The following is a 216053-nucleotide window of genomic DNA, read 5'->3' on the forward strand; positions in this document are numbered from 1 at the left end:
TCAATATATTAATATCATGTAACAAACATTTGGAAATGCATGAATTACAGGTTAATCCAGGGGGAGGGGGCGAGAGACACAAAAAAATTACTTTTCAATAGAGAGAAGCAACTCCCAGATTTATAGTCTTGGATCATCAATACGTATTTGCTTTCCATTTACGAGCTGGCTATCAATGTAATCAAGACTTAATGAAGTGTTGGAAAATTAGGCTGAATGATTCTCTATATGCAACATAATACACTTCTGTTATTTCCTTTCTCTTCGTGTTTTTCCCCCTTTTTCATTTTTGTGGGTTTTTTCCCTCTTTTCTGGATATCATGAAATAAAACTAAGGATAATAAAATGTACGATGTCAACAGGCATTCATTTTGTGCTTTGGAGGTAACACTTCCAGAAATTGTCAGAAATTACAAAGACTGATAGGAATGCAGTCTCAGATTTTAATATGGAAATGTGTTACTTACCAGGTACCAATTAAATAATTGATATGCTATGCCAACCTACTTTGGAAATCTTGAAATTATATTAACTTGTTCAGACCTGTAAATAAATTTGTCCTTTAGTAAAAAAGACAATGATTTAAAGGTGAATAATTCCTAAGATCTCAGGTAGTCACAAAAGTGAGGAAGATTTTATCATCTATTTGCTATGATTTTCGTAAAACAGAATCACAGTAAATGTTTTAATATAGAGGAACAGTTCATACTGAAATGCAGTATTTTTTTAAAAAAAGGTCTAAGTGCTAGAGACTGATGTTTTACTTTGCAACATGGGATCTTTAAGTTAGAACAAAACTGACATTTGTCTGCTAGCACATTTCTGCTAGAACTTCTGTGCCTATGAGGATCATGTTACCTATCCCTAGGATATAAAATGTTTTTTTCAGACTTTACAAGCGACTACAAAGAAAATATTCTTAGAATCTTCTAAATCAGGGTTCTAAAACTCAAGCTTTTTATCAGGACTCATTAGCCTAAGGCTGCAAAGCTGACACTTTTTCGTGTTTTGATACAGAGGTCCGTAGAAGCAACAAAGCCACTGGCTCTGGGGAAGCCTATGGTAGTGGAGTAGCACTGATTAAGCCAGGTGGAATTGCCTCGACGCCCCACTCCTACCAGAAGCGACAGCAGGCCATCTCCTTAGACTGGCTCACAGATCTTGCCACCGCCCCCTATGCACCTCCATCTAGGAGGGTGGGGGAGCAACCAGCCAGGGCCTGCTCTTGACTGCTGCCACCACCACAGCTCCTACTATGGCTTTAGGCTGAGAAGAAAGCAGGCATGCCTCCATGCCTGGGCAGAGCTCAAGTATTCATCTTCAAATATTAAGTGTGTCGTACAATTACAAAGAATTCATTTTCCAAGCAAAGAACAATAAATACCCATTATGAAATGTCTACTTAAAGTTAATACATACAGTAGTTAATGGAAACAGCAGTATACAATACACAAGTACTATAGGTGCTGTACTTTTTTCTGTAACAGGATTTCAGAGATTGTAAAATTATCTGCAATCACTCCTATAGTTGCCTGGTTCAAATTATTTTAATTGAAATAGTTAAAACACTTTAATTACTTATCTTTGCTGTTGATGCAGCCCCATTACTCATTATTCCCTGGTCATTTTACTGTTGGGATCTTGAACTGTAAGGAGGTTGGAGCCCTTTCATCTATAATTTTCCGCATTTATTATTGTCTGGCTTTTATTGACTTTAGAATTAATACTACTCTTTTTATCTAATTTTATCCTCCATTCCTAATTTGCTAAATATTATTTTACTGCTTTTAAAAGTTTTATCTTAGACACATAAGGTGACACATAAGTAACTGCACAATTAGGAAAAGTGTATCTCAAGATTTGAAGAAACAGGCTGTGTATTAAATATCCCTGTCTACATCTTCAGTAAAATGTAGTGATATTCAATCAGTTACTAAAATCTAACCAGAGCAGAATGGATACATGCAACTTCATCTACATTATGCTGTGGAAATAGTCATTAATGGCTATTGATGATTCTACAGATTGACTTACAAAGTGACTGATTAGCTCTTCAATTTCTCTTGATAGGAATTTGCACATGCAGTGCTAGTAGAAAAACAGGTTCTTTTCCCTATTTTCGCACCCAGATACAAAAGGAATGGAAATTAAAAACACACAGAGAGAAGCAATACATAAGCTCCCCAATTAGACACACACACCACACATACATACACACACAAGCAACCTATATGCACATGCCCTGATTAATCCCTGGGGAGAAGTATGTGTGCAAACGCACTCTACTTTGTTACACAAGAAAATAGAGATGCTTCTATGGCCACTGCTTGTAAAGAAGTCTAGAAGCCATGCTCTGCATGCTTTCCCTAGCTTGTTTCTAAAGGCAGACTGCGTTTGTTCCTTAGGTGAAAGACTGCAGCCTAGCAAGGAAGAAGCACTGCTGGGATGAAGGGAATAGCGCATACTGACTTGTGATAATACTCAATAAAAATGAAGCCCAGACTAATGAAATGAATGCAATTTTGTGAGCAGTAAGTAATACATCCTTCCTGTTGGTTTCCTTTAGCACATTTTTACCAAACAAAAAACTTGTACACTGAACTTATATATCCCAAAATGTACAGGGAGAAAAGCAAGAGTATAGCCATAACATGCAGATTAGAAAATTTCCCAACAGCATATAATTGTATAAATTATATTAATGTATATTGATACAGTTGAGATTATATAATTATATATTGTATCTATTATACAATAATATAAATTTATTTTAAGCTTCTTGAAATTACTTGAAGCAATTTTGATCTTTCCAATGATTCTGATAACAGAATGCTTTCAAAGCCCTCTTTAGTGTCTTCACGTCTTCGTAGTTGTTTGCAGAATAGCAGTAATAACTGCTGTATCGATTTTTGCCTCACAAGTCAGATTTCAGGAATATAAATGATACATTTCACTATGTGAAAACAAATGTAGTAGAAAACATTTTCTAGTTTTAGGTAAAGTAAACTTATTACTTTATCATGTCATCTATTGACAGAAACAAACACTAACTGTTTTAAAGTAATAGTTCATAGCAAATTTCTGCTCTCAGCCTTTCCTAAAGAAAATTATTATTCGATAGATCTTTACAGTTACATCAGCTAGACTAAATGATACATATAATAATACAGTTAAGGACTTTGGAATTTAGAACTGCATAAATGAGCTCTTAATAGTAAAATTTAAGTTTCACCATTTGCAAAATTTGCTTACATCAGTTGTCTTTTCTGTAATGTTTTCTTTTCAGCAACCATAAATGCTGACTGACTTATAGAACTTGACAAAACAATTTAAATCAGGGGAGGAGATGGCCGGCATACAAATTTTAAAAATACATAAATATCACATTAAAATATGATACTACAGATTGCTCTTGATTGGGACTTTCTTGATTTGATTTCCTATCATCACTGGCAAATTTCCCTGTCCTTTTACCAATCAGCTATCAATCCCATAGAAGAAATACCACCTAAAATAAAGAGCCAAAATAAGTTTTTATGTTTATTTTTTTTTTACAATTTCATTTTAAAACTTCATTGTGCATACATTTTTCTGGTTTTTCAGCTTCCTTAATTACATTGCACTGAAAAGTTTTCAAAACACATAAAATATATCCCTTTGCTAAACATTTTTGTTAAGTTACAAAAAGTTTGACATTTCACAGTCACAATGTTAAGTACATTAATCTAAATCATTTTTATCCATCAAATTATTTTCATCATTTAGAATGCTGAACCTAGAAAATAATATATTCCATAAGTACAGTCACTGTACCACCAAAATAATGGGCAGCTGCTGAATTAAAATGAAATACAATGGAACAAAATAAAGTAGAGGTTGGCAGGGAAAGGGTTCCTTCAAGTAAAATGCAAGTAGAATTTGGCAGAATGATTGAAGAGGTATTTGGCCACTGCCTACAACATCAGATCCATCATATTCTCTTCAATTGAAAGAAAAGCAAAATGAATTGAGAGTGTGCAAATGTTTGTAAGATGCAAACTGCAACAGTGCATGTACAAAGGGCAAAAGTACCAAACTGGACTTGGTAGGGCTGTAGTGCTTCATTATCAAAAATAAGAATCAAACCTTAAAGAAAATACATACAAAGACTACTTTCAGCACTTTGACAACTCTTGATGCAAACCATTTCAATATTGCTTGTAGTCCAAGATCACCTGTCATATGCTGCTGGTCTTAGATTGTAATGAAGATGTACCTTTTCATGGGCACTGGTGAGTACTGAAAACAAGATCTTGGATCATCTGAGTTGGAATATTTCATTAAAAACATTACAGTTGTTAGCTACAATTGGAAGCAAATGTTATAAGAATCATTCAAAAAGTACTGCTTAATTCAATAAAGGAAATTTTAGACTACAGTTGTCAAACCTAAACCTAATAATGCAATAATACATCTCTTCGAATTCTGAGAGATCCAAGTTGTTGACTTGATACCAACTGATATACCAAGTATATCATGGATCGTTTAAACTGCTCCATTAGACAAGGAATTTCTTCTGCATTTTATCTGAATGTATATTTTCCTAGAAATATTTTGAGTTTGGTTTTAACTTAGCCATTATTTAAAAAATGAGTTTCCCCAGTTTGGGGGCAGAGGGAGTGAAATTGGGTATTCAATTTTATTTACCAACACCGCTTCAAGGTCCTTAATATACAGTAATGTATATTAAGTGAAGGTACAGCCTGGTTACTTTTAAATGTAATTTTCAATATTTTGGTGTATAAAATAGTTGAAATAGCATCATTATTTTTAAGGTATTCTTCCTCATCTTGTTTTGTTCCATATGTGCTGGACAATTCCTCCAATAATACCTCAAATGACCAAGGCCCAATATAACCGAGATGCTATTAGGAAAATGTAGTCTAGTACATCTGGGGAAGCCTACTCTAAATAATAATAATTTCTATGACATAATTAATACAAATTATTGGAGTATTACTTCACATGTATTTATTTATAAGTGAGTGTTATAGAAGTCTATGCTAGGTTTTGCTATCCCAGTGGAACTTTCTTTTCTCAATTAAAAAACAGAGATACTTTCTGATACCTCTCTATTGATCTTGGCAAGTGTTTAATTTGCAGTCTAATCATCAAACGTATGGCATGAGATCCACTTCAACTCTATCAGATGCAGAAGCTGCAGGAGTTGATACAGTTCCTTCAACAGAGTACCATTCTAGAAGACCAAATGCTTTGGAAAGATTTATAAGTAACTGCCACTTATGTCTATCTGGATACTACTCAAAGACATATAGAAAACTCTTTCAGGGTGGAGAGGGAACCATTGCTGACTCAAAAACATTCTTTTCGAACAAGACCAAAGAGTTTGAAGAAGCTCTGCACCAGTACAGATGGAGGAAAGTCTCAGCGTCAGCTTAAATTTCTGAATTTAGTTAAGGGAGTCAGTGTTATTTGATGTGCATTAGACTGACATGACTACATTTCTTTTCATTGTAAAGTCCTGAGTAGGACTTTGGTATTTCCAGGAAGCACTTGGTAGCCATTACAGTGTTATTAAGACAAATCCATTGCAAAGGTATTTATAATCTGCTTCTTTTTGTTTTATTATTTTGATTGTTTTATTTTATTATACTGCTGCTGCTGGAAAAAAAACAAGGCAGTCATTTCTAAGACTACTTTTGAAGATATTGCTAATGGATATATTATTGGGGGGGAGGGTGTAAAGGGATAGACTGACAAAAGCAATGTGGCACTGTCATGATGCAAACTCCATCCCTTTTGTACCTATGTCATAATGTCACAGTACATCCAAGAGGTGGAGGTTGTAACACAATGGCACGATGCTCCTTTCATAATTCTGATGAAAGCAGGAAGCTTCTACAGATACCCATGTTTTTCATTATGCAAATTAAGTAGCATCTGCAAAGAACTAATGTAAAATCACAACACTGGAATTGAATCTGTGTTGTGTATTATTAGATTACTGGAAATCCCAGCGATTACAAAAAAAGTAACTGCACAGATAATATATTAGTGGTAAATGCATACAATTCCTGCTATTGATTATTCTGAGCCATTTTGATGCCCAGGTGTCTAGTAGGACTGTAATAAAATACAACGTGCCCATGTGGTAGAGTAACATAAAAATTAAATCTGTAGTTTTAATTAACTAGTGGGATGGTTTGCTTCTAAAAAGGGTTTTAGAGGTGAGGAATATGTTAAAAGCAGAATGAAGACAGACAACACAGCACATTTTTCCCACACACATATTACGTTAGAAAGTGATGATGAGCCAGTGACAGTATTTTATCCAGGAAACATTGACTTCACAAATGTGCATGAAATAAAACTGAATATCAACCTAAATTAAAAATTACCTGAACTGAAAAGCGCATACTGTGAATGCAAAAGTGCATTCTGTGTGACATCCACATACACATTTCTTTACACAGTTGAAAAGACTATACACAATGAAACGTTGTTTATAACAATTTAAGATTTCATGAAGCCCGCTATTAAATGTGTTATTGCATACAGATTTAGTTGATATCATTGATTAATTATCTTCTGAACTGTTCAATTACAGATTCAAACTTATTTACAGTAGCAGTACCCTACTGAAAAAACATCTGTATTGATGCAAAGGCAGCATATGAAATGCCTGCCCCACAAAAAATATTATAGTTCAGCTTAATACTATGAAGATGGGAGAAGTGTTAAAGAAAAAAGACATGAAAACATGTAGAACCATTTCCTTGTTATGCTGAAAGCTTCTTTTTTGGAAAATATTTAAAATATTTTAGATCTCTCAAAAGTTGATCACTATTTTCCAGTCATATCATTTACATTTTAAATGATACAGGATGTGTTACTATATTTCTTGACTGAGAAGATAATACCTGAGGAATCCAACTCAAGCATCTTATTCCAGAAGAGGTGGCTTGCATGATGTGTATATAATTGTGAATACTTTGCTTGAGTAAGTTTCTTACTGGAATATTTGTTACCATCTATTTGATATTTTGATATTTTATTAATATTGACAATTACAAACAAACTGATGAAGCTTGTTGTTCTTCAAAACCTCTTGCTATACTACATGGATTTATAATTTACAGTTTTACCTACTGCATCCTGGCAATGGAATACAATAGAAGCAGTAAAAGGAATGAATGCTCAAAGAGTATAATAGGAAAAGGGGAGAAGCTCATTGTTCTAAAGGAATGTTCTAAAACTCACTACCATTAAATAGCTAAAGAATAAACAAGACAAACATTTATCCAGTACATCCAAATAAACAGTATTTGTAGGAAAATTATTTCAATAGGAATACTGTATACAGAGGAGACCTAAGCATCTAATGCATGAAAATATCTGATACCAAATAAATATTAAGTAAAAAGAATCTCCCAGTCTGCTACATTATAGCTACACACTTGACAAAAAGATAACACAAAAATAGATTTACCACCCAATATTTCCCTATTCTCTTAGGCAACTTTACTGACAGGTGCTAGACTGAACCCAGAAAAAAAGCTGATTTCATCACCCAAGCACATAGAAGGACCTGAACATTTTCATTACAGTATAGAGGAAAAAAGCTTCAATTCATATGCATAACCCTCTAGAAATTCTCCATTGAAACATCACTATCTTCAGCAAACAATACCTAAATAGAGTATCAGGTTTTCCTAACTTTAGTAATTTATAAATTAAATGTGTTCTAAATTAAAGTCAGCTTACAGAGAGATTGGAAAATAAAGGCTGCCTATCCAGTTTCAATTATGATCTTCCCAATTCACATCTCATTTAGCATTTTAGGCTACATTAAACTGGGAAAAATAAATTCAGTCAGATCACAACAGTGTCCTCACCAGGAGGCACATTAAAAAGAAAGCACTAATATACTAGCAGCATTAAAGTTCTGGTCCTGATATGTACCAATAATATAAGCTTAGGGAAGCTGCAACTTCTAAGAGATTATGTACAAATCAGCCCTAGATTTCAGGTACAAACAGTTCAGGTCAATCAAGCTTAAGAGAATTTATGTTTGAACCACTACTCTCATTTATCAACAGACTGTTTTTTCCAAAGGTCCTTGGTAAGACTCAAACATTTCCTATTACTAGCACTGGTGCTGCTTTTACAAGAGTTTGTTTCCATGTATTAAAGGAATGACATAGACCGAAATGTCATCTCCTGAGCCCAGTCGGTCATTGGATATCCTCCAGCCTCTGTCCTTCAGCACTCCCCTAGCTCGCATTACCAAATCCTGAGCTGCTAGTGTGTACCTGTAGGTAAAGATTGAAAATTGCTGTTAAAAAAGGATTTTTACTGTTTGGTAGACAGGGCATATTAATCACTATAAATTCACATTATCAACGTTCAAATTTAACTACTTTATTCATAGTCTCCAGCCAGAACCAAATGTTCTGAATTAATACTTTGAAAAAAGCTATAGCTCAGCAGGTGAGCACATAGTTTGCACACAAGTAAGCACAAGATGAATTTCCAGTGTGGAAGGAAAAATATTCCAATCTAAACACCTGGAAAGTTGTTAGCCTTGGTGCCTTGAGCAAGGTAGGACAAGTCTGACTAGGCATTAGGAAACTTCATTATGATCACAAGAGGCAAAACTGCAAATTTGAAGTCCACAGGTTAAACTAGAGAAGATGCTGAGAGATCTGTTACTACATTTCCTGCCACATTAGGGGAATCCAAACTGAATCAGGACTAGAATGCTGCAAAAGGGAGTTAAATCTTTTCCCCATTTTGGAAAACATACAGACTGAAATAAAACATGATGCCTAATTATAAGATACTGACAATATGTGTACATATTTCATATAATACATGTACTATAAATAGAAGATTTCTATTGTCTGTTTAGTATCTCTGAATTTTATTTCTTTTTTCTTTCCAAAAGGAGCAGGGATCCTTTATCCTGCATCATATGGCAGAAGACCAAAAGATAATTTATATGGGCCAAGAGGCAATTAACCTGGCATAAATAGCTACCGAAATATATGCAACAACATTTTATTTCATATTTATTTATCAAATCTGTATGGCCGTCCATCTCACAAAAAAATGTGAGATTTTTGGGCGGCATACAAAATTTAAAAAACCAATAAATATATTAAAATATTCATTATATAAACTATAAATAGCACAAGAGCAAGAGAGGATGATGTTAGCTGCAATAAGAGAGCCATCACAAGATCTACCTGGTCCCCTGGGATCCTCAGGCTTAATGGCATAGCCAGATCTTGAGGGACTTGCAGAATGGTAAGAGGGATGGAGCTAACCTCACTTCCAGGGGGGAGAAGATTCCATAAGGCTGGTGCCATGGCAGAGAAGGCCTGCCTCCTGGGACCCGCCAAGTGTAGTTCCCTGACCGAGGGGACCCGCAGTATACCTTCTCTGCCAGATTTGATGGGATGGGCAGATATAACTGGGGAGAAGCAGTCCCTCAGATAGCCCGGCCCCATGGCATGAAGGGCTTTAAAGCTTAAAACCAGCACCCTAATTTGGTCCTGGAAGCAAATTGGCAACCAATGCACCTCACAGAGCAGAAGTATAATTTGTGCCATTCTAGGGGCACACATAACTGCCCACACCGCTGCATTATGCACCAGATAAAGCTTTTGGATACTCTTCAAGGGCAGCCCTATGCAAAGCGCATTACACAAGTCCAATCAGAAGGTGACTAGGGCATGAGTGACAGTGAGCAGAGCCCTCTGATCCAGGAACAGGCACAACTGGTGCACAACACAAAGCTGTGGAAAGGCCCTCCTAGCCACAAGTGCCACCTGCCCTTCGAGCAGGAGTCATGAGTCCAGGAGGACCCCCAGATTGCACACCGGGTCTGTCTGGGGCAGCACCACCCCATCCAGCACCAAAGATGGCATAGTCCTAGAACCGGAAGGCTCCAAAACCCAAACTATTGAGATATATAGCAGGGTAGTCATCCATTTCAGGTATTCTGGACTATATCTCCCACAATCTCTGCCCCTGCCCACACTGGCTGAAGCCAACAGGAGTTCAAAGTATCTAGAACACACCAAGTTGGCTATTTGTGATCTAGAACAAGTATAACCAATACAGTAGAACTAGAAAAGGCTTATAATCTTTGTATCCTTTAAATATGAAGTTGCTTTAAGTGTAATGAAAATTAAGGAACTCAGTATAAGAGATTCTGAATAGTTAAAATATATATATATTACAGAGGAAACAATGTTAAGGTTATAAAACAAGAGCAAGCAAATGTAAGTAAAAATTGATAGAAAATAGATAAAGCATGTCTATTAAAGCAATGAAGACTGCTTTTCCTTCTTGGCAATAAACAAGCAAGGAGATGTTCCAAGTAACCTGAGGATTAATATCAATAACAGCATTACAGCATGCTTTCTCCTCTAATGTGAATTTGGAATGTAACTTTTAAAGCAACTTTACAAAATTGCTGAAGTAGCTTTCAAGCAATTAGTCCTCCCTAATGAAGTACCTAATCAGTATAGCACTTCGGAATATACATTTGCTTCCCCGTGAAGCTTCTAATATTGATCGTGGAACTACTGCAAAGACAACAAAAGGCACTCCTGGCAAGCAATCTGAACTGTCCATTTTTATTTGCAACCTGGAAAAGGAAACAGCTAATCTTAGTGCAAACAACAATAAGAGAAGAGCAGAAAGAAAAATGAGACATAGCACTAAACTGTCCTTAAGATCCACCACTATTATGTCACTTTAAAAAAAAAAGGCCAAAAGATGTACTCAAATTTCAGAGTACTGTATTACTGATGTATTATTTTCAGTTGCTTTATTGAGACATAGGATATCTTCTACTAAGAGTGTGGACCTTATCAAGTGCGTCTATGTGCATGAGCACGCGTGTGTGTGTATGCAGACATACAGATGTGATATTGAGAAGCAAAACATTTAAGAATTAGTTTGTCATGTGTCAAAAATGACACTGTGTTTAGGTCAAATAAAAGCAGTTCCCAAATCAAAAGACAGAATGCTTGTGAATAGGTGGCAAGCTGTAGAAGTATTTCTTATATCCAAACATTTCTCTTCTTTGCAATCTAATGACTGCCTTTACTTACTTTGCATACATATCTACACATGATACTTAACATACTTGCCTTGCTTGGTTGGGGCTCTAGGTAGCATGAAAGCTGCAACCTTACGGATGTTTATTAGGGGCTGAGTCTAAGTATGCATTGCATTACAAGTCTACAAAACAGAAGCTTGTGCAATTTATTCACTTTGCTTTTTTAGTCAAAATACATGAGGAATACAATAATGCTCAACTGTCAGTGTATCTTTTTAAGATCTGCAGTTATGGATCAATTCAGATATGACTTCCTGTTTAATACCCCTTCCTACCAAAACTGACATTTATTAACAATTCATATACTGGCACTATTAGCAAGATGTTTGTCCTAGGATTTCTGTGTGCTTGCATTTTTCAACTTCTGACCATACAATCAGTCCATCAGTCACTGCTATATACAGGCATTCATCTTTGTCTTTACAGCACATAAAAAGATGACTGAATATCAGAGATGGAAAGTGGATCAGCTGAAATGTTTTTGAAAATGGATCTTCTTCCCTACAGGGCACAGAACAGCTTTAGTCAGCTTTTAAGGAACACCTGAACTTCCTAAATTAATCTATACCTCACAAAAGCTCATCCCTAAATTGTAAGCATGTGCAGACAGGAATCCAGAATGAATCTCTTATTTCACTGTCTAACTTTTTGGAATCCAGAAATCAATAAAATTTGCTTTGGCGCAAACTGAATTGATTCCATCACATAATTTGTTTATAATAAACTTGTTTATTTTTATTTATTTGTATTCACTTTAAAACCATATAACTAAATTTAGCCCCTTGTGAAATACAGTACTAAAACCACAGTGAAAATGCTTTTTGTTCTAAGTGGTAAGCTAATCATGTTGTAAAAAAATACCCTCATTTTATCCTTAGGAAAAAGCAGGACGGTTTCAAAGATAACTTTACAGAAGAGAGGCGACATACCTGTGTGGATCATCAGGGTCACAGTTTGGCAGGAAATTAGTGACAGCTTCTGCTACTTCTTCATTTAATAGTACATCCCAGAGTCCATCTGTAGCTAAGATTAGCACATCATCTGGTCCATGCTCATAGTGGAGAAGATCATATACTCTTACCTGAAAAAAATAAACCATGGAAACAAAAAATACAAGAGCTTTTATGGAATGGGCATTATGTCTACCTGTTTCTAGAAATGGTACTTTATTTCTTTATCAAGAAGTCAAATTTTGGGCACACAATCGTCTCCCCAAGTTCTAACTTATTCCTCAGTCTGCTTCAATTTACTTCCCTCTAGATGCTTTGTAGTCTAATCTTGTAATTTCAGCCTTTGACCAAGTTAACTTGGGGGTGGTAGCCCAAACCAAAAAAGGAAAACGCCAGGTTGGAAAGGCTGTTCTTCTTTGAAAGAACTCAGGTTCTAAAATCTGTAAAAAAAATCTTTCAGCTTCAAAAATATATTGATTAGGAGACCATTACAAAGTTTAGATGTTGAAAAAACAGAGACTTGCTTAAAACTATTCTCACATGCAGATTATTCCTCACAGTCGTGCATGCAGATTGCTTACAAAAAAAAATGATATCTGAAATTCTTTTGCATGTGGTATAACACATTTCTTGGCTGAGTTACTAGATTTTACTGAACTGTCATGAAGGTCAAAAAATACCTTATGTTTTTCAATTGTCTCTTGTAAAACACCAGTTTTCTCACTGCCTATACATACTTTTCATTGTCAAATCACCTGGCTCCTTGAATTTAAAAAAAAAACCTTTCACTGAGTTACTTATCAAGGGTTTTAATTACTTCACATTGACTGTATTTTTAAAGAAGTGAAGTAACCTTATCACAGCAGCAAGAGGAAATTACCATTTAGACCAGGATTTAGAAGAAAGTGCACCTAGTCTGTAATCTTGAATTAGCCGTGTAGTTGACAGGATCAGTGCTCTAGTGATGGTTTGGGATATATTGTGACAATGCAAGAGGATTGATTATTCAATCCTCATTAAAATTATCAAAATGGTAAAACTAAAATCCAGAAGTTGGAAAACTCACTGCTAACAGACATAACTCATATCTTTTTTTTTTTTCTTCAGGCTTGCAGAATCTGCTTAGTTTCCTAGAACCCTGAGATACACCATACACAGGGCATGGTTGCTTTAGCCTCTTTATAGCAACATAGTTCTAACATGCTGACAAATGCAAAATTAGTCTACTTTTCAATGCAAGGTCTTTATTTAAAGGACATTTGAGGTTTGAACACAGAAAAACCCAGGAAAGCTAAGGCATCTAATACTGAAATTAAGCTGCAACATCTGGAGAATTGTGCTTTAGCTTATAGCTTTCTAATTAACCCTGGCAATCAGACACAAATATAGGCAATATATAAATGCTAGTCTGCAGAGCAAAATTGGGTCATTTAATTTTTCGGACCAAAATGAAGTGAATTAAGAGGCCACAAAATGAGTACCAAGCATTCAACTCCATTTAAATTGATAACTGAATCTGTGGCATATGAAGACATCAACCAGGTTATAATTATGGAGTTACTAAGACAACTGATTGACAAGATTTGCTTCATGAACTAGAAGTCAAACATCATATTGTATATACAGTGGTACCTCGGGATACGAACGCTTCTACTAATGAACTTTTCGGGTTACGACCGGCTCCGGCCGCAAAAATTTACCTCGATGTGCGAACTCCGCCTCGGGGTACGGTCATTTTTCCGCCCTGACACGTGGTCCGCGGCCATTTTCCGCCCCTGACACGTGGTCCGCGGCTATTTTTCCGCCTCTGACACATAGTCCGCGGCCATTTTCCCGCCGCGCCGCACGGCACCCGGCCGTTTTCCTGCCGCGCGGCGCAGTGCCCGGCCATTTTCCCGCCCCTGACGCGTGGTCCGCGGACGCCAGAACAGATTAACGGTAATTACATTGAACCCTATGGGGAAATTTGCGTCGGGTTACGACCAACTCAGGATACGCCCAGAGTCACGGAACGGATTAAGTTCATATCCCAAGGTACCACTGTAATCACACACAAAGCTGCCTTATATTGAGTCAGTGTAGAAAAGAGGAAGAGGGGATCACTTACATTTATGGCATGCTTTTGACTACCTATCTAGTAGGCAATAGGGAGTGATGCATGTTAGAGGCAGAAAACTGTAATATGTTTCCCAATATTACACTGATTCTAGGTCACTCTTAATAAAAAACAATTCATAAAAATAGGACTTCCCCATCATACCCCCACCCTTACAACCTTAAAACATCAGTTTCAGTAGCTGGAAGGAATTGCTACTCCTAGAACAAGCTATGATTTCTATAACTAGCCTTCTACAATATGTGTACAGTATGTCAGAGCCTTACAAGGTATCTACCTCCATTTAAAAAAAAAAGGACTTTCTAAATGACTTTATGTCTGTTTACTTACACATACACCCTCCTTTTCAACCAGAAAGGCTCAGATTGGTTTACAGATAAAAAACAACACCAAAATCATAAAATATGTGTTAAAAAAAGAATAAGACAGATCTTGCCTGCAGATTTACAATAAAAAAGATGTGACTAACCCACTTGTTCTAACATTCTTAGGTTAGAAAACCTATACTAAGTAAGCCCCACTGAATATAATGGCCTATATAGTTTGACCATCTGTTCCTTAAGTAATAACAATATTTTTTAACTTAAGTACTTTTCATGTGGATGCGCTTTTTGCATGCGTAAATATTAACACAAGGAATTTTGTACATGTTTCACTTGTTTTTAAAGAAAACACTGGTTTAATTCATGTTCCTCCATAACAGATATGTGAATGTCCTACCTCTGGTGATGAGGACAAAAAAGGTTTGATGTAGATGTTTGAGTCATGCACCTTCAGGTCATGATCTCCAAGTCCTCTAGTAACCCCAATAGTTGCCATGACACGAGCCTGGGAAGAGATATACACCATAAAAGCATGAGAACACTGGAGAAGACTAGGGGGAAGATTCTTGAGCAGTAAAAGATGCCTAACAATACATAGTAAAACTATGGAATTAGATGCTATTGAATGCTACCACTTTAAATGATTTCAAAGAAGCTATTTGTTCTAAGTGCTATATGCTATCATTTGACACCCAGTAGCATACCTTAAATGTCAACAGTTGAAAAAGTTGTTGTCTTCTGTCTTATGACTGTTCTGTATGTATCTGGTTAGCCAGTGGGATAACATAAATTAAGGACTAGGAATCCTCTTACATTCTTATATATTTAATCACAGCAAAGGCTAATCTTATTCAAAGTTTTGTTTTCAGAATTGCAAACTAGATGTGAATTGACACCTTATTAGAAAAGAAAAGCAGCATGGTGGCTGTGTGGCTTTCTTCATACACACCTTGCAGCAGGGTGTTTGTCACCACTATTCATAGTATAAACCAGTGGTTCTCAAACATTTTGGCCTCAGGACCCCTTTACATTCTTAAAAATGATTGAGGACCCCAAAGAGCTTTGGTTTATGTGGGTTATATCTATAAATATTTATTGTATTAGAAATTAAAAGTGGTAAGTTTTAAAATATTTCTTTGTTTGACTTCGTGGACCCCCCTGAAAGGGTCTCAGGGACCCCCAGGGGTCCCAGAACACACTTTGAGAATGACTGATATAAACAAATATTATTTTTTTACAATCTAAAGAAAAAGCAGAGTTTGAGTCTTCCTTCCCAACAACTGTCACCCTTTAATATCACTGTTGTGATATTCTCAAATTCCCTTAGCTACAGTGTGGGATTTTTTGGGTTACCTATGAAGAACTCGCTTTTCAGAAATACTAAATTCTTCTAAAGTATGTACAAAATGGGAAGAAGGGCTGTTAAGGACACACACAGAGAGAAAAGAAAATAAACTGAAAGTAGCAGGTGCAGAAATATTTTTGAAAACAAAAATCTCATCAAAACATACAGGTAAGCCACAGCAGGGCTGAACAGCACAGCTAAACCAACACTGAAATCTGTATGATAAATTCAAATAAGCAGTCAAACCACTGGAGAAGGGCTTATAAATGTGATGAGCAAACAAAAACAATCTTGAGATCACAGTGTCCTCATACTGATCCTAAATCCACATGGTCAGAATTGCAGGAGTCAGTGCTAATCATTTTTTTTTTCTAATTCTGTATTTGGCAATAGGTTGCTATTTTGACAGAAGTATTTGTCAGTCTTTGATTCCCATCCCTGAAAGAAAATTTTATTCCAAGAATGAACTGTGGGTACAGCTTTAAAAAACCCTAGTAATTAGGCATGCAACAGGTGTCCTTATTACCACAAACTTATTTGATCTCCACATATCAAAAACTGCTCAAGCCCAATAAAAAAACCTTTTTGCTTTTTTCCCAATTTAAAAGATCACATGTAACTTTATAATCAAATGACAGAACTGCCTATCCAAACTTTTTTTTCTTTTCAAAATCCTAACTTCCTTCAAATGCATACTCACGTAAATCAAACAAAAAGCAAGCAAAAAAAGACAATTCAGCAGTAAAAGTAATTAAACTGCTTTTCTCTGAAACAGGCATCTTCATTTCTCATGAACCCTAAGAACTGAATTATAAGAAACACAATATTCTTCTAAGCCATCAGAAAAATAAAAAAGTGAAGACAGTAGAAAATGCCAAACAGGGCTAAATTGAGTAGTAAATATGATGCACCCCTCATGTTCCTTTGACAAAACACTTATTCCCACCTTCTTGCCTTCTCCATATATAAGGGGAAACTTCAAGTCATCCTCTTCAATGGTTTTGTATGCCCTGTGGAAGGAATAAAAGAACTTTATAAAGCTTGGGCTCAGTTATCAATCCAGTCCTTTGACACTATCGTTTGTCCCCCCTTCTCTCTTTCTCAGTGAATTTGTTTGTTCCGTATCTTTGCAATATATTCCATGTTCTTCATTCTGCTTTTCAGTTCCCGCACCAGTTTATACTGCTTGTCCAAGAGTTAATATAAGGAACACAATGTAAATTTTACAAACAAAAATCTACCCTTCAGTCTAATAAAAAGGTAGGAAACTAAATCAGAGCCCCTTCTGATTATCCCAACTGCTGGCCACAGCAATACAAATCCATAAAAGGATGGTGATCAAACAGGGTAGCAAGAGCAGGGAGACGGGAGTAACAGCAGAAACACGAGGTTGATGAACGCAGGGAGAAAGCAGGAGAGAGTTCAGGAGGCAAAGAAATGATTAGTGATAAATAGGCTCAATAGCTACAAATGTGTAGTCAGGCTTTGTAAAGTATTCCTGAACATGTGCAAGAAAAAGAACAAGAACTAATCCTGTAGGTTCAATTTGGGGGCACATTCCCCACTTTGTTTACTGACATCCTCATGCAAGTAATCTGCCTTTCACTCCTCCAGTTTGGCTTTTTAAATGGGTGAAATGGCGGATTTGGAATTGACTGCAAACTTCTTGCAGCCATTTTAGGAATCCACCAACTACATTTCCCTCAAAATTGCAACTGTTTTAACTGGGGGTGTCTGTCCTATCCAATCCATAAAAGAAGGAAGGGAAAAGGAGCTGTGAAGAAGCATTGTTTGATAGCTCTCCCCTGCAACGGTACAGTCACCCACAGGAACACAGATCCTCCTATGTTTGATCTATGTAACTATAACTTTTGGACTTTAAACCATAACAGTACGTTTATCCTGTCTACTCCTTTACAGGGCAAGCCTTTCTATAAAACAGATTACAGCCCTGCTGCCACCTCATAAACAAGTCACACAAGCACAGAAGGGTTCTTTTAAAATATGGCAGCATGACCCCTTAGAAGAGATTGATTTAATCCATAGCAACAAACAGTATAAATCACAGCTAAGGTGCAGCCCTCGGGTTTTGTCCTTATTTTCTTAACTATGGCCTTGAAAAGAAATCAATAGCTGACAAAGCTTGACACAAACTGCAAGATACCGTTTATGGCTTGGAGTCTTCTAAAATCTGGCAATCATGTAAGAGTTGATGCTAAAAAGCAAATGCAAAATCATACACATAAAAAAAAACACTGTACCTCTTCCCACCTGGCCACAGGCCCCAAATTTCTAAAAGTTGGTTGCAGGGCTATTGCACTCTACAACAAAACTCAATAAAAGATAAATGCGTGTGCAAAGTTGCTGTAATTCAATCTGAAAATAGTAACACTTGGGCCTTGGGCAGTAAATAGTTCCTAAATTTTACAACAGAATTCCAAATTATACAGAGCCATGCCAGCAATTCATGCCCCAAGAAATCCTGGAGCAACACAGAGATGATGATTCAACCTGCCTTCTTGCCCTCTATGTTACACCTTCAAATCCAAACACAGACAGTGTGGCATTTTTGGGCCTATTGGCAAACTACCCTGATATGTACAGCTTAATGAGAAAAAAACTGCTATTCTTCATTGGCATGAAGGTAATAATTTTATTTGTAGCCAATCCAACCCTGGTGCTATTCAACAGCTATGAAGTTTATGTTTTAATATAGGATTAGAAACTAGTCTATTCTTGTTATAGTTTCTTAGGGAAGACATGTTGTAAAAACTGATGTTCAAATATTACATATGATATTAAATAAAGTACAAGTAACAAAAGAATACTAAGAACTGCTCAATAAATTGCTCAAAAAAGTCATGGTTGGAAGAGCAAAGATGGACTCCATTGCACAATTTTTGTCCCTTTGCAGTGGGATTTTCCCTCACTCTCTTTTCTCCAACAGTTCCTGCACACCCTCTAATTTTGTCCTCTGGAGCCAATTCTGAGAGAGGACACATAAGAAGGAAAACTACTACTCCCCCATTCTATAAAGAGGTCACCAAAATTCCTCAGTAGTTTCTGCCTCATAATTACAGATACTGAAGTAGTGATTAACAATGTAATGTTATAAACCAAGGAATTATATACAGGTAGTCCTCACTTACCAACTGTTCATTCAGTGACCATTCAAAGTTACAATGGTGCTGAAAAAAATAACTTTACAGCCCATTTATGACCATTTACAACCTTTGCAGCGTCCCTCAGTCACATGATCACCATTACAGTCAAGAATGCATTGCCTGTGCTTGACCTGTGTTTTTTTCTTTCTTTTCTCCTTCATAGAGCAGAGAGACTGCAGAGAAAAGGATTGCAAGAAAGTAAGCTGTTTGCTCTTCTACATCAAAAGCAATGTGACTGCGCCAGGAGCCTGGGGCTGGGAGCTGGGCACGCTAAGCAAACAGCTAACAGTACTCTCTTGAAATCTCTTCCTCTCCAATCTCTCTGCTCTGCATGGGGGGTGGGGGGGTGGGGAAGAAAAAAGCAAGCAATTTCTATAGACAATCTCTCCTTTGCCTCACCCTTCCCCTCCCACCCCTCCACAGAGCAGAGAGATTGGAGAGGGATTTCAAGAGAGTAAGCTGTCTGCTCTTCGACACACCGAGAGCAATGTAATCATATGGGCAGCCCACCCATATGATTGCATACAGAGCTGGGAGCCACCGGCACACTAAGCTTAGTCTCTTGAAATCTCTTTCTCTCCAATCTCTCCACTCTGCAGGGGGCAGGGAAGAGTCAGGCAAAGGAGAGATTGCCTACAGAAATCACTTGCTTCCCCCTCCCCCCGCCAGAGTGAAGAGATTGAAGAGAAAGGATTTCAAGAGAGTACTGTAAGCTGTTTGCAGAGCACACCCGCAGCTCCCAGCCCTGGGCTGCCTGCGTGACTGCACTGCTCTCAATGTGTACAAGGCAGGCACTCAAGCATTCCCAAGGGCGGGGGAGTGACAAACAAAAGCAGAAGGTGTAAAATCGACTAGTGTGGTATTGTTCCAGCTGGAAAGCAGAGTCACAGTCATGTGATTTCCCACTTAGCGACCACTTCGCTTAGCAGCAGAGTTGCCAGTTCCAATTAGGGTCGTTAAGCAAGGACTATTGGTATTTTATTACACTTTTATAACAAACAAGCATTCCTATATGTTTGTATGTGAACAGCATATCCCCAAACCTCTCATTGTCCCAGATAGTATTTGGATATTTCATTTTCATCCCAGAATCGTGGGTTTCAGTTTTTATTTTATTTCTTAATCTTGAATTTGTGCAGTTCCACTAATGTGTATGTGCGCTCTCTCGCTCTCTCTCTCACACACACACACACACACACACACACGTTTGCTTTTACTTATTTATCAGAAAGGAAAAAGGTAGGATTCTGAAGCAATTTAGCACCAAGATCAAGATTTACACTTCTGAAATAAGTATCAGATTGTGTAAGTAAGGTCTTTAGGAGAGCAGTGTTACTAAACTTCAATTAAAAATATTCCAGCTATAAAAGAGGAGAGCTAAAATAGTCTCTAAGCCGCCAAGTTGTTTGATTGCAGCGGGGTAGAAGTGTAATAATATATTTCGTAAATAAATAGGAAGAAGGAAATGTAAAAAAACAAGAACAGCAGAATGTGACACAAAACAGATACCTCTTTAATGGAACAGATAAAAGAGGGTGGGAACAAGACCAGCCAGCTATTTCATAGTGAATGAGAATCTGAATCTGTTTCCCTAGCTCCTCAGCCTAGCTATGGCATTACACTGACCTCCAAAATAAAGAAGCCAAGATCAACAGTACTTACTTCAGAATCAGAACTGAAATATTGTCAAAAGTGAAAATAAAACTATTCCATGTCCTAAAACAACTTTGGAAGTAAAAATCTTTCACAATCAAGCAATGCAAGGACCCTAGCAGGAAGTAACGTACAGTTCCAATCTAAGGGCACAGCCAGACAGCCACAGTAGCATTTTCTTGGAATCTCGGACATGCCAGCATAAATTTTGTGCTCCCCTCATTACGGATCCCTATTTTGTCTCAAGACTTGTGAGTGGTCCTGTTCTTACATTTTTTAATGCAAGACAGGTTAAGGAAAGTGACAGGTGAACTTCCCTGGCTGCATCCTCAACTAGTGCCACAAGGAAATGACAGTACGGCCAGCAACTCCGGAAGCAGCCTACAGAATAGCTAAAATGGAGAGGGAGTAGACAAAAGGGCACGTCCACACCCACACAAAGTAACAAAAAGTATGGCCATGTAAAACCCTGCTGGTAAAAGCAGCAGAAACCCTGTAGTGCATATCCTGATGACACAACAAGCAACACAGCTGACAAAAACCATCTCTTTCTCCTGCTTTAAATCAAACTTCTGGGCAGGATGCTGTTTTTTAAAGAAAGGTCTAATGCTCTTTCAAAACAGCACTAAACTCATGTTTAAAAAAATAAATCTAGTGCTCTCAAATGAATGCTAAACTGGTATACAATTAGGATGCCCCATTAGAACTGGAAAGTGCTAGAAGGGAAATGCTACCTTAGAACCGGAACAGCTAAAGGTGACTCGAAGCTGCTTAAACTGTGGGCGGGGGATAAGCGTCGGCAACATTATCGTGAACTCACAGAAAAATCATTATGTGTTCAGCTAGGGGGAAATGAAGATGAGCCCTAAATCTTAAATGGCTATTGACTCCTTCCTTTTCAATTAAGGGGTATCTGTGAGGTTTCTGTTTTTTCTCCAGCTTATCCTGCACCAGTGACACTGCTTCTGTTCCTCTGCCATGTGTGCACTTACAGAAAACAAGCTCATTTGTCACTGCCAAGAGATGTACAGAACGCACAGCAGGTCAGATCCCTCTCCTTGCTGTTCTTGGACTCACGGCTGCAAATCTTAAACAAAATGCAGAACATGCATGTTGTGTACAACCATTTATCATCACTGAACCAGGCTCCAAGCAACATCCAGGAAGCTCTATGCCACCTGCATACATAGTTAGTTGTGTGACTGAAAGGTGTATTCTATAAGAATCCTTGTATGTCTAAATGTTACATATACAGTATATGACCAGATCTGTGGGCATGTTTTTAAAGCATATTTCCCAGTTTTCCAAAAAGGGGTAAACACCTACCAGCCAATCATGCTAAAGTCTCGATAAAGCATTCTTTTTCCAATTTCCTTTCGCTGAACTCTCCTTGGAAACTCCAAATGCGTAAACTCATTTCCCAGCAAATGGGGCTGCATATAGGCCTGTAAATTAAGAGAGGACAATGACTAGGCAATCATACCAGAAGTCTGTAATTACAACTCATTTCATCTCATCAAACTATCTCAAAACCCTAGTTACATCTTTTCATTGTTTGGCTTGCACAACTGCTGCACTTTCGTCTGGCATTTATCAGGAGAAGCTGCTTATGCATTTGATCCTATACTGAGCTAGGGCTGAGCATCACAATTCCGCAATACTGTATCAGACCCTAATTTGTATTTTCTCATCTTATCTATGAGCTGTTGGCAGCCTGCTAGCCTTATAGATTGCCAATACCCTTAGCTTTTCTAGGCAGATCAAATTATTGGGGAAAAAGTGATGTCTGGACTCAGTTTCATTTGACTGCCCAAACAAGAGTTCATTGCCAAAGCAATCTGTATCAGCCAACCCCTAAAAATTGTACATAGAGATCCTGGGTGAGAACAAGACCTTTCACCTGCAGATCTGACTTCTCAAAGGGATAACACTACTTGGACATATTCTCAGCTTGCTGGAGATATAAGCTAGCTGTTGGTTATAAAGTTTTTTTTTAAGTCTTGTGTTATTTTAGATCTATTTGCATATGTGTTACACACTGTACCTGGTGATTCTGTAATATGGTGTCATCCAAAATAATTAATCAACACCAGTTCTTCAATCACTGCTATAAATATTACTAAATATACCAACTTTAATAAAAATGATTGAACAACTTAAAAAACATACAGATCATTTACATATTTAGTGGAAAATCCATAGTTTCATAAACTTAATAGACAAGAGATTCCTGCCTAAAACAAATCAAACAAATTTAATGAGAGATCTGCTGATCAGCTGCTGCATCAAAGCTTTCATCTCCCTCTGCTTTCTGAAATGCTGCTGTTTTTCCTCTCACAAATCTGATAAGGCAGTTACATTTCTCTGGCCTTCAAAATGGCTTCTTTTACACAAAAGGCCTATTTCGTAGATATATGCTACTGCTGCTGCTATCTGACTTATTGACTGGTTTCAGTGGGTGTTCATAATAAATTTGGTAGCATCTAGATAAGATCCCTAAAACAAAAACAAAAGCTGCTGTTATACGGTGGGGCAGGGGGAGACTCCATGCATCTCATCCCAACATCTTGCAGTAGCAGCAAGACTGAGGAAGAAAAAGAGAGGAAGACTAAGTATAATAGGAATAACAAAATATTTCTTCTCATTACATACAGTATTACTTCCAGTGCTTCTGAAACTCTCCCTAATGCAATTTCACCTTTATTACTTCGCATCTGATATCCAGAGGCAGAGCCTATTTGGTACATATGGAGATGTTTTTGGTACATATGTATTCGGTACATATGGAGAAGGTTTTAGGGAAATGGCAGAAGCATTCTTAAATCAGGTGCTTCTTTTTAAGTCCAACCAGAAAAAAGGAAGAGACCTTCACAGGCAATGTTCTGTCTCTGTTTCCTTCATGTAAGACCATATTCCAAAAATGCCACAGAACCTCCTTGATTTTAAAGCCACACAAATTATTTAAATGACAGAAGCATGAATATTTATATTTGTTTTGTTTGTTGCTGTAAATATGCATGCTCCTAAAATAGTTCACCCTTCCCAAACATTGAAGACACCGGGTAATGTGAAGAAAGGTTAAAAAAAATCAAGAGTATAGAACAGTTCTCTGTCCCTGTGTCTTCCATTCCTGTTTTTATAATCAGCCAACCTATGTTCTAAAGAGCAAGTATTTCTAAAAAAGAAAAGCCATCTGGCCTCCCAAACCTGTCCCAATCAGCCTCAGCAGGACAAAAGGCCACTTACATGATGACGTGCTAGAGATTGTGAGAGAAAGCAAGGGACACAAGGGAGGCAAAAACAGATTTGTGTGTAGCATTTGCCTGAGGTACTAGCTGCTCCTCCAGAGAATTTATGTAAAGGCCGCACTTGGCAGATTCCACAACCTGACAAAGAGTTGGCTGTTTTTGCTTTAAGAAATGGAAATAGGAAGGACAGAGATTGCCACCAATATTCTGAGAACTGCCAAGGCACAGGGGGAATAATAAACCAGACTCCTTGTCCATTCTGAATTCGGCAAGTCAAAACATACCATTTAGTATAGGCAGGGATAGTACATGAACATTTGGCTATACCAGAACTCTTAGTGTTTAAGTGCCATCTCTTTATTGCTTTGTATGTTCGACCATAGCTCTTGATTGCACTGAGTGTGGGTGATGATGACTGCTTTGTAAGTTCTGCCATGTTGGAGAAGACTCCTAACAATACATGGACAGCCAAACAAACAAACAAATGGATTATCAAACAAATCAACCCAGAGTTCCCACTCAAAGCACAAATGACCAGGCTCAAATTATCCTACTTCAGACATCTTATGCAAAGAGATAGCTCTAATGCTGGGAAAGGTGGAAGGAAAGGGAAGGACTAGCAGCAAGGTGGATGGACTGTTACAGTGGCAATAGGGGCACCATTAGAAGACCTGAAAGACCAGGTTAGGACAGATCATCATGGAGAAAATCTATCTATGTGGTCGCTAAGAGTTGACACTGATTGGATGGCACATAATCAATCAGTGTTCTGCTACAGCTCTTGGTTGCACTGAATGTGGATTGTTATATTGTTCAGGAACTGGACATATTTCTCAAGACATGAAACTCCTGCAGTTAGTATGCCTAGTCTTCATGTATTTAATCATTTCCTCTTCTGACATATTAAAAGAAATCATTTGGCAACAATTCTGGGCTTTGTAGACAGTTTGCAGTTCTGGGGTTTGAAGCCGTTCACCTTGGTTTAAAAAATCCACCACACCCTTGAGTTCAGATATCATGGGAACTTTGGTCCAACTGGAACTAAAAGACAATGTTTTAACTCTCCCTCTGGCTCATTCATATAAACCTCAACTATTCTTATGGTACTTAATAGCTATCAGAGATACCAAGTACTCTTCTGGTTTAACACGGGCAATGCAAAGTATCAATTTCACATATAAAGAACTAGGTAGGCAACCTTTCCATTCTTACTACCTGCTAATATAAGATTTTAAGTCTCTTACCAGATACTGGAGCCGCTGGCGCTCTGTTTCTGGTGTGAATTCTGAAGACATTGGAATAACCTCTCCATTTCTGATTATTATGGCCCTGAAAAATCCAGAATACATAGTAAGAGCATGGAGAGCACCCCCTTTTTAGAAAGATGGCTTTTTTAAGAAACTGAAATGTTGATCTGTTCTATCAAACCAAAAAATAAGAGAAGCACATTTGCCTATGCCACAGGAAACCTATAGCATACATTAGATCACTGAACGGCTCTCGGTAGGCTAGGATCTCATATGGGAATTGATGGATCTTCAATCTCTGGCTCCAGATGACTTATGCAAATGGCTTACTTACGCAAAACTGTTTAGTTGCATGTCATTTCAGAAAATATCCATTTTAGCACAAATGAAAATGGCAAACAAAACCAAGTATAGGCGCAAAATCTAACTAGGTATCTGCCAAGAGAAAGAATAAGTGTGTACTGCTTAATATGTCATCCTTATCAGGAGCCTGCTATAGTTTAAAATTACCTTCAATTTTTTTGACTAATTGAAATACCATCAGTGGAGCAATGTAGATTTTATTAACTAATTCCTTCTGAAATAACAAAATTATTTATTTGCCATGAATATGAATCTAAGTCCTTTGCTGAGCCAAAGGATGCTTTAATTCATAAAAATACAACAGAGAATCTTTGCATCTTTAAATGCACCTGCGCTCCACAATAATCTGACAAAAGAGCACAAAGTCACAGTGTAGCTCAGTGATGGCGAACCTATGACACCCGTGTCAAAGGTGACCTGCCACGACATTTTGGGTGGCAAGGCAGCATTCATCAGTACCCAACAACTATTCTCCCTGTTTGAGTTACCAAAGAAACTGAGTTTCTTTTACTCATATTTCATTTTTGTAATTATTTGATGTTTCTTTATATAATGCATAGCACCACACCATTGGACTGTATTTTTTAAAAAATAAATGAATATGTTAAGAATTGTTTTTATTCATTTATTTATATTTCTAACTTGCCACTGCCCATCTCACCACAAAGCGAATCTGGGTGGTTTCTCTTTCATTCGGGTGGGGGAACACGTCAGCAAAGTCAAGTTAGGCATTTTCTGAATTTTTGATACGCTGAGCCCAAAAGGTTTGCCATCATTGCCATAGTTCCACAAACTAACCAAACACTGTTTCAGTAGTGGTTCTGTTTATGCAACTTCAGCACCATTAGCAATATTTCTGTGCAAGATAGTAGCACACCCATGTGCACACAGGCATATAACTCCCTTAAAAACTTGCAAAATAAAGCACTGCCTGATACATATGAAACACACTCATATATTCACATGAATTTTAATTTCCTTATAGCAAAGTCTTTTTTTAAGTCATCAGTGTGGTGGGTTGGAATAAGAACTCAGGTTAAATCAATTGTATAATCATGCTTATGCTTACTTACTTATGAATGTAGCATCATGTGTGTGTGTGTGTGTGCACGCCTGCATGTTTAACATCTTTACAAATTAAATTTTATTATTGTACAAATCTGTGTCTGGTAAGTGTCTGATTTGATTACAGAGTTCACATTTTGAAAGAAAACAGAAGATTTGAGGCATTTCCTTATCTGCTTGCTGGAATAACAATTACAGCCTTGGCATAAGTCATTTATCAAAGTTGTTATGTTTCCGTTCTAGGAATGCATGTGTAATGTTTTCACACCATGAAGGGTACCCATGTCTCCCTTTGTGGTTATCTTGTTCCCTTACCAGCTGGAAAACAATTGTGTCTTTGGGACATATGCTCAAACTGTCTTTGATCAACATTCTTTATAAGATCCATGTAACCTTGTGGCTCTTACTCTTTGCTGGGGTGCAGAAGACTCATGTAACCTGATAGCTTTAGACTAATAAAACAATTGTTTGGACCCTCTCCCGTCTGTTCATTTTCTTGGTGGATTATTTTTGCCACAATACCAGTAACTTGCCAAGCAGGCTGGCAGCCATACAGCTGTGAATCCTCTTGTCTGACCACATCCATAACTACTTCCCATATCACCCCGTCCAATCTAAACCTACAGTAGCAGAGACATGACTGGCTCCTACTACTGAGCTGATTCAGCTGGAAAGTTTGGGGGGGAAAGCAACCGAATCAAAGCTACAAAACATCCCCCCAATCACAATCCTTGACCCACACTCAAAACAATGCCATTCAAAACAGCCAAGCTTTGTTTCACTCAGAACAAAACCACCAAACTTTTGTTTCATGCTTGAAACAGTTATTTTGGGGCTGGAACGCTTCTATTCTTTTACACAGGGGTTCTCAAAGTACGGCCCACGGGCCAGATACAGCCCGCCAGGGTCATTTATCCAGCCCGCCCACCTGATTGGCTGCCGCTGCTGTCTGTCAGAAGCGGAAGTGTCAGAGCTGCAGGTGATGCACGAGGAGGGAGACTGCAGAGCCGGACTATTCTACATGACAGGTATGCCGGGTCCGGCGGCTCTCCTCCTCTCATGTTTTTTTCAAACGATAGTCCGGCCCCCCAACATTCTGAGGGACCGTGAACTGGCCCCATTTAAAAAGTTTGAGGACCCCTGCTTTTACACATCTATTATTATTGCAAACTAAGATCTGTGATCACTAAGCAACCTTACTGTCTTAAATGGCCCTGCACAGGCCAAACACCATACTTGCACTGCCATGTGTGATTCAATCCTCATTTCCCTCTTGATCTTCTTTCTAAACAATCTTAGCAGGTACTTATCCAGAACTGCCAGCAACAGTTCTACTGGTGATCAAACTGAGATCATTCAGTAGGAAATTCTTGTTCAGTCACTAACCATTCAATAAATGCATTTTTAGAAGTCACTTTACCTAACATTATAGTCAATGAAAAGAACAATCTGAGCAATTTATTTATCTGATGTAGGTACCTAAGAATATTACGTGAGCAGCTGCATATTGAAACTACCTTTGGTCTTTGAAGTGAATATCCAGTTCTCATCATGCATTTGCAGGAACAGTACAAATCTACGGCCTTACAATATTGATGTATTAAAGTTGGGGGTATTGATTTCAAGGCTTGGAAAGAATGCATATATCTAGTGCCTTCCAGAAGTGCTATGTGGAAGCCGTGCTGGGTGGGAATTATGGGAGCTGAAGCACTTCTGGAGGACCTCAGAGTGGGGAAGCTGACATAAAGAAGAAAAAGCAACCAAAAGAATTATGCCATACATTGATGCAAAAACATAGCTGTGACAGAAAAACCTCCTTAAAAATACATGCTTCAAGGAAATATCTAGATATTTCTTATATCTTATTACTAGATATTAAGAGGCTTCACAGCTGACTCTATCATGCTGACTACAGATATTAACTTATTTCATAAGCACAGAGATTTTGGAGACCTGCTGTGATATGAGGCAAGATGACTCATGCTGGGGACAGGAGAATGTCAGCACTAACTGAAAACTCCTAAGTGACAAAACAGCCTTATGAAATGTGCTTTTCCTCAAACAATAATTCACTTCTATGTATCTTTCAGATCAAATATCTTGTTAACACTGATGTAAAGTGATTTTATTATTCAAATGTAAAAAAAAAAAACAACTCCCAACCCTAGAATGATACTCATTTTTATTCCCTTTTGCCTAAATTAAGCTGTCTGATCCCCAAAGTATTTGTCCCAGTTGGTATGATATCAGGGGAAATGGTTGTTGTTGTTTTTTAAATAAGTATACCAGTTCTTTTGCAAAGAAAATGAAATGAAAAGAAGGTTGTGGAGATATACATGGAGATTAGGCATGGCCCCAACAGATGTGATTCAGTTTGGGATTCAAGGGCAAACCTATGGTTAAAAAAATATCCATGAGTCATAATGGGGAAGCACCCGCATCTGCTTCATTATTTTGGTAGACTGGGAAGAAAATGGCAAAGATAGCAGGCCATCTAGAGAAAGTATTAGCCCTACCAACTTTTGACTGAATACCTTCCAAGAGTTTCACTGCAATAAAAATTTGAAATATTCTTCATTATCTCTTTTAAGGGAGAGATAGAAGTAATTAGGAAATACAGTGCCCCCTATATTGGCTAGCAAAGAACCCAATGCAGAAACAGCCCCATACCAACTTAAAAAATAATTTATTTCAAGGGTCGCTTAAAAAGTAAGTTCATTATTTTCCATTTGTTTTTCTTGAGTGCTAAGATCGGCATGACAATTCAGTGTCCTTGTGAGAGAACATGCTTTGCATTGCTTCTGATTATTAGCTTTTATGAGGTGCAGACAGAGTTGGCATTAGAGAAGGTTGAATGAGATGAGAAATCTCCTGGTTGGGCTGCTTACATTTTATCTATGTCATATGTCAACCCACTTCTTCAGAATTCTCTGTTTAGAGAAATAAAATTGCTACAGTTATTGCTCTAACAACCCTAGCAGCAGCAGGAAAGCCTTAAATCTGTGAAGTGCTGCAAAAACCAAAAGTTACAGCTACAATTTGCAAACCTGTTTCAGTGGGCTGATCCTATGGAAGTTTTATTGAGTCAAGGCAACCCTTTGCACAACATTGAACGTATATATTCGTTACACATGGAACAAGTACTAGAACCAAATAATGAACTCCAAATATATATTTGAAATATTTATCACTGCTTCCCTTCATTTTCAGATTTCTACTTTCTGAATCAGTCATTAATTTGTTAGACAATTTACAGACTGAAGGCCATAATTAAATGAAAAGACCAATTAAATAAACAATGGTATTTATTACATTTTTAAACCAGCTATCAAAATAGCCCTTCAGACAGCAACTATAAGACCCTTGATAACCACCAATGCAATCTAGGGATACAAGAATGGAATCTGGACTAAAATCATCAACAAACATTTGTGAAAATTCTAAATTAGTTCCCAAATTATTCTTCCAGTGTGATTAACAAAGAAACATGCACTTTCTTGCCTTATTGCTTGAGAATTTAGGAGGATGGACAGGACATACGTACATTGCTTAGGCTGCTATGCAATATTCTCTCTCCTTCTGTATATATCATAAATTACGTGTTACATTAGGCAGTGACTGCAGGTAGTCCTTGCTTAACAGCCATTTGTTCAGTGACTGTTTGAAGTTACAACGGCACTAAACAAACAGTACTTATGCCCGGTCCTCAAAGTTACAGCTGTTGGTGCATCCCTGTGGTTATGTGATCAAAATTCAGGCACTTGGCAGCCCACCCACATTTACAACTGCAGGGTGTGCTTCAATAACCCCTATCCACCTATCTCCCCCTATCTTTGGTCTTTTGGCCCCCTGCATTCCACAGCCCCTGCCGCCCCAGCTGACCTTCACTGTCTTCTTGCTCCTGCTGTTGATGAAGTGCGCCCAGCCTGGCCCTAAACAAGACAGCTACTGGGGACACAAGGTCTTCCTCCTGAGGTTGCACACGGCAGTTTCCTCATGAGACCTCAGGAAGAAGGTCTTGCGTGGCCTCACGAAGGGCCAGGCGCACCTTGTCAACAGCAGGAGCAAGAAGACGGTGAAGGTCAGCTGGGGCGGCAAAGCGCAGGGTGGCAGGAGCTTCGGAGTGCAGGGCTGCAAGGGCGGCTGCGGCTGGGGCTTCACACCACATTGCTGGGGTGGCTCGGACTTCACACCATGCTATGGTTCAGGGGCTTCTTGGCATGCTGCAGCTCGGGGGCTGCTTGCCGCACCATGGCTCTGGGGCTTCTTCACACACCATGGCTCTGGGGTTTCTTGGCATGCCATGGTCCTGGGGTTGCTTGCCACACCATGGCTCTGTGGCTTCTTGGCGCACCACAGCTCAGGGGCTGCTTACCATGCCGTGGGGCTTGAAGCGGCACTCGGTAGCAGTGGCGAGCCCAGCGGAGGGGAGGAAGAACACAATGATCATGCCAAGGACAGGGAGGAAGGTCTGTGGGGGCAGCAGCACAGGGTGGCAGCGGGGGAAAATAGCAGCCTCTTCATGCTGTGCAGGGTGGCCAAAAAGGCAGAGAGGGAGGAGGAAATAGGCGGGTGGAATTGTTGAAGGGGAGGCAGTCCCTTGCCTTGGAAGAACTGAGGCTTGGGATTGGGAGGGACCAAGCTGTGAATGGCTTGGATCAAGGTGGGCCCTCGCCTAACAACCTGGAGAATTCATTTAACAACAGCAACAGGGACTGCCGGAACTGCCAACGCTAAGCAGGGCCGTCATGCGATGTTTCTGTTAACAACTGCTTCATTTAGTGACAGGGTTGCTGGTCCCAATTAGGGTCATTAAATGAAGACTACCTGTATTAGCAAATTGAACCACCCCCTGCAGCATCAGAAAATAAAGTTACACTAGAAGGACAGGAACTCTAGCACTACAGGGGCCATTCATTATGTAGGTCAGAAGTTTGTCGTAGTCGTTCTCCACAGGTAGAAGCAGAATCAACACCAGATAAATGACAGTAAGTTACTTTGGGAGTATATTAGGAAAATGTGTATTGCAACCAAGGTAATGTCTGAAGTCTTACAAGTTCACTAATTCTTAATATTTCTGCTGTTTGGGATTTAACATCACTTCCTTACTTGTTGAAAGTAGCATGAAGCTTTTATTAATACATATAACTAGGAAATGGTTAAGGAATCTAAGAAACAACATGAAGAGGCTTAAATAATTTACTTCCAATGTGGCGGATTACTACTTACCACAGAGGCATGCAGCATGAAGTCATTTTTTAAATTATTTACTGAAGGAGCGCATGATGGTGATGTAGTGACATCAGTAATCCTCTGGGGGAAGTTTTTAAGGAGCAGAATGAGTGCATTCATCATGTCTGGCCGTGGAAACAGCCTAGGAAAATTTGAAGTACCTTCCAAATTGTGAGTAGTTTAAGTTTAGTTTTGTTTGCAGTTCTCATGCCTGGACCAAGCACCTTAGATGCAGAGAGCTTAAAGGTGAACACCCCACCAGGCATTAATGTGCCAGTGATTATCATATATATTGGAGAGGGAGGCATGAAGAGAAAACCCTCAAGCATTGCCTGAGTTCATTTATGTGTCTACCATGTGATAAAATGTTCCATCTCCATCATGGCATTTCCAACATTTATTACTGTATGATTTGTCCCTCTTAAATATTATTGATGGAGTTGTGTACCATCTGTAAAACACTGTGTACCATTTTTTCTTTAACTTGGTGTAAATTTTATAGATTTAATCCACATTTCATCCCATTGTTGTACTGTAACTGCTTCTTTGAAATGCTACATCCAAAGTGAGGTTGTCTGAAATTAGCCACCAATGAAGGAATTCTCTGATTCAAGGCAGAACTGAGAGGAAGAGCTGTCTTATGTCCATGCTGTAGAAGTGAAAGAGAAGTACAAGCAGTGTCAGAAATACATCCAAAGACAGGAGTAGGAAGCAACAGTGGTCACAGCCACCATATTGCCCAGTCATTGAAGAAAGATGCAGGCCCTGACTCTTATTAGGGAGGAGGTCTTGTGTACAAGCACCTGAAGTGCAGGGAGTCATGGCAACAGTAGGAAAGCAGTTCCTAAAATGTTATCTATTTTTGTACTATAAATTGGATACAGGAGGCTTATCCGAGAAAGGAAGAATTCTTATAGCTGAAGTGGAAACCAAGATGGTGAAGAAACAAAAGGAGTTGAGCTATGTGGTGAGACAGTTTGGTATAGAATATGCAATTAAGAGCCAGTTGTTTAGTCAAGGACATATGATATCCTGAACATGGAGAAAGAATTAATATAAGGTTTGTATTAATATTTATTACAACCAAAAGACCTGAGAAGGAGGAGTGTTTTCTCATATTCTGAGAAAAAAACTCTCAGGATTGAACCATAGTATAAAATATTAGGAGATTTCAATCCTTGTCTCCCAGAAATCTTCCAGGTGTACACAACCTCCTCTGCTTTCTTACCTTGGTGTAGCTACCTAGAAGTTACTACATCACCTATCTTCCAGGGAGATGTGTCTACCCCAATTCCTTTTCCCAACCCCAGCATGAGAGAGGAAGATAAGCCCCCCATAGCCTATGCACCTTATTGGCAAATAAAGGAGGGGGAGGGGAAGAGATAGAAATGATAGAAATTCTATAGCCACCTCCTAGCGCTGGAGTACAGAGGCATGCGGCTAGGGAAATCAGCCCTTTCCTCTTTTGGAGTAAGATCACTCACAAGGTATAAACAAAATTAACCTATTAAGAAAAGAGAGAGAGAGAGAAGGTAAACATTCCTTTTTAACTTGAACTAACCACAGGCAAAACATTAAATGATGGAGAAGGTAAAAATCCAGAATTGCTAAAATCATGGACAGCAGCTCAAAAGACTCTTCTATTTAAAAAAAAGAAAAGCTATGAAGAGCCATATAAGCTTCTGAGAAAACATAATTTGATAGATCCACTACTAACGTAGAAGTATTGCTAAGCTGCATAAAAACATATAACTTACTGAGCAAACATAACTAACATAAATACCATAAATAATAAAGCATTAACTACCCAACAGAAAAGAAATTAAACTTAGTGTAGTTCTTAGTTAACTTTTTCCTGCTGCTCAGCAGAACAATCCTTGGACCAAGGTTACTTCTGTGTTAATTTTGTTACCTGTAAATGTTAGGATTTTTTCATGGGAAAGGATTCAGCTCGTTATCTCCACAGAAATGTTGGGTCTAGAGAGAGATCGTATGACTTGTGTGTTAGCACGTATACTGCTATTTACTGCCACCTATTGGCGTGCGTATGATAGTTACCCAGTGGGTGGGCACATAGTGGCAATATAATGGGAGGATCATATGCCAAGCCTCTCAGTAGAGTTTCAGTATAGTGTTAGCCACCATGTAGTCATTTTTATGGGTTATGTAGTTGTAACTAATAACCAAGTAGTGTACCTCTTCTCTGAGAGTTTTTGGCTAGAGACTTTGTTAAGCTTATGTTGTTAACAAGTCTTGGATGCTAAAATACATGAGAAGACGTGTTTTTCCTATATTTTGTATGATATTTGCATTTTATGGAGTTCTGCATTTTTTATCAATAAACACCAGTTAGTATATATTTTCTGTCTGGATTTCTTTGGGGAACAAGAAATGGACATTGTATTTTGTAAATCTTTCGTGCTGATGTGTATTTTTCCTGGGGGCACACATTTTCCTGGAGGTATTGCTGCACTCTGCACAATAAGAGTATTGCTGCACTCTGCTCAACAGTAAAATCCTACTTCTTGCAAATTCCAGCTTAAATCTAAGATTGAGAGGAATGGTAAATCCCACTGGCTTCCAGATTCTCATCTAACAACTTTGGTCTGATTTTAGAATACAAAACTCTTTCTAACTAGCAGAAGGGGAGAAGTTTGGATATCTGCTTGTTATGTACATGCCAAAACCTATGTGATTCTTCTTGTGGCATCACAATGGCATTATGGAGAGGCCAAATGGTAAAATACTAAATTAGTAAACGTATCTATCTATGGTAAAGCAAGGGAAGGAACAATGATGGAATAAATGAAAATATGCATCCTGCAAATCTATAGATGCAAGCCATAACTCTCTCTGTAAAAGTAATCAATATAATCTTGAAACAATGAACCTCAATACATAATTGAAATGTGCAGTAAAGGTCTAAGGCAGTGTTTCTGAACCTTAGCAACTTTAAGATATGTGGACTTCAACTCCCAGAATTCTGCCTGGGAGCATGACTGGCTGGGGAATTCTGGAAGTTGAAGTCCACATATCGTAAAGTTGCCAAGCTTGAGGAACACTGGTCTAAGGCCTCAATTTTTCTTTAGAATAGTAAAGTACCTAGAAAAGACAATGGGAGCACAATTACCTGGACGAACACTCTTGAAAATCTCTTTCAAGGGACAGGGGTATTTGGTGTGGTGTTAGCCCAGTACTCAATATGGTGACTCTGGAAAATGATAACAGAACTCAAAGGTCCTTAATTACAGAAGCTCGCATACCTTGAAAACAAGCCAGGCAGTTCCAAACAGCAAATACGGGCAAGAAAAAGGTCAAAGATAACTTTGTAGAGGGATAAGTCATCCCACAAAAAATATTTCACCAGACATACATGGTAATTAGAAATATGGACGGAGAAAGCCACCAAACAGTATAACTGCACTTAAGACTGACAAATGTTCTGCTTTCCTTGACCATGGGGCCAGAATTCCCCCTATTGTGTGATGTTCTTTCTGATTTTTAAAATTGTTTTTAGATACTGTGTTGGTTTTAATTGTATACTGCCCCAAATCAGTTGAACATATTTATAAAAAAATAAATGGTGGGCAATTGATTACATTGCCTCCACTGTAATAGAATTGGGCAGTTGATGTTGGAATAAAAAAATAGATTCCTATATCTATAGATTTTTTAATGTGAAGAGAAGCTGGCTTGGTTCAAAAGCCTCTTGCTGTCTTCAGTAAGACTGGAAGTACTGGAATCAGCACTGCTGAAGTTGTAATGCCTTGGACCAACTGATATATCTAATCCTCTACCTATTTTTTAAATATTTATTTATTAATACAAACATCAGAAATTTCAAATAATTAAATAGGAATATACTACAATTCATCACTACTTTGCTGCACTCTTTAAATCCTCCCCTTAAAGCAACGATTCAGCTTAAATCCACAAAACTGACATTGGTAAGGACAAATGTGTTTTCAATTGAAATTTTTAACGAAGTGATTAAAATATTTCCAAATTATGTATATCACTAAGGTTCTCCATTAAATATATTTCTAAAAAATGGAGTAACAAAAATCTAGTTTTCTTCCATTTCTGTTTCTATATATCCATTTCTATATATCTGTCTCTGTTTCTATATTATCTATAGATGTAATCATGTCTTTGTTTTTAATAGTTTCAATTTCTCCTTCAAACAATGAGAAAAGACTTAATTTTCTGGGGTGTTATACCTAGTAGTGTACAGATTGTTTGATTTTGGAGAAATAGATCAAACATGCCAGTATGTTCCAATGTTGCCACATCCTTAGATATGGTCCTCAAAATTTCTGCTAGAAGAATTGTGGTATAGTGCCACTGATGTATTAATTTCAATGAATTTTTCCTAATTCTCCCAGAGTCCCATCTTAATGATTTCTGCCTTAATAAAACATTCCATTTTCTATCTCTGGTATTTTTATGTTGTTCCCATTCCCATAGGTGTTCTAAGGGTTGAGTTTGCATTCCAGAGACCCTTAATAATTCACCATAAATTTTTGACACTGCCCTTTTGGTACTTTGCTCACTTCAATAATTATTCTATTAACATTCATAAAAGGGAATAAAATTATTTTGTTTACATAATGTTTAAAGAATGACAGAACTTGTACATATTGTAACCAGTTTATCATCTTATTCCCCACCAACTCCATCCACTCATGATACCTAACAGAATAATTTTTTCCTTGGATCACATATATTCAAAATGTTGGACAATTTTCCCAAATATCATATCTAGTTTTTCCATTATCACCTTTAACCAGAACATAACATGCATAATCACTAATCTATAGACTCCTACTTTCACATGCACTCCTAACATAGATGACACCACTTCTGACATACATTTTAACCATGTCATTCATAATTAAACCTACACTTTCACTTCTCAGCATATACTGAACAACTCCACAAGTCTACCTTCCTCAAGACCTGTTATATCCTTCCCTTTTCTTAGATTCACAGACATACAACGTATCTATTTTTCTTTCTTTAATTTCATTTATTAAATCAAACTCTTTATAATATACTCCTCTAATATATCAAACCCAATCTTCCATATGGTGGTCACCAGATGGACCCACAGATATAACCTCCACCACCCATCTCAGCTTTGATCAATCAAGTCTCTCACAAAATGCTTTTTAGTAAAACACTGAAGGCATAGACTCAGTTAGGAGTCTTAGTCATATCCAGGCTACATGCAGCATTCCCCGCTGGTAGTAAAGATAATAAAGCACATTTTGTCCAGTATATCACAGCCATAACCAAAATCCTATTTTTCCCCCAGCATCCTCACATGATTCTATGCAAGGAAGAAATTTATAAGCGAACATACCTTGGCCTATAAATCATCAAATAGGAGGTTACATGCAGTGTATAACACACTCAAGGTATTTTAGCAACTCTGTGGTTCTTTATGTGTATCTTAGATTTCACGTTTCTTGTAAAAAAAGAAGGCCGAAATCCATATAGTATAGGAGAAAACCATCCTGCTTAAGCTGCAGAGAAATTACTACCAAGCTGCAGAGAGTTGAAAGAGTAATTTCACTTGTATCAGGTTGTCTGGCATTTGAATGTTCCAAAGGAAAAAGAAAAACATTCTTTTCCTGCTGTTAAAGAGTATTCATAAGATGTCCTGATTGTATTACATACCTTTTCAGCCAGAAATGATTTGAAACACAATACTGAACTGCATACCTCTATAACAGATTCAAAAATCTACTAAGAAGTGACAAAGAGAAACCATTTGCAAAACTCTTTTTGACAGTGTGTTAGGAATTTCAAGCCACAGGAAGTATGTGTTCCTTTTGCCAAAAGGCTCCAAACACTGTGAATTCCACACAGGTGAAGCAGAAACATCTGCATGTTTGAAGAAGTATTTGAAATGTGTCAAAGGCAGGAGGAGACTGGGCAGACACAACAAACAAGGCAAGAGTTTACTATACCCTCTGCAAGGCAATATTTATTATATGGATCAGAAAACAGGAAGAGGAGGAGAGAGGAAGAGAGGAAAAAGACTCAAAATTATAAGTATGATTCTTCCCCACTGGCTCCTACAATTAAATACAAAGTTCTTGATGTGCATCTACCTACTGATTTCATAAATAGCTAAACATAAAATATTAGTATTTTCTAGCAATGGCTTAAAAACTCTACTGCAATAATTATGTAGGTTTCTAACATGACTGTTTAGTTTTATACACCTAGAGAAGTTTTGTGCTGGATTTCTTCACATGAATTTACACAGAAATGTATGGAGATAATTTCATGTGATCTAAGTAAATATGTACAAATGTCTGAAGAAACATCATTGATTGTTTTAGCTTGAAGAAAGGACAGCTGCATTCATTGAAAATTAATGTGCCAGTTCCCCAATATTCAGGCCAAAACAAGAAAAAAAAGTTTATCCATTGGTTTATATATTTCAGAGTACTTAATTATATAGTAACATTAATCACAGTTTACCAGTTTACCAAAAAAAAAAAAATTGTAAAATGTTGTTTCACTCGCTTCTGCTGATGAATCATAATGGAGTGCTACAAAGGCATTTCAAATATAAGTTAAGTGTCAGGATAACAAATACACAAATTGTGTGTAAGGGAAGGGTGGGAGAGAGAACTGGTAGGATGGATATCACGAAGCCAGAGTGCTTATCACAGTAGCCTCTAGTTCAGTGTTTCTCAACCTTGGCAACTTGAAGATGTGTGGACTTCAACTCCCAGAATTCCCCAGCCAGCATTCTAGCTGGGGAATTCTGGGAGATGAAGTCCACACATCTTCAAGCTGCCAAGGTTGAGAAACACTGAACTAGTTATTTTCTTCATTTCAGAGACTCAACAATACAACAAGGTGAGGCAAGCCCAGATAAGCAAAGGAATGAGCAAACTAGCAAACTGTCTGCTTGCCTTGGCCATACCTATCTATTTATTTTGAATTTAAATATGAGCAGCTTGCAAATCAGCTACTCAATTGAATGGGGAAGCGAATATTCTCTTGTTCAATAACGTTTTCTTGGAGTGGCTTCCAGTGATGGAAGCTAAAGAGTACATATATTGCTTGAGGGCAACAACAGTTTTACCTTCATCACCTGAGCATCTGACCTTCTATCATCAATCCTTGCAATGGAAGTTGCATCCAGATACAACAAAAAGGAGAGTTCTACTTCTTCCTTCCTCAATCCCAAGGAGAACACACATTAAAAAAAGAGTGTAGGAAACACCACCAAATAGATATACAGGTAGTCCTTGTTTAGTAACTGCCTCATTTAGCAACTGTTCACAGTTATGACAGTGATAAAAAAGTCACTTTGCAACCAATCCTCGCATTTACAACCTTTGCAGGTCTGTAAAACAAAGGTAAGTTGAACTAAGATCATAAGCACAGTCGCAGTTTCACTTAGCAACTGCTTTACTTAACAACCAAGTTGCTGGTCCCAACTGTGGTTGCTAAATGAGGACTACCTGTAGAAAATAGAATTAAGTCATTCCAGTACAACAATCCTTTCTCTTCCATGAATATTTACCCTTCCAAGCAATTTTAGGATGTTCATACCCTGTTTATACATTTATCCAGTAAATTTTTTTTAAAAAGTTTGAGGATAAAAATTCATTCATATGCTTATATTTTTCCAGTTTTCATTTCAATAAAATAAATTGACAATTTAGGCAGCTCCGATATCTTTTTATGCATCAATATTTGCTATGATATAGTACTAAGCCATACTCAGATATATTAGGCTTCATCTGGACTCACGGATTGTCCCTGCTCTGCCAGCCCACTTCCCAATCACCATCTGAACTGCTCTAACACTGCAGTTACTGAAAGTCTTTTCATACAGTTATAGAAGGTCCAGTTACTTCATAACAGTCCAGTATGCTAGGCTGAGAAGAAGTAATGTGTCAAGGAAGTGTCCACAGAAAATTCTTATAAAAGAAATGGCTGATTATGGAGACTAGAGAAAGACTAAATTTTATGTATTGATCTAGAACACAAATATTTGGCTGAAGACCTGCAGCTATTAAAACAGCTGTAAATTCTATACTGTAACAATTGTTTTAGAGATTGGCAGCCAGCGCACTTCATATGCATTATGCTTAATGCATTGCATTTACGTTGTAATGTACTGCTGAAACATTAGCAGAACTAATAAAAAATGCTGCAGCACAACAGTAATGAAACTTTGTGCAAACACTGCTAAAATCAGTTCCTTACTTCCTTTGCACAATTTCCAAAAGACTGAAAATCAGTGGTTTGTCTTTGAGATCAAATATCTAAAAAGAATGCATTGGTAATTATTGTGTGCTACCCTTCCCCCATTAAAACATTTGACAAGGTTTTTGGATAAGGCTACCTTTTAGAAAAAATTAAACACATCCATAGACAAACACACAATGGATTAGATTCAGATACGTATAAATTAGTTACTTTTATGACAACAGTTTAGCTAGCCTAATTTGAGAATATAAGGAAGGCCATAACCATTTTATTAAGAGTCAAATATCACTCAAATGTTGTCAAGTGTGCCAGACTACACATATAACTTTTTGCTACTGAGAAAAAAAAATGCTGTTTTCCTTTTCTGCAAACATAGTTCCTGAAATAGAATTAAACTCTCACGTTGGCTGGCCATGCTGAAGGACCCCTAAGTCTGGTAACTAAAACACCTGCTGCAGATGAAATGAATAGATATTCAGGCACTCATTTAAACAGAGCCTTGCATGTAAATCATAATGAAGTTGTTCTTTCTTCTGCATACAACAGAAATTCTATTAACGTTCTTAAAATGAATCAGTAATGGCTCTATATAGGATTATTCTAACATGGTTTAGGACATATTACAGGAAGTAGAAGATTTTTTAGAAAGAAACGAGGGTTGCTATACAACTATCTCTAATGGAATTATTATAAAGAGTTTAATGGCATCTTAAATGTTAGCAGATTAATTACGGCACACATTTTTAAGGGCTACTTTAAGGCTACTACTTCATCATTCACACAGATTGCTATCCTGAGAAGTATACACATACCCATCGAGAGAGAAAATGATAAACAGTAAAGTCACAGGAATATGAAGTACAGATGCAGAGATAATTTCTTAAAATAATGCCAGCTCATAACTACTGGGTGTTCTTACATTGTTGAGTCGATGATACACTTACTGAGTAAGAAGCCTTGGTCTAATCTTTGAGATAGGCCATTCCGCCCTCTAGAACATCATTCTCCCAGATTGGACTTCCCCCAACCTTGCTGCCTTTCCATAAGGCCTTGAAGACCTGGTTTTGTTACCAAGCCTGGGCCCTGGGTGTGTGGCTAAGCCAGTAAAACCGTTATGTTAATTTGGGTGGGTGATTTTCTTATCTCGGCTGCAATATATGGTATTTATTATTTTTTGTGATGTTTTCATCTTGTTTTTATTTATTGTTAGCCAACCAGAGTCATGTATTTGAAATGTGTGGCAGGTAGGCTGGCAGGCAGGTAGGCAGGACAATAATAAATTCTATCTCAAGTGTTTCTTAATGAAATAAGTCTTTGTATTTCTTTGTGCAAAGGTACAGTAGTTGCAACTTACATTTTGGGTAGATGTTTCCATATTGGTTTGGCTATTGCCCTAAAATGAAAGAAATACATATCCAGTGGAGGATACAGTAGCAGAAAGAATCACCCTCTGGGCCAATGCACTGCACCATCCTAATGCAAATGCTAGCTTCAAAAAAAGGATTTTTCTCAAGATTGCAGCAAGGTAAGAGTTACATTCCCCTTTTGTACTTGCTCCAGTACTATTATTTATCACTCCACCATCCAACTGTTATTGTTTGTATTTAAAATATTTTGATCCTGGGCAACTGAAAGAATAAAGGAAGACTACCAGAGCGAATGTTACGAATTTTAAGTACAATTGTACACCACTTAATTCTTTATCTTATTTGTGGGCAATATGATTTCAATGAATTATTCCATTTGATAAGAAACAGCAGAGTTTAGTCATTATTCACACATAGTTTGTTTGCTAATACTATAAGTGGCTTACAAGTAACTTGTACTGGTAGCCTAGATACTGTTTTGCATCTTCTATAACGCTTTGGACATTATGGTGGTAATGACAGGAAAATGGTGTCCACCAAATCAAATGACAGAGAACTTTATAAAGTGACTTTCTTTGGGTGCAGGAAGCAAAACCTTTTGAAAGTGGGGATGAGGAGATTGTCCTGGGCTCCACACATGGATGTGGTCACATTCTAAGGGTACTTTAGTACGTATGACTTGACCAAATGAATCAATGTTTTATTTTCAAGGCAGGAAAATCAGTCACCTAAAATATAATGGTAAGTTATTTCAGTATTTCAAATTGATCCATTCACTCTTGATTACTGGCCTATTTGCTTCAATAAACAAAGACAAAAACTTGTGATGAAGCAAGAAGCGAGGCACAGCATTCAAATAAACAGACCTCTCAGAGTCTTAGAGGAGAGGGGGAAAAAAATCTCAGAGATTGTCCCAGAAACTTCAACTCAGCTAGCACACTGGCAGAAGGAACCAAATGGATGTCAGAACTGAAATAAATTTAGCAGTAGGAAGTGGCAAAGGACATAGCTGAAGAACCAGACATCTCATTCTGAATTACTTTTTAATTTCTGTAAAAAATGGAATCCATGAAAGAGCACAGGAATACATGTTCAATTTTAGCTGAACACACACAAATGTAAATATAAGGAACTTTACTTACAACTTTCCAACCAAATGAAAAATTTAGCTTACCTGCTATCACCTGCATTTGCCACATAGACCTTCCCTAATAAATACACCACAACAAGAGCTGTACATCCACCAGATATATTGTAGACAGTTCTTTCTCGCTCTATCTGCAAATCCTGAGGGGAAAAAAAAAGTCCCATCATAATTTAGAAAGTAATTTCAATATTGTACAATACCGTCTGAGAAACTTGGATTGAAAAGTAGGCCATGCTAGTTTTTTTCTTCTGTCTCTAGTACATCAGGACAATAAAAATTAACAACTGCTTAACACTTGAGAAAAAGTAACTGGCTGAGGAAAGTAGCAAGAAAGCAAAGTACTGTCAAAGAGTAATTATGTTAAACCAGAGTTTCTCAACCAGGGTTCCGTGGAACCTTAGGATTCCACGAGAGGTCACTAGGGATTCCCTGGGAAATCATGATTTATTTTAAAAAATTATTTCAAATTTGGGTAATGCGGTCTTGCAGTGATGAGCAGAGGCCAAACAAAAATCTAGTTACAACTCTTTCTGAGCTCTCTGGTAGTGCACTGTAGGACTGTATTTTGTTGAATCAATTTTTGACACAAGATAGGGGAGACCGTTGATAACAGGTGAACACTATATTGCAGGAAGGGAGGAATATATTACAGGAAGGGAGGAATATATTGAAGGAAGGGAGGAATATATTGAAGGAAGGGAAGGGAGAAGTGCATTTTTCAAGAAATTAATGGACCCATCCAACTTAGTCTGTGACATTAGTCTCCCCCTCCTGCATCTTTTTTTCTGTGGTTTTCCTGTAGTTATTTTATCTTGTTAAATAAATTTCATACACATTTGTTCAGTCATGTCTGAGGGTCCAATATGGCAATTTTTGAAGAGGAGGTGTGAGAGAGAAGAGGAGGATTCTAGAACAGACAATACCAATAAGTTTAATGATGATAATGATAATGAAGAATTTACAGTGGGGCAAAAAGGTATTTAGTCAGCCACCAATTGTGCAAGTTCTCCCACTTAAAAAGATGAGAGAGGCCTGTAATTTTCATCATAGGTATACCTCAACTATGAGAGACAAAATGGGGGAAAAATCCAGAAAATCACATTGTCTGATTTTTAAAGAATTTATTTGCAAATCATGGTGGAAAATAAGTATTTGGTCAATATCAAAAGTTCTTCTCAATACTTTGTTATATATCCTTTGTTGGCAATGACAGAGGTCAAACATTTTCTGTAAGTCTTCACAAGGTTTTCACACACTGTTGCTGGTATTTTGGCCCATTCCTCCATGCAGATCTCCTCTAGAGCAGTGATGTTTTGGGGCTGTCGCTGGGCAACACGGACTTTCAACTCCCTCCAAAGGTTTTCCATGGGGTTGAGATCTGGAGACTGGCTAGGCCACTCCAGGACCTTGAAATGCTTCTTACGAAGCCACTCCTTCGTTGTCCGGGTGGTGAGTTTGGGATCATTGTCATGCTGAAAGACCCAGCCACGTTTCATCTTCAATGCCCTTGCTGATGGAAGGGGGTGTTCACTCAAAATCTCACGATACATGGCCCCATTCATTCACTCTTTCCTTTACACGGATCAGTCGTCCTGGTCCCTTTGCAGAAAAACAGCCCCAAAGCATGATGTTTCCACCCCCATGCTTCACAGTAGGTATGGTGTTCTTTGGATGCAACTCAGCATTCTCTCTCCTCCAAACACGACAAGTTGAGTTTAGACTAAAACGTTCTACTTTGGTTTCATCTGACCATATGACATTCTCCCAATCCTCTTCTGGATCATCCAAATGCTCTCTAGCAAACTTCAGATGGGCCCAGACATGTACTGGCTTAAGCAGGGGGACACGTCTGGCACTGCAGGATTTGAGTCCCTGGCAGCGTAGTGTGTTACTGATGGTAGCCTTTGTTACTTTGGTCCCAGCTCTCTGCAGGTCATTCACTAGGTCCCCCCGTGTGGTTCTGGGATTTTTGCTCACCATTCTTGTGATCATTTTGACCCCACGGGGTGAGATCTTGCGTGGAGCCCCAGATCGAGGGAGATTATCAGTGGTCTTATATGACTTCCATTTTCTAATTATTGCTCCCACAGTTGATTTCTTCACACCAAGCTGCTTGCCTATTGCAGATTCAGTCTTCCCAGCCTGGTGCAGGTCTACAATTTTGTTTCTGGTGTCCTTCGACAGCTCTTTGGTCTTGGCCATAGTGGAGTTCAGAGTGTGACTGTTTGAGGTTGTGGACAGGTGTCTTTTATACTGATAACAAGGTCAAACAGGCGCCATTACTACAGGTAACGAGTGGAGGACAGAGGAGCCTCTTAAAGAAGTAGTTACAGGTCTGTTAGAGCCAGACATCTTGCTTGTTTGTAGGTGACCAAATACTTATTTTCCACCATAATTTGCAAATAAATTCTTTAAAAATCAGACAATGTGATTTTCTGGATTTTTTTTCCCATTTTGTCTCTCATAGTTGAGGTATACCTATGATGAAAATTACAGGCCTCTCTCATCTTTTTAAGTGGGAGAACTTGCACAATTGGTGGCTGACTAAATACTTTTTTGCCCCACTGTAAATCTTCTCAGGCATTTCCCTGCACTGGTACATCAGTGGACTCAAAAAAAGTTCATCTTTACAACGAAAGCTATCTATCAATGGGTTTTATATGGACTGGTGATCCATTGTCCTATTCCACTGTGCTTCATCTGTGGCAAACAACTTACAAATGCAGAAATGGCTCCAGCAAATTAAAAAGACATTTAACTATAAATCACAGCCATATGACAACTAAAAGTTCTGATTATTTTAAACAGCTATTGGAATCAAAGTACAGACAGAATAAAGCTTTTGTTAATAAAATGACAGTCAATAAAAAAGCCCAAGAAGCAAGTTATTTAGTAGCAGAACTCATTACACAGCAAAGGAAAAGTCATCCTTTGGGTGAGAAAGTAATCATGCCAGCATGTAAAATAGTAGGGGGAGAAATGCAAGGACCAGATGAAGTACAGGAAATTGAAAAGGTTCCTTTGTCAAACAGTACAATAAATCAGTGTATTGATGACATGTCACATGATGTTGAAGAAGTTTTGTGTGATAAAATGAAGAAAAGCAGCTTTTCTATCCAAGTTGAAGAGTCAACAGATTTCACCAATAAATGTCATGTTATATGGCATTTGTAAGATTTGTAAATGACTGTGAAATTCAAGAAAACCTTTTCTGCTGCAAAGAACTACATGAAACATGCAAAGGTCAAGATGTATTTAAAGTTTTGTCTTCATATCTGGAAACAAAAAGCTTGTCTTGGAGGAACTGTGTTGGCATCTGTACTGATGGTGCTCCATCAATGGTTGGCTCCATGAGAGGTTTCGTTTCTCTTGTAAGAAAAGAAAATCCTGATGTTGTCACAACACACCACTTTATTCACAGAGAAGTGTTGGTTTCAAAAACTCTTGGAGATGAAATGAAAAAAATTCTGGATATGCTACAAAAATGATTAACTTTATTAAACAAAGACCAGTTCACTTAAGAATGTTTTAAAAACTGTGAAAACCTGGACAAAGAGCACATAAGTCTCCTGTTACATGCAGAAATACAGTGGCTCAGCAGAGGAAGAGTTCTCAACAGGGTGTTTGAGCTGAAGGCAAAATTGCAAGAGTGTTTTTGAGAAAATAGTATTCCACATTTTGCTGAGTGCTTTGAAGATAGAGAATGGTTGCAGAAACTAGCATACTTAGCGGACATCTTTCATCATATGAACCAGTTGAACAAGTCTCTGCAAGGACCAAGGAAAATGTTTTGACTTCAAGTGACAAGATTCTTGGATTTAAAAGAAAACTCAATGTTTGGAAAAATCATGTTGCAAAAGGAAATACTGAAATGTTTCCATTGCTGCTTGGACTTGAGAGCGAGGAAGGATACCAAAAAATCTAATTGAAAACCACCTGGAAGTACTGCAGAACAAAACTGATCAGTACTTTCCCTCCCTTTCAACACAAATGTATGACTGGGTGAGGGTTCCTTTCTCTGCATCTTTTGCTCAGCCTGAGACCTTCACTTTGAAGGAAGAAGAAGAACTTTGCAAACTGCAATCTAATCATACACTCAAGATGACATTCACTGATCCATGGACAAGTTCTGGATTTCTGTGAAAGAAGAGTATCCTGCCATTCATAGGAAGGTACTGAACATTTTGCTGAAGTTTTCAACTTCTTACATGTATGAGCAAGCTTTTTCTTATTTAACAAGCATCAAAGGCAAAGACAGAAATCATCTTATTTCAGTTGAAGATGAAATCCATGTGTGCTTATCTCTCCTACAGATACCCTCCTTTTGTACAAAAACATACTTCTATAAAATGCCTGTAAAAAAGTACATATCCAGCCTTTTTGTATTCTTACATCAGAAAGACAAGAATAGTGTTTCAACAGGTCCTAGCAGTACTCTCAAAGCTGATTAAAACCGGTTATGGATTGCAGTGATAGTAGCATCTATCAAAAATAAGATCCGGCACTATTCAGCACAGATGGCTTATTACCATTTAATCAGTTAAAGCTCTGTGGCAGCAAATGCTAGGTTACCAAATGAGGCCACCTCCTGCCTCCTGTGTGAATTACACTGTGAACTTTTCTGCATGGGATGAAGCCAAGCTATCTAGGACCACAAGTTTCAAAGGCCTGACACAGTATTATTATACGTGCAAATATATAATATGTAAAATGTCTATTGAATCTTCCTTATTCATGCTGATAAATCTACTCTGAATTTCATACTACCCATAAAAATAAACAATCTAACATTATTTAAGATAAAAGTCAAAATGTCCAGTTCAATCACTGGGTATGCTTATTTGTCTGAACAGCAAACCTTCACATATAGATCTCGACAACCAACTTTATTCTAATAAATAACTTCATGCTAACTGGGTGCAGAATTTTATGTCTGCCTAAATTCACTAGATTTTTTAAAATCATACATAAATCCTGCTGGTTCCATTCCTATATAATGATTAACAGTTAACATTATATAGCGTGCATATGATGTTATGATGAGTCAAGTTGCCTGAGACCTCAAATTCAGAAATCTATTCTGATCAATACCTGTTGGCACTTCAAAGCAGTAAGTGTATGGTCAGACTATTCAGGCAACCTGGTGACTTCCAGGTGTTTTGGACTTCAACTTTCATTAAGTGCCAGCCAGGATGATCAGAACTGCACTCCAAAATATCTGCAAGACATCCATTTGTGCAGACTCTCAATAGTGTTCAGATTTTTGCCTATGATTCCAGTTGAGCAAAACACAGATGCTCAAATTCTACAAGAGTGAACCTGTTCCACCTGTTAGTCTGTTAATCAGGCCAGGTCAAGAGTCTATAGTTTGGATCTAAAAGCTTTGAACCTTCCAAAATGGCAAAGAACTGATACTGGGGGCTATAGCAGCACATGGGAGAAATGAAGGTAACTGAGGAGGACCATCTTCCATTAGTGGAAATGCTTTTCCATTCAAATATGCTGTTCTAGGACCAAAATAAAGAATATATGATTTAATAATTATTCAAAAATGCCACCTTTGGATTCAGATCCAAATCTGCAGATTTCCAATCATCTGTGCTAAAAACCTGACACACAGACAGAAAATCCACCAAATAATGACATCCAATATTACCAAATTCCACTCTGCAAAATTCTGTATTATGTGAAAAGTGTCATATAAGCTGCCAAGTTGTTCTCTATTATCAATTTATTCTTGTTTACTGGGAGCACAACAACAACAAAAAACTGGATAGATTTTGTCATACAGTTCAGTATTATTCTAGAACTATGAAGCAGTCTTAAATAAACTTCAATCTTATTTATAATATAACTGGCTGAAGTTATTTTAATTTATATTCTCTTTATATTCTGCAGCAGTATGGGGGGAATGATTTAACCTACACAGATGTTGATCCTTCTAATTATAACACGATTTCATGTCCTAATTATTGAAAGTCATGCAAAGATTAAGAGACAGGGAGACAAAACAGGAAGAGTTGTACAAAGTCTATAAAGAGCTGGCCTCAATTTTCTCTGTTACACATATATCTCACTCCATACATAACTTCACTGGAACTGTGCTCAAAATTCTACTATGAATTTTTCTCCCAACTTTGAAGGGCTGGAGGGGAGCAAAAGAGCAACAGATCTATCAAATCTAGGGAAATGAGAATACCTTTAACTTTAAAAAACAGTGGAGCTTTTTCCTTGAAATGCTTAACCACTGCATGGCCAGTCCACAGAGACTTCAGTCCCTACTGAGTGTATCTAATGAATGAAGATAATGTTGATAAAGGGTGGTGATGGTAATGGAAGAGAATAGAGAGGTGTAAAACTTTTGAATGAAACTTTTTCAATCTGAAACACCCCATTTTGAGCACAAAATGACTGCCTGAAGTACAGAATGGCTGTTTTGAGTATTCTGCACTTCAAACAGTTCTTCAACTCAGAAAAAATTCCAAAATATTCAAAAAGGCCTGTTACACACTCTGAATAACGGTTCTGGGTTTAGGACAGGGTGTTTCAAAACTGTGCCATCTGAAACATTTCATACCCTACTAGAATGAAGTCTTTGGGAGAGGTAGAGTTAACTGACTCTGTACATCAGGTCCCATTTGAAATTGTATTTTACACCATCTTAATAGAGAAGTATAAGGCAAAACTACTTTAAAGTTTCTATTAAACAATTATGAGATAATTACAATTACTTCAAACCAAGGTAATGAAGAAACAGTGGTTTTCACTGACACACATATAATATAGACAAATGGCTAATATCAAGAATGGAAAACAGTCTACAGAAAGGACAAAGTAAAACAATAGCAAAGCTGATTTACATGTTGCAATTTTAGGGGGGCAGTATTTTTATTTATATAGTTATTTAGTAACTGTATTTTTACCTTTCCTCCAGGAGCTCAAGGTGAGGTTTACAACATTTTTTCCCCACAGCAACAATTGTGTGAGGAAAAAGCCAATAACTTTAAACAAGTGTATCATTAACTTCCTTTATACACCTACTTTCATACGTCTTGCCTTTCATTAGAGAGAAAAGGGCAAATTGTAAATCCAATGTTACATACCTTAGGAAGATGTATAAACTATTTATGTGTTTTGCTAATCATTTGTTTTATAACTGTAGAGTCAAATATATTTTTATATACTCAACGTTTGAAAATGTATTTAGATCAGCATGTCAGCTCCCACTACCCAAGTGTATTTACCATCACACGTAAGAGTTATTCTGAAGACACCCAAACCAGCAAACGATACTTACCATTTCCCTGAATGCGGTCTCAATAGCCCCCATCACAAGGCATTCCTGTGAGATCTTCTTTTCTGTAAAGAAGCGAGTAGGTGGAGTGCCAGGTGAACCTGGAGTTCCAACGCTTCCCCTCAATGAGGCTGCCCGGGTTAGAGTTCTGCTGTTGGCATTCATGCTTTCTGGCTCTTCCCCCAGGCAGGTGGGAGGTGGGAGAGCAGAGTTTTTCAGGATGTCCACTATCTCCTGCAACTGCTCTGCAATATGATGCTGCAGCAACTTTGAGGCTACCACAGCGGCCCCAGATCCAGCATGGCCATCAAATAATGACCAATAATGGAAAGAAATGCTGTCCGATTCCTGTTTAAGAAAAGAAGTATTTTTTTAAGAAATACATTTCATTGTTCATATTCACCCATTAATAGAATAAAGGCAGATACATCCATTTCTCAAAATCATTAAGATGGCTTTGAGGGAGGAAAATATATGGGCTGGATCCAGAGTTGGTTGGAGCAGACCCACTTAAATCAAGGGGATACTTAGTCATGCCTAAATTAAATTCTGCTACATTTAGTCTAAGCATAACTTAAATTTTGATCCATCTCTATAATCTAATTCCTTTTCTCTGCTTGTACAAGATCATTTTGTGAACATGCTCTGAAAAACATTCAAAGTTAGTTATTCTTCTCCACAAGGGCAGTTCATTTTACACAAGTGTGAATATGTGAACATTTGATTCGGAAATTTAATTTTAAGACGATTGATCAAATCTTAAACTATCAAATCAGCTCAACTCATCTGTTCAAACTGAATCAGCAACTGTATTTGGCTCAGATCCAATTCATATAGGTTTGTCAGGAATATATTCTCCTTAAAAACTCCTTATGTTGTTCGGGAACTTTCACTATTAAGCCTGAATACCCCACCTAGAATGTCTCACTTGTACTGACTCACATGTTTATACAGCACACAGGAAGATTCAAATCACCCTTACCACACAGATAAGCGCATGGGGGTGGAGGAACTCTGGGATAACTTCAGTAGCATGCAATTGTGTATATCTTTTAGCATAATAATAATGACACTATTCAATTTCATAGTTCCAGACTCGTGCTGCGGACTAAAAAATGAAATGCTCTAACTTCTAGAATAACAGTGCCCTCTAGCAGTAAATGTTTCACGGCAGTATTTCCCACATTTTTGGAAAGAAGATAAACTTGTTAAGAAAGCACTAAAGTTTAATTGAGTGTGTGTGTGTGCATGTGTGTGTGTTCATGTACAAAAATATTTACAGGTAAACGAATTATCTCGATGGATCACTGAGAAGACAAAGAGACTTACTGAATTCTCTTTCAGTTGCAACCCTTCCCCGTTGGGCAATGATGATCTCCGCTTAGTAGAGGAATTTCTGTTTGGTGTTGAATTAGTTGCCCCCATTTTCTTCTTCACTGAAAGCACTTCACAGCTTGCTTGGTCCTCGTTGTGCGTACTTTTCCCTGCATTGATCACCCTATGAAGAAAAAAGGAACCATCAAAAGAGTACAGTGGAACCTCGAGTTACGAATTTAATCCGTTCCGTGACTCTGGTTGCAACTCGAATTGGTCGCAACATGAGGCAAATTTTCCCATAAGGTTCAACGTAATTACCGTTAATCCATTCCGGTGTCTGCGGACCACACGTCAGGGGCGGAAAAACGGCCGCAGACCACGCGGCAGGGCGGAAAAATGGCCGCGGACCACGTGTCAGGGGCGGAAAATGGCCGCGGACCACGCGGCAGGGCGGAAAAACGGCCGCGGACCATGTGGAACGGGCGGAAAAATGGCCGCGGACCACATGGAACGGGCGGAAAATGGCCGCGGACCACGTGGCACGGGCGGAAAAATGGCCGTGGACCACGTGGAACGGGTGGGAAATGGCCGTGGACCACGTGGAACGGGCGGAAAATGGCCGCAAATCCAGTTCGTAAGTTGAGGAGAGTTCGCAAGTCGAGGTAAATTTTTGGGGCCAGAGCTGGTTGTATCTCGAAAAATTCGTAAGTAGGGGCGTTCATAACTAGAGGTACCACTGTATTTTCAAAAAACCTAATTTGTTTCTGTGTGTTTAAATCCTTGGGTTTAAATGTTCCATTAAACAAAACTCTGCACTTTACAAAATTTACAACACATAAAAGAAATGACATTTTAGGAATTACACTTATTCCTGGGTGAGGGAACTCAGACTTGAGAGAGACCTGCTTAGCTGCAGTTTGACATTCATAAGCAACTCTTTTTAAAAACAGAAATTTCCTCCACCTCTTGAGAAACAGGATCCGCAAGAATACTTCAGTGTGAATCTGCCAAACATTAATAAGCCATTCATAAATTCTAAAGAATGGAATGAACAATATCCAAAACTTTGAATAACTTAAGGCACTATTTCACAACTGCTAGTCCCAGGTATGGGCACTAAAATAAAAATTAAAATGCCAGAATCTCTTAAAATTGCCAAACTTTACACAATATTAGGATTCCTGCCCAAAATCTTGTAAGATTTCAGCTGAGAATTCCAAATTCTAGTGAGGTTTGATAATCTGATTTTGGCCATTTGGTATTTTTAACTGTATTATCATCATTGCTGGTCGTACAGCCAGCCAGATGTTTAGACTGGATTTGTCATTTTTATCCACCTATTGAGTTCTTCCCAAGGACCTGGGATAGGCAGATGTTATTGTTCGATGGTGTCAAAGGTATGATATAGCTGTTCCAAGTAAAGTTGCCTTTTGCAATTGATCAATGGTGATTTTGTCAATACCGATGGCCTTCAAGTGGTACTCCAAATGTTTTCGGATTGCACCCAAGGCTCCTATAACTATTGGTACTATCTTTGCTTTCTTTTTCCAGTCATTCTATTTCTGTTTGCGGGTCTTTGTATTTTGTGATTTTCTCCAGTTCTTTCTCTTCTGTTCTGCTGTCTCCAGATATTGCAATGTCCACTACCCAGCCTTTTTTTCTTTTTATCAACAATTATTAAGTCTGGGGTATTATGGGGCAGGCACTTGTCTGTTTGAATTCTAAAATCCCAGAGCTTCTTCATTTTCTATTACTTCGCCTGTTTTGTGGTCCCATCAGTTCTTACTTCCAATGGTACTTCTTGCAGATATTCCAGTGCACCACTGTTGCTACCTTGTCATGCGATTGTTTGCAGTCAGTCTGTGTGTTCTTCTTGCAGCAGCTACCTAGGTGTCCACTGTTTCTTCAACTTCTTTGCAGAGATGACATTTGCATGATGATGATGATGATGATGATGATGATGATGATGATGATGATGATGATTGGTCACACAGTCAGCCAGATGTTTAGACTGGATGTGGCATTTCTATCCACCTATCCAGTCCTTCCCAAGGACCTGGGATAGGCAGACGTTGTTGTTTGATGGTTTTAAAGGAATTGTCGCAGGAAGATATTATTATTATTATTACATTATATTACATTACATTAATATTTTTAATTCTATGGATGCAATCTGGGTGTCTTGTGTGTCATGGTATCTGCATGGACCATGTTGTCCAACCTTATCTTATACAGTGGTAGTAGTAGTCCACATAATGGTCTAGGTTGGGTTTAAAATCACAGTGGTAGCTGAATTACTTCTTATAAGGAACAAAGGGAAGCTCAAGGCTCTAATGCACCCCGTTATCTGTCTCATCTCATTTTCAAAGACTGTTTTAACTTCAAATAGGAAGCTAGCAGGGAGGCAAGCAAAGCTCCTGCCTCTCTCGTCATATTTTTGCACTATGCCTCTGAACTGTGTTGTCTCATTAGGAGGGTGGAGATCATCACGGAGGACTAGTTAAATAGCTATTTTATGCCTTACTATTTTCAATGTAGCAGTCATTTTGTAAACAGGCCACTGTCCTATTTTGTGAACATGCCCATCATATGTTCTCAAAATTCTGAATGTGCTCCCTACTCCAAAAAATTACAGTTTCAAATGAGGTTGTGATTCAGGTGTTTTTGTTCAGCAAAACCTGAGACACCAAGCTGGAGATTGCACAAACCTTCTTAATGAACTTTCTTATTTTAAGATGTGCATCCAGGTGTTTCCTTGTTTCTTTGTTCGTCAGTCATAACAATTCATAAATATTCTATTATTAGAAGACAAACTTGTGATATTGTCCCCTGCCACCCTCTCTAGGTCTTTATGACCCTCTCTACAAGCCCAAGGAATATTCTGAATCCTATCTTTGTATTTTGTAATGGCACCATCCATGGCCCTTTTTCAGATTATAATTAGATGCCACACTGTGTTGTCTATATATTTGTATTAATTTTTCACTATCTTTGCTACATTACTTAATATGGACTAAGCTTTTGGCAACATTTTTTTTAAACCATGTGTGTCAGCTGTATAATAATTGGTATGAGCTTATCTGTTTGTACCCTTTTACTCATTGTCCATTGCTCATTGTTCATAAGCAACTCAAATAGATAAAAAATATTCACAGAGCTTGTTCTTTAATGTCAGCACATTTAACCTACCTTGCCTCACACAATGGCACCACAGAATACAATGGCCAAAGCCTAACAAGCGACTTCAGCCATTTTCTGAGATTACTGATGTGTGATACTTTGGTTGTCTTTTTAAAATCAATACATTTACTGCATAACTTCATAGGGATGGTTCCCAATAACACCAACCATTTCTTCTTTGTCACTTTTAATATACCAAACTATATTTTGTCAAACAGCTAAATATGCTATTCCTCAATATCTAGCAACAGTTATGCCTGTCATAACTAAAATGTGTGGTTATCAGGCCAGTTTTTGCAATCTGTGCATCAAAGACGGCCTAAAATTCAAAGTACAGAGATTATTTTTGGAAATAAAACTCATCTATTTTGAAAGGATTGGCGTGCTGAAGTTCCCACTTTCAGGTATTCTGATTAAAGGAATTTGCCAGCTACACTGAAGCACCTTCAGATCAAAAGTGTGCAACATGCTAGGTATGAAGCTGAACACACCTCTATCCTTTCACTACAGCCCATCAAAGACTAATCAGACAGGTTTTGTCTACCCCTGGTGACCAAAACAAGAAAGCGTCATAACTAGCAGGCTCCATGCTCTCTTTGACAGGTAAAATATTAATAAGATCACTTGCAAGATTTAGTGTTTACCAAAATAAATGTATCTTTAAGCAGTAAGAGAAAATCATTAAGGAAACATCAAACAAATTCTTAAGTAAATGCAAACAATATGGAATTTCATAGCCTAGGTGGAAAACTTTTGATCCAAAAGCCAAATTGAACAGAAAGAAGGGATATAAATAAAATAAAATAAAGAAAATGATAAAGAAATGTGTCCCCCATACACATATATTTTCTGTGGTTTGATGCAAGTAGTTCATTAGAGGAACCATTTTTTTAATAACATTTTCTTTGACAATATTCATTCCAACTATTCTATTATTGGATTAACGTTTCTGAAACTGATCCCTGAATATATAGCCCCACCTTAACATCTCTGGTTAGATACAAACTCCATCAAACTCAGTGGGACATATTTCCAGATAGAGTTGCCGCCTAACTATCTACAATACCGTTCACCTAACTTGACAAAACTGGAGACTTGTGTCTCCCAAAGTTCAAGGCAAAGAAGATAAATAGTTTATATTAAAGTATTTCAAGCTTTTCAAAGTCTCTTTCATATTTAACATGCATGGAAAGCTAAATTCCAAACTTTTCCAAGGATGGTACTAATCCCATTCGATAAGGCTGTCAGCTTAAATTAATACATAGCTGACCATGTGACCAGAACAATTCACATACACCCATAAACATCAGTTCATTCTTTCCCTCAAAATACTTTCCCGCAAAACTTACAACACAAAAATAACTTTAACCAGCTTTTTCCTGGGAAGTTATTGCAGCAAAACCAGCTTCATGAAACACTTCATCTGGATCTAAGGTTCACAAACGCTTATGCTTTAAAATTTGTTAGTGTAAAAGGGTGCTCCCAGACTCTTTATGATTTATTTTTTAAGTTTGTGGGGAAAAAACTAGATTTTTTAAAACAATTTAATTTTATTAATTTTAAATCATATAGGTAATATTTGGTAATGTTTGTTATCCAAAAATATACAAAGATGAGGATGGCAGCAATTTTTCTAAGAAATATTCCACCTAATAATTTTAATTAAATAAATATATTAAATTCAACCTATAATCCTCCTGGTCACTGAAATCTTTTGGGAGACCCTAATCCCAGTCATACCAACAACTTCACTGCATAGTTGTATCTCCATATACGGCCCAGATTTCAAAATGCATTGCTGAAGAAACAAATATTTGGATTTTGGCATTTAGCACAATCACAAAATGCCCTTGGACTTATAACATGAAAACTTCTTCCAATTAGATTCTAATGACTGTTTATCTGAATTATTTGATGCTATTGGGTGTTTCTTTTAATGTTTGTACTGCATTAATTCTATCTTCCAGAAACAGTAGTTTTCAAAAAGTATCCTTCCCTGTCACAACCAATCCATTTAATAACGCCTGAATTGTGGACAAGCATCAAATCTCCTAACAAAATTCTACATACCTGTACGTATTTTTAATTTTTTATTGGGATCCAAAAGCAACAACTGCTGATTACATATTTGCACGAGATAATGTTACACTTTGACACAAAAATGTACACCTAACATCTACATCTCCCTCCCCCCCAAAAAAGTAAAGGCAACTCAGTTTTGACTAGACTCTAGCATGAGAATTTAGTTCTTACATTACAGTTCTGATCAAGACTGGATCTCAATCAAGACTGATCAAGATAATTTAATCTTATATCTCTGTGGTAGTTCCAACTTGAAATCCAATCTTGAAAGCTAATCTTTCACACACATTTATTTTTATTTAGTTAATATATTTCTATGGCCACCCACCTAACAAAGGCACTCTGGGTGGTGAACAGATAAAAAAAGAACAAAATCACAATCCATAAGCAGCAGCAAATCATGGCTCTTAGGGTCTCACGCCTGCACCTGCACCCACATCAGAGCTCCATTAGCAACCTGGCCCCAGTACCTTGGGGAATAGCCAGGTCTTCACCATGTTCCAGAAGATCAGCAGGATTGGAGGTATCTGCATCTCGGGGCGGGGGGGAGGCTGTTCCACAAGATACAAACCATGTCAGAGAAGACACATTTCCAAGGACCAACCAAGAAACATTGGTTCACCAATGTGACCTGGAACACACCCACTCTGCCTAATTTGGTGAGACAGGTAGAAACCATTGGTAAGAGGCAGGCCCATAAGTAACCTGGCCTCATGCCATGGAGAGCTTTAAAGGTGACAATCAGCACCTTGAATTGCACCTGGAAGCCTATGAGGAACCAGTGCCGCTCATAAAGCAGTGATGTTACATGGGCATACTATGGAGCACCTAATATTACCCATGGCGCTGCTGCATTCTGGAGCAGTAGAAGCTTCCAAATCCTCTTTGGGGCAGTCCCATATACAGCGCAGATAGTATTTTAACACAAATTAAATCACAGAGAAGAGGAAGTCAGCAGAGAAAGTGCTAGAAAGGTGGAAGTGTTCTGAATATGATTTGATAGAGAGAACTGAATGGATCATTGTGAGAAGAGGAACAGTTAACTTGAGCCAGAAAAGAAGCTGGTACCTGACCTAGCCAGTAAGATAGCCTTAACAAGATCCAAAGTACTCTTCAGAAAATTGGGATAATTTTGCTCACAAAAATTGCCATCTTTGCTGTAATCATACATACACCAGAATCAACCCAACAGTATTTTGCTGATCTTGCAGAGAATTTGAATTCATTTTTCAAGGCTGCAGTCACACATGCCACACAATTGCTATGGTTTTGCTGAGTATACACACACCAATTAAATCAGCCCCAGAACTGTTCCCTGTTGGAGAATTAGGATGATGCTCATTGTGTTAAAGTCATTGTAGTCCCACAAAACATCTTTTTCTTCCACCACAAATTTCTGTGCATGCCTTATGTAAAAGCACCAGGTAAACTACACCTACTAATACAAATTAGTTTTTCCTATGCTTAAGCATCAATTCATGCAGACTATGCAACAGCTGTCACAGTTTAGCCACTAATTTTCCAAAAGTTCTAGCACAATGTGAATATAGAAAAGGATTTAGAACTAATTTGCTCTGAAGGCAAGTATTAGCTTCCAATTAGCATTTTCAAGCCACAACATATCCCCTCGATTTTTATACTTCATGCATTCTACCTTGTTTATATTTTTCAAAGATTAATTTAAAGAGGAATTTTAAAAAATGAACTCTATTAACAAGGAACCATACATCTATAAATACTATGCATTATATATGGAAATATTTTCTTCCAATCCTGTACATGCACTGGAACATCTACAAGGCATTCTATACAATAAATTTCTAGCTACAATGACATAACATGCATGTACCAATGGCAAGGATTCCATATCAATTAAAACGTTAATACTGGCACACATGGCATTCATTTTGTGTTGTCTGTTCTGTATTGTGATGCCTCATTTGGCATTAGAGGAATCCATCCATCCTGTAACACAAGCAGGGCATTTGGGTATGACACTTTCAATGGGTCTATCTAACCTAGGGAAAAAAACAACAACTCCTGAAGCCAGTCTTGGATATATCAACATACTATGCCACTCTTCGGACTGCTGTCCCAGATCAGCAACACTTTTAAGTACTTCAACCAAATGTTCATTTTTATATCAATCCATGGGATCAGACCTTAAAAAACTAAAATGCAATATTCCAGCTTATATTTTCTTTCAAGCGTAATTCAGGATAACTGGATAAACAGTACTTATCTGTATAAATATTTGATTCTTCTATTTTTATACCTTACTATAAGGTTGAAAGATCCAGATCAGGTCCTATTCAGATTGGAACGTAAATGACATTCTTTTTCGCTCTTCACTTTGTTCATTTTGTAATCCTTATCCCATGCTTAACTTAAAAGAAAGAACCTCTAACTGATATCATTGTAGGGTTATCATGGGTATCAAAGCAGCACAGGAATTGCTTTGAACAGATGGGTCTTAGACCATTCAATAGCCAATAACTGCTGCATCTCCTTTCCACATCACACATATTCATGGCTTCAAGAGGGGAGTAATCATTTAAACCGTGTAGACAGTAAACAATGGACATGCTCTGGTAAAGTAAGAATCAGTCCTTTAATTTGCATTGCTCTTATTTACTATTTACTGTTTCACTTAGTCAAATGGCAACATACACCATTACTAATCAAACTATCACAATGTAGTGTATTCTTCTAACTATTTCCTGATATTCAATTAAGAGTACTACCAGTGTTCCTAACTATTGTATCTACAATGAGGTCTTGTTCAGAATATAACAGCATTACATACAGTATTTCTTTTTCCAGGAAAGTTAGAAGCTCTACAATTTTGTTTTGCTCAACATTCACAAAAATGTATGTTGCAAATATAGTAGCAACTATCACAGGAATTAGTTATGCTGTGCCATTTCAAATGTTCTTTCGATTTTTTTTCTTCTTAAAGGCAAAGGTAACTATGTTTTAGAAAGTGATAAATCTGATTTTGGTTGGTGTGGACAGGTGTCTTTCAGTTTGTTAAAGATATGTGACTTCATAAAGCAAGAAGTACTTCTTGAAAACAATTTATTTTAAGTAACTTGCTTTACTGATTAAGGCATGGGTAATTTGATGCCCCCGATAGTTTAAACCACAGCTTCCAAAATGTCTTGCTACTGACAGTGACCAATACCTACCCCAATACACATAACATTCACAATCATCCTATGTGCATGATAAAAAAAACCTAATGAAGCACAATTCTTGTGCACATGAAAACATACTAAATCCTATACAGTATTAAAAACAAAAGATTGCAAAACATCTTGCATACAAATCATGGTATTTATTACAAATGAGGAAACTGTATCTGTGTACTGTCCTGTCCTGTCCTGTATGTTTGTTTAGGTGCAGCATAAGATGCATTAGGGCACACTTCTTGAACAAAAGATGTATAATGTATAAAGATGCCCTTTTCCCATATTTATGCATTCCAATAGGTACCTAAACTCAAATTTCTACACTGCATCAAATTATTTTCTGTAACTTTTGAATTGACTATATTCATTTACATTTTAAATGCAATGTTAAACCAAAAAACTCCATATTTTCTGACAGTAACTCAAAACTGACAAATGGCATTTCCAATAATATTAATAACTAGCAATATTAAGAGATTTCAGTATCTTAAAATAAGAAACGTTCAACTGATTAGTTTCATATTTTTAGCTTAAAAATAATTACGCTCAGAATTATTCTCTGAACTCATTAAGCATCATAATAATGATTACAAGATGATCTTGGCATATTTCCCCCCCAAAAATTGAGTAAACATTATTTCCACCCACCTAAACAAATGGTGTAATCTTTTGGATATTTTCTTTGAACTTAAAGCTGGTTAATTTGAATAAGATTTATTTCCTTTCAGACTGAAATGAATATTTCCACTGAGAAACCAGATGCTTGATTAGTTTGTGTACAACTGGAGATTAAAATGTTAAAGCTACTGCAAAATCTTTGGTTTACACATGAGGGATACAAAATGGATAGCCTGCCAGAACTCCCTTTTCAGGCCTCAGAAAATAGCTTTTTTTAACATTTTGGAGGTAGATTTTAAGAGCAAAATTGGTGTCTCAAGCTTCTATACCTATAACATCTCCCCAATTGGGCCAACTTTGGGCCCTCGGTCCACTCACTTGGGAGCACAACCTGTAATATAGGCTCATATTGAGGTGGCAGAAGATGTACATTCCTGTTTTACATACTATTTTGTTTCATTCACTCCTAGTTAGTTAATACAGTAATTTAAATAATATCCCCATGTACTAATAATAGGAATTTCTAGATAATTTCTACAAACTGAAGCAGAATCCAGATATAATAGACTATCTACTTTGAGACACAGCGAATATGTATTCATAGTGCTGTAGAGCACTATGGTTTAAAGGGCTTCAAAAGACCTAGTTCTAAAACTCTTATCTGAAAGCCTATCAAGGGGGAAGGGGCTTGTTTTTACATGCCCCCCCAAATGGTAAAACATGGGGCCACTCAAGGAAACTCCAAAATACACCAAGCAACCTTGTTCCTCATACAATATTACTCAATACAGCTTTGCAAATTATTCCAGAACAGATGTTACACAAAGCCTGTTGGTATGAGCATTAAAGTAGCAGCATCCTTCTGAAGGCTCACATGGCTGCTTCAAAAGCTGCTCTGCTTGTGCACAGATGTGCACGCACAGAAGCACTTCTGCCAATACCCTCCGTGAAATGAAACGACTGTGCGTGTACATACATGTGCAGAGAGCCATACTTCTCAGGAAAACCGAAGGTGTCCTGGTTTTGTCTGCAGCATTCTGGGATCAGGCTCTGTGAGTAGGGAGCTAGAAATTCAAGATGCATCAGAATTAGTGAAATCTGGAAATCAGAAAGCTCTGTTCTGATTTGTACAGCAATTTAGTCCCTTTTTGTTCCTTTTTAGGTCTCAGTATTTTGATCCTTTACTATTCTGTCATCACGTTATAGATGTGATGGAATGGAATTATGAAGGCCAGATTCAGGGAGGGAAACATGCTCTTTCGTCTCCTGAGGGGCAAGGAAGAGATAAGAGGATGAGGCTGGCACCTCCCTGAGGAATTCACTCTGTTTTGACTGGCTGACTTTGGGAACTGAGTTTGAGTCTGGAAAGATTGATGTCAGGCCTAGCCCAAGGAACTCCAGGAGACCATGCAGATTCAGTTCAGCTATGTTTATTATCTACAACCTCTAGCAAGAATCTTCCCAGACTGAAATTCAGTTCCCAAAGTCAGCCAGTCAAAACAGAGTGAATTCCTCAGGGAGGTGCCAGCCTCATCCTCTTATCTCTTCCTCGCCCCTCAGGAGATGAAAGAGCATGTTTCCCTCCCTGAGTCTGGCCTTCATAATTCTACTCCATCACAATAGATCACTCTAGGGATAAGGGTATATGCACGTGTGTAGATATATATGAATGAGATTTATGGTACATGCACACTTGTAGCTTATTTCACGTATGATTATTGTGAAATACATTCTGTTGTTCAATCGGCAGAATATTAATCAGGCAGTGCAACTGTATGCATGTCTATAGAGAATCAAAGCCCATTAATTTCAGAGGGACTTAAGATAAGCTGCTATCAGTCCAAACAAGCACATATTTAGTCTGAAAAAACCATGAAAACTGACAATGCACTTTTCTATACAGAATAATATATATAGTATTGCAATGATCAGTAAAGTGCCCAAATGATAATTTGACATAATTCATATGCGTAAACAGGAATGACTGTGCTCAGATTGTGCAGCTTTATTTTTTAAAGGCTATGTCAAATCCACGTATAAAGTTCACCTTTTTCTATTGAGTTATGCAGTGGGATTTAGTTTAAGAAAAGAAATCTGAAGTTCAGCTCTAAGTATATGTGCTACTTTCTGTAGTCAATTTACATAAACCCATATAATTTGTTAATTCTTGCTACTTTCCATTAAATGCTTTGAAATTCTGTTCCCATCTCCTTAGTGAATTGCCAGCAGCATAATTCTGCTTTATGACAAAAGATCTGGCACTGGTAGTTATGCAAGAATAAATGAGATGAGCAACAATGAAACCATGAAAACTAAATAAGCTATGAAAGAGCATTCTTAAAAGGAACAAAAGGGCTAAGCTTGATCACCTGGTATACTTCATTAATGTATTATAAGTAACGATGCATAATTTCTTATCCTGGGCAAATTTCTAAATCGGTCCATGTTCATTGTCTTAATTTTTTTAGAAGTGTGTCAGTACACTGCATGTACCGCCAAGTGAGTGGGATGAGCACAACAGTATGTTGGCTTGCAAGACATTTTCTACATTAGAGATCCAATTCTGCATAGAATAGTGAAAGCAAGTTTAGAATAACATTGGTCTTCAGTTGTACTTGTGGCATACTGACCAAACTGTGCCAAAGTTGATCTATACTGCGTGTGGTACAGGCTGGTAACCTCTGATGACAACCACAGTATATAGAAGATTGTGACTGAAATATAAGAGGAGTAAATGGTATAGTATTAATCAACAAATGAAATGAAATGAACAAAAGCAGATACATGTCCGTGAAGCTATGAGAAAAGGAAGGATATGATAAGTAGTCTAGCTTTCTGTAGTGGAACTGATGAATACATACAGAAAAGTGAAGGTATAGGTTTAATTAGAAATGAAGTGGTTAAAATATGTGTCAGAAGGTATGAATTGGTGTAATCTAGGATATTGTGGTGTATATGAAAGTAGGAATCAATAATTAGTGATCACTGTATATTACACACCAGTGAATTGTGATAATGGAAGCACTAGATGTGAATTTTGGTAAAAATTATGCAACATGGATTGAAAGCAATCAAGGGAAAATAGTTATTCTGTGGCCTCAGTGGCATCCTGCTTTAAAGCAATTTGATCTATATTATTATTATTATTATTATTATTATTATTATTATTACTATTACTATTACTATTACTATTACTATTACTATTACTATTATTATTACTACTTATTAAATTTCTCCCCCACCCACCTCCCCCCAATGGGGGAACTCTGGGCGACTCACACAAAACATTAAAACCATAAATATATATAAATACATAAAACATCAATTTAAAAACATTACTAAAAAAGGAAAAGGAGAGTCCAAGAAGATGAAGAATCTGGGGCTGAAGACAGCAGGCCTCTATGGGGCTAGCCATCCCCATGCTTGAAGTATTCCCTCCCCACCCCAGGCCAAATGGCAAAACCAGGTCTTCAAAGCCCTACGGAAGGCCAGGAGTGAGGGGGCCAATCGCACCTCCAGGGGCAGAATGTTCCAAAGAGCGGGGGCCACCGCAGAGAAGGCCTGCCTTCTGGACCCCACTAATCGGAGTTCTTTTCCTGAGGGGGTCCAAAACATGCCCTCTCTGTGTGATCAGGTGGGACGGGTTGAAGTCATGGGGGAGAGGCGGTCCCTTAGGTAACCTAATCCCATGCCATGTAGGGCTTTAAAGGTGATAACCAACACCTTGAATTGGATCTGGAAGCAAACTGGTACCCAATGCAGCTCGCGGAGCAGTGGCGTTACATGGGCCCTCCTTGGGGCTCCAAAAATAGCCCGCGCAGCTGCATTCTAGACCAGCTGTAGCTTCCAGATAGTCTTCAAGGGTAGCCCCATGTAGAGCACATTGCAGTAGTCTATCTGGGAGATAACAAGGGCATGAGTGTCAGGTTCAGCCCAAAGAACTCCCCGAGACAGTGGAGATACAGTTCTGCTGCGTTTATTAGCTTCCACTTCAAGACAGAAATCTCTCCAGACTGAATCTAACTTCTCAAGCCAGCAAACCAAAACACCATGAATTCCTTAGGGTGGTGCCAGTCTCATCTTTTTAAACTTCCCATGCTCCTGTTGAGGGCTAAGGGAATGCTTATCTCCTCGAGCGTGGCCTTCATCTGACCATTCCTTCACAATGAGTGACTGTTCAAATGGCATCCCGATCCAGGAAAGGGCGTAACTGATGCACAACCCAAAGTTATGCAAAGGCCCTCCTTGCCACAGCTGCCATCTGCTCTTCAAGCAGGAGCCATGAGTCTAGGAGGACCCCCAGATTACTCACTGGGTCTGTCTGGGGCAGTGCTACCCCATCCAGCACCAAAGATGACAAATTCCCAGATACAGAGGAGCCATTAACCCACAGCCACTCCGTCTTACCAGGGTTCAGCTGAAGCCTGTTGTTCCCCATCCAGACCCTTACAGCCTCCAGGCACCGCAAAAGGGCGGTCACGGCATCACTTACTTCATCTGGGATGGAGATATATAACTGCGTATCATCAGCATACTGATGATACCTCATCCCATGATGGTGGATGATCTCACCCAGTGGTTTCATGTAGATGTTGAAAAGGAGCGGAGAGACAACCGAACCCTGCGGCACCCCACAAAGGGGGGGGCCAAGGATGAGACCTCTCACTCCCTATCACCACCGAATGGGATTGGCCCTGAAGAAAGAAGGTGAACCAGCACAATACTGTGCCGCCCACCCCCAATTCCCTGAGTCGTCCCAACAGGATACCGTGGTCAACGGCACCGAAAGCCGCTGAGAGATCAAGGAGAGCAAGGATGGTCACACTTCCACCATCCTGCTCCCACCAGAGATCATCCATAAGTGTGACCAATGCTGTTTCCATTCCATAACAGGGCCTGAAACCTGACTGGAAGGGATTCAGATAATCCGTTTCCTCCAGAACCCTTTGGAGGTGTGATGCCGCCACTTTCTCAACCACCTTCCCCAAAAAGGGGAGGTGGGAGACTGGATGAAAATTATCCAGTACAGTAGGATCCAGGTAGGGTTTCTTGAGGAGGGGTGCACCAATGCCTCCTTAAAGGCAGCTGGAAACACTCCCTCATGCAAGGATGTAGTAACCATCACCTGGATCCAACCACATGTCATCTCCCGAGCTGCTTTCACCAGCAAGGAGGGGCATGGGTCAAGATGGCAAGTGGTGGCCTTCACAGTCCCCAGGATCCTGTCCACTTCCTCAGGAGCAACAGGATCAAACCGTTCCCAGATAACTGGGTAAGAACAGTCCCCCAGTATCTCCCCAGACCCTGCCCCACGCTTGGAGTCTAATTTGGAATGAATCCGAGTGACTTTGTCCTGCAGATGCTCCAAAAATTCCTCCGCACAGCCCTGCAAATGAACCCCCACATCCCCCTTGCCAAGGAGGGACCTAGTGATCCTGAACAGGGCCACCGGGCAGCATTCTGCAGACGAGATACGAGCAGAGAAGTATTGGCGCTTTGCCACTCTTATCGCCACAATGTAGGCCTTGATAGTGGCTCTGACCTGTGTTCGGTCGGATTTGGTCTTTGTCTTCCTCCAGCAGCGCTCTAGACGTCTCTTGACCCTCTTCAGCACCCTCAACTCCTCCGTAAACCATGGGGAGTGTCAGGGCCAATGTGGCAAGAGAGGTCGCGTAGGCGCGATCCTGTCCAAGGCCCCAGCCACCTCCCTATTCCAGGCAGCAGCCAAGGCCTCCACTGGACTGTGCAGCAGATCCATGGGAATATCCCCCAGCTCCCTCTGAAACCCTAACGGGTCCATCAGGTGCCAGGGGCAGACCAATCGCATGGGTCCTGCCTCCCTGCAGAGGGGGGTGGTATAGGAGAAACTCAGGGTCACCAGGACATGATCTGACCATGACAACGGGGAAAGCTGTAGATCTCCTCTCAGATCACTTTGCCATTGCTCTGACAAGAAAACCAAATCTGGCATGTGGCCAGTGTCTCGGGTTGGGTCCCGCACAATTTGAGACAGGCCCATGGCTGCCATGGTAGCCATGAACTCCTGAGCCGCGTCCAAGGACCGCCCCAGGGACGGCAGGTTGAAATGCCCCAGAACCATAAGCCTGGGGAACTCCACCACCAGCCCCGAGATGGCCTCCAGCAGCTCAGGCATGGAGGCTGCCATGCAGCAGGGAGGCTGGTACAATAGCAGAACTCCCAACTGTTCACGGGAACCCAACCTAAAGAACAATGTCTCACAGCCAGAAACTTGGGGAGCAATGCCCCTGAAGGCCACTAGAGATTCACTAGGATCACAACAGCCACCCCTCCTCCCCTGCCCTGGCATCTCGGCTGGTGCCACACCATGAACCCAGCTGGGCACATATCCGAGAGGGGCACCCCCCCCCTCGGGCCCCAGCCAAGTCTCAGTAATGCATGCCAGGTCTGCCCCCTCCTCGGTGATCAAGTCACATATGAGGGGGGCCTTGTTGTTAACCAACCTGGCATTAAGCAGCAGCCGCCAAAGGCCAGGACTCCTACGAACCTGCTGACCAGGCCCTGGGAATGAGCCAGGAGGGCCAGAACATGCCATTGGTAACACACACCAGGGGCCTCTTCCCCAAAGATGGCCCTCCCTCCAGCTCCCGCCATATCATCCCCTACCCATCACCACCTTGATAGTGTAGTCCCCCGCATAATCCCTGGGGGTTCCGGGCCCAAATACCTCCAATCCTGGACCTCCGGGGTCCCTCCTTCCAACCAGTCATCCTCAATCACCCCCAAACGCTCACAGGTGAGGGAGGGTCACATATATTAGTTTTCAGGATGGACTTTGGCTGTTTTTCATTTTATTATTTAAATGTGCAAGATATCGATTAATATCTATGTAATAATGTATTCAGGACTAAAGGTAATGAACTTTTGTACCTCAGTTAATAATCAGCCCTCATATTGTTTTTATTTTTAAAACATCTATACCTAATGATTATTAAATACATGGTCAAAGCTACATATGAACCTCAGCTAAATAACTCCATCTATACCAGAGATGGAGAAACATACCGCATTCCTTTAGGAGTAATCTATCAGAGACTTCATTTGAGGGATAGCAAAAGCAATGTTGGACAAGGACAGAGCCAAATGAGGTAGATCATATACCCCTTGTTTCTCTCACACACACAAACATACCCCTTCTTTGCTATTCATGTTCTTATTCCTTACCAAGGGATAAGCTGCTTGGTAAATGAAAAATCACTCTTGCTGGAAGTATTGAATTTTTAAATTAAGCAGAAGGCTATATTGCCCATAAGGCTGCAGGCTACCCTCCTCAGTCTATATAATCATTGAAATTGAAGCACTGAAATTGAAGGTTTGTAAGAAATATATATGCTGAGCTCTATTCTAACATTATAATAAATACAACGAATGAAAGCCAATTAAAGTAATTATACAGAAAGATAAGCCATCTGTACATTATTCAAAATTCCAATTTTAGCAGTAAGAAAAGTAAAAAAAATAAATAAAGCTCATTTACCGTATAAAAGTGAGATGAATCTATAAATATCCATTATCATAAAAAATTGATAATCAAATGACCGAATCTCTTTGGGAGGCTGTTATCACATGGACTTTTAAAAGAAACCGTACCACTTACTTTTCTGAAGATTGCATTTGTTGCAGAAAAATTGCCATGTTCAACTGTAACAATAGGCATCACAAAACTTAAGGAGAAAGAGAAAGTTGGGAGAGTTGACAGTACAAAAGAGAGATGTAATTCCTTGGGATATTGTAAATAACGAAGCTTGCCATCATCCAAGTCTTCTGATTTCACAATGAAAAGAAAGCATGGCTTGAGGGAGCAGTTTCAATTATTTATGGACACTAAAGCAAAACCTTAACCAGCATATCTAGATTTTTTCAAATCTACAGTATTCACAGGACTCCAATAACCAGTTATAATTTGCCCTTTCTTGTCTAAAGATGAGCATGGATGTGGTCCAATCAATTAGTGCTTGTCTGGAGTCACTAAGGGTTACCTCATCCTGTACCTTTTAAAGGAATTTTGGTTTCATGGTAGCAATTTAGCAAATCAGCTGTGCTGCACTATTTTTAGATGTTTATTTTAGTGCTGATGTCCAGCTGTAGCCCCAGGGATACTGAGAACTGGGAACCAGGCAAACCTCTCTCCCAGAAGCCCCCTGGCTATGTACTTGTTTGCTTGGTAGTGACTTTGTAGTTCCTGCTGCCAACACCTGTCTTCCAGAAGGTGCTTCATCTGGCATTCACCCCTAACCCTAGTATATATGAGAGGTGGGGATATTATCTAATAATCTAATAATACGTGCTGCATTTCTAACAATTGAAAGGTAAAAATACAAAAAGTGAAATAATGTTAATAGTATAATCTCTTGGAATATGACTAAATCATCCAGCTCTTCTAAACCATTCAGCTCTTCAGAAGACAGACCAAACTCAGAGATAAGCAAAAAGAAACTTCATCTGAAACAAAGATAAACATAAGCTCCCCTTTTCATTTTACATATTAAAAATGCAAATATTCAGTGTTGGAAAAGATAGAGTGCTCAAACTCATGATGATACTGCTAACAATTTAAGGAAAAAGGAAAGATCTAAAAAAGAAAATCCAGTGCTCCAAGCAGACCACAACATGGCACTGGTTTGCTCCATATGAGATGAGATAGTGCTACAAAATAATATGAATTAATACTAATGTTAATGATAATTAATATTAATTAATAATCTCACAGCACATGGACAGACTCAAACGCAGTTTCAGTTGGGAAACTATTAGCATTTAGACCAAGCCAAACCCCAAAACACTAGCAAATTCCTGGAAGCTTAGCATTCAGACAAATCAGCCATCAACAGACACATAGAGGTAAACCACATTTATATACCAATCAAAAGAGATAATAAAAAAGCTAAGAAGGAAACAAAAAGACCAAATCACAACCTCTCCAGCAACCAACACCCAGATAAGCAAGGATTAACACCAAGCAAACAATCAAGCAGAAAACAACACCCTAATCAAGGAATTACCAAGGAGAAAACCACACCCCCACCAACACTGGCAGGGCAAGCTATGGCATATAAACAGGCAGCAAACCCACACTCCCTCATACTGATGACGTTACCTAGTCGGGTAATGAAACACCTGCAATCAAGCAACCAAGCTCAGGGGGTACCAAGAACTCATATGAATACGACTCAAATGCCTAACCTGCATAGAATGATACAGAAAATTAGACCTAAGCCCAACATGCAAAACAAAACAAGTCTAGTCTAATATTTCTGGCTAGACAGCCTATAGAATACTTTCTGAAGCAAAATGATCCTCTGCTTCCAAGTCCTTGAATTGCTATAGCTTCTTGTGGTTCCCAGGTTACCTGAGAGCCCCCAGTCTTTACCCAGCCTCTTTTTCCAGCTTCTCTATAGTTCTGCCTTTGTTTTTAAAATAATCAACCCTTTTTCTTTTTGCTAGCTGGAGGAGAAATCACCACGAGATTTTCTCCACGGAGGAGAAATCTATGTGGTCGCTAGGAGTCGAAAACAACTTGATGGCACATAATCAATCAATCAATCAATCAGCTGGAGGAGGGCTGGGTAATCTCTGCATGACTGAGTGTCATAACTACTCATGGGGATATGGATTACATTTCTTGACCTGCAACCTGCTGGCTTGGCATGCAATCAACATTCACAACAATGCTACATAATAAATTAAAGCTAGGTTTTAGCATAGTGCTAAATCAGGACAGAATTTAACATGAATTCCAACTTGCTAAGCATATGTCGCTTGACAATTACAGTCTCTATAGAGGTAGGTTTGGTAGACATATAGGTTTCAACCTTCTTGGCTGCTTAGATGAAAAGGATTTGGGTAGCTATAGGCAAGATTTACACTAATATCCTACTTTGGGATTTAATGGAATTTATTGTCAGATAACTATACAGAATTTATATTTTCATGCCATGTTATCTGCTATTATCCTGTCTTAATTTATCCCACACTTAATTTAAAGAGGGAAAAGCCTTACCAAAGACATAAAGAAAATGATGGTTGGGCCAAGAACTGAACTCAGACTCAGCATGGAACACAGAAGTCCTCTTTGAAACAAGAAAGTGAAGAGTTTATTTCTCTTTGCCTGTGAGAGCAAAATCCTTATGATTAAAGGCAAACAGTTCAACTATTTATGCAAACACTGGAACAGAACATATGGTCTGTATTTCTGTGAAATATCAAAAACCAAGAAATATGATTAGTGTTTTTTATGTTAAAAAATTATGCAGATAGGACCAAATCACACAAAATACATACCATATGCAGGAATAAATAGATGTGTTCTTTAATTCAGAAGCTTTCCTAAAAGCTATGGTAGAGTTTTCTCTTTGCAAGACTCAGTAGTTCAATCTACTGTCCAGTGACTAACTTCACAAACTATAGTTAACAGCTAAGATAGAAGAAAAACATCCTAGTCATTGAAACAGATCTGGATTCAGGATCTTTCAAATATTTGGGAAAGAGTTGGATCAGAAAGTGTTGATGTGCTGATTAGTGTAGAGCACATGTTTTTGCACAACTTGCACTGCATTTTCAATTATCAGTATCTCCAATTACTTACAAGGGCCATGATAACTGGGAAACTACTACTGAGAATGATTCAAGGCTGAGGCTGCATAACTAGAAAGGCAGTCCACAAAAAGTAGGTAGTAGCTTAACAGAAGTACAGACAACAGGAAAGGAAACTGAGATAAGTCCAATTAACTGATGGTCACAAAGAACTTAGAATACAGGTAGTCAGTGGTTAACAAGGGTAATTGGGACCGGGAATTCCAACACTAAGCAACGCAGCTGTAAAGTACATCACATGACCATGCCGGCTTACAAGGGCAGTTCCAGCAGTCCCAGTTGCCATCGTTAGGTGAATCCTGTATGGTGGTTAGGTGCAACATCATGTGATCACCATCTGCAACCTTCTGCCAGCTTCCCCATTGACTTTGCTTGTTGGAAGCCAGCAGGGAAGGTTGCAAATTATGATCAAGTGACTGTGGGGACACTGCAACAGCCACAACTTCAAGGACTGGCCATAAGTCTCATTCAGCACTGTTGTAACTTCAAATGGTCGCTGAACAAATGGTTGTTCTACTTGTATAGACATTATATAATTGCTATAAAGACATATTACTGCTTAGCAGGGACGCTGAAAAAGTGATGAGTGACAATGATGGAAATTTTTTTTTTTTTTTAATAAAATTTTTTATTCTTTACAACAAACACAAAACATACATAAACAAACAAGAACATACAAAGGCATAAAAAAAAAATCTTCCATTTTATACCGTGTGTCAACCAGTTACCAAATCATTGGTGCCCCTTTCATAATCTTCACTCATTTATCTAAATTCTCATATCATCTATTCAAAATATACTTGTATACTTATCAATTATCAATTATTAATCATTTGTAGCTAGTCTATAAAATCATTTATTACAAGAAATTTTAGCTTTCATTATAGGATTAGTAATACATTTTTATCCATCGATTATATATGTATATATATATAGTAATTAATATCAAATTTCTATTATAAAATTTCCTAATCCATTACATTACTATATTTTCTCATCCAAACCATTAATAAAACAAATCCCGTGTCATATAAAATTGCTAATCTTCTTACTCTAATTTCAAATATCAATTTAACTCATCTCTGCACATTCCATAATTTTCAATAACTTCCTCCTGCATAGGTACTTTTTCATTCTTCCAATTCTTAAAAGTTACAGTTCTAACCACTATCAAAACATACTTCATTCTTCACTACATGTTTCAACAAGAATATCTCTAGTTTAAAATCTATATGTTACTATGTCCAACCATGTATGAATTTTAGTCTAATATCTTAAAACATTTACAATCAAATACAATTCTTTACTATATATTTCAGTTTTATACCTTATTCAAACGCTTGCATAGTTTTAAGTTCACCCTTTTCATTCAATATCCCAAAATATCTAGCTGTTTATTCCTTTTTCTATATTATTGGATAAGAGAAAGCAATAATAAATGTCCTTTCAAACATTCTGCTTTTTGAAGCTTCTGTCAGTTCCATCATAGTTGTATTCCCCTCGTTTTTCCTTTAGGCATCTGGAGTAGTTTCTTTCAATATTGTTTTACTTCTTCTTAAGTATTCTCTTAGTACAATTTTCCATTATAATCTTGTATAATCTTTTTCTCACCCTCATTACCAAGAACAAGTCTGTCCCTCTTCATTTATCAATTAACCCTTTTTGATTCTCAGTTTATAAGCCTCAAAATAGTTCTGTTTAGTGTTTCTGATTTCTTGTGCTATTTCTTCCTTTTCCATTGATCCCGTTTTATGTTTAATTAAGTCCATTTTAACTTTGATGTCTTTTTTTTTTTTTCTTGCGGGAATTTCTGCAGCTCTTCTTCCAGTTTTTTATAGTCATCCTCAATAGTTTAAAAATCTTTTTCTGCATTGTGTTTCTCGTATAGTCTATTATCAAACCCCTTGTATAGACCTTCATTAAGTCAAAGGATTCTTTATCTTTGTTCTTGCCAAGAGAAAGAAAAAAAAAAGAGAAAAAAAAAGAAGCGGAGGGGAAAGGCTAGGTCTCTTTAAAAGTCCAACTGGGGGCGGGAATAGAGAGCAAAGCAAAGCTTCTACCAGAAAGAAGAGCTACTGCCACTAAACAAGGCTCTTGTGACTAACTCAAACTTTCCATCGAATATTTTCAAAATCGCTTTCAACTCCGCTTTCTTATTTATAGTTATTCGGATGGCACCTGTATAAACATGCACATCCCACTATCTTTTTAGAAAGCCCAAAGTCCTTGAGTATACGTCACAATGAAAAAAAAAACCACTATATCAAGCCTCTAGATGGCAGTGCAACTTTCTTTCATTTACTTTCTCTTAACTCCACTTTCCCCATTTCCAAAACAAAAAATATAGATTTCTTATAACAATAAAAAAATTCTTAATCAAAAAAGAAGCTTAAGATAAAAGATTATTGAGTATTAAAAAGAAAAAGCCAGTCCAGTTAAAAATATATTTTTTTAAAAGAAAAATATCTTGCCAATTCCACTAAAAAGGGAAAGTTAAAAAACAAAGATTTTTTTCCCTTTTTTTTTTAAGGCTCAATCTCGCCGCTTAATCCACTTTTCTTCACTTTTAAAAATCTCTTTAAGTTACTTAAGGTGTTCTCTAAGAATAGTTGAATAGTAAAGGTCCATCTCACCCGGTTGACACCCCTCTCCTTCTTCCTTTGGAGCTGTCCCGGCTTTTGCAGTCATTAAATGGCTGCCTCTCCTCCGCCGGCTTCAAGAGCTTCTCCTGGGATCAATCTGGGACTTGCGGTGTCCCTGAGATCCGCAGGATGCGCCCTTTGCAATCACCGTCTCTATGGGACAGCTTAGGTCCATCGGGACCATCCGGGGGGGGAGATATCGGCTGCGATCCTGGGAGCCCAGGATCGCCCGCCGTATTGCCGCGACGCCAGCTCCGCCCTCCAATGATGGAAATTTTCTTGAACTTGCAGCTAGTTGTAAATCATGATCCCAGAATCCTGTCTAAAAAAGTTTACCTTGGACACACTAAATAGTGTGGAAGCAAAATTTCTGAAAGAGATATCACAAGGTATGTTAATTGTTACATCACTATACATCTGTAAATGTAAATATAATTGTTGCAAATTTCTTTGCTATTTGTGTATCATATTCCTTTGTGTATTCATGTTTCACTGCACTGCAGACAGAAACAAGGGGCAGAATGATTGAATTGAAGAAACTGTTAAATCAACACTTTCAGCAATTTAATTACTCATGAATAAAATTAGCAATGAATCAAATTCTGCAGTAAGTATACAGGCAAGGGGTATTCTAAAACCAGATAGACTATTGTTTATGTTTCGTACAGTACTTTCATTACGGCACGTATAGTAAAGGTCTATGATTCCTCTGAAGTTTCCAGACTGCTGCCGGAAGAGAGAAGAGCTGTGTTAATATATGGTGGCAAAAATCAGAAGCAATCTCGTAGCACCTTTTAACTAACCAATTTTATTAAAAGGCATAAGTTTTATTAAAAGGCCCAAGCTATGCAGCTTGCTTCATCAGATGCACAGATGAAGACTGATGTAAGACTTAGATTGGGGTTAGGATGAGGAAGAAGGGAGGGGATGGGTCTGCAGAGGCAGGTTACATGTTAGACAAATTGTTAGCACCTTATCAATTAACAATTGTAATGTGTTAAACCACTGTGTTTGTTGAGACTTCCTGAGATTTCCTGAAGCCTTTTGATGTTCAGCACACTCTCACTCAAGGGTACTCTTCAATACCTGTTTTTCCAAAACAGTCACTTGAGATCTGCTACAGAGTATCCTGGGAAGATGAAATACTCTGAAAAATGGATGTAAGAAATAACTAGTCAGATTAAACCTATTTGTCTTCTGCGGACAATGAATGTGAAAAGATCAAGCCAAAACTGCCGGTCAAGCCAGAACATGACAGTGGAAAGCAGCTCAAAGAAAATATCTAGAAATCACTGGGCTTGCAACAAAGTTTTACCAAATAGCTGTGCAATCAAAATAAACATTTCCAGTTTTAAAATAATTAATTTTAAGAAGTACATAAACATGATATTCTAAACCAAGACTTCTGCTTTTGTTTTGTCTGAGTCTTTTTAGTGAAGTGCTTCTTGACCTTAAAGTGGTATCAAAAACTACTTAGAGAAGTCCAACTATGATATGGTTCAATTGCTCCCTTAACTCTGACTGATAAACTGCCAGATAACAGGGACTGTGAGGAGAATTTCAATAAAATATGACTGATGTAAAGATTATTGCAGAACAAAATTCCATCAAAATGCAGAGAGAGAGAGAGAGAGAAAATCTGTTGCATATCTCCATAATTCAACATTGCTTTATTATTGAACTCAACACAGAGAAAGCTTCTAAAAACAGAAGTTAACATGAACTTAAAGGATAATTTACAGACAACTCTCATGTTTTAAATGGATGAATGGATTCAATCCAAAGTGCAATTACCTTCTTGATTCAGAAAAACTCTGATTTGCAAGATGTTACAATAGTGATGGCTAGATTTGAAGCCGAACTGAGATTATTTCCAAACATTCTAGACTAGTAAGTATATGAGAGAGAGAAGTAAAAAGTGTCACAATGAATCAATGCTTAATTTACTGTGACAACTGAAAATATCTTTCAGTGAACACACTGAATTCAATTCAATTCAACTGAACTGAATTATGACCTATTACAGCGCCAAACCACCATCAACTGCAGACTGAATGGACAATTTTGTGCCAAATTAAGACCTAGCTAGGAAACATCTAAGTAACACTGCTACACTTTCTAGAGCTCTTCTTTGACCTTGAAGCAGTGGTTAATCTCTTTACAAAACTGCAAAAGAATCAGCAGATTCAACTTCTGTAGACTGGATAAACAACAGCAACTCTTTACTGTCTTATCTGGCCAGAAGTCATCTTCTCTTAGCTTGTTCTGCTTCCTCTTACTGACACCCAGTATATTCATGGATATGTCTGAACTAGCTCAAAAATAATCAAATGTATTTTTAAAGAAATGTATTCCTGCCTAACTTATACATAAAATATTTGAATAACATTTTTGTCTGGAAACAAACTTGTTTGGAAGCTTTTTCTTTGCTGTACAGTAATTTGAATTCTATTTATTATATAAAGAGCAAACTGCTATGCTGCCTAACATCATTTTGATCAGCAGTATTTATTTCAGAGAACGTAAGTTTAGGATGAGTGCTTGCTCACTCTGATATTCACTGTGCTCCCCTATGCCCCCCCCAGATATACTTAAAGTAGGGAATTAGTTCTCACAAGTTATAGTAAAGGTAACGAATTGTCTTAAAGGGGATTCAACAAATGCACAAAGGATAAAGTTATTAGTGGTAACATCAAGAATGACTACATGTTAACTCCAGGATTAGATGAAATGGTAGGATCACCTGCCTTCATATACACTCTCAATAGACATCTGGTTTGCCGCCATGGAAATAGGATAGTGACTTAAATAGGTCCTGAGTTTGATTAGGAGGGTTCTTTTTATCTGATTTCTCTCTTTTCTGCCACCTATTAGCAACCCTGATTCCTGATAAGACGCCTGCATAACAAACATGCCTGTTAAAAAATGTTAACTGGAATCCACGCTTTATGCTGTTAAGTGAAGAGAAGCAGACAAGATATTCATCTTAAAAAGAAGCAAGGCTTTTGACACAACAGGTGCTGTTTTGAAGACTCCAGTGGGTAAACCTTAGAAGCAGATTTAGCCTCCAGATCCCTAGCTCCATAAAAGAACAGCTGTTATTCTTTTTTCTCCAATCATCTAGGCTGAAAAAAAGAGAGGCATAATGCTAAGCTCTTGAACAGCATGGATTTAACTTTGCAAGTCAAAGAGAACGTACTCTAAGCTTCCCTTGACAATGACACCTCAGTAAGAGATGTCAGCTTATTTTAAAAAAGAATTGTTATCATACTATTTTCCATCTCTTTTCTGAGAAAAGACATCTAGCTCCTGAGCAATGTCATTTTTTCAATCAATTAGCTTCTCAATTATAAGCCCATTTGGTGTGATTAAAAACACCAACACAATGGCTAAATTGAACATCTCCAACCCTACCAACAAAGCTAGCACACTTCAACAACGCTGTCCACAGACATGAGCTTTCTATCTACCCAGCTGCATTTGATTATTTACTTACATGTGGCTGCTAACCAGCAAGCAGATCCGTGAGAAGCAATAATCAACAAAATATAAATCGCTAAATTCACAGGCACAAACATCTTGAGTGACATTTCATGCTACTTCCTATCAAAGCATGAAGACCTTTCTTTCTAGGAGCTGCCATTCTCAAAAGATAATATCTGATTTGGCTGTAGTTTTGTTTTCAGTGACAAATCATGTTACTCAGCCATCATTAGCAACACAGTGAAGTAGCAATAATTGATATAAAGCAGTTATGAATCTATAATGACAACTGCAGCATATAAGCAGTCTCACTGGGGAGAGAGAAGAGAAAGGTTAAAGCATACTGACAGAAAGAAAGCAATGGGACAGAACGGCAAGGTATTACAAGAAGGTTAGGGAAAAAGGAGTTTCCTTTCTTGCACTGCACATCAAGATAAAGCAGCCTTCATAATTCTAAAAAGCTCAATAAACAGAACCTTGCCAGGAGATCCTGTGCAAGATGCAATGCCAAACCTAGTTCAACAACTAAGGCATTGTCAAGAACCATCATCCTAACCAAAAAGATTCTGCAACACAAAGCACACATAAATAAAATGTTATCTACTCTTTTTATGTAACTTTATAAATGTTTGCAGAACTTGATTCAGGAGATTTTTCTGGCAATTTAAATATGTTAAATCTGGATATAAATATTATTCTGAATAAATTACTAATTATAAGTTTTTGAAGTTTTTTTTTAATCCACAGAGCCATAGGCATTATGGGAAAAAAGATACAAAATGAAAAGGTATCTGACCACTTATAATAGACCAACCTTCTCCAGCCTGGTGTCCTCCAGCACGGTTAACAGGCAGATCAAGGGAATTAATGTCCAACCTATCTGGAAAACACCACATTGAGGAAATCTCTTCTAGACTGTTTTTTCGTAAAATTTATAAACCACCTCAGTCTCAGAAACTTTAGACAGTATATGACACCAACACCAACACAGCCAACACAACAATGCAGTAAATGTAACAAAACCAAAGAATAACCTTAAATTATAGTAATTATTATAACAGTAGCAGCAGCATTTACACCTAGCACCAATAAACACAAAGACGAATTCCAAAGGTTTTCTGGAACAGTAAAATGTTTACAAACTATCTGGGGGCCATCCTTGTTCCAGGTGAAAAGCTGTTCCAGAGAAGAGAGGCCATCACAGATAATGCCCATTTTCAGGTGCCCTCCCTTCTTATCTCTTAGTAGTTAGAGACCTTCAACAGACATTTTCTGTTCACTCAGAATGAAGAGGCAAAGCTTATCTTGGATAGGTGGTTTCTTAGATACCCAGACTCTGAGTGAGACAGAGCTTTATAGATAATAAACAACACTGAATTGTAGTTGGAAACATACCATTAGCCAATACAGCTCATGCAGCAGAAATAAGACAATAATGAGACTGTCCAGTAGATAGACATAATTTTGTTTGGTCTTCAAGGGCAGCCCCAAGTAAAGAGATGTCTTGTGTCCAAAACAAACATGACAGCTAGGAAAGAACCAGGTTCCTGGTCCAATGCAAATTATATATGTTGAAGCTTTTCACAAAGAGTTCCCAAATACATGTTATAATTAATAACTGAGAGTAAATAGTGGAAACTACACAATACCCTGAAAATACATGGTTTTCCTTGGAACGGGCTTATGGTAGTATAGTAGTTGAGGTGACGGACTAGGACTGTGGAGACTCAGGATAAGTCCACATTCAGCCATGGAAACTTATGCATGGGGTTGGTTGCTACGAAGATAAAGAAATGTTTCCATAAAAGCCACATTGAGCTTCTGGGGAAAAGGCAAGAAATAAAGACAATGAAAAATGAAATTAATTTGACTATCTAACAACTATCATGATTGGCAAACAAAAACACTGGCCAAAGATACTGTTTTTAGTTTTTTATAAGCAAATTACTGTATTTGTGCAGAGGTTTTTAATAACTGTATGCAGGAAATCCTATCCAAGTAAGTAGATTATACGGTGGACAGAAAACATATGTTTCCTGCTGTCAAAGACATGTATCGTATACAACATTAATACATGTCCAAATTCTTCAAAATGATTTCTTATTAACTACTGAAATGGGTCATGCAAAACCTACAAAAATCTCTTAATAATAAAGCTAGAGGAAGTTGTAAATCCCTGTTAAATAAATTATCCATATATTTGTCTCCAAAAATCTGTCTTCAATTGGTTATTATACCTTTTCTAAAATGAAATTTCAACAGTTATACTGTATCTATTCACAAATTATATATTCTTTGGAAGATGTGATGCCAAACCAATGTGGTCAAGTAGATAAAGAGAATACAAGTCCAAGATTAGCCATGAAATAACAGTTTACTCATGGTTAGTTACAAACTCCCCAAGCAACTTAGTGTGCATGAACACTATACTTCTCACAGATTTGTGCATATAATGGATTCACTTCACAACAGAATAAAGGTTCTTCTGAGTCATCTGTTGTTTAACCATTGTAAACATTCTCTAAAGCCAAATGTTTGTTGGCAAATCCAGGAAGAACCCTTACTAAGCAAGCTGTTCTGTCAAACAGGTTCTTAGCAAACAATCACCCATTGTAAGTGACAATTTTATATAAATACTGCATTATATGGCTAAGGTCTCTTACTGTTCAGTCTTAAAATACAGTACTTTCAAGGAAGCTACTTCCCTCTTCTTGCAATTTACATTGATTACTTCTTGTTCTACTCTTAGTAATATGGCATTAAATTGGTTTCCTTAGCATTTCAGAAAACAACAATCAATTAAAAGCAGTTCTGAGTGCATCAAACTCACCAATTGCACTTACATAACCTCCTCCACTCAACAAATGGAAAAGCTAGCCTTATGAGAACAACTCACAGTTCAGTTCAGTACAAAGCACACCTCATCCCCCTCAATGAACTACTAAACTAATCTTTAAAAAGACACAATTTGAGCAGATTTTAGTATCTTGGTATGGTAAACAAAAATCATGCCCTAATCATGCCCTAAACTAATCAGAGCATAAATCAAAGTTATCTTTACTCAGAGGATCACTTCTACAAAAATACATACATTGCATAACTTTGAAGACTTGAGTAATAGTTAAAGCCAGTCTAAATGTAACAGTATTAAAAACAAAAAAAGCGGGGAGGGGGGATAAGTGGGTAGCTCTCCCACTTAATGCAACAAAGCTTCTTTTCAAAGTGAAGCAAAGTAATCCTATCTTAATACTTCTAATTAAAACATCACCTTCCTGAAACAGAGTGCACCTGCTCTGAATTCCTCTAGAAATAAACCACCCCTGATTTCTATGGGGTGATTAAGATTTTCTGCCTCAGAAAAGATGATGAAAAAAGGCTAGACCTTTCTGCACTTAAAAAAGAGCTGCCCAAATTTTTTCAGGCTGAAAGCTTCATTTGGCCCCTGAGTGACATGTCAGGGGTTACATCTGAAAAAGCAGTGAGAAAACTCTGATTTCATTTGTATTTAAATATAATTAAAACAATATGGCAATACGATTAATTAATAATTTTCCCCTTCTGTCACATTAAAAATTACAATTTGGTAGAACACTGTGTTCTTCTCTTAGGCTGTACTCAAGCTTTTCAGGTGCAACATGTGATCCTGAGGCTCCAGACTGCACAACTCTAGTTTAACGCATTTGAGAGTATGCTGCAGAATGAACAACCATTCATAAAGATAAAATTAGAAATACATATTGGGAAATGTACTATGTTCTTTACGAACTTCCCCATTTCATATCCAGAAATGAATCTGTTGGTGAAGGGAAGAGCCCACAAAGAACATAGCAGAAGCCCACATTTGTAGTAAATCAGCAAACTATTGATTCATTTATATTTTTATCCATTGCAAAGCAACTTGCCCAGCTGACTTCTACAGCTTAGTAGAAATGAAGTGCAGAGAAATTAGATGTATCTGATGACTGATAAAACATGGCATAAGAAAAGCACAATCAAGAGTGTCATACTTCAAACAACGTTCTCCAGTTGTTGTTGACTGCAGTTCCTATCACTCCCAGTCCAACAGAGTCAATAACAGGAGTTGTAGTTCAGCAGCAGCTGAGTATCAGAGGTTGACAATAGATAGTCCAGATTTTAGAAAAGCATAAGAATGGTGGGATTTTTTTCTTCCAAGCTTCTGAAGTATATTCAACAGAAGGATCATATTAACAGTATAATCCTACTAGTACCTAATAAAATGTGTATCTGAGGAGACATTAAGTACAATAGAGCTAGTGTTTCAACAAAAATATGGTATTTCAATATTTATATTGACTAGATGATGAAATGTAGCTTTAAAATGTATGTCTTTGAACAAAAGCCATTGATACTATTTTTTTTTTCTGTAGCAATATTCATCATCCACTTACATATCTCCCTGTTAAGGAAATGGCAGATCTTATACAAGAAATGCAGATTCTAAAGAGGTATACCTTTTAACCTAAACACTAGCTGCTGTTTAATTTCCATTCATTTTGATTCAAACAAGATCTCCCTTCCTTTAATGAAAGACAAATGTTGTAAAAACCCAAATATTCAAAGAAAAAGAATTATATTTTTTTACTTGGGCAATCTCCAAAAAAAATACCAAGGCGAGGCTGGGAAACCCCTAAAATTCCTGGAAGAAGGCAAGGGCTATCCATTATGAAGTCACCAGGTGTTGAGCTCAACCCAAAGAAGACTTTACTTTTAGTCAAACATTACACAAAGACTAAAGAGTTTGTGTGTGTGTGTGTGTAGCCATCAGAGCTAAGCTTATCTTAATCAATACAAAACATACTTATGGAATGATGTATTGATCCTCAAAGATACATCAAGGATACAAAGCCATTAGTAAGTTTTTGTTCTGGAGCTGTTTCCTTAAATGACTAGTATTTCAAATATAGATGCCATGTGTAAGTAAAAAGACACTTTCTGCAGAACAAGTCAGACTTGGAAAAAACCGCTTTTGGTTTTGGCATAAAATCTGGCAAAAATTAAACATTATCTTTAGAATAAAAATAAACTTAACAACCACCTTTTTTCATTACTATGAAGAAAGGGGCAGGCAGACTGTCAAAGCTTGACAGAACTCAATTCATCTGTCTACCAAAACAACTGCAATAGAGGTTCATCACCAAGACAAAATCTTCATTGTAATGATAAAGCATGTATAGTAAAGGTCTATGGGTCTTCTGCAGTTCCCAGACTACTGCTGAAAGAGAAATGTACATGAACAATAAGAAAATTAAACATTTTTGTCTTCTGTGGACAATAAATGTGAGTAGACCAAAAGTACCAGAAAATTACAGTGGAAGGCACTCAAAGTATCTAGAAATCTTTGGGCAAAATTTTATCAAACAGCAGTGCAATCAAAATAAATGTTTTCAATTTTTAAACAATTCACTTTAAGAAGAAAGGAGAGCAGAACATCCATTTGCTATAATTGCTGAGCAGAAGACTGCATACAATAGATATAGAGAATTATTAATAGCCCTCAAATACATAAGAAATTGAAGTCTGACAATAATATGGAGGATACCAATATAGTAGAAAGTCACTTCTCTTAAAAGCTGGAACTATGTGTTCTGAATCACATGGGAGTTTGCTTAACAGTCCCAGTGGAAAGGAACAGTAAAGCAGGAATAGACAAAATGGATGCATTTGCAGACAATAATGAATATGAATATCATCCATGCAAACGTGGTGATTATGCGCATTATGTTTTTCAGAATAATGGTTCTCTGGATATAGAGTTAGACTATTACATATATATTTATTAATAAATCTGTGCAGCTCACTTCTGAGTATGTATGCAGAGGATACCTTTCCAGTTTCCATATTTCTACTGCAGAAATATGCTATAATATGCAAGGAGATCATCAGTTCAATGGAACACTCACTGGCTATCTGTACTCAAATATCAACAGAAGTATAGTTGTGCTCTTGTTTGTCTGAACACAAATACAGCTCTCTGCACAACATGGGACCCTAATAAAACACACAGGGAGATCTGTCCCCAAGCAAACACAAGTACAGAATTCTTTCAGATATATGCAAGTAAGAAAGAGCAGAGGACATGGTTAGTATGCCTATTCCTCTAGCTCTAACTGTTCAGACAAACACCTGAAGAGGGCTCAGAAGACTGATACCCATATTAATATATTTTCAAGAGCTGTCATTCACTGGGTAAAATAAAGCCATTCCTTGCATATACGTTAAGGATACGGATGAAGGAATTTTCCACCGAATGTACAATTAGATCCCCTCATAAAAGTAGCCTCATATCCAGCCAGTACTGTTTTTGTCTGTCAAACATCTTGAGCAGCTTATCTGTGATAGGAGGGAACACTCTGTCTTAACTTAGTCAATCACTGGTGATCTTTGCAGGTATGCCTCTAAAGGTATACCAACATTCCAATGCAAGAACTCATGCTTAAAAGTATGTGCCTGGAAAATTTTGGCATTTTTCATTCTGCACCATCATAGTCAGAGAGAGACGGATTACTATATTTTATTACAAATTGTGTTACTCTTACATCAGCCAATAGAAAAGTATGATCTTTTCTAATTTAGCACTCCAAATTTTCAACAAAAAAACACAATGCCCATACAGCACCCAAAAGAATCAGATTTGGTAACCATAAAATTCAAAGATAGTCAGCCTCTTCCTTATCTTCTTTCCTTGACTGAACTTTCAGAAATCTCCACAGCCATAGGAATGTAACCCATACATAAACTTTCAGGGCATTTGCTACCAGCTGAAAAGCTGCACCTCATTCTCATAGTATTAAAACACTTATACTTGCAATAGTTTAGAACTTTAACTTTAAAAAAAGGATATAATCAGTTTGATCTTCAACCATATAATAAAGTAATCATTATAAAAGACATGAAAAGGAAGTTGAAGATGGGAAAAGAAACACCAGCAAAAGACTGTAGTCTCCTTCATTCCACCTTCCGAGGACAGCTTCCACAGTGACAAGGGATGGTGTGCAGGGAAGATGGAAAATTTTGAGAATGAAAGGGATCAATGGCAAACACTCCAGCCATCATCATTGCAGCACAGGCCTGAAAAGAGCATTGGGGGGGGGGGTGTTTTAGCTGAATGCCATTTTGTTGTCACAGAAAGAAAATAAAGCTATGCTGAATCTTCCTACAAACACACATATTCTCAGGATCTCTTATCCACCCGTAACAATTCAGGAGCTTGCAAACACACCAACACTTCGGCTAAATGCCATTCTGCAGAAGCAAAGGCAAAACAGCCGGGGATAAAAGGCTGCTCTGTGATTGTGTTCTATAAAAAGGAAAGGCTCTAGTGGCAGGATTTTTCATTTTTGATTCACTTTTTTCCTTTACTGTACTTACCCTCTTTAAGGATTCCATTAATATTACTAGCAACCGATAGTAAACTGAACATTTGTTTGGTACACATGTGCAAAAACAGGCTATCCAGCACATGCCAAAAGTAAGCACTTTAATGCAAAGTATGATGTATGCTTCTTAAGAATTTAAGAATGGGGCTTGCTTCCATGCAAGTATATGTACAGAACTGGATGTCAAGGTTGCAAGACTTGCTTCAAAGTAAGGATGAATCAAAACCAGAAGCACACTGCAGCGACTGATGCTCCCAGCTATGCAAACTTTACATTCATTCACGAAAAAAATGATGGAAAAACAAAGACATAAAAGCTACCGAAAGACTTTATGGGGGAGGAAGTTTCCACTGAACCTGCCTGATATCTATTATGTGGGGCTTGCTATTAAGCAGGTTTTCCTAGATCTTTTTCAGGGGAAACCTTGCAGGGTAAAGGATTTCTTTCCAAGCCAGCCCGAGCACTTCTCATTTGAAAAGTTAAGCATTGCCCTTAGTTCAGAAAACTAGCGCCCCGCCCCCCTTTTCTCCCAGCCCTCTTCCCACCAAGCCGGTGACCGGGCCGTCGCCTCTTCCCCGTCTCCTGCTGCAGCGTCCTGGCTGCCAGGAAGAAGACGCGCACCGGGCGCCTCCCCTAAAGCCTGCCGTGGCAAGGCGAGGGCCCGGGGGGCGCCTCTGCCTCCCCAGGCGCCCCCACCCCACCCCCAGCGGGTACTCACTCGGCGTATCCCGTGGTCCAGGGCAAGCGCTTGGTCTCCTTGTTGAGGATGAGGATGGGGCGGGCGATGTGGTCGGCGGAGCACTCGACCTCGTCCTGAGAGAGCCCCAGGAACTCGGGTCTGCCGTAGGGAAAGCGGAGAGGCAAATCCAAGCCGCCGCCGTGCTCCGAGCCCGAGCTGCCAGCCATGATGCCTCCCATCAAATTGGCCACGGCAGACTTCACCCGAGTGAGCATATTAGTCCTGCCGCCCGCGGCACCCGCCGGGCCAGGAGAAGCACCATCCAAAGCGGGCAGGCGCGCAAGGCTACGGCACGGCGGGTCTCACGCTGCTACCGTCGTCCCTGGAGCAGAAACGCTTCCGCTGTGGAAGGGCTGCATGGAACGGGAGCGAGGAAATCACCCGCGGGAGCCGCCGCCGCCGCCGAGCCAGGGAGCAAGGAAGGCGAGCAGCTGCCGGGGCGCGAGCATGACGGCCGTGGCGGCCACCTCGCTTGCCTCTCTCGCAACGGGCGCCGATCACCGAACTCGACCCAAGCGGAGCGGCTTACGCGGCTCCATGCGCTGCGTCACGTGACGACAGCCTGCCCGGGCTCCGTCGGCCGCGGGAACTTCCTGCTCCTTCGGCTGCGGCAGCGCGCTCGCAGCCAGTGCGGTGCAGCCCGGAGGTCTTGCTGCGGCGGCTCACCTCACCTCGCTCTGGGCAGCGGGCGTCGCCTCGCGTCGGAGCTGCCGGCAGCGTAGGGAAAGCCGAGGGGGCGGGGAGGCAGAAGGAAGAACCACGGAGGAATTTGCTTACGGGCGAACGGTGACTCCATACGAGTCCTCCCTGAGTAGGGCAGTTGCCACGCATTTCTACCTCGGCTTGGAAGTGCGCCCGCTTAAATTGAACGGGAGTCAGTCCCTGCCAGGTGAGTGTAGGTTGCAGCCCAAGACTGGAGTATTTTAAGGAGCAGGGCAGTTTTCACGTTGGGGGTATTTTTTAAAAAGCTCCTTGTTTTTAACCAATGCTCTTTTTTTCTCTGTCTCTTCCTTGGTAAATTCCGTATGAGTTTTTCATTAAACGGGCTTTATTAACAAGAGTATTTGTCTGTGCAGTTCAGTATTGGCTCCTGAACAGCAGCCTGGCTCTCCGGGGTTACGTGTACTGGGGCCTGATCCATTCAGTGCAAGGTGCTTTGGGGTTTGTTTGCACACAGAGCATTTGTTTAGCTACTGACTTGCCTCTGTTATGTTAGCTCCTGGGCTGCCCTTTTTATTATATTTATAGGCCTGTCGTTGGCCTCTCTTTCAGCATATATGAATACCAAGTTGGTTTACAGTACATATAAACATACAGTATTTTTTAAAGAGGCAGAATGAAGCACTGTAGATGTATAAAGCGCCTGTTTTACCCTGTAAAAGCCACAATCCCAAGTTTGGGCCCACTCTTGGAGTGCAGTATTTGACTGCCCCAGAAAACCAGGCACTGTCCTCAACCCAGTGAAAGATGCACCTGCCCAGCAACTCAGCACAAAACTTGATGAAGGATGAAAATCTTGAAAACATGCTGGGAAGTCTGCAAAGAGAAGCTCTATCAAGCCTCTATTTTAGAGCTATACAGGAAAGAAAAACATGCTTTGGATATGGGAAAATGCAAAGTATGATTTTATTATAAAAATTTAAGCGGAAAATAAGTAGTTAACCCACAGCTTACCGGAATCTTTCAAGGCTGATAATGAGGCCTAGCTGATGAGAGAGGGAAAAAGTGTGAATTCTAAATACTGTACAAGCTAGATCAGAACTGTTCCAGTTTCTAAAGTGCTAAAGCTTTAGGGAAATAAAGAGTATGCAACAAGCATTACACACTGGATGCTTGTTCTTATTGCTGAGGCCTCATCTTCTTGAGTCCTAGAATCAGGAAGCTGAAAAAGGGTATGCAGTCATGGGGTTTGGTCTTCTGCTCAGTGTAAGAACACAAATTAAGGAGTGCCTTAACTGGTGGCTAATGGCTTCTGCTTTGAACACATCCGATGAACAGATGCCTGCCAGTTGTCTGGGTAATTCCATTGTCAGATTGCTCTTAATTCAAGGAAGCTTTTTTCAAATGTTCCATCATAACCTACCTTGTAATAGTTTAAATCTATTATTCCTCATCTCCCTTTCGGAAAATCAAAAACAGGTCTGACATTCTTCTGTGTGATATCCTATCAGAAACCTGAGGAGTGTTTAATCTATAATGACGAAACATTTCCAATTCCTTCAATTTCTTTTCATGGAACCTGGTTTTCAGACCCAGTCATTGCCCATCTCTTAATCTATTCCAGATTGTCTAAATCCTTCTGTGGTGCTCAGATGTGGACACAATATTGAGTTAGAATCTAGCCAATAACAAATAGTGGAATGTCATTTGGATATTATGCTTCTATTGCTGCAGCCTAAAATTGCTTTTTTTTTTTTTGCAGCCATATCACACTGCTCACTCATTCTGTTTGCAATAAGCTACTATTCCAACCCTATTCCAACCCTTCAACCCTGTTGTGAATTTGCCACCTCTACCTCCACTCACACTTAAGAGCTGTTCTGTATCAAAGAGCAACTGTGAGCAGATGCTGCTGCTGTAACCCAATTATTGTTATCTGGTAATTTATTCCCATCAGTTTCACAGAACAGATGTGTGCTACTAGAAAAGTTCTTTGATGCCATTTTAATGGCAGACATAATATTAGTACAACTTCATCCACTCTGAGCTGTTAGATGATGAATGATATAGAAGGGGTAAAGGCTGATAAAAATGAAGTACAGTGGTTGGCAAAGTTGCCTATTGCGAAAAGTTTTACAGATTCTGTAGTTCTTCTCTTGTATAGATCATAGCAACTATCTCTTGGCAGATATCTTTAATGAGAATGTAAGGCTGCTGATTAAGGACAGTGTTTCCTAGTGCTATCCAATGGGGTTGCACTGCCTGAGACAAAATGGGTGCACAACCTGGATATTCCTGGACCCACAGCTCCTGCTTGAGGAGCAGGTGGCAGCCATGGCTAGGAGGACCTTTGTGCAGCTTCTGGTTGTGTGTCAGTTGCACCTGTTCCTTGACCAGGAGGCCCCAGTAATCTCCTGACTGGACTAGTGCAACGTACTCTACATGGGGCTGCCCTTGAAGAACATTCAGAAACTTCAGCTGATACAGAATGTGGTGGCATGGGCCGTTAATGGTACCTGTTATTTGGTACATGTGACACTACTGCTCCGCAAACTCTGATGGCTACCAGCATGCTTCCAGGTGCAATTCAAGGTTCTGGTAGTCACCTTAAAGCCTTTCATAGCTTGGGGCTGGGTTACTTATGGGACCTTCTCCCCTGGTTGTTTCTGTCTCTCTTATCCAATCCATTCCTGAGCCTCTTACTCCTCTCACTATGCAGCTATGGACTATGCTTCCTCTTATTTGACCATCCCCTAGGCGACATCTCTTTGCCCAGTCTCCCAACATTCCCACATACCATTACAATGACTTTACAGATCCCACTCTTAAAAACTTCTCAGAATGCTTGGGTATATCCAGATAAATGCACTGAATGGGAAGTAAAAATGTGCCAACACTTCTTAGTAGATAAGAGGGAACATAACCCACGGCTACATAGTAGGCGCAGCAAGAGGCTCAGGAGAGACCCCCTAAGTTATTGGGCTGTAAAGGTGATGGTAGGGGAATTGTACTTTCAGTTTTGCAAGCTTCTATTAATGTAGCTTTACAATAAAGTGAAATTAGCTTATCTGGGTGTGTTTCCTTCTGGTCTACCCAGTATGGCTGACAGCCATCAAGCCATCTTTCCTATGCTGCATTTAATAGCCCTTATAAACTACAATGGTAAAAGACTAGCTTGTCAACATTTTTGCAACCAGACATTTTTCCAATAGCCCTAAAGTAAGAAGGCACGAAATGGGGAGAGGAAGAGATATTTGAAACAGGAGACTGAAAATATAAGAGAGGGAAGGTTGCCTTTGGTCCAGGAGCCAGGAAGCAGGTAAAGCAACAGATGCTACCGGTCAGAAAACAGGCTATCCAAGAACTAAGCAGACCTGCAGCACTGCCAAGAACAATAAGCTTTTCTCCAGTTCAAATAAACCATAGCAGAGCCAGAAAGAAAACAATTCAGCTGTTGAAACTTGCTGATGTTATGCTGTTGCAAAGATCCAGAACTAGTTGGATTAAATCCAAATATCCATTTAAGCCAACTTTACATTATTTGTGTAATTACATAACTGATGTAAATGCATGTTGTTTGCAATAGAACCTCAGTGGACAATCCCTCAAGGTTTTACATATCACATTATCCTGGCAGGTATTTGGAAACCAACTTTGTTCAGATGGACCTCATGTCAGTCCTCTATATGGCTCTGAGGAGAACCCTGTATATAGGAGATACAAGAGAAGGATTCTGGCTCTCTCAGTGACCTTTCTGGCATGGTGTATTCTGTTTGGGATACCCTAGCCTGCTTCCATCTTTGTAACATAGCTCTTGAGGTTGAAGGTTCCCTTTCTTCTGGATCATCTATAAGCAGCTTCTGAGTATTTGATGAACCCTTCCTCATGATTTAATGATTAGCAGCTTTGTCTAATTCTGAGGGTGACAGTGGGTGTGTAGGAGATTGATTAGAAAGGAATAGGTTGTTGTCAGCCTTTTCTTTTACTGAAGTAGAAACTAGAGCAAAATCTCTGAGCTAATAGCTTCCTTCCAAATATGTGGGGTGACAGTTCATCATTATTCAACAAATTAGTTTGTATATCAGAATCCAAATCAGAGTCAATATCAGAGGTGAGAGAAAATCTTGCCTTTGAGGAATTTACTGCTCAAATTCTTGGGTCCTGCTGTAGGTCTGAGCCTACAGGGATAATTTCTCCCTCTTGGAACTGCATTGAACAGGTAAGTTGGGAAGTTACACTCTTTTCTAAGTTGTTGTCAGTTAGGTCCGGCTGAGAGATAAGAGATGTCAGTGGGGAGGCTGGTTGTTTTAAAATTTGGAGTCTGTTCTGAAGATCTATTAACTGAGCATAAAATGAATCATTGGGGGAGAGAGAAGGATGGTTGCATTCTTTCTGCACTGAAGCAGATGGTTTCTGTAGTAATCATCCTCTGCTCTTGGCAGGAGGCTGTAGCCTTAAACAAGTGAGGAGAGTGTAGCTGAATCACAGGTTGGACTGGGGTGTCTTTAAAAATTCTTGAAGGGAAAATACTGCATTTCTGTTGAAGAGTTTATGCCATCCTAAACATTTTCTGTACATTATATGGCTTATGAAAAAGAAGACAGATTCTTGTAAACCCTAGAAAACTGGGCTAAAAGTGATATGCATCCAGATTTATGTGCCTGGGATGACAGTTTAAGAGTTTGCTTAGCAGATATATTACTGCTTTCTAAGTGTAAGATTCCTAGGAAACAGGCTATTTAAATGGATAGACAACAGAGCCCGGTTTTGAAGTATTCTAGCTATACCTTCAGATTGATTTTTAGTAGAGGACTTTGCATCGTTAGATGTTGTGACATGGCAACTACTAGTGACAGTGTTGTTCGAGCTTGAATAAGCTTATCAAGTTTAAATTGGATGTTGTTTAGAGAAACAAAAATGGCCATAACTGTGGAACCTATAAGTAGACAAAGCTCTCCTAGAGCCTTTGGGATGGTCTCTGAAGAGTGATTATCGTGTGGCCTTTCCTTTCTATTCTCTCTAATATTTCCTGGCTGATGGCAACTAGGACTATAACAAATCTTGTTGGGTGATACAGAGGTGGGCAAGTGTTGTCTTTCCTCAACCTCCTTTGGAGAGAAAGTAGAGTCTTAAGGTAGCAAGCTTGTTCTTAAGTAAAGGAGCACTTACAGCTCTGTGAGAATCACGTAGTAGGAAAGAGACAATTTTTTGTGGTTTTGTTTAGAGGCTGCAGGATTCCTCCCTCTTCAAACAAACCTGTCATGGACTGTTTTATAAGATGTGGCATACTGCAGCTTGTGGGTATGTCGTCCTTTTCCTTCTGCAAGAATAAAGAACTCTGTAAAAGAAAAAGGATTGAAAATAACTTGCGAGATTTATATCCATTATGCCTACATTTTTCAGGAATATGTTAGGTACAGAGGTTGCAAATGGTAACACTTTTGTAATTTTCTTTGCCATGGGCATGACAAATTAAAAAACATTTACCCAACATTTGCTTCTGTAAATGGTGTAATATAAAATTCAATCACTAAATATGTTCCAATATACTGTATTACAGTTCTTCTAAACTAGTGTTTTTCAAACTTGGCAACTTTAAGATGTGTGGACTTCAACTCCCAGAATTCCCCACCAACCTGGGAGTTGAAGTCCACACATCTTAAAGTTGCCAAGTTTGAAAAACGTTTGTTGCCTGAAGACTAATTCTGTGATTACATAAATTTTATTATAACAACAATGAAATATTTTGATGAACATTTTTTAAAATTTGTAATACTCTTGACCAGGGACTAGATTTCCAAAAATCATTTTTCAGGCACTTTAGAGTCCATCTTAGTTTTGTTTGCATATCTCTGTCTCCTCACATATATATGAATTCCTTCAAAGAATGTTGTTGCTGCTTTCTGTTTTGTTTTTAATTATATCCAGGGTTCTTAACATAACCTGCATTTTAATCTAGAAGGTATAAACTAGACATATTATGAAACATACTGATCACAGAGAATCCTGCGCTACAACCATTTGTTATCATTTTTTATTGTAAAATCCATAGCAGATGCCATGGAAGTACTCTGTATTTTAGGCAGCTACAAGCAATATCATGATAGTTAATACCTCAGAAGTTATTTTTAAAACTCTTCGAATTAATGGTCAGAGTGAAATTGATATGTTCTGTATTCTTATACTACTAGAAGCAAAGCGAAGTTTATATCAGACTTTTGGGTTCAGGGCTCTGGCTTTTTTGGAAGTGTGCTCAGACTTGTATAACTGGGGAATTAAAAAGGCATGTAGTTGGGCCTCTTCTGAAGAGAGATGGCTTGTCTGGGGATTAGGTTTGCCAAGCCAGAAATACAGAGGTACCTCGGGTCATGAACTTAATTCATTCCGTGACTCTGGTCGCAACCCAAATTGGTCGCGACCCGAATCAAATTTTCCCATAAGGTTCAATGTAAATACGGTTAATCCGTCCTGACCCCTACGAATTTGGTTGCCAACCGATTTTGGTTGCAACCCGAATCAAATTTTCCCATAAGGTTCAATGTAATTACGGTTAATCCGTTCTGAACCATATATATATATATTTTTAAAACCACAAAAATATGACACAAAGTATAGTACGAAGAGAGAGAACGCTAACCTTGCTCGACACGACTTCTGGCGTGGAGGGCAGGAAGGCGGGTGGGGAGGTGGTTATTGCTTGGAGGGAGAGTCCCCCTCCCTACAGGAAGCCACGACCACATGTCACGGGAGGGAAAATGGCCACGGATCCTGTTTGTCACCCAATCCGGCGTTCGCGAACGGAAGCAAAATTTTGCGAACGGAGCTGTTCGTGACCCGAATTGTTCGTGAACAGAAGCGTTCGTGACCCGAGGTACTACTGTATCACAATCCATCCATGGTATCATACAGAGGAGACAGAGATGTCACTTCCCATTACTCTGTTGATGCTTAGTTCGTTCACCACCACTGCCCCCCCCATTTGATTTACTTACTGTCCAATGTGCATATTTACTGAGAAGTAATGTGCCATATAACGTCAATTATTAGTTCCTCACAGAAAACTGAACCTAGGAAAGCAGCATGGAATTTTTTCATAGCTTTGAGTCTGATTATCAGGGAAAAGCAGGACAAGATTTTTATAAATACAGTAACTGAAGTAGGGGGTGTATAGCAATATATAATCAAGCATACATACATTGAGTGGCATAAAAGCTAAGCCAAGGCTGCATCCTTTTGTACAATTAGTTGTGAGCTCCGCTGAACACAGTCAGACTTACTCATGGAGACTATAAAATGTGTGTTTAACTGGAAGAAGCCAAGCGATCAAGTTATGGCAAGATTTTTTTTTAAAAAATGCTACTGTTATCCTATTAAGAAAGCCATACTTCCTTATTGGGGGGGAAACTTCACTAGTCATATTCATATTCATAAAACTGAAATGAATAGCAGTTGCATTTCAAACTGGAGCAAGACAGTTTTAATTCACGTATATATTGGTAGAAAAATATGCAAGCAAAATACACAATATATCTTGCTGCCAAGAAGCAACAAAATGTATTAAATTGTGTCTTTAAAAAGCTAGTGGGTTCTGAATGCCCTCCCATATATATTCCACAGTAACTATTATGTGAGTTTGAAAGCTTAAACTGGAGGTCTTGTAGTGCTAAAACTACATTTAAAAAGCTATGCTTCATGTTATAATTAAAACACAATTTGTTTCCAGCATCTTTTTTTTAGCTTTTATGCCCAACAGCCTCAATGCTTTATTTTATGACATAAAGCCTATGTTCAGAAGAGTAAAAGATAAAATAAACATTAAATAGCTCACTGCAATATAACAAACTGAAGGCTTACAATCAAACATGCTGAAATAGGTCACATTATGTCTCCTTCTATCCTTTTTAAAGGATACGCCACCAAGAAACACTTAACATAAATTTCAAAAACTTATCATGTACTTAATTTATCTTTTTTGTGATGGGAAAAAAGAATAATCCAAGTTCCTTGGCTATGATTTCAAATCAAGTGCTACAGTACATCCTGGAAGCATGTTCCATCCTCGCCTACATTTTAAAAAATATTTTTAAGAACATAGCATACAGATTTATCTTTAGCAAATGTGATGAGAAGAAGCAAACATGCAGAAGCAGATGAAAGTATTATTTGTAAAGACCTGCAACATAAGAAAAAGCACATTTCAGTTCAAAATGTTAAATCTAAACCCTTAAGATGCACACACTTCTCTGTTACATTTATCACAATGATGTCTTGCTAGAAAAAAGGAAAAATGTAACAAAAATAGTTAATGGAAAAACTGCCATATGCTCAAAGTGAGAAAGTATAGAATATTTCTGTAAATTTTAACATCATCAAAGGAAAGTCTGCTTAATTGTGAATACACTATGTTGACAATTTGATTCCATCTCTCATTCTTTGATATAGCATTTTTATGTGTGTAAAAACAAAAACAATATAATTGTATTAAAAAAAATACCCTCTATTTTGGTAATTATGTTTGAAATACACCTCGGACTTTATTGGCTAAAGACAGAGTAATCCTCCAACCTATTTAGAATGGACCAGAACACTCTGGAATGAGACTGCCATGGATTCAACTTTTTTCATGTTTGTGACAAAACAAGTCTATGTCAAGTATGAGTAATAATATTTCTCTGCTTCATTAATTAATTCATTTTGGGGGCAGTTATGCAGGCAGGTCTGTTCGCAGTTAGGATATCAATTGTGCTATTATACTTGTGCTACTGAATCTCTGTTAGTTAATTGTGGCTTTCTGAAGGACCTTTGGCAGTGTTGCAAGGTTTATTTGGGGGACTTTCACACTGCAACACTTCCATTCCACAGTCCCTCCTAACAGTTTTGAAGAAAGGCACTGCTTTCATTCCTACAGACTTCAAAATACAGAGAACAAACAGGAAACACATGAAACAGTCAGTGTTTTCCCTTCAGCTGGGCAGCATAAAAAAAAAGCAGTGTGTGCAAACTTTGAGTGGTTGTGAAGCCTTTAAGCCAGCTTTCCTTTCTAAAAACCAATGGACAGCATGCCACAGCAGCTGAAGCTTGAGAGCCAGGAGGTGTGGTCAAGTAAGAGTCTCCAGCAATGAGAAAACAGGCCATCACAATTTCTGTACACCTTCATCATGGCTAATTAAAAGACCTTCATCATCTTTTTCAAAATGATTTTGGATGCACTGCAGCTGACACGTCAGTCAGTTTAGTTGCCAGACACAGCACGACAGCATGAGATCCATAGGTCTTATTATATAGTGCAGTTGTAAAAGGACTTGGTGCCTATAGTCTGGCATCAGAGCTGCTCACTACAGTACTGCAGACTGGAGGATGTGTACTGTACTATACAGGTTCTTATAGCTTGCAAATATTGAGAGAGTGTAGCATATAGGCTACAAAGATGCCATCATATAGGTGTTTTTGAAACTTGGCAACTTAAAAATGTGTGGACTTCAAGAATTCCCCAGCCACCCTTTCCATTGCTTCTAATAGGGAACATATTTGGGGTAAGAATGGGTATTCTACACATTTGTCTTCTGTACACAAATAGTTAACTGAAAAGATAAGCATGAAAAACTCTCTTTTGAATCATCTTATTAGTTGTGATTATCACTGACCATGATCCTGCAAAGATAGCAGAAAAGAAAGGAAACAAACAATTGTCTAGAAAATAATATTAAGCTCTGGTGTGGCAGAAAATCAGATATAGTAACGTAGATGCTGAGTGCATCTTAATATTAAAATAAGATATGCTTTAAAATATAGATACAGTTGAATTTTGGATGAGTATATTTGTGAGTTCTCTGTCATCAATTTAAACAAATATGAAAGTCTAAGTCATCAGGTTTTGCTGCTACAAAAGCTATTTTGTGTATACTGTGTGGCTTAACAATAGCAAAACTAGATGATTGCCTTACCATGTTTTTAAATGGTTTATCTGTCTGCTGCAGATGCTTATTTATAGAAAGTCCTAAATAAAGCTTGCAGCCATAAAAAACAGCTTACTGGATATAGCTCCTTTGTAAAATCTACACTAGCATTTCCAAATATTTAATCTGAAGACAAGAACTGATGTGACATTTGAATGTATTGTGTTACGGTATTTGTGTTACAAAATCCATCCTTATTTTACCAAAATTATGGATAGATTTTATTTGCACAAAACCCACATTTTATACTGGCATTGCATGGAATAATTTTCTATCATTACCAAGGAGTTAAAATTAACAGTCTTCCTTCATGTACATCACCACAATTTGCCTTTTCATGACATCTTTTGACATGATATTATAGAATACGTTATAAGTAGACAAACTTCAGGATCTGGTGCCACATACAGAAGAACAACTGCCACAAAGATTAAAAATATATAAATTGTTCTACATTTTTCTATCTTTCAAATGCAGGTCTGGGAACAGGGCCATGGCATGGTGCCTGCCTGCCAAAATCCACAATTGCGTTGTCATCCTGCGCTGTCTCACATCTTCCCTCCTATACTCAGAGTACTTTAAAAAGTAGATGGATGTTCTGTAAGGGCAAATCTAGTGTCCTATATCACTTATTTTTTATTGCCCATAGTTATGAACTAGCTCCTGTTCCTACGTAATGCAAAAAAAAAAAAAGCAAAGTAATTTCCTTTTGTATCTCCCTCCTCTTTTGATTCAGATTAATACAAGTAAAATGGTCTCCATACTTTTAACTCATCCCTATTAAAAACTCTGAGTTTGGTCAGTTCTCAGAAGTATATTTCTCAGAATCGTGGGGGCAGGGGGAATGGTGCAGGAATGTTAGTTAAAGGTATTACTTCTCCGTGGCAGTCTTCCCCAATCTGGTGGCCTGTAGGTGTGTTGGTTATAATGGCTATAATGAAATACTAGAAATTGTAGGTGCTGAAATCCAATATAATTGGAGGGCACCAAGCTGTGGAAAGCTGTTCTGCAGTGTTCAGTGAAGAGCGGACAGTTTGGAAGTTTGGAAGTTCTAGGATATGAGAAGTGTGTGTATGCATTTATGAGATGTCCTGAGGCAGAATATACTTTTACAAAGATAATCTGACCATCAAGTGTCAGTAATGTGTTAATTGTATAACACATAATATAAAATATTTATGTCTAATTTGGCCTTTGTAACTCAGAGCCTCTCTCTGCCTTAGGTTTTAGAATCACCTTTAGGTTTTTTTCTTAGTTTGATCACTCTGTCATCTGGGATTTTAACTGATTCTACCCACAATGGGAACTATTTTGTGTGATCACAAAATGCTCTCAAACTTCCACCTATATTGCAGGCTCACGAAGGTTGGGGGCCCTTGTTATATTCTATTCTATAGCTGTTCTTCAAAAATTGGATTCATTCAGTTCCATCCCCAATGATAGTACTTTTCTGCCACCATAGTTTGAAGCATTACGCAAGATTCCTTGAAACATTTCTGGACAGAACTTAATTCTCTAGTGTAAAACTGGCTCCCCACAAGTAAATTAATAGCAGTTTATATCAGTAAAGGATACAGGGGTTTTTTTTAAAGAAAGCACAATAAAAATATATGAGGTTGTAAAATAAACATAATGTTATTTTTACCCTATCTTATAAGAATATACGTCATTAGTACAACAGCTCTATTTCTCTACAGTTTAGTAGGTGTTTATTTTTCACACAAGAAATTGGAAGAACTGTCAGATATACTGTATCTTGTCCATAGTGATGGAGGAACATTTTGTGTCGTTTACATTCCAATGAAAAATGTGGCTAATTCATACATCCCAAACCAAGATGTAAATACAATTATATCAACTAGAACACTGATGATACAAATATAAAAATGAAGGGATAGATAAAACATCCATGATATAAAAATAATAAATATTAATAGCAACAACAAATATTGGGAACATCTCAATTCTCCCCCAAAGCTCTCCATAAGCTACCAGGAGGTACTTTATAGGAATATCTAAAAAAGGATTAATTGACCCAGTAAACTAATGTTTCAAAAGTGTTAAATTTAGCCTACAACATGCTCAATCTTGCATGGGGTTGATTGAAGATCATCCAGTCTGCCATGTTGTGGGAACTAGTGTATCAGGGGATAAATGGGATATAATGGGAAATTGTTGAGTTGCTGAAATTCTTATAACCCTAAAAGGCATTTAACTTGTCAATTTTTACTACCATCCTGGGGATGCTGACTTTATTCTATAACAGAGTAGCAATTTGTGGACTGACAACTTGCAGGGTGAATATATTAGAAGCCTGTTTATCTCTGAGAGCATACCGAGGGGAAAAAATAACTCTAGAAACCCTTTTCCAATTTTATTCCATTTTGAAATGGACAGAAAAGAGGGTTCATAGGAGATAGGCTATTTCAGTCTATAAAAATCTTTCATAGTAATTACATATATATAGTCAAATACCAGCCCTGCTAGCTGTTCATCTTATTTTTGATTTTTTTATTCAAAATATCTATTTCTGTGGGCCTTTCTTTTATGTACAGTATAAAGATTTTACAGACTAGTAAAATGTATTTCAATTACTAAAGAAAAATATGTATCAAGTATAGAAAGGGAACGTATCATATTAAATTTTAAATTAAGCTTGAATTTTAAAGCACAGAAAATCTGATCAATGCAAGTTGTAGGCCTGGGTATGATAAAATAGATGCCACCACCTTATGAGCATGCAGAATAATCAGCTTAAAAAGGGGGGGGGAGTACCTTAAATTTGTATCTAAAGAAACTAAAAGAGCCAGAGCCAGAACAGCCTCCTATGAGATGGGGGCTTGGCTCACTGCAAAAGTACTGGTCTGGCTTCGAAGAAGGGAGAGCTGAGGAAGCTAATGTATTTGCTTTGCTGGAGGAGCTTATAGTGTTTCATATATTTCACTCCCAAAACAGGTCATAAACAGCACCCTAAATTCTGCCCTTTTTTGAAGCCAGTCACTGACCAAGTTCTGAGTTCCCTTTGGGAAGGGTTCTGAGGATGGAGAATTTGCATGGCCTTCTCCACTTAGACTCCACTTTGCAATAGATGGTCCATGCTTGTCTTCTGCCTCCTTTCTGGCTTTATGAAGTTTTCATAGTCTGGGATGGCTGAATACCAGTACCAACCAACTGCTTGACCTCTGGGTTGTTCAGTCATTAAGTCATGTCCGACTCTTCGTGACCCCATGAACCATATTGCTCAGGCCTTCCTGTCCTTCACTGCCTCCCTGAGTTTGCTCAGTTTCATGATCATGACCTCTGGGACAACCATATAAACAAACCATATGTAGACTCCTGCTGACCCAAACAAAAAGCATGTTTCTATTGGCTAAAGCAAAACTCGAAACCTAGATTTCAAGAGGCTGAATGTATGAGATGCCATTGCCAGATAATACTCCCTTGATTCAGTTTAGGAAGATATTTAAAAGCCAAAGAAATTTCCAGGACGGAAACTTTAGTGAAAGATATTCTGGTTGCAAGATAAGAATAGCGGTATCTGAATGGAGAACAAAACCAAAAGGTAATTTCTTCACCCGTAATGTAGTTTCACAACTAAAAAGTGCAGAGTAATTTAATTCATCATTTCAAGCAAGCAATAGGTTAAAAATGGGGAGGAGGAGTTTTGTTTAGACATTTAATTTAATTACCAGATTCCATAAGTATAAAACATAAATGGTTCCAGTCCAGATAATTGAAGCTGAAAAATGCATTCTTGGTTGAAGTTTATCAATGGGAACAGTCTTTATATCATTCAGTGAGCAAATTATATGCAATGCCTGCACTTTTAGCTGGAAAAAAAAATCACTGATAATGTTTTTCACTGTGTTCCAATTTGTATTAGCCACTTTGCATTGCATTCACATATTCAAGAGGTTTCATGGAAATCTAGAACTTGCTCTTCCAATTTATTTTCCACTGCCCAGAATAGATTTTTATGTCAAGTAGTCTATAATTCACAGCATACCAAGTTGAACTCTGCTACATGGTTTGTAGCACTTGAGGACATCAGCAAAAGCCTATTGTATTAAAATAAAAATGGCTTAACAGAAATCTCAGATCATCCCCATGATTATTATTACTACTATTAATTTTGGAATGAGGTTCCCCCCAAGATCCAGATGGCTCCCACTCTGCCAAAGTTTAGAAGAGATGTGAAGACCTGGCTCTTCACCCAGGCCTTTGGTGAGGGAGAGTGAGACCCCTCACTTCATCGCACTTGCCATCTTTTATCTTTTACGTTTTATTGATTTTATTGTAATTTCTTTGATTGTTGTGAGCTGCCCAGAGTCATTGAGAGTTGGGTGGCATACAAATGTAATACATTTTTATTTTTATTGTTGGTTGCACAGTCAGCCAGATGTTTAGATTGGATTTGGCATTTTTATCCACCTATCAAGTCCTCCCCAAGGAGCTGGAATAGGCAGCTGCTGTTGTTTGATGGTATTAAAGGTATCGTTCCAAGTAAAGCTGCCTTTTGCAACTGGCTGTTCTTCTTGTTGTTGGTTGCAGAGTCAGCCAAATTTTTAGACTGGATTTTGCATTTTTATCCACTTATCAAATCCTTCCCAAGTACCTGGGATAGGCACATATTTGATAGTGTTAAAGGTATCAGTGCAGGATGTAAGCTGTTCCAAGTAAAGCTCCCTTTTGCAATTAACTGGTGGTGATTTTGTCAACGCCAATGGTCTTCAAGTGGTACTCCAGATGTTTTGGGATTGCATCCAAGACACCTATTACTATTGGTACTACCTTTGCTTTCTTTTGCCACAGTCATTCTATTTCTATTTGCAGGTCTTTATATCTTGTGATTTTCTCCAGTTCTTTCTCTTCTATTCTGCTGTCCCCAGCTATTGCAGTGTCCACTATCCAGACTTTTTTGTCTGTCTTATTATCAGTTGTTAAGTCTGGGGTGTTATGTGGCAGGTGCTTGTCTGTTTGAATTCTAAAGTCCAAGAGCACTTTAGCTTCTTTATTTTCTATTACTTTCTCTGTTTTGTGGTCCCACCAGTTTTTGCTTGCAAGGAAATGGTATTACTTGCAGATATTCCAGTGTACCATTGTTGCTACTTTGTCATTTCGTTGTTTGTAGTCAGTCTGTGTGATCTTCTTGCAGCAGCTAACTAGGTGGTCCACTGTTTCTTTAGATATTATGATTAAAATTATTATTATTTCAATTTTGACTTCACGTACAAAAGACAAGGTCAAATGTGAAAGTTAAGAGTATTAATCAGGTACTTTATAGAATGCCACTTCCCTTAATTTGGATTGAACTCTAATGCTAAAGACCATTATATATGATAGTCTGATCTCATAGACCAGCCTTCTCAAACTGTTCTTCCAGATCTCTAGAATGTGGGAGTTACAGTCCCAGCACATCTGAAAGGAAACCACATGGGCATTGTTACAGTAGATGATCAGCTATTGACCACAGTTCTTTGTATCATGTCCTTTCATATTTATAAATACCCAATAAGCCTGATAATTCCTGCAAGTTGTATTTTTAACTTCCTTTCTGCTTGAAAATAAAAAGACTTTTGACAGATCAATAGCACAGAATTAGATTCTTCGTAATTTATCCTTAAAAAATAAAATGATGGTTTCAGTCTACTTTTAATAACACTGTCCTCAAAATATGCTATCTTTTTCTCCACTGTAATCTTCACTGTGTAATACGTCAACACATAATTATTAAATGCAACAAAAATGGTTATTATTGAGAACATCCCATTTGTTCTAGTAATTATCAGCTGCAAAACTGGCTTAATCCATGGAGCAAGAAGTTTTGAATGGCTCCATAATGAAAAGTTTAATATAATGTTAAGCCTGCTTCCTGCAGTTTGACCTGTCAAGAAAATAGCTGTAGAATATGTAATCTGAACCAGGCACTATATATTTAAATATAGAAAAAAAGATAGATTCCCTTCTAAAATGGGAAAGGAGTAATTTGAAAAAATAAAGACTACTTTCTCCTCTAAGTAATTTAAGAGGAGTTACTTATGTTATGATTAAGGCTGCAATAGGAGTAGTTCTGAGAAAACATCCCAGGAGTCATAGGAACACTTGAATGGGATAATGCTTTTGTGAGGCCCAAAGCTCTCCCAGTCTTCAGTCATGCTCCAGACTCAGGGCTATTTAACAGCCCTTAAACTGATCTAAACTATCTCCCCACAATTCCTGAAGGATTCTATTTTGTTTTATTTTCGTAACCAGAATTTGAAAGAAACCTAGATGCTTCTCTGTCATTATTTCTATTCTACTGGAGGACGCCCAGAAGAGTACTTGATTCCTCAGAGCCGCCAACACTGGAACATTTTGAAGAAAAGAAGATTGCCCTTCTCATTTAGCTATATCCCATTTGATTAGGGGATGATCTGTAAAAAGCATTGATTTCATGCTAATTTTCATTGAGAGAAGAATGTGTGCAAATTATTAACAGCTCCATTTGTCTAAATACGTACCTAACTATCTTAAAGAAAGATCAAACAAGAATGGAAACACTAGGAGCCAAGATAAACTCAGAAATCCTCACAGGAAAAGCTGACAAAACTTACATAAAATATAAATGTTAAAATATAAACCTATATTCAATTACAGAAAAAAATGAAATCTTATGGTATCTTCTTATATTCCTTTCAGAGTTGGAAGAGAAAATCCTCATATGGCAAAAAATACAGAGTAGATTCAAAATTCATAGATTAACTTATAAAGATATAAGACTTTTTAGTTAATTTTTCTATCCATCGTATTGAAAAAGTCTCTTATATAAAGCAGAAACGTATTTTGTGAAAGTCACACATCCACATGCGTAACAATCATATTAAACAATTCGAATGTGGTTTGAATGCTGATACCAAAAAGCAACTTTAATAGCAGAGAAAAAGAAAAAAATTCAAAAACAACATATCCTAATTTAATTTTTTATCTTTTTAAAATATCTTGTTGCTGGTTTGGTTAATCATTAACAACTGCTTTTCACCATAAGTCTACAAGTTCTCAGTAGGTATCAAAACTAATTTAAACAGATTAATTATTAGAACTGCAACATAATTCAAGTTTCCCTAGGGCAAACAGATTTTTTCAGCTTTTCCTATGACTGGCTAGCCCAGTACTATTGAACAATAATGCTAAACAAGAAGTGCATTGAGAAAGAACCAGACATTCTTTAAAAAATTGTGATACCCACACCCACACGGTGTAGATGTTGATTTTCCACTGCCACCTTAAGGTTTTTAAAAAATTTCCTCAATTATCTTACTGCTCTTGCTGTCCCTAATGGTTTCCCAACTAGTAAGAACCAGCTACTTTTGAGTTTAGAAACAGATTAGAATCCAGGATAATTTGTCCAATGTAATATAACATCTATGGTAGCATAGGGCTGTCTGAATGTTCCAGTCATTCTTAGCAGTGTGTTACAATAGCGGATCGGGCATACATTTCTCTGGCCATATCTTTGCTGAGATGCAGTGTGGGGTAGTGGCGAAGGTGTTGGTCCAAGAGGGGGGAGACTCAAGTTCTGGTGTACCCTCAGCTGTGAAAACTCACAGGTGACTTTAGGTCAGTCACTCTCTATTAGCCCAATGTACCTCATAGGGTGATGATTGTGAGGGAAATAGGTGGAGGTGGATATGTATTCCACCTTGAGTTTCTGTTACAAAAGGTAGAATATAAATAAATAAATTTTATTTTAAAAAAATAAATAGAATTTTCTCTAGGAAGGTATATAATTAGCATATGAGGCAAAGCCAGCCTGGTCAGAGCACCCACTTCCCAAGAAAGAATTAGACTAATGAGACTTCTTGTTATGTTCTTATTGTATCACCTATTTGATTTTACAGGTAGTCCCCAGTTTAAGAACAAGTTCTGTTCCCAAGGTCTGACCTTAAGTCGAATTTGTATGTAAGCCGAAACAGTATTATTGTGTAATACTGTACAGGTAGTATTGTGTAATTAACTCGAACCATTGCTTATTTAACTCGAGTCATTGTGTATTTAATTCAAATTTTGCTACAATAGGTTCCGTTCTTAAATATGGGTCATCTGTAAACTGGGTGTTCTTAACTCAGGGACTACCTGTACTTTTCTATTGTATATTTTTCAATTTTGCTAGTTATTGACCAAATAAAGATTACTGTACTGTACAGCTAATGAACAAAGTACTTATGCAGTAACAGTCTTGGGAAGAGAACATGAAACTGCCTCGTCCTTCATCATGCAATTCTTCCTCCAACTATCTGCAGCCCCCTGGCTGCCTATGGTTCAGTCACATTCAAAGGGCAAACATTACATGGAACTTCATCCACTTGGCTTTTTCAGTAGCCGTGTGCTGTGGCCAGAAAGGGGAAGCCCTGCCCTTGAGAACTTTCCTTACCTTTAGAGACATTTGGAGGGAGCTTCTATCCAATTTCTCTGCCATTAGTTTGGTAGAGAATTTTGAAAGCAGATGCCCAATTCTAATGACAAGCTTATATGATGGGATTGCCATTATCAGACAAACGAATGCACGCACATACAGGTTTTACCAACTAAAGTTATTTTTATTGTTACAGTACAAATAAAGTATATAATGTCTGCTTCTCTTCTCAATATATTGTGGCCATATCTTTACCATGGGTGTGGTGCCTCTTTACCTCTTAATAACGAGCCTAATTAAACAATCTGGCATAAATCTATTTACAGAGCTTCCTGCAAAAACTGTTCCAGTTGACCCTTCCTTAGCTACCCAGTTGCTAAACTTAACACTGGGCTTTGTTATATTAACAGTTCCTCTAAACAGGTTGGGTTACTTTTGCTTTCCAGCTCCTAGATTTTTCTAAGATAAAAGGAAAAAGGGGGGAAATGCCTTTTGGGGGCAGGGATGTCAAAAAGTCAAGATGGCAGGCAGAACTATGCAATCAGAGTCCCACCTCTTTTTATGTGCAATCACATGGTTATGGCTGCCATCTTCACTTTGTTGACCCTCCTGGCAGATGCTTTTTGGAGTTTTGGATAACCAGCATCTGGATTGTTGCTCTCTGTTCCACTGCTCCTTCCAACCTAAGCTTCTTTTCCCCATGGTCCAGCCTTTTATCAGCCAGTCTACTCTGCAGATCTTTCCTTCTTCCTCTGGTTCTGCTTGCTCTTGCTGGGGTCACCTGTCACCAGTCTTTCCTCCAGTGATCCTCCAGTGACTTTAGTTGCCCAGCAACTTTGACACACAAACAGCACCTCCAGTACAGACAGAAACGCAATCAGCCAAAATGTCCTTTGCCTGGCAAATCTTCCCCTTATGAATCTTGCCGTAAAAAGGAGACATGTTTGCTCATAGGAATCCTAAGCAAACTGAGAAATTTCTAGCTGTTTCCCTGACATTTTCGTCCCCAAGATCGCATAAGGATTTTAGTTACGCTGCCTAAGATATTTTCAGTTGTACAAATCATGATAGGTCCCGGTCACCTTTCATAAAGCTGTAATTCTAACTGCAAGACCTCTGGCTGTGTAGAATTTATCTCCGCTCTGACAGATATTGCCAATATGAGCATATAGGTACTTGCCTAGCAAAGAAAATATAAAATCTGACAGTAATATGATAATTGTCTGTATTTTCCTTTTTGTACTTAAAATTTAAAATTCCTTAAAATTAGTTAATAGTAGTTGGATGCCAATTATAATTTATTATATCTAATAGTTCACTCATGGTTCAGTAAGACTGCTGGCGTGAATACATACAATATGTTAACTGTTGTTTGGTTCCAAGAATAATTAGACTTTGATGTTTTGCAATCTGTGCTTATATAAAAATGGATATGTTATTTGTCTGTAACTTCCATGAGGGGCAGAAAAATGCTAACACCAAGATCAGCTGGCTGGTGGGGAGACTTGAACAATTAAGGAAGATGCAATCATGGTCTCATTTGATGTCACAGCACTTTTCACATTCATAGATCCAAAACTGGCAAAAGAATCCACTGTTGCCTTACAATACAAAGCACCAAACCTAGTCAATCATACAAAAATCAATATAGAATCATGGAAATTGCAGACTTTTTCCTCACCACCTACACCCAGTTTAATGGACAGATACAGAAACAATATCCTGTATCTGGAGAGTACCAGATATGAATAGATGGCCACAGATTGATGTATTCAGGGCCAGGCATAATTCCATTGTAGGTTGATTCCCTACATAGATATCTCTGACATAGTTTGAAACTATTTTGATTTTGGTTATTTAACTAAATAGTTTTTACGTTCTTTGCTATAATTCTGCATTTTTCCATACTGGTACTGTTTTTAGTTTTCCATATGAGCATCACAAAATATCTTTTGTGTGGATGATTGACATCCAATTTTAGTATCTGCTTTTAAAGCATTGGCTAGTTGATTTTTTGAACATTTATCTCAGCTTTATCTATTGATTCCATTATTGGCTGTACTGGGATGTAACATTAACAACTTAGATTTTTTAGTCACTAGGCATATAAACCACTCTTGTATTTCACCAATACATAAAATAGTAGAACTAATTGTAGTACTAGCTGATTGCATTGTAATTATTATGTAAACTATCTTGTTCCCTGTCATATCCTGATTAAAAAATTAAGTAGTTTGTTTCATTTGGAAGGAACAGTATTGACTTTTTAATAACCAGTTCCTGAAATAGCTCAAAAAGCTCTTTAAAATATGTTTAGAGGAAAGAATTATCAGGATCTTGTAGGCATGTTTATACTATGCATTTCCTATTTGCTGTTCTGTTCCTAGCTGAACAGATCATCATAATTATTTTATGGTTATCCAGCATAATGGTTGGAGCAGTTAATTATAGTTTTTTTTGTTTTTGCCTTCGAGTCAGTGTTGACTCCTGCCTACTGCCTGGACAAGTTCCTGCAGTTTTCTTGGCAAGATTTCAGAAGTGGTTTGCCATTGCCTTTTTCCCAGGGCTGGGAAGTGACTGGCCCAAGGTCACCCAGCTGACTTTGTGCCTAAAGTGGGATTAGAACTCATGGTTTCCCAGTTTCTATCCCGATGACTGTAATTACACTGTGCTCATATGTAAATTAACAGCACCCCTTTTGGTCAAAGGTCACACTAATGATTTGATGGCACATAATCAACCCATGGTAATATCTTCTGGCCCTTCATGGATGCTGGTAAAGGTGCTATGTCTGTTTACTATTTCCACTATTCCTATACATTGTAGAATACTAGAGAAGCTTCCTGCTTTCTTATAATGATAAAAGCAGCAGTGTGCCCTTTGGAGTCATGTTAAAGTTGTATTAAATCCCTCCTCCCCCCCCCCACTTTAGAATTAGCCTAGGCAAGAATATTGGTGAAAATATATTTCCTAGATTAATATCCTGTATTATTACATAATTAGGCTACTGGACTGACAATCCGGATTTTGTTAGAAGAAGACATATAAGTCATTTTAAACTTTCAAAAAGCTCTAATAGAATTACATTTTATTCAGAGGGTTTTCTGAGAAGAAAGGATACATAATTATGCATGTTATTGTAGCTGTTTTCTCAAATACAGTGGTACCTCGGTTCACGAACTTAATTCGTTCCGCGACTCTGGTCGCGACCCGAATCAAATTTTCCCATAAGGTTCAATGTAAATACAGTTAATCCATTCTGACCCCTACAAATTTGGTCGCCAACCGATTTTGGTTGCGACCCGAATCAAATTTTCCCATAAGGTTCAATGTAATTAAGGTTAATCCATTCTGAACTATATGTTTTTTTTTTTTTAAACCACAAAAATATGACACAAAGTACAGTACGAAGAGAGAGAACGCTAACCTTGCTCGACGTGACTTCTGGCATGGAAGACAGGAAGGTGGGTGGGGAGCTGGTTATTGCTTGGAGGGAGAGTTCCCCTCCCTACAGGAAGCCACAACCACGTGTCACAGCAGGGAAAATGGCCGCGGATCCTGTTCATCACCCGATCCGCATTCGCAAACGGAAGCAAAATTTTGCAAACAATGCTGTTCGTGACCCAAATTGGTCGTGAACAGAAGCATTCATGACCCGAGGTACCACTGTATATTCTATTAATTTCAGGGGTTGGTTTATATAGTTGCAGCTATCACCACAATACATAGAGGTTGTAGAAGGTTAAAAAGGTTGATTGTACCAAAAAAAAAAGATTTGGGTTAAATCTTTGAAGGTTGGGGCAATAAATATTTGGAAGGCTATTATAAACCTGTGCATGTTTTAATCAGGCAGTGCATAAAGATGATTGTATAAAATTTAGGATTAACATGTTATATTCCTCTATTTGTAGATCCCAGCAAAACTGATTTTGATGTTGAGATATACAGGCATATTGTATAAATCTAAAATCCATGCAAACTTTTTCCTTATAGCTACATAAAAATAATAGATTATGATTTTATAGTAGTCTAGATATGGGAAGTAATCACTGGGGACATTCCAGACAGGAAGTTTTAGTGCATGAACTAGACCAGTTTCAATAATGAAATGAATAATAAGAATTTGCAGTCATATATTTCTTTTATAGAATTTCTTCAAATAATTTAGAATGAAAATAACTGTTTGTTCAGAACAATTCTAATTACATTCTATTTATTTTATTCTCTGCATTGTTCATGTTCTTGGTATTTTTATCTCTCTGAATGTGTTAAACTTTAATATATGTGGAAAATATTCTTGATGTTTGGTTTGTTACCTAAACGTAGTTCTTCATAAATGAGGATTGTGTAGGTTCTTTATAGTAGTGAAGATGAGCAAAAGAGAGTAGTATGATGAAATTAGTTTCATATGGATTAGTTTGGCATTACGTTTCATGGATTATAACTCCATTTTGGCAGCCATCATAGCCTGCATGGTAATTTTTCTTAAGCAAAAAGTGTGAAGTTTTTAGGGATGTACAAGAAGCTCCCCAATAAAAATTTTAAATGGTGAACTGAAATGTCTCTTCATTGTTATGGCTCAGTTTACAAGGGATAAAAAAGGGAAGAGATGACTTTAGAATAATCAAGGTTGGCACCAGATGTATCTTTTTGTTGTGGAACATACTGCGTATCCTGCCTTTTTTGTTCAGGAACTTAAGGCAATATACCCTGAACTCATTTCTCCCATTTTTCCCCACAACCATAACCCTGTCAGGTAGCTTGGGCTAAGAAACAGTGACTGGCCAAAAGTCACCCAGTAAGCTTCCATGGTCAACTTCCTAGTGCCACTCTAATACCTTAACCACTAACCACAGGTGCCATTGCATCACCTAATGGGTTTCCTTAAACAAAGCACTCATAGAAGGGTATCTGCAGAAGATTTGAAGGTACTGACAGGCCAACGTAGAAAGAAAGGCTTTAAGGTGAAGTAGCAGGTGATGATATCACTGCACACAGAAGATTTGTAGGATTTTTAAAATGGTACCTGCAAAAGAGAAGTTGCCTTTTGTAAGAGAAGCAAAGGAGGGTAAGACGTGTATAGCTTTGTGCTGCATATTAGCTCTGAAATTCTGCCAACTTTTCTGAATCAGAATCATTATAAAGCTTGAAAGTTCTATTCAGTATTAAATCATCATAGCTTCTCCTAAAGTTTAGACAGAATTGGTACATCCCTACTACTGTATGGTCACCTTCTTTACTTCCAGAGACTACACAGGTTTACTCCATTAGTTTTCCAGTACCAGATAATGTTTAGTGAAAACTAAAGTCAAACTCAAGTCCTTGGTGACTGCATGGACACATCCGCATCAGCAATAAAGTGGAAGTGGTCAGCCATTGCTTCCAGAACGTTTTGTGACTTGTCAGTTGAGTCTACAACACTGGGATCTTCCTGCCAAGTACTGACCAACCTTGCTTCCAAGTACTGATTCAAACTTGCTTAGCTTTTCCAAGATTAACTGAAATTGGCTAGATGCTGCCACCTGTTGTAACACTCTGTGGTCAGTGGTCAAAATGCAAATTTCCAAGACGTGTTTATATACTGAGGCTGGGTTTGAATATTGCATCATTTGTTAGATTAGTGTTCTGAGAACTCAGCTATTGTGGTCTTAAAAACATGGTTTATGATGCAGCATTTTATGTGACCCAATCAATAATGAGCTATTCAGTATACTGTGAATAGTATGGTATACAGTATATCAAGCTATAATTTAGCATGAATCAGTCTCAATTTTCTACCACATTTATGGAGGCTATTCAAAACAAAATGTTTTCATGTATATTTGTTGGGGGGTGTAATTCTATATTCACATTAAAATGTAATCCCTTTATTAAATTCGTATAACAGTTCCAGTTATGCAAATGCAGTAGCAAAGAAATCAAAGAAAAATCTCATATTTAATTTTTTTTTCCTTTGGCATCATAATGAATTATGACTCAAAGCATTTCACAAAAAGGTCACATGTTCTGTTATCAAAATCTTTGAGTTGCTGTAATGAAAATAAAAATGAGTAATGAAATATTAAATGTGGCTACTGCTAAGGTAAATATTCTCCTTTTCCCTACCCCACATACTGTATATTAAAATATCTTCTTGGCAAGTTCTTATCTTATAACATCATTCTAAGATCACCTCATGTGTGTGTGTATCTATATATAAAATTAATTCTGCTCTAGGTGTGTATCTAAAATGCAGTTCCCCAAATATATGTGATATTTAATGACATTTTCTGTTTATGGTCCATGCTCTCTCTAACTCTTTCCCTTAATAGGTAAGTTTATCATTTTTATAAATATATTTGCTAAACAAAATTGGTTTAATTGGAAAAATAACTAATGAGTCACACTTTCAGGATACCAGTTTCATATTCATATTACTTATTCTGTCCTGAAGATGAAAGATGTTTTCCATTTTTAATATTGAGTGGTAGTCTTGTATTTACATTCCTTTCTTCTATTTCCAACAAGCAAATCCTTAAGTCTTCTTTGCTTCCAGCCATCAAAGTGTTCTCATCAGTGTATCTGAAGCTGTTGATTTTTTTTATTCAATTCCTTTTTCTATTAGTTCAGCACTTTTAGTGATATAGTTTGTATGTAAGTCAAATAAATAAGGTTAACTATATACAACGGCACACACTTTTTCCACTTTAGTTGTTCCGTATTCCATTCTAACTTTTGCTTCTTGGCAATTCTTTAAAAGGCCAATCATGTGGTCTAGTCACCCATGTTTTTAAAAGAAATCAACAATTTGCTGTAGTCTATAGATTCAGAAGCTTTTGCATAATCAATAAAGCAAATATTGCTGCACAAGCATGCATTATATTGCTAAGGATGTAACGTTTTGGGCTGATGACCACTTCTGCTTAGTTACCATTTTTTTTTCCTATAAAATGCTTCTCGTGGGTGTTTTTGGACACAGCTTAAGTTTATATCTATTCTAAATTCTCAAAATGGCATGTCTAATAAAATTATTTTTAATATCTACATTAACCTTAACTTTATCGTGTCACCCAAATCTCAATTCATGTCCTTCCAAATTCAATAGTCTACTATTTCTCAGCAAAACCCATTCTTTCAACCAAACCAAACAACAAGCAGCAAAATATAATTTGAGATCAGGGAAGGCTGAACCTCCTCTTTCTTTAGCATCCTGCAACACCTTATATTTAACTCGCGGTTTTTTACCTTGCCAGATAAATTTAGTTATATCCTTCTGCCATTGTTTAAGTGGTAAATCAGTAGTCACAATTGGTATTGTCTGAAACAAAAATAGTATCCTAGGTAAAACATTCATTTTTATCCCAGAAATTCTTCCCAACAATGGCAATTATAGTTTCTTGCATCTTAACATAGCTTTCTTAATTTCATTCCATGTCTTAGCATAATTATTCTGAAACAGCATACAATTCATATTTGCCAGATTAACACCCAAATATTTTACCTTTTTCTCAATCTTAAAACCTGTTTTGTTCATCAATTCTATTTGATCTTGTATCTACATATTTTTTGTTAACATCTCAAAATACTTTTTTTTTTTTTAATCCACTCAGTTTACTGTCTGCTTTGCCAGGAATGTAACTAAAAATCGGGGCACTGTTAACTGATTTATTTTTGGAGTCTCTGAAAATAGTATGCAAACAGCATTGTTGTGTATAAGATGGTATGAAATGCAAGTAGAGCAATACTTACCTTAACAATACCTTACCAAACAGGTTGCCCTATTCAACAAATGTATCATGTTTCTTAAATTAACACATAACTGAAAGTTAGTTTCTAAGCAACAACCTGAACAATGATACAGAATAAGGTTTCTCTTAGCAATGAGGTATAACGACTTGAAGAATCTTGATTGCAAGAGATGCATTTCATAAAGAGACAAAGTGTCAGGATCTACGCAAGCTAGAAATTAAAGTGTAATTAAATGTAGACTAGTGATGTATAGTTAACAGGGTTAAATGTTAGAATTGTTAATTGGAGGCCCGCTTGTTTGTTCCTGCCATCAAAGTTAGGAAAGAAGGGGAGGAAGCTGCCGGAGCCAGGTGCTACCATTATCTCTGCAGAGGCGCCAACAAGGTCAAGCAACCGTGAGACCAGGAGAAAGGCGCAAGGAATTTCAAGCAGGAAAGGAAAGTAGAAGGGGGGGAAGGGGTTAAAAGGAAGGTTTTTGCTTAGGAATGGTTAGACTCAACAATCTATAGATGCTGTACATATCTCTCAATAAAGAAATCTTTAATGGAACTAATTAGAGTCCAGAGGATTTACTGAACTTGGGAAATGAGCGTGCAGACTCTGACACAAAGTTCCACCAATGATGATATCCAGATCTTGAAAGTCTGAAACAATTAACTGAACTGTCTTTTGCTTCAACATATGACTTTGGCAAACTATAGTTGAAGACTGCCTAAAAATATTTCTGAAGATAAATTGAGAGTTTGATGAATTAGGCAATTTCTGATATGTATCAGTTTATGTATCACTGATAGATTGTTTCTGCATCAATATGCAATTTTAAAAATCACCTTGCATTTTAACAAATTGTATGCATTTTAGTAAAAATGCATATTTTACATGCATTTTGATACAATTTCTTGGAAGAGAAGTCTCTCGTGGAATTTGGAGAAGATTTTTATACCCTAACCCTAAGTATTAGTCTAGGAAATGTGAAACCATGTTGGCTTGGCTTGCTTCAATACAGATCTCAAGTGTTCTCAGATACTGTTATCATTACTTGGAAACACATTGACTGAAAACAATTTTTTATCACCTTGTAGTGCTTTCAGATGCAGTTACATTGTGGTTGCCTGATCTGCATATATGTAACAAAAGATTAATTTGGGATTAATTTTTATTGCCCTTCTGAGTAAGACAATATTGAAAACATAAGGCCACGGGTACAGGTAGTCCTTGTTTAGCAACTGCCTCATTTAGCAACCATTTGCAGTTACAACGGTAATGAAAAAGTCACTTTACAACTAATCCTTGCATTTATGACCTTTGCAGGTCTCTAAAGCAAAGGAAAGCTGAAGTAAGATCATAAGCACAGTTGTGGTATACACTTAGTGACCACTTTGCTTAACAACCAAGTTGCCAGTCCCAATTGTGGTTGCTAAATGAGGATTACCTGTATAGGAATGTTATAACCAGAAAATCTGATTTAAATCATTTTTTTTAATGATCTCAGATCAGATAACATATGTTTATGGGCTTCTAGTTGACAGGATGTGACAATAAGCTCCTGTATTTGAGTTCAGCCCTTCTGTCTTGCTGCTCTGGCGGTATGGTTAACAAATAGCTCTCCATTTTTTGCACATCATAGTTGATGACAGAACATTTCCAATGTCTGTAGCTCTCCAGCTGTTGCTAAAAACAGTTCCCAGCAGTTCCAATCAGCATAGCTACAGATTTTCCCACCTCTGTGCCAAAGGAAAACCAATTAAAGCCCAGAAGGCAAAATGCATGATGGGATTTGTGATGGCTTCCAGTATCTAGTAACCACATTAACAGCATTCAAGAGTTCAACCAAGCAGACTATAATTAAAGGATGATAGGATGTAATAATTCCAACTTGATCTTATTATACAGATGGATGTAAAAAAATAGTTCTTGTGAACCATTTCTGTAACTTGCCTTTTCACAAGGACATTCATTACTGCTCTACCTTTAATGCTCCAAAATCTATAAAAATACCATCAGAGTAATTTATACTCTGCATCTGAAGAAATCAAACATGTGAGCTAAGCATAATGGGATTATAATCCATAGATATGTAGTTGCTTACTGTGAGCAAGTAATACTTTTTAACATTATTAAATGAAAACAGCTTACACAAACTATTGCAAAAATCTGATGTGCCATAGAATAACAAATGCAAGGGAATCATTCTCTGGAAACTTGCATAGCCATCTGGGTTCTGGTTAAGATCCTGGACTAGGAAAGGTTCTAGTGCTCCTTCAGCTATGGAAGTTTACTGGGTGAATCTGAGCCAGTCCAAGATACTTCACAGAATTCTTGTGGGAAAGTAGGGAATGCCATACATACCACCTTGAGCTCCTGAATGAAAGGAGGGCTATAACTCTAATAAATAAACATTTCTCAGTTCCTTCATGGACTGAAGTCCTAAATGTGAAAAAAACTAGTGAGCTCTATATGGTTTTAATATATGTTGTCAGAGTTGCAGTACAAGTATAATGATACATCAATAATTCCAAATTTTCTGGAAATAGCTTTGCAATACAATTAATATCCACCAGGTGGTAGTACTGTTTTATTTTTTAAATAATCTGTTCTCTGGCTGGTGTGGGTCTTCCGGGCTGTGTGGCCGTGTTCTTGAAGTTTTGTTTCCTAACGTTTCGCCAGCACCTGTGACCGGCATCTTCAGAGTGCAGGAGCACAGACAGGAGCAGTTCTCTCGAAACGCTAGGAAACAAAACTTCAAGAACACGGTCACACAGCCCAGAAGACCCACACCAGCCATCGTATGCCGGCCGTGAAAGCCTTCGACAATACAATCTGTTCTCTCATAATTTTAACAGCTTTATTCAACTTGGTGGGAAAGATCATGCTGCCTACAGAGTATGGTCCCTGAACATGTTCCTACACAAAGTCCTGTGTGAAATTAATATATACAGGCAGTCCCCGGGTTAAGAATGCCTGGGTTAAGAATGGAGCCTATTGTAGCAAAATTTGAGTTAAACACACGAGGGTTCGAGCTCAAAACACAATGGTTCAAGTTCATTACACAATATTACTTATATAGTATTATACAAGTTTTTCTGAACAGCACACTGTCTTCTTTGTGTTTTGTGATAAAGGGAATTTGGTTAAGGTATACAGAAATTAACAAATGTTCAAGGTTTATCAAGGTTTTATTTAGAACAACCTTTCCCAACGTACTGCATAATTGTAAATACCTCTGTCATGTACTCCTTGGACACTTTCTTTCTAACCAAAAAAGCTTAGAAAAGAATGTTTTTTAAAAAGCCCTAAATACTGGCATATTTTTCCTAAAGCAGCCACTCTAACCATCAGATAAGTATGGTTGCCCTTTTCTGTATATTTTTTATCTCATCATATCTTTGTTGAGGTACACCAACCAGAATTATAGACAGGGTTCCAAATACAGCCATATCCTGAATTCATATAATGACATTACTATATTGTGGAACTGTGTAAATCAGCTCTGTGTAAATTGAAGATTCAGAGAAGGCATGATTCCATTTGAATACGGGATTTAAGATCTGATGGCAATCCAATTCAGTTTGAGCAACTTCAGGCGATTTGAGATTGGTTTGTCTACTGAAGAGCAAACACTTCAGATCTCTCTCTTCTCTAGAGTTTAAACTCTAAGTTTCTCTGACCTGGGAACTGTACAGGTAGTCCTCATTTAGCGACCACAATTGGTACTGGCAACTCGATCATTAAGTGAAGCAATTGTTAAGGGAAACTGACTGTGCTTATGATCTTACTTCAATTTTCCGTTGCTTTACAGACCTGCGAAGGTCTTAAATGCAAGGACTGGTCACAAAGTTACTTTTTCATCACTGTCATAACTCTGAAAAGTTGCTAATCAAGGACAACCTGTAGTTCCTCTTTCTCCAGGTTCAATCCTTGTGTTGACTCCCAATTTTTTTAAAAGTTATAAATTTAAAACAATCTCTTGCTTTTCTGAGATGCCGGGCTTGACTTTACATTGAGGAATGGCCACTGCCTTCTTGTGGTGTGGCATGTGTTGCTGCTTCTGATCATTGGATTTTCTGAGGTACCAGGGCAGTTATCATAGCTAGCTGGGAGGTTTTGCCTCCTGGTAAGAATCAGACCCCCAAATCATTGGCCTCTGTGAGGCTGTGCAGATAACACTGGCAAAAGTTGGTCTGTTCTGGGCAGGATTTAGAAGAGTGACTTGCCCTGGTGGAATGATGTGGCTTTATTATATCTAAACACTAGTGTTTCTAGGAAATATCCCCCAAAAGCCAACAAATATTGGATACATGCATTAATTCAGAAGATTGTAGAGATTAAAGCACAACTGAAACCAGATAATTTTCTTTTCGGACTAATGGACAAGCAATTAGAAAAAATTCATGGAACTTTGTTTTTAAATATGACAACTGCAGCAAGACTATTATATGCTCAAAAGTGGAAAGGTTCACCATTACTTACAACAGAAGAAGAGTTGTGGAGATGGCTAAATTAACCTCTTTGATCAGATACAAAACAATGTTTACATTTATGGTTGACTGGAAGCCTTTTATAGACTTTTTGCATGAAACAGAAAAAAATGCATTTATGATTTGTGGTTTTGATGATTAGAAAAAGATGGATAATAGGAAAAAGTGAGCATTTTTTAAATCATAGAGTAATTTACATGCCAATATCCAAGAGAGGAGAGTGTGTAAAAACACGAGCAATGTTTCACATGTGCAGTGGAAAACAGGGAAGAAAGGTTTTAAGTATCCTACAGTGTTGCTCTTTTATATTGTGGTTAATGAATGAGCACTAGAAGTTGCTTTTAATAGTTGCAAGCCTGCAAAAATTCAATGTGGCTGGCTGGGCAGTAAAAGCTGTGGCAGCTGGGCAACACTCCATTATAATTTTTAAAAATTATAATGCCAAAGTGCAAGGAGAACAAATCAGAATCTACTTGGGGGGGCGGGGTATGTGGTCAATAAGGACGTTGGAGCAGTGAGAAACAAGGGGTGCCACTGCTTTGCTGCTATCCCAGGACAGTTGGGAAGCATTTATGGCAGCGTTGTCCAAACTTGGCCACTTTAAGATGAGTGGAGTTGAACTCCCAGAATTCTGGGAGTTGAAGTCCACTCATCTTAAAGTGGCCAAGTTTGGACAACACTGATTTATGGTGTTTCTTTCTGCCTTTGGAGGCGATCCTCTTCCTGATCTGCTTGGCTAGGGACCAGCATTCTCTGTCACCTCTGCTAATAAAGACATAAAAAGATTATTGGAATACAAAAACTAAAAGCTCTTAAAATCTAGATAAGGACAACAGCAAAATTAGTTCCTTTCAAAAATGTTTTGTGGTTAATAGACACATTCTGTTTGCATCCACTTATTTATGTCTCCCCTTCATTTTCTACCCACCGGATATTTGCATTTTTGCAAAACTTTGGTATCCCCAAATTTTCGGATTCCTTGTGTGAATTTGTATTATAGTTTGGGCCACACAAGCAAGCATATGGTAAGGAATCCGCGGTTCTGAAAGCTATTGAATCACCTATTCCCATCAGTGTTTCAGCCCCAACTAGCAGGTCAATAATAGGAGTGACAGTCTCCCAGTATCTGAAGTACAGTATGACTGATTCCCACTTTCTAAAAGGCTGCCCTAACTCTAGTCCTATTTTTGTGTAAAATAAATCTTTCCTTGTTCAGGCAGGTCCCATGAGTACTGTTAACTAGATTTCCTTTTTCTTCTCTTGCCGACTTGGAAATGTACACTTTGTCCCTTTCTTTTTATACAAAACCATTTTTGATCAGCTTAACTTTCATGCACACTGTCATTATTGGGACATTTGTTTATGAACCATGCCTTCTAGTTTTAAAACAGTTTCCTTGCCCAACTTTTTAATTTGGTGTTTATAGGATAAGGGATTTTAAATGTTGTCCTAGTTGTCTGGGTTTTACCAGGCATAAAGCTCAAAAATGCGTTATTACAGGTATTGAAAACAATATTTTAAAGAAAGAATCAATAAAATTCTGTTTGCAATGCAGAGCTTGGAAAAGTTACTGGATCTGACTGATCCTTTTGTACAATATTTCAGTGAGGAAAAAAACAGTACATGCATGTTTGCCTTGTTTTTTTCAGTCATTATCCACAACAGATAGATATTGTTCTTTTATTTAATATTTTATTTTATTTCAGAAACAAGTAAGTTATTGTAAAAGCACTGTGCAGTCATGAGCCATCCCAAGGGTGTGCAAAAGGCTTGAATGCTTCCTTCTTTACCTTACAGCTTACAATTTTACTCACCAAACTGTAGAGGTGATGAATATGAATTATTGGTTTTATTCTACTTTTAATTCCCGCCTTATTACTGATAGAGTCTTTCAAATTAATAGAGACTCCAAGCAAGGATGTCCCCTTTCACGTACCTTATTTATTTTTATTATAATGGTATTAGCACAAAATGGGAGGACCAGTACAAATACTCAGATCCTATAATAATTATAGATGATCATGGAATTAATTTGTTCACATTACTTATTTTTCATAACAACTCAAATAGAGATATATTTTAATTGCAAACTGAATTGGATAAGCTGAATGAAGTTGCAGGACTAGACATAAATACTGGCAAGTCATCTGTCACATTAATTAACAATGATACAACATTACAGGAGAAACTTCAAGAAAATACTGGACCATATATTAACCCTAGTGTATTTAAATACTTGGCAATAATTTTTAAAAGGACTGGCAACAACATCAACAAAAAAACCAATTATGCATCTTTAGTATGTAAAATCAAAACTGAATTAAAAATATGGCAACTGCCAACATCATTGCTCACTAATTGATTTAGAGTACAAAGAATAATACTGTCTTTCATACATAATTCCAAAAAAAGAGAATTAGACATGGCCAATATAAATGAAAGCAAAAGGGAGTCTAGGAAAACTAAATCTGAAATATTATTGTTGTGTTTGAATTGAGATAATAAAGGGTTAGGGTTATATAATAATAAAGTCATATTAATGTGGGCATCAGTTGAGGTGGTATTCCATTTGAGAGCTATACCATTTCTTTTGGACAAAATTTTATTAGTAAGAAAGTAATAAAAACTATTATATATCTGTATTTAAAATAGTCCTTAAAAGTTCGGATAAAGTGAAAAAATGTTTTGATCACTAATCAGATCTTATGCCATTTCTTAACCATCCACCATTCAAATTTGAGAATAAACTTGCTCAGTTCAAGGAATGAAAAATAGAGGACTTTATCAAGTTAGGAACCTAATTATAGAGTATAAATCACCTCTGGCATATATTGCAGAAGAAATGGAAACAAGCTCGAGGCTGGTTTTTAAAAACACATACTGCTTTCTTCACAAATCATATAGGTCATGCCAGTTACGAAGAGTCGGACACGACTTAACGACTGAACAACAACAACAAAGGAATCTCACTGATTTTGTATATTTTTATATTAGCTATGAGGTCTCTGGAAAATCTTTGGTAACAGGATTTAAGTTCTGAACCTGATAAATATCAGAGGTTTATGATATTATGAACTCTTTATGGCATCAAATTCCTTCTAAATTAAATTTCAACAAATCCTCAGGAAATGATATGAAGACAATTTATCAGTGACATTATACTCCATTAAAAATATAGTCCATTAATTGTAATTGTTCTATTGTTCACATTGACAAGCAAATAAACAGAAAAAAACATGTTTTCAGCAATGGTGGCAATGCCCAATGAGCCAAAGGTTTTGGTCAAAACTGAGAAAATCACATCACAACTTTTGAAAGTGAATCCTGAAATGAGTTTGTCTATATTTCCTAAATAGTTTTAAAAACTGCTGCAAAAACAAATCTTTACTATTAGCAACCAGTCTGTTATTATGAAATATTGGGAAATGAAAGGACAATTGTCATGTAATCAGTGGTATTCTAAACCGAGGGAAATTAAATCAGTGACAAATAAACATATTTTTAAAATCCCACAGTGAAGAATAGGTTTTGTCAACTGTGGACCATACTTTTTTAGTTTAATTAAAAAGGATTTGCCCAATAGATTGTCTTCATTGGCACATATCTCATTCTTGATAAAAGGTGTTAAACATTGATGATTAATCTTCTGCACTTTCCTCAGTTATATAAGTATTAACCATGTAATTATTAATTAACTTTTTTCTTTTCTATGTTTCCCTTCTGTTTGTTTTGGGGATTATTTCTGGTCTGTTTTTCTAATTTTTTCTTCAAGTTTATTTCTGGATATTATGCTTGTTTGATAAAAATGTTTTTTTTAAAAGAGGTGAAGAGAATGAGAATGCTCCGGTGTCTTAGTCCATGTTATGTGTCTTCTCTAGTAAAAGATTTAGAAAGAGGTCAGTTAAGAAGTTCTGGGTAAGAACTGTGATGTAATTGAAGCAATGAGACATAATGCATTATAATATCTAAAGTTGTCATGAAAGGCTTATGGTGAATGAGGACAAGATACATAAAGTGTTCACTTACAAAACAAAATGTGTGTTAGTTATCAGTGTGCACCCACCCCCCGCTGGTTTACTTTGAAGGTAACTCCTACTCCCCCTTCTCTCCACATCACAAGGATTGCTTTCCTCATTGCACAATAATTGGACACCATGACTCACCCTGCATGGACAGTAAAAAACATGAACAAAGAAGGAGTGACAGAGCTGCAGCATAATGTTAACATGGGGAGAGACTGAGGAGAGGTCCCAATCCCTAAGCTGCATTTGGCTGAGTTCAGGGAGTTTAATTTTTTGCACTGAAATGGGAAGATGGAGGAAGGATGCCAAGAAATAGTTCTGGGAAGGATTTGTGTGGCTTTAAACTCTTGACCCTTCAAAATCAGCAGGCTGGAAGTCATTGCACAAGGTTTTTTCTTCCCTGTTGCACTCAGGGACACTGAAGGAACAGACCAGAAGGGCTGACCATTGTTATTTCCATGTTCACACATCACATTAAGCCAGGGGTTCTCAAACTTTAAATAAATAAGAATTACTGCTGCTCAAGAGAAACACCAGATGTTGATTGTAGAACAGATTTAGAGATCCCTTTACTGTCTACATATTTTATGTTATCATTTTCTGGGAAGAATTTGAAAGAAAAAGCATTTTCCCCAGTAGCATTTAACACAAAATCAGGGGATAATCAATAAAGCACAAAACAACAGGCTTCGGAACAGTAGCAATACATTGGTCACGAATGAATGAATGACAGTGAATGCATCATGAAGCCCTGCCCAGGACCTCGATGTAAAGTCCATGCGCTGTCAGACATGCTAGCTATAAAACCCAATGGAAGGGTTTAGGCATACTTCCACCTATCATCTTCAAGTGTGAGCAGGCTGCACTAAGCTGTGAGACTCCCCCTGTTTTGGCTGCTTCCCAGGGCCCCATACCTGGATTGCATGTCTTCTGACCTGCATACCCTCATCATTACCCTAGTGCCCCAATTGCAAGGATTCATTACCAAATGGTCAGAAAATACTTTAGCAAACTCTATGCATTAATATGCAACATAGAGAGATAGATGAGAGGTTCTGCAGGAGAAGCAAAATAGCGCAAGGCAGTTTTTACTATAGATTGGTGGTGGGAGAAGACTGCAAAGTTTAAAGCCTCTCAGCCCCCAGGTCACCTTCCCTGACTTCATTTTCTAATGCACAAGGAACACTGTGAGGACTTTCTCCTTACTGTTAGTGGACCGTCCCCGTGGCTGCCACTGTTGCTGTTGAGTTGAGCTTGGAGTATTGATAACACAATTTCTCTACCAAAATAAACAAATCTGATAAAGTAATTTTAATTGGTTTTGTTTTGTAAACCATCTAGAGTCGTTCAATGAGATGGGTGGTAACAACTTTGATTGATTGATAAATAAATAAATAAATAAATAAATAAAGTGTCAGCTGAAGGAAACAAGTCTGGACTCTCATAGGATGAAACATGAGCTAGTGAGTGGCAAAGTTTGTATTACAACATTGCAATACAGTATAGGTTTATCGCTTGCTTCTCTTTACTATCCATTTTGAGATGATTCAGGGGAAAGAGTATGAGTATATTATACTTTGCTCTTAAAAAAATGATTTGCATCCTCTTGAGATTGCCCCTTAGCATATTCTCCCCTCCCCTGCATATTGTACCATACAGTTAACCTGAAGAAAAAAATGAAAGAATTGGATTGTTGAAAAGATAACTATTGTGCAGTTCTATGTACACTAAAAAACATTTTCAGATTTATTGTTGTAAATAACTAGAGGGAAAGACATTAATGAAATATGTCAACAGGATGTAAGAAACAAAGAAATAAATTACTAGGACATTTAGTAAAAAAACAGAACAGTTCAGTGAACAGATAGGAAAGTTACTTAGAATTAAATGTTAGGAAGAAACATATCAATTTCCATACTGGAAGTTGATGAGCAGAAATACAAGAGTCTGAGCATAATGCCTTAATACCATAATTTGATATAGATTATTTTTTCACAAAGACAGTTTTCAAAGTAAAGGGAAGGATTTGTACATCCATATATTGCACCCAGCTCACATCCTCTGTCAAATGATGTTATTAAGGCATTATTTTACTCCAAACAAGAGTATGATAGCATGGGATGTGCTGTAACAGCAACATACAATCATTGTAAACACCATGTTATGATGTCTAAAGTAGTTTCATATTGATATGATTTGAAGAAAACTTCCCCTGACATTATGATTATGGCTATCTGCTGTTGTTTACACCACATCATGGTCTGTCCTTCCTGAAAATACATCAGACAATGTAGATCTTTTTTGAAGCTCTACACATCATTGTGATCATTGTTTTCTATATTGACATGTACTAGCATCAAAGACTCTGCCAGTATTACTGAAGGAAGTCTTATCTGTTTCATCAGAGACAAAGCCTTGAATCATTATCTTTTCAAAAGCTTTGTCAAGAAATGAGAATAAAACATGAAGTTTACATCTACTGTATTTTTCATAGATGTTTGCTGGCTTTCCAGAGGAAAAGTCCTGAAATGCTTGACTGAACCTCAAGCAGAAGTTTCACTTTTTTTGAGAGAGAAAAGGAAAGCCCAGTCAGAACAGTTTGACAGGAGTTCATTCGTGGCTTGGCTTACTTGGGAGATATTTGGAACCATTTGAATAAGGTAAATCTTTCAGTTCAAGGCCCTCCAGACACAGTTATAAGTGCTGCTGAAAAGCTATGAGCTCTTTTAGCCAAGCTACCACTCTGGAAGAGGTCATTGGCTTCTGCAAGTGACTTCTGCAGTTGAGAGTCCTGTCAATTTCTCTGCAAGCAGAAATCTGCAGACATAGGGAAATATTGCTGAACTCCAAGTTTACCTCTACTCACATGACTTTAAAACTGAAATTGGGATTTCTAATCCTTTTTTTGTTGACATAGTTGGCATCAGTGATAGGTCTTGTCAAAGATCACTTCACTGAGGACAAATGAAATGGTGCAGCACAAATTCAGTCTTTCTCTGTAATGGCCACCATGCTGCAGAATACCTTGCCCCGGTGGAGCATCTAACTTTCTCCTTATTGATTTTATGCAAAACTGTAAAAACAAATTTTTCAGGAACTTGTCATTAATTTTTGAGGGTGAGAGGGATATAATTCTTTGCAAATATTGTTTTAATATCTGGTCTAAGTTCCAAAGCAATACAGTAAGTTGCCTGCAAAATGTTACACCTTTATGCATTTTCTGGGGAGAGGTCTATAGCATTTATCAAATTATCAATGGAATCAGCCCCCCCCAAAATTAAGAGCCATTGCTCTGTATTGATTATGAATATACAGACTTTGATTTTCACAATCATGTTTTACTTCATTATCTGGATATATGCTAAATGTGGCTCCTTTGAGTAGCCAGTAGGCAGCTGGATTCCAAAGTTGATCAGTGCTTCTCTGAGAGAAAATGAGATGCCACCTACCTTGAAAGAGCTGGTAGTACACCCTCACCTGGACAGACTATTTCAGAATCTAGGCATATTAGACAAATTATGCCTAGTCTCCATTTTCTTTTTTGAGGGGAAGTTTTGCAAGTAGTGGGAAGTCAGCTACAAAAGTCCTAGGGGTGGATTCTCTGGATCACTTCCACTCAGTCTGAGACACATAGAAACAGGTTTTCTGGATGACATATACTGGAACCTGGATAAGGCAGTGTGGTTCTCCTAGTCTTAATAGAACTCTTGGTGATGTTTGATATCATTGATAATGGTACATCCATGGCCCACCTGCAAAGGCTGAGGTTTGGAAGCAGTTTTGTGGTGGTTCTGCTGCTACGTGAGGTAAAGGTTCAGTCAATAGACATGGGGGGAAAGCAATTGAGACTGTGAGCTAACACAGGATTCAGTCTTTTTCTTCATGTTATTCAACATTTATATGAAATTTCTGTGAGTAAATTTGGGGTGAGGTATCATTAATATGCTTGTGCTAACTGTACATTGCCACCCTGGATTACACTGGAAATGCTGTGGACGTCTTGAGTTAGTGTCTAAAAGCTGTGAGGGGCTAGATGGGGAATTTAGTCTCAGTTCAACTCTAACAAGACAGAGGTGCCATTCCAGAAACTTTGGTTCTAGTGTTGGCAACAAATGAGTTGCACTCTCCATGAAGTAGCATCTCTGTACCATTTCAAAATGCTTATAAGGATCTGCATGAATGAATGTCATCTCTTATAAATCATCATCATCTCTGCATTAGACATCAGCCATATCAGAGGAAAACTTGAGTTATTGTCACAAAAGAAGCAAGGATTTTTAGAGATAGGTAATATTCAGTCATATGATTGTTCGAATGTAAAAATCAGTCTGTATTGTATGAATGGCTCCTTGTCACAAAAATAAAATCTTCAATGAAAAAAGAACTGCAGTATTAAGAAGGCAGGTAATTTTTAATGTGAAGTGATCACTGAGGGGCTTTACTCTGCAATTCCATTCTGCCTATGACAACAAAATAGAAAAACTGTTAAAAACGTATATGAAGAATTACTTGTGATTTAATAACAAAAGCTGCTAAGGCGAGGGGCTTCATTCATTCATTCATTCATTCATTCATTCATTCATTTGGTTTTTGCTTTAAAAAGACAAAATAGTATTGCTTCTGGATTTGGCTTTTCTTTTTCTTTTACAATAGGTTATAAGTTATTGAAAACAAATTAAGAAGTATTACTTGAGGAGTTTCAAAGTCCAGTTGTTATGAAATATACTTAGCACTATATTACCAAGTTGATTAATATCACAGAAATAATAATGTACATTGTGGGCCAATTGAAAGTGTTCATCAAGTGTTCCAAGCTCAAAAAAACTTTGAAATGTTTCAAGAGTCCTAGACTGTAACAGAACAAAAATGATAATGGGCACCATATGGAACATGGAAATTCAAAGCAAGCTCTTTGTCCATCAACCATTTACCCTAAGGACACAAAAGTATATAGGGATGAAGTCCATGCTGAATGCTACCTATTACCTACCTAACTTATAGAAAAATTGGCCAATAATATTTTTATTTTATTTTTACTTTAAAATTCTCATAGCAAACAACAGAAGGAACAGTAAAGCAGTTTTGTAATCAGTGCCTGTACCAAAAAACCATAGAGCTTTAAGCAAAGAAGCAACAACAAGAAATGGATTCATTTAACACAAACTAGAACAAAGTAATAGCAGCAAAAATACAATGATTGGTCTGAAGTTTCTTTCTACTGCATATGCACAGTGTATGCTTTTGGATGTGGCAATCTGCCTGTAAAGCTCAACAAATGATCAAAGGAATATACAGTGTTGGCATTTAACCTGAAACCTCAGCAGCAAAGCTATCTCAAAATTAAATACAAAAGTATTTAATGTATACTTTTAGGTTGGGCAGTTTCTGTGAAAAATATAGCAAAAATCACAGGACAGGACAGAAGGGGATGGCGATGTTAAATTGTCACTCATTAATTCTAATTTCCCAATAGCAAATAATTTAAAACAGCAGTAAACTTACCTACTGGGCAAACAGGAGTTTTAATGTCCAAAATGTTTCTTCTAAATATCTAAATATGTAAACTGATTCTCTTAATACTTCTCTCCATATAAGCTCCAACTAAGGGCACAAGCAATGGAACCTGTGCCTGTTTCATTTGTAATGCATTCTACGAGTCTCTCTGGTTAGAATTAAAAATAGGCAGACACAATTGCAGGACACTGCAACATTGGAAACAAAGTGAAACCAAATGCCCCATGTGTCAGAAGCTTGAATTCTCGGTGTTTTGCTGCAGATTTAGAATACTTGTAACAGCAGTTTTAAGCCCAGAAAATTTTGCACATTTTTAACAGCAAGCAATAACCAATTTCAGCCAACATATTTAAATAGCTACAATCCCATTCCTATATCTCAATTAAAGCCTCATCGATAAATTATTCTAATGGTTTAAACAGTGAATATATGATACTAATAGATTAACAGCTGAAAGGATAGAGAACGTTGGCATTTCAATACTATATTGTAAAACTGAAACAAATGTAAGTCTGGATCATGACTTATTTGTCTTACACATGTATCATATATGCATACACACGATGTAGTTTTAAAAGGATATTCTATATGAACTGTTTTCTTGTGGATATTGTATTCAGTTTAATTAACCTTAACCTATGTTAAAAAAAAATGATAGCACAAGTTTAATGTGGGATCTTTGTGTAGAGTGGATATGAGATTAAGGTTTATTAACTCATCCTCAGAAAGAGTCTAACATTCTAACAGAATTCATTAAGATCAAGAAAAGTTGAATAGGTCAAAAAACCCTGAAGAGATAAACAGTATTGCCAGTTGCTACATCTGAGTTTATATGAAAGCCTGCTGGGTGTATAATAGTTGAGAAAATTTAATATGCCTATTTGGTAGGCATTTCAACACCTTTAGCTAGCAAAATGACAAAGCAGAATAATTACAGTACATTGCAAAGTAACTAGTAATGTAGGAAAAATGTCATAAATGTCAAAGTTACATATTTAATTCTGCATTAAAACTATCTGGAAAACCTCTTTGCCTCTTTCCCTTCTGTCCCTTTAGTTACTTGGCTTGGCAACACTGTTTGTGATCCACTTTCTAAATAAATATTGCCAAAATACTGTTGTTACAAAGGCAAAATGTATTACTTTTCTACTTATATGTGCCACAGAGGTGTAATGAGAACCAATAAAAAAAAAGTGACAGTCTGTGATTTTAAAACTTACATATGGTACAATAAGTACAGTATTTTTTTTCAATGTATCATATAATGCTAATGATCCAAGCTTCAGTTGAGCCTCTAAAGAAAACGTGTGTTCTATTCTAAAAAAAATATCCAAAAAGATAAGAAAGGACTACCTACTTCTAGATGCCTCTTAGGCAAACACACCCTTTTGTTTTGTATTTGGCCCTCCAAACTGCCACTTGCCTTCCACTTCCAGTCATAGAGAATTGTACTATCAGCTGAACTAGAATCAGTATATGGACCTCATTTATCATAGGAATGGACTATATGCCCAAAGGATGGGCAATCTTTTGGATAATGCCAGTTCAATCAAATAAGCCACTGATGTCAGCTGATGCCAATTGCAGAAGTGAAATGTTGCTAAAATCAGCAACCTCCTGAATAGATCAAACTTCTCGATGTAACACTGGCCAGCCTTCTTAATTCAGATTGATAAAGGAAAATCTTATTCTTTTGCTATCAGAGTAACAATGAATTTTTTATGAGACCTTTAAGTTGATAATCACAGCCCTGTTATAAACATGGATATGTTCCTACTTAAATACGAAAATAATAGTCACCATCAAGCAACTTCTTGCATACTATATTATAGTTGATATTAAACATTCAGTGGATTCCTTAAACATTCCAGTACTCCATGTCATTTTTTTTTCTATTTCTCAGAATACAGTGGTACCTCTAGTTACGAACTTAATCCGTTCTGTGACTCTGGTTGCAACTCGAGTTGGTCTCAAGTCGAGGTAAATTTTCCCATAAGGTTCAATGTAAATCCTACATTGAAAATGGAACGGTTAATCCGTTCCGCCCTCCGAATTTGGTTGCACCACGAGCCAAATTTCTCCATAAGGTTCAATGTAAATACGGCTAATCGGCCCTCCGAATTTGGTCGCACCCCGAGGTAAATTTCCCCCATAAGGTTCAATGTAAATATGGCTAAACAGTTCTGAAACATATGCATTTTATTTTTAAACCTCAAAAACCTTCCAAACGCCACAAAAACCTTCCAAACGCCACAAAACACACCACAAGCCTCACCGAACGTCTCCTTGCTACCGTGATCTTGCCCACAGGAAGCCACGACCGCGTAGTAGCAGGGAAAATGGCCGCGTATCCTGTTCGTAAGTAGAGGCGAGTTCGTAAGTAAATTTTTGGGGTAAGAGGTAAATTTTTGGGGCCGGAGCTGGTCGTATCTCAAAAAATTCGTAAGTAGGGGCGTTCGTAAGTAGAGGTACCACTGTAGTTTAAGATTTTTCCCAATATTTCACTGAGCGGGAAAGTCAATATTGGTTGGATATTCCACAATTTTGTTATCTACACGGCTGTAGATCAAGCCAATTTATTTAAGTTTCTAATAGGATTTTGATAAATGGCTGATCATAGAGGTGGATATTTAGTCACTTTTGACAGACCAGGATGTTCTTCAGCAAGACTTTTGAGAAAACTGGGCAAATAATCTTACTGAGTGGCAACTGTTACTGTATATAATGCTGTAACTCATGAAAGATTAATGCCAAGGTTTATGATAATTATCTGTCTGGGAAAATATTACATGTTATCTGATTTCTCATCAATATAATTGACTACACGTTCATTTTTCTTTTTACATATTAATTCATAGCCTTCATTAACATAAAATGGTAACTTTTATTTTATTGCCAATTTATTACTTTATTGACCACATGATAACTGGTAGCTAAAGTGCTAAAGTGCTGTTTGGGCACTCAAGGAGCTATCAATGTTTTATCAATGGTCCAGAAAGAAATTGAAATGGTTAACAGATCATGATAAATTTGGTGATTCTCTCCATGTATCCAAACTGTTTGTTGGACTTCTATTATTAGTGAAAGAAGTCTGTCTCCTGCTGATGCTCTCAGTATCTTCTTTATTCAATCTTTGTTTCATTTTTCGACAACACAAGAAACTCTGCATGAAGTCTTGTAGGAGGTGCCCACTGAAAAACATGTAGATCCATGGATTGCAACAGCTGTTCAAACAGGCCAAAAGGGCCGTCACTGTAACTGCAACATCCTCCGAATCTGTTGAGAAAAAGTAGGACATTGTTTAACAAAGACCTACGATTTTGTATGCCAAACTTTCTTTAAAAGTGTGAGCTAACTAAAAACTGTATTAGGTTTTCTAAGAATATAATTTTGCCCTACATTTTCAAAGGAAGCAGACATTTGTACTTCATCCAACATACTCCTTCAGTAGAATTGCCTTAATAACCCCAACATGTCCATGTTAGACTTCTGGCTGCAATTCAAGGGGCTGATTATGCTCTGTCAAACCTTCAGGGCATCAGGCTGGGATATTTAAGGAACTGCCTCTCTGAGGTGTTTCTACCTTACCCATCAGATCTGGCAGGAAGGGCATAGTCTGGGTCCTGCTGATTCAAGACTAATCTGGAGGGACCAGGAAGCATGGCTTCTTTATTGCAGCATTTGCCCTTCCAACCACCATTCCACCCAAGATTAGACTGGGCCCAACCCTGCTAGCCCTCCATAAAACTTATTCCAAGAATAGGGTTTGGAAGGCAGTTGAACTTCTGAGATGTGTGAGTTGGCTGCCATTTGGCTGCCATTATTTGCTTTTCTGTTTTTATGGGCTTTTATTATTTGTGCTATTTGATATTATATTGATGTTTTTATCCTGATAGCTGCCCAGAGTCACTTCATTAGATGGGCGGCCTTATAAATCCCATAAACAAAAACAAACAAATAAAATGACTAAGCTATAGAACTACTGGGCCATATGGAATATGTTGTCCATTGCAACTGATTTATACCTACTGTATTTGTCTTGCCTATCTCTTTTTCCTTTCACTTTTCTTTTATTTAGGGTTAGGAGCAGGTTACTTGTTATTTGTTATTGTGACTCTCTTGGCAAAAGCTCTAGAACTCTGCCATTCATTGTACCTCTTTGTTTATAGACGTTGTGCTTTATATTTATAATGCAGACACAGATCATCTTGAAACAAATTTACAGAAGGTATCTGGCCTGCTATGAAGATGACCAAGGTAACTTCCCAAAAAGAGAAGGCTGCTGAGAAGGAAGCAGCCATGATTTCCATCTCTCAGGCAACTCGGATGGCCTCTAGGGAACTGCCCTGTTGCTAATGTTAAAGATTCAGAGGAACATCCTGTCCTCTGCATTATCAGTCACACAGCTCACCCTGACAGTAATTCACTTAGTCTTTAGTTTACTTTTCAGAAGACAATTCACATGAATATAGAACACAAGACTCTGTGCCAAATTTTATAAAGTAAAAAAAAGATTCTCCATCTTTCAGTTTAAAATGTGCAAGCCATGGCCAGCTTAAATTCAAGAAGAACTAGATAAAGCAGACATGATACTGTATAGCAATAAAAACATAAAGCAACACTTGCCCATAACCTTGAAATCAAGGAATGAATTGAAATTATTCTAGAACAGAATAATTCAGACTGAAAGTTGGTGTACTATTTAATATTGCTTCCAGTAACAAACTCTATATTGGTAAGTGGTCATTTAGAAAGCAAAGTTCCTTGTGGCATATTTTACTGTGAAATGGAGTGGGAATGCAAGACAGAAAAGTTGAAGTCTTGTGAGAATGGCACTTATGGTTGAATTCCCCTTACTCTGGTAAGCCAATGAAATGATAATGAGCTTTCCAGTTTTGCCATTTTTTGTGGGAGATTAGCACAAAAGAATGCAGAGGAAAATAATCAAGCAGATACTGGATATTTTTTCATTAATTTTGACAGGGAAGCCATTTCATCTTATCAATTTAAAGGGCAACACAAATTTCTTATTACAGACAAAGGTTGCATTCAACTGGCTGATTATGATCGTTTGTTAAATGTTTAGCGTTTTACAAGTTGGATTTGGCCAAAAATAAACACCAGTGAATACAACAGAGTTTAGTCTCAGTTAATTTGCAAAGGACTGTAATCCTATCTGGTAAACCAAAGTGTAAGCTATTGGATGTATGTTTCCAACCAGCTAGTTTTTGATACAGTGGCATTTCTATGCATTGCCTTTGGTATATGGCAACGTGAAAGGTCAAGATACGTTCCTGCTTCAAAATCTACACTGTAACTGGGCCTTTCTCAAAACTATTAGGCAAAGAAATATTTAAAACAGTATTTTTGAATGTTTAAACATTGGTGGCAGATTTTTATTGGATGATTATTTATTCATTTATTAAACAATTTATGATGGTGCCCAGTGGTACAACTCAGGGCTTATTCGAACTGCTATCCCAGTCACCAAGATACATTTAGTATCAAAAGCACACATGGTAATTTGCAACATCCTACTCTTGAAACTTGCAAAGTAGGAGGATTGTAACTGGGGTGCCTTTTTCTCTTGCCAGAAGCTTCTGAAACATAGTGGTAACTTTGTTTCTAACTGGAGTTTAAGGTCTAATTGAGTTTTTTCATTTGCAAATGGATCTGGTAGTTTGAAACTTTATTAGCATACTGTATGAAATAAGCATACGCTTCCTTAATAGATTTTTCACAAACCCTGCATCTTGTAAGTAATTCCTAGTGTTGTTGTTCAGTCATTAAGTCGTGTCTGACTCTTCGTGACCCCATGAACCATATTGCGCCAGGCCTTCCTTTCCTTCACTGCCTTCTGGAGTTTGCTCAGTTTCATGCTCATTGCTTCAGTGATGCTATCTAACCATCTCATCCTCTGTCATCCTCTTCTCCTTTTGCCTTCCATCTTTCCCAGCATCAGGGTCTTTTCCAAAGACTCCTCTCTTTGCATTAGTAATAATAATAATTATTATATTATTAATAATTAATAAGTAGTAAGGGATGCATACTTCCTAGTAATACCTGCCTAAAGAACAAAGGGCTGGAACTACTAGAAATCCCCGAATCGATATTGCTAAAGCCATATGGAAGTGGTAAGATTTAAAACAAGCGTATTTTTAAGGTCTGATTGGTATCTAGAGGAAAAGTAATAACAAAAAACACTCCAATATAAAATCCTCTAAAGTTGATATTTGAGCTTGTTGACATTTGTAAAATATGCTGATTCTTAAAGCTCTGAAATCTTCCAAATAAATACCCAGAGCAAGACTAAGGGCACATGCACTGATGCACAGCACTTAAATTTTAGGCTGCAACCCTAATACACTTATTCATAAGTAAGTCCACCTGAAATACATATGGAGATGTGCGCAGAATTACTATACTACTACTATAAAGATTCAGCTAAATCCTATCCTGCATTTACTAGGGGAAAAACTCAGTTTATGCAAAAACATTTACAAGAGAACCCTGAAAGTTCTGTTCTTTTTAGTCTGGCACTGATTTTTAATATGGGACTGTTTGGGTTCCTTGAGCCCCAATCTATTTATTTCTAAGTGATTACAAATCAAATGACCACCAAGATGAGATGTTAAATGAGCCTATTTAGATTTATTTGACTTTCAGAACACTTCTTCAAAGAAAGTCTCAAAATAGGCCATGTAAAAAGTTATAAGTTTAGTAAGTCCTCTTGAAACCCAAACAGGGTAAAACTGCATGTTGTTTCCAATCCCTGAAATAAATATTTTTATATTGAGAAGTATGACCAAAAAAAAAACACCCCTACACACTCAGGAAAATAGCATTCTGCTTCCAAAAAATTAAGCCTTGGAATGTAGGGCATATCTACACTGCAACGTGTAGGAAGGGCCTGTTATGAGGAAGGCCCACCAACCAACAGATGATGCCATCTTCTACTCCCCCCAAGCTCTGGCAAAAGTGATGGCCATCCATATTTTGTTGCTCTGTGTTTTCTGGATTAAACATTGCTGTCCAGTTTGCCTGAAGCACTTTATTTTTCCTAGGCAACACCTGCAGCTTGATCAGCTATTGAGCACAGGGACAGGAACATCCCCTCACCTGAGTAAATGTTTGCTCCCCTGCTGGTCTCTGATCTCGGCTGCTGTTGCATGGTGTTCCACTAGCATGGTGGCTATAACATTTGCCTGATCTGCTGAAGATTAATTGTTCAAAACCTGGGTTTTAAATTACTATTTTTCTTTTTCTGAGATACTCATTTTTATGTTGAGTATTAAAAAAAAAAAAAAGCCTACCAGTGAACCAGTGAAATGCTGGAGCATTTTTCTTTTCTTTTCTACCCAGCTCCCACATAACCCAGCTGAATAAGTTCTGCATATGACTTTTTGCAGTAATCTTCATTTGGACTATCTGAGAGCTGGGGTGAAATCCTTCTATCCTCAAGGGATGGGAAAGATGATGAAACAGTACATCAGTTAGCTGGTTCAAAAAAGCAGTAAAGTAGGTAGCTCAGGAAAGAAATAATAATAATATACACATGCATATATAAACTTTTCTTCCAGGTTTTGAATCAGTGACATTCTTAACATCAGGCAAACGTTGCCGAGGGAGTCCTGTAACAATAGCTGACATTGTACCAAACTGGGAAAATGGAAGAAAGGAATTTTTATTTTAAAGCTGATTGTTCTGCCTGCATATATGTACATTTTGATGCTTTAACTTTGTATATATGGATTTAATTTAATTTGTATGTTTTTATGTGAGCCTCTATACATATACAAGTATTTATGTCCGGAAAGACATGCCCACAGAAAAGAAAGCAGCTATAATTGCTTTCCTGGCACAGGAAGTTGGGAGGGCCAAACAGGAGACTTGTCCAAGGGGTTGAGGGGAGGGAAGGAGGGATGGTACCCAGCTGCTGCCAAAGTGTCCCAATTTGGACAGAATTTTCTTAAACTGGATTAGAGTCTAGCTGGCATCAGCACAGGTCAGGAGCAGCTTAAGGGTGCAGCGCAGCTATGTCCCAAGTGCCTGGCAAGCGCTAATGGCTTCTGTCGGGAGCCAGACATTAGGCAGGGACCCCAGCCGATCAGGCCACAGCACCTACCCAGCCAGGAGGCGTGGTCGTCCCAGACAGAACGCATCTGTATAGAGAAGAAAGGGGCCCAACACACGATATAAGCCGAGACGATCACGAAGGTCATCTTGACGGTGCGGACCTTGGCGCGGGAGATGTTCTTGACGCTGCTGACATAAGGCGTGAAGAGCAGCCCCTTGCGCAGGGCGCCCTCGCGCGGCGGAGCCCTCTCTCGCCTCTGCCGCCGGGTCTTGTCCCGGACGTTGCTCCAGATGCGGTAACAGATGAAGCCGTAGCACGTGGCCAGGATGACGACGGGCGCCACGAAGATGCTGCCGGTGATCCAGGTGATGTAGGCGCGGGCCCCCCACGGCTTGATGAAGTGCGCCCAGCAGTCGTAGACCTGCGAGCCGCTCTCCACCTCGCTGAGCGAGAAGATGAAGTACTGCGGCACGCTGAGCAAGAAGCTGAGCGCCCAGGCAGCCGCGATCATGCAGCGCGAGCGCTTGCTCGGCTGCTGCAACGTCTTGAGCGGGTGGCACACGGCGATGTAGCGGTCGGCCGTCATCGCCACCAGCATGTACGCCGAGGCGAACATGCCGAAGACCTGCAGGTGCTTCACCACGCGGCAGAGTCCGTCGGGCCCGTGGAAGCGGTGCGTGACTTCCCAGCAGAGCTGGGGCAAGATTTGGAAGAAAGCGACGGCCAGGTCGGCCAGGCTCAGGTGGCGGATGAAAAGATGCATGCGGGATGCCTTTTTGCGCGGCGTGTGGTGCAGCGCCAGCAGCACGAAAAAGTTGCCCAGCACGGCTAAGACGAAGGTCAGAGCCAGCACCGCGATCTCCAGCTTGGCCAGCTCTTCGTCCCGCCCGTAGCGGTCGCTGCTTCCGTTGGCTTTGCTCCCTGACAACGACGCCTCCACGCTGCCGCCGGAGCCGTCTACCTTCCCAAGCCGGCCCTGGCTCCAGTTCCACGCGGGCGTCGTCCAAATGGAGTCGCCGGGATGGTCGCTGGATTGCATGGCGCCCTGTTGCTTTTGAGTTCTCGCCGTGCGCTTTCCCGCCTTTACTTTTCAGGCGCAAGAGTCCTCCTCGCACCTGGCGGAAACCGATGCGCTCCTTTCCCTCGCTGGATTACAGCGCTGCTCTTGGGCCCCGGTTGCTGACCAGAGAAAGGTACCCCGAGGAATAGGAAAGAGTAGGGTGAGTCTTTCTTTGGTGCCCTTCCCGGCTTTCTACGCCTGGAATTAACCAGAGCAATTCTCTCCCCGCCTCGCCTCCTTTCCACTCTCTCCCCCACGCTTCCGCCTTCGCTCCTGCGCCTACGCTGCGCCCCGGCGCTCTTCTGCTTTTCGGCTCTTCGATTCCGTTTTTCCTCCTTTGGAATGCCCCCTGAGCCCTCCCCTTTCTTCTCCCTAGTGACTCCCACCTTGGCCGGGACTTTCCACGCGCCAGCCCCCCTTTGGTTCTCTCAAACAAAGCCCTCCCCACTGTGCCGTCAGGGACTCTTCACCAAAAGGTTTATGCTGTAGCCAAAGTGGTTCGCCTTTCCCTGATCGCTTAGCGCTGATTTGCTTGGAGATCTGTGTGTAATAAAACCCACTGATTGGTTGGTTTGGCACACAAAACGTGAACAAAGGAACACAGGGAGTTGTCCCATTGATAGTTCCATGGTCCATCCAGCTCACTATTAAATCCAACTGCTGATGATCCAGCCCAGTCAATACTGTCAACATGGTAACACCTGTTTCAGGTGCCCCTTTTCTACCTGGAGGTTCTACAGCCTGAGCCTGGAACCTTCTCTGTAAAAGCAGGGACTCTGCCTTCTCCCAAAAAGTGTGACAAAAGGCAATGTGCTTATCAACTATGTCTCATAACTGTTGTGCTAATTAATACAGTACTTGAGATGCTTGAAACAAGGGGTCAACACAAGTAAATTTAGCATCTTGGCTATATCCCCCGAGTAGTTAAAAAAAATCCCTAGAGGTGACAGCTGATCATGCTGGGCCCAGTGGGGTTTATATTGCTCACAACATTGCCCTTTCTTCTAAAACAATTTACAAGATCCTCATTTCATTCCGTCTTCATTCTATAAACTATGTACAGTGTAATCTTTTCATACCACAAAATAGAAACTGGATGGCAACAAAAATGCTCTCCAATAGTAGTGATATTCTATCACTGAACTATATTTAAAAGCAAAACTGCATACATTCATCATACATCTTTTTAAAATCAGGCAGGTGGATGGAGGGGTGTGTCTGACATACCAAAATATACAAACAGCTGAAGAACAGAGTCGCTCTCCAGTGAGATGGGCGGTGACAAATGTGAAATATAAATAAATAAATAAATAAATAAACAAACAAACAAACAAACACAGGAAAAGAGTAGAATGTGAAGAAGATCAAGGGTTGTGCTAATCTAAAGTCCCAAACTCCTCCTTATACTGATTTCTTCACTAATCAGATCAACTCCTTTTTTTTTTTTCTAAAGTAGAATGCAATGTTACCGAATTTCTGCTTTACTTGTTTTCACCCTGAAAATGTCCACTCTTTCACATGAGGAAGCTGCTAGGAAGATAACAATTCCATGTTGTGTTTCAGCAGGAAATATTTGCCTTGTGGGTATTAATTGTTAAAGAGCACAATTTAAGAGGGGTAAACTTGTATTTGATTTGAACAAATGTTTATTAGGAAACTAATTAAAAAGAAAATAACTACTGAAAAAAATTGCCTTGAAAAACTACAATGACAGAAAGTGATCCGAATCACACCTGCATGTTTACCTATCAACATAATGTAGTTAGGTAATAAAGCATTTCTTTTCATGTCTATAACCCATTAATTTATATATAAAATTGACATGTCCATCTAAGCATCTACTTTAACTCTTCAGTTAAAAATGACAGTAAAAATGACATTAAGATTATATAGCTCTGGAACTCTTAAATGTTCTGGTTCTGCATTTATAAGGAAAAATTGGGAGACACATTAAAATGGAACCAATATAAAGTATAATACATGAAAAAATCTTCAGAAAGAAAAATGAAGAAAAATGAAGAAGACTTCTCAAGGACTAAAGATTAATTAAAGCAAAAGCTTTCATAAATTAGGATCTACTGGAACTTTCTGAAAGATATTGTAATTCTTAATCTATCGATGAAGGGAATGTTTTGCTTCCATGGACATTCTCAGTGTAATAATATGTTTAGAAAATCTAACATCATGGGTAATTTGTCTCTGCATCCTTTAATGTAGGAAGCAACGGCATCATCCAAAATGTGTTCGTGGCCTCAGATAAAAATGGTGCAGTCCAACAAGAATCTCAGATATTGTTATTTATTTAATGAAATAAATGTTCTATATAAATGTGTTGCTTTTCATGAGGCAGCATCTATACAATTTAATACACAGCCTTAATCATGCTATCCAAACTTTTAAAAATCATTAAAATGAATAACTGAGCTCACAACAAAACTAACAATGGAAACAGATCTTCTCACAAGAATTCAGTTTCATTTAGATGCATGAGACATATAGCATAAAAATATTGTATCTGGGGGGGACGCAGTGGCGCAGCGGCTTAATGACGCTGAAAGTTGCTGGCCAGAAATGGTCGACGCTTCAGCGGTTCAAGTCCAGCCTTCGTGTTAACAGGGTCAGCTCCTGTTTCCTCCCCAGTTCTTGTCAACCCAACAGTTCGAAAACTCATGTGAGTAGATAAATGGGTACTCTCACTCTGGTGGGAGGAAAAATGCTGGCGGTGCCTTGCAAAAAGGAGTCGGGAGCAGTTGCCAGTAAGCGCGAAAAACCGCGCACACCCGAAAAGGGCGCGAAGCAACGGAAACCCCGCCTCCTGCGCTCGCCAGCTGGGCTCTGCTCTAGGAAGGAGGCACTGGCAAACCACTTCCGAAACACCTTGCCTTGAAAACTGCAGAGACTCGTCCAAGCAGTCACTGCAGAGTCGGTAACGACTGAGCGCAGATTAAAAAAAAAAAAAAATTGTATCTGGAATATTTCCCATGCCAAATTCATGTTATTTTGTATTAAGAAGTTAAAACTCTCAAAGAAACAAATTATTATAATAATTAACTCTGTGGGCATAGTAGTTTCAGTTTCTGTAGTCCAGGGTTCCCCAAAGTGGTCAATATCAACCTCCTAGCGTCAATGAAACTATCCATTTTGCTGCTGCTGTTGTTATTTGTAGTACTATTAGTTAAAGTAGTATTTATTAAATTATTTTCACATAATAAATGTTTGGGTGTCAATGAACAATCTTAATCTTCATGAAGAGGTCAATGAGCTGAAGAGTTTGGGGACCTCTGCTCTACTCCCTCAGGTGATGTGCATAAATGACACAGAGTAGTACCCCATAGTGTTAGGTAACCTGATCTGTCTGAATGTGTGGATTTCAGAAAGTCACATGTTTGTGAGATGGGCAGCTATATAAATGTGCTAAATAAATAAATAAATACAAATGTCTGCTGTGAACGGCAGAGTACACTCAGAATGTACATAATATCTAATATCTCCAATAGCAATATCAGATAGCAAGACTTATTGAAGCATTGCCAGATGCTGGACAAAACTAGATTAGGTTGTCCGATAAAGTAATTCCATATAAGGCAATGTCATACTTTCTTTCGTTCTTCTGCAGCTTCATCAGCCATCCATTCAATCTTAGTCAAGACGAGCAAATGACCTCAATGGATACGAAAGAGACCATTTAGAATTTCCATTCCATTTAAGAGCTCTTCCTTCTCCCTGTATGCATTGTCAGACCACTGAGTTTATGGAACTTCCCTGAATATGGATGCTATAACCAGGAAAAAGGAAAAGAAGTAGCATACAGCAAATAAATTAACAAACATAACTTAATTTTTTAAAACTCTTAGTCAATGAATGACAAAATAATGTTTTATTTCTAATCTGTTAAGGAAAATAACTACACACATAAGTCAGCAATCACATTTATGAGCTGTTCCATCTCCATCCCATTAATTATTTTTGGCAGATCTTTGAACAGGAATACTAGACTATCCATAAGTGGAAAAGTAATTTGCATTTGTTCTTAAAGAATAAACATTCATTTTATCAAAGAAGTGACTCTCATGAAGTTTTTTCTGTGTTGTCAAATGACTCATTTCATTTGACTTTCTTCTGCTTGACACCTTTTTAGGTACTTGAAGAATTCTAGCTTCCAAAAACCTTTTCTCCACCTTTTCTCCAAAGTCTCTCAGATTCTCATAAAATTAGTTTTCATTCACCTGATCATTTTCCTTTCTTTTCTCTGAACCTATCTCAGTTCTTTGAATCTTTCTTAAAAGTAATACCTAGAGTTGGAGATAGTACTTGAGGTAGAATCTGACAAATTCAAAATATAAAAGAACTATTTATTTCCCATGATTTGGAAACTACATTTCTATTAATGAAGTCTAAAATTGCATTTTTATGTGTGGCTTGTTTTACTACTGACTCATATTCTGCTGGTGATCTACCATTTCAAAATCTTGTTTTTATGTAATATTACCAACCCCCAATCATCCCCCATCCTTTAACTGTGCATTTATTTTTTCTAAGTGAAAAACTTTTATTTTTATTAATTTTTATTCTTTTATTTGTACCCATTTCCCTAATTCATCAAGATCCTTTTGAATCTTATTTCTATCTTCTAGTGTAATAAAATGTTAGAAGACAGTGAGACTATTGCCAGCTTTGTATCATTTGCAAATATCATAAGCATTTCCTCCTCTTCTTTATCCAAGTTATTCATGAAAGAATTCATTCATTAAAGAATACAGAGCCAAGAATGGAACCCTGTAATATTGTATTTGAAACCTTCCTTCATTTTGACAATAAAACTTAATGTGCACTTTGATTATGATTTTCAAGCCAGGTGTGAATCCACTTAATAGACAAACCATCCAGCCCATATTTTAGCTTTCTAACAGATTATTGAGTATTTTGTCAAAAGCTTTTCTAAAGTCAAATATCTATGGCATCCCTACCATCTGCTAAGAAAACTGTCCACTCAAAAATGAAATGAAATAATGTTGGTCTGGCAAATCCATGCTAGGGTCCAACTTCCCCGTTTGAAGTAAGAGCGCACAGGCCAGAATTCAGACCTTCTCTGTAGTAGTCCCAATGTTATGAACTGCACTGCAATTTGACATGTGTTTGGACCCCTCATTCTTAGCTTATAAAACTACTCAAAACTCTCCTTTTTAAACAGGCTTTTGATAACATTTATATGTAGGAGAAATGAAGGTCTCACCACATTCTTTTTTTTTTTTATTGTTCAAGGGTTGTTGATGTAGATTGGTAGATTTCTTTTGTTGGTATTATTCTGTAGACCACTCAGAGTCATTAATCTGGAGCAGTATACAATTTTTCTAGTAAATAAATAAGTCTCCCACCACAACTGAAAAGCATCAGGTTGGGGAAGGCTGCTGTATCTGTTTATGTTTGCTCTAACAAAACAAAGTGACTTCATTAAAATGCTATTTAGAGTTTCAGAACTCTATTATTTCCTCAGCAAATATGTGACTTTAGTTTTCATTTGGTTTCAGTTTGTTTTTCAATGTTTTCACCAACATTCAGTGCCAAAAGATGCTGGAATTTTCTTCATGTTTGTGTTCAGCAGCTTACTATATGGATCAGAGTATTTTTTTCATGATACTGCAAATCATTTTAATTTGGGATGGCTCAAGATTATTTGACATGAATGGTTTACAGTGCACTTGTATTAAAAACCGTGAGATGTGAACTGGTCATGGTTTCTGGTGCCTTACCTGTAGTCATGGAAGAAAAGAGATCACAGTGCACTGCCACAGCAAGAGGTAAGCATTAGTAGCTGCAGATGCTGTTCCCCCACCCTCTGTTGAATGGAACATTGCTGCTTAAGCTAATATTGTAATAAAAAGATGATTAGAATTGCCCAACTGAGATTGTTTCCACATTTGAAGCTTTATCACTGCCTACCAACAGTCATCTAGAAAAATAATTATCCTGCCTGACGCTGATGGTCATGGCATCTATAATTAATTAATTAATTAGGGATCAAAGCAGGAGATCTTGCAAGCAGAGCAGTCAAATCAGCAAAACAATAAACTGAGATCAAGAAATGGGAATTCAGAGAGCAAGCTGAAGAGCAGTCTAAATTTTTTTTCTTTGCAGACTCAGGAGCATTCACGTTTCTTCCACATGTCAACAGGACTGTTGGAAATGTCTTCAGCTGTTGTCAGATCAGATAAACCATTCCTCCTGGGCCTCAATTCTTAAAAAAGGAGTAATCAGGCTGATTCATATCAGGAAGGATGAAAGTCATCCTTCAATTTAGCAATTTGTAGCATTTTTAAATCTAGTAATTTTTTTTCATATGGCCAAGACCCTTGCAGTTTTGATTAAAAGTTCCATGCGTGGAGTTTTAAACTTCCTGTTTTTTCTTCCATTGAAATTATTGATAAAAGAGCTATTCATGTTCTCTTGAGTAGCCTTTATTAATTGCTTCTTAATATTATTTCCTGTTCCTGGAAAAGGTGACATTTATTTTTAGTATCTGCAGTTAATTTTTCTTTGTTAGTAGCAATATTTTAAATAATAATGACAACAGTAGTAGTAGTTGTAATAACAACATAAAGAGAAAATTAAAGGAAAAAGTTCTCTACCGTTTGAGAAGACCAAACATTAAAAAGTTTAGCACTGAACCATCAACAACTAAAAACAATATTTATATAATTACAATTTAATATATTACAATTTAGAATGCTTAATATAAATTAATAATTACACTTCATAAAATTATAATTTAAAACATCCTTTTCATCTTAGACTATAGTGAGTAGATACACTATAGTGAGTAGATAGTAGTAAATACACTTTTCATATATTTTATGGGGCTTTCATATATGTGTAAGTAAATTACCTGACAGAGTTGTCCCGATGGGCATATGTAGAAACATTGATCAAGCTGGTCATAGCATGCTGTTTTCACTCATGCAAACAGACCGGCCTGTGGCTTGACAGCTAAGCCCTTTCTGGATGATCCATCTACCACTGTCTCCCACCCCCTGTGTCTCTAGGCTGCCTGCCATTTTGCTTTCCCACAGCTGAAAACCTAAGGCCTAAATCCAGGGAGAGAGTGTTTGGGTTCTTTAAATTAATTTCCTAGAGTTGGAGGGACAGGTGCTGATTTTGCAACACACACACACGGAATAGTTTTCATAAGGATAACTGAGGGTAGGGTGAGGACAGCAGCGAGAGAATCATAAATGGTACATCAAATGGATTTTGTTCATTATAATTACTCTATATAAAAGAAAACAATAATGAGAATGAGACTATTCAAAGGCCATATACCACCTATTTAGCCATACACAATCACCTGGAAGATGGTCCCACAGTCACTGGGAGTCAGGTGGCATAGAAATTAAATAAATCATCATCATCATCATCATCATCATCATCATCATCATCATCATCATCATCATCATCCCAGTAAGAAACTTAAAATGAAAGGCACTGTTTCCAAAAGACTATTGGTAATTCCTCCTTTATCTTTTTCATTTAACACAATTTTGCACTTTCAGCCTGTCTTTTGATGACATGTTTTCTAACCTCTGCTATTCAAAGAATTGTCCTGATTGTTTTAACTGCTGGTCTGAATTCCTGTTTCATTCTTTCTTGGAGAACTTGCTGCTTATTCAAGCTTTGAAAACAATGCAGCTGTTAATATCACCAAAAATGGCAGTGGTGTTCTATGCTAATGCATCTTTGCAATACTGCCAAGAATGTTTGCTGGAAGTAAAAAGCAAACTGTCAGGTAAATCATATGGCTGCGCTTACTTGAACGACTAGCGACAGTTTAATGGCATAGCTAACATATTTTCTGTAGTTAGTAAACAGAATAGGCATCCTTTCTACTGCCATGTTTGCAGCATCCAGCAGCTTTCTTGTCCATTGTCTGATGTTTTATTTTGTTATCTCACACATTTGCTACAATCTGTTATTTCCCTCTCCATTTGATTTACAATGCAGCAATATGTAATATGTGTATTCCCGTAAGGGTACATCATAGGCAGTTACATGAATACAAGATGTTTTCATTCAGACATCAATAGCTTGGCCAATATATTTTTAAAAAGTGGACCTTTCATTAAGTTGTACCACGTTTTGTAGGTAATCCTTTTTCCTAGACAAATTTAAAGCTGGGATATGATTCTAAAAGTTGCTTGTTTCTTATTTATTCATTTTTGTACTTCCATAAACTTTGAGTTTCTTGAACTTGCTTATGCCTCCCTCTTGTTTCCATGATAATAATTGTGTGATTTCTCATGAAAACTGAAGTTTCTTATTTCTTCAAGGAACATGAAAGTCTCACTGGTGGAGGAGTATTTTGAATTGAAGTGTATGATGCTCCCATTCTGCTTTCTCCCTTTTCTCATGGCTGTAATATAATATATCATAGTTGTAAATAATCTAATCTGGCAATGATTCCATGCTGCCTGAAAAAGAAAAACATACTGGCTGTGTTCTTTCAAGCATTAATTCACACAGGTATTCATTCTTCAAAAATGGTCAGAAAAAGGTGTATCTTCTTTAAAGAATCAACTAATTAAAATTAGTATGACTCTTAAAAGCAGCAGCATCTTTTTTTCACACTGAAAAAAGTCAGGCTATTTTAAAAAATAGCAGATAAATGCTCTTCTTGCACTTACACAATGGCCAAAGCACTTCTGAACAGTTCCCAAAGCATGTACAACGTTAGGGTTTACCGTGGCCATATATATTGGATATGCAGACAGTCCTTTCTTTGACTGCCGATGATTTCTGAACATTGCAGTCAGGATATTTTTCTCTCAGATAAATTGTAGTTATTAATAGGTACTTCTTCACATATGTTCTTGAGAGAAACTAATGTTATTGCTCACATGAAACATGTTACAGATCCTTGTATGGCTGTATGATACACAAACGCTTATGTCCTCCTATTCCAACCAGGCTGTGAACCTACATAAGACCTTGAAGGGTGACTCATTTATCAGCAAGCTATTTCAGATTATGGAGATTACATATATGATGGGGAGTGTGCCAGCTATGATCTGAGCACGATCATGCAGATAGAGCAAAAACGTAGTAAACTTAGAGTGCTACAAGTCCTATCCCTTAGCTGATATTGGGCTCCCTTGAGAAGTCCATAATGGGAAAAGTGGAAGGAAAGAGAAGAAGAGGATGATCAACAGCATAGTGCATGGACTCAAATACAACAGCAATGAAAGCATCAGTGAGACCTAAGAAGCCGGGTTGAGGACAGATCATCCTAAAGGAGGTCTATCTGTGTGGTCTCTAAGAGTAGATACTGACTTGAGATCTCTCAATCAGTCAATATATTATATCATGTTACAAAGTGGTGTACTTTGATTTAATCTGGAAACATGTCAAGTAAGTTTAGTATCAAGTACAGTGGTACCTCTAGTTACAAACTTAATCCATTCCGTGACTCTGGTTGCAACTCGAGTTGGTCTCAAGTCAAGGTAAAGTTTCCCATAAGGTTCAATGTAAATACGGTTAATCCATTCTGCCCTCCAAATTTGGTCGCACCACAAGGCAAATTTCCCCATAAGGTTCAATGTAAATACGGCTAAACAGTTCTGAAACATATGCATTTTATTTTTAAACCTCAAAAACCTTCCAAACGCCACAAAAACCTTCCAAACGCCACAAAACACACCACAAGCCTCACCGAACGTCTCCTTGCTACCGCGATCTCACCCACAGGAAGCCACAACCGCATGGCAGCAGGGAAAATGGCCGTGGATCCGGTTCATAAGTAGAGGAGGAGTTCGCAAGTAGAGGTAAATTTTTGGGGCCGGAGTTGGTCGTATCTTGAAAAATTCGTAAGGAGGGGTGTTTGTAACTAGAGGTACCACTGTATAAGAATCAGAACATAATATTGACTGGCCATGTTTGTTTTATATGACTAGTTTTTCTGACCTAAAGTGCGAAAGTGCTCTGGGAATTTAGAATTCAAATAGACAAGAACCTGCCACAAAACACCCTAGACTTAACAATCATTGATAAGAAAGACAAAGAAGCCTGGAGAGTGGACATTGCAATACCTGGAGACAACAGAATAGAAGAGAAAGTACTGGAGAAAAATCACAAATTACAAATAACTGCCAATAGATATAGAATGACTGTGCAAAAGAAAGCAAAGATAATATCAATAGTAATAGGCGCCTTGGGTGCAATCCCTAAACATCTGGAGCACCACTTGAAGACCCTCAGCACTGACAAAATCACCATCAGTCAATTGCAAAAGGCAGCTTTACTTGGAACAGCTTATATCCTGCAATGATACCTTTAACACCATCAAACAACAACATCTGCCTATCCCAGGTCTCTGGGAAGGACTGAATAGGTGGATAAAAATGCCAAATCCAGTCTAAACTGGACTGTGCGACCAACAATAATACTACAATTCTTCCTCAAAAGCCCCAGTTAAAAATACCCCTGTTAATCTATATAGCTCTAAACGGTTTGGGGCTAAGCTAGCTGAGAAGTGTCCACTTATCTATCTACCTAAGTTTTAAGGCTTAGTCCAGGTTTTCACAGTTTTTTAAACATTTTTGAGTAAGCTGGTCTTTGTTTAATAAAGTTAACCATTTTTGTAGCAAATGTAGCATCCAGAACTTTTTTCATTTCATCTCCAAGAGTTTTTGAACCCAAGATTTCTCTGTGAACAAAGCAGTGTGTTGTGACAACATCAGGATTTTTTTTTCTTACAAGAGAAACGAAACCTCTCATGGAGCCAACCATTGATGGAGCACCATCTGTACAGATGCCAACATGGTTCCTCCAAGACAGGCTTTTTGTTTCCAGATATGAAGACAAAGCATTAAATACATCTTGGCCTTTGCATGTTTCATGTAGTTCTTTGCAGCAGAAAAAGTTTTCTTGAATTTCACCATCATTTACAAATCTTACAAATGCCATATCATGACATTTATTGGTGAAATCTGTTGACTCACCATCAACTTGGATAGAAAAGCTGCTGTTCTTCATTTTATCACATAAAACTGCTTCAGCATCATGTGACATGTCATCAATACGCTGACTTATTGTACAGTTTGACAGCGGAATCTTTTCAATTTCTTGAACTGCATCTGGTCCTTGCATTTTCCCACTATTATTTTACATGCTGGCGAGATTACTTTCTCACCCAAAGCATGACTTTTCCTTTGCTGTGTAATAAGTTCTGCTACTAAATAACTCACTTGGGCTTTTTTACTGACTGTCATTTTTTAAACAAAAGCTTTACTCTGTTCAGTTATTCCAACAGCCATTTAAAATAATAATCAGAACTTTTACTTGTCACATGGCTGTGATTTGTAGTTAAGTGTCTTTTCAATTTTGCTGGAGCCACTGCTGCATTTGTAAGTTGTGATATACCAGCATGGGAAATGCCTGAAAAGATTTAAATTCTTCATTATCATCATCATAATTAAACTTATCAGTATTGCCTGTTCTAGAATCCTCCTCTTCTAACACATCCTCTTCAAAAATTGCCACATTGGACCCTCAGACATGACTGAATAAACATGAACAGAATTTATTTAAAATAATGAGATAAAATAACTACAGGAAAACCACAGGGAAAAGATGCGGGAGGGAGAGACTGATGTCACAGACTAAGTTGGATGCGTCCATTAATTTCTTGAAAAATGCACTTCTCCCTCCCCCTCCTTCAATATATTCTTCCCTTCCTGCAATATATTCCTCTCTTCCTGCAATATATTCCTCCCTTCCTACAATATAGCGTTCACCTGTTATCAACGGTCTCCCCTATCTTGTGTCAAAAATTAAGAATGGATTCAACCAAATAAACACACTCCTACAGTGCACTATCAGAGAGCTCAAAGAGTTCTAACTAGATTTTTGTTCAGTCTCTGTTCATCACTGTGAGAGCACATTGCCCACATTTGAAATAATTTTTTAAAATAAATCATAACCTCCCAGGGAACCCCTAGTGACCTCTCACAGAACCCTAGGGTTCCACGGAACCCTGGTTAAGAAACCCTGCTCTATGCATTTATGTCTGTGTGCCTTTGAGTCAGTGTTGATTCCTGGTGACTGCCTGGGTGAATCCCTGCAGTTTTCTTGGCAAGATTTTAGAAGTGGTTCGCCATTGCCTGCTTCCTAGGGCTGGGAAAGAGGGATTGGCCCAAGGTCACCCAGCTGGTTTTGTGCCTAAGGTGGGACTAGAACTCACAGTCTCCTGGTTTTTAGCCTGGTGCCTTAACCATTACACCAAGCTGGCTTTCACCCCAAACTGGCTCTCTTTGTGTTTACCTTGCTGTGTAATATGTAATATATATGGAAGCCATTCTTGCTTCTGATACATACACACACACTCACACACACACACACTGTTAGTTTAACCACTGCTTTAAATTCACAATTGGATATTGTCAGTAATATGTCTTTTTTTCAGTGTTGTGCAAAGTTTATCCTCACAGCCATAAGCGTGTATCTTAATAAATTATGGGGTTTTTTTATTGATATGTATTCTCAAGAGTCTTGTCCAACAACAGTGTTCAAAAGCATCAATATTCTTTTATCTTGTTTCTTTAAGTCCATTGCTTGCATAATTTTGATCTTTGAATAGACATGTCAGAGCATCTGAATATCTTTTCCAAGGCCTTCATTGCTGCCATACTAGTGCTAGTCTGTGGCTTACTTCTTGACTGCTGGTTCCTTTACTGTTGATAGTTCATCCTAAAAGGTGGAAACTATCCACAACTTCAATATCTTGGTCTTCTTTATTTGGTCTTCTTTATTTAAACTTACTCTCATTTTTCTACTGTGCTCCTTGACTTTCATTACTACAGCTTGCATATCATTTGCATTTTTAGCAGTCCGAATGGTATCGTCAGCACAGAGCAGGTGATTGATATTTCTTTCTCCAATCCAGTTTCCCTCAATATATATTCATCATATATTTTGAATAATCTCCTTAATGCTGCCTAGTTTATATGGTGTTTTCCCTTTGCCCTTTATTTGATTTTATTGTATATGTTTTTATTCAGATTGTATTTGTTAGTGTGCTCTAGCTACCCAGCTTTGGCTATCGGGAATTTAAACATTTTAATATAAATAAATAAATAAATAAATAAACAAACAAACAAACAAACAATGAATAAATGTTGAATAAATAAGAGGAGAGTGTACACCTTATCTCACTCCCTTGCTGACCTGGAGCCAGTCTGTTTTGTCATCTAGAGCCTAGATTTTAGAGTGTAGCTTACTGACTTGTGCATACGTTTCACATGAATTTAATTAAGTGTTCTAGAATTCCCATTTTCCTAAGAACATTCCATATCTTGGCATGGTTGACAGGTTCTTTCTATAATCAATGAAGCACATATTGACTTCTTTTTGTTATTATTTGGCTTTCTCAATTATCCAGCATGCATCAACAATAATGTTTCTTGTTCCTTGGTCTTTTCTAAAACCAACTTGAACATATGGCATTTCAATTTCCATTTGGGCTCTAATCTGTGTTGGATGATTTTAAGCATTATTTTCCTAATGTGTGAAATTAAGGATATTGTGTATAGCTTCCACATCCTGTTAAATTTCCTTTTCCTGGTATTGATATGAAGACTCTCCTGTTGTTGTTATTTTCCAGATTTGCTGGTATAGTTGGTTAGAACCTTTACTTATTCTGATGCTTGCCATATTTCTGTAGATATTCTGTCAGTTCCTGTAACCTTTTGTCTTAATAATGACCATAGTGATGATCTAACATCATCTTTTAGTACTAGATATTCTTGTAGGTAGGATATATCTTCTAATTTTGAATGTTGATATCTCTACTGTATAGAATTTCATCCATCTTTGTTTCATCTTCTTTGAACCTCTTACAATATGTCCATTGGCATCCTTTAGCATACCAAAAAAGAGGCTGGTACCTCCTTCTGAGTTTGGAAATTGTTTCTTTTTTATAATAATTTTATTAACAATTATATTATAGAAATAAAACTAATACAAACTACATAGTATATATAATATGAAAAAAATGAAAAGAAAAGAAAAGAAAAGAAAAGAACCCTCCCCCTTCATCCCCAGCAAGTATAATCAACATTAACAACTTATCACTGTCTCTTAAAGTAAAACCAAGGAACTCTTCATCCCATACTTAACCCCATTCTCTATAAACCAATCTCTACAACTTCATCTCTCCATATTAATCAGCAAAAGTCCATTAAGGGTTATCAAACATAACAATATAACTATTACAAACTATATCTACTAAACCTAATTTGAATCCTTCATTTTATATTGGAATTCTTTTGTTTTTCTGTGTCTATTTCTATCTTCAGTATCTTTACAAATGCCATTGTAATACTGCTTCTTGTCTTTTCTAACAACTATCTGAAATTCTTTGTTAAGTTCCTTCATGAGAGTGTTCTCATTCTTGGCTTCAGTCTCTCTTGGCAATTCCCACTGTTGTTTTGACATCCAGTTTGCTTTCTTCTGTTTCTTGTCTTTGGCAGTCTCTTTTTACATTTATTCTTAACAACTTCATGCCACAGCTCCTTTGGTTCTCTATCAGTGAGATTGAGGACTTTAAAGAAATTCCTGATGTTCTCCTTGAAACTTGTGGGCATATGTGCAAGATCATATCATGGAAAGTGGTTGGCTTTGTTCTTCCACTTTAGTTTGAGTTTGACATGAGAAATTTGTGATCTGTTCCATGTATTTGCTGTTATAACAGAGCTTGTCTACCTCCTTGTACTAATAATATAGTTAATTTTTTCTGTGTGTTCTATGTGGTAATGTTCATGTATATAAGTGTCACTTTGGATGTTTGAGGACTGTGTTAGCAATGAAGAAATGAAAATGGTAGAAACTGGTAAGTCATTCTGCTGCTTCATTCTGTTTCGTAGGCTATACAACTACATTTCCTTCCTTACTATTTCCAACTTTGGCATTCCACAAGTAGCACATATTGTTTGCATGTTCTGTCAATTTCAAGTTGAACTTGATATAATAACACTTTTCAATCTCCTCTTTTTTTGCATCAGTCTTTGGAGCATAAATGGATAACTATGATATTAACGAGTCTAAGTGCAACACATAACTGATATTTTTCAATCATTGACTACATTGTATCCAAGTACCATCATTGTTATATCATCTCTGACTATGAAAGCAGTGCTGTTCTTTCTTTGTTCCTCACGTAAACACTAAGATCTTCAACTGAAAGTTCAATTCCAGTCCAATTCCAGTCCATTTCAATTTGCTAATGTTTAAGATGTCAATGTGTACTCAATTCACTTCATATTTCACTGTGTTGAGCTCTTCTATGTTCATGCTTCTTGTTTCATGTTCCCATTGTAATTCTGCCTTCGCAGCTTTGGACTTTCTTTTCTTGCATGGCAACATCAGCAATTAGAAGGATTTAATCTAGCTACATCACAAACACTGAAAGAGCCTCAGCTCTTCATCAGTAGCATGATGAGTGCCATCTGATCTGAGGAGCCTGTCATCTGGCACTGTATTTTCAATCACTTGATTCTGCCTATCTGTGTGGTTTTCTTGGTTTTCCATTTCCTTTTCCTGTGGAGCATGAAATGATGCCTTTGTCACTAAAGCGATAATCTGCCTCCACTGTCTTCTTATACAGCATAGCTGGTGCTGGGATGACCTTCATGTCTAGGGTGATCCTGCTGGAAGTGTACATTTTTTGTGTGTCGTCCCAGTGTGCTTCAGTCATTTCCCTCCCTCTCCCATCCCACAACAAGGCAGCATAGCAGGATCTGGAGGGTATTATATTGTAGCTATTGCAATATGTAAACTTATTAAAGCTTAGTCAAACTAATGGTCAAAGGTTATAAACTACTGGGAGGTAGTTCCTTTTTTTAAAATGGGGCAAATCAACTTTTTAATATAAAAGATACACTTTGTCTGGATCCGTAGAAATGTATTTGTGATATAATGGCATCACTGAATTGGGTACAAGGGACTGTAGCTTTTTGCTCTTTTGCATTTTGGGCTGTGAATTCTTTAAGGGTCAAAACTCTCCAGAAGAGGAAAAGGGCTGGTTTGGGGGAAGGCTGGGTCTGGATTTCCTTACTTAAAATATAAACCTTCTTTAAGGTTCTTTAGAAGTGTGCTCTTTCTTAAAGTTCCTGCTATAGAACAAAATGATACAAATTACATTTTTATTATAGGCTTAATGGTAGTATAGCACATTGAATATGACATTAGTTATTTGAGCATGTCAACTGAAATGCTGTTTCATCATGCTTATTTTTGTTTGTGAAGCACAAATTAGTTTGCTTTGAATTATGTAGTCAATACAGCAGTAAATGGCTTATTTGGTATTAGCAGTTGTTTCAGCAAAAGGCATAAGTTCAGGAAGTAAAACTGAATGATCTGCAACCCCTTCATATGCATGCCTAGTCAGAAATAAGTTCCATTTTATTCAGTGGGACTTTCTTCCAAGCAAGTGGATCTTATGGCAAACTTCATAGCTAAGATAAATTACTATCCTTGTCAACTGACAGAGAAATGGAGGAAATGGCAGGAGTAAGTAGAATGGATTCCTTCACTGTCATAGAAGAATCTTTTACACTTAATAATGTGATGTGAGGAACATGACATCATTGACTTTTAATGCAGGGCCAAGAGCTTACAGAAAAAACCAAGGAGATTGTATTCCACTGAGAGTCACAGTAGGAAGAGGAAAACAATATAAAAAGTGAATATGTAAATAATAAATAAATTGATTCATGTTTCTCCACAACAGTTTGATATGCTACAAATTTAGGCAAGTCATCTGGATTATGGCAGCAATCTCCAACTGACTAGTAATATTTATTTTTGTAACAGAACACACCATTCAGTTTGTCAAGATTCCATTTTCTTTCAGAAACAAGAACAAAAATGGTATAATCATAAGCATATATCCAATACCCAGTTATGTTTTTAGGAATCTAAAGTCAACCCAAAACACTGCATAAAGTTTTATTCAAGAAATTCTCAGTGGGACAAATAAACTGATGAAAAGCAAAGGTCATTACGCAGATTTAGTATGAAATACTGAATCATGGATAGAACCATTTTGGAGAAATATTTCACAAGATCAGTAATTTTTCAGAAGCTCAACATGAGAAGTCTAATAAAGACATAAAATTCAAGCACCAGTTCAATGCTTGAAACCCTTCAGAAGTTAGGTAATGAAGGCAATGTTCTGTAAAAGATTATCAAGGAAGAACACACCATTCAAATAAATACCATATTCTTTATAAAAGTCAAAATAATGACATTTAAAAGGCATCCATTTTCCAGACATCTTCCTAATATAAAGAAACAGTTCTGAAACAAAAATAAAAATAAATAAAGAGTAATGTAAGGTTTTTTGGCCAGTTTAATAATTCTTGGTTTAAATTTATCTAACTAGGGTTGCTTAGTTTTCATAGATGTGTATCTTAAAACTGTGTCATGATATAAATAATACTTCACTAGACATGTGGATAAGGTTGTTAAGACACAACCTAGAGATTTTATCTCTTTCTGTAACAGAACTGCAACTTGAAAAGACAACACAGCCATGTGTTTTCTGCTATAATTCTTCCTTGTTCCATTTCCCACCTTTCTACTTACTGAAACAAAGAGGAAAAATGTGTGTATTTTGAACTGGGAGCTTGGAAGGAACATAAAAGATGCCATAGTTCCATCGTTTAAAAGAGTAACAACATACATGAATAAGTCCTCTATGCTATACATTTTCTCATCTAAACTAAAGTTCCAGAGAAAGAATCAACGTTATATGATTTCTTAATTATTTGCTGTGGCCTGATTCAGTTTGAATCAATTAGAGTTAGGGCAGTACAGTACATAGTGATACTGTCTGCTTCATCTTTATAATGCGTGTTCCCTATTTCCCATTAAACAAGTTTTAAATCACTGTTTCAGAATAAATTATTTCCACTCATTCCCAGATTTAATTTTTACTTTATTTCCAAAAGTAATTATATGGTGTTTCTGTGGGTTTTTTGTAACCATGTTGCATTATTTGCATTATAAAATGATACAGTGGAATATATAAAATACATAAATTTGTAATAGTTATATATTACAAATGCCATTTTAATTTTGGTTAAGAAAATGAAAATGGAATAATAGTACAGAGTCAGCTCCTTTGAGTTAGAAGCTACTCTAGGAGTATTTGATATTCTTATATGGAGTCAGAGTAACGATGTAATTCTAGGCTCATTTATCAGAAGGCAGCCCACTAATCTGAATGGACTACGTATATACCCGCATTTCAAGTATGTACCATATAGGACTAAATGTTCTATTAGTTTAAATGTAGGTCCTGCTAAAAACAATAGACAATAATGTTTTCTCTATTTTTATTACTTGCAATTTCACAATACAGTGGTACCTCTACTTACGAACTTAATCCGTTCCGTGACTCTGATCGCAAGTCGAGTTGGTCGCAAGTCGAAGTAAATTTTCCCATAAGGTTCAATGTAATTACCGTTAATCCGTTCTGGCGTCCGCAGACCATGCGTCAGGGGCGGAAAAACGGCTGCTGACCACACGGCAGGGCGGAAAAACGGCCGCGGACCACGTGGAACGGGCGGAAAAATGGCCGAGGACCATGTGGAACGGGCGGAAAATGGCCGCGGACCACGTGGAACGGGCGGAAAATGGCCGCGGATCCGGTTTGTAAGTCGAGGCGAGTTCGTAAGTAGAGGTAAATTTTTGGGGCTGGAGCTGGTCGTATCTCGAAAAATTCGTAAGTAGGGGCGTTCGTAAGTAGAGGTACCACTGTATGCCCAATTATATGTTCATTTACCTTTGAAATTTTATTTTATTTCAGTCAATTTACATGGCTGCCCATCTCGCAACAGTAACTCTGGGTGGCAATCATAAAATTAAAAACAGCCAATAACAACAGCAGTAAACCACACAAAATCTAACTTTAGCAAAACAGCTGAGAAATTCACTTAGCCAGACACCTGGGGTGCTCTTGGGAAGCAAGGTAGGTATTGGAAAGCCATGTGTTACTAAGGTGCTACCAGTTGTCCATCCTTGAACAGTTAATTAAAGAAGGAATATAAATGGCACCTGTTATAAAATATGTCACTGGTGTTGATATCAGTTAAGGAAAAAGATTAATTGCCTGGGATGATTTATTGAAATATTTACTGAAAAATGTCCTATGTCTTTCAGACTATTTCTTCATTCAGAAGCGATTTTCATTATTTTATGTGGTTTGAGGAGATTGGGGGGGGGGGGGAGAATCATCGCATGCCTGTTTTATTGTCAACATTTTAAGAACATTCCTGTCTTAATTAGTTTTTCTCCTAATAACTGGTTACTTTTTGGAAGCTTACTTTGTTTTTGTATTAATATCATGCTAACAAATCCATAATAGAAGAATATGGGCCTGAGTATTTATTGAGTAGTTGAAATACAAATAGAGGCATATATGTAATAACTAATTAGCATAGTTTTCACAACTGTCATCTTCAGAAATGATTCCACAGAATGTTTATTTATTTATTTTTTATTTATATATATATCACATATATATAGCCGCCCATCTCACACAAAGTGGCTCCGGGCAGTGTACAATAATTAATAAAATAACAAGTGAATAAAAATAGGCATATAAAAAGATAAAAAGTTATTATTAAAATAAAAACATTATCACAAATTTTAAAAATTTTAGGTTTTAAAATATACAAACCCCACAGAGAGAGCAAGATTATCAATCACAGTGGAGACATCTACCAGTTCCCAAAGACCCCCAGGCCTGATGACACAACCAGGTCTTCAGGGACTTCCTAAATGACAGCAGGAAAAGGGCGAGCCTAACTTCAGGAAGGAGAATGTTCCACAAGGATGGAGCTACAGCAGAGAAGGCCCACCTCCTGGGACCCACCAAATGCAAGTCCCTGGCCCATGGAATGCGTAGCATACCTTCCCTGCTGGATCTAATGTTTAAAACATAGCATCTTGGTGCCAAAATAATTATAAAAATACCTTCTGCTTAAAACAAACTGCAATATTGTTTTTAAGTAACAAGAAGAAAAAGGTGGGGAGATTTTACCATGAAGAGGGAATGTTAGTAGAAGAGGATTTTAAAAAAAAACAATTAAAATCATTCAGTTTCATTGGCTTTGCTTTGACTTAGTGTTTATCATTTTATATAGATTATAAAGAATAATATAATTGTGGAATGTTGGAAGTAAAGTCTATGCCCATTGGAAGAAGCTAATTTGGGCCCTAAGCCGTGTAGAGTTTAAAAGGTCAGCACCATTAAACAAGACACCGACGATCAGTGTTGTGGCTCCTTTAAACTTTTTCATCTTAATTTATTCATCAAGTTTGTAACTGTTCTTCTGGCTTTCAGAAGACATTTAAAATAGTTTATCATTTAAGAAAATAAAAGGAGAGTTAACAATAGCCACCCTACTCCAAACAATAAAGTGTATGTTTGAAACATTATATTGCAGAGCCATTTTGTGTGCTGTACATGTTTTGCTATACACTACTTTTTATATGCATATAATTTTCTTTGTGAAGTTTATTGCTGGGCCCACCTTAATTGACTCTGACATTTAGGCTAGTGAATGGTAAACAAAAACCTGAGAGAGTTGCCCAAGGTTGTAGTAATCCATTGCTATATCAACTGCTGCCAGCAGGAAGTTTCTGGGAAACCAGAGGTAGGGCATGAAGTCAACTGCCCTGTTCTGTTGCTTCAATCCAGGGAGAAATATTGGCTCCATTTAGAGTGGTCCTCTAATCCCTCTTCAATCTTGTTGTCTACTGAAGGAAGGCAACTCTGTCTAGACCAGAGTCTTCTTAAGCTTTTCAGACCTTGTTGGTTAAAAAAAGATTTCCTGAAATCCCTGATCAAGAAGCAAAACTTTGGTGGTAGAAAATTGGCTATGCTTGAGTGAACTTTTTTCCCCCTACTCTTTCACTGAACCCCATCAAGTTGAAAAGCTCTGGTTTAGACCAACATCTGCACTTGGCCTTTGTGATGGCATGCCAGGAACTGCACTCCAAAAACTGTGCTAATACAAAGTAGTAAAACATACCTCTAATATTCTTCTACTGAACTATAGTCCTTCCTAAGTTAAATCAACTATTGTTTAGTCCAAAGCCAACATATGCTATTATTACTCTACATGTCCCAAAATTCTTGTATTTTAAATTCCATTTTTATTTTATAAATTTGTCACAGATTTTTATCAATCTGGTTACTTCGTATCACAAAGATTCTTCTCGGTAAGAAATTATATGTTCACATGGTGGCCTTTAAGCTGACAGAGGTCACACATTCCTGAGCTAGCATGATATGGGATCCTATAACTTATTTGGAAGAAGGTAGAGGAAGGAATACTAGCAATTTCACATTAATTGTTTACATTTTGAAAGTAGAGTCTCTCTTTATTCTACATTACATAATATAGAATGACCTAGTATATTGAAGCAGATATTTATCAGAACATAGCTGGTTTCAGTTTGCAAAAGCTACTCCTTTATACTAACTCGATTAGCATTGCATGATGTAAAGAGTGCTGACTTATGCGCTGCACAAAAAATGCAGAAGTGATTTATAACAATAATGGTGCCAGTTAGTCTATTGCTCAGCTGCAAACGTTTTTACTTTGTTCCCACCCCAAGTCTTGCTGTTTGAGGTTAAAGAACCTAATTAGTTTGGGATATTATCTGTCTATTCTCTCTCTCTCTCTTTCTCTCCAAAAAAGGGTACTAGTTAGTTAATTGCAGATACCTGCTAACTTAATAACATGGTCATACACTTTGTGGATCTTTATACTTGTTTGCATAAGATGCTATTATGACTGGACTTTCCTTCCCCAATCTGGCTGTCATGTTGTTTTCACTATATTATTTTGATTAGCATTTATGAATAGGAAAATGTTGCATCACAAGGATGTGAAGGAGGGAGATGAGGAATTTTTAACATTATTATTTGGACACCATTCAAATCTATCTTGTATAAGCAGTCAACTATATGCTGTACATTATCTTTATAAGTGCGATATCCTTACAGAAAAGAAAAAGTACATAGACATCTAACAACATTTCAGATTTGTTAGCATTCCATAGGTATCTAGATTCAAATAGGTGGTTGATTGATGATATAAAATACTAGTAGTCACAACCAAAATGAAATAAAGCCCAGTGAAACTTTCAGTCAGCTCCTTTGTATTTAAATGTGCACAGAGCAGAACTTCGCCTTGATGGGACCTTAGTCCTATAACTAATATACTCAATGTTGAGCTTTGTTGAGCTTTCAAAGCTAAGCCACTGGCTTAAAAGTTTTCATCAGATTTGAAAGAACATCCAAAGTTTATATTCAAAAACTGATACAGCCAGTTCTAGTTATGCTCATGACTGAATCAAAGTTCAGCGAAATTAAATCCTAAATAAAATATTTTTTAAAAAAATCTGAGTAAAAATTGTGAAACTTAAGTTTCAGTTTCACCAAAGTGAAACTTAACAAATTAGACATTAAGTCACTGGCTTTTACTGTATAATCATATCTTTTCAGAAATTTCTCAGAAATTTCCAGTTTATCTAATTTAGAAAGAGATTATTTGGTTCAAGGTAATCACTTTAAAAATAAGTTCTTCATATATTTAATTATAGAGTAACTGCCTAGTGTAAAAATACAAATTTGTCCTGATCTGGCTACTAAGTATTTATTAAAATAGTTTATCACTTATCAAATAACTGGAAACATTGTAATCACCATTTCTGAAAGTAAAAAAATAAAAAAATAAAAACCATTGTATTATCATGAACAAAACAAACCAACAAATAAAAACATCACCAAAAGACCCAACTTTTGAAGGTACCTCATGTCACCATAAAATGCATTAGAACCAAGGACATTAATATGTAACAAGTAAAAAAATACTTTTAAAACGAAACAAAAAATGTTAAGTTGGTGCTATTATTTTATTTTGCTTGAAGGGTGGCCCAGTTGATGACTGAGATGTCTTTCAACTTTGATTTCTCTGATTCTCTGGTTTATTTCCAGAACATGATTCTCTGGTTTATTACCAAAACAACTTCTGCCTTCCAAATAAATATTATTTGTATTTCAAGTAAGTCATGATTAAACAAAGCTAGAAATAGAAAAGGTGAGCAACTGAGGGACTTGTTGTAGAGTTCATATTTCTCTTCCCACTTCATAATTTCCATTTATTACATCATGTCTCCTAGATTAGATAATGTTATCTGTTTTGCTCTTTAAATACCTTAGCAAATTTCTACAAAAATAAACATCACCAAAAACATTCCTCTAATTTTACTGTTTAAGAACTGAAGCTTTAAAGTAACATTATTTTACTTTATTTTAGTTAATAGTAGAATGCATGGAGACTTTTAAACATGCCAATATTTTCTTTCTGAATATAACCTGGAGGGGAAGGAAGACCTAGATCAGATCTATGCTTTATAAGGGATCCCTGGCTAGGTTTACATAATACACTTCATCTGCATCATGAATGTATTAATTGTCCTAGGTTCACAAAGCACATTAAAGCATAAACTAAGCAAATGTTCTGAATGGAACAATATGTTAAGCCACTAACAGGTTAGATTAAAAATAAACAAGCTTAGCATGTGTGAATGTAGCTGCTGGATTTTACATTGATCCAGTTAAGCATGATCCATGAATGGCCTTGAACAAACCATTTTTTCTGAGAGCAAATCTTCTTTCCTAAGCAAAGAGCCTTCCTTAAAAAGTTAGAATAAACCATATTAGACAACTTAGCTCAGCCAATGAAGCCCAGAATCAAACATGTAATTTGTTTTCTTCAGATATGCCGAGGTAATTAGAGCAATGCAACACTGCTGGAATATTTCATAGAAGAAAAACCAATCACAGGGAATCTCAAAGGAGAAGTACAGAAGTCTTTATAGCCCTCTAGGAGACTGGTCCCTACAATTTCACCAATGTAAGAAAAAGAGTTGAATACAGTAGTGTGTTCAGTTGAGATAATATTGCATTGTATTTCTAAATTGATACTGGATCACAATCTGGCCTTATTGTATGATAAGCACCCAGCAGTACTCTTATTGCTCCATGGAATGCTTTTTAGAAGATATTATATTATGCAGTGTTTGGCAATGTCACAGAAGTGGTATCCCACCTGTTCTTTTATAACTCTATTAAGGATCCAAACATGCTGTATGTTAATGCCTGTTGTCAGTGACAACTCATGTTACAATCCATGCATTATAACCATTCTCAGCTTATCATTAAATCATTACAGGATTTACACAGTAGCTTTTGTGGCATTTGATATATGCATCTACTATATTCTGTAGTGAACACCAAGCAAATGCATGCAGTGCCAGATGCTCACGTAGCTCTGTAGTTCTGATCAGGCATGGGTTACTGAACATAAAACAGGGAATAGGAATGTGCAAGGATAACTCTGTCCCTGGGACAATGAGGCATGAGTAAACACCCCCCCCCCCAAAATTGGTTGAGGATTGATTTACAAACCCCCAAGAGGAAACTACTTTCTTTAAATTAGAGCAATCGCATATTGGCTGCACAAACAGCTTCATTAATCCTGCATGTTCTCACTGGACACCAGGCTCCTGAATGATCAGCAGATCCTGAGTATTTAAATTGTTCTTCAATGTCATGCAGGCTGCCCAGAGTTGTTAAAGCTCAGTTAGGTGTGGTGGTGTAGCGGTGAAGTTGTCTGTGCCTTACTGACTGGCCAAAAAAAAGGGAAACACTGATTAACTTTTGGTTTTGGCTGACCTCTGAACCTTCAGTCCTAGAGACAAAGTTGTGCTCACTTTTGATATATGACTAGGTCAACAAATAGTATTAAAAACAGCCCACATCAGTTTTGAATGTATTTTAAACTGCATTCACAAGAACTGGAGACAGAAAGGCCAGTCAAATGGAAGAGCTCTGTCTTGTAATTGTTTCCTCCTAACTGAGGGACAGCAATGCTTCAACAGCACTAGAATCCTAATTTAAAAGCATCCTGAAAATTTTATTATTTTATTTGAAATAGGTTCCTATACTATATATTCTAGGATAAAAGTATGTGGTACTCTCTGGAGCCCCAAATACAAAATGAGTTCAGTCTAAAGAGAGATTTATAGATGCTCTGCTGATTTTTGTCAGCTCAAAATTGTTAAACGTAGTCCCCAAAGCAACCATTCTTTCTTACAACAATAAGAACAGAGTGGAACAACCACCAATGAGACAACAACATTGTGCAAAATAATTTTATGCTGCCACAATCTTATAAAAAATAACTTCTCCGCTTTCACTCAGATTTTCATATATCAGAACGATGGCTCTGAATCAGATTCAGGGAGTTTTTGTCAGGTTCAGCCCAAAGAACTCCACGAGACAGAATTTCAGACATTTTTTTTTTCTAATACTTCCTGGAGACATAAGGGATAGAACCTCAGAGTATAGTATGGAAATATATTCTCTACCACTGAGTTACTGTATACTCCTTCCCCCTTTCTTAATAATGAAGAGGAGGTTTCCTCACCGCACTTGTTTGAGGAAACTGTTCCAGATTACTTTAGAAATAATACCAAACTAATGCTTATTTAATCTTGTTGTTTTAACAATCTATAACATATACTGACACAAAGTCTAGTACATTGTTACCTGTGTAAAAAAGCAATGCCAGATCAATATACAGATAAAATATTCATATCACCCAATTTAATTTCAAGTTCATGGAGGCCATTGGCACAGAGAATAGTAGTAGGTCATTAAGTTCCAGGAGACCAAATTAAATATGGTGTTTATATGTAACCCAATCTGCAGAGTTATCAGAGGCTATTACTTCTCTGGAATGACAAAGCTTGCAATATAGTTTATTTCTGTCCTCATGCAAAACTTACATTAATACTTTTTAAATTAGATACAGTAATATGAACAATGGCCTGGAACTTCTTTATGTGTATTTTGACTTAAACATGCCCATACCTATTAATAAAGTTGCACCCAATTCATAACCCAACAGCAATGTTAATTTATTTTATAGCAATAGCAAAATCACACTGTATGTTGAACCAGTCTTCTCTAAAACGCTGAACTCTCCTTGAAATGAGAAAAATGAATGTTTATTTTTAAAGTTACAATTATAAAAGGAAAGCACTCTCTTATCCCCAGGAATAAATATATGTTTAATTTCTTTAATTTGCATTTTTGTAATAGCTGTCTAAAAAAATTAAACTGAAAGCTAATCCCTGAATACAGAGGAGACTATTTTCACTTCGAGCCTGATACAGCTATTCAAGGGACTGTGGGAACAGGAACAGTTTATTAAGCCAGCATGAGAATGATTTATTAATACGTCCTGTGTGACTCAGAGGTCTGTGTGAGAACTGTAGTTCTCTCCATAAAGTCGGATGGTTAGCATGTATGAAAAGATAGAGGATTCCATAAATCAGGGGCCACCACTAGGATCTAGATAGTCATGGTCATTAAGAAGGGCCTTAATCTATGCTGCATGGAGAAACTATGAGCATAATGCTTGGGACTCATGCCCTCACTTTCTGCAATTTGATTTATTAGGTGTGAGCAGGTAATGTGAGTGAGATATCTTTAACACAAGAGTCCTCATGCCCTGAAAATCTTACTTCCAACAGTCTGATAAGTCTGGGGAACAGGAGATATGTCCCCTACAGCCACTGTTATACATATTATTATTGTTGTTGTTATTATTATTAGTATGTTTTTATCCTGCCTTTATGTGCATCTGTGCGTGTGTGTGTGTGTGTGTATGCCTTTTATGCCTTTATGCTACCAAATGTTACCAAAGGATGTCTTTAAAATGATGGAAGCTTATGAGATCAAGATTTAATGAAGAACACAAAACTTCTAGAACATGAGATAATAACCCGGGAGGAAACGTACTCCATAAACCTCTCCTTTTACCAATGACAGCTTCATTCCAAAGATCATGAAATGATTAACATAAGAAAAAAAGGCAAAACCCATAATTGATTAGTTGTATTCTATCATAAATGTATAGCACATCATCTACTAATGTTCTTCCTCTCACTGAAGTTTGTGAGTCACTTAGGACTAGCCCAAAACCTTTTGCAAAACAATAACGCCCTATCTTCTTCTAGATGTGAAAGCTAATGGGACTGGCTCAGCTATGATGTATTTAGAACTGCAGTAAAGATAGTTGGCTCTTTGAAATAATGTGGTTCTGGGAAGTTTGTGGCAGCATTTTCCCATTTTCAGAAATTCTTGGCTCACTTTACCATCCTGGCTCTTAGGATTCAGACACTCTAGCATGTTTTTCAAGGAGAAAAGTAGTTTTATGCCTTTTCTGTTTTCACTGGAACCCCATGGCTTTTTTTTTTATATACTATCATAAAAATGTACACAACATGAAGTAAGGATAAGGATGGAAAAGAGGTGAAAGCAATTCATTTTATTTCTTTTTAAAGGGGGGTGGGTGCTAAGGGAATGTTTTTTTTCCTCCAGGATCCATAGTAGCTCAGAACAGAACAGTTTTATTTTTGTTCTCAGGATTGTGAGGCTAATTGAAGAGCAGGTGATCATAGATGATCTTTAAGCTGCTTTTGAAGGACTGCAGTGTGCAAATGGTAGAAGTGCAAAAATGGCCTAAGTTGGGACGCATGAAACTTCTCTAACTCTTTGCCATCACCTCACAGCTACTGTCTCATATTGCCTAATTATAGTACTGGCTTTGCCTCTGTAACACCAACCATCAACTGGAAGCATTCCTCATCAGTGAAAGAGACAAATCAAGGAGTTATACAGCCACAGAATAAATATTTTCCTGAGTGGTATCCTGGATTGATTATGTGCCATCGAATTGGTGATGACTCTTAGTGACTGCACTGATAGACCTTCTCATGATGATCTGTCCTTGGCCCTTCAGGTTTCCCAAAGGTGTTTCCATCCCCTTGTCATCCTCTTCTTTTTCTTCCTTCCACCTTTCCTAGCGTTATTGACTTCTCAAGAGAGCTAGGTCTTCACATAATATGTCCCCAAAAATGCCATCCTTACAGTAGTCTTTTGCCAAAAGAAAAAGCCAGCTCTGTGTTACTATGATGACTCTCTATATACAAAAGAATTTTAGAGTTTATGTTGTTACAGATAATCACCTAAGGAAACCCAGAAACTATTTTGATATATATCAAGCCCAATCCATTAAGAAAGAATAATGTGTTAAATTATAATTTATGATATCACATGGGTTGATTTATATATATTTTGAATCACAGTTAGTCATATGGAGGGAAACAAAAGACTGTTGATTAATAAGTTATAAGTTAGTTCATTGCTCCAGGCTTTACTGGCATTGCAAGGGCATTTTAAAAGAAGCAATCAGATCCCTTCTGTCTAGCCCAAGTATATTTAACCTGTCAGCAATATAATTGATTAAGAGCTCCATATCAGCAATCACACAAACTGCCCATCACGCTTAATTTAGTCAACAGCCTCCTGTACTTACAGAGGAACTTGAACATGATGGCTCTCTGTTGATGTACAGTTATGCCTTGTATCTGTAAGGAAACTGTCCTGACATGCTGATGCCATAATTCATTTACTGGAGGAAAAAGGTGTGCTTGTCTGTATATAATTGTATTAAGGATTTTGAAAGAAGAAAGAATAGTAAGAAAGAATAAAAAGTACAAGAAAAAAAAGAAAAAGAAATGAGGAAAGAAAGAATATGATAAAGAAAAAGAAAAGAAATATATAAAGAAGTGATTTCCAACCTTCATTACAACAAGTATAGACAAATTTAGTTTATTTAACTCTTCACCCCCTTTAAGCAGATATCTCTTCATCATATATCCCATCCCTTATCTATAAGCAAATCCATGAAACATCAACTTTTCAATCCTGGTGCCAGCAAAAAGTCCATAAAGGGTTGCCAGAACTTTGTAAATAAATGTCTTATTTTAACCTTGATCAAATAAACTGATTTTACAGTCTTTCTTTTTAATTCTAAAGATTAAGATTACTTCTTAATCTTTAGTTCATTCAAATACTGTCCTAGGGTTTGATTTCTCTTCAATTCTTCTTTATCCCACTGCATAGACTTCTTCAAAGATTTAAGAAGCCTTTTTTGCAGATCCAATAAAAAAAAATTTCCAGATCATTTTCTTGGTTTGTCATTTGTATTCCCCCTTTAATTTTTAAAACTTCAGCCAGTTTCTTTTCTATATCTAATAAAGCATCCTTTTCAAAATCATTCTCTTGGCCTGTCATTTGTATTTCCATTTTATCTTGTCAGACAAAATTTGCTCCACATCTGTCATTCCTTCATTAACATCTTTTGGACATAGTCCATCCATAGAATCAGACATCATTACTGACACTGTTGATATTGTAGCTACTAATTTCTGGCTCCATTCCTCAAAGATGTCCTGTAATATTTCCAATGTTATGACATTTTGTGTCATTTTGTAAGTCCCAGTTAACCAACACCAAAAGCAGGCTTGTATTTTTTCCCTTTTCCTTAGAATCTTTAGTCCCCTCTAATGTCCAGTTTCTAAAATAATAAGGTCACTTATCTTTGTTATGAACCAAGATAGCCAAAATAATTCTAGTTCCCACAAGAAGCCATTTATTTTTTTATAGTTAATTCTAAAATCTTATAGTAAAACCAATATTCCAAGTTTAACTGAACCCTTAACCCAGTAACTCTTAGAACAAAATCTTCTTAGCTTTTTGCTGTTTATTTCAAAGTCTTTAAGTTCTTAAGCTTGTAATTAATTTTCGTTTTGTTCAGAGTTGAAGCTAAACTCACCAGGTGACTTTTCAAACTTGCTGTTCCAAAGGTCTCTAATAGCTTTAAGATGGTTAATAGGCAATTTCTGAAGTGATTAGAAAGTGAGGCTTGGAAACATAGTGTTCTTTAAAAGGCTCTGCCACAGTTGCGAGCAAGATGGCTAATCCCTTCATCTTCTGTACCTGTGGGAGACTGCTGTCTTGCAGTCTCCTCATGAGGAGCAGCCTTCTGGAGCACATGTGGGTGATCTCCCATCATCTCCTTGTCCAGAGAGGTTTGAAGAACCAGTCTACTCATTGGTTCTTTGGCGTTTGCTGCAGTCATGGGCTCTGCTTTTGCAGAGACATGTTCAGTTCGCCATGTCTACTTCAGAAGCCTGAAAAAGGTATGCTTGCAAGGCTGCTAAAAATAGAAGGATATCACAAAGAATTATAATGGAGCAAGAACTTATTATTTATTTATCTTCTATTATTGAAAAGAGATGTACTTCTTCCACTGATTATAATAAAGAAGTTGTCTCAAGATAAGTTCCAGTACTGTATGTGAAAATGTTTGTTTAATTGCCAAAGTCACCATTTAATAAACTCATAAGAAATATTCACTCCTACACATAATCAATATCCCTGTAAATAATCAATTTATAGTATATACAGTATTTTTACCATTTAATGTTATACTTCTGGACAATATGATAGAGTTGGGTAAGATGTTCAAAGAACAAAGACAAAGGTTCTTCCACTTTGTTAAAGATCTAGGCTGCAATTCTAGGCTCACTTTCATGGAAATAATGCAGTGGGGCTTCATCTGAGTAGACATTTATAGGATTGCATAATTAGCATATTTCCCACCTTTGGGTATGGTGTTACTTATTTATTTATTTATTTATAGCTATTGAAAAGTCCCTCTGATCATCTTAGAGAAAATCTATTTATGTGGTCACTGGAGTCGACACTGCCTTGATGACATGCAAGCATCAATCAAAACTCCCTCTGAATTGTTATTCATTTCACCCCACCCTCTGAGGGCTGCATTATTTTATTTTAAAAAGACATTCCTAAATTATTAACCTAACCCATCTTTCTTTCCAATAAGGTGCTCGTGTGTTTTACTTTATGGAGAATGGGTGTCTGGAAAGTGCTAGCCAGTCCAAACCATTTTTAAAGATGTGCCATATGAAGGGAGAATAGGAGCCAATTAGGTTTTCCCTTGAGAGGCGGCATCTGAGCAACAGGAAGAGCAAACAGTCTTCTCCAAGGTGGTAAGATACATTTTTTTAAAAATTCACAATTATAACTATTATTTATATATTTGAATGATCACGTGTACACACACGCACACACACATTTCTATGTTGACATGTATTTATTTTGCCTAGTTGTCTTCTTCTCTTGTGATAAGTAAGTACAGTAATTGGGACTGGGAACTCCGTTGCTAAGTGACTTGGTCATAAAGTACAATGTCACATGACCATACCAACTTACAATGGTGGTTCCAACAGTGCCAATTGCCATTGTTAAGCAAATCCCACATGATCACATTGTCCCACAGTCACATGATTGTCATTTGCGACCTCCTGCTGGCTTCCTTGTTTGTTTGTTGGAAGCCGGCAGTAAAGATTGCAAATGGCAATCGTGGCCATGGGGACACTATGACAGCCCCAACTATGAGGATCTGTTGTAAGTACCCCTCATTCAGTGCCATCATAACTTCGAACAGTCACTGAATGAATGTACATTAAACAAGGGCTACCTGTACCTTTGTCTCCTCAGATTAAATTCTAGTATCTAATCAACTTTTTGGAACATTGAGCATCCTTTACATGTGTGCATGTGCATGCGTGCACATTAATTGGATGTGTCAAAATATACTCATATATTTCAGTTATGCAAAGAAATTGAAGATCTATTTTTTGAAAAACTTGGCATCTTCCAGAAACTTAATAAGTCCTAATCTCATGTGATTTCTTTGAATCCATTTCTAGTTTTGAATCTCTTTATCAATTCAATCTTTTTATATGTATTTTATTTAATCATCCTCAGCTTCAGTCTTATTCTAATTATTCTTTGTCTTATATTTATGCATGTGCACGGACCCACACACAATTATGCGTCATGAATTATGATATACAAGCCAAATGGGAAATGTGTGATCCTCCAGATGTTCTTGGTTTGCTACTTCTGTTAACTTTTTCCATACAGGCTGGAGCTGCTGGGATTTGTAGTTCAATAATGCCTGAAACTCTACAGGTAATAAATTAATGCTATAATTTTCATAGCATTAAAGATAGTGCTCCCAATTAAAATTAGTGAAAGAATTTTCTATATTTCTAAATTATTTCAATAATTTTATTTTTTCTATATTCCATTAATTGGCAAGAAAAAACTTTAATTTATCCTATAGTATTCAAAATGGAATGCTCCTAATTGTGATTCTATAATCTTTTGTATCATTGGATTAATGCTTACTAATTCATTTTCTCACAAATGATGCCTGATAAAGAGATGTATTTAGTGATGTGGGAGCTGATTTTTTTAGCCTATGCCATAAAACATTCACTGCTGGAAATATTGTGAAATTACACAACCCAAAAGAATGAAAAATGTAGTGATGTTCTTCACAACTACTTTGCCATGCTCAAAACTTGTTCAGTATTTATCCTTAATACATCAATTCAATTTCTTATTGTCCTGACATTGACATTATTCAATAAACAGCTCTGTAATTATGGGTATTGATATTCCCTTCCATGGAAAGTCCATTTTTCCACAGGAATTTGTCCCATTCGCACTATCATTCAAATAAAAATAATGTTGTTAGCCACCTTGAATATTTGCCAGAGTAGAAGAGCAGGGAAAAAGTTAATTGGTTAAACAAATAAATAAAATATCTAGACATTATTCCTCCAGTCTGCAGGAGTAAACTTTCTAGAGGAATATTGCTATTTTTACCCTTTTTTTTTTCCTGCTATGTATGTTGTCTGTTTACAGTTTATAAACTGTGGCACTCATTTGACTGAACTTCCCTAATTTCCCTTCATAGTATCCAGATAGCAGCTTTTGGCTGTAGTGCAAGTGGTATATTGTGTTACAGCATTAATGTAACACAATACATCCAGAACAAGGGAGATAGACAATAAATAGTTTGGGGCAATAAAACCAGCAAGTTGTTTTCCTTGTTTTTCTGTGGTGTGGAGCTGAAGCATTTGCTTTGTTTTGTTTTGTTTTTGTAATTTCCAACACTCACATGTGCTCAGATGCACATAAGGATAAAGAATCAGTGACAGCCAGTAATGTCAATTAGTTGTACCTACACAACTTTATCAAAAAGTGCCTGACCACTTAACCCACTACAGCACAACTAACACAAGCTATGAAAAGGGTAACACTACCATACATCAAAAGCATCTCAGAAACAGCTAACAGACTATTATAACCACACAGCATCACCGTAGCATACAAACCAACTAAAGCCCTCCAAAACATCTTAAGTAAACCAAAAGACCCAGTAGCCCAAGAACAAAAAACATCTACAACATACAGTATAAGGACTGTAACAGCCACTATGTAGGACAGTCAGGCAGAAGATTAGCAGAGCGCATCCATGAACACCAACTAGCAGTCAGAAGACACAATGAAAACTCAATCTCACAACACATGGACAGACTCAACCATAGTTTCAACTGGGAAACTATTAGTATCCTAGACCAAGCTAAATCCAAAAATGCTAGGGAGTTCCTGGAAGCTTGGGATTCAGGCAAATCAGCCATTAATAGACACACAGAAATAAACCATATTTACATACCATTCAAAAGAGACAATTAAAAAAGCTAAGAAGGAAACAAAAAGACCAGAAGACATCCTATCCAGCAGCCAACACGCAGATAAGCAGGGATTAACACGAAGCAAACCATCAAGCAGAAAACAATACGCTAATCAAGGAACTACCAAGGAGAAAACCACATCCCCACCAAAAGGGCAGGGCAAGCTACTGCATATAAACAGGAAGCAAACCCCACACTCACACTGAAGATGTTAGCTAGCTGGATAATGACACATCTGCAAGCAAACAACCAAGCTCAGAGACCATGAAGGACTCCACAGTTCAACCCTTAGCTATATATATTCTCTTGAATATTGGATAGTACCAATTATAACATGCGTTTGTTTTCTGCATGGGTCTCTGAATATTTAATACAAAGTACTGCGTATTTTGTATCAATAGTACTGAACCTTTTAATGATACACAGAGATGGCAGGATCAGAATATGTTTGCCTGCTGAGCTTCTGTGAAGATGCAGAAGCCAGGTCATTTGACAGCAGACATGAAAGATAAGAGGGGACTCATATACAAAAGCTGAACTGACTGCTAGTGACATTTTGGCTTCAGGACAGATTAGCAGTTTAGAGGAGTGTACACCAGAGAGGCAGCTGACACAGTCTAATCATGAGTTCTTTTTTCTTTACCTTTAGCATCTTGGATATTTATATGTTAATGGTAGGATGACACTAGTCAAATGTCTTTGTAGTATGAGCAATGGAGAAGCACATGCTCTGTTGATTCTATATGTCCTGAGTCACAAAAATGTTGCCGCTCCAAGTAAGGAGTCTTCCTGCATCAGCCCTCAAGGACAACTGAAGGAGGAGCATGATATCATGTTTAGAGATTTCCAGCTTAGTTAGATATGCCATGGGGAGGCAGAGTATCTGATGGATTCAATGGCAAGAAAGTTTGTGGCCCTAGCTAGGTCAGACTAGCACTCTATGTCTGTTACTCACTGATAAGTGCTTTGGCCTGGTCATAACCCATGCTGAGTGGAAGACCTGGAGAGAGGCCCAAGGATGAGATTTTAACTGTTACTGTCTGTTTCCACATGGATTCATGGTACTCACATTCTATGTTCTGATTCTATATGTCTTATAAAATGAAGAATTCTTTCAGTACCAGTGCCAACGGTGACTTTTTTTTCCAGCTTTGTTCTGGCCTGGACATAACTTCCAAACCTACTTAAGAAAGTTTGATATCCTTCTCCAGGACCTAGAAAAGGTCTTCCTGATCATTTGGCAAAACCCTTTGTCTAAATGTTTCAGCCGTGTCCATACAGTTTTCCAGGCAACAATACAGAAATGGTTTGCACTGCCTTTTTCTGAATTTAGTTTTGGAGTTTCATCTCCAAATGAGCAGACTTTCCTCACATCTGCAGAACTCCCCTGTTTTTACTCCCACTATGAGATAAGAAAAGGGAAAAGCATATTAAGCTGCTGTTTGGACATTTCTAATGCTGATTATCCCAACAAGAACACTGGACAGGAAAATTTATTTTGTTTGCCAGCTCTAGTTTGTTATAGCAAGTTTGCTTAGGGCTTTGAATGCTACAAACATTATTTCAAAGAGGTGCTTCAGAATATGTGAGAACAAATGCACAGAACCTTTTTAGACAATCAATACAGATAGTTCTCAGGTTACGACGGCAATTGGGACCAGAGTTTCCATCACTAAGTGATGCGGGCGTAAAGCACAATGTCATATGACTGCATCACTTAGCAATGGCAATCTCAACAGTCCCAGTTGCTGTCGTAGCCCCAGGACCATGTGGTCATTAAGTAGGAAGAGGTGGGAGTGTCAGGCAAGCAGGTCAGCAGATGACAGCTGCGGGTGAGAGCTACTGGCAGGTGGGTGGGCGGGTGCTGCAGGGGGTGGTCAGGTGCCACAGGCAGGCACTAGGGAATGCGGGAGGGTGGTTGGGGCGGCAGGTGCTGTGGGCAGGGATTAGGAAGTGCAGGCGGGGGTGCAGGTGCTGCAGGGGGATGGACAGGTGCTGCGGGTAGCCATTAGGGACCACAGGTGGGTGGAAAAGTGGTGGGAACAACTTGCAATCTTCTACCAGCTTCCCTATTGACTTTGCTTGTGGGAAGCCAGCAGGGAACACTGGAAGTTGTGGCTCAATGCGACATCACAATTGTGAACACGTGACCACAGGGCCGCTGCAATGGCCAGAACTCCAAGAACCCATCATAAGTCCCCCTCGTTCAGCACTGGCATAACTTTGAAAAGTCGCTGAATGAGTGGTTGTTACTCGAAGACTATTTGTATCTTTTTTCAGAAGCTGGTTGCTTTCAGGAGGTCCTGCACTTGTGGTCTTAGATGTCTGAAATGTTCCAAACCATTTTCAAAGTATCTAGAGACATAATAGAGACAACACAGACCAGTCTTCACTTTCAATATATTATAATCCTTTGGAACAATGCTGTCTAGGTTTGAAACTAGGCAAGGGTAACAAGTGAAGGATTAATGGCTATTTTGCCTTGGTTTGGAAAAGAAAACATCTTCTGTTTAGTGTCTCCTTTCTCTCATGCATTCCATGTTTTGTATTAATTGCAGACAGCATGAATATCCTGTGTTTTTTTTCAAAATAACATTCCCAAAAAATAAAGTGGACAATTTAAAACACAACCGCCCTCTTAATAGGGAAAAGGGTATAAAAAACACCACTGTAGTAAGAGACTATATTATTTTAATTATAAGCTATAGCTGTCAGCCAAATGGTCTTTAAAAATTTAAAGAGCCTGCTATATTTACATAGCTATTTTATAGCTTCTGCAAAATAGTTTAGAATCTTCTGTGCATGCAAGTGAAAACTTAAATGGTGTTAAGTTTAAAAACAAAAACCAAAGTGGAGGAGGCATAGACTGACAGGCTTTCCAGTCTGGTACCCTCCAGATGTGTTGGACTACACTCAGCACTACAACTTGGACTACAACTCAACACTTACCTGTGAAGTATGATGGGAACTGTATTCCTTTCAAGGCACTAGGTGAGGGAAGACTGTCTCATACACTGCTGCACAGAGTGTTTCAGGCCCAGTTTTTAGTCAACTTGATAGGCCTGTCCTATTGACCTAACAATGCATTCTTGCCTACTCTAGGAATAGCAGAGAAAGGGTCTTTTGGTATGTACAGCCATTGTAATGACATGCTTAGAATGCTATTACAAAACAAACAGTTCTTGTCATAGCTGCTCTTGACAATATTTATCAAGTCAAAGTTGAGATAAGATATTGTTTCCCATAAATGAAGAATGTTCCTGCAAAGTAGTTCTAAATCTAATAGTATGGCAACATCATGAGTAGGATAAGGAGATAGATTTACACTCAGCATAAAAAACATCACTCTAAGAAGGGATAAATGACTTTAATGTAAGATGAAGGGAACTTATTTCCACCTGTTAATTTTGTTTTGTTCTGTTTTGATTAACATTTTGATATTTGCCCAATCCCTCTTCTTCAACAAGATGGGGAGATGGTAAATACTCTGCAGATAGCATATTGCTTCTTTTTTGTATAAATTGCCTCTTTTTTATCAATTGCCTCATGCAACAAAACTCAGTGCAGGGCCAATACTTTTGCAGCAACACTGCTTGAAAACAGAATTTCACATTTTTAAAAAGAAAAGCTTTGCAGATGTAGCAGAAACAAGGCAGAACACGCTGTCATCTGAGACTTTCTGGCCATTAATGCCTCCAGATATTGCAGTTCACAGAGATTTGAAAACCATTGGACTGAAATACATGTAGGCATACAAATCAAGAGTTTTTTTCTGGAAGATAGCTGGTTGACAGTATTTTATATCATACTCTCCAGAGTCTTTTACCACATCCCGTTTGATTGATTCTTTAGGAGGGAAACTTTTATATCTGAGATCTTACCAGATGATTATGCTGCCATAATAACAGAATCAGGGAACATCTGGTAGTCAGATATAAGAAGTGACTAGCCAGAGCATTTGGCAGCTAAAAATAAATTGGCATTGAAAGGTGTGAAAGGAAACTATTGGAGGCTTTGTTCTCACAGAAAGAATTTGATTCCCAACTCTAAACTGTGACATATGGCAAAGAATGATATTTACATTCCCAACATCAGATCTAAAAGCCTCAAAGAAGAATAAATAAACAAATTTCAGTACTTTAAAAACTAGCACATTTATTATGGCATATTTACTTATTCTGGCACTTGAAGACGCTCCCACAGGGTAACAACCATCACTTACCATCAATTACCTTGGAAGATGTTATTTATTAATTGAACATTGGTTTATTGTGTTTTAAACAGTATTTTAACCAGCATTTATTTTTGTTTTTATTGTAAACTGCCCAGAGTTGCTCATTGAGTGAGATGGGCGGTGATTAAATTTGAAATATTAATTAATTAATTAATCAATTAATAAGCTTTCTTAGGAAAGGAACACTTTACTAAAAATACACAAAAGTGAAATATTTATTGAGAAACACATATTATGTGATGCAACTTTCTTATCATATCTGGGGAAATATTCTAACTTATTTTTTCTCAATGTGTTAGCTCTCTCTTTTAGCATATCCACATTTCACCCTTAAGCTGCTTCTGTCTGGTACTGTTCTGTGCCTCTAAGCCATTGTAAGAAAATCCTGCCCCAACTGAGATGCGTTGGCAACAGCTTGCAAGGGATTCAGTCCAGGCCACAGATGGCCACATCCTCCCAGTGGACAAAGTTAAGCATCAGAATGCAGATATAAGCAGGTACAACAACCAGAGCTGAAATAAAAAAATTTTCTTCCATTTTTCCTGCTTTTCCTGCATGATACCCCCCGCCTTCCTTACTAGTACAATGGTTTGTGTGTGTGTGCATGTATATACTGTATATGTGTGTGTGGGGGGGGACATATGTGTGCTTTAATAAGTCCATCATATTTTCCAAACAACTGGAGAAAGGATGAAATGATGCACTGGTGGACTGTGAAAAAAACTAGATCAGCAAAAAAGTAGATACCTCAGCGAAATGTGAAACAGTAGGTTAAAAAAATAGCATCCTGCTGGGTTTTGAACAGGGAATGAGGGCATTCCTGCCTCTGTGAAATAGCCATTCAGAATGCAAGTGTTGGCTTAGAAAAAAACCACATGCAACAGTCAAATCAGAAAGCAAGACATTTGCTGACAGAAGCAGGAAAACATTACTTTAGAAGCGGAGCAGGAAAATGTTGGTGATGAACACAAGGTGATATCGTCCATTCCTGCCCTTCAGAAACATGCTAGCCATGTGGATAGGCCCTATGCCAGGATGCTCTTCTAGTTCCTTTTAACTTAGATGAACTTCCCAACACATCAAAACAAGAAGGTAGCTGCCTATATCCATACCCATATTTATTCTGGTAAAGTTATTAAAGCTCAAACTTAATCATGTCATCACAATATTAGGTGTTCATTCTACCACTCATTTGTCATTAGGATACAAGCCATCATATAACAATAATGCTCCTTTATACCTGCACTGGACAAACTGACCAGTCAGCATGAAAAAGAATTTCCTGGTTCATTGATTATATGACATCAAGTCAATGTCAGCTGTCAGTGACTATGTAGATACATCTTCTCCAGGAAGATCTATCCCCTACTTCCAACAGTGCACTTATCACCACTATAATTGAGTCCATCCATCTTGCTGTTGGTCATCCTCTTCTTTCCTTCTACCTTTCCCAGAATTATAGACTTCTCAAGAGAGCTTTGCATAATGTGTCCAAAATATGATAATTTGAGCCTAGTCATTTGTGCCTCAAGTGAATTCTGGATTGATTGCTTCCATGATCCATTTCTTTTTCTTTTCTTTTATTTCTTTTTTATTTGTTTTATTTACTTAAAACATTTATATAGCCTCCCATCTTGAACCAAACTCTGGGTGGCTTACAATCCAAAAAACAGTTTCCTTGGCTGTCCATGGTATTCTCAGAAGTCTTCTCCAATACTAAAGTTCAAAAGTGTCAGTTCTCTTTCTAAGTATCTATCTTTCCTCAAAATCCAACTTTCTTGCAGGGAAAACAGTTCTCTGCACCATTCTGATCTTTGTAGGTACAGACATGCCATAAGATACAAATAGCTTTTCCAAAGCCTTTATTGCTACCTTACCAAGTGCTGGTCTTCAGCATATGTCTTGATCTTTTACTTTTCATACTTGATCCTAAACTGCAGAAGCTATCTACCTCTTCAGTGTCTTCACTGTCATTTCTAAGGCTGTTTGTTGTACTGTACCTCTTGTCATTCGTTTGATCTTCTTTATGTTTACTTGTGATCCCATTTTGTCACTGTACTCCTTGACTTTCATTACTGTGACTTGCAAATCATTTGCATTTTCAGTTATCAGTGTAGTGTCACCAGCAGAGCATAGATTATTAATATTTCTTCCTCCAAATTTAAAGCCATGCTCATCTTCTTCCAATTTAGCCTCCCTTGATATATATTCAGCATATAGGTTGAATAAACAAGGGAAGAGTATATAGCCTTGCCTTGCTCCTTTGCTGACATGGAGCCAATTTGACATGTTCCCTCCGGACTATGGCTTCCTGTCCGGTATATGGTTTTGCATGAGGATAATGGCATTTTCTGGGATTCCCATTTTCCTAAGGATATTTCACAGCTTGACATGGTAGACACAATCAAAGACCTTTCTATTGAAGCTCATGTAGACTTCTTTACAGTATTCTTTGGCTTTCTCAATTACCCACCATTCATCAGCAATAATGTCTCACGTTCCATGACCTTTTCTAAAACCAGCTTGATCTGGCAGTTAGCCAAATTAATATGGAGACCATTCTGTCTTCATTTCTGAATTAGACTGAGACAAAACATGGAAACAGTTTGAATACTCTAGAATACAATAAATATTCTAAGTATTACTTTTTAAATGACGAAAGTTCTTAGTAGCAATAAGAAAACTAATGTTCACATTCCTATCCATTCATGCTTTATATTGGTATAGTTTAAAAGCATAGATTTATCATTTCAAACCTAATGATCAAATAAATAGAACTGCATCTGTTGAACTTAGCAATCTGCTATAACAGCTTAATACAGTGGTACCTCGGGTCACGAACGCTTCTGTTCACGACCAATTCGGGTCACGAACAGCACCATTCGCAAAATTTTGCTTCCGTTCGCGAACACCGGATCGGGTGACGAACAGGATCCGCAGCCATTTTCCCTCCCGTGACACGTGGTCGTGGCTTCCTGTAGGGAGGGGGACTCTCCCTCCAAGCAATAACCGCCTCCCCACCCGCCTTCCTGTCCTCCACACCAGAAGTCGCGTCGAGCAAGGTTAGCGTTCTCTCTCTTCGAACTCTATTTTGTGTCATATTTTTGTGGTTTTAAAAAAAAAATACATATGGTTCAGAACGGATTAACCGTAATTACATTGAACCTTATGGGAAAATTTGATTTGGGACGCGACCAAAATCGGTTGGCAACCAAATTTGGAGGGGTCAGAATGGATTAACCGTATTTACACTGAACCTCATGGGAAAATGTGATTCGGGTCGCGACCAATTCAGGTCGCGACTAGAGTCGCGGAACGAATTAAGTTCGTGAACCAAGGTACCACTGTATTATTGCTACTTGTGATACTATGCAAGAACAAAGCAAGTCATTCACCTGATTTTTTGCAATTAGAATATGTATTATTTTGTGCACAGTTCAGGACTTCTTACCAAATAAGTTCACACCAGAACACAGCTTTAATAACATTTAGTCCAATGAAGGACTAGACTACAGCTTACCTTCTAAAAAGAGCATTTCATTGATGGAGGAAACGATATAGCCCTACCTTATAGCTTCTGTAACAAGAGCATGAACCAACAAATGTTAATAATTATAATGTACAAGCAGCCTTAAACAAGTTTTTATTTTTCCTGCCACCATTTCTTCATTTCGGTATCAAATAATATCATTTCATCTTTCTTATTGTTTTCACTCTTTTTATTTACTTTAATAAATAGAAATTTTAAAAAGGAAAAACAAAGGAAAAGAAACAAAAAAGATTAACCATATTACCCTTCATATAGAAAACAGCTCAGCTTTTAAACACAGCAATAAACTATGATCACAGGGAATAATATTGATTAGTCTTGCTATTATGTTGATAAACTGCATATATGCTAAAATAATTATAATGTTCTGGGAAGAAATAATTGCTGACCATACCTTGGACTGCAAGAACAAATAATTCAATACTACTGTACATAATGTAAAGTAGACTGCTTACTTGGGGCACTAATAACAAAGCCAAAGCTTAACTATTTTGGACACATAACGCAAAGGCAAGTAGAAAAGATCCTGGAGCTTGGAAAATACAAAGGCAGCTAAAAAAGCTTCACAAAATACAATGTCACTAGATACTATCACTGACAACACAAATATGAATCTATAAGAACTAAAAAAAAACAGTTCTACTGACAGATGGTGCAGTCAAAATGATGTTCATTGATTCATGAAGTGTCAGAAGCAACTGAACATTGAACATCAACATATATGGGGGGGGGGTGCCATATTGGGAAAGACTGTTATAAATTAACCATCTGTAAGCATCATCAGTCATCCTTTTAAGTTAAGGGTGACTGTTATAAGGATAGAACAGGTGGCAACAGTTTTTTTCCTTTAAGATTTGGCTGATTAACCCATACAAAATTATGAGACTCACAAGATGGTTGAAGAGGCACATTTTCTTTGGTTCTTGAAGGAAGAGGCTCTGAAAGTCTCTGTAGATCCAATCTTATGCTAGTTGGCTGCTGCAGTTCCCATAAATAAAGCTACTCTTTAAGAACCCAAGTCACTGATATCTAATTTCTCTTTTCCAAGAGGGGATCATCAAAGTTAAAATGTTCTCTTTTTCTGACTACAAATTAATGCAGTTCTAATATGAGTTCAACATGAGCTTTCTGCCATTAACATGAAAAGAACTTACAAGTACATTTTAGACAGATAGTTCAAATTACCATATCATTTAGGCAGACCCTAGAAAAATAGACCATTTGAATAAGATTTAAGTTATTCTCCATTATTAAATGAAGTCACCAACACCCATACATCATGTTATTTTGACATCTAGTAAAAATTATATTGATAAAATATGGATGATTTTCAGAAAGATCTCTTATTCTCCTTTTGCTGTGTACTCTTCTTTCCTTTTGTTTTCTTTTGTAACACCCTGAAGTTTGATGAGTAGAGACATTACTCTGCAGTTCAGACAATTTTCCATTTATTCAGAAAATACTTATGAAATTGGCCAAAATATTTAGTGGTTTCTTTTTTCTTTTCTCATTAAAGAAAAATAATGACTTTATATATAAAATAAATTAATCAGTTAAGTTACAGATAGCTAATTTAATAAGTACTTATGAATAAAATATATTACTAATAGTAATTAAAGTTAATATTAATTAATATTAATCTACAATTAATAAAGTGGTGTTTTGAACTTAATAGTTCTTTTGAAATGTTATTTTTGGTTATGGACAATGATGTTATATTTCTTTATGAATTAAATGCCAAGATATGCACTCGTTATTTTTTGCTATCTTTAAAAAAATCCCTCAAAAGATTTTATATCAAAGATATAAAAATAGCTTGAGAAGAGGGATTAAAATAGAATTTGGCTATAGGCTAGTAATTCATTTAAAAAGCATTGGCTTCTGATTAAGAGTTAGTTCTCAGATTTTTCTCTTTTTATGGAGCATGGTTCCAGCTCCAGTTACAGACATTTTAAAAGCACTTTTCGTTATTTAGTACATCACATACTATTTAGTACATCACATACTCCAATTATTTTGGAGTGACAGTTTGTATAATTTTAAGAACAATTTCATAGTAAATTAAATGGATTAGTAAGAATAACATTTGTGGTCTCCTAAAAATCTCCATGGTTCACAGCTCTGGTAACAGGTATTCATTACATTTCAATTAGTCAGCACATCTAGGTCTGAATATTTATTTATTTAACAAATTTATATGGCTGCCGATCTTACAAGGAGTGACTCTGGGCAGCATACAACAATCAAATAAAACAACAAATAAATAAAAACAATCATTATAAAAATATAAAACAATAATTATTAAAAACTAAAAAATAATTAAAAATTAAAATTTATATAGCCACCCATCTCACAAAGCCAGTGACTCTGGGCAGCGTACAAGACAACTCAAACAATTAATAAATACCTAAAACCATTAGCATTATTAATTATTTAAAATATTAAAAACTATAAAAACAGAGCTAATACAAAAAAAAAAATAGATGGGGAGATGTTAATAATAATAGAGCCACCTCACAAGTTCACCTGTTCCCTGTGGTCCCCAGGCCTGCTAACATAACCAGATCTTGAGGGACCTTTGGAAGCTTAGAAATGATGAGGCCAACCTTACCTCAGGATGGAGAAGATTCCACAATGTTGGTGCCACAGCAGAAAAGGCTCACCACCTGGGGCCTGCAAATGTAGCTCCCTAGACAATGGAACCCATAACATGCCTTCTCTGCTGGATCTGGTGGGACAGGCAGATGAAATCAGGGGAGGTGGTCCCTCAAATAGTCCAGTCGCATGCCATGAAGGGATCAGCACCTTGAACTGGGCCCGGAAACAAACTGATAACCAATGCAGCTCTTGAAACAGAGGTGTAATGTGTGTTCTGCCAGAAACACACATAACTGCTTGTGCTACTGCATTTTGCACCAGCTGAAGTTTCCGGATACTCTTCAAGGGCAGCCCCATGTAGAGTGCATTGCAGTAGTCCAACCAGGAGGTGACCAGGGCATGAGTGACTGTGAGTGGGACCCCTCAATTTAGGAACGGGCACAACTGGCGCACAATACAAAGTTGTGCAAAGGCCCTCCTAGCCACAATTGCCACCTACTTATCAAACAGAAGTTATGAGTCCAGGGGGACCCCCAGATTGCACACCGGGTCTGTTTGGGGCAGTGCAACCCCATCCAGCACCAAAGATAGTATAGTTCTAGAACCAGAGGGCCTCAAAACCCAAAGCCACTCAGTCATGCAAGGGTTCAGGTAAAGCCTATTGTTCCCTATCCAGACCCTCATAGCCTCCAGACACTGGGATAACACATCCACAGCATCACTTAATTCACCATAAGCAGAGAAGTACAATTGGGTATCATCAGCATACTGATGATACCTCACCCCATGGCGATGGATGAGCTCACCCAGCGGTCTCATGTAGACGTTGAATAGGAGAGGAGAGAGCACTGACCCCTGAGGCACCTCACACAGTAGGGGCCGAAGGCGGGATCTCTCCTCCCCAATCACCACTGACTGGAATCAATCCCAGAGAAAGGAAGTGAACCTGCACAACACCATGCCACCCACCCCCAATCCTCTGAGTCAATGGTTGATGGTATCAAAAGCTGCCGAGAGGTCAAGTAAGGCAAGGATGGACACACTGCCACCATCCCGCTCATGCCAGAGATCATCCAAAAGTGCAACCAATGCTTTTTCCATTGCATACCCAGGTCTGAATCCTGACTGAAAACAATCCAGATAATCCACTGAAGTTGTTGCGCAACCACCTTCTCAATCACTTTACCCAGAAAGGGGAGGTTAGATCCTGGACAAAAACTTGTCCAGGATCATGGGCTCCAGCTTGGCAGATTAACACTATCTTTAAGAAAATGTTTTTTGAGCAACTAGCAGCTAACCCCAAGGCAACATGGCTCTAGGAAAAGCACCAAGTAGGCAACCTGCCCGACAAAGGCTAGTGGTAAACCAGCCTGATTAGTGCTTCCACTCAGTCCAATCCTGCTAAGATCTGTTTCTCTTGGATTGTAAATCCTGAATGGTCCATTGACTTCCTGAAGATGCTGTGTCATCACTTTTCTGTGGTCTAATGGCAGATGTGCTTTCTGAGTCATTAGACAAATATGTAAAGTAGTTCCACTACAATTAAATTTCATATCAGATTCTGAATCCAGTACCTTGATTAGAGGTACAGGTTCCCTAGATTCAGCTGGTCCATCCTCCTCTGAGTTTAAAGCTGGGAGCATAACACAATCCAGATTCTTGTCCATCCTCTACCTCCTTTGGCTGAACCTAAAGAAAACACAAAGAATTTAGCATTTTCCAAAGAGGGATTATATGTTTATTCTAAAATATTGGGCACTTGGGAAAAATATTAAACAATATAAAATACTAAAAATCCTCATAAAACAAATCATTATAAAGGGAACCCACAAAAAAGCAAAAAAGAGAGTAGCATTTGAGTACAAATAATTATGCACTATTACAATCTCAACAGTATAGAACAATCTATCCTACAATAGCCAATTGCCACAATTAGGTGTTGATATTAAAAAGCCCTGTGCTTCAATCAGTTTGCCAGAGATTCAACAAACATAGCAATGGCACAATTCTAGAACTGAAAGCTGGCCTTCCATATTTTACTGATTAATTATCCATACATCAGAATCAAAGTTCCTTATTTGCAGTAGCAATTTTGTGTCTTGTCATTTTTATTAGATTTGCCTTTCATGGGAAGAAGTTGTACAGGGTTTGTAATGACTTATTTTCTTGCTTGCTTGTTATTGTAAGTTTATGATAGGGTAAAATTGCAGTTCCAATGAAACGCTTAGAGCATTTTTCCAAGAGGCAATGTTTTACCTTCAGTATTCACTCTGCTTAATTTGCAAAGCCCTTTCAGCTAGCGAAGAAACAGCATGGGACTACTAGCCAGACTGAAACTCTACATATTGCCCAAAGCAAAATGAAATAAATATTTAACTGCCTAGAATTTTCATCCAACCATGGACTTTACTAGTATGATTTAGTTAAATTGCTACTTTAAAAACTGAACCTTGAAAACACAATTTTAGATAGCAATTTAAATAAAATGCCTGAATTCTTAGAACAATTGACCAAAGTTAATAGAGCAGAATGTTGAAAGCCGCAATTCCACTTTTTCCTATTAAACCATGGGGTAAAATGCAGGCCTGGCAGTCAAACATTAATTGCAGCTACGTGCTCTTCCTTTTGACAATTGTGAAAAGTGTCCTTGAGGAAATGCTCAGATTTGCAATAATTATCAGTGATGAATAATTGAGTTTAGTCTTGGAGGAATTGTTGGCTAAAATCTCTGTAGCACCCCTTCTACTCCATTTTCAGAAATTGGCAATCCTTCCACTCTGCAGTACACACTGGAGAAAAGCAGCTTCAAAATCTGAATGTTTGGGGTGCAGCAGACCTTGGATTCAACTTTCTGTACAATTTTCTATATCTCTGAATAGATTTATTTCTGTGGTTTAAATTGCTAAGTGAAGGCTGACTAGCTTTCAGGTTATTTGCAGTCCTCAAGATTCTTTTTGTGATCTCCAGAATCCACAAGATCAAACTGTCAAAAATCAGTGCAGAAAATGCATTTATTTTCATCAGCAAGCAAAGGGCAATAGAATCCCCCTGGAGGAAAAAAATAGGGAGAAACTGGTGAAATATTTCAATCCCTCCACGTGGTTCATCATCCTGTATACAAAAAGCACCTCCCGGACTTTTTTCTACTTTTCTGTGTTAGGTCCAAGTTGATCCATAATTAATCCATATGGTTAACAATATCTACTTAGGTATGACTAAGTGCACTGTTTCAGGAGTTACATATATATAGCAACTTTCTAAATACTCTTCGGCCACATTTTATGGTCTGGTCAAGTGAAAAATACTTGCCCATCCCATCGCTGTTTTCTCCAACCCTAACCTTGGCTGAGCCCCATCTCCAAGGCAGATTGTACTCCTGTTTCTGTGGAAGTTCACAAATGCCTCCATGAGATCATTAATTTCATTTTAAAACAATGAAATCATTGTCTTATATACTTTTGGACTCTGTGAACCAGCTTAACCAACTTAAATCCAATGTGACAATGTTTTATTGAATCTATCCATTATGAAAATAGGTGAAATATCCAATTCCTCAATAATAAGCCTTACTTGAATTAAATTGACAAGGTTTATGAAAAATAGTATTTTTATGTATGAAAATATACAGTGTAATGAATCTGGCACCTATCTGAATACATCTTAGACAAGGAGTAGGCTTTTTTTAAAGCCAGCTAGTGAAAGAAGATAACATAGCATTAACCAAACTTCACCAAACATTGGGATATTCCATTGCTATTCATGAAATGCTATGCCTGGATATAAATAATCTCAGACATGTTTTGCATTCTGTTGTATTTTTAAGGAGGGCCCACTTGGGAATTAGAATTCCTGAATCCTCTAGGATGGCATAAGGTCAGAACTCGAAAATAGGCACTTGCTTTGCTTCTTCCTGTGTAGCAAGTATTCTATGGGGAGATTTACATTCCTGCTTAAGCTTTTCTGCAGTTATATGTCTATAATAATAAAAATATAACAAGGGGAAACTTGGAAGACTTTCTAGAGTTAAGTACCTCTGGAATGAGGCACATTCAATCCTGATATCTGTGTCAGAAATATACATGGATAGTAGAGCACAGTTTCCTTTTCATTATTTTTAACTCAAGGAATGACTGGAAGAAATAAATATATATCTAAAAAATATATTGTATATATTTATAGGTAAGTTTTGTAGTTCCTAGTTTTCCTAAACTTACATCAAATTTAGTTGCAAAGTCCATTATGAAACTATTTTGTGTGATGATCCATTTGCACGAGCTTGGGTCAGGCATTGCCTTTCAGACTAACCTACCTTTTAAGGCTGTAGGAATAAAAAGCAATGAAAAAATTGTGTACCTAATAATGACTCCTTAGAAGGAAAAGACACCACATAATTGAAAATTGTACTTATTTAATGTTATCTTAAATTGCCAAAAGATTGAAATAATCAGCAATATAAAAACTTATATAAATCCAAATGAAAAATATAATCAAAATTGAGTCTTTTTATAAAATTGTCTTTATGATAGAGGGTAAATAGTGTTATGATTCAGCTGCCTCTCCTGTAGGCTGAAATCCATTTGATACTGTAAGTGAAATAGATTTTATGTCTATTTCTAAATCAGTTGCATTATCTATGCCTTTGAAATGACTTTATGTATTGATAAATGATACCTGAAAAACTAAGATATTAACATCTGTTATCTCTACTTCTGCAATTTGTCATTTCTGATTATGGTCTGGCCATTTTCAATTCTTTTCAGCTCAATGGAATAGACATATTGCACATTGCTCATCTCATCAAAAAGTCATTGAAAGTATTTTCTAAAAATAAATCTAACAGGTTGTTCAATAGGACTTAAGAAACAGAAAGTTGCTGCTTTAAATCTTATGTCAGCTAAGAATTTCTGGTGGAATAATATAAACATACCTTTCAAGTATTATTAGTAGATGTGTGTATATATGTTAGTATAGATATAATTAAATTTATACCATCCAATTAAGATTAACTAAGGTTAAGGTTAGAGTTAGGGTTAGTATATCAACATCTATGACCTTTCCAGTATTGCTGAAACTCAACTCTCAGCAGTTCTTCACAACTTGGCCAATTGAGAGAACTACTGAGCATTGTAAGGCAGGAACATGTGGAGATCTATAGGTTCCCTACCATTATATTATATTAATAAAACATTTTTAATCACAAATGTACTTAATGCAAAAAAGATAGAATGGAGTACATTGCTGGAGTGGTTTTCTTTATTTTTTTTAAGAAGAAATATGGTGAGAAAGAGAAACAAATTTGTGATAAAAACTGGATCATGGATGGGCAACCAAAAGCCTGCAGACCTCAGAGGCCTTCAGCTACAAAGAAAATATAGCAGGCTAGATGTGCAGGATATCTTCTTTCCCATCAGCTGACAAATTGCTATGGTTGTTGGTGGAAAATGAGTTTCAAGGTCATGAAGGGGGTGACTATGTTTTCCCCACCAATTCCAGTGTCCATACCAACAAATAAATAGACCAATCAATCAATGGATGGATTTCCTTATAGGGTTGTTCAGTGGGAAACCTGTCCTCCAACTTGTACACCATCCAACTCACCGTCAGCCTAACTTCCCTCACAGGAACATAGTAAAGATAAAATTTAAGAACTTTCAAGTTCAAGAAGCTCTGTGAGCAACTTGGAATAAAGATGGTGTACAAAGAAATGGTAGATTGTACATGGCATGTACCTCTATCAAGACGTATCATATCAGGGCAACACGTTTGTATCCTCATGCACATGCCGACTCTCTATAGCTCTTACCTAAGTTTGGTTTCCTTTAAAATGAAAACAGAAACATTAAGTTCACTACACTTCAATACATTTTGCAAATGTTTCCATTGACTAATGGCAGGGTGACATGCCATCCACTTCACAGAGCAAGAACAGAACATAGCACTTTATTGCACTTCACACGCCACAAGTTAGTTCCAATAAAGAATGTTTATAAACCAGATACCACAACTTTAATTGCCACAATGATAAATAGGTTAAGATTTTTGAGAGCCCCTGATAATAAAAACCAAAACATACAAAATAATTAAATAATTAAATAAATAAATAAATAAATGACAAAACACTGAATATACCATTAAGAAATTCTTACATTCCTCATATATATTACTTCTTGAATATTCATCACCTAATTGCCCTGAATATGTAAAAATAGCACCTGGCCTGTATAATTCTTCCTAGCATTGTTTAGCTGCCATGCTTTGTGGGCGGGACAGTGATGTAGGGGAAATTATCATGTTTTAAATCTCTGGGAAAGTAAAAAGTCTGCTGTATGAGTTTTCCTTCTAGCTTGGGGTTTTACTGGGTGGCCAAGGAACGGCAGAAGTGACTAATCTTTTGATTGCCAAAGCTGCACTTAACTCTGAAAGCCGGGGGTGGGTGGGTGGGGGTGAGGGACGCAAAGTATATGGGGCTATATCACAGATGGGAGGAAACGTAGTGGTAGTTTTAGAGATCTGGACCTTAGACTACTCATGTGTGTCATCTCAAAAAAGCGGAAAATTGTGCAATTACTTTTGCCTCATTTCATTCTGAGCATTGGACTTCCTGAACCCTTCTCTACAGGTTTGAACTACCTACCTGCATGTACTTCTCTTTAGTTATTAGCCCCTGCTTCTATTTCTTATATATGGTCATTTTGCTTCTCAGCTTGTCAGTGAGCTTGCTGTTCATTCATGCTGACCTTTAAAGTTTTTCTTATTTTCCCCTCTCCTTTGAATTTTTTGTAGTTCCACTTCCTGTATTTCATTTTTTAGGATCTCCCATTCCATTTAAGTTTGTTTATCCTTTATGTTTCATGCCATGATGTGCTGTCCATATTCCACCCAAGTTCATTAATATTTGCCTTCCAGAAATCCAAACCACATGACTGACCTCTTTCAGCTTTTCTTCTCCTTGTTATCTTGATCTCCAGCATGATGTGGTCATTTTTTGCAAACTACCTGACACCTTCAGTCCAACAATTAATTCCTCTCTGCTGGTCAGAATAAGATCCAGGAAAGCAGATCCCTTTGTTTCTTTTTCTACCTTCTCAAAATGAAATTGCCACCAAAAGAGGTCAGAAATGTATTGAACGCCCACTCTGCTGTTTTTCAGCAGATATCAGGGTAGTTGAAGTCTCCTGTTACTGGCATGGGCTGTCCTCTTGAGAACTTGGCAAACTGCCTGGATGGTAGGCTGTAATAAACTCTCACCAGGGTATCACTTTTCTTTCCTTATTTTTTAAAAAACAAACCCCAATACTAATTCAAGGTCACTGCTTTTGTCACAGTCATGTTTCTTCTTTATTGGCATACCCACTGCTTTCTGTCCATTGGTCTACAGACACTGGCGAATTGGAATGTTCCAGTTTACTGGTCCCCAAGTTAGCATGTGTTCTGGATTTCTGAGTATCCTTACCTGCTGTGTATCTCCTCTATTATCATATGGGGCACATGAATCTATGCCTCTGTCTCCCTCCTCCTTCTGCTTTAGTTTAAAGCTCTCGTCAAACATTTTTTGCCTGCTCTTGTGAAGTACAGCCCATGTATGCTTAGGAATTCCTTATGCCAATTATGTAGGCCATGGCCTAGGAAACCAAAGATTTCTTGACAGCATCATGTTCTTAGCCAGCTGTTCATAACCAGGATCCTACTTTCTTTTCTTGTCTCAGTGGGTTGGATGGATGAAAACACTACCTATGTCCCAGTTGCTTCATGTTTCCACCCATGGCTTTCACCTTTTACAGCAAGGACACAAGCTTGGATGTGCAATAGGTACAGTTAGGATAGTTGAGTTAGGAGACACATACCACACTTGGCAGATCCTCACTACTACACTCTTGGAATCCAACCTTAGTATACAGCAAGTGTATTTACAGCTGCAGCTTAAGCTTTTGTATTATTGCACCAACAGGTAACATAGCTTGATGCTGTCCAGATCCTGATCACATCAGATTAGGACTACAGAATTCCCAAAATGTTGCAGAATTCTGGGAGATTTAGCCCAACACATTTTGGGGTACAAGGATGGAGAAAAGTGGATTTTACTTAAAAACAAAAACAAAAAAACCTGCTTTGCTGCCAAATTTCTAATTCATAGTAAATTGCATGCAACCACCAAATACAGGCTACAAACAAAAAGCTTTAAAAAGCTTTAAACAAAGGATTATTTACTGATTTTTAAAAGTGTTACCCTGAAAAAGACTTACTCCTGCTCAATTTGTGAGAGCATTTATTTTAATAACAGAAACCCTATGCAACTAAATACCTTTGTCAATGATCAGATTCTGAGAGACCATAAAAATGAAGGGAAATTTTCCCACATTATAGCTTAGTCCTCTGTGGCTCCAGTCTGCTAAGTAATCTCTTCTGATTTTTGCAGGCTGCTTCAGAAAGAGGTCTTGGCTTGTGCCTAGAATCTTCTTTTGTGTTTTGCCATTGTTTTCCTGAAGCAACACACACCAAAAACATATGGAAATAAAGCACAGTAGAACATCAGTGGTGGAACAGAACTGCCAAAAAAGAGTCAGTCAGTCAGTCAGTCAGTCAGTCAGTCAGTCAGTCAGTCTGTCTGTCTGTCTGTCTGTCTATCTATCTATCTATCTATCTATCTATCTATCTATCTATCTATCTATCTATCTATCTATCTATCTATCATCTCTATCTCTATCATCTGAATAAACAGAATGTTAATTATATAATTGAAACTGATTTGCCTAGTTTTCAAGATGCAGAACTTAAAACGAATGATATAATGTTTAGCATGGGCTGATTATAACCATTTTGTCCCCAGACATTAAACTTTTTTCACATCTCCTTATCTAATGGATGGTAGGAATAACCATCCATTAGAGGAACAGAAGGAAAATCCACAACCAAGGCAATGATCAGATAAAAGAAATCTGAGTTTGGGGCAGAAATGTAATTTGAGTAAGCGTCTCAGACATGACCCTCCCTAGTTCTGAAGATAAAGGGAGGGAGAGGGGAAGCACATTCAGACTTGCAAAATGTTGCTACTGTAACCTTATAATAAAGTAGCATTAACATTCTTAACTCTGGTATCCCAGTCTGGTTTGCCTTGAAGGACTGACATCAATCTAGCAAAGTGTTAACTGGTTAATAAATGCTGTTTAACTCTTGCTACTAAATTGGAAAGGAAAATTAATCTATTTGCCCATGTGGGATTCTATATAACCAGACTGGGTATACAAATGCTTATGTCTTTATACATATTTTTCCTATACAAATAAAATGATGCATAAGTGTAGCATGTAAGTATGGCACCATCTATGATGCTTTTTGTGTCCAAAGTTGTACTGAGCAAACTCTGCATCTACTTACAAATTTTATACTTCTACATACAGTATATAAGCTTAATATACGGAGCCCATATTGTACTATCTGTATAGTTCTTATTCTTCATTGTTAAAAAGTTCTGTAAAGTTAAATTATTTAACACCAACAGAAGGATCACCTATGATCTGTTTTTTTTTCCAAGTTGGCATTCCCTGAAATTTATTTGATAAATTCCATGATCATTTCTACATTTCTACTCAATTTACAATTATTTTGCTTGATTTCTCTATATTTATAATAAATCAACTTTAAAGCCAAATTATAATAAAATCCAGTTGTATGTTACCACTGGCAGAAACTATTCTCTTGCAGACACCCATGTCCCCTCACAATCTATTTCCGCAGCCTCTGAAGCAGACATGGGAATGTACAGAGATAGCTGCTGGAGAAGGAAGGGAAAGATAATATCTCATTGCATAAGCAATAGATTTCAGTGAAATAATTGACTATGCATTTACTTAAACAGTTTCTGCAAGAGTCCACAATATTTTTCTTGAAAAACTTAAAATCACAATATTTTTCTTAAAAAAACTAAAATCACAAGAGTGTCATATATATAGTGTCACCCGTAATATTTGTGACATGTTTGTATTCCTGTCTGAAAGGAATCTGGCACATATGTTTTAGCAAATGCATGCTTGAAGTTGTACTTGAAAAAAAAAAGGTATGAGAACAGGAGCAATGGGTGGCCATACTTCACCTTGTAAAAGAGGGAAAATATATTTTTTAGACAAAATAAAAGAGGAGCTGACCACAGGAGGTGACTGTCCATCAGAAGGAGAATTAAAGAAAGCAGTAAGCTCAGTGGACAAGCTGACAACCAGAAACAAAAGTTACAGAAGATATTTTGCAGAATTGGCACTCAAAAGCAACTATCAGGTGAGAGGGGGAGAAAAGACACTGTAGAACAGAAGATATAATTATGGATCCCTGAAGAGCAGAAAAGAAGACAAAGTAAATTTGAAGAGCATTACCAGGCTCATCATCTTGTAAAGTTTACCAGGAACAAGAATTAGGGATGTGCTAGAACAGCTTCCAAACTTATCGAGTCCACTGACAATAATTCCTTCTTGCTAACCCACATGGAGAAAAATATACAGCAAAGAGCAGACTGGAAAGGAAAATTAGAACGTTGAAAATAAATGTCTAGCTGTGTAAATGATGTTCACTGGAGAATTCTGGTTTCTGGGACCATAGTGAAGGACAAATTGGACCTCATAAAGACTGGCGAAAAATATTTGGCAAAAGCAGAGTGAGCTTGATCAGGAGAGCTTTAAATTGATCCTGTGAGATCTGGAAGTAAAAATATATTGAAGTAAAGACTTGCATACTGTAGAAAGAACTGGGAATGTTGGTGAAATCAAATTCTATGAAAAATAAAAAAGCATATTGCTTCATAAAGTTCTTGGCTTTCATAGTCTATACACTAATATGGCTAAACACTAATATGGCTCAAAATATAGGAAATTAACATAATGAGCATGAATTCTTAGTACAGGAAGGCAAATATGATTAATATTTATAATGGAGACCTAGTGGAATGAGTCCATGATTGGAATATAACAACAGAAATATCAATTTGTTTCAAAGAGACAACATTAGTAGGAATGGAGAAGTTGCAATGTATGTTAACAGTGTCTATATCTGCTTAGAAATCCAAGTGAATGAACTTGGTGATACTGTAGCACTGCATCAGGGTTAACATGAGGAGAGGAACACATAACAGCAGTACTATTATATCAGTCAAGAAGATGTGGATCAGCAATAAGTGGGAAGAGAAAGAGGAACATTCAGTGATGGAGGTGGGGTAGGGGTACAATGAATGTCCGATCCAGTATTGCAGGTAGTCCCACTGAGAAACAGTGGCTGTGAACTTCAGTCACCCTTCACCTTGTGAAAGTAGCAAAACTCAATTGGTTTTTTCATGATGAACTTGGCTGGAGAAGACAGCCATGCAGATACTTTAGTGCCAAACCATGGGGGGCTAGAGAAGTGCATGATGCACTAGTCTTCACTATAGAAGTTGCATTGAGTTCTTTTGCAGGAATGGGGAGTGTGTACATGCGTGTATGTGTGGACACTTCCTTCAGAAGTGTTAATGTAGTTGTAGGAGAGTTGCACGAATGCCATCTAGTCCATTTGAAAACTCCCTTACATATTTTGATTCCAGGCCGCTGCCACCACCACATTCTCCTTTCTACCAATTCTCCCTCTCATTCAGCTATCCAAACCACACCATTTACTTGCCTTACCATCCTCTCCAACACCCCACATTGCCACACCCCCTTGGAATTATCCCAGAGCTGCCTCTCATTAGTGTCCCTATGCCTGCAGAAAAGTTGCAGCTAATGTGGCTTCTTCCTCTCCTTTCCTTTACCTCGCTGGTATCCTCCCCTCCCAGGAAGAGTATAAGTGCAGAAAGAAAAAATTCACTCTGCCTTGGACTCTGACTGGCCAGCAGGCTGAGGTGCCTGGAGCATGATCTGGGATGAGTTTGAGCCAGTTACTCCTAATGAAGTGGATAGGGCTCTCTGCACTCTCAGCTCGGCCATCTGTTTACTGGATCGGGGCCCTCCTAGGTTATGAAAGCAGCCAGTAAGGTAACCTGCAGTTGGGTCCATGTTGCAGTTGGGTCCATGTCAGCCTCTTTGATGGAGGGGGTGGTGCCCCCAGCCTTAAAAGAGGTGGTGATATACCTTTTCCTCAAGAGGCTGTCCTTGGACTTAATGGCCTTTGATAACTATCAACCAGTCTCTAACCTTCTCTTTCTGGAGAAGGTTCTTAAGAAGATGGTTAGTCTGTAGCTGATGAGATTACATTCAAGTTGGTCTTCCTTCTCTTGCACTTTTCCAAAATCATCTTGTCAATTAGGAGCTAATCTTTTGTTCCTCTGCTGTTTAGGTGGTTTCCTTTCTGCTCAGATGGAAAGAGCTTGTTTTCAACTAGATTCTGTTGGACTGCATCAGCTACCACACCCGTTAGCAATTTGAAAGTTGTTGGTAAGCAAGTAATTGGCCTGTAGTTGCTTGGTTCTGCCCCTTTTGTTGGATCTTTCATTCTCAGGTATGTTTTGCCAGATGTTAACCAATCTTCAATTTCACCTATTGCACTATGTTGTTAAACTGCTTGGCAATGAGTGGGTGCAGGCCAGTCAGATGTTTCAACCAAAAACCATGCAGTTCATCTTCACCTGGTGCTGACCAATTCTTGATCATCTTTGCCCTTTTCTCCACCATTTCTGCTGTTATTACAAGTTCTTTCATTTCAGCTTCTTTCTTCTTCTTATCCATCTCCTTTATCCAAGCTGCAGTCTTGTTGTATTTCTTTGGGTTGTCCCATAGCCACACCCAGAACTGCACTGTTTCTTCTTTGACTGGTTCATTGCAGTCTCTCCATTGATGGATTGGTAGAACATTTCTGATTCGACTGAAATTGGAGATTCTGCCTATAGCATGCAATTTGAGCTTCGTATCTGCTGATCTTTTTGGCTATGGCTGTTATTTGCTGCTTTATTATTTCCAGTGCTACCTTGATCTTCCTTGTTTCTAGGTGATATTTCTTGATCAGGTATTCTTTGGTCTTGTTTTTCAGCTTCTTTTCTTTCATCTTTTCTAGCTTGCTTGCATCTGATCTTAACATGCTGATCTTATTTTCCAACCTGATCTTCCATTTTGGTGGTGTGCTGTTTGGCTTTTTTTCTTGTTTGTTGACTTTTGCATCCAAGGTATTCAGTTATAACTGCAGCCATGGTGTACATTAGTTGGTTTGTTTCTTGCAGTGAGCTGGTGCTTATATCTAATATTACAATATTGGCATCTTTTAATACTTGTCCTAGCTTTTTCTTTGTTACAAGCTTCAATGCAGGCAACCTTATTCTGTTGTTTTTGTGCTGTGCTAGAAGCTCAGTCATTCTTCGTTTCAGTTCCTCTTGTTTTTTAGTTAGAGGGCTTTGTTCTTTCTGAGGAGAAGGCAGAGGAGAGGGTGAAAACAATTCAATAGCTATGCTGGCTTCCTCTACTGCCAACTCCCCCTGGTTTGCCTGTATAGTCTGAACTGCTTCTGGCAAGGCTTCGATTTCTTTGCCCTGGATAGACCTATTCTACTTCTGTGAAAATTTTATTTTGTATTATAAATCAATGTTGATTTTTTAGCCTCTGTTGTGTTATTTCTGATTCTGGATGTTGTTCTTTCTAGAACTTGTGCATTCTTTTCAAATATCCTCTTCTTGTTGGACTTGACTTGTAATAGCAGATCATTATTTCTTTGTTTTCAGTCTTCATATATTTGCGACCAGTAAACAACTTTTCTTCCAGTAGTCTTGCAGCTGCTGGCCTTGGTTGATCAGCCAACAGTTCTGAGTCCTGTAGCCTACTTGTCACCAGATGTCCAGGAACTAGAACACCTAGCATGGTCCTTATTGACCCAGGTAACAAGTGATTCAGTATAGGTTTCTGTAAATTATGTCTCACCATTTTGTTTATGGGAGACAATTATTATTATTGTTTATGGGAGAGGAGGAGGAAGAGAAACAAAGAAAGTGTGTCTATATGTGCACTGGGGAGAGCAGGGGCAAAGACAGCTCAGTGGAGGTTTGATTGGATGGGTTGGATTAGAAATAGATTATCTCAAATATATTTGTGTTTGGGGGCTTAAAAATCCCATTCAGATTTAGTGGGGATTTGGCTTTAATCTGAAGCCATTATATCCCTTCTCAGCCTTCTCTTCTCAGAACTAAGCATTTCCAGATCCATCAATCTTACTCCATAGAACTTAATGATTTAATGGGCACCTCTTTCATGAGAGAAGGCTGGGAGGGAAGTCATAGCTTCAAGTACTTAAAAGGATGTCACACAGAAGAAAACCAAGACTTGTCTCTATCATTTCAGAAAGCAGGGCAGGGAATAATGGATTTAGCATAAAGAATAAAGATTCCAGTTGAAAGGAAAATATTATAATAAGAAGAGTTCAACAGAATTAATTATTTAGGGAAGTAGCAAACACACTACTGGTTGTGTTCAGACAAAGGTTGGAGAGCCACCTGACATGGTATGTTAATCTGGATTCCTGCACAAAGCAGGGAGTTTGAACTTGATGGCTTAAATGCCCTTTCCAACTTGGTAATTAATTCTAAAACCAGAATGTTATTCAAGAATGAATTACAATGTTTTTTTTTAAAATCTGATTTTAAAAAATCTTTCAAAGAACATACAGTAAACAGATGATATAACAAATATGTGCTCTCATCATGCTTCCTAAGTTTATTTTTAAGTCACTCACTGGAGAAAATATTTCTTTCACTATTCTCCCCGCTGCTCATTTAAAATAGAAATAATATTTTGTTATGAATTTTCTCCCACTCCCCTGTAACTTCAACAATTGTCAGGAGATTTGTGGAATCACATGTATAAGGGGAATAACCATAAGTACTTGGTATTCCTTCAGGCTAAAATAAGATTTCCAATGAATTTTGATCAGAGATATCATATCCTGAAATTCTATCAGAAAACAATAAATTCTTGTTGTAATCTAAACAATTTATCAGCAGAAGACAATGACAAATTACTTTGACTTCAGCTAACTTGAAACAATAAGAAGATGAAGTAGCTATTCAGTAGTAAATAACATATTTGAGAAGAAACCATGCCAATTTTATGTATTAATTAAAAACAACATTTGGCTTTTTTTAGCTCTAGTATTATACTTGCAATACTACCAGATAAGTTATTATTATGCTTAAACCAATGATTAACTAAGAAATCATTCTGAGAATGTCTTTTACAAATAATTCTGTCATACATACCTGGTGTAAGATATGGGACTATCATTCAACTTGGGTTCTCAATTAGATACAGAGAGGAATACAATTTCCAAATGATCTCAGGAAACTAAGCTATAATGGCAGATTTCTGTAATCTAGTGTCCTCCAAATACTGGGACTTCAATACCCAGCTATATTGATTGTTACATCTAAAGACATCACAGTGAGGAAGGCAACTGTATGACTTTATTACTCAACACTAGCAGCTTTTTCTTAAAAGATTGGAGGATTCTGTAAAATGGATATACTTCTTTGGCAAAAATGAAGACTACAAGTTCTTCAGGGGATGAATAGTTCCTGTCCATTCAAGTAACCATCTACAAAGCATTATGGATGTTCTGCATAATTGTTTATCTTCATTAGTGTACATGTAAAAGTCCTGAATGCTGCAACAGTTGAGGCAGAAAAAGGTCCAGAGACATGGATCAGCCCAAATAGCAGCTGATCAGTGGTAGTGGGGGGAGGCTGCACTGTGTGGTGAGAGACAGCTAGCTCACACAATACCTCCTGTAAGCTATTGTTCAGGCTTAGTGCTTTCCTAGAAGAGGGCTAAACCCATATTCCAAACCTGCTTGAACAATAGCTGACAGATGCAGTGGGACTGCACAACAAAGTAGTGGAGGGGGAGTCACGTCACATAGTTCTCTCCCTATCTTGCCTCTCAGTTGATGTTCAGCCTGTCAGCTACTTGGGCTGATCAAGGTCTCCATTGGATCAGCTCAGAAACCTGGTGGTTAAACAGACTTTCCTCCTCAGCGTGTCACTTCTGCCACCTAGGCAGCTGATCCCCAGACTAGGAGAGGTGGCATATAAAGGTGAGGATGAGTTCTGACAGATGGTTAAATCCACAGGTAAAACCAACAGCAATCTCTTAAGTTTCTTTGTGAATTCTTACTGCTTTATACTGATGTATGACTTTTCAAACTTCTTTAACAGTAAATGCAGTGGTCAAGCTGAATTTAAAATAAGTAATCTTGATTAGAATTATTCTAATAATTCAGCCATCAAAGCAAATATTACAATATATTTTGTATTTTATTTTCTGTTTTTTAGATACTTGAAATGTAATCATCTTTAACATTACAGTATTAACCAGCAGTAAAACTTGAAATAAATTGTATCTTGATTGTGAATATTGAACATGATTCTAATATCTTTCAGGGCAACATGTGACATCATGCAAGTGGACTACTGGTCCCAAATCTGTCCAAGGGGTCACTTAATTCTCTGAAGAAGATTTAGAGAACTGTGTGGGCTACTGTAGAAGGAATTTCTTTTTGCTGACAGACAAACAAAATCTTTTACTTTCAATATTTAGGGGGGGAAAATTACATTACAAACAAAATGCCAACAGGCAACTTAAATTGTAGCATTTAAGAAAACATAAGTCTAAGTATCTTTATATTCAAAATTAAAGCAAGCACTAACAATTTCTGGAAACCCTTCAACGATGCATAAAATGATTAAATGTTTTAATTCAGAAGAATAATATTCAAAGAAACTGTTAATCATTTATTTTAAATTTATATTTTAACAGACCTCAATAAAAGACTCATGAGTATTATTAATGAATAGATGAATGAACAGATAGCACATGAATAAAAGATGTGCATTTGGTAAATTGGAAGAAATATGGCATGACAGTTAATTAATTATCCATTAAAACATCCCTGCCAAAAGCTAAAATAGCTGTGGATGCAAACTCTGGTCAGCTGTAACTTAAGGACAAGAGAATGACAAAAAAAAATTTTTCCCTATGGAAATACAGTATCAATATTACTTATTTGACACTATGGGCAAACTCAGCGAGTGCACAGAAAAATCAGTAAACCTTTGAGCTCTTAACAGTCCACTAATGAACAAGCGTGCTCTGTTCTCCTGTAGGAAGTAGAACTTAATTACATCAAGGATGATTTAACTGGTATGATACTCAGTTCTGTCTCTCTTGCCTTCTTTAAGAGACAGCAGGGAGATTCTGAAGCTCCTTTTGGAATTACTGAAGGAGAGTAAGCCAACGTTTTTTCCAACTTGGCCGCTTTAAGCGGCGTGGACTTCAACTCCCAGAATGCTCCAGCTAGCATGCTGGGAAATTCTGCATGCTGGCTGGGAAATTCTGGGAGTTGAAGTCCACGCCGCTTAAAGCGGCCTAGTTGGAAACAACACTACGGCAAGCAAACCCAAGTTCAATTCGCATCAGGCAAAAGCAGCAGCCGGCCAAGCGTGGCGTCACGGCGCGGGGTCTTTCTCCCCCTGCGAAAGATGGCTGCCCCCGTTGGGCTGTGAAGGATGCGGCTGACTCGGAAGCGGTTCTGCTCCGCGTTGTTGATCGCCTACTTGGTCTTTTCCCTCTACGCGGCTTACAGCGTCTTTCTGAAGCCTCGCCGGCCTGCTGCCGCACGGGCGGGCCAGCGGGAGAAGCAGGGGCGAGGTAAGGAAACGGGGGCGCTCCGCCCTTCCTCTCAGCGCCATCAGATGGAGATAGACTCCTTTTCTGCCCCTCAGGCTTCGGCTTCAAGGCTGGCTGTAAGGCTGGCTGAACTCAATAGATCCGCATCGGCTGAGTGCTTATCCGCTTAGTCGCGCCTTCTCTTTTTACGCATTGAGAAGCACAGCGCGTGGCAAACTGTGATCCCGGCCTCTCTGTTGCATATGTTCTATAGCTTCAAGTAATCCTTCGCGGGGACTTGCATATCCTCCTCTAGTTAACTGTTGTGTTTTAGCTTTCACATCTCAAGATCTGGCTACTACAGCATTAACATCTGGACTGCTCTGCAGTATCTTTGAAGTCTTTATGTTTCTTAATGAAATGTCTTTTAGTATGAGATGTAGTCCCTGGGTTAAGAATACCCAGGTTACAAACAACCCATAGTTAAGAACAGAGCCTATTGTAGCAAAATTTGAGTTAAATACACAGTGGTTCGAGTTCATTACACAATACCACTTATACAGTATTCTATAATAGTACTGTTCTGACTTATATACAAATTCAACTTAAGGACAGACCTTCAGAACAGAACTCATTCTTAAACTGGAGACTACCTTTATATTAGGTTTGTTCTACAATGGTACTGTTAAAAATTAAAAATAACGGAAAGATAGGAGAACAGGTCCATTTGCACATTTGGAGTTATATCTTTTTTTCTGTTTAACCACTAACAGTTTGTAACTGAAATGGTATAGCCAGTTTGGTTTCCCACAATTATATTCTTATAGAAAGAGCCAATTTGGTGTAGTGGTTAAGGCCCCAGGCTAGAAACCAGGAGACCATGAGTTCTCATCCTGCCTTAAGCACAAAGCTGGCTAGGTGACCTTGGGCCAGTCACTCCTTCTCAGCCCTAGGAAGCAGGCAGTGGCAAAGCACTTGCCAAAAAAACTGCAGAGACTTGCCCAGGCAGTCACCAGGAGTCAAGACTAACTAAGCACCAAAATAATGATGATGATGATGATGATAATAATTGAAGTAGTAATTATTTTTTCTTTTTTTCTTCAACATTAAAGCATAATCTGGTTAACTCAGAGGTACCTCTGTAGATTGTTTTGCTCCCACCAGCAGATCCTTTCTGGCTTTGGAAGCTTGTTTTTCTTCTCTATGAGATAAAGGCAGGGAAGGTCACAAATGGCAATCACGTGATTGCAAGGTACTGCAACCGGTTGTGCAAGCTGGTTGCCAAGCACCCAGATCGCAATCGTGACCACAGGAATGCTGGGACGGTCAGAACTCTGAGGACTGGTCACTGAATTAATGGTCATAAGTTGAGGTCTACCTGTAACTGGTAAAAGTTAGAGGGAAATGAGTAGATCGCACTAAATTTGTTTAATAAGCATTGTTGGACTTGGAACTTCTTTTTACTAATTTAGCAAACATACATGCCCAACACATCAGAGATGCTTTGAGAGTTGAATGTAGACAGCATATCAGAAGTAATGTAACTGCCATTTAAACATTGAAGTACTGGGGTCTGAAGGGAGTTACAATTCATCAGTCAGAAATTTATTACATTCTTAATGAACTCTATTGAGCTAGCCCAATTATTGAGGATATCTGACAGGTGGGAATGGAGACCAAGAGAAAGCTTTAACTTAGGGACAGAATCAGGCCATTGGTCTGTCTAGTTCAGTACAGGTAGTCCTCATTTAACAACTGCCTCATTCAGTGACTGTTCGCAGTTACAGTGATGATGAAAAACTTTGCAACCAATCCTCGCATTTATAACCTTCACAGGTCTGTAAAGTAAAGGAAAGCTGAAGTAAGATCATAAGCACAGTCACAGTTTCACTTAGTGGCTGCTTTGCTTAACGACCAAATTGACAGTCCCAATTTTGGTTGCTAAACAAGGACTGCCTGTGCTATTTGTCCTGAATGGCAAAGATTTCAGATGAGTCCCTATCTGAAGATATCATGGTTAATGTAGATGCTTTCATGATTTGGAAAACCATTTACACATTTCTGATATTTCATTTTTGGTATGTGTACTAAATGGGTTTATAACAATCTCTTATTATTTCAAGGACATATTGGAGTAAAATGTCTCTCTTTGAGACAATCAGTATGAGGTGTTTGTATGGGGTTTTTTTGTTTTTGATTCCTAGAACATGCTGTTTTGGGAGTTGAAGAATGGAATCCTTGGGAAGTTGATGAGAAGAATTATTTGCAGCAGAAATCTGCAAGTAGCCTTCAGTTGCTGAAAAAGATATCATTGCAACAGGAACCCACAGACTTCAGGGTACAAATTTGGGGGAAAGCTGCTATTGGTAAGCATTTGTAATTAACTGCTGTTTTAAAATATTATTACTTACTCTTTTAATTTAATTGTAAACATTTACATTTAGAATTTCTATTGTATTCAGTGGATATGTACATCTTAGGAAATAATATATTCTTACCCTAAAACAAAGCCAGAAGTATGTTTCACTAACATTGATTAGGCTTTCTTTCAAGAAGGAGTAATTAAGATCAAGTTAATTGTGAAATGAGGCATATAATTGCCTGCCAGCATATTTAAAAGTTAATTTGGATACCACTCTTTCTGTAGGTGTAAAAATTGTCTTTGTAGTTATATAGTTTTATAGTTGTTAAATCCCAGGAGCTATTTTTGAAATACGGTATACAAGACATATATATATATATATATATATATATATATATACACACACACACACACACATACACGCACATTATATTGTTAAAAAGTTGTATCTGTAGTTATAAAGTTGTATAACTATGTCATTATATATAGTTGTATATGGAATTATATAATCAATGAATAAAAATTGCCCTATAAAAATATGGTGCTGTTGGCAGTTCGTTGCCATTCTTCCCCAGTCCTGCTTCTTTTCTCTTATCACCACATCAGAAGAGGCATTTCTCATTCTTACTAATGCTATATAGGTACTGTTATATGGATTTCAGTCAGAGGGGCCGAAACACTTCTGTGCGGTGTACATTTGTACAGAACAGTTGTTCTGTTCTGAGTTTGAAACGACTCTTCCAACCTTTGAAATGATCTCATTTCAAGCACAAAAACAGCTGTTCCAAACTAAAAAAATAAAACTTCCAGAGTGATCAGAATAGCATTGGAACACTTCCAGCAAATCAGAACAATAAGTTCAAATTCAAAACTTTCACAGTGTAGTTTCAGTGTAATTTCTTTACATTAATCTCTGCTACATTTCTTTGCTGGAAGCAAGCATCAGTGAACTGCATTGAAGAAAGAAGCAGCAGTTATCTCCGTGCATGTCCTGGAGAAAAGTGAAAATCACCTTATGGATAGACTTTTCCAGAAAGGCTACTTTCTTATTCCTTTCCTGATTTGACTTCTTAGGAGCAGAAAAGAGCAGGTTACAGATTTAAAACTGAAATATACAGTACTGTGCAAAAGTTCAGGCAGGTGTGAAAAAATGCTGTAAAGTAAGAATGCTTTCAAAAAGACATATTGTAATTGTTTTATGTTTATCAATTTACAAAATCCAAAGGGAGCGAACAGAAGAAAAACCCAAATCAAATCAATTTGGTGTGACCTACCACCTTTTGCCTGGGAGGTATGGCTTTTTGACCACAATTCTTCCACGGAGACCACTTCTGGCCAGAATTCTCCGGACAGTAGATGGGTGTACCTGGGTCCCACTGGTTTCTGCCAGTTCTGTGGTGATAGCACTGCTGGAAGAGAAGTAAACATGATGTGTCTTCCATCTGCTGCATTAAGTTTCCTTGGTCGACTACTGCATCTGCGGTCCTCAGCATTGCCTGTTTCTTTGTGCTTCTTCAAAAGAGCTTGAACAGCACATCTTGAAAGCCCAGTCTGCTTTGAAATTTTTGCCTGGGAGAGACCTTGCTGATGCAGTAGAACTACCTTGTGCCTTGTTGCTGTGCTCAGTCTTGCCATGGTGCATGACCTGTGACATGAAACTCCCTTCCACAACCTCACCTTAGTAGCAGAGTTTGGCTGTTCCTCACCCAATTTTAAGCCTCCTACACAGCTGCTTCTGTTTCAGTTAATGACTGTGTTTCAACCTACATATGAAATTGATGATCATTAGCACTTGCTTGGTATAATTGGTTAATCATACACCTGACTCTAATCCTACAAGATCCCTGACTTTGTGCAAGTGTACAAAGCATGCAAGTGTAAGAATTTATATTGTTTTGAAGCCAAAGGGTAGTCACACCAAATCTTGATTTGATTTAGATTTTTCTTCTGTTTGCTCACTTTGCCTTTTGTAAATTGATAAACAATTAGAATATATATGTTTGAAAGCATTCTTACAGCATTTTTTCACACCTGCCTAAAACTTTTGCACAGTACTATACGTTTTGGTTAATATGTACACTAAGCTGGTATGATCTACATTTTTTAATCACATGAACAAGAAAAAAATTTCCTGTGGATTTTATAGATTTGTTTTTTTAAAGTGGGATTACAGAGTTTTTTCATTCGCTTATTTTAAGATAGAAGTTGAGTACAGGTAGTCCTTGACCGGCAACCATTCAGTCAGCGTCCGTTCCAAGTTATGACGGCACTGAACAAATGGTGTTATGGCTGGTCCTCGGGTTCAAGTCGTCCCAAGCACCCCCACAGTCACATGATTGCAATCTGGGTGCTTGGCAACCTGTTTGCACTTAGACCAGTTGCCAGGTGCCCCACACTCACATGATCGCCATTTGCAGCCTTCCCTGCTGGCTGGCAGGAAATATCACAAATCGCTGGGGTAAGTCCCCTGCACTCGTGCACTCTCCCCCAGCTCTTCAGCTCCTGCACTATGCCAGCCACTCACATACCTCTGCACACCCTCCCCAACCCATGCTGTACCCTTCCTGACCCACAAAGCACCTCTTGCACATCCCCTCGCACCCTTGTGCACCCTCTCTGACCCAAGCCGCATCACATGTGCACCCCTTTGCACTCTCCCCAACCAATGTGATGCCTCTCGCACACCCCCATACACCCTCCCCAACCCATGCTGCACCTTTTGTGCACCCTCCTGACTCCCTGACCTCTGTTGTGCCTCTTGCCCCCTTGCACACCTTTGTGTGCCCTTCCCACGCTGTGCCTCTCACACACCCTTGCGCACCCCCACTATCAGGCCTAACCCAAAGAACTCCATGCAGGTTCAATCAGCAAGGTTTATTAGCCAGCGCCTGTTTACAGAAATCTTTTCAGACTGACCACTAGTTCCCAGGCACCGCTATTCACTATCTCTGGAATGTTTAGGGATGCGCCAGCTTCCTCTGCTTATCTCCAGAGCGTTGCTCTGGAGACGAGAGCACCATTTTCACCCCCCCTTCCTCCATTCCAGTCCATCACACTCCCTGACTCTCCCCAACCTGTGCCATACCTCTCTTGCATCCTCCCTGACCCTCCCTAACCTGCACTGCACCTCTCATGCATACCCTTGCACTTTTGCACACCCTCCCCAACCTGCGCCATACCTCTCATACACCTCCTCGCACCCTCCTTGCACCATACCTCTCGCACACCCATCTCAACCCTCCGCACCCCTGCACCCCCCCCCCCACTCCCTCCCTCACCAGGCAGCAACCACTTACCTGCCTGCAGGCCTGGGACTTCCTGCTGGCTACCCCACTGACTTTGGTTGTAGGAAACTGGCAGGAAGTTGCCTTGCCTAATGACCGTGGGATTCAGTTAATGACAGCAACTGGGACTGCAGGAATTGCTGTCACTAAGCAATGTGGAAATTCCTATCCCAATTCTGTTGTAAGTTGAGGACTACCTGTAATGCAAGTTGTGGATGGTTTCCATTTTCCCCATGTCACATTTCCCTTTCTAATCAGGTTTTGCCCAGTAGCTGTCAAATTAGAGGTAGTACCTTTCATGTTGGTGTACCTCTAAATCTAGCTAATCCCTTTGGGAATTTACAACACTGATAGATCCCTTGATAGTCTCTACATTATTGTAGAAATCCCAAAACCATTCTTCCTATACAGCTGATGGAGATTCCCCTCAGAAGCAGTATACAGCATATAAATACAGTCAAAAGCAGTTATCTAGACTTATTTTCAACTGAGGCTGAAACTGTAAAGGTAACTGTATTTCATTAGTTTTACAAAATGTAGTCAGTGTAAAATAGCAAAGAAAAGTACGGAAGCACTGCTTTCTAGGATTTGCTGAAGAAATAGCACGACTGGGCAAATCTGAATGTGTCCATTGTATTTATAGATGAGATAATTCTTTACCTCGGGTGTCCCCTATTCCCTATGCAGCTAGTATTGGGAAGAATAATGGCTTAATAAATAGGAGTTTCGATCTTGGATGGAGCAAATTAAGGATTCCTACTTGAAGAAGCTGCCATTTCTGCTTTGAAAGATCATTCTTCTGGAATCAAACCTTGGCCATGTAAAGGCTCTGTTATCTGCCCACCAGCATGCCTGGAAGCACCTTATTTTTATTCCTTAAGAGAATATTTATATTCTATTAATTTTACTTAATAGTTATGGTTTACCATAAATCTACCTTGCTAATTTGTATTGCTTTCTTGAAATTATCCTGCTTTGTTGTTTTATTTTTCTATATATTTCTTTATCTTGCTATTTTCATCTTGCTATCTTTTTTCAAGATCAAATATTTCCTTAATCATTACATTATAAATTGTATTTTATAGGACTTTATTTGTGGCAGCACATCTTTGAAGGTTTGCTTGAGCCTGCAGACATATCAGCTCAGTGGAGAGAAGGAAGCATAAAAATAGGAAAATCACATTTCAGGTACCATCTGTATGATGCATCTTTTCGACGTAGTGATAGTATTTTCATAGCCTAGTATAATGCTAAGTATAATTCTGCACATTAAATAACGTAAAATTTATATATGACTGTTTATTCAACAACATGGATCTTTCCTGCCCTATTTAATACTAAAGAATATTTTCTGTTGCCAGTGAGGGAAACAAATGGATTTTTAAAACTGAGGTTGAGGCACCTTTGATTTGTTCTTCACCCCACCATTTATACAGGGTTTGTTTGTTTGTTTGTTTGTTTATGTATTCATTTAACAGCAATAAGCCATTTCAAACAGTGATTTTTAATCCAGACATTTTAATGAGTTGTATTTTTCACAGATTAATCAAAATGGAATGTAACAATAAACTATTGCTACCTGAAAAAAGAAATGAAAGCTCTGGCCTTGTCAGTTTTCAAGACTGTTTTGTGAGGGTGAAAGGACAGACAGTTTTGGCCTGACTCCACCCCTTCTGCTTTTGCCCCCTCCCTCACGGACATGTGATGCAGCTCCTGATTATTACTCCTTCAAGGATCAGACTCTACTAAAGAAGGTTACCCATCCCTGCTTTAGAGTATAGTAGCCATAAGGAGTATGATGACTAAATTGTCAAAGAGTTCAGTGTTTCCTTACACTTTTTAAGATATCATCAGGATGTGGCTGATATATAGCTTTACTTTGCGTTTCCAAATCCTAGGGAGATTCAGAAAATCTTGCACAGGTATCTGGAAATAGATTTGGATTGGATGAGGACTAATAAACCGAAGCATAATCCAGATAAAATGGGATTACTCCATAAGGGAATGTTGAATGGCTTTGCACTCTCTTAACAATAAGGTATGCAGCTTGGGAATCCTGGATTCAGCACTGTCAGTGAAGGAAAGGTCACTGGGTGTGCTTTTTCTTTTTCTTTTTTAACTTTGCTTGATTTGGAAAAGCTGCCTTCCTTTTTTACATTTATCATATAATACTTGAAAACTGAAATGTATTATACAACATATAATACTTGCATCTAGACTGGATGGCAGTAATGGGGTTGTTTTCAGTCCCTACAAAATGAAAGTGCCTAGGGCAGTGTTGTCCAAACTTGGCCACTTTAAGATGAGTGGACTTCAACTCCCAGAATTCCCCAGCCAGCCATGCTGGCTGGGGAATTCTGGGAGTTGAAGTCCACTCATCTTAAAGTGGCCAAGTTTGGACAACACTGCCCTAGGGATTGGAGCACATAATACCATAGTTCTAAGGGAAAGGATGTGTCTCTGTGAAAGATGAACTGATTGGATAGCCAGTAGGCATAATTACTTGATCAGTCAGCTCTCCTTCCTGAAAAACATTGGCTACTTCAGTTTTGATTGCACTGATTAGATTCTTTTTAAATTGTAGTATGGTTTAAATTTAAAACTGAAACAGTTCTTTTGTTTCTATCTTACTAGTTTGCTTTCGGAAATATGATCTTATGATAGATACACAGAACTGAATTCAGATTAAACTAATACAATGTATTTTGAGCAAACTGAAATGCATTATACGAATATTGGCAAATCCAGCATACTTTATTATTTTACTTATAAAATGTGTTAAATTGTTTTTATCGCCACAATCATTTTTGGTGCTCAATCTCTATTTAGTTCAAAGTATACTGAAATTAAAGGCAGGATATTTCTTCAGTTTCTCAGTGCAGCCTTATAGCTCTGGGAATTCCTAGTAATCTCCCATTCAGTTTATCAGGTCCAGCCTTGCTTAATATTTTGAAATCAGCCAAGATTGGCTAAATGCTGCTACCTAACAGGGCAAAAAGACACTGCTATTCTAACAGAAATCCCCGCAGCCTTAGCATGTAGTAGTCTCAGTATTTGTGTGATAACATACCTGTACAGTTGCTTTTCACTTCGCATCCATATTGTTGGCTTAATGAGCTTTAAGACTTTGCATTAAGGGTTGACACTGACAGATTAAAGGGAGCCTTGTAATTCCCTTTTGCTGTTGGAGAAGTTGTAGAGTGCTTTTATATATCACATAAAAAAAATAGAATAAAATTACATTGAGCATCAGTGAGACACAAGCGGCAACTGTTATTTAAAGTGGCTATCTGTGTGTATGTATCTCTGTGTATGTAAACACACACACACACCTGTACACTTTTTTGTGTTTGTGCTTTGTTGTTCACAGTTTCATCACAGGCCCAGCTGTAGTCCCTGGTTACTTCTCTGTAGAATCTGAAACTGTCGTCTTAATACTGAATGGCAGAGAGGAAGGAAAGATCTCCTACGCCACTCAGTGGCTACATTATGCACAAACGTTAGTGCAAACACACAAGCTGCAGCATGTTGCTGTTGTGTTGCTTGGGAATGAACAGTGCAACAATGAATGGATTTATCCTTATTTAAAATCCTATGGAGGGTTTGTGGAACGATTTTTTCTAGTTTACGACAGCCCCATAGTGAATGAAGAAGATATTTTTCAATGGCCTCTAGGAGTAGCAACGTAAGTGTTGAATGCAATCAAAGAAGAGTTTTAAAATTTGTATGCAATTTGAAAAGTTTTCCTCCAGATTCAGGTACATAAAATTAACATGAAAATAGTTTGAATATTTAAATAGTTGTGAAATTGCTGTTTTATAAACAACAATTCAGTACTAAACTTTTGTGTTAGAATTTTCATACTTAAGAACCAGAAACAAGTTTAAATGTATGGAGCTGCTCCTAAATATCTGTTAAGAAATAAGTGTGTTGACATGTCTAAGTTAATATACTTACGAATTGGAGATAAGATACATTTAAAGTTCGTGTTATTTCAACTAATATTGCTGTGAAGGACTGGATGGGATGGAATAGACTGAGACTCTGTTGGTACAAACACCTTCTGGATCTATGGAGGTTCATATATTGCTGTGAATCTCCTCAGATGTAGGGTAACACTGTCCAATAGAACAGGTACATAAGCTCAGGGTATTCTAAACTCTGCAAGTGGAGGCTGTAGATAGGGAAGCCTTTGACCAGCTTTCACTAGCCACCAACTATGACTTTTCCTGGATCATGCAGTTCTGAAGATAATTATTCATACCTTGCCATCTCACAGTTAGACTACCGCAATCCATTCTCCATTGAGCCCCCTTGAAAACCTGGAAGCGGCAACTGTTGCAGAATGTGACTTTCGATTAACTGGTACTAATAGTTTAATAGAAAAGCATCTATCTTGCAGGAGTTGTGTTGATTGCCAGTAGACTTCAGGACACAATTTAGGGTGTTGGTGATTATCTATAAAGCCCATTATAGCTCGGGTCTTGATTACCTTCAAGACCCTTTGCTGCAAGTGGAATCTGCCCACCCAGCGATATCTAGCCGGGAGGGGGTACTGTAGGTTCCCACCATAGTGGGAACAAGGTTCCATAAAATGGCATTCTCTGTAGGAGCCCTACCCTATGGAATACATCCCTCCCAAAGTCAGGATGATCCCTACCAATGAATAAGAATAAGGAAGTTTGGGATATAGAGCTCATGCAAACTGAGAAAAAAGTAGATGACAGACAGTGCAATCCTGTGTTGTCCAACTAAAAAATAAATGCCACTGATTTCAGTTATTGCCAGATCATATACATATAGGATTGTACTCTCTAAGAGGCCTAATAAAGTATCATTTTCAGTCTAATTAGTGTGCTTATGCAATTCTTTGTTTATAGTTACAGACATTTTCCTGTGGTTGAACCGAGTTGGTCAATGCTCCAAAGACCAAGATCATATCAGTGTAACTTCTTAGGAACTGTTTATAAGAATTCAACTAGAGAAATCGTATTGGAGGTATTGATGCAAAGTGGGCTTCACAAGCTCTGTTGGATTTCAGCCAGAGAACAGTAAGAAATATCATTGTAACCATAAAACCTTTAAGAGATTAAAATACTGTATTGATGTTTGTCTTGACTGCAGGAGCAATATAATGCAATCTTATTTATAGTAATGGAGGAAAATAGCTAAGATTGTTGGGGATAAGAAAGTTTTTAATGGTTCTAGCTGTGATACCTCTTAAAAATTCTATAGGCATTGTGTTTACATGTGAAATTTAAATGTGTGGAATAGAATGAAGTTCTGCTATTGAGGGACTTAGAGGATCAGAATCCTTGTTTCTGTGAATTATCTTCTGAAAATGTCTTTTAACTTACCATTAGAATCCCTTAGCAAGTGGCAGCATCTGGCCGACTTAGTATGGGCTCAGAAGCTAAACAAAATTGGGCTTAAATAAGCACTTGGTTTGAGACCTTCATGGAAGGCTAGAACTGGGAAGTCAAAAAGACATCCTGGATAAGGGCACAGCACATTATTTTTGCTGCTGCAGTACCAAAAATGGGTGCAAGAAATCACTAGGAGTCCATTTCAAGTCAAAGGATACTTGCTTTACTTAAATCCAAGGTAACTTATAAAAATATAATCCAGTTACTAAGTAAATAGTAGTAATAGTTGAATAGATTGCAGTGATTTGCAGTGTCCAGTCCCTAATCTTTAGGCGTTTCTATTGTTGCTGTAGCTACTACGCTGACGTGTTGTACTGAAAATAGATTGTGAATGTTTATATTTTCTTATGCATTTTATTTACCTATGAACAACAGTGCATTTTCAGCCTTTGTTGTCCTGTTTTAGGTGGACTCCTCAAGAAACCAATGAGAGTTTGAGAATCTATCAAGATGCATTGTTAGACAGCGATCTCACGTTATGTCCAGTGGGAGTAAATACCGAATGCTATAGAATCTATGAGGCTTGTTCATTTGGCTCTGTTCCTGTGGTAGAAGATGTAATGACACCAGGCAATTGTGGAAATTCATCTGTGCACCACAGAGCACCACTGCAATTACTAAAGTCCATGGGAGCTCCCTTTATCTTTATTAAAAACTGGAAAGAGCTTCCTGCTGTTTTGGAAAAAGAGCAGAATATGACTCTACAACAAAAGATTCAAAGGAGGAAAATGCTTATGGAATGGTATCAGCAATTCAAAGCACAGATGAGACAAAAATTTATTAGCACATTAGAAAAATCATTCTTACCTAAGGGTAAAGGTGATTGATTATGACTGTATGAACTGAAGAATGGTTCTTGCAACTTTTCAGTGAAATGTCATGCATTTTTTTAAAAAAAATATTTCTTTCTCACATTTTGTAAATAAAACATAAAATCATCCAGGAAAAATAAATGTGTATCTGTAATGTAGAAATGCTGCATGAATGCTGGCTCTTCCCAACATGTGTACAGACAGATAAATTTATTTAAAATACCCCTTTTTGTTGTGGTCTTTAAGCCCACTTGCCTGGGAGGAAGCTTATTTAAAGGCAGAAGATGTGCACTGTGTGATATGTGTAGGGTATTTTTCATTACCTGTACATTATGTAATAATATTTGGATGCTGTTTTTAATTATTATTTTTCTTTTACTCCACTAAAATAAATTACAAAGATTTCAGTTTGGAAAACAGATCTCACTAAGGGAACAATTGTTTTCATTCTGTCAATAAAATTAAGGTAGTTATGGTAAATTATTCAGCTGTTTTCATGGCGGGGTAGAAATTCACTATCTGAAAATGGTACAAAGAAGGATAACAAGCTTTTAATTAGCTTTTTAGAGGATGGAATAAAGGTTAAAGCATATTTTTAAGAAAAGTAACTATGCAAATCAGTTGTTTTGATTTCAGAAGGGAGTCCTTTTAAGTTAGTTGCTTAACACAATTATTTTTAAATGTTTGCCACTGAAAATGGTAAAACTGCATGATTGCTATTTAATGGATTCAGTTGAATTCCAAATACAGAGTATTTTAAGTACTGTCAGGTATGCTTAAAATTAAATATTTGAAAAATGACCACAAATACATCAATCAGCTAAACGTTCATGAGATTAATTCCATGGTCATAATCTTTAACATACAGATCCATGGGACTTTTTGAATGTCAATCCATCTATCTCTGTCTTTATTACATTTCATTTTAACTATGCAGGTAGTCCCTAGTTTAAGAACGAGTTCCGTTCCACGGCCTGTCCTTAAGTCGAATTTGTATGTAAGCCAGAACAGTATTATTGTATAATACTGTATAAGTAGTATTGTGTAATGAATGTGGACTATTATGTATTTAACTTGAATCATTGTGTATTTAACTTGAATTTTGATACAATAGGCTCCGTTCTTAACTATGGGTCATCCATAAATGGGCCTTCTTAACCTGGGGACTACCTGTATTCTTAGAAGTTGGGCAGGGTATAACACATTTTCAAAGGAATGGACAGGTCACACCAAACCAGTTTAATCTTTTTTTCTTTTCTTTTTTTGATAGAGTGACCAGTTTAATTGCATGGTGGACATACTATATGTTGATATAAGTAAAGCAGTTGAGCAATTCTCTCATTGGATCCTAATGAAGATGGCAAAATGGGTGCTAGATTATACTATAATTATTGCTGGTTAAACATTCAGACCTAAAAAGTGTATGTCAGTGCTTCCACAGCAAGCTGGAAGGAAACTTAAGTAGCATACCACAGGGTCCCATACCGTTGTATTTATAAACAATTTGGATGATGAGAGAAATTTGTGGACACACAAGAAGACAGGTGTAGCAAACACCATACAGAACAGTATCAAGATTCAGAGTGATCTTGACCAACTGGAATAATGGCAGACTCTAACAAGATAAAAACTGGGAGAAATACAAAGGCCTTCACTTGGTTAGGTAAAATTAAAGGCATGAGTACAGGGAATGGTGGATGTTCTTTTGCTGCAGATGTGAAACAGTCTGGTTGGCACCTGTCATGGATGCTATAGTAGTGATGCACCGGGCAGGGGGTTGGATTAGATTATTCTAATATCCCACCTTTACATTCTATGATTCTCTGTTTGCATTGCCTAGAAGTGATAGCATCCAATTTGAAATACAAAAAGGAGAAGACAACATTAAAAATATGAACCTAAAATAATAAAAAGAAAGCATGGTGACCACAAGTAACTTGACCACAGTATGATTTATATGAGTAAACAAGAATGGTTGCGAATAATAAAGCCTCGTGCTCAAGCTACACAATTTTTTTTACACATTTGTTTTAACACATTTATGCATTTCTTAATGTGCATTTTCCTTCTTCTAATACGAAACCTATTATTCATTCACAGGTAGAGGATAAAATACATGCTCTTGTTTAATCAAAAAGTATAGGAAACATAAAGGCAAAATAAGTGAAAGAGTCTACAAGTTTTCATATGGCCCCAAATGGTGCTCTTAAAAAGAAAGCATTTGGATCATGGATGGCTCTTCAATTACATAGGATTCCTGTAATGATACGTCTGGTACAGCTGTGGAGAGAAGTAATGCCTCTGAATGTCTGGCATATCTTTTTTTAAATTAAAAAAAGTTGATTTTTTTTCAGAAACAAACATAAGTCCTTTGGAGATACAGAGCTAGAAATTACTGTAGTCTGAGATTGGTGTACTAAATCAGTGAGTATGCAAATTCCTGTTAAACCCTCCCACCTTTTTATAGTGCAAGTTTTACATAGATGCAAATGACTGGTATGTTGGAGGAAGTAATATCTTGTTTGCATGGGATGAGCCGAAGGATAATAGGAGACCTGCAGGTATTGATATATGTTCTGTATCTTCTATGGGTCTGCAGTTTATAAAAACTATAATCAAAATCAAGCATTACAATAATCTACACTATAACATAGCAAGAAAGCCAGTTTGGTAGCGGTTAAGGAGACCATGAGTTCTAGTCCTGCCTTAGGCACAAAGCCAGCTGGGTGACCTTGGGCCAATCACTCGCAGCCCTAGGAAGCAGGCAGTGGCAAACCACTTCTGAAATCTTCCCCAGAGAACTACAGGGACTTGTTCAGGCAGTCAACAAGAGTCAATACTGACTTAAAGGCACCAAAAAAAAAAAAAAGTAACATAGCACCTGACTATACTATAGCAGTGCTCACACAACCCAGATTAAATAAGGATGGGCTCCAAGGATCCAGATCTCAAGCCTTGTACATCTTTAGATGCAAAGATCTGCTTGTACATAAAGTGAGAGCTGGAGTAATTGTTTCAAGAAAGATATGGGCTGCTATGAGCACCTGGAGGCAAAGCAGGATATAAATCCAACAAACAAATAGATAAATTGTAATCCCAATGCATGCTGCCAGTTAGCTTTATTTTATTTTTTTATTTTTTACTAAATGCAAATTCTGGAATGACACAAACTGGTAATTCTATTATCAGTGCAGTTAACAAATAGTTCACACTGGAAATTGCCAGACCATGAATTAAGTGAGTTTTCAAGAATCCCATGTTGTAAAGCAACAGTTTTAGCATTCCTTCCAGCGGATTTGCAAGCCTGCCTCTGGATTAGTTTTTAAGCCTGTATAGCACCTAGATAGCCCTGGTTTTGATACCATGGCTAGTCCTGAGTTCCAGAAGCTGATGCCTTTGAGAATTTCCCAAAGCAAGGTCCCATTAGCTTCTATTCAAATATCATTTTAACTGAGCCTGCTACCAGTCTTTCCACCAGTACAGGCTCTTAGGGGCAACTCTTTCTTCATCAAATTCAGTATAAAACTTTGGTGATGAACAGACAATAATGTTTGCTTTATTACTTCCATTCTGAACCAATAACTCATTCCAATCTACAAATTCACAGATATAAGACTAACTTTAAACAATAGTAGCAATTGTACTTAATGAGAATGAATCCCTCAGCCCTGAGGGGATGCACTGAGATCACAACTTCTCTCTCTCTCTCCTGCTAAAGGGATAGTATAGTTTAAAAACATGGCATATATTCAAACAATTCAATTCTCCCACCCACACTTCTCTGTTAAGTACAGCTGCCTTGCAAAACAGTTTCTCACTCTTTTGCGCCTGGCCATTTTTGAACCTTCTCCTTTCTGGCCCATCTGCTGTCAACCACAATCTACCCACAGCTGACACAACTAGACACCCGTCTTGGCTTCTATCCTCCCCCAGCCAATGCCTATAGACATTTCTCATGGGAGAAACATTCAGCTCCTCATACTCCATATTGCCCAAATGAACTACCAAAACCTCTTGCTGTCTCTCCTTTATTTTTTATTCTCAGATACAGTACACTAGTCTTTTTGTTTCTCCTTTACTTTAAAGCCTTGTCTCTTATTTCCATTTATTTTTATAAACTGCCTCTTGCTCATAAGTCTCTTCCTTAATTTGAACTTTGCCTCTTATCTCCCTGGCTCTCAGTCTTTCTGCCTGTCCTACTGTAAAGTCCTGATTCCCCTTTATCTGCTCAGGCTGACTCTTATAGGTTATCCATTTCCTCTTCTTTCTCCTTCTCCTACTCATTGCTTCCAGGCTAACTTCTGCTTCTCTTTTTTGTCTCCTTGTGGGTCTGCCAATGTTTAATGGAGGCTGCACAACTTCTATACTTTTTCCTCAGTTTCTAAGTTTTGTTTCTTCCTTCTTAATTCCTTAGGGAAATCTCTTGCCTCTTCCTTCCTGGAAGTTCCCAGATCAGATTTCCCTGCAGGTTCCATGCAATCTGCTAAGAAGCCCCTCACTTCTTCTTGTGATCCATACGTCTTCATTTCTTCTTATTTACCTTAATATTTGAGGATCCTGTTTTGTCTACTGTTCACTCCTAATTTCATACCTGTTCAACTAGGTTCCTAGCATCCAATTAATTTCCTTGCTACCAGCTTGTATCAGTTTTATTTATTTCCCAAATCTACTACAACTCTCTGGGTTATGCATACTTGCCCTCCATTGTACTCTTGGCAAAAGCTCCATTAAACAGCATTGCAGTGTGATCCCCTCTCCTTTTCTACCTGCAAAAAACTTGCATGATGACCCAAAAGGATCAACACTGCAACTCTGCAGTAAGATCCTGTGGATGCCACTGTTGATAACTAACTCTCACTGGAAGCTTCACTAATCTATGTTACTGACATGCATTTTGCAGAGAAGAAACTATCTTGGTTGTCTGATGAGTTTGCTTAATCAATATCTTCTAATATACTATTAATTGGGCAATGAATTATTATTACATTTGATATTTTAATTCATAATCCTAACTAGAAGCCTTATTTACTTATTAAACATGCATTTACAATCCTCAAAGAAGTGCAAAGTGTACGAGTCATTCATTCAGGAAAGGTAAATGTCACCAAGCGACTGCTACATGAAAAAAAAGATTTGCAAAACTGTCACAAGAAAATACTTTTGCTTTCTTATCTCAATGCCTGTCCTTCAAATGTTGCCCAAGGGCTGATCATACAGAATCATGCAGAAGAACCACATGCCTGCTGCATAGTCCCCATAGTACAGTGGGGCAAAAAAGTATTTAGTCAGCCACCAATTGTGCAAGTTCTCCCACTTAAAAAGATGAGAGAGGCCTGTAATTTTCATCATAGGTATACCTCAACTATGAAAGACAAAATGGGGGGAAAAAATCCAGAAAATCAAATTGTCTGATTTGTAAAGAATTTATTTGCAAATCATGGTGGAAAATAAGTATTTGGTCAATATCAAAGGTCCATCTCAATACTTTGTTATATATCCTTTGTTGGCAATGACAGAGGTCAAACGTTTTCTGTAAGTCTTCACAAGGTTTTCACACACTGTTGCTGGTATTTTGGCCCATTCCTCCATGCAGATCTCCTCTAGAGCAGTGATGTTTTGGGGCTGTCGCTGGGCAACACGGACTTTCAACTCCCTCCAAAGGTTTTCCATGGGGTTGAGATCTGGAGACTGGCTAGGCCACTCCAGGACCTTGAAATGCTTCTTACGAAGCCACTCCTTCATTGCCTGGGCAGTGTGTTTGGGATCATTGTCATGCTGAAAGACCCAGCCACGTTTCATCTTCAATGCCCTTGCTGATGGAAGGAGGTGTTCACTCAAAATCTCACGATACATGGCCCCATTCATTCTTTCCTTTACACAGATCAGTCGTCCTGGTCCCTTTGCAGAAAAACAGCCCCAAAGCATGATGTTTCCACCCCCATGCTTCACAGTAGGTATAGTGTTCTTTGGATGCAACTCAGCATTCTCTCTCCTCCAAACACAAGGAGTTGAGTTTAGACCAAAACGTTCTACTTTGGTTTCATCTGACCATATGACATTCTCCCAATCCTCTTCTGGATCATCCAAATGCTCTCTAGCAAACTTCAGACGGGCCCAGACATGCACTGGCTTAAGCAGGGGGACACGTCTGGCACTGCAGGATTTGAGTCCCTGGTGACGTAGTGTGTTACTGATGGTAGCCTTTGTTACTTTGGTCCCAGCTCTCTGCAGGTCATTCACTAGGTCCCCCCGTGTGGTTCTGGGATTTTTGCTCACCGTTCTTGTGATCATTTTGACCCCACAGGGTGAGATCTTGCATGGAGCCCCAGATCGAGGGAGATTATCAGTGGTCTTGTATGTCTTCCATTTTCTAATTATTGCTCCCACAGTTGATTTCTTCACACCAAGCTGCTTGCCTATTGCAGATTCAGTCTTCCCAGCCTGGTGCAGGTCTACAATTTTGTTTCTGGTGTCCTTTGACAGCTCATAGTGGAGTTTGGAGTGTGACTGTTTGAGGTTGTGGACAGGTGTCTTTTATACTGATAACAAGGTCAAACAGGTGCCATTACTACAGGTAACGAGTGGAGGACAGAGGAGCCTCTTAAAGAAGTAGTTACAGGTCTGTGAGAGCCAGACATCTTGCTTGTTTGTAGGTGACCAAATATTTATTTTCCACCATGATTTGCAAATAAATTCTTTAAAAATCAGACAATGTGATTTTCTGGATTCTTTTCCCCATTTTGTCTCTCATAGTTGAGGTATACCTATGATGAAAATTACAGGCCTCTCTCATCTTTTTAAGTGGGAGAACTTGCACAATTAGTGGCTGACTAAATACTTTTTTGCCCCAGTGTATAAGAATGTCACAGTTCCTTTCATTGTGAAGCTGACTCAGTTAAAGCAAAAACATTTTGTCTCAAAGGGAACATGTGCTACATTTGCCTTTTCTATGCCACTGATGAAAATAGATTCACTGCTGTTGCTTGCATTTTTAATTTAATTTAATATTAATTTCCTGTTTACCTCTGCAGAATGATTTCCATGAAGCAGCTTACTGCAGACGGTTGGACTAAAATATAATCTTTGCGGTCCTTTTCAAATCCACAGTTCTATGATTCTGTGATGTTATGGCATTTACATTCATAATTTCTGGTTCTAGTTTCTGTTGCAACATATCTGATAGTATATCAATACCTAATCTTCCTTTTTCTGACTGAAGATTCCAAATTCCTTTAGCCTGTTTTCAAATGGCATGTTTTCAACTCCCTGAATTATCTTTGTCAACCTTTGAACTTATTCAAACCTGACAATATCCTTCTGGAAATGTGGTATCTAGAATATACATAGTATTCTAGGTCTGGTTTCATCAGTGTAGAGTGAGGAGGAATAAGGACTTCATATGTCTTTGATATAGGGCTTCTTGTGATGTAGCATAGAACTCTGTTGGTCCTTCTAGCAGCTGGGTCATAATGTTGGCTTATGTCACCTTGTTGTTAATTATCATACTCAAGGTCT

The 216053-nt window shown here is 37.8% G+C and overlaps 3 protein-coding genes and 1 long non-coding RNA gene across 4 annotated transcripts; 2 read left to right on the forward strand and 2 right to left on the reverse strand.

Annotated features, from left to right (window-relative positions):
* Positions 1-3524: 3524 nt before the first annotated feature.
* PPM1H (protein phosphatase, Mg2+/Mn2+ dependent 1H) lies at positions 3525-85507 on the reverse strand. Its single transcript, XM_088141776.1, has 10 exons — positions 85153-85507; positions 51222-51390; positions 49896-50240; positions 42626-42738; positions 25178-25262; positions 22012-22130; positions 16815-16878; positions 14921-15028; positions 12064-12215; positions 3525-8312 (listed from the first exon to the last, which is right to left on the reverse strand). Exons 1-10 carry the CDS (start codon positions 85386-85388, stop codon positions 8165-8167), a joined length of 1539 nt encoding a protein of 512 aa, XP_087997902.1. The 5' UTR covers positions 85389-85507; the 3' UTR covers positions 3525-8164.
* Positions 85508-85923: 416 nt separating this feature from the next.
* Positions 85924-191333, forward strand: LOC112541039 (uncharacterized). Its single transcript, XR_003085073.2, has 5 exons — positions 85924-86062; positions 165951-166116; positions 167057-167104; positions 173212-173409; positions 189181-191333. It is a non-coding gene; the product is annotated as an uncharacterized LOC112541039 (long non-coding RNA).
* On the reverse strand, positions 125024-135212 carry AVPR1A (arginine vasopressin receptor 1A). The gene is made up of 2 exons (XM_007431496.3): positions 134049-135212; positions 125024-129199 (listed from the first exon to the last, which is right to left on the reverse strand). Exons 1-2 carry the CDS (start codon positions 135037-135039, stop codon positions 128943-128945), a joined length of 1248 nt encoding a protein of 415 aa, XP_007431558.1. The 5' UTR covers positions 135040-135212; the 3' UTR covers positions 125024-128942.
* A 5021-nt stretch (positions 191334-196354) lies between the features above and the next one.
* RXYLT1 (ribitol xylosyltransferase 1) lies at positions 196355-208968 on the forward strand. The gene is made up of 6 exons (XM_007431494.4): positions 196355-196696; positions 198859-199020; positions 203386-203488; positions 205671-205985; positions 207181-207351; positions 208133-208968. The coding sequence occupies exons 1-6, from the start codon at positions 196555-196557 to the stop codon at positions 208551-208553; spliced, it is 1314 nt and encodes a 437-aa protein (XP_007431556.2). The 5' UTR covers positions 196355-196554; the 3' UTR covers positions 208554-208968.
* Positions 208969-216053: the final 7085 nt, after the last annotated feature.

The sequence above is a fragment of the Python bivittatus genome, unplaced genomic scaffold (assembly GCF_059951505.1).
Source record: "Python bivittatus isolate LINGU-HERP-01145 unplaced genomic scaffold, Pbiv_v1 ctg000330_np1212, whole genome shotgun sequence".
NCBI lineage: Eukaryota > Metazoa > Chordata > Lepidosauria > Squamata > Pythonidae > Python > Python bivittatus.

Coding starts and splice junctions, on each gene's coding strand:
- PPM1H (XM_088141776.1), bottom strand. CDS start 85,388: ATGCTCACTCGGGTGAAGTCTGCCGTGGCCAATTTGATGGGAGGCATC. Junction 50,241..51,221: donor TGCAACTGAAAGAGAATTCA/GTAAGTCTCTTT, acceptor TTTCTTAAACAG/GAATCGGACAGCATTTCTTT. Junction 15,029..16,814: donor TATATGGAGAAGGCAAGAAG/GTGGGAATAAGT, acceptor ATCTCTTCCCAG/GCTCGTGTCATGGCAACTAT.
- AVPR1A (XM_007431496.3), bottom strand. CDS start 135,039: ATGCAATCCAGCGACCATCCCGGCGACTCCATTTGGACGACGCCCGCG. Junction 129,200..134,048: donor CGACCACGCCTCCTGGCTGG/GTAGGTGCTGTG, acceptor TTTTCTCAACAG/ATTCGGAGGATGTTGCAGTT.
- RXYLT1 (XM_007431494.4), top strand. CDS start 196,555: ATGCGGCTGACTCGGAAGCGGTTCTGCTCCGCGTTGTTGATCGCCTAC. Junction 203,489..205,670: donor ATAGGAAAATCACATTTCAG/GTACCATCTGTA, acceptor TGTTGTTCACAG/TTTCATCACAGGCCCAGCTG. Junction 205,986..207,180: donor TGGCCTCTAGGAGTAGCAAC/GTAAGTGTTGAA, acceptor CTTTGTTTATAG/TTACAGACATTTTCCTGTGG.